The sequence below is a fragment of the Lagopus leucura genome, unplaced genomic scaffold (genome assembly GCF_019238085.1).
Source record: "Lagopus leucura isolate 7727_CA_CO unplaced genomic scaffold, USGS_WTPT01 Super-Scaffold_100001, whole genome shotgun sequence".
Lineage (NCBI taxonomy): Eukaryota > Metazoa > Chordata > Aves > Galliformes > Phasianidae > Lagopus > Lagopus leucura.
This window is the reverse complement of record NW_024962262.1, coordinates 86,682,247-86,964,684: the sequence shown is the minus strand read 5'-3', so window position 1 is coordinate 86,964,684 and position 282,438 is coordinate 86,682,247. Positions and strand designations below refer to the sequence as shown.

Below are 282,438 nucleotides of genomic sequence, written 5' to 3'. Positions count from 1 at the left end.
GGAATGCAAAGGCAGCAGGAGAGACTGAGACTCATGGGCTAGAGACTTCTTTGTATGCACAGCAGCACCCTTCCAAGAGAGGCTAAGCATACACCTTGTACCTGGCCATGCTTCTCCAGTTGAATATTCCTGGGCCTGTGACCACAGCATCCTAATTCAAACAGAGTCTGCAGAGCACAATGGCAGTGCAAACAAGAATAAATAACAGCAAAAAAAAGTAAAAGCATCACCAGCTATTGCCAGCTCCCTAGCGATCCCTCGTCAGCCATTGCAGTTTCCATGCTGGGAGAGCCCTGCGGTGCTGCGGTGAAGGCTGGCGCCAGCAGGCAGCCTGGCACAGGAGCCCTGGGTGCAGTGACCCACGGCTGCAGCCTGCTGTTGGAGCTTGAGGCGAGCTCAGCCCTCTTCTGCCTGTTCAGCCAAGCAGCAGAGCACCGCAAAAAGGAGCAGATGGGTGTAGGCAATTATTAATAACTAGGCTTTTCAGTGTTGCTTGCCGTTTATTACAGCCCCACTTAAAAGAACATGCAAATGGGTATATTGGGACCCACTAACCCAGTATCTTGTGCTAGCTGCACTGTACTGCCAGTGACTAATAGTCTGTTCAGAAAGGCGTACGTGAAGAGGGCAACAGCAGACTGTTGCATCCGCAGGCTGTACTGGTAAGTATGATGGGTGGCAGCCTCAGTAAAGCACAAGCCTATGGTTTATGGAGTACTTTGTGGTCCATCAGAAGAGGGGTGGCTGACAGGGACAGGGAGGTGACTGTCCCTCTCTATTCCGCTCTTGTAAGGCTCCATCTGGAGTACTGTGTCCAGGTTTGGAGCCCCCAGTACAAGAAAGACAAAGAGCTGTTGAGAGGGTCCAGAGGAGAGACACAAAGATGATCAGAGGGCTGCAGCACCTTCCCTATGAAGACAAGCTGAAGGAGCTGGGCTTGTTCAGCCTGGAGAAAAGAAGGCTGTGGGGTGACCTCATTGCAGCCTTTCAGTACCTAAAGGGAGCTTACAAACAGGAGGGGAATCAACTCTTTGAAAGGGTTGCTAACAGCAGGACAAGGGGAAGTGGTTTTAAGTTGAGGGAAGGGAGATTTAGGTTGGATGTTAGGGAGAAGTTCTTTACAATGAGAGAGATGAGGTGCTGGAACAGGCTGCCCAGAGAGGTGTTCAAGGCCAGGTTGGATGGGGCCCTGGGCAGCCTGGTCTGGTATTAAATGGGGAGGTTTGTGGCCCTGCATGAGGCAGGGGGGTTGGAGATTCATGATCCTTGAGGTACCTCCGCAGGTGTGCTATAGCAGGGATTTAGAGAAGGACATGGTTTTTCAGGAAGTCTTCTCCAGTGTGAAGGACAACAAGGCAGACAACACCAATGAAAGGGTCTGAAAACAAAACACAAGATCCCGTGGAGACGGGATTTGGCATATGAAAGAGATGAGGAGTGGGAGCAGAGGAGATGTGACTCCCTCTTATCTCAGGTTCCTGGAGGGAGAAGTTTTTGCAGACTTCATGTATTCATCATTCCACTCTGGAAAAGAGCTGAGTATTCTGGGGAGTGGGTAGGAGAGTATTAGAAAATCAAGATGCACATCCCTCCAGCCGTCTACCAACAGCCACACTGAGGTCTCCCAGAAAGAAGAAGCAGGCTACGGCTTGAACTTCATTGTGCATAATGAAACAGGACTCCATAAATCTTGATCTGAAATCAGAACAATGTGTGAAACTCATTTAAAGAAGTGGCACTGGAGGCATTGCACATATGGGCCTGAACATGGTGGTAGGGTAGGGGCGGGTTAAGCCTGAGTGGCTGGGAAGGCGGGGGATGTACGGGAGCTGTGATGGCCTTGCTGGGCTCTGGCTGACATCCATTGCCTGGTGCCATCAAAGTGGCTTCTCTAAGTCATGTGGAGCTGCTTGGCTGTGGCCCCTCTTTAGTGGACCTCTCTTGCTTACAGACCGGGGGTTCAGCCCTGAGACCTGCCCCTGAGTACCATCAGCAACTGTGTAAATTTTAGGAGAAAAGAGACAAATTAAAAACAAACTATACATACAGTGCTGCTATATATAGCAGACATATATAGACGAGACATATGGAAACAAAGTCCACTCTATGTGTACCCAGTTATCAAGTGTGGTGGTGGTGATGGGGAGGGCTAAGCGTATTAGAGGCAACAGAGCAAACGCTTTTAAGTCTCCTCTTTGACTGTTTCCTCCCTGAGGGCAGTTCCATCTAGCACAGATCAAGGCATGGCTGGGCGCCTTTTGGTAAAGGTTAGAGATGAGTATCAGCCATTCGGATGGGTAAGTGTGGTTGCTTTGGGCTGCCTGGGTGTGTGCAGCAGAGACCTCAGGCTGCTTCGATTCCTGTTTCCTAACACTGCTATCCCATTTTTCCCAGAGGCTCAAGTCCCTGCACTTATTAGGTCAGCCTTACAAGGAATTACTCAAAATACACGCTTTGTAACATCAGTCTTAGGGGTTCTGTTCTCTCATTTGCCATGGCCAAGCAACTCACACTCCAACAAAGAGTCTCTCAGATCTATGCACCATCTCCAGTTCTATCCGAGCATTACTGGTCCCACTGGCTCAGTAAGACTGGAGGAGACCTCATGGGTTCAGGCATAGCTCTATGGCATCTGTGACAGGAGAGGAGAGGAGAGGAGAGGAGAGGAGAGGAGAGGAGAGGAGCTCCTGTCACTTTCTGAAGTGAAAATGCCTGGAAGGACAACTGAGCTGTAGCTACTCTTTATTCTTTTTTAGAGTTTTTTCTTTCTTTTCCTTCACCACACTTCAAATAATTTGATGCTGAATATCTAAGACTGTTGTGTTGTCTTCGGTTCACCCCATCTGACCTCCTGCTCTTCAGGATGGCACCAGATGATGAGGAGGATGATAATATTCTGCTGTTTTTCAGCTTTGCTGTCTGAAGCTCTATGAGCCCTTCGGCAGCAGCTGCTTGTTAAGGCCTGCAAGCCACCCAAAGTAGGTTAATTTATTCCTCCCGCTCTGTGTATAGCAAGAAGCAGCAATTGGCTGGAGCAAGCTGGATGGGGAGGCAGCCCCATGGGCTTGGGGCTCTCTCTTGGGCAGCAAACGGCAGATGCTGAGGGCAAAAAGATGGAGATTCATATTTCCTCCTAGACATAGGAGAAAAGAAGTGATGTGGGTTAGGGTTAGCAAACAGCAGCAGCAAAGCTGCTTCTATGCCTGGGTGTAGAACAATGTGTTTCTGCCCTGGTGCCAGCACCATGGCCAAACACACTGGCCAGGGGACCATGAAGGGATTTATACTTGTTTTTCTTCTCAGTTGCATTACATAATGTGAGGTAGGAAATGTTTGTACAGTAGCTGTATTGGTCCTTGGGGCAAAGGGGGAGAGGAAGGAGGCAGTGGGTAATTTGAGGCTGTTTATTAGACCAATAAATCATTTGTAATACACCAGCATGCAGGTTGCTCCCTTATTGCCTGTGTCAGCCACAGTGGCGAGACAAGACAGCGGAGAACATGGATTTCCCCTAAATTAGAGGGCCCCCGAGCTGCTAAGGCTGGAGGCAGGACTGAGAGCTCACCAGCCACTGAAAAAGAGGATGGGATTCCTTCTCCTCGTGGGCTGCAACAGCCTGACCAAGTCCCCTGGGGTGAAGGTGACACAACAGAAGCTGTCATCTTTGTAGACTGGGCATTTGCTCTTTGTCAGGGAAATGTCCCTTTGGTCTTCTGGCTGCTTTGGGTGCCTCGAGGAGGCAAGAAGGATTGTGCAGTCATGTAATAACAGGTGATTTTAAGACAGTTTTGGGGGTGGAAATTCTTTGCCACATTTCACGGTTGTGTCTGCTTTGACTTGAAATCATCATCTTCTCCAAAATAGCCTACCTGTGTTTCCACTGCTTCACAGCACATCACCTGGCCTAATGTTTTGACAAACAATACCTATATGGATCCTCCTCCTCCTCCTCTCCCTCCCCCCAGCACAGAAACAGCTTTTGATGGCTTATCTTGGGAGCTATGCAAACACAGCAGAGGAGATAAACTCTCCTTCCAGGTGAGTTCACACAGGAGTGGGCTCCCAGGGCATCTGAACAAACACACTCCTGCGTTAAGCAAGCAAATGCTCTTGGAAAGCTGGTGAGGGAGCGCTGAATTGGCCGAGCACGTAATGCTGCCAGTGTGCTTGGATTTGAAACAACCAGAAAAAAGCTGAGCAACTTCAAAAGAACCTAATGGGGAGAGATAAATGTAAAAATGGTTAAAAATACCATTCCCTGTTATGAAATACACATTTGAGGTGGGAGGAAATTGCACAGCACGCCTGCTTCTGTGGGATCTGATTCAGCTATAAGCCCGTTAGTATGTTCTTTGCATCCTCATGGATTGTTTGATGGAAGCAGCAGCTAAAAGCAAATCGTAGGGTGAGAGGGTGAGACTTGCTCACAAGAATTAGCAGTGTCAGGAGAGAAATATCACACACCTACCTGACTGAATTATGCATTATGCTGCAAAGTCCCCGACGTCAATACACAAAATGCTATTCCCATTGTTTTGCCTGTGATGAATGATAGCAAAAAAATTCAAATCACATCCGCACAGCAATTGTCCTAGTGTAACTAAGTCTCTCCTATCCACGTGGGTATGCTCGTGCTGGCAAAATATATGCAGGATGCCAGGTGTTCTAGGAATAAGCTACAAAGGAATATGGGAAACATTTATTATGTTCAGCAATACAAAACATTGTCTGATAGTACATACTCACACACATATTTCTTATGAACACTAAGAGTAATAAGCTGGATGTTACTCCAGAGCTTGGATCTTGAGAGAAAAAGGAAAGTAGCCCATACCTGAGAATGATAGTGATTTGAGAGACAAATTTCCAGAGAGACTTCTCTCCCCAAACAAGATAAGAGAACAGGAAGCAAAGCCAAACAAAATGTCATCCTCAGTACAAAGGAGCATCAGTTGTGTACCCTCTCTGTGTGACAGAACCAAGAGGATTGTGAAATCACACGTTAAAAAAAAAAAAAAAAAAGGTTATTATTGTGAGGAATACAAGATTATTAAAATTCCCTGCTATTAGACTTTGCTAGTCTGTATGCAGGATAGCAGATAACAAAGCTAGTAAATAGAATCTGCTAGTAACACAGTTGCCTTTGCCCTGTAACCAGAGTACATCAACCAGTTGCTAACTGCATTCCCAGTCTGAATTGCTGTGAGTATTCAGATATGTAATCAGCCCTAGTTGCTTGTGGGACAAATTACAGGTAGGTGAGTGCATGAGTTGCACAGATCTGTCTTGCTCCCACTAATGCCTTATCTGCGTGAAAAAAAACAACCTTTTTCTTTGGTTTGGTGACCAAATAAAACATTTGGACTGAAGAAAAGTGGACTTGATCTGAGATTTACAAGAATGTTTTATTTGCATTCTTTGGATGTCTCGTTCTCTCCCTCAGAAGAGATCTTCCTCATGAAACAACAACACTTCAAGATGTTTGGGAAACAGCTAAACAAATCAGAAGATGTTTTACCAGTGGTTTGCTGCACTGGAATAATTGCTGCAAAAGTATTTTTATTTTTTTTTCCCCCTCTCCCACAGGCAGAATAGATGGTCTACCTAAGAAATGTAGCTTGGCCTGTGTTATGAGCTGCTTAAGGGATTGTGCTACTGAAAACAAAACATAAATTTGATTAGGGACTGAGAAGTCAGAGCTGGCTCAAAGCGTCTCACAAGGAAGGCAAAAGTGAATTGTGCTGCCCTAGAGATGGAGACAGCACTGGGGCGTCTCTTAGAAGCACAAGAGAGGAGATGGAGTGGGAGAACATTCCACAGACAGGGGTTGTGGCTGCTACTGCCAACTGAGAAGTCAGAAACCCAGGAAAGCAGAAGGAAAGGGGCTGTGCTGCTACTGGAAAAAATCCCACGTTTCCACTGATTTCCCCTCCCCATGCCCCATCCCTGCAGCCTGTCTGCCGCCCATTTTATCACCATGAACACTGCGTTCCCTGGGGGGAATCCCAGGTGGGCACATGTGGGCCGCTCCTGGCCAGGTAATCCCCCTGCCCTGCTTGCCGCTGGCTCAGGCACACAAGCTCTTCCACTGCTCCCAGACAGAGCTGCCTCTTTTCATTTGGCTGCTTCACTGTCTGCCAGGTGCCCTGAAAAAGTGGGAGATATCAGGGTAATCCAAGTTTGGGGATATCCTGAGGTCATATTGTATAGTAGGGCTTACAAAAAATGGACAGTGAACAGCTAAGGGCACTTGCCACATCCCCTTTCTGTGGAGCATTCTCCCACTCCATCTCCTCTCCTATCCTTCTCAGGGATGCCCCAGTTCTGTCTCAATCTCCAGGGCAGCACAGCTCAATGTTGCCTGCCCTGCAAGATGCTTTTAGCCAATGAAGCCCTAAACACTATTGTTCCAGGGCAAAGCAACCTTGCTTGTCATGCTGGCTTCTTCCAAAAACACCAGTGTTGCAGAAGTGTTGCCACAGCCTTCTCAACTCATTTTTCAGTCCTTGAGGTGGACTCTACCCTCACCTTCTGCAAGGCAGTTTTTGAGTCTGTAGACAGCTTGATCTTATTGTAAGGATTTGCGAGGAGCCCTGTGGCTTTAATAGGCAAAATTACTGACTGCATTTATCCAGTCTATTTCAGGATCTGATTTATGCTGTTGAAAGCTGAGATGTTACATGGACATCCACCTGTCAGAGCCCAGGCTTTTCTCAGTGTCTGGATTGACCTTCCCACACCTTGCAGACGCAGTTTTAAATAAAAAGTCTCCACTGGGAAAAACTCAGAAAACAGCTCCAAGCACAGGCAAACCTGCAGGTCTAACCTGGCAGTCTGGCTGTCTTGAGCAGATGTAGGAAGGTACAGACTCTTTCTATTTCCCCAGGATGTGACATATTTATGACTTCGGTTCCAACCCTCTCCACCATGGGCAGGGCTGCCACCCACCAGCTCAGGCTGCCCAGGGCCCCATCCAACCCAGCCTTGAGCACCTCCAGGGATGGGACAGCCACAGCTTCTCTGGGCAGCTGTGCCAGCACCTCTCTGCCCTGAGTGAAGAATTTCCTTCTAATGTCTAACCTAGATCTCCTCCCTTCTTGTTTAAAGCATTCTGCCTTGTCCTGTCATGATCAGACAGTGTAAAAAACCGGTCTCCATCTTGTTTATAAGCTGCCCTCCAGTACTGAAAAGCTTTAATAAAGGTCTCCCTGAAGCCTTCTCATCTCCAGACTGAAGAAGTCCAGTTCCCTCAGCCTTACTTTGTCAAAGAGGTTCACTAATTTCTGGAGTTTTCACAATAACAGAAGATATCTGGCATTTGCCCATGTGCAGGCTCCTAAATAACTGCAGACAGAATACATCGAAATTATGGGGCAAATAAATAGCCTACAGGCCTGGGTCTAGCCTTATTTTTCATTCTCTCCCTTTGCTACAAGTGATTTTTTTGTCCCTAAAAACAGTGATGCCACTCCAGAAATGTGGGTAATGTAGGTGAGACAGGGCACAGTAAAGAATTCAGAAAGAACTGGACAGGTCAGAACTGTGGACAAATCTGGGATACTTTGATCAAGGTGATCAGCAGAACAGCCTCAGGGGCCATCATACAAAACAGCATAGGGCACGGATGCACATCGAGAGCCTTTGCCAGCAATCTCCTTGTGGAAAGGCTAAAACCACAAAAATACTTCCCTGCAACTATGATCTTGCAGCAAGGATTTGCTCTACACCACTTCCCTTCTGCAATGTGCTTTTTTTGTCTTCACAAAAGGATTCCTTGGCAAGAGGCAGCTGCCAGCTGGCCAGATCTGGCCAAGGGGCTAACGAAAGTGTTCAGCTCTACACAGTAGAATTGTCTATTCAAAGAAAAGTCACAGTTCTGACTTCAGTTTTTCATCAGGGATTATTATTCTAGGATCATTGCCAATATAATTTATCTAGCTAAAAAGGAAATAAAATCCTATCATGCTCAAGTCATACACTTGAAAAGCATCACTTGTCCTGGCTGGTACTGCTGTTCGCTCCCTTTGCTTCATTCTTTCTGGTCCATGTAGTCGCTGTATTCTCCAGTGTTGCTTTCCTGCTTTTGTCCCAGAAGTGAAGAGAAATGGTGACTTAGCCATTTCACTGAGTGTTTTGATATTATTTTTTTTAAAAGGAAAAGACATTTGAACTCCCAATATCTTTAACACTACCCTTTCTACCCCTCCCCTTTCCTTTTTTAAACCACCTCTAAACCTTAGGTACAGATCCGGCTGACAGGATTCCTTTAATTATCCTCCCTCTGAATGCTCATCTCTTCCACGCTGCCTTCAACAAACACCACCACAAAGGTTCTGTGTACACAAGCTGCATGTCCAAATTGAAGCCAGCAATGAAAACAAAATGTCAAAAAATCCACCATTAAAGAAATTAATAACAAATACACCAGGCGCATCTCATACGCCCCATTAGTCGGTAGTGTTCAGATACCATGGTGATGAGCATCCTATAAATATTTCCACAGCAGCAAAACTGCCTTAAAGGAACCACACTGCAGCTGATGTGCACCTAAACTGAGCACTGCATGGAAGCGTTTCTCACCCTGCCCGGGTCCTCTGGATGACACCTGAGCCCCAGTCACAGGGAGGAAGCCAGCACCGTATGTTTTTTCTTTCCCCTACCACAAGCAATGAGCTCTGGCATTATTCCCATAGTTTTGCAATTTGACCCAAACACGTTGCTGTGCACAATGGTAATCTGCACTTGGTTGTTCAGGGGTCTCTCCAAACCATGGAGCCAGGTGAACACTGTACCCTTTGGCAGCACACTCTTAGCACCACGCACCCTTTGCACGTTGCAGCCATTGCAGAGCAGCTTGGAGATGTGGCTCACAAGGAGCCCAACGTGTGCTTGTTTATCCTCCCAGTGGCGAGTGTTTGTGGAGCAGAGCAGCACCTGATCTGGTTGTTACGTACTTGGGAGCTCACAGGTCCTCTGGAGCACAAGCAAGCCAAGCAAGAGAGAGGGAGGAAGGGAAAAAACAACACATTCAGATGTTTAGGCTGTGGCAGCCAACTTCTGCCCACGCAGGAGAGTTTTGTTTGTCCTGCCCTTGATGTAACCACCACCAGAAGTTTGCTTTCACAAACCCTTCTTGTCTTGAAAGCTACAACTCACACATCAGAAACTCATCTGAGAAGAAATGCCTAACCCTGTTATTAACCTGCGGGCAGCATCACCTGGAGGGTGATTCTTCACACACCTGCTGCTATTTAGAAATAGATTGAAAACTTCATATTGCAAAATAATTTTCAAAGAATAGCAGCTCCAATGAAAAATGGAGCATAAAAATACAGAGAAATGATCCTGTGGGAAAAAAACCCACAAAACTGACCTAGCCTTGATGCTGAGAGCCCAGCTCAAAGTTGCTCTTGGTGCTGATACAAAAGAGCCAGAAATTACTTGGAGCTGCCTCTTTACAGATTTTCTGAGTAGAAAGGAAAATAATAACAATAAGCTTTCTCTTGCATTTTCCTTAGTGCAACCCTTGTACCTGGAATTGGAAAGGAGTGGATTTCTACTCGGCTGGCTTTGTATCCCTCCTTCGGCAGCTGTAGCTGTAGAGAAGGGCAGAGAGGAGGGTATGTATGCCTTGGTAGTTATGCTAGTTTTTGGTACAGGGATAGAGTTAGTTGCATGGGAGCACTTGGGAATCAAATTTTCCTGATGAAAGCACAGTGCTAGCTGGCTATAAGATGGATGGAAATGAAGAAAGCTATGGTCCTGACCAAGGAACTGCTGCCCTGTTGCTACAGGCAAGTCTTCCCCAGCCTCTCCTGTCTATCCTACAGCACCTTGCATCTTTTCTAGTCTGAATTTGCAGGAATAGTCCTGGGTGCATCCCAAGTCTATTTTGTTTTCTTTAATTATGCTTTCTGTTACAGTCAGAAAGACTTGTGCAGTGAAAAGGCAATACAGGAGTGGAATGGCAAAAGGACAGTCAGGAGAATAATGCTCCTGTCTCCAAGGATCTGAGCTCACAGGGAAAAACTCCACAAGGGAGGAATCTCCAACCAGACATCCTTTCCCAGTGGCAGTCAGTCCTTAAATGGGGTCTAAGAGAGGTGCCTTCACCTGTGCTCCCAGGGCTGAGCCGGTCCTCTCCCCTTCTGATCAATCAGTGGTTCAGGCTGTGACTCAACAGTTCCCATACACTTTCTAAATGTTATCTTGAGGTCCTAGGTGAGTGGTGACTAAGTGCACAAGCAGTATAGAAGCACAGTGCTACACCTCATGTGTTGGGAAATGAAGGCAGGTAACTTTTCTATTTACGTGGAGGCTAATCAGCTCTCAGAGGAATTTCTTTTTTGTTTTTTTGGCCTATCTCAAGGGAAGCACAACACCAACTGACAAAACGTGTATTTTTGCTTTCAGAAACTATTATGCTTCACAACTGTCACCCAGACCTTGAGCTTTTTGGTTGCCAGGGAAACCTTGCAGGAGATAACCTGAGCACAGCTGCAATCCAGGTCCCTTCTCTTCTGAAGCACAGCTGGCATCTCCAGAAATGCCAGTTGTAAGTATCTCACACACAGAAGTCACACAGAATCACAAGGTTGGAAATGACCTGCAAGATCATCTAGTCCAACCACCCTCCCATTCCTATTAGTACCACAAGCACTAAATCTCATCTCAGGAAAGGTGGACTTTGGACTATTAGGCTATTTGCAGACTAAAAGATGTTTTCTTCTGAAGCAAGACTATCTGGGTGGCAGAAGACTGGAACTATCTTTGCGGCAGAAGAGAAGAGCATGTCCACTGTTACCCTGGACCTTCCCAACATCTCTTCTGTTGCGTGCAGCTCATTGGTCAGCTATGTCATCAGCAGTGAGGGATGAGCATTTGCCTGGTGTGTGGACACTAATTACCAGTGGGGCACAGGGAAGGAGGGAAGAGGATGATGTCCAGAGCCCCGTGGAGATGACAAGCAAGCAGCTGGAGATCTGCTTGGTCATGGCTGTGTCCAGCAATTGCCAGTACACTGTCTTGCTGGTCAAGGACAAAGAGCAGAGTTGATGCTGCTGCTGTAGGATATAGCAGGATCACAAGGCCTGCGCACACACCCTCCTTATGCTCAGCCCCAGGTCAGGTGGCCAGTTCCTGGCTCTACACTCGCCACAGTGGGGAAGGCAAAGGACTCCTGGAGCCCTAAGCTGCCCAATCTACAGGGCTGGACTGGGGCTCTGCAGGGGGTGTTCATGTTTTGTCTGCCTCCTCCTGCAATACCACACGCTCTGTCAGCTACTCCAGTTCAGCTTTGGCCCTAAACTGATCTTAGTACTGCATGGGTTTTCCACCTCTTCCTTTTTTCAGTATTACCTGGCCCAGTAAATACTTCGCTACACAGAAGGGTTTGGGTATTAGGCTTTCTGAGGTCTTGCGTTTCAAGTTAAGTGATGTAGTTGATATGGCAGAAGGAAAGAATGCCATCCAGAGGGACGTGGACAGGCTTGAAAAGTGAGCCCAAAAGTTCAACAAAGCCAAGTACAAGGTGTTGCTCTTGGGTCAGGACCATCCCAGGTTTGGGAGAAGAACTCATTGAGAGCAGCCCCGCTGAGAAGGACTTGGAGGTCCTGATGGATGAGAAGCTGGACATGAGCCAGCAGTGTGTGCTTGCAGCCCAGAAGTTCAACTGTACCCTGGGCTGTGCCGAAAGAGGGGTGGCCAGCAGGGAGAGGGAGGGATTGTCCCCCTCTGCTCAGCCTTTGTGAGGCCCCATGTGGTGTACCACATCCAGGCTTGGAGTACTCCGTACTGTAGGGGTGCAGAACTATTGGAGTGGGTCCAGAGGAGACCACAAAGATTATGAGAGGTCTGGAGTAGCCTTCCTATGAAGATAAGCTGAGGGAGCTGGACTTCTTTGGTCTAAAGAAGAGAAGGCTTCAGAAAGAAACTCAATGTGACCTTCCAGTATTTAAAGGGAGATTACAAACAAGAGGGTAGTTACCCAAGAGGGTAGTAAGGTGTTGGCACAGACTGCTCAGAAAAGTGTGGATGCCCCATCCCTGGAGATGTTCAAGGTCAGGCTAGCTGTGGCCCTGGGCAGGCTGATCTAGTGCTTGATTTAGCAGTCAGCAAACCTGCCCACAGCAGAGCGTTGGAACTAGATGATCTTCAAGGTTCCTTCCAACCCAAGCCATTCTATTAAGAGTACTAAAAAACCCCTGCTTATTTTTCCAGCCCCTGAATACGACTGGTAGTGAGATTCTGGTGAGATTCCAGTGAGAGTCTGAGCACACAGAGTTGGGCAGGTCATAGGACACAGGCCACGGGCTGTTGCCTCATGAGCAGTGGTTGTTGTCTGGATGGGGAATATGGCGTTGCACATGGCCCCCAGGAAGCCAGATGTGTGTGTTTTCCCATCTCTGCTGTGGCAGGATGGTGCTTTAAGGATGTGAGCTGCTATTCTTTCCCCTGATGTTAAAACAACAGGCTGACAAGCTGCTGTCAGGGAAATGCTGCCTAACTCCCTTTTCCCAATAATTTCCCTGATAAAACTGCAGTGCAGTGGAATCAAATAGAGACAGAAACCAAGGGGGAATAGATATGTTTTTGCTTTTTTTTTTTTTCTTTCTTCCAAATATGCCTCTGTATTGGGAGCCATGTGCATACCAGTAAATCTCACCAGTTCAAAGAAATGATTTTAGCATTCTCATTCAACCTTTACTCCTTTCCTCTCTGCTTAAGAAACAACAAAGCCTTGAAGATGCTCCCAGCTTGCACAGTATTAAAAGACATCTTGGCTGAAGTGGAAAACAGCGTCTCATGTTTTCCTTTGGGTTACATGTGAAGAAAACCACTTTGCTGCTCTTTCATGTGGGGCTGTAAGAAGTCCTTTGTGCTGAGGAGAGGTGAGCTGTAGGTGGAGGACAGGAAGGAGGAGGGAGAAGAGGGCCACGATTATTATACCCCCTCTGCTTTTCCTCTAAAATTCATGTTTGCCATCCTAACTCCTGCCAGACTTCAACAAGCATCCCTGTAAGATTTTTTAGAGGGGGATTTCCCCTCTTCTCAGTCTTTAATCTGATTCTACACAGGAACAAATCTATTTCATAGTTATTGTCTTTAATAGTAATTTCTCCCTTTCCTGAGCCTTGGTAATGCCTGTGCCCTTGCACTGTTTGTAATCCCAGAGCACTCAGTCACATGTTTGGAAGTAAATCCTATCCTACCTTCCTCTGGCCTCGTGCATCCTGCAGCAGATGGGGAACTGCTCTGCTGTCCCCAGGCACTGTCTGCTGACCCGTCGGCCTAGTGTTGGCAGGGGTATGGTGGTTGCACTCCACAAACCCAGTGTGAAAGAAGGGCTAAGCTAAACCACTTCTCAGGGAGAGCCTGAGAGGAGTCAGAAGGCAGTTCCTTACTGGTCTGCAAGGCAGGTTTTATCCAGAGACCCCCAGTTTGGACTGTTTAGGACAATCTGAAATTTTGCCAGATTAAAAAGGGGCCATCCTTTCTCCAATGGGATTGGAGAATTTGGTGTATGGAAAAACAAAGTCAGGCAAGTGTGCCGATAGTGGCTGTTGGGCTGCCTGGAGCAGTCTGTGGCTCTGGTTTAGCAGACCTAGCCAGTGCTGTTGAAGAGAGGCCCTCCATTCACAGAGGGGACATTGTGGTGTCTCTCCCAGAGGTGCATACAGGCATGGAAAGTGATCATGCCCAGCAGGGCAGGGGAGGAACTACTAGCATCTCACAGTTCTTTAGTCGTGACAGGCTGGCTAGCCCTTGGTTAAAATGCAAAGCATTGCATCTTGCTATTAGGATGGGCACAAATTGCTTTAAGACAAATCTTTAGGATTTTGCTTTGCTTTCCAAAATGTAACAGCTGCTCAGGCTAAGTTTACTCAAGAGCTGGAAATCCTGCAAGGGTTTTGCCCACGAGTTCTGGTGTAGGTCATTAGGATTAATCTAAGCACTTCCCTTGCCTGCTCCTTCAAAGGGTCCATTTCACTCAGAGATTAATTTTGCCCCTGAATTTCTCTGTTTACAGGTCTGTGTGGCTTTATTTTGTTTTGAGCTTTTTTTTGGCTGCTCATCCTCAAGAAAAGAGTTGATGTCCTGTGGTAGAAGGGCACCTGGCTTTCTGCACACAGGAAGCAAAGGCAAGGTGACTTAAAATACATGAAATTCATTTTGTTTTTTGAAATAGGCACGGAAAATATGCTATCTCTCAGTCCTTCGGAATTGCCTTGCACAGTGGAAGAATTGATTGCATAAATGCCAGCTGTAACTCTCTTATTTTTGGTAACAAGGCATTACTAAAGGCAGATTAATTCAGAGCCACGCTCCAATGAAACCAGTGTCCTTTTGCCAGGGACTGGCTAAGGAATCTTCTTCCACCTAGGTTTTGTGCTCAGCATATATTGGGAGCACAGCAATAGTTCAGAATGCAGCACAAAGTCACAAAAGGTGTGCACATGTAGGTTAATTGTCAAGGGACACAGCCTTCAAGCACAGTCAGACTGTTTTCAGATGTAATCATGACACCTAAGAGGATGATCTTTGAGAGATCAGAGAGAGGAAATTATTCTCTTGCTTTGCACATCTGAGTGCAGTTTGGCTACAGTCAAATTAGCTGCTTCAGCCCGCACTGTCAGTTTGCTCTCATCTCTCTTTCCTCTTGTTGTATTATTAATAATAATAATAAAAAGCTGAAGATATTGGTAAAGACGGATTTGCATGGGGCAGGGCTGGAGCCAACGTCTGTCTAGAAGTCACTGATGGTGGTGCCCAAGTGTCCCTCACAGGAGCATGGCCGGCTCTGGGGACAGCATGGAGCTCTGCCACAATGCCTGCAGCTGTGTGAAAGGCAGAGCTGCTAGATCCCAGCTTGTTCTTCCACTTCGTGCTCCCTGCCTGCCTCCCTCTTTGCCCTTACACAGCTGCACTTAGTAATGAGGCTGGCAGCATCAGAAAGTCACCAGAAGTAGCTCAGCTGTCTCCGTTGGTTCACAGGGAGAATGACTTTGTAGCTGCTCTCAGTCAGTCCATTAATTGCACATAATAAGGCATTTAGTGACAGAAGGATGGTTGATGAGCCTTAGCTGAAATAACAAAGGGCCTGCCAAGAACTGCACTGCATTTGTCAGGGAGGAGAGATGAAGGTCCTAGCACTGGTGCTCAGAGCTGTGTGCAGTGGGAACCTGCTGGTCCCTGACTCGCATGGCACTTGGGCAGCACAGCAGAGAGCAAGAAACATCCCTTCAACCCCTTGAAGCTTACAGTTAAGGGATCTGAAGGCTGCAAAGCCTAGGCTGCTGTCTGTGCAGCCAACTGAATGGCTGGCACATCCCTTACCTGACAGGAGGTCTGTGCAAGTTGGCAGGCAGTGCTTCTTTGTCTACTTGAGCACCTGGGAACGCTAACATTTCTTCAGGCTAGCTTACTGTTCTCCTTAGCAGTGGTTATTTTTTAATGTTTCAGTCCTGAGCAGTGCTACTTCTTCTGGAGGGCCTGGATATCTCACAGAGGGATATAAATATTACAGCTGTGTGGAAGAAGGGAGGCACGGCATGAGGTGGCTGGCACATGAGCACAGGAAAGCTGCTGCTGGAGCCCAGGTCCTCCAGCCTCAGACCTGCTCCATCATGCAAGGCAGCAGTTCTCAACCTACAACTCCTACCTGTTCTTGTCTTGTGCCCACTCCTGTATCCCCTGGAGGGTGCTGGTTCAGGGAGGACACGGCAGTGAAGAAAATGGGCAAGGGCTATGGATATGCAGTAGGAGTGATGTCCTGAGCAACATCCTTCCTGCTGCTTGTGATTTCACTCTGCTTGTCTCAGCCCAGTAGCAGGAGCTGGGAAGCCTTCGCACTCTTTCTCCCTAGAGGCTCCAGCCTCTTTCTACTCACCTATTCTGGACAGCCTTGCTGTTTTAGAATTTTTGAGGTTTTGCTGTAAACTTTTCAAAACCTGGAGTCCTGAGGTGATTTATAAAGTACTGCTTATAAGAAGAAGAAACTTTGTAGTTGAACCCTGTGAGCATTTCTTTTCTGCAGGGAAACAAGTCTACAAACCACCAGCAGCTGAAGTCCTAAGCAGACCCTAGCGAATCTCTGCTGGGTTGCGCTGAAAAGTGCAAATTCAGCTGGCAAATAATTTTGGTTTCTCTCAAAATAAAAGGAGGTAAGAGGGAATATTGAATGTTGGTGGCTGGATTTTTGGGAGGAATTGAAAGAGGAGCCTGCAAAATGGCTTGTCAGAGTGATGAAGTCAGATGGAGTTGCCTTTGCTGCAGAGTGCAACAGGACTGAACTGGCTCCAGGCAGGTGTGTGACCCTGAGCCAGAGGAGGGATGCTGGAGGCCCTGTCAGTGACTAGGGTAAAAATCTTGGTCTGTTTGACACAGAGATGTGGATCAGGCTTTCCTGCCTTTGTGTTCACCTAGCTGTGGGCAGCTCTGGGTAGAGACACCTATTGTGGAGGCTTTGGTTTGGGCAGCACCAATCCTGCTGGGTGCCTGGGCATGTACTCTCACAAAAGAGGGACGATACATAACCATGAATCACAGCCATCAGGGTACAAAAAGAAGAAAAACAGCATTCTGCCTTTAAAACAACTCCTAAAGGAGTTTGTCACTCCTCCCCACCAGTACCCCAGGCTGCTGAGCAAATAGCTGCCCACAGGTATGTAATGCACCTTCCTGGCTTTCCCCCAGCACTGCCTCTCCTATGTGCCATGCACAGAAGATGCTGGATATGAACACTGCTCCCTGAAGCTTCATCCAGCATCCTTGCCCACGGTATGCTAGGGCAGGGTGCTCTCACCTGCTGCTCTGCACTGCTGTGAAACTGGAGTTTAAAGGTAAGGCCAGCTAGAACAGCTCCTAATACCTGTGTCTGGAGCACAGAGCTTCCAGCTGTAAGGCTGCTCCCTGTCTGACAGGTCCGTTACAGAGAGAACAGTGATGACCCAACAAGTGGCTCTTAAATCACAGTGAATGCTAGATCTCTGTTGCTTGCTGCTCTGGACCCAGCCAGGCTGCTGAAAATGTCATTAGAGAAAGAGAAGGCAGCAGCAAAGAGATGACAACTATGGTTCCAGCCAAGGGTCATGAAGATGTGCATAAGCTTCTGGCTTCTGATGGCTCTCTGGCCCTGATGGCACCAAGCCTCTCTTCTAGGTAGGCCTTGAGGTGCCTCTGTTAATATGGGACCCAGACTCTGATAACCAGAGCCTTCTTGGGTTGCTTGTAGCATTGCCAGATTCAGCAAGAATCTGCAGCTGAGAATTTTCGTGCCAAATGTCTGCCCAAGGCTAGGAGGTTTTTTTGTTCCTTTAAGCAGAAGCATCAGCTAAAATGGTTCATTTGTTCATAGAATCATAGAATCACAGAATCATAGAATGGCCTGGATTGAAAAGGACCACAATGATTATCTAGTTTCAACCCCCCTGCTATGTGCAGGGTTGCCAACCACCAGACCAGGCTGCCCAGAGCCACAGAATCACAGAATGGACAGGGTTGGAAGGGACTTCAAGGATCATGAATCTCCAACCCCCTGCCTCATGCAGGGCCACCAACCTCCCCATTTAATGCTAAACCAGCCTGCCCAGGGCCCCATCCAATCTGGCCTTGAACACCTCCAGGGATGGGGCATCCACAACCTCTCTGGGCAGCCTGTTCCAGCACCTCACCACTTTCATAGTAAAGAACTTCCCCTTGACATCCAACCTAAATGTTCCTTCCCTCAGCTTCAATGATTTCCCTCTGTCCTGCCATTATCTACCTTTTTAAAGAGTTGATTCCCCTACTGTTTGTAGGAGCTACACCCAGCCTGGCCTTGTATGCCTCCAGGGATGGGGCATCCACAACCTCCCTGGGCACCCTGTTCCAGTGTGTCACAACTCTCTGAGTGAAAAACTTCCTCCTAATATCTAACCTAAGCCTCCCCTGTCTCAGTTTATAAGCTCCCTTCAAATATTAGAAGACCACAATGAGGTCTCCCCAAAGCCTTCTCTTCTCCAAGCTAAACAAGCCCAGTTCCCTCAACCTTTCCTCATAGGAGAGGTGCTCCAGCCCTCTGATCATCTTAGTGGCCCTCCTCTGGACCCACTCCAAGAGCTACATACGTGCATGGGAACTACTGAGTCAAGGCCTGAACCTCTGATTGATCACCTGAGGCGAGCCATGAGTCAGCCAGAGGAGCACAGGTGAAGGCAATCCACCTGTGCTGCCGGAAGGGGTGGAACCTGGCTGCACCCCTCCTAGACCTATTTAAGAGCTGGCTGACAGTGGGGAAGGATCTTGTCTGGAGATCTGCTCTGCTGGAGTTTTGTAGATGAGCTCAGCATAAAGGTAAGCCTTCCTCTTATTCTCTTTTGTTATCATATTCTACTTCACTTAACTCTCTTGCTTATTTTGTGATTATAGTATCTTAGTGTCTATTGATTATACAAAGTACTAAATAACAAACCTCACTCTCTGTTTCAGTCTCAGCCCTGTTTTCTCTCTGCTTTTTTTATAGGGCTGCAATGAAAATCAGATCATTAGAATCTGATGTAAACCCCCATGCTGTAGGCATGAACTTGAGAGAACAGTCCCTTAAGAGATTATTGATCCTTGCTTCAGGGAGGCTGCTGATCGGAGTGCAAAAGACAAGCGATACTTGGTTTCTGGATAGTAAGGTTAAAATGATGCTGTATGCAGGCTTATCAGTGAGACCCATCCAATCCAGGCACTATATTGTGTGGGAAACCAGCAGGGAAAAGGTTTGTTTAGCAAACTCAAGTCTTTCTTTCCTCTCCAATGTCAGTACTCCTCTACTTAGTACTAAGAATTCTAACTATTTTTTCCTGGCTGTCAGACCCTTACTTCTGGGCTGCTGTCTGTTTTTTGTTTTTGGTTGCCAGGCTCCTAAAAGTGACCTATTCCCTCTTGTGTATTTTGGTATTCTGCTGTATAGGCAATGCTTTCTCCTCTGTCTTCAAAAAAAATTGCATCTGCACACCCCTGTATGTCTGTGCTAGGACTGTTTATCAAATCCTTTCTATCCAGTTTCCCCCATGTGCACTAATTCTCAGCTTTGTTGGCCTAACTGTTAATTTTCCACTAGAAAGTGCTTTCTGTGAAGTCCAGATTGATGAGATGTACTGTCTTAGCTGTCTAAAAAAGCACTTCACCAGGCAATTACATTGGCACACAGCATGGCTTCTCTGCTGGAAAGCACAACTCATGTCTGAATTTTACTTATCTTTCTCTTCTTTACAGGCTTTTCCTTAATATGAGGTATGCAATGTTTTAGTGCTTCCATGCTGTCTGGGTGCCTATTACAGACTGTTTTCTAGCTATCTAGTGCTACACCTCCTCTTCCTCTCCTTGCCTGGTCCCTGAGGACACCCTGCTGCCAGCCCCTGTCTCCTGACAGCTCTCTGGGTGTTGGTGTGCAGCCTGCCTTCAAGTCCCTTTACCCAGCTGAGTTCAGCAGCCTTTCAGTCCCACCTGGGAGCTGAAAGGTCCCTTACAAATCCTTGTTCCTATCACCCTTTCTTCTCGTGCGCATCATCCTCACTGTGAGCTTAAGACAGCATTTCCTTCCTCAGGGTAGAGAAGTCATCTCTGAGTTCTTCTTGATAAACAAAAACACGGAGTGCTTTGCGGTCTGCCAGAGCAGTGTGGGGTTTTTTTTTCCCCCTTGAGCACTGAGATCATCTGGTTCCCCTTTACGCCCTGATCTTTCAGCAGGCTTTGCAGGGTGTTGCCACAGCTGTAGAGGCAGTGAGCTGGGAGGGATTTGTCTAGCTCACTTGCATCAAAGGTGTATATGACACTCTTACTCATTATTCCCAGAGCATATGTCCCAGAATTGCATTATTGCTCCCTCGCCGCAGCTTTCTGCTGTTAGTTCATATTGAATAGCCAGTTTGTCACAATCTCCAAAATTCCTCCCGGAGGCTCTGCTTTCCAGACATGTCACCCTAGGAGGTCTGCCTGGCATTCCTTATTCCAGGAATAACTTTCTGCAGTAAAATGATGTTTGTTTAAACAGGATTTGCTCGCTAAGCAGTAGAGTGCTTTGCATGGTTACCCTGTGCTCCTCGTTATTCATCATTTTGAATCTTTTTGTCATTTATGCACTGTACCAGCCCTGAGATTTGCATTTGCTTCTCTGTGATGAAAACGCTGGGAAGTGGCAGGCCTCAAGCAGCTCCCTGAAGAGCTCTGCTAGAAATACTGCCATTTGAAGATGATTCACCACTGGCAATTAGTTGTTGAGAACTGTCAGCCAGTGCTTAATTGAGTTAACGTGCAGTTTATTGATATTATGTAGTGCTAATTTTTTAATCAGAGTGTTGTAAGGCCTGATGTCAAGTGCCTTACAACAGTCCTCCCTGAAGCTGGCTTAGAGTCAACCTTAGAGTCAGGAGGTAGGTGTGACACCTGCCATGGAGATGTCTCATCCTACTGCAGAGAGCCAACAAAACTAACAGCCAGTTGTTAAATATACTCCTGTCCTATGATGTGCTACCATTTGAGACTCACCATGGAACTCTCAGGAACTTCATTCCGTCTTGATGTGCCCACTGCAGCCTCACTTGGTGTGTGCAGAAGACGGCAGGTGATGTTCTGGGGGCTGTCCCTTCCTCTCTGCAGCACCGTTGGTCTCGCCACAACGATTCACTTGGTGTAAGTCAGTTGGTAATCACACCCAATGATAAATAGTGAGAGACAGGAGTTCGGCACAAATAAATGAGCCTCAACTAACCTCATTTACTACTTCTGACAGAATAACAAGCTTAGAGGATAAATTCTTCCCTGCCAGAATTTGTTTCTCTGCTGCCAGACACCTTAGCAATTAGCACAGCTCCATCCTTCCTCTGTGAACTTTCAGGATGCTTCCTGCAGAGGCAGGTTTAGACCACCCTCTCTGAGTTTTGACTTCTTCTGTGAGCTGGTGTAATCATTAAATATCCTCTCACCATGTTCTCTGTTAGGACAAGGTGTGGATGCTGAACCAGGGGACCACGCTCAGGAGGGGAGGGAGCTGCCTGAACTTCACTGCAGACAAGCTGCAGCACAGGAAGAGGCCAGGCGTATGTGCTCCTCCCAGAGTGGCAATTAGCTTCTGTCTCCTTATGGCCCCTTGGTGGTGCCTGTCCAAGGGTGCGCTACCCACATGTCTGGCCATAGCTTTTGGTTTCTCATTCCTGCAGTGGCTCATCCAAGGAAGCAGGTCCCTTCAACTCTCTCTAGGGGCAGCATCACCGGGCAAGCTTAGAACCAAAATAGCTGAGCTCAGATCTCACCAGCTTACCAGTGGTTTAAGTCTTCAGTTGTGGCCAGCCAGATGGTCAGAGTTGTAGCCAAGGTGGGTTTTGGCAGGGCAGGATGAGGCAGCTGTGTGTTGTACAGACAAAGGTCTGTGTTTCTGTTCCTGGGAGCTGCCTGCAGACAACAAGCATGGGAAGTCCTCTGTGGCCAGCTAAAATGGCAAAATGCTCTCCCAGCAGGGGAAGCATCTTTGTTTTCAGTGGGAAGTCCAGGAGGGATCTGAGGTGGTGCAGGGCCTGAATAGCACAGAGTTTGCATCTGTCCCAAACCCTACAGCAGACCCGGTGCCTGCCAAGACATCAGGCCCTGCTAAAAGGAGACTTCTACTTCTGAAGCCTTGCAGGGTCTTTGAGGCACTACTCCTGGGAGCCCTGCAGCCCTTGTGAGTAAGGCAGTAAGACAGTGTTGTTGCTTGGGATCTTCATCCCACTCTCAAAATAGCCCCTTTTCACAGAACCCTTGTTCAAACCTGCATCTTCTGTCTTCTCTTAAGTGAAAGCACCATGTAGGAAGGCTTATTTCAATAATTTAAGTGCTTTTCTTCACACATGGTCGTTGTGTAGCATTCTCCCTGAACACAGTTGTGTGCAGCATTAAATTATGCCCTTTCTCCATTTCTTCCAGTTGTACAAAAGGATTTGAAATATGAAAACAGCATTCATGAGAAAGCAAAGCTCTGCCAGCATTAGATTTTAGTACCAGGTTGGATTTACCCATTGTCTGTTCTGAGGTTTTATTAGGGGGCAGGACTGAAACTCCCTGCACTGCAAAGGCTTTCTGGGGCTCCTGGGGAAGCAGTAGTCCCTGTGTGCAAAGAAAATAGCTTGTCACTTTGATATGAGCTGACCGACTGCCTGCCTTGCGCTGTCTGCTTTTCTTTTTCCAGAAGTGCTGAACATGTACAATTCTCAGTGACTCCTTTGTGAGCAAGCTGTGGTTTTGACGGGTTAGTTGCACAGTTTGGGGGATTTTTATCACATTTAATGTCATCTGAAAAATGGCAGAATAAAATATAGTCCAGCCTTGGCTCTCCTGCATATTGGCATTTTTACCATGATCCCAGCGTGCTAGATGAATGGAGTCACAGTGTCTTTCCTTAGAAGAAAGAACTCATTGGGTGTAACTCTGATGAAAAACTAGATCGATCTGCCCCTTTAGTTTGTGTTTGCTCTGAAGTTTTTGACTTGTCCTGAGTACAGGATTCAGAACAAAGCCTGAGAGACTGAAAACCTGTATGGACTGTGAATAGGCTTGTGTGAGCCCTGCCGAGCGATAAGGCAAATCCCCCTGGCTCTAAGAACTGGACTTTCCTCCCCAGTGATATTCGGATGTGGTGGGAAGGTGCTACTTCTGTGAAGAAGCTCAGTCCTGCAGCTCCTTGTTCAGTGGAGGATCTCAGAAAGCTATGTTTTTCTTTTCCCTGGTGGGATGGGAGGCGAGGCAACTCAACAACTTGCTCAAGAAAATATCGCTACTGTTCAGTACATCACTTACAAATGTTTAAGTAAAAGACGTCAGGTCCACTGCTGGATAGCAGGTATCAGAATTCCTCATATCTCAGCTTGGATTCTGGCTCTACAAACACAAACTGGTTTCCCAAAGCTGCTTCTTGCTGTGTATTTGCCTCAGGCTTAGATGGGTCACCAGGGCTTTGGATTGCAAAAATCAGATCGGATGCTCCTATCTTTGTTTTCAATAACAGACAAACTTTGCCCTTTGCTGTGCCTGCAGGGCAGCAAGTAATGAATGTTTATGGCAATATTGGTTAGCTCTGATAGCAACCTGCATGACCTTGCTGGAGAGAATCCCTTCTGCCCTTGCCTGACAGAAGTGAGTCTCCATCTCCATGGCTGCAAGTCACCTGCCTTCAAGGCCTTCTGCAGCAGAGGTGGTGCAGAGGTGTAACTCTTTCCCTGCTTCCTGCATCAAGGTAGGGAGACACAGCTCTGGAAGGCAGCTAGCTGCTCACATGGTTAGGAGAATAGGTCTGGCAGCCTACAGATCATCAGCCATGCAAAACTACCTTAAATCAAGTAAATTTCTCCACACAGTTGCAAGGATATAGGGCTCTATGCCACTGTAACTGTGCTGCTAGCCAAGCTGCCTGCTTACAAATGTGCTCCTAACTGCTGTCTGTCTTGTTGTTCCATGTGTTGCTCACTTTAATGTTGCCTATCTCCTGGTTTCTGCCATAGAATCATAGAATGGCCTGGGTTGAAAGGGACTTAAAGCCCACCCAGTTCAAATCCTTCTGCGGTGGGCAGGTTTGCCAACCACTAGACCACACTGCTTCACTAATTGTTACAGAATCACAGAATGGCCAGGGTCAGAAGGGACCCTAATGATCATGAATCTCCAACCCCCTGCCTCATGCAGGGCCACCAACCTCCCCATTTAATGCTAAACCAGGCTGCCCAGGGTCCCATCCAACCTGGCCTTGAACACCTCCAGGGACAGGGCATCCACAACTTCTCTGGGCAGCTGTTCCAGCACCTCACCACTCTCTCTGTAAAGAATTTCCCCCTGACATCCAACCTACCTCTCCCTTCCCTCAATTTAAAACCATTTCCCCTTGTCCTGCTGTTATCTACCCTTTCAAAGAGTTGATTCCCCTCCTGTTTGTAGGCTCCCTTTAGGTATTGAAATTCTCTTCTCATCCCTGCAAGCAGGCATCTCAAGGCTTCCGGGCACAGTCCTTGGGTCTGAGGGACCATGGAGAACCCAGCTTCTGCCTCTGTATTCACATCTAGGGCTTATTCTGCAGGGGGAACAGGCAAAGCCATAGCTGATTGGCATGAAAAAGAGCATAGCACTTGCTGGGAGGAGAGGAATCTACTGTGCATCTCTTGTTAACCTCTCAAGGTAGAGCTGCCAACCTGTTCCTTTTGCTACCTTTTCACATCTACCATTTTCTGCACTGAATGATGTGCTTGTGTTCACAGCATGGTTCCTTCAAAGAACCTCCATGTCTTCAGAGGCTCTCTGGATGGAGAGGGAATAGTGCCTGAAGCTGAGTTTCTTGTTCTGAGCTACCCAAGGTCTCCTGCCACCGGAAATGGTAGTGATGGTTTCACAGGTTCTGAGTGTTCATTTTCCACTAGATCCCAAGATTTAATTGTAGCATTCCTTTCATCTGCATTGCTTTCCCTGGACAGGGATAAAGTCACATTGCACCTGCAGACATGGCAAGATCTGTAGCAACAGGCAGCAGAGCTGGTGACCTCTCCCATGGAGTCCCAAACACTGGGCTGTTGCAAAAGTTAATCAGATAATCAGAGCTGACACACAAACAAAATATTACCCTCCAAAAATCCTTCCCTTGTCATTTCCCTGCACATCTCAGTGCGGCACTGCCTGTGCGCAGCAGTCTCTGTGGCTGAGTACACTTCTGGTGTGTTTTGTCCTCCTCTGTTCTTCTCGTTTAGCCTTCCCTTATTGAATCTGATTGACTCTGAGGCCATTGATTATAAATAAGATCTTGGGGGCAGGTCTGACAGGCTTGCACTGTTTTTCCGCAGCAGGCTTTGAGTTCTGGTTGGGAGCAATTGAACATTACTGTTATATTAAATGATGGTCAGTGATAGGAATGCAGTGACCACTTAATATCCCAAATTGCTGCTTGTAAGAGGGCAGGGTTTGGCTTTTGGCCAGATCTCTGTGCTCCTGCAGGATGATTCATTACTTTGCTCTGGCAAATGTATTTTCATCTGTTAGTTTAAATCTGACTACTAGAACTCTGTGCGTTTCTCACAGCTGAGGAATTTCCTGCCCTTTATCCGCCTGTTTTCTTCCAATCTAGGCTAAAATCAATACACTTAAATAAATAAAACCACTGGGCTTGTGAGTTCCTCCTGCTGTGTCAGCGACAGAAGTTAAGCTGAGTGACCAAAGATTAGTTAAGCCATTTTCTTCTCCTTTAAGTAAATTTACTGTCACTGAGGCATGCCAGACTTGTCTGGAAGATGGCACTTCTCTGCCTGACTACAGCAGAGAGTTTGCCAGCTAGCAGATCTGAGGGATGGCCTTGGCTTCCAGTCAGTGACAGGTCCCTCTGTAAGGAAGGGCCCCTGTCCACTCCATTTGCAACCCCTAGCCTTAAGGGTTTGGTTTGGGCATGACTGGGACCATTGCTCTGCGATGACTTTGCCAGTGGTACAAGCAGGGTTGGGAAGGGTGGCTAAGAGATGGACAGTCTGCATCTTGTTAGACTCCTCCCATCCCTATGACCTCTGCCTCCCCCAGCTTGAGGCATTTAGTGCCCTTCATTAAATCACTCTGGGAGAAAGGAGTTGAGGAGTTGCTATACTTTGTCTGGGAGTAGGAGAAGCTGAGTTTCTGCTTTCCAGTTACTTGGAAAAGTGAAGAATTTCTGTGCCAACTTTCTCTTCCCTTAACAGGATGCCACAGCTCGGCTGAAACTAAGGTTGTCAGCAGAATATCCCTGTTATGGAGTTCAAGAGGATGGAGGCCATGGGGTGTAGTCCTGTCCTTAAAACAGGTCCTAAAAGTCCTTAGGCACTACTTTTGCTTCTATTCTTCCTAGTAGGCATGCTTCTTGGGTCTGCTCCTTTTGAGAGGGTTATACTGAGTATGACAGAGGCTCCTTCCACAGTTCCTGTCCATGCTGTAGAGCAGGAGGAGGGCAGGAGCATCTCCTGATAGGATTGATGCACAGTCAGTTCTTCTTGGACAGAGGAAGAGGTGCAGGTGGTATGCCCTTAAGGTTTTCTCTTTTCTCCCATGTGCCAGGAGATACCTCCCTCTATGTTGCACTTCGTTCTAGAAGGCAAAAGATGAGAGGGATTTGCTCCTTAATTTTGTAAGGGACAAACTGTTTCACGACAACATGTTCCCCTTTTCCTTTCCTTGCTCTGGCTGCAGGTCTGGCTGCACATTGTTCAGCAGGATCAACTAGGATGCATTACAAGCCAATAGTTCAGTACTGGCAGCAGCATGAAAGTGCAATGCCTTGTCTCTTACCTTGCCAACAATGGCAGGGTTCCAGTGTTGGAAGCAGTGTGGTGTGCAGTGTTGGGCTCTTGGTACAGATGTGAGATGGATGCCATGTGGCAGCTGTGATCCTGCAACATCACACTGGGAGGTGGCTGGGAGGAGCTCTAGAGCTGCTGTGCCGCTGGGCTGGGATGTTCTCAGGTACCCATGGTGGTGATGGCCTTGACACCATCCAGGGATCCCCACAGTTTTTGGCAGGCCTGCCCCAGGACCTCCTCTGAAGGTGAGTAAGGATATCACAAGCTGTGCCCCAAGCTGAGGATGCAACCAAGTGGAAAGGAAACCAGCTCTGTTTACACACAGATACCTGTGCAGCCAGCAGCGTTAGAGAGAGAAAACAGAAAAGGACATGACAGTTACAGTGGGTTTTCATTAAATATTAAATGGAGTGAAGTTTTTCCAGAGTGTGCCTGGGCTGCTTTCAATTGTCTGTCTGACGGCAACAAGGAGAAGAGTCAAGTGGGTGAACCCAGGCCTGGAGGTGCAGGGCTGCCTGCTCAGGAGCTGTAGCCATGGGGATCATTTCATACTGTGCTGCTCACAGCTCCAGCATATCCTACGCAGAGCAGGGGCTGCAGGACAGCAAGGTGAGGGCAGGAGCTGCTCCTTCCATCAGCAGTGCCAGGCTGCACAGCAGCATGCTCCTGGTCCCCTCCTGTCATACCGCTGCCCCCCGCCACCCAGACCCATGTCTTCTTGTGAGGGAGCTTAGAGGGGCAGTAAGAGGAGTCTTCAAATGCAGCTTGGGTTAATAAGTTAAAATACAGAGCCTTAATCCCCACTGCTAAATCAGAATGTAATTCAGCTTATAACCGCGGCCCAATCCATGTGAATTACAATCACTTTAAATACAGCCAGGGCCAACCGGGGTTTAGCATTCTCCTGAGGGATCCTAAAAGTGGAAAGTGGGGCGAGCACTGTGTGGGTACCCTGCATCTCTGGGTGCTGCAGCAGCATGGGTAGGGTGTTCTGGGCACTCTGGGAAGGGCACCCCTAGGTGACAGCCTGGGCAAAGGGGTGTGTGACTCAAGCTTATCTGCCCAGGAGGGAGGCGGAGGCTGCCAGCAAGCCCACAATGCTTCCATCTTTAATTTAGGCTGTTTATCTCAAGAGATTCTTCAAGCTTTAAAACAAATGTAAGGAGATCTGTGTTTGGCAGCATCTGGCCTCTGAAAGCAGGCATGCATGGCTGGTGGTAAGGGCTCCTGCTCCGCGTCCTTCCTTTCCATTTAACCTACTTGCTCTTCCTGTCTGCCCCAAAGAGCCAGGAGGGTTTTGTCCCAGCTTCAACCAAAGGTGGGCACCTCAGGGGGTTCAGTGTGCTCAGGAAGATCTCTTACTGCACTGTTACAATATTCATTCCTGGCTTTTGCAGCGTTGTTGCTGAGCCCCTAGGGGAAGGAACAACAGCTGGTTGTTTCCTTGTGCCGCTCCAACCTGGGAAAGCAGGGCTCTGGGAGCCTGCATAGAGCAGCCAAGGTCTGCAGCCACCACTGACCCACAGGCCTTCCCTTCCCTTGGGCAGTGTGTGCAAGCATGTAGATTCAAAAGCTCTGCAGAAATTTAGGGTCTTGATGGATGCTTTTCCAAGCACTGAGCTGGAAAGTCCCTGTGGGATCAAAGCTTTACTTTTGTGGGCTGCCAGGCATGGATATGAAGTTCAAAGAGTCCGAGCTACTAGACTGGTGGAGAGAAGTTAGAAAATAAGACCTTCTTCCCAGAATTGTGACTATATTTGGATCTTTTCAGGGAGTTTCTGTCATTTTTTCATGTCACTCTTTTTAGTGGTTTCCTTGTATTTCATCTTCCTATAGTGAATGGCTAGTGTTGTGTGAATACTGAGCCAAAAAGAGAAATCGTGGTAATTTTTCAAAGCCTGACATCTAAAGTGCCTGGTGTATGGGGCTGGACAGCTCATGAGATTTTTGTGGGTGTTAGGAGGGAATGGAAATGATCTGGGTTCTTGGGTGCTTTCCCAACCTCTGCTAGCCAGTTTTCTATGTTTAGATATGGTTTACTTGGCAGCATTGGCAGAGTTTAGAGGATGGCAGAGGGTTTTCAGGCAGTGGCAGAGCACAGCAAGCATATCATATCCTGGATATAAACAGCAGAAGCTGCAGAAGCATAAAGATATCATGATAGGTACATGAACACCAGAGAGAAGTGGTGGACATCTGGACAGTGGAGTGGAGACACATAGCAGTGGGAGAGGGACCGAAGCACAGCAGCACAGAGCAGGGCTGTGCTGTCCATCCTTTGGAAAGCTTGGGAGGGGGAGATGTCCTCAGCTACCTGCCTGACTGTACCCGTTAGCACAGACACACCTCAGGAAGCAAGGATCCAAGATGAGCTTTCTCGCAGGCACTGAGATTTTGAAGTCTTGGACCAACCACGCTTGCTGGAGCAACTCTAACCCTAGGGTAGAAGCAGCTCAGCTTCCCAACTCCCAAGACGAGCTGAGTGCATGGCCTGGGACTGCACTGCCCTTGGCTCTTGCAGAAACCAGATGATGATCTCTTTCCAGGCAGCTGGACTGGTGTGGCTTCACAGCTGTTTTATAACACCCTCCCTGCATCCTCTGAAATTCCCATGTGTGTCACAACCCTGTCCCCTCTCAGCAACAGAACAGGCGTTAACCAGACCTATACCTACACCCAGCTAAAGTCATTTCAATATTTGGAATTTTTGTATGGCTTTGCAAGCACATATTTTGTTTCCCTAGTGGTCACAGAGAGCGGTGTCTACTGTGCTCCTCCCTTCTGCTGGTCTGACTGCTCCTGCGTGCCACGCAAGCAATAGCGTCTACATGAGACAGATGCTTATGCAGATGGTGCTGCCTTAATTCCCAGTGTGAGGGGTGTCACACCACGTGCTATTATGGCTGGCTGCCCATTCCTTGCACACCACAAGCCTGCAAGAAAGGTCTTACTTCTTTGAGGCTGAGCCAGCAAATTTGCTTTGAAACAGGCTAGGTGCAAGACCTCATGCTATGTGAAGAAGCAGAGCCACCTTTGAAACTATGCATTTCTTGACTTCGTCTCACAATGTTCTTGTTCTTGCACTGGTCCCACGAGCAGGGACCTATCTGTGGCAGGCAGGGCAGCAGGTAGGGCACAGCCCCAGATGGTAGCTGATCTGTGCAGCCATCTGCCATGCTGCTGTCTGCAGGCTGCAGTGATAGCTTAGGGCAGAGGGATGCCACTTCTGTGCTGGTTCCATGGCATGCAATGGGTAACTTGGACTGAGCATGCACGCATCCCACAGCATAAGCCAGCTACTCTGTAGGGGTCCATGGTAATTAGGTATGTTTTGTTAGTTAGTTAGTTTGTTTGTTTTAATAGGTTGCTTTGCTATACTGCTTGCTCTAAAGTCTCTCCTTCCTTGCAGGTTTCCTCTCTGGGAAAATGTTGAAGGGCAGTCTTCACCAGGAGGCTGCCCACCCCAACCAGCTACAAGGCTTGCAGGTGGGCATCGGGCAGACTAGTGTTAGAGAGCACGTGGTACAGCATCCCTGCTGTAATATGGGGAATTATCCCTTATCCTGTGTGCTGCAATGCACAAGTGGGTAATGACAAAATAAGGCTTCCAAGTGATTCTATCAGGGAATTGCAACATCTGTTCCATCCTTCATGCAGGCTGCAATATTAGGAGGACGGAGCAATTCCATGTGAATTGCTGGCCCCAGCTGCAGTTTCTCATGTTCTGGTGGAGCCATCAAAGCCACCATGAAGGCTCCAGGGACATCCTCAGAAGGATTAGGTCAGAGGCAGCAGGACCACTGCTTTCTTTCCAACAGCGTCTTAGTTTCAGCAGGGACCGAATTGTTTTCTTCAGTGTCTGGTATGATGCTATGTTATGGTTCTAGGAGAAAAACAATGTTGATAACACACCAGTGTTTATAGCTGCTGCTAAGCAGCGCTGTACAGAGCCAAGGCCATTTGCAGTGAAGAGCCCAAGGAGCTGGGGGGGAACAGAATTAGGACAGCTGGCTTAAACTGGCCAAAGGGATATTCCATACCGTATAATATCATGTGGAAGGAGTTTTACGAGGGAGTGAGAGTTCATCTCACTCTCCTCCGCTGCTCAGGGGGCTAGCTGGGCATCTGCTGGTGGGGTAGTGGCAAAATGCTTGTGCATCGCTTATTATTTACATTGATATTAGCAGATAGATACAGTTTATAACTATTATCCTTTTTCTTTTATCTTAGTAAATATCTTATCTTAGTAAATAGTTTTATCTCAACCCATGAATTCTACCCTTTTTTCCTGATTCTTTCCCCCATTCCACTGGGAATTGCCTGCAGCAAAGGACTGTGTGGTGCTCAGCCACCTGCTGGGTTAAACCACAACAGGTGGAGAGACTGGAGCAAAGCAAAAAGCCAAGGCAGGCTGAATTCCTCAGGACCAGAGTGCTCTCATCAGGCAACACACTGCTCCCCGCTGATGCCAAGACATAGGTAGCTCCAGGGCTGGCACAGGGCTGGCTTTGCTCTTTTCTGCTCAGGATGAACCTCTCCTAGCTCAGTCACTTCTTAGCGCTGAGATACCTTTTGAGAATAACAAATAACCAAAATGCTTTGTCAGCATGGAAGCCCATCATGTCAGCGGAGTCTGTGTTTGAATTACAGAAGCAGTGCCGTTTTTGCTGAGGAACTCCCCCAGAGACAAGCAGCTCCTGCATTATTAACAACGGTGCTGATGAATCCCCGCTAATGAGACGTGCTCTCTCAGCCAGCCAGCAAAGCGGCCGTGGCCCCACTGCTCACAGCCCACGTTGCAGAGTTTTGTTTGAGAGCAAGAGACGACTGCTCTGGGGAGCAATTGGCAATGCTCTGCTGTAGGATTTGGCTGCTTTCCCTAACATTTGATAACGTCCTGCCAGGCTTGAGCTAGGTAGGCACGGAAATCCCGCTTTTGTTCTCTACTGGCTGTGAAAAGGGAAATAAAGGGCTGCCTTCCCAATGATAAAGACTTGTGACTGAAGAAAAGACCTGTTCCTTGGCGCGTACTCTGCTCTGCTCCAGAGAGCAATATGGGCTGCGCCCTCTAGTCTGCTTCTTAATGGCTCGACAGATTTCACTGTTAGGAAAATCTTTGTCCAATTTCTTTAACTCAATTTCATCTTGCTCCATTTATCAATTCTGCTTTTGGTTTCTGGATGCAATTACTTTCCCACTGTGACCATTATACCTCCTGGAATACTTGTAGAATAGGATCTTATGCACTCTTAGCTGATATTTGGCTGGGAGAGACATCTTAAACTCTTTCAGTTTTTGCTAAGTCAAATCTCCTTTGAGCTTTCCTAGCAGGATAATGCTTTTCTGACAACATAGTGCATAGAATGGGACTTAGCAGCCTCTGTGGATGCAGAAAGACTGCTCTTCTTCCAGTGCATCATGTCATGTCTCTGTGGTCCAACACATCATCACCCATTGTGCTAATGCATTTTCAAGAAGCATAATTTTCCCAGTTGTTCTACGAAGCTAATTTGCTCTGCGTTGCAGACACTGATGCTTTGCAGATGTCACAGATGATGTCAGCCTTCTGATGCCGTTGCTGTATGCAGAATGATTCTGTTAACCTCAGATTTGCTCATGCTCCAGCTTACTGACTGTCATGGGGTTTCCCTGATATGAACAGCACTGACCTCCAGGGTTCTCCTGTGCAAGTAGAGGACAAAGCAAACCCTACGGGAGGTGAGAGGGCAGGTTATCACTATTTAGGAGTAATTGGAGTAGCTCCTTTTGAAGCAGGACTTCTTGCAGATCTTATGAGTAATCTGCATAGTAAGCATACAGTCAGGACAGTGAAGTGAGAGGGCACAAAAATTCCTGATAACTTATCCCTTGAAAAAATAACTGACAAAATGAAAAGGCTGAAGTTACCTCTTCTGTACTTTCCATTTTTAGCTATGTGACAAGAGAAATTTAGGATGCTAAGACTGCTGACGTAATCAGAGCCCAAAGGCTGAATTTTGCAGATGTCCCTCTCAGCTCACATAGAAGACCAAGAAGTCCTGACAAGCCATTGGAGCAGATCCTGGAGATGCCTGCAGCACTGGGGATCAAAATCTGTGGTGCTTAGGACTGAAACAGTGGGAGATGAGAGGTCTTGCTTTGGCATCAAGGAAGGCAGAAATGAATCTTCAGAAAGGATTACACAAGAAAAGTAATAGCTGAGTGGAATATCTTCCACCTTAGAGGCAAAAGTCTTATCTGCATGTGAAGTGGTGCAGCCTCAGGTAAGATGTTCTTAGAGTAGGACTCGAATAGATCAGAAGGATAATAACAGTGCAGAGAGTTATTAGAGCTGAGAGTGCAGGAACGCTCAATCCCTCCATGCTGAGCACCTCCTGCCTGTGTGCATCTCCAGAGCATCCTAGGTTGGGCAGAGATGAGGTCCCATGCACTGTGGGCAGAGCAACTCAGGTATGATGTGCTGAGGAGATAGAAAGTATCTGGATATGGGCAGGGAGGGTGGGAGAGCGTTGCCCTCTGAGCCAAGAGCAAGATCTCCTTGCTTGCAGACATCATGCTTGCAACACCAGCCTGCACTTCCAGCTAAGAATCCTTTGCAGAACAGAAATAGCCTCGCTAACTGGTGGCAACAGATTACACTACCTAAATTTTGCAAAGCCTACTGATTATGCATTAATCATCCTGAAAAAGAAATAGGTTAAAGCAGGATGAGACCTACTGTTGAACCCTGTAGCATCCCACCAAACACCTCTGCTGGTACCCTTGTTCTATAATCACTTCCCCACGTGCTGTGGCCACCCCACTAGGTTTCTGTGGAAAGCCCCACTAAATTCTTCTTAAAAAAAGACCTTCATCATGGGGACAGGAGATGTAGGATCTGTTCTCAGCTCGGCTGCTGACCACCGAGGAAACCTGGGCCATAGCTTTCATCCAAGGTCACCACCTGCCCAGGGTTCCTGTCCCTCTGCCTTCTCCTCTTGTTTTGGATGCCCAGGAGTGGTGTGTGGGTGAGAGAGCCCCAGCCGTGCCTGCAGCCAGTGCTGGCCGGCCCGCTGCAGCAGGGCCAAGTGAAAGGGTTGAGCTCCTGTTTTCAATTAACGTTACTATTTCTGAAGGGAATATCTGCTGCACAGGGAGGTAACCCATGGCAACCATCTGCTAAACTGCGATTCACACTGCCTGGGCTTATCAGGGAGGTGGAGTGCAGGCGAGACGGGGGCGATGAGGGGAGAGCCGCGCAAGAACTGGGGAAATGGCTTCTCCATCCTCGTCCCTCTCCATGTACAGCAGCACGGTGCCTGCTCGCCCCTCAGCATAGTGTGCTGCTGGATAATTGATGGGCAGCAGTTCACTTTGCTTGTTGTTGTCACTTTGTTTGCTGTTGTCTCTAAATACACCATGGTTTGAGGATACGGGTGAGCACCTACCCGGCTGTTGGCCTGTGGCTCCAGCTGGCCAGGCAGGGGTCTGTCCTGCACAGGACAGGAGGACAGACAGACAGTACAGAACACACATTCACATTATAAAAATGTGCTCCTGTCCCATCCGCCTGCTGTAGGTGATCTCAGGCCAGCTGTGATTTTGGCCAGGGCCAACACACTGTGGGTAGAACTGAACTCGAGGGCTGATGAGAAAGACAAGGCCTGAAGTGCTGACGAGGCATTACAATAAGTAGCGAGCAGAAATAAGAAGCTACTTATATTTTAAATATAACATTAATTAATAAAGAAAAGTATACTAAAAGCCCTCAGATAGTGAGGAGAAAAATCTCTTTCTCTTATAATTTAGGAGCTGCTGGAGCATGGTTCCCCAGCCCCAAATGATGACAGCCCTATGTCAAGTGTGGGCATGAGACCCCTCTGCAGTCGCACAGAGACCAGCCCTGCCCTGCAGCAAGAGGAGGGAGAGCTTTCAGAAAATAGATAACACGAGGATAAAAGGAAAAGGTCATCTTCAGACCACACTGCTCCATCACATCAACATTAATTCATGTTAGTCCGTTACTTAGGATGTAACTGAATGCCATGAAAAATGGTTCAGAGATTCCCCGGCCCAACCTGGCAGTCCACTTCAGCAAAGCTATCTAATAGGTTTATTATAGTTTATTGAGCAGCAGTTCACACAGAGTATATCAGAACAACTGCCCAAATGCTAAATGGCCTTAGGAGTGATGGCATTTTTGAAAGAATTATTGTGGCAGGATGGGTAACTCGGTGTCTAGGGCCCTATGCTACCTCCATCCCTGTCAGAAGAAATAATGACCAAATTTCCTTCTGAGCCTCATGGCCCATTGGGCTAATGTGCAGGAGACTGTTTGGCACAGGCGATACCTTCAGCTCCCCCCGCATGGATGAATTCTTGCAGTCACTTTTTATGAGCAAGTCGTTCTCAGCATCGCAAGCTGTCCTCTCACCTCTCTTGCTACACCCCAAAGATAATTCCTTTCTCCTGGGCATCAGCTCTTGCAGAGAGATACAAAACTTGTGTCTTGGCTAACAGCAATACCACAGTTAGCTCTGGCTGGGAGAGACTTGGAAAAAACCTTGTTCTACCTGAAGAAACATCTCTGCTACTTGTAACAAGAAGAAGAAAAAAAAAAGTGACTTGCAAATCAGTTTTACATCTTATTACCAGACGGAATTAATAGCAAGGTTAGTTTACTATAATACCTTCCCCCCCCCAAAGTTAAGCATCTGACTGCAATATTTGGAAACAAGGTTAAGGAAAGAGAAAGCAGCATAAAGCTTCAACAACAGCCTTAAAGCTTAACTCCGTTCTGCCTGCTAGATCCAGCTTTCTTCTAATCAACCCACAAACCCAGGGTTTATTCTAGCAAATGCTCTCCTTGACAGAGTGAGGTTTCAAGTAGCTGCCTCTCCTTTCCTTCCAGTTCATTATTTATGTTCCTAACTTTTCAGGAGAGTTGTAGAGTGAAGGATATCACTGGGGATTTTACAAGTACTCGTTTATTTTATGCTAATTTAGGGCTCTCTTTATAGAGTGGATTTGCTTTCAGCCACACAGCATTTGCAAGACTACTCGTGGAGTAGTTTTTCAAGCTTACTTGAAAACAGACAGCTCAGATGGGAAGGGAAGCGGTGCAACCTTTGCTTCCATACCTCTTCAGAATCAGTCATGTGAATGGCACTCAAAGCTTCCATTGCAGCATATTCCACATTACTCAGTATGTGCGTTCTTCAGCATTCTACAGCCATTTCTCTGTTGGATCCCCTCTTGCTCTTCCAAATGACTTAAAATGTGCTCTTTCACCTGATTCCATGCATAAAGATCCCGTACTTATTTTTCATTACATCCCCCTCCCCTATAATTTCTGTACTATATTCTGACATCCGTAACTTGAGTTACCCTATGGTGCTCCACAGAAGCTGCACAGGGCACACTATTGATGCCTCCTGCTGACTCACTCTGTGGCATAGAACCATCTCTGTCTTTTGTCAGGTAATAAGAAATGGAGGTTTCCCTCACCTTGCTTTGATGGACCAACATCATCCTAGAGTGGGCTCTCATGTCCCATCTCTGTAGCTGCCTCCACAGAAGCTCTCACTTGCATTGTCCCACTTTTCCTTCCCCTCTCAGATCCTATCTATCTTCCAGCTTTTTCACTATTCACAGCCATGCACCACAGCTCTCAGGTACCCTACATTGCCTCCTGTGTATATCTATCCATCAACATATATAAGGGTAACCCCTAACAATGCGCAATGCCACCACAATGCCAAATAGGACCATGTAACATTCACCTTCAATTAGAGAACAACATGTATCAATTCAGAGGAAGGAGACCACGTTGGCACAGCACTGACCTGGATCTTTCAGCAGCTGAATGCCTTGCAATTGGGAAATTGTTCCCTGTCTCCCAGTACAGGGACACGGTGTGCTACTCAGGAGGCTCCTTCCTTGCCTCAAGGATTTTCCACTTGAAATACACCAAGATGTACACCATGACAAATGCAGAATGTACAGAGCTGTATATAAACCCCAGGTAATGAACCTGCAGCACTGACTCAAATGAGATCTGTGCTCAGCAACTCTTCTAGGGTGTTCTGCTTCTGCTCTTTGCAAAACTGGGGGTGCTGAAGAGAGATGGAACAGAAGTAGAAATCGCTGCTTGGTGTGCTCAGTCCTCATGATTTTTTCAGGGAAGCTAGGGAAAGGAAAGGAAGCCAGAAAAAATCAAACGTGACCATATTCTTGCCTTCTATGAGTATAATCATTAGTGTCACTTGAGTGATCTGTTGATATCTCAGAGCCTGATCACCTCAGGGGCAACATTCAAGATCTTCCAGCCTTGTCTCTTAACCCTCACTCTCACAGCAAACAGTCTCCTACCCTTCTTCCATTTTTTTTTTCTCTTGGTAAGCAGAGGAATCCCATTTTCACCCTGTTTTAATTACAGCAGCCACATGACTCTTCCTGGAGCAGCTGTCATACGACCGGAATACGCACGCCAGGCCAGAGGGCTCACGGAAAATGTGTAAGTAGGTTACATGGGGGTGGGGGAAGACCATTAAACACAGCAGGACCCACTTAGCTGAGTACCTGTTAGAAGAGCAGAAAGTGGTGGGAGAGGGGCACAGGGAAGGAGGACAGGGCAGCTCTCCTCCCTCTAGCAAGTCCCAGCTAGACTCAAGCTGAGTGGGAATGAGGGCTGAGAGAGGAGCAGAGGGAACTGATCTGTGCAAAGGCTGGTGTTGCTAATGACTGCTTCCCAAATAAATACATCAGAGATCTTCTGCAGCCATAGCTCTGGGCTGGTGGCTGGAGGGCTCGCAAAGCTAATGCCTTCTATGCTGTTTGTGGAAAGCCTTCAGTCTGCTCCAGGGCAGCACAGAGCACGAGCTCGCCTCTGGCTCCATCCCTTCTGCCTGCAGAGGAGTGCTGAGTCTGGCCAGCTCTCACGGCCCCCAAAATGGTGAGGGAAGACCCCTGCCTGCACACCCTGCTCCTGCAGTGAGGGATGAACAATGCACTGTTTTGGGACCTCCTCTCCTTTCTGAAGGTTTTCAGGGGATGCAGGTCAAGTCTTTCTTCCCAAAACACATTCAAAATCTAAGTTATTAAGGATGTTGTTTTGACATGGCCCTAGATAAATTAAAGACTGTCAAGACCCTCTGGACAACTGGAGAACACCTCTGGCATTTGACTATCCAGGTAATGATTTCTTGCCTTAATTAGGGGTAAAACTGCATTTGGTTACATTTCAGCATGAAGGCTTTCCATCAACACTTGTATTTATATAATCTTTCCGCTGAAAAATACACCCAAATCAAACATCTAAATAGGATTAAAGTAGGCAGCTTATTGTTGGCTCTTGAGAAGGACCGGGAATTATGGTAATCAGTCATAACAGTGAAGTTGGGGTGTCTGACCCTTACAACTTATCTTTGAAAAATACTATACAAATAGCTTCTGAATCAGTAAAGCGTCATTTCATATTCACTGACTAATAGAGAAAAGCACAAACCAAAATAGCTAGATCTGAATATCAGAATGTATTTTGAGTTCTTTCTTGGTGAGAGGAGGACGAACATAATCAGAAGAGAAATAAGTGCCAGGCCATATTTAACCCTCTCAGCACTTCATCGAGACCAAACATAACTGGTTTAAACAGTAATAATTACAAAAATAAGACATAGCCTTGTCAAAGTAAGCAATATGTGCTGTTCAGTTTCAAGTCCACCTCTCTTTTTTGCAAGAGAAATATTCAGTGATGTTTCCTGACCTTTGATGGGATTTAGCTGTGAGGCCCAGTGAGCTGAGTTCAAAAGCTGCCCATACAGCTCCTGATTCCTACTGAGGAAGGTGAAGTGCTGCACACTTCAGATCTGGATCATGGCCAAATACGATGTCCTGTACAATTTTGTTCTGGGCAATGCAGTGCACAAGGGTAATAAGTATACATTTTTACTCTCCGGCTGGCTAATTTAAATGAATCCTATGGAGCTAGTGACTAAAAACGCAGTCTTTACCTCCTGGTGGTTACCAATAGCAGTCTGTTTGAAAAGTGTTGATGAGTCCCAGTGGTGTTCCTGATGGGCAATGTCTTCATCTTTTAAAATCATCCTTACAGACAGGTGATTATTTTCCTTACTGGCACTTTCACCTGTGGAAATAAGAACTGAATGGGCTGGAGGATCATTTTGCACAGTAATTTATGCATCTAGTCCAATATAGCTCATATTGAGGATCTATTCCTCCTCTATAATTGGGGCAAATTCCATATCCAGATACTCTTCTTCCAAGAGAGGGTGAATTACCTAAGCCATCACCTGTCTAACACCATTCAGCTGCTATTTATTTCTGACATGTTCACGTCAGTAGAACAACCTCACAGAGATGCTGGGAGGTTTCATTTATACAATACTGTAAGATTGTCTGATCAAAGACATACAAAGGAAATCATTACTGTTAGTTTCAGGCGTGTCTTTAATCACAGACTCTCCCTATTCATTGCAATCATTGCGATTGTAACTCGGAAGTAGGTTCCCTCACCACCTGGCCACTTGATGCTCTTCTAATCTCTGAATCTTGCCTGTGCAGTGAGATTCCTCCTGCATCCTCCCTCTACCTCTGCAATGCAAACATGTTCACTAAAATTTGCTATGATAGCTCCACTTTACATGGATTTGTTTCTGCACACAGGCGTGATATTGAACTTTCTGAGTTCTGAATTTCTCCCACTAGGAAATGAGGATAATACTTGGTGCTGTCAATGCAGGGACCTTTCATGGTGCCTGACAATCTTGAAGAAATGTCTTAATTACATTCCTATCAGCAGAGAGTATGAAATGAGTTACAGGTTTTTTTATAAAAGGAAAGGGAAGATTTTGCACGTCTTCCTACGGGAAGAAATGAGATTGTTAATGCCCCATCTTCTTGACAACTTACATCTTTTTTTTTTTTTTTTTTTTGGTCTAATCAGGCACCAAGCCCCAGCTCTGTGGTAGCCTCAGGCCAAAAGAATTGAGGTGTCTGCTTTCTGTTGTTTCTATGGGACTTGGGCACTGACACTGTGATAGAGCTGGTATCCCAGCTCTAACCAATGCATGTGCTCTCCCTTTTCCTCTCTTCTCTCTTACCTGTAAAGATTTTGGAAAGTGTGGTGGATGACGATGGAACACATCCAGAAAGGGCTATGTGATGGAGGACCACTAGTATGCTCTGTGAAATCTCTTCTGGGGTCCTAAGTACAGTAGGGACAACGAAGTTCATCTTCTGCACTCCTGGATTTTGTTTACAAGCTGAACAGGGGAGTTTTGAACTGAGGTCAATCTGGCTTGAAAACAGCAGTGAAAATCTGTTTTTGGTTTTGACCATGCTGATTTACGGTGCTGGAAACTATGAGAGTGCCAACACAATGCTAATGTTGCCAATTGCCTGAAGTGACAAGAAACCTTATACACTCTAAGTGTCTTCATTCCAGCAGCTGCAGGTTTCAGTATTTCCATGCCTTTGCTCCTTTTCTGTTAAGTCTCCTGTGTATTAGCTGTTGCTGCTTTTATAAAGGCTGAGGTGTTTCCCAATTCACATTGCAGGGGATAAATGGTGCTGGAGGATGGGAATGGCTTGTGGAGCCTTCCCGTTCTAAATCACAAATTCTAGTCTGGCCCCAGGTCATCTGAAAGTTGTCATCACTTAGAATTTCAATCTACTTATATTTACCCTGCATGATTAAATATTCATGCCAGTATATTCTGCCATGCATGATGAGAATATGCAATATAACCTCTCTGAGAAGGACTGTGTTGCAGGTGTAGTCAATGTGCTGCTGCTTTCTGAAATGAATTCTTCATTTGTCAGTCCTCCAGCTTCCCCAAGGTGGACTTTGCTCTAGTCTCAGATCATCGCATGTGATCATCCCATTCCAGGGACTGATTTTGATTTTTATTTTTACATATACAAACACAGAAATTTTTCCTAATCTTGCCCAATAAAGCCAAGAGTGTAACAGACTGTGGTAAATAGCCTCCTCACTCTTAGAGACGGATGAGCACCAAGAGATGGCTGGGCAGCAACCCTTTGGAAAAGATCATAGTAGAGCAGCTTCCATTGCAACTAGCTGATGGCTAATTTCCTTGGGGCTGGCAGCCTGGTGCTTTGAACAGCCTGAACTTCACTTAAAAAAAATTATAGTGATTAAGTAAACACAGCTATAATGGAAATCTTTTCTCTGCATATTACAAACCAAAACGGCCATGAAGGGAGCAATTATGAAATCTCAGGACTGTGGTGAGGGGAGGAATCATTTGAGCTGTGCTGTTGTTTGTTTTTGTTCATCATTTATTTCCCCTGGGAAGCTGAAATCTGAAGCAGTCTCTGCTGCATTGGAAGATTCTTTACGTTTTTGTTAACTCAGTTTTCCATCCAGTCATCAGCAAGATGGGAGGAAAGATAAGAGTTTTAGACAAAGTCACAAGACATGATGGACTACTACCTTGGGGAAGGATTCCTAGATCTAGTTTCCAATTCCTGTTATAAGCCAACAAGACAAGTTGAACATTGATTGCCCTCTCTCTCTGTTAGTCTTAATGACAGGACTGATTTTACGAAGACTTGAGAGAGTGGTGAAGATAATGCAGGAGTGGCAATGCTAAAACTAATGGGAGCTGTAATGACAGTTCAGAGTGGACTTCTTCACTTTCTGGGCATATATGATTGGTCCTAGTGGATCTTCAAGACTTGCTTGATTTGGGAAAACGATAGCGTAAAACTGCATCACATCAGGCTTTCAGATGATTTTTGCTGGTGTTTGTTCAAGACCTGAGGGAAATTAGCTGGTAGACTGGCTCTTAGGAGAAAATTGACTGAGAAATGGGGAACGCAGCTGAGAAACAGTTGGTGAATGATGAGATGAATGGTAATTTCTAGGTACTCATAGCAAAAAGACTGATGCAGTCCAAAACACTAACATACTTTCTAACTGTGTATAATAATGCAAGTTCAGGAGCTGCTTTGAGGGCAAGAGCCAACTTATAGGCCTTTTCCTTAACTGAACAAGATTAACTGAAGAAAAATGGTCTAGGATTTCTTTTTGAGCCCTACTAAAGCTACAGATCTATCTGCAGAGAAGCTCATTGCTGAAACCAAGTGATGCGCAGACATCATAGCAAAGCAAAGCAACTGTCTACCAAATAATGATTGTTCAAGTTCTTCAGATGTGGACAAGCATTTCTGTTACTGCTTAGCTTGTTTCAGGAATGGAGAGTAGTCCAGAGTGACTTGAAAGAAGAGAACAGAAACAGTTCCCATCAAATGGCTGTAAAGTAGATAAGGAAGAAAATTGTTCTGGTAATATTCCAAACATTCCACCAGCACTATGGTGAGCATGTCCCAGAGAGGTGCTGTGTAAAAGAGGGGAAACTTTTTCCTTCTCTGGTGAAACATGTTCAGTTCAGGTACGAAGTCTCAGAGCAGAGCTACTGGCTGCCAAGGAGGTCTGCAACAGCAGCAGAGCAGGTGCTGTATGGAGAGGAAGAGACTGAGTCTGAAGGAAGAGAGACTGAGGCAGAAAGAAGAGACTGAGTATGGCAGGGATTTGACAGCATGCTGCTGCTATTGCTGGGGCAAACCAAACGGAAGCAGGGGACCCTCAGCACAGCCACCAAAGGGATCTGTTATTCCATTTATTCCAGGGTATAATCACATACATACCCACAGGATGGTCTGAAGCCACCTCCCTTGTTCGTCTTCACTTCTTCCAGAAGCCAATTAAGTCTTTCCTGAAGAGATGCTACATCAGAGAAACAGAGGCTTGTCTGAGATTGGTAGTGGTTGTCATCCCAGCACTAATCATAATGAATCACACTCAAGCTCCTATTGAGCTCATATTTTCAAAGAGATGTTGGTTCTTGATCCATTCATTAATATTAATTAGCATAAAGTCACGTTTCATTTCCCACTTACGTGTCCAAGCTGCATCATCCTTGTGTACCTAGCCTGTGCTAAAGAACCAGATGCCATTTATGGATGGCACAAAATAATTAGCTAATAGTTAAGAAATACGTATTTCAAGTTAGTTAAATATTTATGCCAGACTTTTTCCATTTTGGCTCCCAGCCCTCATCTGGGGGTTGCAATGCAATTTAGGGAAGATATGAGAAAGTTTTCACAGTTGTATGCAGCAAGCCTTAATTATACATTCTCCATATGGATGCAAATATTTGATGTTATACAGATGTTGGCAAGGAATTGACCACCAGGTACCAGAGTAGAAATAGCAGACTTCAGCAAGCATATCAAAATCTAATTCCCTTGTTGTCACTGGATGCTGCATAATGCATCAGTCACTCCTTCGCTTCTGATACAGTATCTTTTGCTCAGAGATCTCTGCTGCAAAATACTTCCAGGTAAATGAATAAAAAAATGGCCAGGGCTGGAGAGAGGGCAGTCTTGGGAGTGACTGGAAGTCACATCCTGCATCTTCTGTAGAGCTGATTTCAGGCAGTGGGAGAGGTGTCTGCCTTTGTGAATGCTCAGATTCTGCTTGTATCTGCCACGCAGGGCCTTCCATTCTTAACCATGCTGAGGTGGCTTGCTTTTGCAGAAGCTCCAATTATCAAACACCCAAATTATCCGCAATGTCTTGAGCAGATAATTACATTGAGCTAATTACCACAATACCTGGGAGCTTTCACCTTCCTGTGCTCTCTGTCAGGTGCAGACTCAGATCCAGCCTCAGTGGGGATGCAGTTCTGCCTTTATTTTCTGGAGCAGATCTGGGCTGGGAAACTGTGGTAAGAGTGGGGAGAAGGGGTAGTGTTGGCTAATACCTATCTGTTAGAAATAATATCAGCTCTCACAAGGGTAAAATACCCTCTAATCTAGTAAGATAAGAGTATGTCTTGTGAGGTGCATCTGGGGCCGGAGAAGGAGCAGTGACCCACACCTTTTCTCACTCACCTGCAAGCCACATATTCCTGCCTTTGAGCTTGCCTGGTTTCACAAGTAAGCAGAAACTAGCTTACTCACTTGGGAGATGGAAAGACTTCTAAGAAGTACGTGGGTGCTATAGTAGATAGTGCTGTGCTTCACTAAACAGAGCCCTTCCCTTTGAGTCAGCCTGCACTGTGGTGACCCAGTCTTTTTTCTCGTTTGGACTAAATTATGAAAACCGTGAAGGATTTCTCAAGGTTCCAGCTAAATTGCAGTTTTTGCCATTCCAATCTGCTGTTCCATCTCTATAGACAAAAGCAACTGCATTTTCCCTGCCACCCCTTCTGTGCTGTGAAATAGCTGTCATGCTCTATCCCAGAGTTAGCTGCATTGTTGCGGGGGAAGAAATGTTTTTTTCTGTCCATGCACGAAAGTGAATAGATAAATCTCTTGAGTTGAAGAGGCATTTATTTTGTCCTAGAGTGGGAAGTGGATAGAGGAAACAGAGAAGGACTCTACAGTGAGCTACAGCTCAAGAATCAGTGCATGATATTTATTCTTTGGACAGGCAAAGGAGTGCAGTTCTGCCACTGTTTTTCTCTTAGGTCAGAAGCACAGGAGTGACACCAGAGTAACTCAGTTCTGCCCTCCTGAGAGACAGCAGTAACAGCAGCAGTTTTAACTTATTGCATTTAATAAAGAGGGGAGAGACGATAAAGCAGCAAAATGAAACTTCTGCCCACAGCATAGCAGAAAGGGGAAAGAGGTCAGATAGAAGTCCAAATGCCAAGTTATACTAGGGTTACGTTAGGGTTCGAGCTTTCCCTCCCCTGCCAAGAAGTGTCATATCCTTGCTTTGTTAGAAGAAGGGTCAAAAAAGGAGGTGATCAAGCAGTTCTGCAGAAGAAGTTCCTAAGTAAAGGAAAAACCTCTCTTGCAGTCTGGTGAGAATAACACTCGGTGCTCCAGTTACTGGGGGCACGGGTGAAGGGAGCTAGTGAGGATGCCAGAAAAAGAGTGCAGCAGGCGTCATTGCATGGTGGTGATCTACTTTTAAGTGATACCAGAAAAACCTATTAAATATATAACCTCAGCGCCCAGAAAAATGTGTTAAGAGGTTTATTCGTGTAGGAAAAGCTTCATCTTATAAATATAGATAAGGGCTTCTTTTTTCCCTTCTTTTGGATTTCCTATAGAGAAAATGCATTTGGACTGTAATTTCCCTTCTGGGAAGCTCTACCTAGTTATGCTGCTTGCTGTTTGGCAGGACTGCTGGGCTGTACTGCAAATGGGATAGCTGGGCATAGTGAGTCCTTCTTAATACTGATCCCCATATATCTTGCTCTAAGCTCCACCCCGCAAAACTTCATGTGCTGCCCTCAGAGGGGGCTGATGGCTTCCCTAAGCAGCTGTAGGACCCCTGTGTGCTGACGGTGCAGCATTGCTGCTGTTCACTTAACACCGTGCCTCCTGCAGGGCTGCTGATGGCTGACCTGCGAGGGAGGGGAAGACACAGAAGACACAGAGGGGGATCCTGCTCTTCTTATTTTTCCTTCTCTCTCTCAATACAGGCACTTTCATTTCAGGCAGTGACAAGCACATGAAGTGGGAATGCTTCCATACAGATTAAATCCGCCTTGCTTTAGGTTGCCAGCTTCCTGGCTCTGAGAGGGCAGAACAGGTCCTGTCTCCTCTCCCCAGCCTGACCTACCAACAGAATTCCAACCACTGTCTTAGATCTGATCACAAATCATCCTGCTGCTCTTCTTTGCATCCATCTTCTCCAGTCCAACCTAAAATGTAATTCTGTTTGTTGTTTCTTTAGGGATGGTCGTCAAAATCTCAAGCTCAGCAGTGTTAAGCTCAGCCCGTTCTTGCTCCCAGTCCTCCCCACTAATACCTTGTATGGCATCCCTGCCCCACAGCACATGGCCTGCACTCAAGCCACTGCACAACAAACACCTCTGGGCTGTACCTGCGTGACAAGTGAGGAGACATTCGTGGACATCCATAGCACTCTGTTCTCAATCCTTTTCACATCCCTCCTGAGTTCTTGTCATGTGTGGCCACTAAAAAGTAAACAAAGTTACTGCAAACATAGACACATCAGTAACTTAATCACAGTGATTAATGTTGCCTCATGGCTTCTTTATGCTCCTCTATCTACATGCATCTGTTGTGACTTTGCTTACTGATCAACAACTGTGAATCAGGGCATTTTCTTTTCCCTTCTCTCCCCACGTGCACAGGGGCCGCACTCCATGCCTGTTGATCCTAACAACTATGACAGTTTCCAAGATCACCCCACTGCCCAGCAAGAGGATGACTCATGTCCTGCTGGTATGGAGAAGATCCTGTGATGAGCGTGAAGGACCATCCCATCAGTATGAGTTGTGAAATAGCATGATGATGCTGTGTTTGCATTATAACGTTGCTGTATTTTACATACTGAGGTGGAAGTGGAGTTTAGCTTCTTATCGCATTGCAACACTTCTGCCTTGTTCCTTCTTGGGCTCAGTTGCTGGTCTGTTCAGCACATACACAGTATCACCAAGGTTGGAAAAGACATCTAAGATCATCTAGTCCAATCTGTGATATATTTGCAAACATCTCATTTTGGTGTATTTCTGCCAGAGTGCTTTGGGTATGTTTTCCAGATTGCTTTCTGCCTTGGAAGAAGGTTAGGATCAGACCTGACTTCTGTCTCTGCACCCACACAGATCAGTCCAAGTGCTACCACGCTGACTGGCAGCTCTTCCTCTGCTGCAGGGGCACTTGCCAGAAAGTGCATGAGATGCTGCAGTGAGTGCTACTTTTTCATCTTGGGATGGAAACCAAAGCAGAGAAGGATGTGTTAGTGACCTTATCCTAAAACAAGTCTGCAGGAAAGATGTTTGCTGAGGACAGCAAATCTGCCTGGCAGTGAGCATCCAGCAGACCTGTTGCCTCCTCTCCCAATTCAAAAGGGTGGGAGATGACAGTAAAGAGAAGTGAGGGAGGTGTCCCTGGCTCCAGTTGGTTCTGGAGATGTAGGTTTGCTTTTTCACCTGCAGGCCTACCTGCTTGGTTGTTGTAAGGGCACAGTGAGTCTGGGTTGGGCAAGCTGCTGCCAACATCTCAATGCAAGGAGCAGGACAGCGTTTGTTCTGCCAGTGCACTAATTTAAAATAGCTGGCTACAGCACTAATGCACAGAACTTGTTGCTTCCCTTGGGAGACTCCAGGAGCTGAGGAGTCGGAGGTGATGAGTCACAGGCAAAGTGGTGCAGAAGCTGTGTGCTGCAGGCAGGTGCCCGGCTGCCCATGTTCCGAGCTTGCAGTTGGGGTTGGAATTGAGCGAACAAAGCTTTTCATGTTTGGAGAGGGCTGCCTTGCGGGGCTGTGCTCCTTGAATGGGGGATGAAATGCTGAAGAGGAAGGATTGAACCACAAAGCTTTGTAACCCTGAGGTGAGCTGAGATCAAAGCTAAAGCAGGGCTCCTGACTACCTGAATCCTAAACCAGTCACTGAGTTGGGAGCCTTCATTGCTCCTGTTTGCTCTCCATAAGCACTACAGTCACAGAGTAGGCTCCCCAGCACCATGACCTCCACAGAGGAGATCCCACAACCACTCTGGTCAACCTGTGCCCGTGCTCTGTCACTTGCACAGTACAGAAGTGCTTCCTGATGTTCAGAGTGAACCTCCTGTGCTCTAGTTTGTGCCCATTGCCTCTCACCCTGCCACTGGGCAATGCTCGAAAGAGCCTAGATCTGTCCTCTTTGTACCAAATCCCTGCAGGTATTCATAAATATTGCTAAGATCCCTCTTGAGTCCTCCTCTTCAGGCTGAGCTGCTGAGCCACCCCAGCTCTCAGTTTCCCTTCATAGGAGAGATGCTTCAGTTTCCTGGTCTTTCACGAGAGTCTCTCCAGTATGTCCAGATCTCTCTTGTACTGGGGGGCCAGGACTGGACCCACCAGTGCTGAACAGAGGACAAGGATCTCCTTCTTCCACCTGCTGGCAGCACTTCCCCTAATACAGCCATCTGAGCCATAGTGCCATTCAAATTTTCTTTGCAGCAAGGGCGAGTTGCTGGTTCTTGTTCATTTTGCTGTCTGCCAGGTCCCCCAGGACTTTTCCTTTTAAAAAAGAACAATTTGGTGGAGGGGACAAACAAGAGGATCAAGTCTTAAAATTTCACACTCAGGCATCCAGGCAGAAGGTGAGATTCCTAGCCTTTCGTTCCTGCTTTCTTAAATACTTCAAGTTGTATGTGGTGATTCCCACATGTAAAATGCAAAACAATCCTGGAAGACCAGGTAGGGCATCCTGGACTTCTCCTTCCTAGATGATTCCCAAATCACCTGGTTATTGCATAAAGGTGACCAACGCCCACAGCAAAATGCAAGCAGGTTGCTGCTATCTTCCAAAATCTGCTGTCAGGCCAATATTGAGAGAAGTATGAATTATGAATTGGCTTCAATCACGGAAATGAAGGCGTGGACTCTGAAGCCTAATGATTACATACTTCTTTCAGAGTAACAATCAAAGTGCTTATCATAGCTAACTGGATGAAAGAAATGTTTCACGATAGATGACAGCAGCAGAGAAACTGCTTTTTTTTTTTTTTTTTTGTACAGTTGCCCAGGACTGTTTAGAAAGAATTCAGCCACACCCAGAGTCCCACAGTATTAGATCTAGCCAGGCAATCAGTTTTCTTTCTTCAAAACGATTCTGTGGACACATGTGAAGTATGACCAGGAGCTCAAAGTCCTGTGGAATGGGAGGCTAAAAGTCACTTTGGCAAAGGCGTTCTTTTCTTTTTTTTTTTTTCTTTTTGCTAATGAAACATCCATTATTTTTCTGGTTGCCCCTAAGAAACGTTGACGATGGGAATGCTTATTTGCCCATTTCTCTATGACACTTTTCTTCCCAGTGAAAATAAGAAAACAAAGACAAACTGCTGCTCTGCCAATAATCACAAGGCTGGAATCCAGTCCTTTACTCACCTGTCTCACTCTGGCATGCACACAAATCACAGGGAAATCTTTAAATCAACCTGCAGAACGTCACAAACCTGGGACCCGAACTTGCTTTTGGCAGGTAGAATTAGAAAGCAGCTGAGCAGCCTCCTCACCTCTGGACTTTTTCATTTCCAGCAAACACTCCGAGCTCGGCACATGCTGGGGGTCGCTGCACATCACTCAGCGAGACGTTTCCCTAGCAGCATTCCCAAGCCGGTAGCGTCACGCTTGCCTCACAGACAGATCATAACCCCAGGCAGAGAAGCCACTTCAGACGTGGGGACATTTATGAAATAATTGGCGTACTCTTCTGTCAAGCAACAGTTAAAGAAAAGCTGCAAAGGGATTAGCTGCCATACACTCTGGTGCTTGCTGACAGGTGTCCTGGAAATCTGGAAGCGTGTTATCTATCTATACATAGGGTTTTGTGCTTTTCCCTCCTTCTGTCTCTCCTCATCCCTCTGTCCAGAGTACAAATGGGAACCCTCTTCACCAGCAGCCAGGGAGCTGCCTTGGTGCCATGCACACACCTGAGCTGTGCTGCACCCAAATATCAATGCCAGCCTTCCTGCAATGGCAGTGCCGTGCCACGTGCCAGGGCAGTTAGCGTTTTATCTCTGTTCCAACTGCAGCCTCTCAGATCATTTTAAAGCAGTTTAAATGCTGGCCATTAAATATAAATATCTTCTTTTTCCTCTGGGTGAAACCGATGTTGAAAACTTTGCAACGTAAATAAGATCTGGAGAAAATGTTTTCAGCAACATTGCAGTCCAGCTAAATCATAGAATCACAGAATCAACGAGGTTGGAAAGACCACTAAGATCTCCCAGTCCCACCACCACCCCACACCCACCATGCCCACTAACCACATCCCTCAGTGCCACATCCACACAGTTCTTGAACACCTCCAGAAGTAGTGATTTCATCACTTCCCTGCTGTGGCTATCCCTCCCTACCGTAGCCCTGAGCTCTGGGTATGCCTCCTGTCTCCCCTTCAGCAATATGGCAGGGGAGGTTGGACCGGATCATGACCTCTCCCATGCACGTCCTCGAGCTTGAAGACCACAACTGCTGTGGATCTTCTTTTATGGTCTTGGGACAAATCACGTAGTCACAGGCCTGGCATGAGCCAAGACTGCATTTTGCCATGCTCTGCTGCCATTACCTGGGCGAGCAGATCACATGGAGTTGAGGCAATGATGTCACTTTGCTTCCCAGGGCAAAGGATGCAGCTCCTCACTGCAAATACTATTGCAGCATCCTCCTACCAAAGAGCATGCACATGGCCTGACCTAAACAGTCTGGCTGCCATGGGGAAGGCGCTTCTCAATGGCGCAATTGTCCTGGGAAGCTTCCTCATGAGCACCACGTGCTGCACATGCCTGTCTGAGAGGCGGCCATCCTGTTCCTTCTCCTCCAGGCATGGGAATGGAGCCCAGAGTGGATGGGCATCTGCAGGACATGGGAGCCCCACCAGCATCTAGAAACAGCCAGCTGAGCCCGAGCGGAGGCTCAGTTCGTCACAGATACAGGCTAGGGGATTGGGTTTTTCTCCAAAGATCAGGGAGAGACTGCAGAGCCCTCTGAAGTGCTCGGGTGTACACCAACACCTTTTTTGTTATTGGGGTCAAGCGGAAGAACAAGAGCAAAGGTGATGAAAATTTGGAAACACAGGTTCCCATTAATCGACTTTAGCAAATGCAGTTCTTATTGTAATCTAATTCGACTGGAATTGGATTAATCTTATAATGCTATAATGTCATTTCCATGCTCTTTTTACATTTTTATTGTTCCCGTGCATTAATGCAATACCCTGCCAGAGCTCTGAGAAGGGGATGTGGATGTTCAGTGTGTCTGTGACAACATTTTCACGGGGCATTTTTGTGCTCACACATGTGCTCACACACGTGCTGTAAATAGCAAGAACGCACCTAAATTCCTCTTGAATTCCCTTGCAACAGGCTCTGCTGGTGAGGGATGTGCATTCAGCACTAGGAAAGCAGCACACTGCTCCTGGCCTTGCCCTGCCTGCTTGGGCAACTCGCCCGAATCGTACCTCTGTTTCCATCCCAAGATGGAAATAATCTGTCCACACAGGAATGTGCTGGATCCCCTGTGTGACGTTTCAGCCCTACTATCTCCTAAGAGAGAAGGCAAACACAGCAGTACTTTCCACCCGCTCTTATCAACACCCTGTTCCTTTTCCAACTCTCACTCGAAGGCACCGTAGATGTAATTAAAGCTCAAGGGCCAAAGCGTGAGCTTCATTTCCAGTGCAAAGACACTGCTAACCCTTTCTCCTCCACACCTCTCCCATCGTTCTGCTCCTCCGCTCCGAGCGCATGACAGAGCTGCAAATTAAACCTCCCACTCGGAAAATGTCACAGCTTAACGCTATTAGCCTGCAGGAACAGAATCTGCTGGGTCACCGAGTGCTGGCTGCCGCTGGATCTGCTACCACCGCCACACTGGGGATAGCAATGCGTCCATATGGCAACCTAGGCAGCTCCTGCCTCCCGCTGCACAGCTCCTCAGGGCAGCAGGAGGTCGGGGCTGCGCCCTGTCTTCGTGCGGCACAGACAGGCTGGCTCTTTGCACGCACAGCACCAGGGCCTCATCCAGCGCTGTGTGCACAGGCAGGGAAGGTCTGTGCGGACCCCAGCTCCACTCTCGCTACCTCTCCCTGTCTCTAATCCAACTTTCTTGAGCCAGAGAGCAGCTGGGGAATTCGTTTGCAGGAACGGTCAAACATCTGCACTCTTGAGAAGCGCTTTCTCGTTCATCTTTAATTTACAAACCACACAACCCCCAGCGCCCAGCACAGCCGTACTCGAGCATTTCGTACTCGAGCATTTTGCAGCCTCCTGATGCGGTTTCGACGCGGCCCCGGCGTAGGCACAGGGCAGCGCCCCTTAGGCACCGCGGTGGCCCCGGGACAGCGGGACGGGCTCGGCCCAAACTCGGCCCTCCCCGCCGGCTTCGCACAGAACAAAGGGAGCGTTTAGGACGCTCCCCAGCAAGCCGGCTCCCGACGAGCCCCCGAAGGCTGCTTTTAGGCCGTGAACACAAAGAGACCCGAGCTGTCCCCGCGCTCTACCCTTGCCTCAGCTCCCCCCGCCCTGCCGCCGGGACCCCGCGCCGCAACCCTCGCCTCTCCGCTGGGCGGGGCGGGCCGGGGCGGGCCGGGGGCGGAGTTTGGCGGCGCGGAGGAAGCGCCGGGCACCCCGCGGCGGCGGCACAGAGCCGGGCGGGCAGGTGAGGGCGGCGGGCCGGCTGGGTGCTGCTCTCCGTTGATTTCCGCAACTTTTCGGCGTGAGGGCTTCCGGCCGCCGTTCCGCCTCCTCCCGAACCTCCCGGAGGGTTTTCGCTCTCCTCCCGCCTCTTCCCCAGAAAGCCGAGCGGGGCGGCGGGCAGGGAGGAAAGGAGGGGAGGCGCGGCGGCCGCCCCGCTGCGGGGGCGATGCCCCCGCCCGCCTTGGCGCCTCCCCGTGCCGGCCCCGCCGCCTTCCCTTTGTGCCGCCGGGCCCGGCGCGACGCCCGCCCCGGCTACCGGCGGCCCGCGGCGCCCCGCGGCGGGAGGTAAGGGCGGCCGCCCCCGAGCCTCGCAGCCATGCGGACCGCGCGGCCGCCGCTGGTCTCGCTGCTGCTTCTCCTCCTCGTCCTCCTCCTCGGTAAGTAGCGGCGGCGGGGCGGGAGGGACGGGACCTCAGGGAGCGGCTGACCCGCGGGGTGCCGCGGTCCTGCGGGCGGGGGAAGGAGGGGAGCACCTCCGTGTGCGTGCGGGTAGAACCGGGGCTGCGTCTCCACCGCCGGCATCGCCGCCGAGGGAGGGGGTCCCGCGTGGGAGCGGGCGGGCGCTCGAGAGGAGATGCCCCGGGAGGGACTGGCAGATCTGTGCGGGCGGACGAGGGCCCTCCGCTGCGTTCTGCCGGAGCGGGGTGAACGCGGAGGGAGGGCGGGCGGTCCTCGCTCCGGCGGAACGCGGTTGGAGTGCTTTGTGCCGTCTCCGCGAACTCCTCCGGCAGTTCCCTCTCCCCGTCCCGCTGCCGTTTGTGCCTTGTCCCGTCCCACGGCGCCAGCGTGTTACGCGTCCCTTTCGGTCCCGCTGTCGGAGGTTCCCTCCCAACGGGTTTGGGAACGGCAGAGCGCGAGGCGATCAGAACGCCTTTCTTTGCGACAGGCTGTCAGCCTGGCTCGGTGCCCATGAGTCAGTGGGAACGTTTGCGGAAAGCACCCTCATGCTGGGGCTGCCCGCGTGCGTGGAGTCACCTCGGAGCTGTTCTGATCTGCCTTTTTGTAGGGGGGATTTCCTCCTCTCATCCATGCTGCTGGAGCAGGAGCAGGGCTGGCAGCTAGCTTCCCCTGCCCGGGAAGCTGTCACGTACCTGCCCTGCCAATTTGAAAACGACAGCTTCACTAGAATTGCAGCCGTGCTTCCACATCTGTAATTTGTGCTTGTGCACGCCTGCATGTGGTTTCTCATGCTGCTGCCTTTCCTCAGGGAAGTGTGTATGAGAGAGAGAAGGCTCTTTGAGATGGTTTTGGAGAGGGCTCAAACTTCCCTAACAGGAGCTCCCCCAGATACCAACCGTCTCACAGCTAAGTTTAGCCGAGTGCCCACCCAGCCCATGAAACGGGTGTAGTTGGGCAGCAGATGCTCACTGCTTTGCCTCTGCACGCCAGAGCTCTCTCTGGCTGAAGAACAATAACAGTGTGCTGGATTAAGCGCTCCTAATATGGAGCGAGCGGTTGGGTGTCCCGGCGCACCCGGCCGATGCACGGATGTAGCAGCAGAGGGCATTGCTCGGCCCGAGGCTTCCTCAGGGTGGGAGCAAGGGGCACTCCTGGGCACCCCTTGGCCATGTCGAGTTGCATTTGGGTGCTTTCACCTGGGTTTCCGTAGGCAGCCAGTGTGCATTCACCAAGCTGACAGTCTGAACAAGAGCGGGGCCATGCAACTCAGAGCCTTGCGTTGCACTCAGTGCTGTGGGTGCTGTGTGTACACTGAGGCGTAATGGATTGGCTGGGGGAGAGGAAAAAAGCCTCGTTTCATAACATAGAGGTCCAGCTGGATGTAAAGGGGTTGCAGCTTTCCAACCAAGTTAACATTGCTGCTAGGCTGCCTGGATAGGGTACCGTGGGCTGAGCATACAAGAAACACAACTCAGTTTTTGTGGTGCCCCCTTTTGCAAACTCATCAAAATCACTGAGAGAGGAGTGGCGGTTATGGAAGGAATCAGCGGACGGTTTGATGGAATGCATCGAGCGTTAACGAGCTAACGGGACCTGTGTAGCTGCCAACCCAGGGCTCGGCAACCACATCTGGTGCGTGGGCATGGAGTGGGTAGGTTGCTGTGCTTCTTCCCCTCTGGCTGCGATGTTTGTTACAGGGTTCTCTAAACAAGTGGCACTTCATCACAGCGAGCACAAAATGGGAACATAGAGCAAGTGCTGTAAATAACCCTCATGCAGCGAGGAGACCATTAATACTCGTGCCAGCCAGTGCTAATCCTGCATGTAGCCACAAGATTTACCTTCTTTTTTGTTGCAGGGATGTAAAGTCTGATGCTACTCATATTTATGGTGTAATATATAGGAAACACAATAGGCTTCTGGGGAACGCTGAATCCATTCATGTTGGTGACTGGTTTATGAATAGTTCTGTCTGTGAGGCTCTGGCAGTATCCAGAATGCCACCTGTGAATGCAATTTACGGCTCTTTGTGTTCAAACATTGCATATGTATATATGTACATAGACTCATTACCCTCTTCCTCTCTCTATTCATGCATAGTAATTGGTGATTTATTTGTGATTCCTGGAGGGGAGTACAGCCTGCGGAAGGTCTTGAAACTGCAGAGCACTTGTAAATGGCATGTTGGAGGGAATAATGATGCCAGGGTGACTCCAGAAAAGACAAGGGATGAGCTGAAGGTCTGTCTGCTACCAGAGCTCGCTGCCTGGGGAGCAGCAGAGCATTGCCAGAGCACACTGCTGCTGCTCCCCCAGCTTCGCTGCTGCTGGCAAAGAAGGCAGCAGAGTGGGTGTTTGCCCATGCGAGCTTTGGGGCTGTTTGTGTGTACCAAAACTGGCAGCTTCGGAGCATCAGTGGCACCTCATCTGCTCCCAGATGCGTTATTAGCTTCGGTGGCCAAGATCATGCTTGCTCCATCTGCGTGTGCTCGGAGCTTCCTTTTGCAAGCAGACTATACTGCCATTGCATTGTGTTCTCTTGCCTCTAGGTATGTACTGCAGGACTCAAGGCAGGATGTGGCTGTGCTGCCTTTGCACAGCGTCCTGTGTCTCCAAACCCAGTCTAGTCTGTCTGCCTAGCAGAGGCTGTATGCCTACCTCAGCCACCAGCACTGGGCTGGCAGGCTCCACTCTCATGTTATTCCTGCCATCCCCAAATGGGGCTCCTTGTGGGGGGGCTCTCTCCCTTATGCCTTGGCCGGGCTGCTTGGCCAGGCTGCATGATCTCCTGAGGCCCCAGCAAATCCTGTTTATTTACACAGGAGGTTTTGTTTTAAAACAAATTGTTGTCTCATAGTTGACCTTCCGTCAAGTTAGATTTCTTTATTAAAGCAGTTTTTATTGTAAATCGAATGCATACTTGAAACGTTTGTACCTGACCCATTAACTAAAGTGAAAGGCAGAATAAAGAGACGCATGGTCATTGCGGGGGAGAGGGTCACAGAGAGTTTGGGAAGCAGAGTTCTTCAGCGTTGGGGCACTTGATGAATTTATAGGACCAGATATGTATTTTGTTTCTTGTGGTTTGTTGTTTTCTTCTTTTCTTCCTTCCTTCCTTCCTTCCTTCCTTCCTTCCTTCCTTCCTTCCTTCCTTCCTTCCTTCCTTCCTTCCTTCCTTCCTTCCTTCCTTCCTTCCTTCCCCATGTCTTGGCCTTCTTTGGTACCCCTACATAATCCATCCTGGTCCAGCCATTATCCTGAAGGTTATACAGGCTGGTATGAAGCCAGAGGTATCTTGGCTAGTGGAACTCAGATGAACTGGAGAGTGCTGTAGCCTGGAAGTGTGTTCCTTGCTGTGTGATGGATGGCTATCTGCAGACCCTGCCCACAAACTTACCGCACTGGGAAAACTGCCTGAAAGAAAGAGGAACACTTTTCAAGCACAACTGGGTGGTGTTCTTGTTGCTAGGGCTCTTCAGCTTGCACTGCGACTTGTCTGCTCATACCATGGATGTTCAGCCCTCCAGCCAGTGTTTGGAAAACTACAGTATTATGATTTGCCTCTGGCTTTCGGGTTACTAAATACCCCATAATGATAACCTGCTAAATATGTTTCGACACTGTTTTTTATATTGCCATCTCTTTTCGTATAGCATACTCTTAAGGAGTAGTTCTCTGGCTAAATGTCTGGTGACATTCAGCATCTGTTTCCTATCAGCTCTGCAGAGGCTGATTCCTCTCTAGATAAAGTGAGGCTTGAGCAAATCACAAAGCAAAGAGTCTGCAGCTGTCTACTGTGAGTCCTGAGTGGCTGCATGCCTGTGTGTCATTGTCAGCTTGAACCTGTTGCTCACTCTGCCTCCATCAGTGTGCTGAGAGTGTGTTCCAGTGAGGTGTGTCAGTAAACCACCTAATGACAAAAAGCTTAAGTAGTAAATGGCAAGGAGACGAAAGAAAATCTTGCCCTTCTAGCTGCTGCTAAAGTTGCATTTCAATAACCTGAGAGTAATTCAATAACATCACAAAGCCAAACCACCTCTGTAAAAGGATGGGAAGGTTTTCTCGAAAAGGGAAAGGCTTTGCCACTCTGTGTCTCTGCCTCACTTGCACAAGTGCTTAAAAGCAGCACTGGTTCTATGGCTGCTCCTTTCCAATGTCACTCCATCATTATTGTCTCCTTGGTGTTCGCAGGCATGTCTCCTCCAGGCCCAGAGGGAAGGAAGAGGCAAGCCATGGTGACGTGGAGGAGTGAGCAGAGATGGGAGATACTCTGAGCTAGAGCACTAAGGGGAGGAGTGAGGTGTAGCCATGAGCAACGCTAGTGCTACTGTAAAATTTGGTCAGCTTGGCCTTCTGGGTTTTGTTCTTGCAGCCCTGCAAACAGCTCATCAGGGCCTGACGTGACTGGAGGTGATTTGGATGCATAGCTGTTGTGGTGTCGCCAAGTGGTGTATTTTGTGGTTTGGTTTTACTTCTAGTTCAAAATTGACCGTATGCGGATTGCTTTGTTTTCCAGCAAATAAATTCCCTTCTGGAGCCATTGTGATTACAGGGGAAGAGTGGAAACAGGAGGCGTGTCTAGGTTTTCTGGGGATTTTGTTTGTTTGTTTCCTTGGCGATCGGTTCACCCCCAGCTGTGTCCCTGATGTCCCTGCCTGCGGCACGCTGTCACTTTTATGGCTTTTGGCCTTTGTCTGGAGGCTGATAAACTTGTTAGAGGCAGCTGGGAGCAGGGTGAGGTAGACGCATTGCTCTGTGGACTCTGCAGAGCTAAATGCGAGAGGAGCTTGGCACTGAGCCAGGCTGCTGAGCTAAACGGGAGTTTTCTGAGGTCTTCAGAGTAATGGAGACCTGAGGGTGAGGCCCCGAGCTTCCATAAAAACAAAGTTTTTTGTTTGTCTCATAAGGAAAGAAGGACTCAAGAGGGCATGGGCATGGGTATGGGGACTTGATTGCTTGGGTAAGTTGAGGTTTTACTGTAGGGACAACTGCTGCTTCCATTCTGCCACATCCGCAGGTCTCTGCCCAGGTCTCTCTGCATCTCTACAGGTGGAGCAAGGCTGGGGTGAGAGCCAAGGGAGAAGGCTGGAGGCTGTTGTCGGAAGTAGTCCAGGAGCTCTGTGCTCCAGAAAGCCCTGCTGCTGGAGTCTGGCACTTATTAACTCTGGTTACCAGTACTTGGATCTAGCCGACGGGCTGTGGCTGGCTGCCAGCCCAAAATTACCAGCCCAGGTGTCGAGCCTCATTGGTTCTTTCTTGCAAGCTTGAAATAGGAGCTCCCAACAAGCATGTGTGCCAGCCCTTCTTCTAGTCATGTTTCTTCATACGGCTTTGTAAAGTGTTCGTGGTAATTATAGTACTTACTAATATTTATTCCCTTCTAAGCAATTATCTGAATGCGTTTATCTCCGGTGTGCTTTCAGACTGCTCTGCCTCCTCTTACCCTATCATTTCATCTCTCTGGCTCAGCACGTGCTGCTCCCTTCCTCCTCCACACAGAGCCCTTGCTTCTTGGCTGCTCCATCTTCACTGTGCTCTTTGCCTGGCTCCTGCCAGCCGGTCTTCTGCTGCCTAATCCTGCTGGGTTGCTGCTGAGCTGCCTGGCCGGGTGTTAAGGCGCCTTGCAGTGGAGAGCACGGACACCATGAGGTGCTGGCTGGCTTTGTGCTGCCATTCGGCTTTTTGCTGGCTGCCCCTTGCCTGCACAGTGTCCTGGCAGCTCCTGCTGCAGGATCCTGTCATCCTCCTGCTGCCCGGTGGGACCACAGCATGCAAATCCTAGTGTGTCGGGGGGAAAAGCATGGTGCTGAGGCCGCGGGTTTGCCTGCTGGTATTAACCAAGCAGGCCACTCTTACGCACCCTGGGAGTGTAGCATGGTAGGTTGCTGTGCTCTGATTGATTTCACAGTCAGTGTTAGGAGCAGAGGAGACGAATTTTTTCTTGGAGCTGTGCGGCATGCTTTTTTACCCATGCGTGGTTGATCTGCGGGTCGCTGGCACATGGAGAGCAGTTCTGTCTAATCAGTCCCATGCCACGAGCTAGTCAGCAGTTAAATCTAATCCAGATCGTGTAACTGCCAAATGCTGTAAGTCGCCAAGCCCTTGCTCCGTACTGTACGGAAGGCAGACCTAGGTGAGCTGAGCTGCTGTGTGCTGCCTGAGAGCTACTGTACCCACAGCAGGAAGGGCAGCACTTAGTGAAGAAATTACTCAGATTTGTGCTTGGCTGAAAGTGGAGGTGTTGGGAGGGAGGTTGCTTTCCCACTGGGCAAAGTTGATGTGTGGCTGTGCCACCTGAGGCTGACTTGAGCTAGGGTAGCTGTGCTTTGGAGAGGCTCTCCTGGCTCTGGATTTCCATCTGGATGGAAATCTGGGTGCTTCGAGTGTCAGGCTGTCATCATCTTTTGGATGGCTTGTTTTGGAGGATATGGCGAAGAGGGGGTGAGCTTGAGGAGTTTTACTGTGTATCCAACACCTAATAGCTGCACTAGCAGACCTGCTGGAATACACTGCTAAAAGCATCCTAATGATCTGAATGTAATGGCTTGGAGCCTTGGAAATGTGCTCCCAAGGAAGGGCAGCCCAGATTTGACACGTGGCTCCTGGAGGAGGAGGGCTGGGCTATTGGCTGCTCTTCAGCACATCAGGAGGTACATACCCACTGGGAGACACAGTAGGAGCAGTGCCTGGCTCTACTGCTCATGCTTCCTTCAACTAAGGCTCTTCCTCAGGTGGTAACATCTGATCTCTTCCTCTAGGCAGTGGTTTGGAAAGGAAAAAAGGTGTACCACTTCTTGATGTTAGGAGTGCTGAAAGTGAAACTTGCCTGTCAGAAGAGGTTGTCAGTCCTGAAAGCCACCCATAGAACCACGAAGGCCAGTGAGATCCGTAGGGTTGATGAGGAGGGGGTAGGAGTGAAGCTGGAAGGCAGCAGGAATCCAGTTTTCCAATGGATGCTCTCAAGTAGAGGGAATGCGTGTAGGTGATGCCATGCCATGAAATGCATAGAAATGCCATGTTAAGGATGCTCTGCAATGATGAGCACCAGTTTTTGCATTATTCTCAATACGTGCCTGAGAGTGTTGAGTACGGGTAGGGTGCAGAGAGGCTTCTTGGGAAGTACGATAGTGTGCTCAACTGTACGAGGCCAAAAATAAATTATCAAAAGAAAGAATTGAGAAATTAACAAAGCTAAATGAACGTCTGCAGCTCCTAGAAAAGGGTGTCGTATTTGAAAGCATATTTTTGAAAATCCATTTGCTTAACAGTCATCTTACAGATAACTTTGCTATTTTTACTTTCTTTGCTTTGATGACACTTCAATGTCTATACAATGTATTTAGCATCTGCATTCTTTTCTCGTGTAGAGGCAAAATGTATTTGCTAATTTTGAGTTGGCTTTATACAATTGCTGTGCCTCTTGGCTGTGAGTTAAGTGAAATAATTTTCTTAAAGCTATTATAAAGGAGCATAGCTGGCACTATTTCCCTTCTAACTTTTTTTTTAACCTCTCTCTTATATCTGCAACCAAATTTGAATAGAGAATATATTCCTGTGCCATATTAAGTGTAATAAAGACTGTGCTCTCAACTCCCATAGACCGAGAAGTAGGGATGTTTGGGTTAAGCACAGTAATCTACTGGGGAATGAATGCAAGATCAAGGGCATTTGCAGATATTTCTGTGTTTGCAGGGGCTGTGGTGTTGCTAGCAGGTTGCTCACAAACGGTGGCTTAGATTACCTCTTGCAGGCATCAGCGTTTGCATCTTGCCATTCCTATTTGATCTATGAGCAGTGATGAGAGCTGTATACTTGAATTCTGATTTTCTGAGAAGCAGTCGGCAGTCATTAGGGCAGTGCTTAGACCCTAGAGGCTTTTTCTGTGTTTTCATCCTGTTTCTGTAACCGTGTCTCTTGTTATCTTGTTCCTGAATATTTTCTCTTGTGAGAGGAGACTGTTTGTTGCAGCTGTTAAACCTCAAATGCCTTGAATTTCCCTTAGGGAAGAGGAGGAAGAGTTCGTGAGGTTTCTGAATAAGAAGGCTGCAGGAACACCTACATGTGTTTCCCAAGTACGCAGCCAGGAGGGAGGTATTATTGGTGCTGCACTAAGCAACGGATGGATTCTGACTAGCTCAGGCTGTGATTCCTCTTGCTGTGTAGAAGTGGCTTAGCGAGATAGTTGAAGTTTCTTTTCTCTTTGGCACATAGTAGCACTGGATGCCTCTGGTTGCTTTTGTCAGAGCAGCGTAGCTAGGAGGTGTCAAATGAAATTATGGATGTTTGCTTGGTCTCCTGGCTGGATGTAATAATGCATGTTTTAGTGAAATGTGCATTGAATAAACATTGGGTAAATCTCCTAGGACAAGTGCTGCTGGTGCCTGGAACCATGATTGTCTCCACGGCAGGATTTTAAGAAAAATCTTCACCTAAGAAGAACTTTGCACTGTGTATTTAGTTTACACTGGTTCGGTCATTTGTAATGTTACTTTTCATGTTTCCTCTAAAAATGACCAACCTTAGAAGAAGGTTAGCTGGGTAAAAATCTTGTATGCGTGTATTGCTGTCAGTGTTGGTTCTTTCTCCCTCTTCCATGGTGCTGGTGGTTGACCTGGATGGGTTTATCTGACCCGCTGTTGTGCGAGGGTTGTCCTGGTGGCCTGATGGAGCCTGTCAGCCCTGCATTGCCTTTATGGCTTGGAGGTGGTTTGGGTCATGTTTATACTCGTTTACCTGGTGGAAGCTTGGGATCAAGTCTTTCCCTTGCAGAGTGGATCATCAGTGCTAGAGCAGGTGGGAAATCACCATGTATTTGGTCTCTGCTTTGTGCGGCTGCATTTTTTTAATTGCTTGCAGTCTTGCTTGCCTTTTCCATGCTTCCCTTCGCGCTCAGATGTGCTTGGTAATGCTGTATAACCAGTAGCATTGTCCTTGCTTCACCACATGGCTGTGTCCAGTTTCCCTTTTGCTTGCTCTGGTGGCTTCTGGTCTTTTCTCTAGGCGAGAAGGAAGGAGCATTTTAGAGGTATGGTAAAAGTTACTGAAGAATAACTCCCAAACACCATAAGCTCAGCCCCCAGCTTCATGCTATTGGAGGTCTCTGTGGTACTCTTCCTCCCTGTCTTCTCCCCAGCTTTGTGCTGGTCTCCATCAGGTTCATCAGTCTGTGACTGCTCTGGTGGATGTACTATTTTGGTGTGGTCCTTGTGTCTGTTCAGCTGGTATCTGTCAGTAGCTGCTAAGGCTCATAATCAGGGCAGAATCTCAAGGGTATAGCTATTTACAGGCAGGCAGGGGGAACCGTTCCTGACTTGCATCAAATAAGAGTTTTATTCCCATTAATTGAATTCTTCTAGACTCTGATAACATGAGCACATTGAAATCAGATAAATGAAAAGCCTCTCTCCCTGGTAGCTGTGTAAGCTTTCCTTTAACTCCCTGATCAGAAGCCACCAGGCTCTGCTAAATACGTAGCTGGAGATCAAAACTTGTGCATGCATCTGCTTGTCAGGGAGCTAAGCCAGCAGGACGGCCAGTGCTGCGTATCGGCAGAGGGGGAGTTTGTCTCCTGCTCATCACCCTTACTGCAGCTGATTGGAAAAGATTTTGTGTTTAAAGTGACATGATGCTCAGCTACTCTGAGATGTGTGGTCTATACCCAGAGGCTGGGGCTGTGCTTTCTTCCAAGCCTTCAGATAAGCCTGCAGCTGTAGGAAGGAGCAGGCCTCCTCTCATTGCAATGGCAAATGTTGTGTTTGGAGCATATCTCAGCCATGCCACATGGATGCTGAGAAGTGCTACAGCAGGAGGACCCCTGGACTTGTGCCTCCCAAGCTGTGGTGTGGCTGAGCTGATGTTGCCACCCTGAAAAAAATCCAGCCTGCAGCTTTCTCTGGATTCCCTCTATCCATCAAGAGCCCATAGTGGCTGTGGTTATGGAGGGCATGTCCCTTTCTGCATCTCATTTCCAACACCAACTCTTGTGGTGGTGCTGGAGGCTGGGGTCCTTCTGGTGCATCAGAAGCTATTGGTTAATCTGGGGTCCTTCCCCCCTGCATCCGGCTTGCAGCAGCCAGGTGCCTGGCTTGTCAGTGCTCAGCTGGGCTTAAGCTCGTCCTGGTTTTCAGCCAACACTACTCTACCCTTTGGGTACCCTTGGGTCATTCTGCTTTTCCCCTCCCTGTCACGACCATCATTCATGCGTGCTGGATTAATTTTTTGTTGTTGTTTTCTCCCCCTTATCTTCCATCGGTATGTATCCCTTAGCTATTCACACCACTGAAGCAGTGGCACCTGCCCCCACCCACAGAACACTTCCCACCCTCTCTCCTGTCCTCGCCATCTGCTGCCCCTGCTCCTGCTGTTAAACAGTGACATGGCGCTGGCTTAAGTCTCCTGGGCACGCTGACCTCACCATCGCAGAGAGTATAAAGCTCCTGCTCTCTGCAGTGTTCTTCATAGATGCTTTTACTTGTCCTGCTTTGTTGGGTGATGCTAACGATGGTTGCCTTGGGCAGCACCTTTTCCACCTTCAGCTTTGTTCCTTAAATGGTACCAACTGGTACCAAGAGGTCTGGTATGCAGATCAAAGCCTGCCTTGACCTGGTTGTTCATCCTCTGCTCCTCCTCTCCGTGCCTTTGCCAAATGTAGACTTTTCTAACCTTTTTGTTTTCCTTAAGGCTTCCTGCTCATTTTCCTGTGTCTGCCATCGCTTTGTTACTCAGAGCATCCCTCTGTCAGTGCAAAGCTGCTTTATCCCCTCCTCCTTCAGCAGCTGTTCTGTTTCTGCAAGCCCCATGGGGTGCTCTGTCTGGAGCTCTACCTCCCAGCCCAGATCTCTGCTAGTTTACTGTCTCCATGATTTACACTGCAACGGTTTTCGTGATGGCCCCTGCTGCTGTGTATCTCAGTGATGCTCCAACACTATCTTCCTTAGCAGTAGTAGTCCACGCAATAACCATGTCTGTTCTTTCTGGACCAATTTGCTCCATGTACTGGAGAGCCTTTCTCATGTCTTTGTGAGTATTCTTCTCTCAGCCTCAGAACTGTTTGTGGCTGTTTTTTTCAGGCTTCAGGGGGCTCTCTATGTGACCCTTCCCACCTCTTCCTGGAGTCTCTGTCTCAGGGTAATGTTATCCACTGATAAAGTTGGACCAGCCTCTGCTAGCTTTACAACTGGCTTCACATTTCCCTTTGAGCCAAAATCTTGACCTCTGTCTCGAGCACTTATGTATGTGCACGTGCCCGCCTGTCTTTCTGTTCATGCTGCAGCACTTCCTATCTGTTTCTGCCTCTGAAATTTATTCACCTCTTTGTGCTTTCTACTCATTCCTGTGAACTCTTAAATTAGTTCCTCCCCCTCTGCCCTGTCAATTGAAAGATGCTTGTCTTTCAGAGCCCTTCTTCTTGTTCCACCTTGCCTTAGCTCTCCTTGTTGTGTGATTCCCACCTCCTAGTTTGGTTTCCTCAGGGTGGTTTCTCAGAGAATCATGGCTTATCTGATCGTGTTGCCTCCCATTCCTGGATAACCTAGGAGCCCTTTGGCCAATTTCAGGCAAATATGACAGAAGTAGAGAGCTTGGAGATAAACGAGTTCCTACAGGTTTTGTGAAGAGGAGGTAGCTGAGTGCAAGGGGGTGATGGGACCGAAGGAGACCCCTTTCTTCATGGGCTCTAGCTGTGCCTCCAAATTACTGTGCCAGTGCGACAGAAGCCTCAGCCGAAACTTCCAGTTGCATCATTAGTCTTAGAGACAGCCTCCCTCCTGTTGGCAGAGGAAGCTAGGCTTCATTAAGTCCCTTGCTCTTAGGGCTGTTTGCTGAAAGCGGTGCCTCAGAGCCCTTTTATTTTCTCCAGTGTGCCTGGGAGCAGCCTGCAGCAAGCAGCTCCAGAGCGCTGCTTCACCTGGTGCAGTGCCACAGGGTCTATGCAGGTTGCCAGCATGGCCTGCCCTGGCCTCCTGGCCTGCCTGAAGGTGCTGCTCCATGGCAGGGCTCGTGAGGTTCTGCAGCTGCTGATGAAATGCAACTAGCAGTGAATGCGATCCCATCTGAGTGTCCATCACAGCATGGCTGAGACTGGAAGAGACTTCTGTGTCCATCTGGTCCAACTCCTGTTCCAGCAGGGGGACATCCAGAGCAGGCTGCCCAGCACCCTGGGGACAGCCTTGGAGGATCTTGAAGGAGGAGACCCCACCACCTCTCTGGGCAGCCTGTGCTAGTGTTCCATCACTCACAAAGCACAGAAGTGCTTCCTGATGTTCAGAGTGAACCTCCTGGCGCTCTGATCTGTGCCCAGTGCTTCTTGTCCTGGCTCTGGGCACCAAGGAGAAGAGCCTGGCTTTATCCTCTTTGCAGGTATTTGTGCACATTGGTAAAATCCTTCTTGAGTCACCTCCTCTCCAGGCTGATCCACGCCAACTCTCTCAGCCTCCTTGTAGGAGAGGTGCTGCAGTTCCTTTGTGATATTTGTGACCCTTCTTTGGATGCTCTCCAGTTTGTTTCTGTGTAGTGGGAGATTCAGGAATACATCCAGCATTGCAAACAGCCTCACCAGCTGACCAGAGAGGAAGCATTACCTCCCTCCACCTGCTGTCTAATGCCGCCAGAATACCGGGATACCTTCGCAGCAAGGGCACGTTGCTGGGTCACGTTCAGCTTGGTGTCTGCAAGTCCCCCAGGGCTGTTTCTGTGAAGCTGCTTTCCAGATGGGTGGCCCCAGTGTGTCATGGTGCAGGGAGTGGTTCCTCCCCAGAGTGGGGAATTGCATCTGATTCTCCTTCCTTGTCCTCGATGATAGCATCATATTATGAATGGGTGTAGGGGAAGGACTGTGCCTTTCTCTCAGACTGAAAGCAATAGTAATGTAAATTACTGCATCCCCCTCCCCCCCTTTTTTTGTTTTAATTCCCGAATTACAGAAAGCACCTGTCCTCCCTTTTTAAATGGGAATCTTGGTAATTTGGTGACAACTGCTGGAAGTCTCTGTAGCATGCCAAACTAATAAATTATAGTGTAAGAAGCTGAAGAGTTCTGACATATTAATTAGCAGTACGAGGCAGTGAATAGCTGAAGAATCTCCCCTGATCTGTATCTGTCTTTCAGGTAGGGTCTGTAACTAAATTGCAGAAATTTCAAGAAGCAGCATCCTGGCACCCTGCTGACAAATAGAGCACAAAGGGGAACCCAGGAGAATTTAGGGGGGAAAAAATGGAAGCTGTCTGCTGTTGTGCAGCCACATTTTGCATTCTTGTGATCCTTTTTGGTGGGATGGGAAAATCTATTTAAAGAACTGAATGCTTTTAGACAGTACACTTGACTTTGGGGATAACTTAATTTACTGTTTACCTGAAAGCTGTTTCTGCTGAAGAAGAGGTACAAGGTGTCAGCATTGCCTTGCAAATTGGATATTCTCTCATGCTAATGGCCGTGGCTGAGGGGCACAAATGTTTCTTCTGCATACCAGGAGGAAGCAGGAGAGATTGCTCTTGGCTGCGTTTGTTTCTAGATATCACACTTCATAACTTCTTGCTGTGCTACTTCTACACAACTGTGCACTAAAAAGGGAGGGAGGACCAAACACAGAGCCTGTGCCAAAGGACCCCACCACAATGCTGGAGGAGCAGTGTGGCTACTGGGGACAGTGGGACAGATGGAGAAGAGTGTGCACCAATGGAATTTGTTATCGGCGTTTTGAATTTTTTTTGTACCTAAGATATTATTGCTAAGTCTCTCTTCTTACTAAGGAAATGATTTGGGGATGGATAGCTGAAGGAACTGGATCACAGTGTGAAAAGAAGATGCTCTTGCCCTGTCCCAGAAGAAACATGCAAATAAAGGTCCTAGAGTGCTGGACTCCTAAATGTCATCCTTAGCGAAATTAGTGAAAACCCAGGGGCAGAACTAGAAAGGGATAGGAGCCAAGTAAGCAAATTCCATGAGTGTGTAAAGATGGACCAAAACAGTGAAGTTTGTCTTGGAAGGTAAAAGGGGGATTTGGGGTGGGGGACAGGGCATGTGCTTGCTTCACATGAAGACAGCAAGAAGTTTTCTTTCCTTTGGGGAAAGAGGAAGTTAAAAAGGTTAGGAACCAAGCTCTTTGTGGATGAGAAGCATTTTGGAAGATTTCCTCATGAAAGAGAGGGGATTCCTTTAAAGAAAGGCTAGGTAGTAAAAAGCATTTCCTTCTGGCAAGGATGTTGTGAAGGTGAGACTTGGGACTCGACTCTTTTCTCTCCTAGGAGAATGTTTAAAGCACGTGGGATGTTATGAAGTGAATTACAGCAATAACAAGGGTATTCTGTTGTTGGGGGGGACTGCAGAGCACGCAGGAAAATGCAAAAAGAAGTGACACTAAAATGTTATTGACTGTGAAACTAAACGAAGTTTCTTATTGTCTGAGTGATTGCTCAGGGAATTGTGTTTGGCAATCCCAGAACTGACCCTGGCTGTTGAACATGCAGGACCTGAAGACTAAAGAAGGATAATAAAAAGAAATTCAGAGGCTGCAGGGCATAATGAACTATGTCAGAAATTTCCTGCCTAGCTTTGTTGTTAGCTTTGTTGCTCTAACATATCATTTTTTGCCCCCCTCTGGATAGGTTGGGAGCACAGACCATCTAAGAGCCCAGCGGCCTGAGGCGTGTGTTGATGCTGTGCATCTTTGGTACTGACATGACAATATTGAATCTATTAGAAGTCTGAGAGTGCTACAAGAGGTGCTGGAATAAATGGTGTGCTCTTACACATGTTTTGAGAGCCTGAAAGAACAGAAGAAAAAACACCTATCAATCTTGGGAGACTTTTCTTTTTTATGTGGGTCTACTCTTAATGTGAGCATCTGTCGTTATGGCTTCAAAGCTCAGGCTGGGAAGGCAGTAAAGGAACTGGAGCTGCCTTTCTTTGCAAAATATGAAAGTAGGTGATACCTTGGATGTCCTGGCCAGGCCTCTGCAAGTGCTGCTGTCAGTACAGTAGTGCTTAACCAGACCTTGAACAAGTAGCAGCGATAAAAGTCACCAGGGCACGTATTCAGTGTGCTGGAGGAAAAAAACACTTGTAGGGATAAAATTTGCACAGCTCCTTGTGTCTTAAGTAATGCGTGGGCAAATCAACACTTCCTGCCTTCATATTCCCAATATAAATATAATCTGCTAGAGAGCTTCTGCTTGCGTATTTTTCCCATCATGATAAAGGTAATGATGGAACAGTGTATGGAGAACATGCTGATCCAAGAGCTGGTAAAGTCCTGTTCTGACCTTGGAAGAAAAGAAATGCTTGATTTAAGTAGGCCCAGTGCTTAGAGTGGAACCCGTGCTGCAAAACATGCCAGTAGTGCTACTTGAGTGCTCGGCCATCTTCTAGGATTAGTCAAAACTGATGTGTTCTTTGGGGAATACAAGGATTTCAGAATACAAAGAAGTCTTTTCAGCAACTTCGCAGGAAAACAGTTTAACTATAAAGAAGTGAGTGTGCTGCAGAGATACTGGAGACCTCAGCAATTGTGTTGACTGTTTTGAATCCTAACCAACAGGACAGTTCTGACGGTCAGGTCAGTCTTTCCCTCATACCTCATCATGTAATGTTATCCATCTTTTTTATCAGGTCCAACTTCCTCAAAGGCCATGTCAAGTTAGGAGGCTGATCATCACAGGCCCATTGAGCTCAGGAATCTATGTGCAGAGTGGGTACACTGCCATCCTCCTTTGTTTTTGCACAAGATGGGCTTTCACCTTTTTTTTCTGACCAAGTGTGACCACATTGGCTGGCTTCTGTATGTTTGGTTCCTTGACATTTGAAGTGAAGCTGTATTAGATTAAAGAACAGTTTCAGAATTAGTGCAGTCAAGTTGGTTTAGATGAATTTTCTGATGGGCTGATTAAGAACAGTGAAAGTATAAGAGCAGGAGTTTTTGTCCTGTACATCTCCCGTGGCAGGCTGATCTCCACCTAGGGTATTCCTGAAGAAGCTGAATGTCTTCTAGAGGAAGCTAAAGTGTGAGAGACTTCATAATCTCACAAAGCAGTCGTCTCTGGTGCTGCACTTTTCTGGTTGCTGGGAAGTCAGAAATATACCTAGCCTCCATGTCCAAACTGAATCTCTCTTGTTCACACCTACATCTGTTGCTTCTTGTCTTCTCCACATACAATACTGTGAGTGATTTCCTTCTTTCTTCCAGCACTTACAGAAATGTGCAAGTTGTAGCAATAGAGATGATATGTGGCTCAAGAATATGCCATTCTAAGACAGTGTTTAAAACTGGTGCATCTTAACATCTCTAATTGTAGGCTCAGAGAAGAAGCAGTTAGAGGAGTGTGAGATTCATATAATATGAGGTTTGCTTAAAAAAATCCCAAGGGCAGATCACATTTAACACTGCAGCTGCAGAATACCAATTCTGTACTGTGGAAAGGAAGGGAGTCATCTGTCAATATAAGGACCAGATCTGAGAGGAACCAAAGGATGAAAAATGGCTCTGATCTTGGTGAGGGGCTTGGATGTTTGACTGGCTGCATAATTATAACAGAGGTACAAGACCTCTTTTGCAGTCAGAACTTGGAAAGCTAGTCACAGGCCAGAACAATCTGTGGTGATTAAAAGAAATGTCACCTCTTTCATATTTATTGAAAACATTTTTCTTTAAAGACAGTAAACATCTGCTGTGGAACTGAGTGGATGTGAAAGGGAGCAGCATGCAGAGATGAGTGAAAGCAGTTGTGTTGGAAGAACAAAGGGCTTCGTTGGCTGCTCCTGTCTCGTTTCCCTGCGCTTTGATATTTCCCTACTGATTGTGATATTTCCATACCAATTATTGTATAAATTGTTCCTGGCTGACCTCGCCACTTAGCCATCCTTAGTTGGCTCAGCAGTGGGAGGAATTTGAACGAGGAATGATTAGCTTCTGGGGTCGATTCAGGAGGGAAAGTCCGAGTGGTGGGATGGTGGTAAGAGCAAAGGAGGGTGAGACGGGATCAGGCCCCCTTGATACCGTGATTTAAACATCAAAACAATAGGGTAAGGATGGGGTTGTTCTGTAAGTGGTTCCATCCAGTCCATTGGTACAGTGAACCGTCCTGGCATGAGAAGAAATACATCGAGCAAAATACTGTTTTCCCAGAATGAGGCTTCATAGTAATAATGGTGTTGGGGGGAGGGAACAAAGGGGTATGCTGCATGTTTTCTTCTGATAGCATTGTTTTTTCCATCTGGCAGCAGGTTGCAGCATACAGAGATTCTACCTGCTGTGACTCATTTATGCAAAAATTAAGCTTGAACCTAATTTTTATTTGTGCACATTAACAGGAGACTTCACAGAATACCAGGTGTGCATTGCTAGAAGATTGGCCCTGTTTTGGTATTGCCTGTTGTAGTGGGGTCACCTGTAGAGATTACGTTAGTCCTCAGTCAGTGAAAATTAAGATGGCCACTTGGGGAATGCTCTCAATGGCCAGACAACTGTGAGCTTGGAAGAGCCTTTGTGAAAGGAAACAGGGTTTTGTGAATGTCTGACTATTCCATTGGCTCTGCAGCAGAACTAAGCCAGGTTGCTGCAGAGCACAGTGCTCCTGTTCTAGGGTGGGGGAATAGTGACAGGGATGAGGAATGGGTTGCAGGGATGCCCGGTTTGCTTGGCTGCAGCCAATAGTGTGGTATGAGGGTGGCCAACACACAGGCTGCTGCAGCTCAAGGATGCTTTCACCTGCCCTACTGCTCCCCATAGTGCTCTGCCCATGATGGCGTGGCATCTCCCATGTGGTCAACGCTATGCATGGTGTGGTTGGCACCTGCTCATGGGTGCTGCTTGCCTGGAGACTCACTCAGGCTAGGAAGTAGATGTTTTTAGCAGAACTGCTCTTTAGCACTTGTGCATGAATTGTCTTCTTTGCTGGAAACATCCTGCCAGCTCCTGTGCTCTCACACAGACGTTCCCTTATCATAGCCCTGTGGGATTTATGCGCGCTCCCCTTCCTTGCCCTGCACAGGTGATGCTTTCTGCTTTAGTACGGAGGATGTCTGAGGAGACAGTTCAGTTCAGAACTGAGGTGGCTGTGCGGTTAGGGAAAAAACTGTAATCGTGCCTTTTTCTTTTTCCTTCTTTTTTAAGCTCAGCCTGCAGATCAGATGTGGCTGTATGACTGAAGGGTATCACCTGCAATTACACAGATGATAAGGGGATGTGAAAACAGCTCTAATATGGAGTTGTAGCTCATCTTGGGAGCCTCCTGAATCTGATGGGATCTACTACCTGTCTAGTAGTCCTTTTTCAAGTAATTCCCATCCCAGTATGAACCTGGGCATCTTTTCCTATTCACAATATTCCTAGACAAGGAAGCCCCCAGTTCAGCTGTGTATAGTTGCAAGAATTCCCTCCTTTGTTGTGAAACTGGACCTGATTGATCTTGGTTGACAGCGCTAGGTTTTCAAACAGGAAGAGATGATAAATGGTCACTTCTTGACCATCCTCTCCATAACACATGCAGTTGTACAGACCTCTATCAGATCTCCTCAGAGGTTATCATTTTCCAAGGCCTTGCCTGCCCCATAATTTCTTACATAGAGACCGTTCTCTACCGTTTATTTCCGTATATTTTATTTTCCTGCTTGCTCTCTTCTGAAACTCTTCCTGTAAAACCCATAAATTGAACAAACAATAGGAACAACAAAAGAAACCACAAATGTGCTCAGTGTATTTGTACAGGCAACAGTGAGAGGAGGAAGAGGGATCTCTTTGGAAATGTTTACTGTCTGCTAACTGTAGTCAATAGCACAAAGTAATTTTTTAAGGAGAATTTAGGATTATTAGCATGCAGTTCAGTTATTGACAAATACTGCTTTAGAGCCTCCAAGAGAAGGAGGACTGCTGTAAAGCTGCAGGAGTAGAAAAAAGCCCCTCAAGCTGCGTAATTCCATTTGGTATTCAGAGCTGTCAGCCCTATATTTCTGGAAGATATAGAAAGTATGAAGATTTTTTTAATTGCTCTTTAGTGACTAGAGGCCCAGGATAATACTCCGGAGTTTCTCTTTCAGATTAAAGCTATGCTGGCAATGACTATTGCTTTCTAATATACCTTGATGCAGCTTTCTGTGGAGCCTTTGGGTGAGGTGTGGATGTGACCCATGCTTTCAGCAGTGGGAGGAGTGTTTGTGCAGGAAGCTTTTGGTAACTCATTGTAGATGTGGCGCTGAGCGGTATGGCTTAGTGGACATGGTGATGGTAGATTGGTGACTGGACTAGATGACTTCAGTGGTCTTTTCCAACCTTCTTGAATCTATGATTCTTCCCTAATTTTTATGGGTGTGTTGATGCTGTGGTAGTTTCTTTCTTACATCATAGCAACTTACTCCTTGTGATAAGCCTTGTGTCAATATTCCCAGTTTGTATGCCTGTTTGTCTAAAATAAAACTGAAAGTCCACCTCCTTCCCAGAGAATAAGTGTTTGGCCATTTCTGAAAGGTGGCATCATCGTAGTGTTTCAGATCATGCCCCTTATGGGACCACTTGTGCTTGAACACCTGAGCTCTGCATGTCTCTGTGTGGAAAGGCTAGCTCTGGCTGTAGCCAGTTAACACTACTGGGAGGATGTTGATTCTGAAAAGACTGAATTACAGCTCTTCTGGGTGAAATGTCTAGCTAACAGGGATACTCAACACTCCTTTCTGACTTGTTGATTGAACAGAGAGGCACAGAAGTCTTGGCTGAGAGACACTGCACTTCTCCCCTGCTGTGCTGCTGAAGCTATCCCTCTTCATCTGCCTTTCCCAGCTGCTCAGCATGAAACTGCAGCCCGTGGAGCCTGCTGAGTGTATGGGAAGTTCTGGGAATGAGCATCTGCCCATCCCCTTGCAGTGTGACCCAGAGCTTTATTGTTGTGTCGCATGAAGCCTCCTCTCCCTGTGCACCTTCCTTCCTCCAAAGTGGGGTCTGGGAGAGAGAAATGCCAGCAGAAGTGTGAGGGGCTTGCCCAGCTGTTGCTTTGCTTGCTCTTAGCTCAAAAGGCCCATGACTCAGCCCTTATCTGGAAGGGATAAGGATCAGGGAGTGCTTCCTCTAAAGCATGCAGTATTTGCTGACTTCTTTTGGAGGGAGGAAGGGTGGGGAAGCAGATGCATGAACATATCACTTCTTATTAATTTTAAAGTTGCTCTTGGCTCTCTACCTCCTCCATATCAGCCCTTGCATTGTCAGTAAATTATATTGGATTTGCAATTAAAAGCCAGCTGTGCCAGTGAAGTACCAGTCAAATGCCAACCTTAATCGTCTCCTGGGCTTCCAAGGAGAGGTGTGGAGCACAGAACTCTTCCTTCAGTGAGCTCTTCTCTCGCTTCAAGAGGACAAGATAAGAGTTTAAAATGGGATCTTCGGCATATTATTTTTGCTAATCAAAACGCTTGCTCACTAAGAAATGCTATTTGATACTGTGCGTGCCTGAATGCAGCAATTCCCAGAGCTTGAAAACTGCCAAGCGTACTTCACCACATAAGAAGTTAACCATTTGGGGAGAGCCCTTATAGTGGTGAATGCCTGTCTCAAGCTGATTGTTTTTCTCCTTCCCTTTCTCAGTTATATTATTCATTTGAGAAGCGTTTTCTGCTTGTTCCCGAAAGCCACTGGCAAGGGAAGGAAGAAGCCCACCTTAGTGCTTGCCGTGCAGCTCAGGGGATCCTATCTGCACACACTGGGACGTGGAGATCCACACTGTGTATGCTTGAGGTTGTTATTTTGCCAGTGAGCAAGAGTCGGTCCCTGTTGGAACATCATTTTGCAGTGGGTTGGTTGGAGAACTCGTCTAAGTTTTCCTAGATAAAGCCAACTGTACAGCAGTCATCTACTTAGAAACTCAGAAATAACCAAATGAGTGTTCGTTTTGCAACTGTTAATTCCTGCCACTGCATGTTTGTGTGGTGGTGCAATTTTAATTGTTCTTGCAAGCAGGGTGTCTGAATGCTACAATAAGGTTAAGATGTGCCTCCCAAATGTGTATTCCAAGCTACCTTTGTATGCAATAAAGATCTTGCCCTTCCTGCTTTAAGAACAGTTCTTCACTTCAAAGGCAGTAGTGTTTGCTTTGTCTTTTGACCTTTGCAGGGAGAGAGGAGGGTCTGGTTGCACCATATATGTTAATTGTCTCTGGTGGCATCTGTCTTTGGGATGAAGAGATTGGATGGAGAGCAAACTGGGGAGAGTGCTTGCCTCTGCAATTCCTCCCACTATTTTTTTCAAATGTGCTAGATTTCCCCATCCATCCATCTCTTGAAATCACATTATTTCATAAAGAGTCAAAAGAAATGTAATTTTGAGCAGCAGTTAGCTGAGCCCAAGTTAATAGTTTGAATTGCACTCCATCTGTTCAGCTGCATGGCTTGATGGACATACTGAACCCGTTTTTCACCATTTGCTTTAAGCTTGTAAGAACCGTCTCCCCTGGCTCCCATCCAAGGTGTCTGTCAAGAAAAAGTTGTCTGGACACTGATGGCCAGAGGGTGAGATGGAGCCAGTAATCCTCTGACCCTTTTGCTTGCAAGTTGCAAGTTTTTGAAGGATGAAATTCTTCTCTGGTCTTGAACATTGTTGTCAAAAATTAGAGAGAAAACAAAAATATCACCATGTGTGCACAAAAACAAGGGGAGGATGAAATTTGCAAACGTGATTATGCAGGACCTGCTTTAAATCAGCTTATTGCTGTTTTATGATGGCAAGCAAGCAGTCACAAAAGCCAGGGTGATTGGCCTCACCATGTGCACATGCTGCTGGTAACTCAATAACCGATGAACACCCACCGTGGTCTCCAGACCTCCAGCCTTTGATGTAGCAACAAACAAGATAGATTGCTGTAATTTATCTGGCCCCTGGAGGGCTCTGCTGGTAATGTGCCATGAGCCCAAGGGCCAGCCATCCATAATCTGTGTAAAAATACAGCAAATTGCTGCCCTGTCTTTGTTCAGAGCTCTGTGACTTTGCATGTGTACAGTGTGCAATACCGGGTCTTGATTTCCAGCAGCTAGGGGTGGTGAGTCTTAGAGTGTAATGTGCCCGCTTCCTCCATTAACTTTGTTTTTGTTATGTACCAAATATACTCCTTTTGAATAGACTTGGAAGTGCTAGGAATGTGGTGTATCCTGGTATGCCTTCATGAGTGTGACTGAGAGGCTGGCAAATGAAGGCGAGCTGGATATGAGGGAAAAACAATGGGATTTTGCACCAGCTGGAGCAACTGCAAGGCTTACTGTGGGAGGAGGGGGCTTGTGGCCTGAAACCCAAGAAGGGTCAGAAACAAAACGGTGGCTGTGTGGTGGAGGAGCAGAATGGTGCTGAGAACACGCAGCCTTGCTGAGCAGAGCCCCCCCGCAAAGCCCCATGCTGCAGGCATGTGATGGAGCTGCCGTCTTCTTGCTGAGCTCCCTATTAGCTGAGCCTTTACACGCATCTCTGCTGTGTCCCACCAGTTGGCTGGTGTCGCATCAGTGGTGCCAAGCGTGTGCCTCGCCAGCCACAGTGGCCCTGTGTGGGGTGTGGAAGGCTGCTGGTGGAGCTTCCACCGACTGTGGCCGTGATGCATTGGAGGGGGGAGGGGGACACATAGGCAGCCTGCTGGGTAGTAATGCTTCTGTGCTCTGCTCTCCTCCCACAGGCATGGCCTTCGCTCAGCGGCACGTGGCGGTGCAGGAGGGGCCTCTCTACCGCACAGAGGGCTCACACGTGACGCTTTGGTGCAAGGTGAGCGGCTACCAGGGCCCAGCAGAGCAGACCTTCCAGTGGTCCATCTACCTGCCTTCAGCCTCGGAGCGGGAGGTGCAGATCGTCAGCACCGCCGACCCCTCCTTCCCCTACGCCATCTACACCCAGCGGGTGCGCGCCCAGGAGATCTACGTGGAGCGGGTGCAGGGGGACGCGGTGCTGCTGCACATCACGGAGCTGCAGGACCGAGATGCTGGGGAGTACGAGTGCCACACGCCCAACACCGACGAGAGGTACTTTGGGAGCTACAGTGCCAAGACAAACCTGACAGGTGGGTCTCGAAGGACGGCTTGCTCTGTGGGGCCTGGCTGATTTTCCATTTTCTTACTGGTAGCGTCAAGGTGATGGTAAAGCTACCAGGGAGGATGTGCTGTTCTGTACACAGTGGCACGAGGGTGCGTATGGGTCTCAAGCTTGTACAGATGCAGACAGGTTTCCCACTGCAGATGGGGAGATGTGTTCATCAGCAGTCTGTGGCACATAGTCTGTGCCATAGCCCAACAGCCACATCCCAGCACTTACGAGATAAGGAGTTCTCAGGCTCTGAGCACTGCCTGTTGGGGTCTACTCTAGTCAGGGGATGGCACTTGAATCCACAGAGTACTGATGATGATAGAGAATCAGCAGGGTGGAAAAGTAAAGAAAATGATCCAACTGTAAGTCCTTTAACCTGGTATCATTCCACTCTCTCACCTGCTGTCCCAAGGTAAAGAAGCCACAAGGGCTGCAGTTCAGATGGTTATTTTGGTGGCCACCTTCCCATTTACTATCAGTGTATGCCATCTTGAGTGGGGAGCTCCACACCTAAACACTCCTTTATTGTAATTAGGTGGCTTGCTGCAGGTAACTGGATTTGTGGTTCCTCATTCAAACCAATCTGAATGAAGGCTGGCACAGCGCAGCGCTTGGGGTAGTGAAACCTATCATAAAACAAAAAGTGCTTGAGTGCTTGGGGACAGAGAGAGGAAGTGGCCATGGGATTTGTACTGGGCTAATCTCTTAGGAAACTGTACCACAAGGAGTCAGCATCTGAGCCACAGTCCTTGGAAAGCAGAGAGCAAGGGAGAGGACTGGTGTTAGCCATGGACATAGAGTGCAGTGGGGAGGGGTTGTGAGTGAGCATAGCTGATGTGTCTGATGCTGTCTTTGTGTCCCTAGGGCTCAGGAACTGGTGCCTTCCAAGTTTTAATTGTTGCTCAGCAGCTTCCTTGGTGGCCAGCCCTGGGCTTTCCGGGTGAGATGATTGTGCTCTGTCCCGCCCTTACAGCTGGTCACAGGGCACATGGAACTTGGGTCTCGGCACTGAAGGCATCCATGGTTAGTGCTTTGAGGACATCAGCTTCAGAGCTTACATGTGTCACAGATAGTCAAGGAAATTGATCTAAAGTAACTTCTAGTGGATTAGTTAAATCGCCTTATGCCCCTTTGTGGATACTCACACTCAGAATGTGTTTGTGGCCCTAATTTGCTTTAGCTTAATTCATTTCCAAAAATCCACTTCAGAAGTGACTTCGGGTCACTTGCATTTTGAGTGTGTATCTACGTAGGTGTTTGCTGGGGTTTAACAAAACTCTGACAGAAACTGAATTCTTTTATGCCCTCGTGTGATGCCTGTATGGGAACTGCAGAGTCACGGCCTGAACCTCTGATTGATCACCTGAGGTGAGCCATGAGTCAGCCACAGGAGCACAGGTGAAGGCAATTCTCCTGTGCAGCCTGGCTCCACCTCTCCTAGACCTATTTAAGAGCTGGCTACCAGGGGGGAAGGATCTTTTCTGGAGATCCACTCTGCTGGTGTTTTGTGAGTGAGCCCAGGATAGGGGTAAGCCTTCTATTTATTCTCTTTTGTTATCGTAGTCTGCTTTGTCAAACTTTCTTGTTTATTTTGTGATTATGACATCCTAATGTTCTTTATAGAATGCCTCATGAAGGACAAGCCCCCACAGAAGGAAGGGCAGTAGAAGCACCTCCAGCCTGTGCTGCTACCCTCAGCCTTTCTCCCACTGGCAGCTTTTGCAGCTGTGTAGGTACAGCTGTGTCTCCACTGTGCTCCTGGACCATGTGTGCCATCCTGTCTCTTATAAATAGTTTGTTTGCTGGTGCAGCATACTTGAAAGCAATGCTGGGAGCCATTGTGAGGTGTCCATGTGAAGCCCTGTTTTCTGGCAGTGAGTCTCTGTGAGAGGACCTGCACACAAGGATGAGCAGCTACATGTGGCGGGCTTTCAAAATGGCTTTATTGCTACAGACCTTAGTCAAGAGGAGCTACGTGAATGCTATGTAGGAGAGTTATTGTTCTCATTTTCTCAGAAACAGAACCAAACTTTATTTTCTTTCATCCAGTTATGAATTTTTAATTGATTCATTAGATTGAGTGGCTCTTTTTTGGCAGCAAAAAAGCCTGGAGGGAGATAGGTTTGTTAGCATCTCTGTTCTCTCTGTTTATGTGTGAAATGGATAGTTTTAGGCTCGCTGCACTGGGATCTTTGAGTTGCTTTGCTCTGTGGCTTGAAGGAAGAGCTGAGGGAAGAGTCTTCCCCCTTTTCACCAAGACACACAGTCCTGTGACGGGGTAGCTTTCTGGGGCTGGATGAGACAGCAGTACAGGATCACACATGGCCTGCTTTCAATACCGGCACATCTTGGCTTGCAGTAGTGGCTAGGATGTGTCTTTGCTCTTGCCTTCTGAGCAGTATCAGGGGCTTCTGAGGTTGCTAAAAAAGAGAGTTGGTAGCTAGTTGGGCTTCAAAATACAGCTCAGTGCACCTTATGGTCAGCAAACATGTCTGGTTGTCCCTCTCCCATTTTTGGTTTCTCATCAGGAGGTTCCTTCACTGGGGATCTTGGCTAGAATCTAGCACTGCTTTTCTGTTGTAACATCAGAAGAGGATAGGTGTGGCACTGAGAGACATGTAGCAGGCATGGCTGTGATGGGTTGATGGTTGGACTAGAGGATCTTGGTGGCCTTTTTCAGCCTTAATGATTATGTGATGGCCTGGAGTAAACAGTGCTCCCCAGGCACTTTTTGGGACTGTAATCTCCACTGATCTGAATTTAGGCACGTATCACAAGCACTGATCTCACCTGTGCTAGGAATTAGGCCAGTAATGTGGTTCAAGGGCCTTCTGCTATAGAGGAATGTATACAAAGGCTTAATGTTTTTAATCAGCCTTAAGTTCACTTCAATTGCTTCAAAAACAAGTTTCTCTCTGTATCTTGTTGCCTCTCTTCTACTCCTGAGCAGCATCATTGGGAAGAAGTTATGCCCAGTTTGGGAGATGTCCTGGGTTCTTCCTCCCAGCACATCTTAAATGAATTCCAGATGCTGAGTGGGGCAGCAAAAAAAAACAAACAAACAAACAAAAAAAAAACAAAACAGGTGCAAGTCTGCAGGATGTTATGGAATGATGGCCTTGTGATTGATTTATGAGAAAGGATTAAGCCCATGTACAAAGTCTGCAGCTCCATTGTTTGTCTTCTGAGTAGAGCTGATAGAGTTCAGTTCTCCAAGGCCAATATGAAATTGCTGAAGCTATTTGTTGGCTGTGGGGAAGGTTGTTGTTTTTTTTTTGTTGTTGTTGTTGTTGTTTTTTACAGAAGTGTTGTCCCACTCATCTAATGCCATGTATGTTGTCTAAGCTAGGTGCTGAGGCAGTGTCTGCAGTCGGAGAATGGAGACGAACCTGGAGAGCAACCCGTCTTTGTTTAGGTTAAGGTATCTTTCTCTCGGTTGACTGAAGAGAGAGCCTTAACATGGCATTTAGTGTCGAGTTCTTCCCATAGTGGCTGGTGAGGTGTTTCTGTGCAGCTGGGTGAAGCAGCAGCAGTGCCGTGCAGTCTGAGATTCTGGCCTGTTATTCTCATCTTATGTTGATGGATAAATAAACTTGTGTGTTGCTGAGGGGTGGAAGTGAGCACATGGCAGTTACTTCAGAGTGCGTGAGTCACTGCAGATTTGTACTCCACTCTATCTGCAGTGGGTTGTTTGTGTGCCTGTATGCTTACTTAGATTACAGCCAAGAGGCCCAGGTCTAACCTCTTCAGAAGTTTCAGGCTTTTATCTCAGTAGGTTTTTTATCTGTGCTCCAAAAAACATTGAACTCTTCTTCAGAAAGTAACTGATTTGAGGGAGGAAATCAAGCTTTGAGGTTTTTCTTTAACAGGTAGCGGCAGAGCGGGAGAAAGCCTTTCAAAGCACTTGAGGAGGTGGCAGCTCTTGAACTCTGTATTTTTGGGGAAGCAGCTATGCGGCATCGATCCTTAATAAGTTAAAGCAAAAAAGAAAAATGAAAGCGTTTAGGACAGGGAGATGCATAGCAAACTCCAGGGTACTTTAGAATGAGGAGGAGCGATTGGTGCAGACTTGAGAGCCAAGCAGCACTTGGCCTCAGCAGCGAGCAAGAGCAGGCTGGTGCCTGCAGGAATGGATACCGTCCTTCCTGTGCTCCCAGGGTTGGATGAGAGAAGGGCATTAGCATGAGCTGAGCACCTGAGAGGCTTTCACAGGGTTCCGTCATGGTTGGGATGTAAAGGCACCTCTGGAGGCCACCTGCTCCAACCCCTGGTCAAGCAGGGGTCACCCAGAGCAGGCTGTCCAGGACAGCATCCAGTCAGTCAGCCTTGGAAGATTGCAAGGAGGGAGACCCTGCAACCTGTGTAGGCTGTGCCAGAGCTCTGTCCCTGCTCAGTGCAGCACTTCCTGATGTTCAGTTGGTGCCTCCTGTGTCCAAGTTTGGGCCTGTTGCCTCTTGTCCTGGCATTCAGCATCACAAGTTTTGGTGGTGCTTTAGGTAAAGATTTGTACGGGCCAAATACTCAGTGTTGGAAGGGAAGGAGCCAAGTGCAACTCAGACAGGCTTTTGAGGGAAGAGGGTTGTTCTCTTTGGTTAAACTTGCAACCAAAAATCTTGAGAACTGACTGTGGAGGGCTGAAGGGGACATAAGAGGCAAAAAGAATGAAGTGAACTTTTATTGCCTGTAACAGCTGCTGCTGCTTGTTGCCAGCAGCTTCTCTTCTTTGTCAACTGTTGCCATACGTGACCTGTCTGCGCGCAGAGCTGAGGGAGTATGCCTTCACCCAGCTTTGCTGTGCTGGAGAGAGCAGCAGCTGCCCTGGGGGCCTGGGGTCACTCGCCATGAGAGTAGTCACTTATGCTCACATGCATCTCATGGACTTCACTGGCTGTACATGATTCCAGTTGATAACTGGGCTGAAGGTGGCTTCCCTGAAGGGAGGTGTCAAAGAGAAAGACGACAATCATGCAGACAACGTAGGTGCTTTTTTCTGTGCTGCCTTTGCTTATTTCTCCCCATGAGGGACAAGGGAAAGTGTCGTACGTGCCAGCAGGTTGCATCCTGGGGAAGGCAGAGACCAGACCCTTAACAGCTGTGCATAGTGGAAGAATGAGCCAGGAGACAAAAGTCCAAACAAGATGTTCAGACTGCCTGGTGAGGTGGCACACCACCACCTCTCTAGGAGTTTTCAGCACCTGACAAGGATCAAGGGAGCAACTGGATCTGACCTTATCTGACCATTGCTTGGGCAGGTTGGAATGCAGACCTCAAAGGTCCCTTCCACACTGCATTGTGCTATGGTACATCACTTGGCTGTGGGGCAGTAGAAAGCAGTATTAGGCACCAGCAATGTTACCACCATACCAGGTGGTATGGAAGAGTGTTGTTGGTTTTTTTCTGGCCTATTTCTTATATTTCATATGTTCATATTTCCTTTGAGAGTTTGCAGGAGTTTATCTCTTGCTTACTTTGTATGAAGGTGAAATCTGGAGATCCTAATCTCAGACTGGGAAATCTGAGGCCATCTCATTGGCTTTGCTACCTCTGTGAAGCATGTGTATGTTTTATTTGGCCAAGCAGTCAATTAACCAATGTAAGTTCTAGGGTTGGTTATTGTTGAAATTCCTGCTCTGTGAGTTATATTCATCTTTGCTTGTTCGGGCTGTGCTTGTTGCATTAATTAGTTCCCCAGAGGAGTAAAATGTCCTTCACTTTCAAATTCCCCTTTAGCTGGCATAAAAAATAAAATAAAATAAAAATTCAAATACCTTCTCCTAGGTGGTCCTCTACAGCCAGACACAGGGTATTTTGTTTTCACTGTCCTCCTTCACATGACTACATTTCCCTGTAGTAGTCTTGGAAAAAAAGAAAAAAAAGGAAAAAAAGCATTTGCCTACACTGCTCTGCTTTTTCTCTCTATTCCTATGTATGGAGAAGGAGTGCTTGATAACAAGGGAGCAAGGAGCATGGGTAAGAATACTTACCTCCAGCCATTCCTATGGATGCAGCTTGGGCAGTGGCAGCAGCAAAGCACAGCACCCATTTTCTGGAGCAGTGTGGGGCTGGGAGACTTTGGCCATCAGGTCCTCCCTTGCACCAAGCCGCCAGCTTGCTGCCTCTCCCAGGGTGCAATCCCCCCCTGTCTCCCTCCCTGCTTTCCAGCTGGTGAAATTAGGGATAATAGCGTACAAGCTGTACAAGCCTTTCACAAAGTCTAAGCTAAATAATTGTAAAGTGCTTTGAGCTCCTCAGATAACGGGAGTTAGGAACAAAGGCTTATATTTCTGCTCTGTCTGGTAATGATCCTGAATAGGATTCTTTTCCAGCTCTGTGTCCTGGAAGCAGTGCCGCTTCAGCTCTGCACTGGCTTTGCCCTGGGGAAGTGGTGCAGATAGCAGGAGCTGCTGGGCTGGGGCACCAGGCCCTGCCAGCTGTGACCCTGCTGCAGGAGGAAGGCACTAAGACCTGCTGACAGAGCCAGTCTCCCTCCCACCCTCTCTTTTTTTATTTTTAATCTTGGCTTTAGCTGTAGACAATCTGGCAATGCATTGCACGGGCTAGTTCTTCTGTGTGCTTTTTACAATACCTTTTTGTGGGTGCTGTTCTGAAAAGCTTGTAACAGAAATCTCTCCAAGCATCCTTGCATTGCTGGAGAAGGTTCACTTGTTATTGTGTGCATCTTTATCTTGTTCTCTGCTGTTATTTTTTCCTGCTAAATGCTTCCAATTACTCCTGTTTTGTTGCAACATGCAGTCTCTTTTCACATTGGAATTGCTTGCCTGAGTTTTATTTTTTTTGTTATCATATTGCGTATCTCTGCTTCTATATGTGCAGGCGAAATAGAATAAATTTTAGCTAGATTGTACCTGAACAAATGCATAGCCCGTTGTGTCTACTCTCTTCTTTCTTTGTGTTGTGGCATTTTTCCCCTTCCTCATCATCCTGCCCCATTACTCTGAGCTGTAGGCAGCCCAGTTTCATGGCACCTTTGGGCTTTCAACTGTGGAATGAATCCTTTCTTGTTTCCCACCCACCTACCCCTTGGTGGGAAACCTAGCATGAGACACATTGGGGTCACATCACTGTGTTCCATATGTTTTGCCTTACCACTGACCCTTTTCAGGTCAGGGTACTTCTTAAAATTGAGTTGGCACGTGGAACAGGCTTAAGGTGGGAATATGTGCCATTTTTTCTATGCGTCTGTATGCTTATGCATAGGCACTGTAGGAAAGAAATGTATTTTAAAATGCATTTCTAAAAATGGAAATGAATACAGACTCGGGTGATTGCACAGTGCTCTGCTCTCAGCTCTAGCCTTTAGGCCTTTAAAATGCAGCCTCTCCCTCCTAGACTTATGATGCCTTTTACCTGTCATAAAGGGAAGTGCAGAAGCCCAAATGCAAATGTGCCTTCAACCGGTGAAGAATCACAGCATTTGGCTTGAGTAGGTTTCTGTGCGGTGTTGAACCTGAATAGTAAAGTGAGACCAGCCAGCCAAAATGATCTTGGAAAAGAGAAGAGCCTGCAGCAGCCTTGTTCCAGGAGGCTCAGGGCTGCAACCTCCAGCCTGGTCTCTTGGTGGTTTGAGACACACTTGGCTCTGCTTGGCATCACCCAATGGTGCCAGGGTGCTCACTTGGGTGCCACTGCAAGGCTTGCCATCCTCTGCTGCTGGAGCCATGCACAACAGCCTGTGTGTCCGTATCACTTATCCTTCCAGCACTTCCCCCGTGTGCTCTGCCAGTTCCCAGTAAAATGAGGCATTTGGTAGTCCTAAATGTCCTATTTATAAATAGGATGTCTTTCAGTCTGTTGCTTTGAGAAGAGCAATGGGCGGTTTACAGGCTGTTTACATAGATGCCATCACGTCTGGGTGCTCGGTGTCAATAAGAGGTAAAGAGTGCAAAGGTTTTTAAGGTGAGATAGAAACATCTTTAGCCTGAGCATCTGGGCTGTCCCAAACTCTTTTCCGTAAATGGAGGCATTGAAGGGTCTCGCCCTTCCCTAGCTGAACCAGCTGACTGGATGAGGGTGGTCGTGGGGCACAATCTCTTTGTCGTGCATCCCTGCGTGTGACAGGTAGCAGTCAGTCTGGTGGCTCTGCCCCAGGGACCACTCTGTGCCTGCTGACATACCCCACTGGCATTTCTGGCAGCTCTGCCAGGCTGATGGGGTGTGGGGTGCTCTTCTCCCCCCACCTCATGACAGCCTCTCGGCGTTAACGTGGAGTGCAGCTGGCAGCATATGGCAGACGTCCCTGCTCTCAGCAATTGCTCGGTGAACTCTGAAAGCGAAGGACAATCCCCGCAGCTCCTGCCAGCTGCGGTGCTGAGAAATCCCACGATGGAGCTGGCCGTTTTTCTGTTAACAGCAAAATTTTGCACTCTGTGCTGCCTGGTTTTTCCCTGCCATCTCTTTGGGGACGTCTTGCTCTGCTTGCTCCTTTTTCCTTCTCCTTTTATTTTCACTTTCCCTTGAAAATTGCTTTATTTGTCCTCTGGTGCCAACCTGGGTTGGATTGCTCTGCATTCTTGTTGATCTGCTGCCCAGAATGGTGAGGGCAGCTGCTCCTGCAGCTGATCATAGAGTGGCTTGGGTTGGAGAGGACGCTGAAGATCATCTGGGTCCAATCCTCCTGCCGCTGACTGCAACCCTTCAGCTGTGACCATCAGATGAACTCTTTACCCACTGAACAGTCCACCCTTCAAATCCAGGTTTCTCCAATTTAGAGATAAGGACATGGTGCGGGACCATATTAAAGGCCTTGCACGAGTCCAGGTGGGCAACATCAGTTGCCCTTCCTTCATCCACCCATACCGTCGCTCCATCATAGAAGGCCGCCACATTGTTTAGGCACAATCTGCCAGTGGTGAAGCTATGCTGGCTGTGTCAGATCACCTCCACATCCCTCATGTGCCTTAACATCTCTTTCAGGAGGATCTGCTCCACAATCTTCCCAGGATGCCGATGCTTTCCTTGAGTGCTGTGGGGAAAGCAGGGCTGGTGGTGAATGACAAAGCCCCCATGCAGTGGAGGGGAAGGGCAGTGCCCATTGCTGAACAGCCTGTGGTCCTGTCCCAAACTCTGGCAGTTTCCCCCAGTGCCTCCTGCCCTGTGGCGCAGACCCAGTGCAGGAGGAATTCTGATGTGCTGGGATGAGAGCCAAAGTTGAGATGGGGGCAAAGAAAGCTGGTGGGGGACAAATTTTTCCATCTTGACTCTGTGGCTGCCCTGTCAGTTTAGCCCTATAACAGTTTTACAATCTTTATCTGATATAGGTTTAAGAGGATTTCCCTGGGCGCAGCGGGATTATTATAAGTCAGAGAGCAGTCTCCAGCTGATATTCCTTCAGCAAGTATTTATTTTAAGTGGGTTTAACTGTATTTAATTTTTTTTTTTTTTTTTTTTTTTTTTTTTTTGCATGGGTTACAAGTAAATTGTTTACATTATTAGAAAAGTAGATCCTGGATAAAATGAAGGAATGCACTACTGCCTTCCAGCTTTGGGGGTGGTGGAAAGAAAGCAACAGCTGGAGGTGGGGAGGAAAGAAGATAGCACAGCAGAGCTGGGGAAAATGTAACGTTATTCCATGCGGCACTGATTGGTAATGCTGCCAGACAGCTGTTTGCAAGTGGATGTAATGGGGAGCAGAGCAGCAAGAACTGTGAGAGTGCTGCTTTGTCCCTTGGGGAGGGGCTTGCATCTCCCCCCTCCTACCCAGCCCCTGAGCCAGCTAGCTGACCTCACAGCACGGTTACACTAATGCCTTCCCCCAGTTCTGGATTTCTGTGCTGCCTTCAGAAGGGAAGAGCACCACCACCACACCTTTCAGTGTCCTCACTCTTGGTCCCTGAGTCTTGTAGAACTTTATTCATGCTGCTTAAAATGTCAGCACAGGGCTCTGCAAAGAGGGGATGGTGTAGGGATGACTGCCCTGGGGACATCCTTCAGTTTCAGGCATGGTGTATGCTCAGATCTTCTCAGACCTTAATCTTCAGATTTTCCATCCTCTTCTTTGAGAGTGAGGTATTTATGGAACTATCCCTTAGCAAATGGGTGTTGTGATTGTAACTTGTAGTACTGGATTTCTTGCTGAGGGTGAGAAGGTGCAAAGTCCACCTGCTGATTTGTGCTGCAGGGTGAAAACTGGAAGCAGGTCCCAAACCAGGTAACCATGATTTAAAGGTTTAATTAAGAGGGTTAATGTAAGGCTGTCATTAAATTAGAGGGTTAACATGAAACACTGAAGCCTTGTTATCCAGTATTGTGTCAGTGTACTGCAGATGACCACCAGCCCTCTAGCACTGCACTGTCACCTTCTGAGCTCCCAGGTGTACAGAGGCCACCTGTCCACTTGTACACCTCCCTGCAAAATGACAGGTGATGGCTGTGTGCTGGGATGACCCACCTGGCAATGCTGCACTTGGACACGGGAAAAAGGCTGGAGAGGAGGTGAGGTTGTCAGTCATCCAAAAAGCCTCATTTGGCAGCTGAACCCACACAAGTGTGTGAGTGCATCCAGAGGATGTGGCGCTGGTACAGGTGGTCTTGTGTATGAAGAGCTTCTGCCTCTTATTTCTGGGGTGCACATAGCCAAGGCAGAGCTGGAGCTCTTGATCAGGGTGAATGGTGGAGCTTCTGTCCATATGGGATGGGAAAGTTGGTGATTATCAGAGTGCTGTGCTGGGAGTTGGAATCTAGTAAAAGGCAGGGAGAAAAAGGGATGGGAAGGCAAGAGGAGGAGGAGGGAGCGTGGAAGTGGCAGGTGGGAAGAAGAGCAGTGGGATGTGTAGGAGAGTGGCATCCAGGAGGTGTTGGAGCAAGGGAGGGCTGTGTGTAGGGATGGCTAGATGGGGTGGAGGGAACGTACTCACTCCCTCCTGCAGTGGGAGGAGGCTCACCAGAAATATGGCACCACCACCTCTGGCTGGTCTCCTGCTGTGGGCCTTGTAGGGGCTATTTGCCACCCTTTTCATGTGTCCTACAGCAGTACCATAGGTATGGTTTTGTGCTCCTGACCCTGGAATAGGAGAGCAGGATTTTAGTACTGCCTTCCACTAGGGTCATTGGGATGCAGTAATTACTGTTGCGCTGCTTCCCACCCTTTCTTCCTCTCCCCTTGCAACGGGGGAAGTAGGAGGCAGCACGGCACGCTTTGAGGAGCTCCTTTTGAAGTGACTTTATGAGTAACAGGCTGCCGAGCTGTAGGAAATGAGATGCTGGCACTCTTTGCTCTCAGATCATTTCCACTCCCTTACGTCTGTGGCCAGAGCAGCAGTCTGCTGTCTGCCTATCCTCAGAGACCTGGGTCTCGTCAGATCTCATCAGCTTCAAGAGGCTCCTGCCAAGGGTCTGATATCAATGGAGAGAAGGGGAGAGGAAGAATCGGGAGGCTATCGGTGTGGTGGAATAGGTAGCAGCACTGTAGCTTGGGCTCGCATCTGTGGGGTCCAGCATGGCCAGGGCCTTGTCTGATCCCTTGTCATCTGTGAGGTAACACTGTCGCGACAGAAATGCCGGTCCTCCTGGTGACAGGCAGGATGCAGGGCTGCTGTTGTATGCCTGGAGTAGTGGGACAGCCTCTCTAGGCTACCAGGAACCCAACCTGGTTAAGCTTATGAGACATGACAGCATCACAGCCCAAGGTGGTATTGCTGCAGGCAGCTGTACTCTGCGACAGCAGCACTGGCATTGGGGACGTGTCATTTGAAGCCTGTCATGACACGCATCTGGCTGTTGAAGAGGCAGTGTATAAATGTGTCTCCTGGTCACCAGCCTGCTGGCAGTGTGCAAAGAGAGTCTCTCTACCAGGGCAGCCTCTCATGTTGCTCTCTGTGAGGTACTGTTGCATCACTGGGCCAACAAAGTTGCTCATGATGCTTGTTGTGCAGCCATGTAAAATCAGGAGTCTGTGTTTGGCAGCAGTCAGTGCTGCTCGTGCTGCTCTCATCCCTGCTCATCATGTTGGTGCTCCTCTGGGGGGAGCAGCAGCAGCTTCTTCAGCAGATTTTGCCTTTGTTTCCTTTGGGTTAATCTCTTTCTTGGCACCTGATTATTTGCTTCTCTGGGGAATGCACATGGCTTTGCCCATTGCATGTTTGGAATTCCCATCTCCCTGGCTTCAATCCCCATCTGGGAACGGTGGCTGGTGCCTGGGGCCCAGGTCCAAGCCTTGTGGGGTCCTGCTTCTGGTGTCTGTGCCCAGGTGGGCAGCTCAGGGAAGTGATGCATTGAGTGGAGGCCAGCTTCCCCAAATGATTCCTATATTCCCACAGGACAGGTAAGTGTCAGCGTTGCAGCTTTGCTGCCATCCCCATCACATTGCTGTTGATGTCCCTCATCCCCCCTGCTGTAAGCAGGACGCAGGGTGTCCTCCTGGCACCCCTTCTCCCAGCTCTGTGAAAGCAAGTCAAGGCTCCACACTCCCATCGCTGCTCCTCCATCTGCCCTTTGGGGTGCTGAGTTTCCTGCCTTCCTCATTCCCCTTTCGGCGTGCTTCTGTTGGTGTGTCATTAGCTGCAGCAAAGCATCGCTCCCAGGAGTGCTCTCTGGCTGACATTAGTGGCAGACAGTGACTAAAACAAAGAGACAGCTCGGTGCGCACAGCGTGTTTGCTTTGTGTGTCTCGTGCTCCTTGCTGCTGGTGGAAGCTCAGGAGGGATCGCAGATGTGGAATAAACAGGAGAGCTTTGAACAAGTGGCACTGTAATCCCTCCCTGCCCCCTCCCTCCCACCCCCCTTTTTGCAGGCATTAGTTTGATTAAAATTGCATGAGCCCGCACGCAGGCATGTTTTATTTCATTTATTTATTTCCTCCTGGCAGAAGACCATTTTGAAGTCCCAGCAAGCAGCTCTGTCCTGAGAGCAGGATAAGGGGCTTGGGGTGCTTTCCAGGATTTGTCCTGTGCAGTGTTTATGGCCTGCTGCTATGGGGCTTGTTGTGCTGGCGGGACCTGCTTTTCCTGTGGGATGCTAAACAGCAGCATGTGCTCCCCTGCAGAGGGAGGACAGGAGCTGCATCTCCTGGCAGGAGCCTGTACTGTTTGTCTGGGGATGGAGGGGCTTCCCTGCTTCCCCTAAAAGAAGCAGAGAAGTTATCAAAACACTGAAAAAAACCCAAAGTTTCACCACCTTTGGTTTCCTTTTCCAGCCAGCTTTGAGCACCTTGGTTGGCAAGGAGTGAAGTCACTGCTTCCATAGCAAGGATGTGTCCTGAAAAAGGCTGTGCTGAGCTGCCTCCTGTGCAACTGCAGCTTGGGTGATGAAGGTCTCTGGGTTGGGTGAGAGCATGGCTGCTCTGCTGTGCATGGAAGGGAACTGTAGGCCATTCGGGAGAGGTTAGCATCGCAAAGCAGCAGGTGAGAGGGAGGCATTGAATTTCAATCAAGCAGCGGTGGGGAATGAAATCTCCTTGCTTATAATTCAAGCTCCCAGCTCGGGCATCCCTCTCTTTTACCTTGGAGCAAATCTCCTGTAATGCATAGGAAACAGCTCAGCAACTGCAGTTCTGCCTGCCATTGAGGCAGAAGCTGGGATTTATTAAAGACATGCAGAGCTCTATAAAAAAAATATTTATGATCTTCTTGAACTTAATCATTACAAGTCAAATATTTGAATAGGTAGGGGTAAGCATTTGATGATCCCTTTCATATTTCTGCTTGGTTACGCTTGCTCCGTGTGTATCTGGATGCATGGCCGGGGGCAAGAGGGAGGTGAGGGATGAAAGGGACTTAGTACAGAAGGGGAAAACAGGAACAGAGCGGAGAAAAAAGCAAATGAAGCTACTGAAGGTGAAAATAATAATAACAATTAGACTAGGGGGGGACTGAGAGGAGGCAGAAGAATAAAACTGGTCCTTTGAAGAGAAAGGGGATAGACAGTGAAGCCTTTTATTAAAAATTAAATGGTTGAGTCTGAAGGTAAATGAGGAACCTGCAAAGAAGCAATAAATAAATAAATAAAAGAGGAAGACAGGAAGGAGAGAAACACTTAAAAGGGAAATGAGAGGTTTTTGCAGGTGTGTGCTGTTGAGCATGTCAGCAGAGAAGCTCCATGATCACCTCTAATATGTGACAGATACTGGAGGCTTTGGGAAAACAAACAAAGCTCAAACCTTGCAATTATTTGCCCCATCCTTGGAGGTGCTCCTGGCTAGGTTGGATGGGCCCTAGGCAGCCTGAGCTGGTGGGGGGCAGCCATGCCCATGGCTGGAAGTTGGGGCTGGGTGGGCTTTGAGGTCCCTTCCAACCCAAAGAGTTCTGTGTTTCTGTGATTGTCAGCCCCTTAAGTTCTTCAAATTGTTTTCACACTGTTTTGTGTCACTCTTGGAGGTTGAGTTGGCGTTGGCAACTTGGAGGTTGACCTTTTTCTTGCGCCGTATGAGGCAGTTCGTTTTGGATTTGAGCTGTATGTCCTTTTCAGTCTCTTTAAGACCCCCTCCTCCATGTGGGCATCCTTTGATTATCAAAATAAACTGCATGGATTGAAGTATGCAGTAAAACTATTTTAACATGCAAGTATAAGAGGCTGCATTAGTTGAACTGAAATCACTTTGCATGGATTTTTCTGGCATAAACCAGTCATTAATAGATCCAGGATGTCTGGGGATGATCGAGTAGTCAAATAAACTTGCAGTGAATTTTAAGGAAAAATGGCTTTCTGTCTCTTATTTCTTTTTCTCAGTGACAGTTAGAAGAATGAACGTTTTTCTTAAACAAGGGGTGTTTTTGCCTTTTTTGATCACTTCCATGCTTGTTCGTGCTAGGGGAAGCAGGGTGCAGAAATGCTGTGCAATTCATTTCTCTGTAGAATGATGACATCTAGAAGCAGCAGCCTGATGGAACTGTCTAGAACCTCAGGTGTCAGCCCTCTTCCCATCTTTGCAAATGGTCACGGACATCATGTCTTCCTCAAAGAAGTTTTCTCCTAGGTGCTTTGTTAATAGAAGTAAGCCAGGACTTAAGAGCTCTCAGAGTCTGACAGAAAGTCTCTTCCCTCATTGATTTCCCCACTCTTCCTTCTGCACTGCCATGAGCTCTTCAGTCACCCTTGAGTCTGCCAGGCGCAGGAGACCAGAATACCTAATGGGTTCAAGCAGGGCTTTTGGAAAAAGTACAGAATAATTAAGAAAAATAAATCTTTTTTGTCATTTTAATGTAGCAGAAAAGGGAACAGCCAAAAGCTCTTTTCTTCCTCCTTTCTGAAGGTTATGTTTACAGGAACTTAGATACAATTTGAAATATGATAGCCTTTATAACTGGCCCACTTTGTAGGTCTGGGTTTTGGGGAACAAAACTTTGATAGGCAAGGTGGGAGTATGTGTCCTAGCTGTGCCACAAACAGTGCTCCTGAATCTACCTTTGGTTGTTTTGTTTTGTTTGAGTGGATGAATGGGTCCCCACTGGTGCTGATACCAGGGCTGAGTTTTGGTAAGAGTTCTTTTACGAAAGAAAGAGGGGAAGATGTGAGTAGAGGGACTAGTAAAGCTTGATTTCCTGTGGTTTCTGCTTCGTGGTTGAACTCCTGGGTATCTAATAAAGTGTAATCATTGCTTTTCCTTGATTGGGATATTCCCATGGTTATCTTCAGGGTTACTTCTTTGGTGTTTGAGGTTTGAACAAACATTACACTCGTTTTCTGAGAAATAGTTTTCTGCGGTGGGTATCTCCTCTGCTTCTTCAGTTGTTTCATGAAACCAGTGAGAATTTGTTCTGAGATCACTCTCCATCTCTCTGTGTTCATATCCAGTTCTGCTTGCTTGTGTAAGAAAAAAAAAAAAAAAAGCCATTTGGATCAGGTAATTAAGAGAAGTTGTTTCCCCAGGACACAGGTGATACAAGATCATGTATCAGGCTCCCAGTATGTTCTTTATTTGCATACCATAGCTCCTCTGCATGAGGAATCTTGAGCCTTCAGTCTTTATAGGTGCTTGTGAGGCAAGCTGTTATCTTGGTTGGTGGTGGAGAGAGCAGACACTGAGCAAGCTGAGCTTCAGGTGAGGAGCAGGCAGAGCTGGTGGCGTTTCTGGATGGGAAACACTGGGTGTTTCCATTGCGCTGTGCTTTTCCCAGCCCCTGAGCACGCAGCAGCCAGCAGAGCATCTGTGCTTTGCCTGGGCTGGTTTCTCAGCCTGCCTCCACTGAGGGCACGCACTCGAGCAGCAAAGCAAGCGGAAAGCTTTGTGCTGGTCATTTTGCCATTTACCTACAGGGCGGTGAACGGCAGCTGGGAAGCTGACAGCTTTCAGCGCCTTTTGCACTCTGATGCAGTAGCAAAACAGGCACTGACTGGTAAGAAATGAGCTGTCTGGAGACCTGGGGACAGCAGCGTGTCAGCTGTGGTTGGCTCTCGCTCAGAGGTTTCACCAGCAGAAGGCTGGAAGCACTATAAATAAAATCCTGGATTTTGCAGGAGTCGGTGATATTGATCCTGCACTGGAGACATCGTAGAAACCTCCTATTTACTAGTTTATTCTTGACATTTTCTTTGCTTTTTTTGTTTGTTTGTTTGCTTTAATGCACTACTTTGATACAGTGTGTTCCTTTGGATTAATGATAGCAGTACGAAAAATATCTTTATTTAATGGACAGTTTATTTCCTGAATACTTAACATTTAAAAGCGTCTCCTTGTTCAGCACTATAAAGTGTGTGGGATAGCCTGGAAAACCTGGATCTGACCTCTAGAAGACCTACAAGTAAGCAAGACTCAGACCTACCAGCCTGTGCCTCAAGTTGGGGGGCAGAATTCAGGACCTTTGGTCTTTGTGAGAGGTATTACTGACAAGCATAAAAGTAGTTAGAATATGTCATTTGTGCAGCAGGAACTACTGAGTGAATCATTCCTGCCTGCCTGACATTGGAGCGACTGTCCTGGAGGCACTGAGCAAAAGGATTTCTTTGCAAACCTTACCAGAGGAGTGTGGAACTTCGTGACAGAGGCGTCATCATATCCATCAAATGGTCCCCATTTGCAACTTTCCCACCACCTCAAGAAGCCCTGTTCCCTTCTTCACCTCCTTCAAATGTAGCACAGTTGGTAGGCAAAGCGGTGTCCCCTTCTTTAGCTGTTGGAAGGGTGCTGCTCAAATCCTGTAGGCAGTGCTCTGCAGGAAGAGCAACTTGATGGTGGCCATCTGTTGGTGGGGTGACAGCCAGGGAGGTCAGCTGGAGTCTGAGAGAAGGGAAGGGCACTGGGTGTTTTGAGATGCCCAGACCAATGGGTTATAAAGAAAAATACGTTTATTAAAAGGTTTCAGTATAAAGATGCCCAACAGAAACACACAGAAAATGTGTGAGCCAGACTAGCTTTTGTGGAGGGGTTGATTGCTACGCTGAGCAGGAGAACAGCTGTTTACAGAGTCTCTAGAGCACTACCAAGCACAGCACTTTGGCTCCTCTCTTCCTGTTCTTATCCCCTGTGTCCTAAATCACTGCCACCTGAGCTAGAAGAAGCTTGGAGCGTGAAGAGCTTAAAGAGAAGAGATGGCTGTTGCTGTGTGTGTAAGAGGCAAGATGATAGAAGTACAGTAAAAGGAAACTCATTGGGAAAATGGATTTGCAATAGTGGATATTATTTTGACTTCTATGTTTGCAGAAGTCTGTCAGCTATTAGGCTGAATTTGCTTGTCTTAATTCTGCTTTGTGCTGTCCTCAGTGCAGGAAGAGAGCAGGTGGTGTTCATGGTTGGAGAACTTGGCCTCCATCCTGCAAGAGATGGACTGAGCCTTTCATTCATCATGGGGGTGCTAGCTTCAAAGTAACAGCTCTGGGCTGCCAAGGCCTTGTTGGAAGAAGGTGGCTTGGAAGTGCCCAGAAGGGCCAATGCCCTTCGTTCCAGCCCCAGAAATAATTCCAACTCATGCTGGCTTTGCGAGTTGGTAGACAGTTTACTGTCTGGCAAAGATGTGTATTTATGTATTATGTTATAAACAATTTCTATGCTTTGAATGAGACTGTTAGAGAAAAAAAATTCCAGTTGTAGTCTCTATGGGATCTTTTTGTTCTTTGATTCTAGAGCTTTCTGTGTTCTGCTTATAGAATCATTTGAGTTGGAAGGGGCCCATAAAGCCCAACTCTGCAGTGGACAGGGACACCTACGGTTCCGTCAGGTGCTCAGAGCCCTGTCCAGCCTGACCTTGGATGTCTCCAGGGATGAGGTTTTATCTGCTACCCTGTGGCTGTCAACAGTTTGCTTAGAAACAAACATGAAGATGTTATTCTGGTCTCCTTCCCTCTCTGTGCAGCAGAAAGCCCGCACTTTTATTTTATCTTCCCTTGGGAACTTAAGACGTAGGCAAAGGCTGAATAGAAATTAGGCCTGTAATGTAAATTAAACCTAATTCTGTCCTTCCTTTGGTGCTTTGCTTGTGGGGACTGAAATGCTCTATTCTTGCATGATCTGTAGGAAGGAGGATTTTGGAGGGGATGGACAAATCAGGGCAGGAGTTCCAGGGCCAGCTTTTTGGAGGCATGCACTGCTTGCCCACCTTTGTTGCTGATACGTGCCTGCTGAGCTCTGACGGGCAAGCACTGGTCTCTGGCACAGTCAGTTCCCATATCTCTGCTCTTAGCTCTCAAGTGTTGTTAAGTAAAACACATCGGCTTAACCCTGTGTGAAAGAGGTGCGCGCTCTGCCCTTGTATTTCCAGTGGCTTAGGCTTGCATTAAGCTGCAGTGGCTTGCTGGTGGCTGCCCAGCTCAGGATCAGAGGGAGCGCTAAACCTTCAGCGAGGTGAGTTCTGGAAGAAGGATTTGGGAGCTGAGTCACCTCAACTTGCTGCAGGAGGTTGTTGCCTCTGCTCCTGCAGTGCTGCAGCCATGGAGCAGGACTGCAAAAAAAGCGTGCATGTTTGGAGGTTTCCCTCCCTACTCTCTGTCTCTGCCACGTGCTTGGGCTCTTGGGAAACTTCTGCATCCTGAGTATCCCTGTCCTCAAGACTGGCTCCAACATTGCTCTGGTTCATTTTTGCTTAATGTGGAAATGATGACTTTCCCTGCTGAGTGCCACCTCCCCCTTTCACATACCACTCCTTTCTGGCTTCCCCGTTCTGTTTTCTTTTAATGAAGTCACTTGAGCTTCTTCCCCTCAGTTATCTGATAACCAGATGCTCCCCAAGATGCTTTGGGACTGGGTGTGTGGGGAGAGCCAAAGCAGCTGGCTGGCAGAAGCCTGCCCATTGCTACTTTGGCTGAGAGCAGAGGGACTGCAGGGCTTGGCAGAACAGGGCACTACCCTTTCATCAGGAGTAGCCAAGGGAAAGGACACCAGCAACTCAGAGGAGCACTGGTCCCCACCAATTCACCTGGGGCTCAGCGTGCTGCAGCTGAATGCTTCCCCAGGATAAGTTGGTGCATCCTAATGTGTGGCACATAGGGTGTGCTGGCAGGGAACGTGCTGCTACTAGGGTATGGCTGCATCAGGACCAGGAGGAGCATGAATAATGGGTAGCATGGGGCAGGATGGGTGTGACTAACAGGCCCCACAGCACCAAGGGAGAAGTTCAGGCCCTGAGTCAGAAAGCCGAGCTCATTTGCAGTTCACACATCCTCCATCTGATTCTTTTCTCCCCTTTCTTCTACTTTCTTGTCTTCCGTGCCCTTTCCCACTGTCTGTCTGAACTTGTCTGGCTGTTTTGAGAAAAGCATTTCTGTCGCTGTAATCACTCCAGCCAGTCATTAATGTACAAACAAGGCTACTATTGTAATCTGGGGATTTATTGCTGCTGGTGTGAAACAACTGCTGTGCCATCTCACTTACTTAACTCTTCAGTTCCCCATTTGCCTCTGCTTGTGGCTGGGTTGGTAGCAAGCTGCCCTTTTAGGGAGCTGTGGGTGTGCTGGTTTGCTGCTTTCCTGCTTTCTTTGCTGAATACTGCAGTGGTGTAATTGCAGACAGTTGCAGTGTTTCACCATGGATTTCTTGGTTGTGGAGTAAGTAAAAGTGACTGTGATTGGGCTTCTCATTCGAAGCAAGTCTTAAACGTTCACATTGGGATTACAAACATGTTCTGACTGCTTTTCTTTGTATCCCAGCACAAATGCTGCCTTCCCTGTCAGGATCCTGAAGGGAATTCACCAATTTTAACAAGTACATGACTTCTTTTTTAAAAGGGGTTTTAAAAATCAGTATTTTTTCAGCTGCCTTTTACTTCAAAGCTGCCTTTACTTATCCCCACTTTTCAGACAAGACAGTGCAGGTTGGGCTTTGCTGGAGAAAAGTAATCTCCACCCTGAGCAGGCTGTTGACCCTTGTGACCCAGGAACCCATCACTACGTGCTGCTAGGTGAGGTAAAGGACGAGTTTTGTGTGGAGACCATTTCTCATGCTCCCCTTGCTCTCTGCTGAAGGTGCCAGGGATTTCTAGGAGGGATTTGAGAATAAGGTGAGTGGAAGGTATTGTCAGTGCACTGTCTGCTTGGTTTTGTCCACATGCAGAGGTGACATTTGGGGGTCTTCATTCTTTTTGCAGCATATAGCAGCACGTTTTCTTCCTCTGGAGGCATTCCAGGTAGGAAGTGCGTGGTGTGCTGCAGCAGGAATGGATCGGCAGCATGTGCAGCTAATTGCTAGGAATGAGGGCTGGAGAGGATTAATCTAATCATTAATCTAGGTATCTGTTCAGCTTTATCGCCACCCCTCCCTGTGCCGCACACACGTGCAGGTATTTGGTTCCCATAAGGAATGGAAATCGGGGTGCCTTCTGCTGCCTCAGGGCAGCTTGGGTGGTGGGCTCCTGTTCTTTCTGAATTGTATTACCATCATAGAATCACACTGTCATTTGAGGCAGAAGGGACCCTTAAAGGCCATTCAGTCCAACTACCCTGCAGTGAACACGGATACCTACAGCTCCATCAGGTGCTCAGTCCTGTCTAGCCTGACCTTGGCTGTCTCTGGGGCATCCACCACCTCTCTGGGCAGCCTGTTCCTGTGTCTCATCACCCTTATTGTAAAAAACGTCTTTCTTATATCCAGTCTAAATCTCCCCCATGTCAATTTGAAACCATTTCCCCTTGTTGTATCACCACAGACCCTGCTAAAGAGTCTGTCTCATTCTTTCTTACAGTCCCCCCCTTAGATACTGAAAGGCCACTCTCAGGTCTCCCCAGACCTGAGAGGATGAACAGCCCCAAACTGATGGTGCTGGCACCATGCTTTGTCTTGAGCAGCTTTTCTTGCAAACACAACCAGAGGGATGGGAAGGGGGCTGGTGGCAATGAGCTGGGATCCCTGTGGGGCAGCAAGATGTCACAGGGCAGATGGAGACATAACTCTTGCACTAATTCCTGTTAAAATCCAGAGCAGTATTTCTCAGCCAAAAGCAGCTCCCTGGGAGTAGGGAGTGCACATATTTGTTCTTCCTAAGTAGTTCACACTTGAGGCTTGGCAAGCTTCGCTCTATCCAGAAGGTTGGAACTGGGCAGTTGGGGACACAAAGTAGCACCATGCAGTGCCTCCAAAGTGTCTTGGAGGGTAAAAGCAAGAATGAAACTCAAGGGAAGAAGAGGCTGGTGGGTCTTTGCTTGGCCTTCAAGATAGCCCTGCTGTGCTGGCTGTCCTCTTTAAGTAGCTTTACTCCTGAGGAGCCTGCAGTATAACGCTGCCATAGAAATGAGTGATTGTTACCAGCCTGAGCCTCTGGCTCCCAGCCTGCTGCTCCTTGTTCATCGCTTAACAAGGAGATGGCATCCCAGCCAGGTTCACTGCCTTTCCTGGGAGCACGTGAGATGTTAGTAGCTCTCTGATTTGTGGCTGGCACAGAACAGCTTTGCAGCCTACTCCTTGTGGGTAATTGAGGTTTGGATAGCCAAGAACAAACCAGAACAAACCTGGGGAAGGGGAGACACCTGGGTTTTCTTTGTCCTTTTGAGGGAAAGTTCAGGAAGTGGGGCTAGTTTTGGGGTTTGGAGGAAAGTGTGTTGGAGAGCTTGAGATGTGTAGGGAGTCCAGACCAGGGAACTCTGGTCTGTGCTCCTGGAGATTGTAAGCGAGTTCTTTAACCTGAAGCAAACACCTTCATTCCTATTCTGCGTATAGTTCTGCTTTCTTCACAGGTGCTTCTCACTTGTGCCTTATTGAAGTATGTGTTTGAGTTGGGTTTGTCTGCAGCTTGTGTGTGCAGCAGAGGGATGCTCATGGGTATACCTGGGAAGAGGGGTTTGGGGAGCACAGCTGGGCTCCTTCCTCCTCTTCCTCTTGGCAGCAGGGCTCTGGGCCTGTCCCTGGCTGGGTACCTGACACCCTCTAGTGGCAATATTGACATCTAATATTTCAGCAGCTCTTCAAACTTGGGGGTTGCAATCACCCCCTCTACAGCAACTGGTGGCTCAGGGCTAATAGGAAACGCTGTATTTCTTACCCTGCTGACTCATAACAGCAGTTAGGGGTGGGCTAAGGGCCAGGCTGTGCACTGGGAGAAGCACGGTGCAGGAGAGAGGGGAGCAGAGAGACAGAGCTACACACTGGTTTTCCACCAGAAATGCATTTTGCAATAGTTCTGGTGTGTAAGATGCTAATCCTTCCACCAGGTTATTACCTGGAAATATGGAATCCAGTTGGCACAACGGTGCCTGCGTCAGCCTGTAAACAGCTTGGGGAGTGGGATGGCGAGCAAGATGTGGCTGTAGTCCTCCACTTTTCCCTTCCCACCATGGGAGCCATGGGCAGCTGCTGCTATGGGCTTTGCATGGGGAAAAGGCTTCCTCTTGTTGCATTTGCAGGGCTTTCAAATCAAAGGAAGGAGGGTGGGCAGAGCACTCCTTTCACCCATCATTGTAGGGAGGCAGGTGTAGGAGGGAGCTCTGCCTATAAAGCAGCCCAGTGGGAAAGTGACTCCAGAGAGATGACGGTGATCAGATTTAATTTATTTAAACAATCTAAGAAAAGTTATAGGAGTCCATAGCTGGAGGGCTAAGAGAAAGGAGCTGCACTGCTCTTGAAATTATTCAGAAAGGTTCAAAATGAGAAATTGAAGTCTTCCATGCAGGCGCAGCAAGCTGGTGAGTTTGGCTGCCAGCCCTGCACTGCTGGGGCAGTAAATTCCTTGGGAAATGCACACTTGGTCAAAGCAAATGCGCTGGGCAGGGCAGGGCAAGTAAAGATTTCCCTCTTGTTTACTCCATCTTGTGGCTTCTTTCTTCCCTTTGATTTTGCTGCCATAAATAACGCCAGCAGTTGTCTTCATGGCAACTGATTGCTTTCTCTAGCAGTGCCTGAATGAAGCAGATGCAACTTTTGGCAACATAACCAATTTTGTCAGATCTTCCAGTGTTGTCAATGAAACTGAGCTGAGATGTGTTAATGATATTCCCGGTGCATGGTGGAACTGTGGGCACTGACAGGTTCACTAGTGCTGCCTTGTCTGCAGACTTTAGGGGAAGGCTTGCATTGCTCCTTCTGTGTGATGTTTCCTGAGACAGCGAGGAAATACTTCCTTCTAAGAAAGCCTGTCTGCTGGGAATGTGTCCCCTTCTCTCCAGATATCACTGCCTGCATCCAGAGGGCAGCCATGCAGGCACAGCAAGGTGACACAGCTGGGATGGGATACCTCCTGGCCTCAGCTTGCACTGATGTGCCCACCTCTGAAACTGCCATGGAGAAGACATGACAGGGCTTTCTGTCCCATACCACGTCCCTGTTAGTGCTTTGTGCCTTGTCCTGCTGGTTATGTGACCCATTGCAGCAGCAGTAGTTCACCTTGTGCCCTCACAGGCTGGGCTCCTGGCATTTTCTCCCTTTTCTCCTGTTAATCGAAGTGAGGCTTGGTTGGCAGTTTTGTTAGTCAGTGTCTGGCTGTGTCTGTGTCCCAGCAATTGAGTTGCTGCCCTTACTGGAGCCAGTTTTCTCTGAATGCAGGATTCAGTTCCCTCCAAATGCAGAAACTCTTCTGCTTGGCCTGAGGGGGTCATTAAGATGTGAAAGGATATAAACAAAGGAGAGGGGAATTGCATCTTCTGACTTCTTTATGAGGGAAGATTAAAGAAGCTAAATACATTTAGTTTGGCCAAACAGTGACTAAAGGGAGAAGGGCAAATGGGGGCATTGGAGTGGCTGAAAGATGTGGGCAGGAGGAGCTTGGGAAGGACGGGCTTTGCTCATGATTAATTACAAGCATAAAAAGAAACCTTTCCTTTAATGAGTCCGGGTTGTAGTCCTTTCTGTGGGTCAGCGTTTCAGCATCCCTCACGCTAATGCTCTGCTCCTTCCCTGCAGTGATCCCCGACTCGCTACGAGTGACCGCGGTCCCACAGATGCTGCACAGAGTGGAGCGCGACTCCCTGGAGCTGAAGTGTGAGGTGTCCAAGAGCACGGCCCAGCACAGCCACGTCTCCATCTCCTGGTACCGGCAGCGGGGCGGCGAGGCACCCGTGGAGATCATCTCCCTCAGCCGCGACTTTGTCCTGCGGGCCGGGGGCACCTACGCCCAACGGCACGCCACAGGGGACGTGCGCTTGGACAAGGTGGGGGAAACCACCTCGAAGCTCACGATCTTCAACCTCCACCCCTCAGACCAAGGCGAGTTTTACTGTGAAGCAGCTGAGTGGATCCAGGACCCAGACAAGTCTTGGTATGCCATGACCCGCAAGCGTTCTCAGGGCACCATTGTCAACGTGCAAGCAACTGGTCAGTGTCTCCTTTCTCTTTTCTTGCTTGGCTGGGTGGTGGGAGAGAGCAGAGGAGGTGGAAAACAGCGCCGTGCATTGTTAGGTTCACTTTCAGCTTGCTGTTAGTGGCAAAACAAACGAATCTGCACGGCCAGCTGCAGAGCTCCCCTTGGTCTGAGTCACACTTAACAGTGGAAGTGGAGCAAGCCCTGCAAATCCATGCATGGTCTGGGATTTCACTGCCTTAGACTTCGGTTCTCTCTTGAGTGTATGGTGGGATTTGTGGTCTCCTAAGATATGCCCAGCAAAAGGGTACACTCATGCGTGGCAGCTGCTCCTGGAGGGGTTGCTGAGATCCCTCATTGTTGGTAACCCAAGCAGGGTAGGCCTACTTCTCTTAGCACCACTGAGACCTGGACCAGTGGCATCTTCTACCACAATCTCCACTTTTTTCCTGCCACACCTGGTGCAGGGCAGCACAAAGCCATGTTTTGGAGTGAGGAAAGGGGTCTCCTTCACCGTGGCCATCCTGACAGGTCCTCTGCATGGCCTTCGGAGGTGTCTATGGCTGCCTCAGCCCAGGCTCCCTCCTCTGCTACATGACCTTGCTTGAGAGGAGCTGGCAGGCTGAAGGGCAGGGAGGATGCCAGCAAATAGCAACCAGGGAAGAATGAGGCAGGAAGGAAGCTTGATGGCATACCCTACTGCCTTATGCAGCCAGTGATCTGGATTGAAAGGGGAGCTGAAGCATATACGTTGGGCTCTTGGTGCTAGCACAGGCAATGAGAATTTTGGGAAATGAGGAGATAGGAGTGACAGAGCAGAAAATAAAATGTTTCTGTATTCCCTGAGGTCCATTTGCAAGTCAAAATCCTTCCACAGCAGCACAGGTTCCTGCTGAGGATCTAAAAACCTGCATGAGTGTTTTTTCCTCTCTGATATCCCCCAAAGGCCCTGTCTTTTGGCCCTAGCTGAGCTGGTGAGCAGGGTACAAGTAGAACCAGGCTCCAGAGCACATCCCTCTGTGCCATTGGATCCTGGCCTGACAGCAGAGCTGCTCCCAGGAGGAAGGGCTGGGACAAAGGTGCTTTGGCTGAGGAGGCCTTGCAAAGTTTGGCTGCTGAGCAGCAAGCTGCCTCTCACAGCTGCAGCAAATCTCTTGGCCTTCCATATTGTGGGTGCATGCATGTGTCACAGGAATGCAGTAAGTTGCATGAGGTATGCTGGTTCCCTGGGTTGGCTTTGCCGAGCTGACTTGAGCTGTTTCTCCCCAGATAAAGAGTTCAGCGTCAGGCTGGAGACAGAGAAGCGGATGTACATCGTGGGCGAGCCAGTGGAGTTTCGGTGCATCCTGGAGGCACAGAACATCCCTGACCGCTTCTTCTCCATCTCCTGGGCCTTCAACAGCTCTCTCATCGCCAGTCTGGGGCCAAACGCTGTGCCGGTGCTGAACAATGAATTTGCCCAGCGTGAGGCTCTGGGCCAGCTCAAGGTAGCCAAAGAAAGTGACAATGTTTTTGTACTGAAGATCTACCGCCTCCGCCTTGAGGACAGTGGCAAGTACAACTGCCGGGTGACTGAGCGGGAGAAGACTGTGACAGGGGACTTCATTGACAAGGAGAGCAAACGGCCAAAGAACATCCCCATCACCGTCCTGCCTCTCAGTAAGTAGGGACCTCACCACCCTCTCCCAGGACGCTGCCAAGAGCTTCTGGGCAGCCAGCTAGTGAGGCTGTGGTGTGTCCAGCCCAACAGTGCGGGAAGGGGAAGAGTAAGAGTTTGCATGTTGTGGAGGCTTGAAATCCCAATTGGTAAGGCATTTTTCTAAGGAAGAGTAAAGCAAGAAGGATGTGTGCTGCTCAGGTTCAGAGGTGAGGAAACATGCTCCCCATATCACCCCTGCCTGGCAGTTTCGACCATGAACTGAAAGTGTGTGCAACTTGCTCCTTGCCCCTCTCCCCTCACGTTGCCCTGCAGAGAGCCAGCTGCTCTGAAACATTCAGCAGGTGTAACAGCAGGCTTGTCCCTGCTTTATCTGAATTGCTGCTGAGCTTCTGCAGAGTGTTCAGTGGCTGTTGTTTGGTTGTTGTACAGGGCACTGGGGTTTTGCCCTGCAGTGGGAAAAGCCAGGATTCACCTCAAGCTCTGCTTTGCTCTTCAGCATGGAGCCCTGTCGTGGTCGCTGTTGCATCTGCTAATGTTGGTGAAAACAGCCCTGCCAGGGGTTCACTTGTGTGCCTTTTGTCTTTATCAGGCAGATTAGATGAATAAGGTATATAGCAGAGTAAGAAAAGAAGGTCAATTGACTTGGGGGGTCTCTATGATGCAGGTAGCCTTGGCGTGGCCAACTAGGCAAGTGTTGTCCGTTACCATGGCCAGGGGGTTGACCAAACAGTCTGAAGGACTCTGGGAGAAAGTTTAGTGCAGTGTTTGTCTCTTTTCACTTAGGCTTATAGAGAAGTGCAGCCCTTTCTTCTAGCTTTTTTTCTCCTCACTTCTCCAAAATAAATTCTCATTATTTTCTCTCTTACTAATATTTGGTCTCATTTGTTTGGTATTGAAAATTACTCTAATTAGAAATCTCACACTGGACAATTGTCTAAAGTACAGTACTTACAGCAAAGCCAGGCATGTATAATTGCTGAGATTTCTTACAACACCAGCTCTAGGAACAAATGTGATTTTTCAAGGGTGCTAAGTGTCCATAACTCCAATGGAAGACAACAGGAGTAACCAGCACTCAGTATCTCTGAAACACTAGCCATAGAGCCTCACATCTCTGGGAAGCTCAGAATGCCAGTGTTTTTGATGTTGCTAAACATTGATAGCTACCTCTAGCATTGGTAGCAACGCGAGCTTGCGACAGCTTCGCCCAAAAGGTGTTGCAGAAATGGACGTGGCAAGATGCTGATCAGATTGACACCAACTGAAAAGCCCAGAGAGTTGGAAGCTTTTCTTTTTTGCAAAGCCAGTTGCATGTCCTGCATGTTATAGCAACACAAATTCCCTCAAGCTTTGCTGAGACCCCAGCCCGGACCTGCGCCCAGAAAACATGGCTATGTCTCCTGAGCCATAGGCAGAGATTTTCCCCAGCTTTGGCAAACACCTGCTTTGAATGTGCAAGTCACCAGGAGCAGCTCGCTGCCCACAGACTGGTTTTGGATGTGGTCACGCTTGAGCTTAAGACGTGCCTGGACCCAAATGCGTGGGCAGTTTCCTGCACCTGGTAGAATACCGGCAGCATCCTTCTTGCAGACTGAGAAGTGGCAAGTGTGTATCATCTCCCCTGTGTGTATGCGTTTCTCTCCTCAGAGACCAGCATCTCCTTGGAGATTATCAACAACGCCAGCAGTGTCTTGGAAGGGGAAAGCCTGCGCTTTGGCTGCAATGTGCGTTCAAGTGTGGGACCCCAAAGCCGCCTCTCCGTCATCTGGCAGCTGGTGGACAAGCAGAACCGGCGAAGTGAAATTGTGCGCCTGGATCGAGATGGCACCCTGCAGCCCGGCCCGTTATACGCTGAGCGCAGTAGCTATGGCGGCATCCAGATGGAGCAGGTCCGGCCTGGCTCCTTCACCCTGGAGATCTTCAACAGTGTCAGGGCAGATGAGGGCCACTACGAGTGCCGGGTGGCCGAGTGGATGCGGACACTGGATGGGGAGTGGCAGATAGCTGGGGAGCGACACGCTGGCACCCCAGTGACCATCACTGCTCTTGGTGAGTACTTGAGGTGTGGGGGCGGAGGGGCTGTGCCCCCTTGGAGCCTGGCCCACCCCCATTGCCAGTGGAATGGAGGCACTGGCTGACTACCTGCAGCTTCTGGATAGATTGGCGCAAAACTTCTGCGTGTCCTATGGTGTTTGAAGGCAAAATCTGAAGGGTAGCTGTGGCAGGGGCAAAGCAGGGGGTGGCTGAGGAAGGTAAAGTGGCTGTTGTCCTTCCAACGAAACAAACAGGCCATACCGTGATTTGCACTGGCATGGTGCCCTACGTTCCACCAGCAAGGGAGCTGGGCTGTGGGTAGTGAGGTGGTGGTTCTCCATCTGTGACCCATGTGCATCAAAACTTCCTTGCGTGCCCTGGGCAAACCTCAGCTCAGCTCCCCAGACCAGGAGAAGGAAACACCAGGTATCTGTTGGCCCATCCACCAGAAATCATGAGCATCTCCAGCGGCATCAGAAGCCCACAGGAGCCACGTATTGGGACCGGTCCTCATTGCCTCTGCTGGGAGGCCCTGAGCAGCTGGCCCAGAACTGCACCATTGCTTGAAGTCAAGCCAGATTAGAAGCCGTAGTCGTTGAGTCTGGAACTCAGCTCTGCCAAAGAGCTCATCTGTTTCAAACACAAACGACATCAGTGTAAGGGAGGGGTAGGTAGGACGTTAGGGATTTTGCACAGAATGTGTTACTTGGGTCCCGCTCAGGCCTTGCTGTATCAAGTCCTGGATCGGTTCCCAAAGAGTTCTGCAGGAGACTGAAGAACTGATGAATGTTCCTGCAAGGCCACTGATTTACGGAATGCCAGAGCTATAAACAATTGGGGTGTGCTGTTGAAAAGTCAAGATATAATTTTAATTTTTTTTTTTATTCTCTACAGTATTAATCTTAAGTTTCGGCACGATGTGTGAGAGACCAGACTTTAAAGTCATAAAATACTCTGATTAAAATCTTGCTTTTATTCTCCTTTCCTCCCCTTTGCTTTTGACCTTCTTTCAGAGACTGTTCTGTTTAGAGCTAGAAAGCATTGCTGTAAAGCATCCAAAAGCACTTAAGGACATTACTTTGTGAAGAATTTAAGGCAGGTTCTCAGCTGGCTTCGACTGTGTCTTTGTCTTGGGGTCAGTGACAGTTGGCCTGCTGTACGTCCATGTGTCGGCTATTCTCTTTATTCTGCAACTTCGGAAGGATTATGGGGGTGAAACGATGAGTAGATGAAGTTGAGATTTTAAAATATATCACTTTTAGTCATGCTAAAATTTAAGATGCTGGAAATTTCCCAGCAGTTCCAAAAGGTGGGATTGGAAGGAGGTTGTCCCTCTACCTCCATCCTTTGTTTCAGAGAAATTTCTGACTGTTGAGCACATCCTGCCAAGTTCTAAGAAGGTCTTCATTCTATAACTAACAAAACTGAAGTAGCTCAGTAAGGTTTACTGACGAAAATACCAAATACTGTTTTGCTACTGCAGAATCTGAGGATTTTTGTTCAGATTAATGCTTTTGAAATGTCTTCAGTAACTCAAATGGAAGGTGCTAAGAAAGAATAAGAGAGTTTTATTGCTACCAAAAAGTGCTAGTAAAAAAAATGCAGTGGGTTTAGTGACACTCGCATTTCAAGTTAAGATCTAATCGCTTGCTAGTCTGCCAGGGTAAAAAACTCTTTAGCTGAACCAGCACAGGTGATATTTAAATCCATAAATCTAGATACTCTATGGTTATGATGCAACAGCCAGAAAAGAGATGTGCTTTCAGGTGAGACTATGTGTGCTTGGACTTCAGAGGCTCTCAAGTGCCTAGCAAGGGATTTCAGTCCTCAGCCGATGGGAAGGAGAGGGCAAGGGAGGAGAGAAAGGGAGGGAATACCAAAGCCTGCCTGGACACCCAGCACAGCCCTCCAGGAAGTGAACGCTTCTTGGAGAAGCTGCTGGCAGGGAACAGGGTCCCTGCTGTATCTACAGGCTGTGCTGAAGTATCAGAACAGAAAGTATTTTCTCTCTCCAGCAAATGAGCAGTGGAAATTCCCTGACCCAAAATGTAAGCCAGTCAAATGGGAATATGTTATCTTTGCTATTTTCAAATTATTAATAGGCTGATGGTTTGAAACTCCTCTTAACCAACAAAGTACTGGGTGCAGACAAGTAAAAATGCGTTGACTGGCTTGTGGAGATGTACGTGTGTGAGGATAACTATATATATCATAGAACCATAGAGCTGTAAGGCAGTGATCTGGAAGAGAATGGAAAACGTGCTATGTGGAGAAGTAAGTAACCAGCTTCTCTCACTCAAATTGCTGCCATCCTGGGATTCTATAACCTCTGCCAGGTTATAACTTCTCCAAAGTGTGGAAGAAAGCTGTTTCTTCTCACTTTCCCCCGCCTTTCTCTCCCCTGCAGTGACCAGTTGCGGACCTGGAGCGGGGAAGAAGGGGGGAGGGTCCCTTGGCAGGAGATAGCTGTGAATCATGGCATCTACAAGTGCTCATGCTTGTTCCTCATGCAACATCAAGCCTTGTGCTTCAAGGCCCTTTTCTCTCTCTTTTTGCAGAGGCTGGTTTTGCTGTCACAGCTATTTCCCGCACCCCCGGGGTAACCTACAACGAGTCCTTTGACCTTCAGTGCATCATCAAACCACACTACCCATCCTGGGTGCCGGTGTCAGTGACGTGGCGCTTCCAGCCGGCAGGCAGCAGCGAGTTTCATGACCTGGTCACCTTCACACGTGATGGTGGGGTCCAGTGGGGTGACAGGTACTTGGGCTTCCGGACACGTACTGCCATCGAGAAGGCTGAGTCTAGCAACAACGTGCGCCTCAGCATCAGCCGGGCAAGCGACACGGAGGCTGGCAAGTACCAGTGTGTGGCTGAGCTTTGGAGGAAGAACTACAACAGCAGCTGGACTAGGCTAGCAGACAGGACCTCCAACCTGTTGGAGATCAGGGTCCTACGGCCAGGTAAGTGCTGAGAATACACAGGGCGGAAGCATGGAGGTGCAGCATGGGATGGGTACGTGCCAGTGCTGTGGATGTCTGTCCAAAAGATGGACCTCTCCTGTGGCTGCAACTGATGTCAGACCATTGGGAAAGACTTGGGTGGGACTTTCTGGTGGTGGATACGTTGGAGTCTCTTTCTCCATCTTTGGGAACTGTGTACTTTCTTTGCTCCTCATGTGTTGTTCTCAGGGTTTGCTTCTGGGAGATGAGGTGGGTGAGGCTTAATCAAGTCTGTGTTCCTGTGAAACGAAGATGGCTTTCAGAATGCCTCCTCCGTTTATCAGAGTGGTCTCTCATAGAAGAGGGGCAGGATCAAAGAAGAGTGATGCTTGCACCAGGGCCTGTATGTGCACACCTATCACAAGGGGTGTACTGCAGTTCTTAGTAACTGGCTGTATCTCTTGCACTGTTGGTGATATTTTCAAAAGCAGCTAGTGTTTAAAGAGCCTGACTTTCATCTCTGCTAGAAATTGAGCCCTGTCCAGCTGGAAGTCATCAAGTCCTTGGTGTGCACCAATGGGGAATGTGCACCATCTAGGCAACAAGGATCTGGCTTGGCTGAGGCAGTCAAAAAAACCTATGAGAAAACCTGTACAGCCAGTAGTGTTAGGCACCTTCTGCAGGCTTTGTTGCTGACTTCTTGGTGGGTGGTGCCCCTCATGAGGTCAGGGTAGCTAGCTGTGGAACCCTGCTGAGCAGAATGATTTACTGCTGCCTGAGCCTTAGGGCTGGAGTTCCTGTTTGAAGTGAGGCTTTTTGCACCTTCGAGACTCTTGGATTAGGTCTTTGTAATACTGTCAGTCCTGGCCTTGTGTTCCTGTGCAGAGGAATGCCTCCCTATGGTTTGTCTTCTGGCTTGAGGGTTGTTTTTCTTCCCTCAGTGGCTTTTTTTGTACTCTTCCACCTTCCCCAATCCTTTGCATGTCTTTGTGAAAGCCAGGAGATGCTGCTGCCTCATGAGTTCTCTACCTTCTTTCTTCCCTCCCTCCTTTCCTCCCTCTCTTCCTGCCTCCCTCCCACCCCCCTCCCTCCTTTTCTCTTCTCTCGCCCTCATATCCAGGTTAATCTTCTCTATTTGTCTTGATTATCCTGCCTTGTGAGACGTTTTGCTGCTCTCAAGGTCATGTTTCTGATGTTCATCATTTTAGCATATTTCCCTATGAAACAGCAGTGACTGGAGATCATCCCTGGAGTAATAGGCTTCTTTATGGCATGTCTCTGTGCATGCGTATGTTTGTGAGACAGAGAGGAAGAGAACCTCTGTATTACAGCTCAGTGTGGCCAGGAGGACATTTAAACTATGCTCTGGCAGCCGGTTCCCCTTTACTGGTGCTGTAACCATCAAGTGGTTAACAGAACAAGTGACTCCATGGTTCTTAGCACCTCTCGCTGTCTCTTTTTCAGAAGGGGTCATTTGGGACTGAACAGAGTTGAGTGTCTGAGAATGCTGTCACAGTCCAAGCCTGTGGCCCCAGAAATCCCATCCCCTTAATCTGATACAACTGTTGTCCCAGTCTCTTTCCTTTGCCACTAGCCCTAAGCCCCTACCTTGACACGTATACCAGTGAGTTTGGAGTGAGCTATCTCCACTACAGATCTCTTAGGGGATATGCAATGAAGAGGGCATCTCTGGACATCTTTTAGCAAATTGAGCTAGCATGTCTTTCCAGACTGCAAGTTAATGTTGGGATTCTGATTTTCTCTTGAAACCTCAGCTCCCTGTTTGTCAGAGTGACCTTTCTGTTCGACAGGTTTGAGGTGCAGAAGTGGCAGTCAATATATGTCTGCCTTTTAAGTGTGTTATGGTGAGAAAGGTAAAACAGTGGCTTCCCGATTGCTTCATTAATCTCTCTGCTTTGTGAAGTCCCACATCCTCAAGGGTTTAGGTGCTGGAGCTTCTCCTGGTGTGCTGGTTTGCTGTTTCAGCACTTTGGCCATCTCTTCTTGGCAGTCTTGTGGTGGTATGTGTTTGCAACTGCAGGAGTTGCAGCTCCTGTTCTGAATTGGCATACGTTAACATGGCTGCAACATAATTTCACCTGCTGCTGTATCAGGTAGCCAACAGGAACACTGACGAAATGCAGCTCAAAACATTTGTGTACCTTCTTCTTCCCTGGAAGAAACAAAGTGTGTAGCTCAGAAGGAGGAAGGGAATAAGGCAAGAAATGGCAGCGAGAGCCCAGCTCTGAACTGAAGGTCTGTAGGTGGAATGGCAGAAGTGTCCTGTGTGACATCTGGAGCTAGGGTTGACCTTTGGGTGTGGTGTTCCCAGTCCTTGGGGAATTAAGCTATTACATGGACTGGCAGCATGGAGAAAAGCCCTGTAGAGGTTGTGATCTGTACGTGTCAGAGCTTGTAGAAAAACAAGGTATTGAGAGGGCATGGTGTTTGTTGCTTGGTGTTGGATACATTGGTGGATGAATGCCCACCAGCAGCAACAGTAATACCTGAAGCTCCAGTATTTCTCTTTCATGGCTGACTTCCATAGTGTCAGGCTAAGAGGCACACTGCCACAGGCAGCTTCTATGTGTTTTCAATGGAGAGCAAGTTGCACTGCCGTAGAGTGAGTGCTGGGTTGTAACTTCTATGGGCTGGTTCTGGGGGTCTGGAAAGGAATTGGGGCTAGAGAGGTGATTGGCTAGATTGCCTGTAGCTGTTTCATGTCCTTCCAAGGCAGTGCTCTCCTTCCAGCTTGTGAGCTGCCTGTTTCTTTCTCAGTGAGCTCATGTTGCAGCAAATGGGAAGGAACAATATAAGTCAGTTCAATTCATGCCAGCTGCTTCCCCACAGCCAAAGCTGGCAGGAGATCACGAAGAGGAGCGTGGGCTGAGCTTGGAGCAAGCCCCAAGTGCATGGGTGAAATCTCTTCCCACCTGCAACCTTTTGAGAGGCTTCCATTATCCTGCTCTGCAGACCCTGGGTCTTTTAGCACCTGAAGTTAGGGCTTCCTTTGAGGGCCCCTGGCACTCCTTTCCTTGGAGGGGTCAGACATTGGGAGCACTCCCTGATGCTGTGGTGTTAGAGGAAGACGCGGTACAAGTGGTTCCTTTTGAATCCAGGTGAAAGTGTTTGCATTTATCAGTTCCTCACACGTTGCTGGGAGAACATATGCCCTGTAATGCCTTATGGAGCCCAGGAGGGATGCGGGAGGTGTACGGGGGACAGGGAGGACCTGAGAGCTTAGCAGCCTTGCTTAGTTTGTGGCTCTTTTGCAGATCTTGGTTCTCCCTGCCAAGTTTACAGAGGTGGAGCAGCTGAGACTGGGCAGGCTACTTGCAAGCAGTGTGAGTTTGTGCAGTCTGTGGGACACAGACAAGGGCAGCAGACAGTCCCTGGCAGCGCAGTAGGTGGGGGGGCTGTGCTGTGATCTGAGCAGGCTAGGACGTCTGGGTATAATTCTTTTGGCAAGAAGGCTCTAGCAGATTTGTACTGGTGTATTAAATTGCTATTGTCCTTGTGTGCATTCCCTGACTTATCTTTCCCCTGCAGTGAGTGTGGGGTGATTTGGCAGATCTCTGGGGGTCTGATCACAGCTTCTTCACAGGAGCTGGCTCTGGAGAGGTGGGCTGGCTTCACTGCAGGGATCACTCTCTCCCAGTCCCCATGTACAGCTTGACACAGCCCTTCTTGGCCCCACACTGCAAGCTGCATGCAGACAGTTCACCTCTGATAAATGCACGGCCACCTTGTGCCCACAAGTTGATTTCTTTTTCCCATCTTCTGCCCTTCCTGTTCATCCCTCCTGGCGTCATCTCTCCGCTGGCCCTTTCATGACTAATCCTGAGGCTGGCACAAAGGGAGAAACTGCAATCACCTCTATAAATCTGTCCTCTTGCTACTGTTTTTTTTGACAGTAATGAACGTGGGAGGAGGGATGAGGAGGAGTGAAGTGAGATGAGAACTGAGCATACACTGGGCTGCTGGGCTTCTTGCTGCTTTTTCACAAGCTGGGCTATGACAGATTGATTGACCTGGGAGCCATCGAGCAAACAAGACGTCAGACTCTTCATTAGAGCATTAATTAGCTTCCAGGGTCTCTCCAGGGGCTGCTCCATAAAGTTTGGTTTACAAGAAGCTGTCTGGTTGAAACTTAATGTGGAGGGGGAGGGAGAAGGCTCCTCAGCTAGCCTTGGAGTGGGGGGGAACAGTTGTGCCTTCACTTTCTTTGGGATCAGCATGAGACAGGGCTTTGTTGCCCCAGCTGTCCTGTGCCTGGAGGGGTGCAGAGCTGTTGCTCTAAATGTGACCTCTGGCAGCAGACTCACTGAGTTTGAGTGGCTAGAGAAACCTGAGGAGAGAGAAGAGGACTCTTACCTTGTGGTCCAAGCTGTCCCTGGCGGTTGCAGAGAGGCAGATCAGCATCCTACTCATCCTTCTCTCTAAAGACATGGTCAGCAGCCAAGCAGGTGGTGACCATACAGACAGGGGATGGACAAGAACTGGAAAAATGAACTGCCTTATGGCATTCTTAACACTGGGAGAGGGATTTGGGATTTTTCAAACAGTTGCCAAGACACAGCAGGTCTGTGCAGAGGTCTGTGAGACTTTTTCTAATTGATAAAAATTGAGTACTACTACCTTTCTTCCTTCTGATTTCTTAATAATGTCTATGTCCAAGGACTCCTCCTGTGTTTGAATGTGGAAGAAGCCTTTTCTACATTGATGGCAGTGGTGTACTGACCATTCCCAGACTCTTCAGTGGAGGCTCTAATGAGTGTGAACCAAAAGATGCATGCTTTGAAACCGAATACTTTTGGCTGCTGGCAGAATCCAACAATAAAGTTCAACAACGAAAGTTAATGAGGTAGAAACTGCCCTGCACAAGTGGAGTCTGGAAACTTATCTCAAGTTTGCTGCTTGCTTGATTTCAGAATGGTTTTGTTCTGTAGAATAGCACTGCTTCCCTGCTTTAAAGCCTTCTGCTCCATCTGGCAAATAGCTGTGCTCTCGCATGAGTGATGGAGGAGTTCAAGAGGCACTCAGCAGGGACAGGAGGCTGCTCGTCTGCAGTCATGACTATGGTGCAGAGCAGCCTCCTGTCCCCCATGTGCTCAGAGCTTCACTCCTTCCCCCTTGCTGCCCACAGGTGAGACCTGCTGTCCTGCTTCAGAGCTGCTGCTCCTCCCTGCCAGCTTTCAGCACGCTGAGCAAGCGGGAGGACAGGGCTCGGTTGTGCATGATTTAGGGCTGTGCCTTTGTGCAGACCTGCATTAACGGCCCAGCTGGAGCCCTTTTTCTCCTCCAGTTGGCACAGGTGGGTTTGCTTCCTCCACCTCTTTTCCCTTGGGCTTGTATTCATGGCAGCCTCTCAGCCTTGCACATTTGCCCTGGGTTGGGTGTCTTGGGGCAGCTGGACTTGCTGCTGCCTGTTTGGCATAGTTATTCATCTCAGACTGGTCCCCTGGTGTGCTTTTTCTCTACACCTGCTCCCAACACCCTCATCTCTCTGTATTGTCACTGTCATATACCAAGGGCCCAGTCTTCTCACTGCTATTATGGTGATATCATAGAATCATGGAATTGTTTGAGTTGGAAGGGACCTTTAAAGGTCATCTAGCCTAACTCTGCTGTGATGAACAGCTAGGTCAGGTGCTCAGAACCCTGTCCAGCCTCACATTGAATGTCTCCAGGACGTTGCTTTGTAAATACAGATTTGAAGTGCAGTTTTGCCCATGGACACATCTGCGTGAGGAAAACAAAAAAACTGCCATGTCCACATGAGCCCACTTGTGGGCAGGGGGAAGGAGTTTGTGCCAAATGTGTTCGACATTCTTGGTTCTGTGGCAGGGGTGCTGATCTTAGCCTTGTGGGATCAGAGCTGGGTTTCACCTGCCCTTGCCTTTGGTTTCTCATTGCTGATGTGGGAATGTACTTGGCTGCTCCTCAGGTTTGCTTGTGAACTGTTGCTGTAAGCCTGATGATCACATTGCTGACTGCAGTCAGTTAAAAATCAGGGCTTCCCTTGGGGCTTCAGCCTGCAAAATGCACCCGTGAGCATAGCCCGAGAAGCTGGATTTTAAATGTGTGAAGCACCTCAGATGAATTCAATGAAGTTGAGGAGCTGGAATGCATTCTTGTACCTAGCAGGACTTAACTCTGCTCCACCTGCTTCGTGTGTGCCCACTGATCTTGCTGCAGGATGTCTCACTTCTCAGCCCCCAAACAAAACTGATGACATCAGGAGATGTTAGCTGTGTGCAGAATACGCTGCTCTTTCAAATTAGTGCTCTTCCCAGTTACATTTTGCACTTCAAATTTTTCACTTCCATTTTAGAGCATTGTGTTGCTCTCTGCTACCTCATGAGTGGCCTTTTGATGCTGCTTGGAGTATGCTTATGCAGAAGCAGAACATCAGCCTGTTGGCAGACTGTGCCCATAAAACTTCTCTGATGTTGTCTTGAACGTCTTCTCCCCACCCTCCTCAGCTTCTCATTGATTTCCTGCTTGCTCTCCTTGAACTGAAATATTCTGCAGTGAGCAGTCCTTCAGCATTTGCTCACTCAAAAGCTTTGTGCATTCCTCGTGTCTTTGAAGCACTCAAAAGCAGCCATTAGGGTGGCTCTGGGACTGCCAGCCCTTTGGGTAGAGAGCACTGGTTTCCCCCTTCTCTTTTCCCCAGTCCATGGAGCCTAGGGCCTTCTGCTGGGCTCCATGAGATGAGTAGCCCAGTCCCAATTACTGTGAATACCCTGCTCTTGGCCTCCACAGGTGTTGGTTCGACTGATGGACTGGGGTGTCTTCTACTGCAGGTGATGGCTTCTCAGCAATTTTGCTCTTCAGCACAACAGTCACCTGCATAGTCAGGTGGTTTAGCAGTGCCCACGTAAAGGAAGTAACTTCAGTAAAACAAGCCTAGCCATTTTTTCTAGTGGTGGTTTCACCTGTGAAGCTAATGGCCCTATGTCAGCAGAACATATAAGGGCAATTTCTATAGCAATGTTTTTCAAGAACTCTGGTTCTTAAGGGACTGATTATTTTTTGTTTTCTGCCTGTCCTGTCATTGGTCGAAGACTTAAACGCTGGGTTCATTTAAGCTGCAGCCTGCTTACGTCGAAATGGGAGACTATGGACATGCTAAATCTATGGCTTAGAGTGTTTTATCTTAACGTGTATATATAACAGTTGTCTCCCAGGGCCATTGTACTTGCTTAAGTAGAAATTTGGGATGCTATCAAAGAAAATTCCTACAGTTTTCCCTGTCCTGTATAATAGGGAAGCATAGTGTCCAGAGAATGATGGATCTGTACTCTATCCCACTGTAATACTTCCTCTGTCCTTAAGAAGTTTAAGATGACAGTGTGTTGAGAAATGTCAGATGGCTCATTTCTTTCAGTTGTTCTTCCACACAGTAGATGGATTCATCAATTAGTTTATGGAGGCAGCAGTATCATGAACTCATGAATCATGAGTTTAGGTTTCACAAGGCAAGTGGAGCTGTGCACTTGATTGTGCAGAGGGAAATGATCCTTAGCTCTGGCACTTAAGCTGGTGACATGGTCCTGTTTCATTCCTTATGCCACCATTGATCCTACTGCAGCAAATTAACCTGGTGAAAAGAAATAATTAACGATGAGTGGGGTGAGTGAGCTCTTGTATGGATTTGGTTGTATCTTTCCCAAGTATCTGTGCACTGACAGCTGGAGCTGGCAGAGCTGCTGCAGGTAGTACAAAAAGCCTCACAATCCTATGTGAGGTCTGTCTGGGGGGCTTGCTGTCTGGATGGCAAGAAAATGGCATTGCATGTCACTCTTAGCATCTCATGTCACTGTGTGTAGCAGCCAGCTGTTCAGTGGGAGCCTCTGAAGCAGCACAAGTCAAACCTAGTGAGCATGAAGAAGACAAATTGCAGTCACAGTTAGGGAGAGCAGCTCTATGCTAGGATGTGCCTCAAACTTTTCAGGTGTCTGTCTGACACTCGGTAAGGAATTGTGGCCATTAACGGCCAGACTCCAGAATGACTTGGGGGTTTGTGCGTGGTGCTGCCATATGTGTTGTAACTTGCCCTTTGGCTATGTTTAATTACTTTTTTTTTTTTCCTAATTGACATAGCACTCTTTTGTTTGAATTCTTTCTGATGAAGGGCTGATTAAATATCTGTGTGTTTTTGTGGTTTGTTTTTTTTCCTTTCTTTATCCTTGGCGGCTGTAGCTTGGTACTGAATTTATCTTCTGGTGATCCTATCTCCATACTTTAATTTACAAGTGATCAGTGAGCCGTACGTTGTTCTCTGACAGCAGGCACAACTCATGCTGAGAGCCGTTTATTCCCTCCCCTCCCCTCTCCCGCACAACTTACACATTTATTTCAGGGTTTGACAGGAAGGTTTCTAATTTTAGAGCGGTGGGGCATTTTGACTTGGGTTATATCTGTGTTTGTTTTTATTCCTCCAAGGTAAATTGTCCTCGAGTCCTTGCTGTCCTGCAGGGAGACATGGTTTCTCAGGAGGACTGTGAGGTGTGTCCCCAGGCTTAGCTGCAGGTCCTGGACCCTAGAGCCACTGGCTTCCCAGCTTCCTCCATCCCACACAGCGTTCTCCAGCTATGTCTGAAGATGCTCCTGGGTTTTAAGGAGACTTTCTAGGTCACAAATGCACACTTCCCCAAGGCCTGGCCCACCTGAGGAGAGGCAACGACTACTCCAGAAAGGGTTAACGTTTCCTCTCCTTTCCGTGGAGCTGCTCTCACAGTAATTCAATCATGTCAGCCTGTTTGCAGGCAATAATTCATTGTTATACGAACACTGCAGTAAAGTGACAAGTTAATAACGGCAGTAATAATGGCAGGCAAAGTCTAATGCTATTTCCCATTCTCCTACTCCTGTTGCACCAGCAGAGGCCCATGTTGGCTAATGCAATTTGCAAACTCACTAATCCAGTTTCAGTAGGGATTGTGTTCTATTAAAAGAGAATAACAGCAGTCGGTAGCTGTGCTGCCATGTTCCTGGCCCCTCTGGGAGACTGTGCTGGCACTGGAAGTCTTTGTCTTTGCAGTGATTCCTGTGCAACACTTAAGCCTATCAAGTGAGCTCCTCGTAGGACCCATTCCTCTTTCTCCTTAAAATGAACACCTTTCCTCTGGCTCCTCTCTTCTGTGGAAGAGCCACTTCTTGCAGTTCCTACATCTTCTCCTTTGTGCATTAACTTGCTTTCAGCTAGCCTAGTGAGCACAAGGCACCCATCCCTTGTCATGTGGTCATTGTGCTGACGTGTGCTTGCTTGCTCCCATTGCCACTGTTCCCCACGGTCATCAGCGTGTGCCCTTGCAACACACACATGAGAAGGCAGAGGAAGCTCTTCATCTGTGTTTTATGGAAGAGGTGGCAGAGGTGCCAAGTGTTAAAACATGTTGTAGCCTGTGGCAGAGCAGTCATCTGCATACAAGTCTCTTGGAGCCAGGCAAGTAGAATTTAGGGCACAGAGTGCTCTTGGAGAAATGATGAGGCACTTCTGGGTGCATGGCCACTGTCAGCTGTGCTGAAGTGTGACTGGTGCCCCTTGGGTCTTATGCCTGAACATCATCTTGGGGCTTCTGGAAATAGGTCTCTCCTGGCTGACCTTATAGACGCCATCCCTGTTGTCAAACCCTGTGTGAGCTCAGGCTGGCTTGTCCCCATTTCTTCTCTCCCTATAGCCCTCACCTCCAATCAGTGAGATCCCAATGGAGGCTTTTAGAAGTAGGGCAGTACCCAGGGAAACTTCAGTACTTCACCAGTTCTCTCCAGAAAAGCACATCATCTGGAGGAGCGCTCCCCAGAGGGTCACGGTCTCCAAAGTGGGACACAGCAGTCCTTGCTGCCTCCCTGTGCCCACAGCAGGCTCCCTGGAGACTCTGTGGGTTGCTGATGGCTGTCTCCATGCCCACTCCTTCTACCCAATGGCAGCTGCCCGGGGGCATGCAGAGCTCAGTTGCCCCTCAGCTGGCAGCCAGCCCCTTTCTCCTTTGCAATGGGGGCACGTTGGGTTTTGTATGGTATTTTCTGTGATGGGGGGAGCACACCTTCAGCTACAGTTAAATACTGTCATTCATTGCCATAATGGTGATAGTGGTCCCCACATGGAAGGTAAACATTTAGCAGAGGGCTGCTGTTGTATTTTCTTGACAGCTATGAGGGAAGTTGATGTGAAGAGTCTTGAGACAGAGCATCTTTGTATCAGGGCATTTTTAGTTACAGATTGCAGTGTGCTTTAATAAAAGTGAGTGTTGTAACCTCTGCCTGATGATTAGGAAGTAGAGGCAAGAAAGCCACCCACCTTAACAACTGCGAGGAGCACCAGCAGAACTGTACATCATGCCTTCCTTCTCTGAAGACTGGTTTCCCTTCCCCCGAATATCTGCATAACTGTGCTTGCCTAGTGCTTGGCCTGAGGAGACTGCTTGCCTTGTGCTGTTCAAAAAACCCACAAAATATGTATTAGATTGCAGAGTACCTAACCAAACTTTCACCTGCAGTGGCTGTAGGGGTGGGTCAGGCTTGGACCCCAGCCCACAGGTGCAAGCTTCCTGGACCTCATAGAATCACTGAATGTCCCAAGTTAGAAGGGACCCACACAAGGACCATCAAGTCCAGCTCCTGGCTCTGTGCAGGAACACCCAAAATTCAAGCCTTATATCTGAGAATGATGTCTAAATGCTCCTTGAACTCTGGCAGTTTGGGGCTGCAACCACAGCCTGTTCCAGGGCCTGACCCTTAGCCTGGGAAGTACTGTAAAGGGCCTGTAATGCTGGAGAACACTGCGTGAGGTGAGATGGCCAGAGAGAATACAGACCTTCTGTGGACACTTAGAATCCTTGCCAACTTTGCCATCCAAGCAGGGATGCAGCATCCTCATGTCCTGGCCAGACTCCAGCTCCAGTCATCACCCATTTAGCTTCCCGCTGTCCTCCAGCAGAAGTGATGGGATGCCCACACTGGTGCAGGACAGCATTTCTCTGTGTCAGTGGGCAGCTGATAGCTGCAGTCTTGGTGCTGGCTTAAGGGCCCCAGCACTGTTGAAGAATTCACTCAGTTTTGTGTGGCTGATTTATGAAAAATATGAAGGTTGCAACCGTGACTTGTTGCCAGTGTAAATTGAGAGCCTCAAAAGCATATGCAGGGCCAATTACAGCATGTCAAAGTATGATATCCTCTTTACTGGCACCCTCTAGGGAGCTGGGAGATGTTGTGGCAACGGGATTATGGCTTGTCGATAATATGCAGAGTAGTTTCACCTAGACACGTGCATCTGTTTCCCTCCCTAAGCAGATGTTCAGGAGGCTGCTAAGAGAACATCAGCCTCCTAACAGCACAGCAGCAGCTGCCCGTAACCCTGCCAGCTGACACAGTTGCACCCACCACCTGGGTGCTTTGAGCATAGAATCACAGATTTGGGTTGGAAGGGACCTTAGAGTTCATCTAGTGCCAAGCCCTCTGCTATAGGCAGGGATACCTCCCACTAGACCAGGTTGCTCAAAGCCCCATCCAGCCTGGCCTCTAATGGCTCCTGAGAGGGGGCACCCACAAGCTCACAGGGTGCTCAGTGGAGCATGCTGTGCCCTGGGGCAGCCTGTATCAATTCAGCAGGTAGAGGCTGAGCCCCTTCCTGGCCCTCTGCCCAGACACATCCCCAGGCTAGGAAAGGGAGTTTCCCAGTGTTAGAGTGCAAGGTTTGGCTGGCTGAGTGCCTGGGATGTCACATTCAGCAACTACAGCAATTTCCATGTCATGTGGTAACTTAAACATGACCTGGCAAATTGCACAGGACGCAGTAAGATTCTCTTTGCATTGAAGCAGTCTTAACTAGCAGGATGTCTGGGCTGTGGCTCCCTGTGCGGCCTTCTGTCCCAGGGGGAGCACTGCAGAAGTCATCGTCCCATTACTGCAGGCCTGGGCACTGGGGTAGCACCAATTCCAACACACATCTTGGTGCTGAGCAACCCTACCACACACAGCATGTGTGTATATGCTGCATTTTAATAGATATAGGGCTACTGACTTAACATACACAGTTGCTATAGTAACAGAGGTTTCCTTAGTAACGGTTGCAGAAAATAATCCAGCACCAATTAAAAATAAACTGTTTGGAAAGGGGGCTGGGGGAGAAAGGAAGCTGCCGAGCATCACCTTCCACATTATTGGCTCCTCTCTCGGGGACTCAGAAGATTGATTAATGCCTGAAATAACCTTCCTTAAGAGCCCAGAAGGTGGAATGGGCGGGTGGCTGAGGCTGCTGTCCTGGGCTGAAACAAAGGGGATGGATGAATGGTGTGTGTCGGGTGGCGGGGGTGCCACAGAAATACAGTGATGCGATGCTAAATCTCTCCATTAAGTTGAAGTCTTTTAAAGAGGAAGAACGAGGGACTGCTTTCCCTCCTTCTCTCCCTCCACCGTCTGCGTGCCATGCCCGTAACACAGCTTTATTAGCATACTTATTAATGCTGTGTGCAGGGTGGGCTCCAGGGGAATGAGTTACCAGGATGCCTATCTCTGATACTGTACTGAAGCACAAAGTGTCACTGTAGCAGGAGTTTCTTCTTTCTGTTTGATGTTGTTTGTGTATACCCTCTGTCCCCCTGGACTCGTCATCATCACTTGTGCTGGCAGGCATCTGAGACCCTGGGGTCCAGGGGAAGCTGGAAGGAAGGCGGAACTTGAAATGAGAGAGGGGGCAGCGTGTCTTCCTCGCAAACACGGGATGCGTGGGCCAGGTTTCCAGGGCATGGATCTGCACAGCTCCCCTGGCAGATTTCAGTCTTCTGTGCCTGTAGCGCTGCGCTTCATGCAGTACCTCTGGTACCCAACGGGTTTCATTTAGAGATTGTGCACAGGGACTATTCACTCAGCAGCTGCCTGTTCGAGGGGTGCAGCCATGTGAGGTGGTGGTGGAGCTGGGAGAGGTTTGGATGGGCTGGCTGGAACAGCACAGTGCTATGGGCCTTCTGCATCTCAGCTATCGCAAACCATTATAGGCTGTTATTGGGACACCCTTCATCAGTTATTCCTGAATGTCAGCACTCAGGCGAAGGTGGTGGCAGAAGCTGCATGTCTCTTCTGCCCTTTAGCTGGTGAGCTTTCCTCCAGGGCATACCCAGTGCAAGTGTCACATGAGGGCGCCTTGTATCCTCTGCAAGCAGCAGTGCCTTTGGTCCACACTCACTGCAGCTGCTTGAACATGTGCAGGGGAAGGCTCTCTCTCCTCCTACAGGGAGGGGGAAATTGGAAACCAGCGTCACTCTCTCCCCTACATGGACAAGACCTAACGTTGTCCTTGAAGCTGTGACCGCTCAGCTAGCAGAATGGGAACTGCTGTCATGCTTGGGAAGCAAGAGCAGTGGCATGTCTGCGGCTTCTCTCAGGTTACACAATGCATGGTGGACCTGGGGCTGGCAGTCCTGACCACTTCCCTGGCTGTAGCGTGTCTGTGGGTTACTTGTCCCACCAGTGTGACAGCAGTAGAGACTTGTTTAATTCACTCTTCCCGGAAATGGTTTTCTGTGAAACTACTCAACAGCTCATTGGTATAAGCTGTAATTTGTGTGATTCCATCGTCAAAAAACTCACCCTTGTGTCTAGAGAACCGTTGTATAGACAGGGAATTTGAGTTTGGGTGTAGCCTTCTTGCTACGTTTGATGCCTTAGACCACAGTGAGTTGAAAGAAAGGATTTTAGAGGAGAAATTGTGAAAAAAGCAAGTCTCTTGCTGAAAGGACCTGGTGGGAGGATGCAAGAATAGAAGGAAAGCAAAAAAAAAGGGCTTTGGTGAGAGAACATCTAAATGCTTCTGTTCTGAAAGTCTAGTGCAAGTGGGACCCAGGCAAGCGCAGCCACATGTGCAGCTGGAGGAGAGCTCTTGGGTCCTCCCCAGACAGGTGAGTTTCTCTTCCATGTTCACACCGCACCTTTTCTCACCTTCCTTCGTCTCCCCCTGGCAGTGACCAAGCTGCAGGTGAGCAAGTCGAAGCGGAGCATCACCCTGGTGGAGAACCGCCCCATCCCGCTCAACTGCTCGGTGAAATCCCAGACCAGCCCTGACTCGCACTTTGCCGTGCTGTGGTACGTGCACAAGCCCTCCGATGCCGACGGCAAGCTCATCCTGAAGACCACCCACAGCTCAGCCTTCGAGTACGGCACCTACGCCGAGGAGGAGGGGCTGCGGGGCAGGCTGCAGTTTGAGCGCTCAGCATCAGGAGGGCTCTTCAGCCTGACGGTCCAGCGGGCTGAGGTCCGCGACAGCGGCAGCTACTACTGCCATGTGGAGGAGTGGCTGCTCAGCCCCAACCACGCCTGGTACAAGCTGGCAGAGGAGGTGTCGGGACGGACCGAGGTCACTGTCAAGCAACCAGGTACTGCGCAGCACGCTGGTGGGGTCCCCTTTGGTTGATTGAGCGCTTGCTCTCATGCTGAGCAGCTGGCGTCCCTCGCTCTACTTCCCTCTCAGCTTTGTCACTCTTTGCTTTTTGACTCTTTGTATTCTCATGCCCGCACATCCCTGCACAAAGGGATGTTCCTCCTTTCACTTAGGCTGGGTTGATGTACATTCCAGCGTCCCACATGAAGGATGTCAGCTCCCCTCTATTGAAAGAGCTGCTGTAACCAATCTGGTTTCTTTATCTGCAAGAGCGTCATGTAGCAAGAGTGTCAGCTAGCGACCTAATGAGAGAGAACTGCTGTGTGCCTGCCTAGGAAAGCATTGTCATGTTTTGCTGCACAGTCTGTATCGTGGCAGGCATAGAGAGTCTTATCTCTTTTCCCTCTGCACTGTATGCGTGAGATGTGAGTAATGAGCTTAATGAGGTGGGGGAGCTGGCTGCCAGGAGGGGAGAAATCTGCTCTGGTGGTGGTTTCTGTGGTAAAGGAAATCTCTGGTAAAGACAGGCCAGCATAAGCTGGGGACAGAGCCCTGATTTCATGGTAAGATGGGAAGCAGAGGGGCAAAGACCATCTCTGAGAGCAGTCTGCACCCCATGCATGCTGAGGCAGAGTGTCATTACTTCACAAAGAAGCCTGCCGTGATCCTGCTTGCCCCAGATGCCTATTTCTGAGAAAGAAAATCTTTCAGGCAGGGCGGAAACAGCTGGATAGCAGGACCAGAGTAAGATGCTAAGTGAGTTTTCTCTTGTCTGGATTTGGCTAGCTCAGTGTAGACTCTATCTGAAAGGGTGTGGGAAGGGTATCGGGTATGGTCCATAGCCAGTGCCCAAAGTGTTTGTTCTCCTGGTTGTGCAGGGAGCACAGCATGCCAGAGCACACTGTTCATTGCTGGTCCCAGCTGCTTGTTTCCATCTGCAAGTTCTCAAGATGGCTGTGGGGCAGTCAGGGAGGGGAACGCTGTGATCTGTCCCCTCCTCTTCATCACCTGCCTCTCACTGTGCAGTGCCAATTGCTTACTGCAGCAGCTGTACCAGGAAAGTCCAAGCTGTGCCCCTTCATCAAGGTCGTGAAGGAATTAGGAGTGTACCACACGTCATTTTGCATAAAAGAGCTGATTGCAATCACTCCCACTGTATCAATGAAGTTATGGAGCAAAAACCAGGGGCATTCCCAATGCGGCGAAACACTGTGTGACTTTGCCCTTGTGCCACTTCTTGTTTTGCAGCAGTATTTCCCTATAATCAGCAGTCCCTCCTCTGCTTTTTTTTCCTTTTCCCAAAGCAGGAGAGCTTACTGGTTGGGGTGTGACCAGGCTCGTGCCTTCCACAACAGGAAAATGTGAGAAAATTGAGCTGTGACCTCTCTTCACGAGGTTTCACGCACCCGGGACCCCCCAGGTCCTAGTAGGAGATGTGGAGTTTCCCACTTCTCTGTGCCAAATGGTCAGAAGGCCCATCTCATTTTCTTTTCCTTCTCTCTTCCTTTTTTTCCTTCTTTTCCTCTTTTTCTTCATCACACTATAGGATTGTAGACCTGAGGGAAGGGCATGTGGGGAGACACAGGACCCTTGCAGCCTTCGGTCACCTTGCATTTGAGGGAAATGGTTAGCAGGTATGGTGGTGATGAGTTGACAGCTGGACTAACTGATCGTAACCTTAATGATTCTTTGTTTTCTTGCGGTCCTTTCCTGCAGATAACCGCCTGCACGTGAACCAAACCCACAGGAACATCACAGTGCTGGAGAACCAGTGGGTGATGTTGGAGTGCCAGGTCAGCAGCCGGACCAGCCCTTCCTCACAGCTCCAGGTGGAATGGTACGTCTGGAGGCCAGGCCACCCAGAGAAGGAAGCCGTGGCCCGGCTGAGCCGTCAGAACACTCTGCGCTACGGGGACCTGGCAACACTGGGGAATCTACGGGGCCGGCTCCACCTGGAGAGCCCATCACCGGGCCTCTACCTGCTCTCCATCCAGAACGCCACTGTGCGGGATAGCGGGGCCTATGACTGCCGTGTGGAGGAGTGGCTGCTTGACCCCAGCGACCGCTGGTATAAGCGGGCAGAGGACCTCTCCGGGCTCACCACCCTCATCGTAAAGCAGCCAGGTGAGGGGGGTCTCATGCCACTGGCTTTGAGCAGTTCTCTGCCCTCTTGGATCGATGCAACAGGGCACCATATGTGTGTCACTGGTGGTGAGTCTGGGCAGAGGTTGGGACCACTGTGCTATGGGCCACAACAATGCTTTCTTGGCTGTCTTCATTGCCTTTTTCTGAAAGAGGCATGCTGCAAGCCCTGCAGAGCTTAGATAGATCTGCGATTTTTGTCACCACTGCACCTATATTTTTCTTTTTTAACAGCGCATTTGTCAAATTCATAGAATAAACTTTAGATGTTATTCACATTTGGATTGAAAGTCAGATAGCAGAAGCACTCTGTGCTTCCCAGACATGTGCCCAAGGCGCCGGGTCCTTGCATAGGAAGAAAGCAGCAGTGGAGTCAAGGTATTCAGTGATGTGCAGGCAGTTTGGCATGATGCTGCTCCCTGTTCCACAGGTAAAGAAGTACATGTAGGGCATGCAGCTCCATGGCTGTGTGGACTGGGACCAGGCAACTCATTACTGGCTAGGAAGAGCCAGCCAGTGTGAGCGAGTGGATACTTGTCGTTGGCCAGGAGGCATGAGAGGCCCCCCTCTCAGTCATAATAATGATTCAGGTGCCCTCTGTTCCATAACACTGTTTTGGCTATGTCCAGACCACAGGGAGGCAGGGATCAGGATGTTTTTCGTGCTTTCTTTTGTCCTTGGGGGGGAAAAGTGCTGAAGAACTTCAAAGCAGGGAGAAAATTCCAGTTCTGTCAGTTTTAATAATAGATAACAAGAGGCAAGGACAATTTGCCTTGGGAAACACGGATTCTGTAGCTTTTAGGCAAGTGACTCCATATTAAATGCCTGTTTGAAAGGAAGGCTGTAGGTCCAACAAAAGTTACAGTCCTTACTCGCTGGGTACCTTCCAGCTTTAAAAAAAAAAAACATTCTGTGCTAGTATCTTTTGGTGCTGTATGCTTGCACATTTCATCACAGTGTCAATGACGTAGCTCTGCCACAGAGCTGGCAAAACAGTACAGTTCTGGGAAGGTTTTTGCTATAATTCCTTGCAGAGAAGATTTATGCTGCAGAGCAGGAGTTGTCTCAGGGGACAGCCCAGCTTTTGTTCACAAAGTCCTTGTTCTCAAAGCTTCTCTGTGTGAGATGGCTTCAGTAGAGGGTCCCCAGGGTCCCTGGGCAGTCCCTGTACCTTGTGTGCCTGCACAGTGTGAGTGGAGCTCCTCATTCAGGCTAAATATTGCCAGACTTAGTGGACGAGGGACTGAGTGTGAGGAGAAATCCTTTAGGTTCTTTCTGAATTGTGGGAAGATGTGGAGTGGGAAGAAGAGGATGAGTTGGGGGTGCACTAATTTAATATATATAGATATGTATAAAGTGTTTTGTTGTTGTTGTTTTTTTTTCCTCATGGCAGGCGGTACCTAAAAAATGAGTGAATTTAAAAATAGATAGCTTGTGACTCACGTCTCATTAGTGAGGATCTCCATACTCATTTTCCAGTACCATAGTTGTGAGCAAAGAGAAAAAAAAAAAGCCTCTCGGCATCTTCAGAGTGCAATTCTCTTTCTGTTTAACTTGCTGAGATGGGGGAGGCTGTTTGTTTTGACAAGCCATTTCATTTCCTTCCCTTCCTCCTTTTTACCTCAGAAGTCCCTGAAATCTCAAGGCTTACCTCATTCCTGTAGGAATCTCCTGAGGAAGATGGGAGCCGAAAACACTCGTGTTGCCTACAGCCTTAACAGCTCTGGCCTTAATGAAAATTTTCCACAGGAAAAACTTATAGGATGGGTGCCATAGTGCAAAGCCCATTCTCCTTCTCCTTGGGGAGGGCACCCACAGCCTGCAGACTTCACTCTGGGGCACAGCAGTACCTAGTGCCCTCTCCCACAGGGCCATCTCCCACCCAGCTACCTGCAAGAGGTAGGGATTGCCCTGCTGTCAGCACTAGGGGAGAAAGGGGCCTCTCCTCAGCGAGCTGCTTGCCTTGCCCTTAGTTCTGAACTTGTGCATTAGGAAGGGCTTTTAATCTTTAAATGAAAGCTTAGATCTGGGCTGATTGTGATCCCCGGAGTATGTGTTCCCTGGCAGGATGACTAAATCAGATGTTAATTGCTCCTGAAGTCAGCCTTTAATCAACTCATCTTAGTTCTGGCCACTGTATCTCAGTTAGCTACAAACATCTCTCTAGCCTTGCAGCAAGAAAAAAGAAACAGAAACGTTAGGAAGCGTCCTTGCTGTTTTTGTTCTGCGGTCATTTCTGCAGAGAAGCCTGTTAACTAATTAACTTCCCAACTCAGTGGAAAAAAAAAAATCTGTCCTCACACGTGTTAGACATACTGATTTTTCAAGTCCGTTGAGCAATTTCGGGCATGCTAAGAGTGGAGTGAAATACACTTTGCTCTGGCAGCTGAGTGGTTGTGATTACTCCTCAGTGCCCGCTGGTACCTCCCGGCACATCCTTTAGTGTGTCTGTGTGAGCTGCAGCAGCACAGGGCTGTCAGTCAGCTAGCTCCAGTTTGGCTCTGGGCCAGGCGGAACACAGCGAGGTGAGGATGCTGCTTCTGTGGGGTTGGCTGCACAGGTGCTTGTGGGACTTGGCAGATCGTGTCAAGCTTTTGGGTTTTGCCTGAGTTGCACCGGCATTGCAACTGGGGGTTTTCAAGAGAAGGGTAGATGTGGCACTGAGGGACATGGTTTGTGGGCATGGTGGGAATGAGCTGATGGTTGGCCTGGGTGACTTTAGTGGTCTTTTCTGACCTGAATGATGCTGCGATTCTGTCCATGATTATGTGTTTGTGCTGGGAAAGGGTGGCTTTGCAGGCAGCATTTTGCTCCATGCTCACCTCTCCTCTTTCGTTATCTCAGAGCCCACCTTGCAGGTGGACACAGCCACTGCCAACCTCACAGTGCAGGAGAAGGAGTCCTTCCAGCTGGACTGCAGCATTCTGTCCCGCTCCAGCCCCGAGTCTCACTTCGCAGTGACATGGTACAACCTCCGAGCCAAAGAGGTGGGTGGCCGTGCTGAAGAGGAAGAGAAGGAAGACGAGGAGGAGAAGGAGGTGGTGCTGAGCGTGGGCCTTGACGCCATTTTCAGCTCTGGGACAGGTCGCTGGCAGGACCGCCTGTGCTTCCAGCGGCTCTCAGCAGTGCTCTTCCGCCTGACAGTGCTGCAGGCCAGTGGTACTGACACGGGCAACTACTCGTGTCGTGTGGAGGAGTGGCTGGCAGACCCCAGTGGTGTGTGGTACCGGCTGGCCGAGGAGGAGTCAGGCACAGTTGCTGTTCACGTGCAGGATGCAGGTGAGAAGAGTCAATGTCCCCAGGCATCCCACTCTTTCTCTAGGGAATTCTCTAGCACTCGTGTAACTCTTAGTGGGAGATAAACCTGAAACATGGCCTGTGATACCTTTCTTCTGGTGCTCCATTTTCCAGTATTGATGTCTTTCTCATAGCGCAATCTCCTGAATTGATACAGATTAATAAGCGTTTGATTTTATGTTTCTGAAAGTTTGTGGGCTGTTGCATTACAGAAGGTATAAAATGTGATATCTTTCATCTTTTCAGGTTCCACCCTGCAGTCTGTCATCTGCTCCAATGATGCCCTCTTCTACTTTGTCTTCTTCTACCCATTCCCCATCTTCGGCATCTTGATCATCACCATCCTCCTGGTGCGGTTCAAGAGCCGGAACTCCAGCAAGAATTCGGAGGGCAAAAACGGGGTTCCCTTGCTGTGGATCAAAGAGCCGCACCTCAACTACTCACCCACTTGCCTAGAGCCACCGGTGCTCAGCATCCACCCAGGAACCATAGACTAAAGGGGCAGAGGCTCTCAGGGGGACATGCAGAGAGAGAGAGAGGCAGAGGCACGCCAGGAGCCCTGAGGAAGAGTGGTTCTTGTTGTTCTTGTTTCAGTTGTTTCAGCGTCTGTGCTGTGATGCAGCAGCTGAGCTCTGTGAAGCGCACAGCCAGCATGGATGGGAAGGTCTAAGGCTTCTTCCAGCACGTGTGGGAATGCACCCAGCCACTGAGACAGACCAGAGGTCTGTGCGTTTGCTGTACATAGCGGATATTCCTCTTGTTAATTTTTGATGCCATCAATTGTTGTCCTTTGGGACGTTACTTTTTTGTCGTCGTTTCTGTTTAGTCTCCCAAAGAACTGTAGGCTTTCCCCTCTCTCCACGGAGCAAGAAGTTCCTGGGGTGCTTTTGGTCCTGGGACCATCTCTATGGAGGTCAATGTGTCTGTTTACCAAAACAGACCTTGTTTTTCCTCCTTATACTCTGTGCCATGGTGAAGAAGGTCTTTTTCCCAAGGTGTGCTGAGCCAGCTACTCCTCTTTGACATCAGATAACGCCAGGACCATGTCCTGATGGGCAGGTTGGGGTTTTAGGAAGTCCATCTCAAAACTGGCTTTGTCCTCATCATCTTTGTGCCTCCACATTACTGTTCTAGAGAAGGCAGTACTGTTCTGGGAGGAGGCAATTCACCTTTTGGGAGCATTTCCTGATACTGGAGAACCTGAATGCTCAGTGCACTCGAAATTGGGACAAAAGCAGTTTTGTTTGTCTCCAGGAACTGAATGAGGGGATGGAAGGAAGATACCTGAAAGCTCTGACTTTGTTGGTTGCCAAGAGAGTCCTCTTACAGTCCAGTATACCAGAGATTGGCTTCTCCGTGTCTCCATGCTGCCACCTCTGACAAGGCAGCTCCCCTCTGTGCCCTGCTTGCCTGGGATGGGTGGCTGGATCCAGTCTCTGAAGGCTTCAACTTGACCAAAGTAGTGACTAAAGGAAGGGGGAAAGAGAAAGTACCAGAGGTTGGATTCCCAGTCCCTGGGTGGCTCAGCCAAGGAGCCCAGTCACAGACACACAGCGAGGACATGCAGGTAACCTCGTGTCACCAGGGTTCCCCGCTCCTTGCACTGCTTCCCAGCACTAGCTTGGACTGGATAAGGGGCCTGCGGCACATCTATGCCCTGGGGGCTCCCATGTCCCTCTGGGTTGAGAGAAATGTCCTATGTATGTGTCTGTGTATGCCATCTCCAGGACTTCAGGAGGAAGTCAGGAGGAGAAACCATTTCACCGTAAGCCCTCTCTCCTGGCAAAGTCATCTGCTTTTGTTGTGCACAACCTCTGTGACAGGAAATGCTGTTCTTTCTGTGAAAGATATGGCTCTCACAAAGCAAACTGGGGCTCTCTCCACATGGGGCACCTGTGTTCAAGTACCCCATACTGCCAAGTACCCCTGTTGTGTCCTGTGGAGGAAACCGCCTCCTCCCCGATACACCTTAAACATTTTGTCTGGCGGAAGAAAGTGTTTGCCAAAAACGGCCTTTTGTTGTCTTCCTTGATGTCTTCCTGGCAAATCCAGCCATTTATTTCTTGCAGCATGGCTGAAACCAACTGGGGCAGATGGGTGCAACTACAAGACCCCCCGCCTCGTCTGAGAGAGGTGCCATGCCTACAGCTGCTGTCCTCTTCAGGAGGGTCAGACAGATCTTCGAGAAGAGAAGGGAACTTCAGGAGATGCTCTGTAGCACTCATGGGGTTGGTCCCCAATGCCTTGATAATTTGGTGGTGAAGCCTCAGGTGGGAGATCTGCACAGCACATTCTCTAGAAGATGAGCTACAAGTGGAGCTTGCATCTTCCCACATGGATGCAGACAGTCCCATTCCAGTGATGGGGGAGCCCGCCAGACCTTTGATGTCGACCACCTCTACTCCTTCACAAGAATGGTATTTGGTTCTTCCACTGAGAAGCCCAAATTTCACTCACCCTCTGCAAAGTCTCTCTCCTTGAGACATAATTGCTTACTGGCCCCATATGCATAATTATGCATAATATCACCGTTCTATATATATATACATATATATATACATACATACCACGCACCCACGCACTTGTCTTCCCTTTCTGGATAAGAAGTCTGCAAAGAGAGGAGTGGGATGAAAAGCGAATGGAACTGAAGAACCACGACACGAACAACAGCAGCTGCAGCCAGTGGATATTGTTTCATAAATTTAGTGTCACTTGTACATACTGCTTGAGGGTAGGAACTGCAATTCATTTCAGCTTTAAAGGAAAAAGAGAAAGTCAGCAGGAGCTCTTCTTCCAGCGCATGCGCTGCATCTGAACCGAGCTCCTCCTCCCAGCCTGCTGCCTCAACAGCGCTGCCCAGACCAGGGCTCTGGTGGAGGGCTTTCCCCTGGCCCCCTCTCCATGGCCAGAACTGGTCCCTCCCCAGCCCAGCAGCTCTTGCACCAAGCCCAGGCTTTGCCAGGAAGCGGCGCCTGTGATGGTCCAGAAAGTATCTTGCCAGTGACGTTTCTTCATTGTTCTGGCAGTGTGTTGCCCAGTCTCAGACGTCTCTGTTTTTATAGGCGAACTCTAATGAGTTTCAACATTAAGCTTTTCAGACCACTCTCTCTGCTGTAACTTTCTATTATGAACCCAAGATGAAAGAGAGATAGCTTATCCATGCATGATGTCGGAAAAATGTTTGGGATTTTTTTTTAAAGAACAAAAAAAACTTTGTACTATGTTGCACTAAAACATGTTTTATACAACACACCCGAGAACTGTAGTAAACTGTGTTGAAATTGTGACTCATACTGCTGCTGGTGTTTGTCTGATCTGGGCTTTCATTGCGCCTTTATGCACAGTCTCTGCATAGCGGTGTGCTGAATTCCAGAGCCAACTCCCCCTGTTGGGCAGCCTTTCCCTCCAGCCCTGTTCTCCACTGCAATAACTCCATCCTCCCCAGCAGTGCTTCACTACTAATCCAGGTGGAGCCTGTGGGCACCGTGCCCCCTCTGGCTCTCCCAGCATACTCTCCCTTCCCATCTCCTTCTTCATCCCACCATGGAAAATAGCATTTAACAGAGACATTCCAGGGCGATGTATTGAGTGGGACACGCTGTTTTTGAAATTGCTCTTGAAATAATAAGTATTTTACTGTGCAATAGTCTGGATTTGAAGAAACATTTTTTAATGGAATAATACATGATAAGTGGTAAGCAAATAACCATTAACACCAATAACCATCGCTGTAAGCAGGTAAGTATAATTGAGTACAGAAGCTGCTGAAGTTGATGTAAAATGCAACTTCCTAATGTTCTCCTTATACCCACCCTTATCTTCAATACAGGTGTGGTCAGCAGGGCTTACGTCCTCTGTTAACCAAACTGAGTGTGATACATTCCTACAGATATAGCAGAAGTGCCATGAAGCTGCACAATGCACTTGAGATGCAACGGCAGAGTTTCTGTTTCTTTCTATGCTCATACAAAACAGAACAAAAAAAAAAGCAATCTGCTAAAATAATCATGTAAGAAAGCTTTCTTGTTCCTGAGGCAACTGGCTGTTTGCTTGCTCTCCTAGCAGGCTGAGGCAATTTCTGTTGTATTCACTGTGCAGAGGAGGAGAGCTTTTAGAGCTGGTGACAGTTCTCACTGACAGTACAGTACAAGGTAATGAGCTTGTATTAGCCATTGCTGGTTTACTGCAAAGCAGCTCTGCCAGTCCTGTAGTCAGGCATGAGAATCCCTGATCCTCTCCGGCATGCTTAGAGTGGGAGGACCTTGTTTTGGGGCAGCTTGTTTGCATTTTGCTGCCTGTCCAGCTGCTGGAGCATTGCTGGCAGCGCTGCAGTGGGTGCTCCTCCTCTACTTAAGACTCAACCACTGTGCAAAGGAGGAGGAAATTCTCAGCTCAGCTGCTTGCAGGTTGGGTACACTGCTGTATGCTCCCATCAAACCACCACCAAGCCCTCAAATGGTCTCCGTGCTGAAGCGAGCACACTGACAGAAAATGCAAGCCTCATCGTGGCCTACCCTCAAGTACATTAAGCCTGGGAAATACGGTACAACTCCTTGGCCACCTGCTCCAGGCGCTCCCTGTACTCCAGGTCAGTGTAGAGGGAGGAGGCAATGCCACGGAAGCCATGCATGGCCCCCCACCAGCAAGCTGCAATGGCAGCGGTGGAGTCACTGTCTCCCCCGTGGAAGAAAGCACGGTGAGCCAGCTCTGTCCAGGAGTCCCCTGCACCCAGCAGTGCATCGTAGGCAATCATGGGGGCATCGTGCCCACTGCTGCCCCCCCAGCCACTGTAGCTGAGGGAGGTGTAAAAAGAGTCCCTCTCTTCCACACCATACTTGGAGGGGAAGGTGGGTGGCGAGACCCCATCCAAGATGCCTCTCTCTTCCAGGTACGCTTTCCATTGCTTTTCAAAGTAAGACCTAGAATCACAGAATCATTACAGTTGGAAAAGATCACTAAAATCACCCAGTCCAACCACCAGCCCGTTCCCACCATGCCCACTAGCCGTGTCCCTCAGTGCCACAATGGTTCTTGAACACTTCAGGGACTGTCACTCTCCCACCGCCCTGAGCGGCCTGTGCCACTGCCTCTTTCTGAGAAGAGATGTTTCCTAATTTCCAACCTGAACCTACAGTAAGAGGAGTCCTGCTGCCAAATCATACAGCTGAAAACATGCCACCCAAAGAGCCCGGAGCGGCAGCTCAGCATCAAGACAGGCATCCCCCGTTGTTGGAAGGGACAGGATTTACAGTAAGAGGCACTGAGATTTCCCCTATCTTCAGCCACATGGGTGAAGGCAGCCTAGCACCTGCCGCTGTCACCTCAAAGGATTCAAAGGCTCAGACCGAGAACTGAGTCATCCATAAGATTCAGAGTGCCTCTGTGCAGAGCTACACTGGGTGCACGTCCCCATTTGGTTACCACTTTCAGACTGAGCTCAGCCCCTTGCCTGGTTCTGTTCCCCAGCCCAGCTTCTCATCTTTCATCAGATCATGGCTGAGATGAAAAGCCTGGCTGCCTTATATCGGGTCCAAAAAGCGCTACGTGACACTAAACCTGCCATTTGTATGTTAGATGCATTTTTCCCAAACCCGTCAGATCCCATGGCAGGGATGCGCTGCTCTAAGAGTCCACCATAACGTGGCTCCTCAAGCTTAGGTACGAACAGAGCTCACCCTCCTGTGCTCTAGGTTCACTTTGCTCCCCACAGAACCCATCCCAGCAGCTCACCAGTGCTTCATGTTCTCCTCCACGGAGGAACCAGCGCTGCTCACGTAGGCCTTGGCACTCGGCAGCACATCCAGCAGCCGCTTCCCCCAGGCCAGGGGCGGCACGCCATTCACTGCAAGTGCAGTGAAGAGAGCAGAGGCCAGGGAGCCCAGGTAGCCGGTGGGGTTGTGGTGAGTCATCCGGCCGCTCTCAATACTGACTTTCACCAGCGTGTCCAGCTCAGCAGCACGGTGGAAACGCAGCCCGATGCACATGGAGCGCATGGCAGCACCGCAGCCACCCCCGCTGGGGCTGAAGGGAGCCTTCCAGGTCTCCGGTCTTGCCGGGTCCAGTTTCAGTGCATTGTCCATACATGTTCCACCTGGGCAGGGAGAGAGAGCCGGTGCTGGTAACGTGCCCCTCCGCACTGGAGCACAGTGCTTGCCGGTGCTGCATGCAGGGTGGTCTCCCAGGGACCGTTATTTGGCGTAAGGGATTCAGGCTTCCCTGAGAAAACAGCTGCTGTCTCCTGCCTGAAATTGCCAGCGTACCCTGGGTATACATTCCCAGCGAGAGCCAATCGTTCTGGTTTGTGAAAATAATTAAAAAGCCCAGGGAGGTAAAAAACAATCCCCTGCTGATTTATGTGTGTAACCGTTACTGTTAATATTTGCATTTCATGTTTCTTGATAGCATCTGTAAAGCACACGTACTGTATGTGCTAGGTATGTTACGCACACACGGGACTAGAGACCTAGATGGACATAAGCAGAAGGGAAATTTGGAGGGCCATCAGAGCACCTCGATCCCAACTCACTGCAAGAATGAGTATCTCTCCTTTTTTTCCTGATAGCTGTTCAACTCTTAAACAGGAGCCGTTAATGACAGAGAGCCACCATCCTGCCCAGGAATCCTTCCCAGTGCCTCGGCCACTAGGAAATGTTCTCTGCAAGAAACCCAGATCTCCCTCACTGCAGTTTTGCTTTGTCGGAAAGTGATAAATCAAGTACTTGCCTCGTGGCAACAAGGTTGTGTGTATCTGGCTTTGCCGTGTTTCTCCTAACTCAGCTGAAGAACGACTGCAGTTGCTCTCTGAGCAGAGCCACTAGCAGCTAACTGTGCTGAGACTGCAAAAGGTGCGGTGAGCGCAGCCCAGCAGCACTGCCCAGCAGGCAGAAGATTCTGCGTGGCTGAGAGCTCAGACCCAAAGGGCCACACGTACCATACGTATCCCCACAGACCTACCCACCCTGAACTGTTCTCCCCAGCTTGAGACAATGAGTGTTTTCAGGCTTCTTTAACATCCTACCGTAATCAGAGCTACAGTTTTGTTATGCAAAGTATTTCACAGAATTGTAGGTGTTGGAAGTGATCTCTGGAGATCATCTAGGCCAGCCCCCATTTAATAGTTTTCTTAAATTCCCTTCTAATTTTTAAATTATACAAGTGGTGATGGTCCATTCTCCACTCTATTCAACACTTTGTCCCTACTCCTCAGCTCTCTCTTGCTCCAGGCAGACCACCTGGCCCAACCGCAGCCCAGCTCTGCGTCTCCTCAAGTGGGATGGCACACACTGACTTCTCTCTGCCTGCCCTCATCCCTTTCCTATTTCTGCTATTCACTTTTCAAAACAGTGATTCTGCTTTTTCCTGTGCTGCAGTTTTGGTAACACGTTAGTTAGCCCAACACATCCATAGGTAAAGCCACCTGTGCAAATGCATCTAAATTTCAGTATGCAGATACTTTCCTTGACTTCAGCCATGAAACAAGTTGGGAGTGCTAAGCATCCGGTTTGTGTGCAAGGAAGGGCAAACAAGTTTCAAATATCAAATATCAAAAATACATTATTTTTCACTCCCTTTTGCTTTGGCCTTTTTACCTATTTTTACCAGTTCTAAAATATTTCTCCTCCAGCAGAGAATAAAGTCATGAGTGGATTTCAGGTACCTTCATTTGACTTTTTCAGTATGTTAGACAACAGCAAAGCTGGATTTGAAAGGCTGGGGTTCTCCCACCGTTTTGTTCCTCGTGCTCACTTAGAAAGCTGAGATAAGTGGGAGAGCGTATGAAGATTGCTCAAGAAACTTCATGTTACCAGGCATTTCTGCTATCTCAGGTGCAGTTTGACCTGCATGTCCCAGGACCTTGCTAGTCACAGTGAGACACTGCACTACATACTCTGCAGAACAGTTTACTTCTTTACTTGCACACATAAGCTTGGCAATAGGACTTGGTATATGGCTGTCTATTTTACAGCTCCCTTGTAATAATCAAAATACATCCAAATCCAAGCACAGTTCTAAGATTGCCTCCTAGCCATGTGTTAGCAATAAATCACAGTTGGCTGCTGTCAGGAATAAGGTCACATGGATGATTTCATGGTCCTGATCTGAGTGTCTGTAGCATCCTTCTTTTTCTGACAGAGTTGCTACATTATAGGCATATTAGATAGGTGTGGGATGCAAGCTCTGTGCTTGCTCGCTCTGAGTGGTTGCCTCAAACTGAAAATGTAGCTTCACCCTGTTGCTTTCAGACTGTTCATCCAGCCAGCCTGTCAGCTGAAATGAACTTTGAGAATGGGAACAGCCTATGCAAGGGTTCCCCATAGGAAAAAAAAGCAGGTTGCCGATCAGCGCAGCCCACGCTGTCAGGCTACTTTCATTCTCATGAATTCCCCACAGCATGACCCAGGCACAAACCTGTGCTGCAATTTCACCAGCCTCAGCCATAGTATGCCTACGTGCCGGCCTCTGGTGTGATGCTTGTGTCGCACACTGCCCAGTAGATGAGCCCTGCTGCTTTTGCTCGGCCCAGACCCAAAACCTGGCTCTGCCCAGATGTTCTTGATGCATCCTTCAAGGCCAGGTTGAATGTGGCCTTGGGCATCTGATCCACTGGGTGATATACCTGCCCATGGCAGGGAGTTGGAGCTGAGCGAGCTTTAAGGTCTCTTCCAACCCAAACCATTCTGTGATTCTGTGACTTGGCCTGCAGGAGATTTACAGAGGGAAAACTGCAGGGCCACACTTCTCAGCTGGAGGTGGGCATGGTGTTTGATAAGGACTGGCAAAACTGATCTAACTGAACAGTTACGAGGTTCCTTCTACGATGTCTCAAATTAGGCATTGCATTCAAGCCTCTAAAGAAGCTTTCTATGGAATGGATTAGTTCAGTGCTGGCTGCTCCACATCAAAACTGTTAAGAGTGCCAGCAGTATAATTTCCAGCTTTGTTAGGATTAACTGAAAATTGAAGCATTTTTCAAATCGATATGTACTATGTTTATACGCCTATAAGAAGACCCCAAAAGATTGTATTGGACAAAACCATGATTATTAAAAAAGTTGTGCCAATCATCCTATGTGTCCTTAGTTAGATGGACCTCTTGGTGAGGACAGAGAGCAAAGGAACCAGGGCAGCTTAAAATCAAAATCTGCCCAACAAAAAGAAAAAGAACTTCGCAATCCTGTTGAAACTGTGAGGAAAACATTTTGTCAGGGCATTTTTGGGCAGGTTGAGAGCAGGCAACAAAACAGGGCAGAGAAGAAGCGAGACTGTTCTTTCATTAGCTGCAATGAAAGGAAAATGAGGAAGATGACAAGGCTTAAGCTGTTTTGCAATAACAAGCAAACAGTTACTTGCACAATATGCATATTACTTTAGGACATCACCACTAATGCCCTGCAAACGAAAAGAAAAAAGTAGAACGAAGCAGTGCACAACAGCTAGGGCTCTCAAGATTTAAGTAGTACTGTAAATTATGTGCTTTTAAACAGTTAACAAGTTCCATCATTGGAAAACTGATGATGGGAGACTGAGCTGAAATCATGCTCTTGGGCCTTTTGAAAATCAGATTTTGGAGGAACTGCTGTAGGAGTCTCTGAAACCAGAAACTCTGGAAGCCTACTAAATCCTGGTTAGGAATTCTTTCACTAACAATGAGAACTGAAAAGTGACCTGAGGAGGGGACTGTTCCAAGGAAAGAAGAAATAGAAGCAAAAAGTCTGAAGAAAGCTGGATTGAGAAAGTTGCACCATGTACAACTAGATGGTATTTCTGGAATAGAATAATATCATAGAATCACAGAATCATAGAATGCCCTAGGTTGAAAAGGACCATGATGATCTAGGGTCCCCAACCATTAGACCAGCTGCCCAGAGCCACAATAAGCTTTCATTCCATTTATCTAGACTCTTACATGAATGCAAACGGTAACGGTTGGTTAAGAATTGTCAGTACATATAACAAAGGTGGGTTAAAACAACCGTGTAGCCATAGGTAGAAGACTTAGAAACAGAATGAAAGGCAACGTTTTAAAGAAGAAGGCTTACTGGAGAGCTGTGCAGGCCGAGTATTATATCATGAAAAAAGAAATATGGTCGGGGCTGTGACACATCACAAAAAGCCATAATGGGTGTAGGGATTAACTTGGCATTGAATTAAGACAATGAGATAGACGACCTTTGTCTCTGCTGTGACTGGCTGATGACTAATAAAGTTGTGGGAATCCCTTCATTATCATAGGTTTTGGTTTTCAGATCTGGATTCCCTTGCGTAGGTGAGCAATGTGACTTTCCCCCACCATTCTGGGGGAATCTCCTCTCTATTGGGTGAAAATTGCAACAGCAAATTTCCATTCTCAACCTTAAAAGCTGCAATTCCCCAGTGAGTATTCAATTGGTCCAGAAAAGCATCATCTCAGGTTATACTCTCAGTTACAATCTATTCTGAATTGCTGTAACAAGTTACTGACAGGCAACTTCTACTGTTAGGACTTATCATTATGTCACGGAGACCCTGAACTGCAGACAGCTTTTCAGGATACGAATTAGGCATTCCCTTTAGTAGTTTGTTAGTGAGCATTAAACAGCTTGGTCTTAGATTTCAGCTTTCAGAGGCCAAGGCAAGCCCAATTCCTTCCCTGCGGTTGCAGCAGGAGCGCTCCTGAATGTATTTTCAATAGAAAAGAGCATTTTCAATAGACTTCCATTTTTTCCATAGTTTCCCTCCACTCCAAAATGTTTTGATGTCAGTGTCCATGGACACAGTTCCCACTAACTAAGCTTCACATCTTTATTTAGCCAGCTAACCTGGCCTTTCCTTGTTACTCCAATTAGTTGCCGTAGCTCATTTATTTTGAAATCTTTCATTTCCATATGAGAACAGCTCTGGGGCACAGTTACCCACCTAAAGACTGCAGCAGGCATGCTATAAACCATAGCCATTAATTACTAACATTTCAGTTTTAGACTCTTTTCAGCTCAGGTTTTCGTCACCAAACTCAGATGGCAGAGACAGAGTTAGCTTCCAGTTGTTGTCTCACTGCCAGCTGTGGATGCTCCATCTTGGCAGACTCCGTCAGCTAGGGGACCTACAAGACATTCCTTTGCCAAAACAGCAGTGGTTCTGTTGAAGTTTTAACCTCCTGATGGCTGCTATCCTGGCAAGCATCATTACCCCCTCTTAAATATTTTATTTGTCTTAAATATTTTATTTGTTGTCTACTCTGACAACAGAGATTATCCATCTTATGATGGATAAGAATGCTGATACTTGCATCCTTTATGGGAGGGTTGGAGGTGGCCATGGAAAGGTATGCAGAGTAAATTCCTGCTTGAATTTCTTATCTGGCTTACTACGTAGAAACGCACAGCTCTGTCACTCTATGCTCAGTGACCCTAAAAGAATAATGCAAGGTATTTTCCCAGGAAAACAGTTTTAATGTCAAGCTAGAACATTCATGATATATTTTGGCCTTTCCAAATAGGCAAGTCTGAAACCTATTTATTTTTACTGTATAAACTCGGCATTACATCACAGCATTTGAGTGTTTGCTAGGCAGTTTGTGCTGCCTGAAGTAGCTAAAACTAGCCCAGCCTCAATTGCTCATATTTAATTCAAGCATTTGGATTAAGCTGGGCCATCTGCACAGAAAAAGACAGGGTTGGTCAGCAGGCCTGGGTGAACCAGGAATGACAGCAATATATTGCATCAGCTTGGCCACTGCAGCCTGTCCACTTATCGCTCCTCAAGCTGCCGCACCCTGGCCATCCCTGCTGCTTGTGGGCTGAGCTTTGAACACTGCTTTTAGTTCTGTTTCTGCAGAAACAGAACCTGGAGCTACATGACTCAGAAAAGATAACTGTGACCTGACTGTTCAGCTGCAGAAAGTGGACATGTGGAACTAGCCAAAAGTGGGCTTTGGGCTTAGTAATTATTCCAAGCAAGGATTTCTGCACTTGTAAATATATTTTATGTGCAATTTTTAGCATTTATTACCAGAAATTCTATATTAACTCTTTGTTTACATGTTCTGCTTTAAGATGGCTCTTCTACATGGCTGAAATCATGCTTTTCTTTTAGGAATGTAGGAAAAGACATATTCCCAGTGCAAAACCTAGCATTCCTCCCCTGAGCTCAAGACGAGGCCTGAAACACCTGTAAGAATGTCTTATAAATGTGAGCAAAATGTTGTCTTCTCTCATCTAGTTCGGAGAAGCCCAAACCACTCCACCCTGCCTTTTTGCTATTCGCTCAGTTCATCCTGAAACTGGTAATGAGCGTAGAAAACTTTTGGCTTGTGCGTGAAATACAACCAATGCAATCAATAGACAAAAGCAGAAGGTGAGAAGCATGGCCAGCCTTGACTCCAAGCTACAGGAAAGTGAGAGATGCTTAGCCACAAGGAGAGAGGAGGCAGAGGGCAGACCTGCCAAGGCAACACAATGAGAGGTAACCTGGAGCTCTGTTGTCCATGTCATTCATGCACTCCTTGTAGTTCTTTGCAATCAGGGAATAGAGATGCGTTAAATCTGGATTCTTCCCAGCAGCTACCAGGGCTTCGGCCGTGGCCAGGTGCATCACTGTGTCATCGCTGACCCTCCAGCCTTTGATGCTGAAATTGCCAAGTCCCCCCATGGCTGCCAGCTCCTTGTGGATGGCCGGGCCGCTTGTCAGGAACTCCCATTTTGCATTGTAGTAGCCCAGCGTGTCCCCCAGTGCACTCAGCACCATTGACGCCACGTAGTTTTCCATCGATTTAGGACACAGGTTTTGCCCCAGGACTGCTTCAATGTAGAAAGCACTACAAAGAAAAGGGAAAAAAAAAAAAAAAAAAAGAGAGGAAGATAATAAAAAAAATAAAATTATTTCTCGGTTTAGTACAACTACTAAACACCTAACATTCAGCAGCCTGGACACTGGGCCCATCACTTAAAGGACTATATGCCTTCAAAGCACACCCTTCTCTGTGGATATTGGCATGCACGTGCAATGTGCAGGCATGTGTTGGTAAGTCTGTGTGGGGCGAGCAGGGAGCGAGGAGGGGATTGTCTCCCTCTATTCTGCCCTTGTAAGGCCCCATTTGGAGTACCACGTCCAAAACTGGAGCCCCCAGTACAGGAAGGATGTGGAGTTGTTGGATTGGATCCAGAGGAGGCCACAGGGATGATCAGAGGGCTGGAATACCTCTCCTACGAAGGCTAAGGGAGCTAGGCTTGTTTAACTTGGAGGAGGCTCCATGGAGACTCATTGCAGCCTTCCAGTACTTGAAGGGAGCTTACAACAAGGTGGCTGACATTTTACATCATTTGATAGTGACGGGACAAGGGGGACTGACTTCAAACTAAAAGAAAGTTTAGATGTTAGGAAGAAGTTCTTTACTCAGAGGCATTGACACAGGCTGCACAGAGAAGCTGTGGATGCCCCATACTTGGAGGTTGGATGGGGCCCTGGGCAGCCTGAGCTGGCGGGGGGCAGCCCTGCCCACGGCAGGGGCTGGGGCTGGATGATCTTTAATGTCCCCCCCAACCTAAGGCATTCTATGATTCTATGAACATGCAGATAATAAATGCACCTCCTTTCAACGTTGTTGCCAAAAGTAGCTCGCAGGAGCCAGGAGATCAGGCTCCCAGTGACTTTCATACCACAAAGATAACTTGAGAGTGAGCCCCACATTTACATAAGCAGGGTGAGTTTGTCTACCCTTCAGCAACATGGGGCAGGGCAAAATGGGCAGAGAGGGGCTCTGACCAACACTAAGCCTGTACCCAGAGGCTGGCTATAGAAGTGTGCATTGATATCAGCAGTCAGGCACCTGAGTGGGTATCGTAAACAACATTTCCCTTCCAGCCAAAACACTTAAAGCCTGCTGCTTTTTACTTCTGCCCTCAATATGGCTAAAGAACCCACTACTCTCCCTTCACCACTTGACTCAGGAAAAACGCCGAAAGAAAAACCACAGACGCAGCAAATATCTGAATTGTTAATCATCACTGTGAGACTTGCTGGGGGAGAGCTGGCTGCTTCCTGCCCACCAGCTTTGCTGCTACCCATCACCACTACTTACAGGGTCAGGATGGTGACCACGGGATGCCGGTATTTTGCACCACCTCGCCCAACCATCGGACAGGGTACCAGCTGATGTTAACAGCCCCTTCCCTGGCCAGTGCAGATCTCCCGGCAGCTGACGAGGCCTCAAGGATGGCAGTGGAAGCGGCGGCAGCGAGTTCATGCGTCATTGCGCTGCGACAGCCCAGCCCAAAAAGAGGGGGAGGAGGGAGGGAGGCCTGCGCTGGCAGCACGGACGCTCTCAGCCATAGCAGCTGCAGTAGGGCTGTGGAGGAGCCCCCACAGCCGCCCTTGAGAGGAAGAAATCACAGTGGCCATGGTCTCAAAGCACAGAGGAAGACAGAGGCTGCCCCAGCTGCAAGGTGGTAGCCAAAGGGAGCACCATTCCTTGCTGCCCCCAACGACCCCACCATGCTTCACACCCATGGCCCCTCCGGCCTCTCTGCTCCAGTGCTTACACCCTGCAGCCTGGCTGCTCCTGTGTTGGCCGCTGCTTCCTCTTCGGGGCCTCTCTCTCCTTTCATTTTCAGGATTCTTTCCTATCTCATCGCCTTCCGGAGCCAAACAGTTGATTGAGAAATGTAGTCACCATGTGGAAATGAATTGTTTTACAAAAACATCTTCAGCGTCCTCCCTATGCTTCTACTGAAGCTGTGCACTGGTTTTGTGAGCGCACACACACACACACACACACACCCCTTTTAGCCCGACCCACAGCCTCCTCCTGGCTATGAGCACACTTCAGCCTTTAGACCCTGCGAGCCTCCAGCATCTGCCTAGAGCTGCAGCAGGGCAGCTTGGCAGCTTGCTGAGCCAAGCCTCCTCTAGGCTTATCCCTGCCTTGGCTTCTGGCAGCAGTCCTGCTGCCTTGAAGCATCTGGATACCACTGCCTACTGCAAGTTCTGCACTTTCTTTTTTGTCCTGGTGGCAGCTATGTGGCCAAATGTGCACGCATTACTGAATGCAAGGAAGGAAAAGAAGCAAGAAGCAGGAGCAAGAAATGGGAAGGAGCATGGCTTAGGCCCCCCATGTGCAAGGCCCGAACTTTCTCACCAGTGGGTGATCCCTGACATGTGCTGTGTACCACAACTTCAGAGCCCTGATTCATGCAAAGAGGTACCAGCGGCTCATAGACGTGGAAAGAAAAAAATCCCCAATGCCTATGAGAGAAAGCATTGGTAGTTTTTGAGCTGCAGACTTGGGGGATTTCAGTGCAATTAAGAGTGCAGCGCTGGGCGAGAGCAGAGTCCCTGGGGAATTTGGGGGCAAGTAAGAGTGCCGGCTGGAGCTGGGCCTGGGGGATTTCAGGTGGCTGAGAGCACTGAGCTGCACTGAGCATCCAACCCAGGAACTTCATACTTAGTGTCCATTCAGAGCTCTCCTGCTCCTCTGCACCCTGCTGCAAACATGGAGATCTAGAAGCCTCTGGTACAGAAAATAGTAACAGAAAAGGAAGTGGGGAAAGGATTTGCCAGTATCTCAGCAGAGCCAACAGTGCCTTCTGACCTTTTCTCATTCAGACTGCTGTATACAGAGCAGCTTAGAATTTATTCGGGTTGCTGTGACACTTAAAAGCAGAGGTTTGTCTCCTATGGGTTAGGCCTATGAGAGGGAAAACTCCTGCTTTTGGCAGGCTCTCTATGAGGAAGGGCTCCTGCTGCAGCAGTAACAGCTGAGTCACAGGGTTCCCCACATGGACAGGGAAATGGGAGAACTTCTCTGTATTAACACAAAATGCCCGTGATATCAAAATCATTGGATTTTGCCATTGTTTCTGGTACTTCATTTCCTTCAGCCTCCTAGAAACTGAAACCTTGGAGTTAAGATATGCCTTGGAGTTAAGGATGTTTAAGATGTCACCAGAATGCAGTGAGTGCTATTTCCTGAGCAGCTGCCGACCGAAGCCATCATCAGGAGCCTGAGAGTGTGCGGTGGGGAGAGGGGCAATTCTCGAGCTTGAATGCTTGTGCTGATCTCAGAGGAGTCCCAGGGGACACCATGAGGAGAGCTCTCCATCAGGCACACACAAGTCTGGGACAGTGTGGGGCAGAATTGCCCTAACTTGCCCAATGACATGGGGAGATGGGCACCAGTGCATTTTGCATTTGGCAAAGGCAACCTTCTGGTTTGGGGTCATGCAAAGAGTTAAAGAGTCATCATACTGCACCTTTCTGGGTTGTTGGGTGGTTTTGTTTTTTTTGCTGTTGCAGTTTTGTTGGTTTTTTTTTAATGAAAATTTAGGCTGTGGTGAACCAATGGCCAGGATATGCCTTCTGGAAAGTACCAACTTGGAGCAGTTCACCGTGCCACGTGTTGGACACTGTGGTTAGTACTCGCTTAGACTCAGAATTTTCCTTCATGTTCATCTGGAAGAAAAAAGGGTAATTCTCTCTGACTAAAAAAAAAATGTGCCTCTCTAGATGAGCCCAGGATCAAGAGCCCACTGCAGGGGGCTGTGAAGGGCGTGCTTCAGGCTGCATGCCAGCTGAGACCCTGTGGGACATTTCTGCACAGCATCTTCAGGCCAAGAGCTGAAAGAAGGTGCAAATTAAAAGCACATGGTCACAGCTCCAATTTGCTGATGTTTTCAGAATCTTTTCTTTCCCCCGTAGGATTCATAGGTAACTTTCCATGGCGCCTTTTGGGCTCTGATACATGTTCGTTTTGGAGTGGGGCCAATCTCTAACAGCCCATCATTCTTTTAACAGCTCCATTTTCTCTGTAATTTTCCTAAGTGGGGAATACTCCTGGGCTTACCCTAATTCTCAGTCACCTAATTCTCAGGTGTGTGCTTTTGTCACTGACCAATAAATAACAACACACAGTAACAAACTGTGACCAGCAGTCAAAACAGCAGCTGGCAGCACCACATGACTGCTGGGAACCAGGACAGCTTGCTGCAGCCACAGGAACAAATGATGAGGCAGCAGTGCATCACCCCAAGCACACTGTGTGCTCCCTAGGCAGCTAGTGTCAGTGGGTGTTGCTGGCCCTGTACTTCCTTCACCCAAAGCACGGCAATGCACTTCCTGCCTTGGTTTCTCCATCTGGTGAGGCAATGACCCTCGCTTGCTGCTGCCTGTGGTCACGTCAGCGAGCGGCTCTCGCCTCCCTGTGCTGTCCAAGGGAGCCTGGCTGACAAAGAAGGTGAGTGCCTCAACTCCAAATACAGCCTGTGCGTGAGGGGACGCCAGCAGAAAGGCTCTTTTCCAGAAGTGGGATCACACATGGGCGTTTTTGTAAAGTGGCAAGAAAGATTTGACTGAAGCAGAGGAGATGGCAGCAGAGGTTGTGCCTTTGCATCGTAGAATCATAGAAATTGAAAGGAACCTCTGGAGATCATCAGGTCTACCCCCCCCCGCTAAAAGGTTGTTGATCCAGAAAGCAGCAGATGACCGACTTGGTTTCAGGTTTCAGCCTTCGTTTCAGCCTCTTACTCAGGAGACCAGGACACCGGATCAGAAGCATCTGCCTCCTTCTTTTCAAGATCCTTTTTTCCAAGATACTTACACGCTGTCTAAACGAGCATCTGGCTAAGGCAAAAAGGAAACTGAATGACCAGAGTAATCTGTGAATTGTGGCACCTGCCATTCTCCTCAGTGTGCTTCTAAAATCCCACCTTAACATGCTTTTAAGAAATAAAACAATTAAAAAAAAATAAATGAAGTCTTTTCAAGCAACTGCAATTCTGCAGGGAAGAGCATAAGATAAGCAGAGAGTAAGTTCATCTGCTTCATGAGAGCGATGCACTGCAATGCCCATCTGGAACAGTCAGTAATGCTCTCTGTATGAGCTGAGGGCAGCAGTCGTGTCTGGTAAAAGAAACTGCAAATTCATTTTTACTACCCCTCCACTAGGTTTGTAGGTGACTTATTGGTCAATTGGAATGTGTGGGGACAGATACGTCCCCAGCAGAATGTATGCCCTGCCTGGAGAAGTCAGTGAAGCAATTGTGGTCAGCTGCTGTGGACACAGGGCTTGGCTCAAACAGTGGATACGAAGAACAACTAGCTGGTAGGCTTGTTGCTCCTTGATGTAAATAAAGTGACATTTTCACTTTCAGCTGTGTGCCAGTGTTGGCACTGTGCTCCCCACCTGCAGTGTGACAGCGCTTGCAGTCTGCTTTCTTTCCAGTCTGCTGGCAGCTGTGTCTGTGTCCTTTCTGTACATGTGCTGGCTGGGTAGCACACTTGGAGGGGTGTCACGCTTGTGAGCATCAGCCTATCTTATGACCAACTCAGTTCCCAGTCACTGGCAGGTTAATTTGAAGGTCCTAGTTGGGGGTCACCCACCTGCACTAAAGTGAGAGGAATCATTAATTCCATCCAAGGCAGAGAGGACTTACTTACAGAGAGATGATGGCAAACTGGAGGATTGGACAATCACCGCATGGAGCTCGACAAGAGCAAACTCTGGATTTGGCACCTGAGACCGGGCAGCCCTGGCAGTACGTACAGACAGGGGGATGAGGGCTGGAGAGCAGCACTGCAGAGGGGGATCTAGGGGCTCTGGCTGACAGCAAGTTTTATCTGGGTCAGCAACATGCCTTGGCAGCCCAAAGGGCCAACTGTACTCTGGAGAGCATCAGGCCCAGCACTGCCACTAGGTGGGGGAGGGATTGTCTCGCTCTGCTCTAAAGGTTCCTCAGCTTGAATGACTTAAATTGAGACTAGGCAAAATCCTAGATATGATAGGTTAGGAAAAGCCCTGTGGTGGCTTTAAGTTGTTTGATTGGATGATTGTTTTCCACCACAGGGATTTCTGTTATGCCGAGTTGTGACCTGAGCCCCTTCTCTTGTCTTTCTCTTCTGGCTGTTTCTTCACCAGCTCCCTCCAAAACACCGCTGTTCCTGGGAATGACTCCCATTTTAACCGTATACCAAGGTGCATAGAATTAGTAGGAAAATGCTTAGCAAAATGGCCAACAATGCGCAAAAAGTTTGAAGTTTACTTCTGCATTTGATTCTTCATGAATTACATTTCAGAGAATTGGGAAGTGCTGATGTATGACAGAAGAGGAACGCATGAACAAGACCACTGAATGCTCTGTTTTATCCATTAGTGTGACAAGGCTTAAAAATATCTGCTTCCTTTCTGCACTTACGCACTTTGCATGATGCAATTCAGTGGTGATACCACCTTGGTGCATGGAGTTCTGCTGGAAGGAGGAGCAAGGAGGTGGTATAGACTGGCTGACAGTGTTGACTGTTGGCCTTCCCTCTTTGTCTTCACCCTTACCCTGTGCGTGCACCCACACTCACAGGAGAACATAGCCTTTGGAGGAAGCCACAGAAAACATGGCTGTGCTGTCCCCACCATGGTCCTGCTCTGGCAGAAAGGGTGGATGAGCTCCTGACAACAATCACCAGGCAGAGGAAGCTGCTAACTATGAAAGCTCTTCTTTTTAAAACTGAGAGCATGTGGGATCAGGGAGGAGATGACCTGTCACTGATATGCCAAGTAGATGGGTGCGCAAAGCTGCAAGATAATGCAAGAGGATCTGGCTTGGGGAGAAAAACAAACATTTGATTGATAACGCATGTCAGACCAGAGATTGTCAGAAGTCAGTTGAAAGTTAAGAATAGTGCAACCCCAACAGATACAGGGAGATGTAGGCCCAGTATTCCTGGGGTTCATACATCAAAACTGCAGTGGCTCTGCTGAAAAATTACTTCAGCACAGAATAGAGAGGAGAAAATATTCTAAAGGGAAGTCCCTTTCCTCGTAATCCTGCCCAAGGCCTCAGCAGTGGGAGCAGCAAGCAACTTCTCATTTGACACGGATGTGACAAGAGCATGAGCTCAGGGATCAGGCTTTGTGTCAGAGCAGGCATTTGCTGAATGTAGGAAATATGTTGTCTCTGCCCTGAAAAGCAGCCACAGAGCTGGAGGAGCTTGGGGGCTGCCAGAGACAGAGGCTGGTGAGATCTTTTTGTATGCTGTACAGTCATCTCTCTGCACTGGGACCAGTGCGCTGGAAATGAAGTGTTGCTTATCCCATCCTCAGTCTCCAGAGCCTTCTCAGTTTTTCCACTGAATATCCCTGACATGCCAGCTGCTTTGATGTAACCTAGCCATGCATGCCTTAAGTTGTCTTGGTTGCAGTAGTGAAACCATGGAGGCTGCTCTTGGGCTGACACAAATGCGTTCAGCCATAAATGAGGCTGGTATGAGGAACCTGTAGGTGTATTGGCAAGGAGGCAGCCAACAAAAGAGGTGATAGCACACCACCTTGAAAGAGAACAGTTGTATTTGTAGGTGATGGTGGGGAGAAAGGAGGGGCAACATAATCCCCAGCTTCAGGAGCTGGCATGTGAAAACATACATAGTTAGTCCTGTAAGTACAAATTTCTGATACTGGGAGGGGCATAGCAAAAGTCATTCCTATCATTAACCAATCAAGACTGGAGAAGTATGTGAGCTGAGACCTCCAAACAGCCAACTAGCTTGACCTCAGTAAATGGAAAATGGGATGAAAGTGCAAAACGAATTTACCATGGCTATCTCATGCAAGGCTATTCTAGCAGTAGTTGTTGACTACATAGATAGAAGGCTTCAGAACAGCAGTCCTTACAGTGCAAGAGGCAAACCCACTAAGCTGGAGATATGGAGGATTAATGTGAGCATTGTAATTACTTAGAAAAAGGATGTCAGGAGGTTGGGTCTCAAGGGAAGCAAGCAGGGTGGAAAGAGGTTATTAATGAGGCTCCTCAGAGAGCTGATCTTGTTTACCCAGAAGAAAAACAGGCTTTAATCAGATTTAGGCTGATCTGAAGGGCTAGTCACTGCAAAGATCATTCAGGCTGCAGCACAAGGAGAGCTGATGGCACCAAGGACTGGAATAAGGACAACAGGATGAAATTCGGCAGCAAAAGGCCACAGCTTGTGCATGCAAAGATTAGCTGCAGGATGCCTTGCTCCCAGCTAGTCCCTGCCATTTGGAAATTAGAAGGGAAGGGGAGCTGTAATTGGTCATCAAATGAGGAGACCTCACTATGGTGCCACCAAGAAAAAGAGTGTAACCAGAAATGAGATTTTCCCAGCTGGTTCAAGACACTTTTGGATGGTTATGGAGATGCAGGTACCCCTCAGAAGGTATGGCAGTGGACATTCCTGGACTGGAAAGGACCAGACTGGAAGGAGAGCAAAACAGCATAGTTAGCTCAGTCCAGTGCCCAGAGGTGTAAAGGGATGTGGACATTGGGTTGGAGAAGTGCAGTGCTGAGTGAGACAGACTACCTAGCGTGATGCTCACCATACCCTGGGATAGACCTTTCCCATAGCAGCCAGGAACAGGGTTTAGCTGGTTTTTTCCAGGCCTATCTACTTATTTCCAAAGATTATCCCAAGGTTGTCAGTGATACCTGCTAGTACTTTTATAAACAAGGACTCAGCTGTGCAATGACAAAGAGAGAATCTACAGCTCTATCTGTGCATTAGCGTGCCTACTGAGTGGGCCAAGCGCAGCGCCTGTGCCATGAGATTGCCTTCTCTCCTCTCGCGGATTTTCATGAGCATAGTTAGGTGTCAGTCCTCCCCTCAGCCTGAGTGCCATACATAGAAGACAAGATATATTGGCGAAGGAGCTGTAAAAGGGGGAAGTCTCATGGCTTGCACTTACAGAAAATTGCTCTTTTTTAGGTTTGAAGGGAAAAGAAACAAACCAACGTGGACACCACATTTAGGTTTGAGGTTCAAATATTTTCAGGTTTGGTTCTTGTTTTAGGTTGTGGGGGCTTTTGGATTTATTTGTTTTCTCCTGAACTCCCCCTCCCACCTTCAAATGTCAACCTGGCAGGTTTCTGGAATTGAGTCCTTCTGAACTTTGCTTCCTGAAAACCTTGAGTTTGCACTTTCTGTGTTGCAGTCTGATCTGTGGGCACATTAACACAATCTGTGTCTGCGGATGCACCAGCAAGGATGGATACATAGCTGTCTCTGAGCAAGTAAATCTGCCAAAGTGCTGCTTTTGGCAAGAAAACTACTCCAAGGTGACTAATAGCCGTTCTGCAGGAGGCCAGCATGACCTTGCTGCAGATGGACGTTTTGGAGGCTTTTAGTAATAGTCCCTCTACTGAGCACATACAATTCTGCTCTTTGGGCCTCACTCCCATTGAAATCAGTGTTGCATGATGTATACAAATCTGTGTTAGAACAGTACTGGCACTGTAGTATAGGACAGTTAGAGCTGATTTGATGCCCTGCTTTTGCCAACTGGGAGCCATCCTTTGTCTTTAGCCTCAAGTCACCAAATCCTGCTGGCAGTACTGGTTCTAGGGCTCATCTGATATTCCAGCAATTTTGATATTTTGATGCATCTCACAAAGATGGCAAAGAAAAGCAAGTCTCGTTTATTTTGTTCCTCACTGTGGTAGCATGTTGAACTGGGTTCCAAGGGAGTACTGAAGTGTCAGGGTTCAAACCAGAAAGAAGTTTGTTCCCCTCTCTGATTGACCGCATGAAAATAATCCTCAGGATTTTTTGCAAGCCTGCAGCATAGAAACCAAGCACAATGCGAATTAAATGTGGATTACTAAAATCAAAGCAAGATTCTGGTGAACAAAACTGACTTGCAGGCTGTCTGCCCTTACTCATATTGAGCAGTTCCCCAAGTTGGCAGGACAAACACACAGCAGGTCTCAGGCAGAAAGCAGACCCAAAAAGTTACTTCTTAAACATGCTATCTTATACCTTAATTCATTCGTTTTGCACATCCATTTTCATACCTGAGCATCACCAAGATGACACACATCCTTAAAGGCTAACTTGCTTACGTTCACGCTGTTGTAGTTTCTCACTGTTACTGTGGTTTTGTGATTAGAGCAGCTTGAACTTCTGTGGAACTCTGCAAAATGAAGTCCTCAGTCCTGGCTGAATCAGAGCCTTACACTTTTTTGTCAAGCAAGCGTAAGGACTGTCTCAGTTCCCCAGGTAGCACAGACCAGTATTGTTGGGATAAGAACCAGATGGAAAATGACCTTCCCCATGACAGAATCAAATAGCAGAATGTGCCAAATAGCAGAACGCCTGATTAGGCAGGATCTTGGCTGTCCTCAGCTGCACTCTGGCACTGCTCATGCCCATAGCAGGGAGTGCAGGGTTTCAGCAGCCCCCTGAGGTCAGCTCGGTCCTTTCTTCATGCCTGTAAACATTAAAGAAAAATTCAGCCCATGTTGTCCTCACAGCCTGCTGCTGCCAGGGCAGCAGCTCCTGACAGAGAATGTTGGTGTGGTCATTGCAGGCGGTGTAGCCTGCTCGATGGAGAACCAGGGTGTTTGCTGCTCTGTCTTCACTCATAGCATGGAAACCACAGGAGACCGAGATCTCCTTAACAAGGGAAGAGCCAGCAGGAGCTTGATATGGGGTGGTGAGGGTGGATGTGGGTGCATTCTGAGGGGCAGAGACCTGCTCTCTTTTTCCTGCATGAATGAGTACGTTGGGCTGTCCTGTGCAGTGGCAGCATGGATAGTGGTGCATGGAAACAGGAGATCACAGAGACCAAGTTCACAGTGAAGGTAACCAAAGAAGGTTAATCCCAGATTATTAAAGCACCTTAGTTTTTGGCTAGAAGCCCTGGGGCTTTCTGAGCAATGAGCATCATAGTATCAAGCCATTATCAGGAACGCAAGTTACACATTGCTGAATAGTGTGGGCGCATTTTGCATTTGCCTAGTTTTAATTAATTTCCCTGTTTCTCAGTCATAAAATTCTGCTTTAAATTTGAATTTAAACACAACTGTATTTTCTGTAAACAAGACTGTACTTAGACTCTAATCTCTGCTGAACTGAAGCTTCTTCAACTCTTGCCAGCTTTGTAGTCTGAAGGTTGGGGATGGCTAGGGGGAAGAACAGGACAAGAAACCTCTTGAGCTGTGTGTGGGGTTTTTGTTATTGTTGTTTTCCTTTGTAAGACGAAAGTGATTTTCTGTAACCTGAAACTGCTGGATTTTCCTCTTTCCTCACAAAGTGTTTTCCTTCGTTATTGTCATTGTGAGGGGACAGCCTACATTTGCCTGTGCAGCTTAATATCTGAAGGCATTTGGACTTCTTTAATAAAGCTACCTTCTGCCTTTCTCTTGTGGGATAAGAAGTGTCATTTACTTCCACTAATGAGCAGAAAAAAGTTACCAGCTGAGTTCAGTTAATTACTCTATATACCTCTTATACCATGTGCGAATATTGGAGCCAACAAATACTGAGGGAGAGGGGGGGAGGAGGGGGGGAACAACAAACTTCCGAAAAACATTAATCTTCTTTGCCAAGGGGGTTATTTCTCAGAAGAAGATGTTTTTAGGTCACTTGCACAACGATATTTTGTCGACATACTTCCCTATAAACAGTTTGGATACTTTCCATTCAGCCTGGAAGTGTCTGTGTGAAAAGCACTCAGATTTGCTTATAATCTGGATGAATACAGGTGGGGATGTCTGTTCACGTTAACACCAACCGAATGGATCCCAGTGCTGTAAGCGGGCGTGTGGTTATGAATTCTCCTTGGAGAGTGGATGCTTTGTGCTGTTTTCCAGTATTTACTCCCTTCTGCGCTTTCTAACGTATTTCTGCTGTGAGGTGGTGGCAGAAGTAGGTGGAGGTGGTGGCTTGGACGTTTTTGCTAATCACTACATGTTGAAAATAGCAAAAGTTTGCTTGTAGGTAGGCACATTCCTGCAGCAGTAGCTCTGCTATTTGAGAAAAGCAGGTGACGGCAGTGGGTCAGCAGAAGAAATCTAGCTGTGATATATCTGGACAGCTTTCCATTGCCAAGGCTTTCTACCACAAGTGCTGATTAGCAAAGTTAATTTCCTCTACATAGCACATATGCTGCAAAATTTCACTTGCCTTTTCTGCTTTTTTTTCCTAACTGTTTTGTGTGAAAGCAAAGGAAAAATGTGGTACATGTGATGCTCTCACATCTTCCTCTTTTCCACAGTAATTATTTTTAGCAGTATTTTAAGGCCCTTTCTTATTAAACAGGAGCTTCCCTTTTCAAGCTACAGTGTTTCTTCCACCTGGACAAAATTGACTGTGGAGCACATACAGTTAAAATGCTGGAGGCTTATTAAAGTGCACAAGAAAACTTATTCCAATGGGGATTTCCCTGTGAATTATTGAGTTTATAGTACCCACTATCGTGCTCTTATCAAGGAGCCTCTTTTGAACAGGAGCTTCAATGCGAGTCCTTCAACTTTGTTAGCACTCCTGACTAAGGATTCATAATACTTCTTCCCTTGAAGAGCTGGCTTCCAAGAATCAAGGATGTGTGCTCAGGGAAGCTGTAAGTGATGGGCAGATTATGATTTCTGCTCTGATCAAAGCAGAACAAAGCACTTGACTGCTGTGTTCTTTCTGTTATTGTAATCTTGCAATCGGAGAGCTCTTTGTATGTACTACAAGATACCAGCAGCCATGATACTTAAGAAAAAAGAAGGAGCTCTGGCCGAGAATGACATCCATGAGTTCAGCTTTCTGTAGCAAATCTAGAGAGCCATAAAGAGGCGATGAACTGCTCCAGGTTACTCTGCAGATAAGGAGGGGCACGGTGCTTCACGTTGGTGGCTGATGGGAAGCCAGCACAAAGGCAGGGAGGCCAGGAGCAGGGCCTCTCAGGGATGGGGAGCTCTGCTTCTTTCACTGCTTGCCTAAGAACTGGGTTAAACCTTGAGCAAGAAATTTAGATGTGGGTGTAAAAAGCTGGGTTTTCCTCCTAGCTGTAATGTACTAATAGCAAAAAAAAATAGATTTGAATCTTGAGTTTAAAATGAAAGTTAGATGGTAAACTGCACAGCTCTTACAGGCTTGCTTGTAACTGTATAATGAAGCAGAATAGAGGTTTGCTCCCTATATGACTAAAATGCTGCACAGCCACATTGGAGGGGTGGGGAGGAGAGCTGGGGCTCTACTGAAAGAAACAGAAAGGAACAACATGGCATGCTCATGGTTGCTTTTGGGTTTTTTTTTTTTGTTCCCCAAGTATCATGAAAGCACTTGTCTGTAAGTGTTTGTATGGTCCTATTGTTGCCACTGTTCTCAAACTGTGCTGATGCATGGGTAGAGGACAAAAATACAGGATTGAATTCAGAGCCTGGATCATAAAACACAGGAGACTCTGACTCCCCACTCTGACTCAGCAGCATGATCTTTCATGTATAATATTTATTTCTTTGGAGGGGGAAAAAAAAGTGCAACCTGTTCTTGCTCTGGTATTTGATTTCTCTGTAGAAGTGCCATCTGCTTGGCTTTGTCATATCGGAGCATTCAGAAACTAGAGTTGAGCCACGATGTACGTCAAGAACTTTGTTAAAGCCATCAAATCATCTCTGCATCCCTCACAGATAGGTCAGGCAGGAGGAGGAACCATTTATCGAGAATGTGCTTTGCATCTGAATGTGAGAGAAGCAGCGCTGTCAGGAAATGTCTGACCACTCTGCTGTGCTCGGGATGGCCCTGCACTGCAAGGCCGTGCAGCCAGCCTCCCTGCCCCATGCACCAAGGGGAGCCCAGCCATGGCCCCACACCTAACGCTGCAGTTGAGGAGCTGGGTCCATGAGCCAGCCTGGAGCGGGCCCGCAGCAAGAGGGGGATGGCCATGGGTGTGCTTCCTCCGGCACTCAGCCATGGCAGGAGAGGTGCTTTCCTGTAACACTCTTCATGAAAGCAAGCTGGATGACTGCTTGCCCGATTACACACAGCTCAACTTGAAATTATTTGTTATTCTCATTTATTCCAGTTTTAATTTGATGGGATCATTCCCTGTGTAGAATCAGACGTCTAACTTCAACCTAACCTTCAAAGCCCACTCCGCCTGACCGCAACTCCCAACACCTGCAGGAGCCCTTCCTTCCCTCCAAGCCCCACACCCTCTGGCCCCTCTGTTTTGAGGACCGGCTGGCTCCCACACCCCGTGCGGCCCTGCAGGGCTGTGGCCATGGGCGCCCGCCCTCGCGCATGCCCCACGAGGAAGTTGCGGGTGGGCGTGAGTCAGCTTATCAGCATCAGCACCCGCGCCTGTCCCAGCCTTCCTCCAGCGCCTGGTGAGGAGCGAAAGTCCCACGGCTCAGCAGCCGGGAGAGTTTGGCGGCGACCCGTGGCCGGGTGCTGAGCTCCTGCCTCCTTCCCAGCACGGAGGTGGTGGCATCGCTCGCTTGGTGAAGCCCAAGGGGACAGAGAGGGAAGCCGACTCGGCGAGGCCTGTGCCGGTGGGTTCTTGAGGAGGAAGCAGGTGGCAGAAGGTTGCAGGTGCTCCGGCTGCTGGCCCAGCACTGCACGAAGATGGGGTGCCTGCCAGTGCCAGCCAGATGGCCCCTGAAGAGATGGCTCAGGCTCGGGCTCATCGTGCTCTATTGCATTACTTTGGGTAAGTGAAGCATCCGCATCGTTGTTCCCTCTGCGAGGGAGGCATGCTGTCTTGGTCAGGGCCAGCTTGTGCTTCTTGAGTTCCTCTGTCATGGCAGAGATGGATGAGGCATTCTTACAGCCTCTCCCTGGCTGACAAAAATGTTCCTGGCTGCTGAACTTCGGCTGTTGAGGTGGGAGGATGAAGGATTCTTGTGGCTCAAGCTTGCTCCATGAGGAAGAAACGATGTGCTGGGTCTGGGGGCAGAAGCAAGCTGCTGGCTCCTGGGCTCCTGTGCTTGAGCAGTTTCTGGAGTTTTTTGGGTAGCTGAAAGCAAGTCTGTGGTGGGGAGACAGGACAGGGCGGTGTGTTGTGCTCTAGCACAACAAGGGGTCCCTCAGGTAGCACAGCTCTGTGTCAGAGGACAGTGATGGCTGTCCCCAGTATGGGCCACAACATTCATGAAAGCCCACAGATCACCCAGACCTCAAAGGGCTTGGGTTGATTCTTCTGAGATGTGTGAAATGCTAACCTTATAACCACACAAAGCTCACTCCTGAGCTGGGATTTGTGCTCACAGCCTGTGCTTACCGGCAGTCGTGGTGCCTCACTGCAGATAATGAAACTCTGGAGCAAACCGGGGCTGAACTGGGGTTTGATTAAAAATCAACTGCTGCAAAATAAGGAGGTTTTCATGGTGGTGTTGTGAAACTGCAAGACATTTGATACTCTCCGCTGGGTTTCATTTTGACTTTCACTCTCAGAATCTTAAAACAAAACTCAGAGAATTTAGCAGGGATGAAATCGCGGAGCCAGCTGGTGAAAAAGCAGCCTCTGGACCCCTCCTGTGAGCTCTCTGTTCTCATGTCTTCCCCACACTCCTTCCATGGCCTCTGTGCTTACAAAACACATGTCAGGCATGGGCATATTTTGCCCAGACTGTGATCAGCAAATAATTCATCATGGGCAGAACTGTTTCTCCGTCTGTAATTTAGGAGTTTCTGGGTTTGTGTTATGCTATTCATGTAGTAATGTGTGCACATTAATCATCAATCCTGTAGATTTTCTAAAAAGGATGCAGATTCCAAGTCCAAAGACAAGTAATACTTAGATATACAGCCTGATGCTAATCATCAGTACCAGGAGTATGAGTTTGGTAATATCAGCAAACTAGCAGTCCTAGTGGTTAGTGTAGTTTTTCAATATGTTTTACTAAAAGAATGCTCATTCGTCCTGCTGGCCTCCTCTCCAGCTTTTTCTTAGACCTCTGCTCATAACTTCTGAACTCCCTGCGCAGTTTCCATCACTGCTGACAGGAAGGCAGAGCTGGAAGGGCTATAGCAGGGATGCTGTGGGCCCCTCGTGCCCAGCCAACAGCATCTGGAAGGGGCTGTACCAGCACAGCAGCACTGAGGGGATGGGAATCAGCTGGAAGGTGTGGGGAGAGGGCTGGGAGACACAAAGCAAAACTGCATTGACTTTGGTCACCCCGTTGCTGAGAAGAGTTACTTTTCTAAACCTGATTGATTACAGAATTGCAGGGTTTGATTTGGCAGTGGACAAAAAGCTGTTTTGGAAGCATTATGTCAGCTTTCGGGGTGCAGTTGTTAGATCCTTCCCACACAATGAGTTTGTGGAATTCCTGGTGCTGGCTGATAAGGACAGCACAGCCGACATGCTTTATTTCTCCCTTTGTATGCATACATACAAACCCCGCCACTCTTCTCTCCCAAATGGGGTATTCCTTCACTGATGATCCTTAAATCTCCATGGTACGCTATCACACGTGAGCCTTTTCAGGACTTGGAGGTGCTGCCTCCCCTGGCCCTTCCACAGGGATCACAAAGACCAGCTTCTGACTTTCTCGTGGCAGAGCAGCGCAGCCCTAGGAGCTGCCACGGCCCTGCCAGCGACTTCCTGCAGCGCTAAGCAGGGCACAAGGGCCAGCAACTTCAGAACTAATCTCACCTGATGGTATATGTATATAACTATCTATCTATCTACCTATCTATATCTATGTATGTATATAAAGATATAGATAGATAGATATACATGTAACTATGTATACCTATCTATCTATATTTATATAAATCGAATTTTCCTGCTCTGAGGTTCACCTGAGGTGACCTGCTGAAATACCACTGTAATTTAGAGCTGCTCCTGAAATGTCATCTGCTGCTGGAGATGCTGATGCACACGAATGCCCTGCTGTCTCAGAGCAGTGGAAAAGCAGCAGAACAGCCTCAATTACAGCCTTGATTACAGCGCAAAGTTATTTATTTATGGTCTATTGCTAGTATCCCTGTGGGCTTGTTTTTCACCTGCCATTGCACCTTCACATCTACCTATCGCCTGAAGGATGGCTACGTCCTCCTTCTCAGTATGTGGTTGTTATACAGGGAAAACATCACTTAAAGTAGCCCAGAAAGACCTGCCCCTGCCCAGTGTGCCAAGCTGGCAACGGTGCTGATGGCAGGAACGAGCCACCCCATGTCTGGTCCATGGAGAATTTCTTTTTGGCTTCCCTGGAATCTTTTCAACTACCAGAGACTGTCCAGTTTTTGGTTCTTCCCAGTTATTAAATCTTTGGGAAGTTTTGAGGGAAATTCCTACAGCTTGTCAAAATTATGGTAGAGCTGGGGAAGGGAGGGGGGAATATTCACTTTCCACAGCATGGCAAAGGAATGTTTGCTCACATGTAACTCACTCTGGAAATCCCCTTCACATCTCACCACAAGTAAGGAGCTCAGAGAGGACCTGGGTTTCAGAAAGGAGTACCGAGGGTAAGGAAGATTCTCTGTTTCATGGCCTCCCCTGAATATTGGCAGGCTGGTAATGAGCACCAGGTGCTTTGTGCCTAATTGCTGTGCCAGCTCCAGCATGGGGTGTGCTGAGGGCAAATTGCATGGCGGAGATGCCAGAAATTTTTCTATGTGTATGAGATTTGCCCACTTCACCAGTGGATGCAAATGGAGTTTGTGTCTTATTGCTCTTGCTGTCCTCTGTCTTTCTTTTTTTGGATGAGTGTCTGTCTCCTCTGGCTCCAGATACTCAGAAAAGTCTTTGGTTTAAAAGCAAGAGCCGCAGAACTGAGGAGCTCCTGTTTCTGCCCGCCTGTCTATCCAGAACGAAACCTGCTGTAAAGCCTGTCTGAAGAAACAGAAACCCAGCTAAGGCTCCTGTTCTTCTTTATAGATCCCGCTGTGCTATTTCTGGATTTTTTGAATGAAACTGTTATTTGGGGGAGGAAAAAATATTGAACAGACAAGCAAAATTCTTACACAGTCAAATCATAGTTACACACATGTATGGAGTTTGCATCGGTCCAACATTTTAACCACATTGTGTCCAACTAGATCAGAGTGAACCCAATTAACTCTGGTCATCACTCTGAGGCCTTTTTCCTTTTCTTGGAGCACCGAAGCATTTGTAGTCTCTTTGTGATGTGAATGTCAGACATTCCCGCATTTAAACATGCAAAGTTTGGGGCTGAAATTTTTACACCCTCAGGCTGCCCTGCACGCCCTCAGCCCTCACGCCGCTCCAGCTCACTGCTGCCTTGAGCTGAGCTGCAGCGTGGTCAGAATGGTATAGGCATCCTGCTCCCGTCCCCTCGCTGATGCTGTCTCTGGCCCTTCTCTGACCATGGGGTGAACTTGTCCAGCTCCCAGCCTGCCAGAAAGTCTCTTTTTTTTCCACTTGTTTCCTGCCAACAAGGCACACTGACCCAGCCTCTAGGGATCCCTTAAGAGAAAGCCACGGAAACACATGGGGCTGGAAGGGAAGGGGGAGCAAGGTCTCCTTTTTCTGTGTGAGAAAGCTGCGAGTGGGGCAAGTTTGTCATCCAGCTGCAGCTGGAGACCAGACTGGAGTAGAACTCCCATGATCAGGGAGCTCCTACTTCTTTTCTAATTGTGTTTCCTACCTTCATGCCTTAAACACAGTGTTCTTCATGATGATGTGGCAAGGCCAATACATTAGACTCACTTAAGCTTGGTGAAAAAGTCGGCTTTCTTTTTGTGGATATGAACTGTATGTTTGATTGCGGCCATTCTGTCCCCTTGGAGGGGCACCGCTCTCAGGAGTCTCAGTAGGTCGTCTGAGAGTATGTAAATCTTTCCCAACACAGAAATGCCATGAGCTTTGCTTCTGCTTTTTCACTGTTATGCTTTTAAAACATCATTAGTCCCAGGGGACTGCCTGGCTAAAAATAAAAGTGCTGAGTGCTGGGTGGCACCTCCAGCTACGCTGTGCTCTAAAGATGCCCGTGCCTTGGTGAGCCCCAGATGCTACCGTGTGGTATCAGGGGCACCTGCACGCTGCTGCTCTGCCTGTGGCAGGGACCCTGTGGTGTAGCTGCATGTAGCCAACAGACAGGGCACACCTGCACGGGTAAATGGTGCTGTGGCTGTGGACAGGTACTTCAGAAAAAATAAAAAATGATTTCTAATTCTGAGCAGGCTTACGTTAAAGGTATACTGCTTGCTTTTTGTGGTTGCTGGGCACTTTCACCTCCTGTTAGTCTCAAGAGGGGCTGGCTATGTGGGGAGCGTGTGAGGCAGTGAGGTTTAGAGAGCACTGAAGGAACCGGGGCCTTCGGCAGTGGGGAGAGCTTGGCTTCCAAAGCTTTACTGTGAAGACTGCAGTATTTATACTGGCAGCATGGGAAGAGTCTATAGAATGATCTGAGGGCATCTCCAGCTAGGGGATAAATACAGAGGAATACGAAGTCGTACAGTCAGCAAGGGACACGGTCTCTGGGGAAAAAAATTAGCGAGTTTATTTTTGTCTTCGTGTGCTACAGATCCCCCCCAAAGGCCTGTCTTACACAACTGCCACATCTAGTTTCTGCTGGAACTTGGGAATCATAAGAGTGCTCAGTCAGTTGCAGGAATTTGATCTCAAAAGGAACTAAAACATGCAAATCTTCTGCGGGCATCCACATTCAGTGTTTCCCCTGCCTTTTCCTCTGGCTGGGTCACCCGCTCCCAGTACTGGGAATGGAGAAGGGGAAGGCTCAGACAGACTTCCCTTTACTCCTTTCCCCAAGTCAGAAATGTCCTTCCGTCCCCACCGCCAGTGTCCCTCCCAGTGCATGCCAGCAACACATAAGCATGCCCTCCACCCTTTCTTCCCCATGAAACGCCCATGTGGAGGACTTTGCAACAAAGGGGGAGATGTCAAGAAGCTATTCAGTCAACGCCATCATCTCCCAAGTACTTTTCAGCCCCGCGCTCAGATGGCCTGGCTAGTGCTGAGGTTAGACATGTACTAACTAAGTTGCAGTGAGAGGAGTTGCGGTCTTACTCATCTTATAAGCAAAGCAGACTGGACATACCCAGGCGGTGGGCTTGTCCCAGCTCAGGGCCCGCGTGACTCAGAGAGTGGCAGATTTTTATCTCAAGAAGTTCCCAGACAGGGCTGGGGAGAGCAGGAACAAAGGGAGAAGGACTGGTTGGCTGTCGTGGCCCTCGTGCTGCTCTGAGCCCCTTCATCAAAGCATTTCAGATTCTCCTTCTCCTTCTCAGTCACTAATCACAGATCATGGAAGTTTTTGTCATCGGTGGAGTTCCTTTCCCATTAAAGCCAGGTTTATGACAGAGCAGTGACTCAGTTACAGCATGACCTCCTGTGCCATTCTGGATGCTTTCATGGCATGGAAGGAGGGTATGGAATGCCTGTAGATGCAGGAAGGTCTCTGGTTTTCACAGCCTGAACCATATGATTTCAAGGATTTATTCTTTAAAGGCAGTTACTGATCTGTTAGCAGGAGTATGGCTGTGAAGACAGAGGCATGCAGAGGTGGGGAGCACAGCTCACACTGCCGTTACACTGCAAAAGGAAGCAGAGCTAAACATTTAGGAAACCTCTTCCAACCCTCTCCCTGTCTCAGGCCTGCCATGACATCAATGTAAACTAGGAATAATCCTCCCCTCTCATTGCTGTGGCACACTGTGTAGTGTGTAGGAGGAAATGAGACTGAATGGATCTGCAGCCAAATGAAGTGGGAGGCAGGTTTTCTTCAGAATACAAAGGAGTTCTCTGCTCTCCCACCACATCTGGGATGAGTAACTGAACATGACCTGTTAGGAGGTCACTGTGACAGCAGCTAACTGAACACAGACAGCAGCTGCTTTGCTTTGCCAGAGCGGTGCAGAGCGGCTGGTTTAGCTTAAAGTATTCATTCCAGTATTCATGCATTGCACAGGACATTTGCTATGAAAATCTTGGAAAGATTCAGATCTCTCACCAGTAAAATCAACTGGGGTAAAGAACAATGGGGAGTGTTCAAGCCCCTTGGAGATTCAGTTTTTCGAAATTTCTGAATGTTCAAGCTAATATAAATGCCTGACAGTTTGCCTGAGAGCTTTCTGCAAAACTGCCAGCTGAAGAAGTGTGCAGATGCACTGTCTGATGTGCTGCCCCCAGAGGGGCAAAGTTTTCTGGGCCCACCAAGCAGGGTCTTTCCCTATATGTGGGCTTGCTGAAGATTTTGTGAAAGACTAAAGATGTTGGTTAAAGACCCAAACGGCCTTCTTGCTTTCTGATTCTCAGAGCGTATAAAACCAATGCCTTTCCTCTAAGCTCACCTTTCTGTTCCAATTAGCCTTGCTTTGGGGGCAGCTGCAGCACAGCAGCAGTTTGAATGGAGCATCTTCTCTGCCTGGGGAAAAGGGTCAGCATCGGCCGCACACTGCAGGCTGCCAGCAAGGGAGAAACACAAGCACACAGCGAGGGAGTGGGTGGGCTTCACCAAGGGCAGGAGGGTGGCTTATTTCTTTTTCTAAAAAAGTAATTAAAAATTATTCCCATGGCGGATGCCTCCCTCACAGCCTGGCTACGGAGGGTATTCAACACAGAAATGGGACAGAACTGAGCTTTCATTTTTGCTTTGCAGTTCACCTTTAAAGTGAAAGGGGACTTTTGTGGGGCTGAATGGCTCTTCATGGACTTTGATTCCTGCAGGCCCTCAGCGCTCAGGTTGCAGTTTCAAGGCTGCAGCGCCTTGTAAGGGTAGATGTGACATCAGCAGGAGTTTCCAGCCCTTGTATATGTACTGCCACGGAGGTTTTTGTTCTCCTTTTGGCAGCAAAGGAGACTCTTAGGGGCAAGGCACAGAGAACCTCATGCAACCCATGATGTGCCATCACACTGACATTTTCTGTACGCCTACTCTTCCCCTGTTGCTGCAAAAGGAAATAGAAAATAAATACATACCCAACTGCATTGTCGTTTTCAGGATCCACAATCCCAAAGTTTTGCTGGCTGCTCTTGGAGGTCTTGCCTGCACAATAGCTGAACTGTGCGAAAAAGCAAAGATGTGGTTGAGGAAAAACACAAGCAGACCCACACGCAATGCCTGCAGACACACAATGGGAGGAACTTCAAGAATCACAGCCCAGAATGGGTCACCTGAAAAGCAAATGGAAACAAGTGCTTTTTCACACAGTGTGAAATCAAACCATGCAACTCACTGCCATGGGATGCTATGGAAGCCAAAGATATGTGTGCATTCCCAAAGGGCAGGGACTGCTCACAAAAGGTAGCTACATCAGTAGTGACTAAGCTGCTGATGTCAAGAAGTCTGTCAACTTGTGACTGCCAAATCTTAGCTGGTATGTCACACCTTGGCTTGAGCAAGAACGGCTTTTTCTACCATTTTCTGCCAGTGACTGGCTGCCACAGGCCAGTGGGCTGAGTGGGCCAACACAGGTCAGTAAGCAGACACAGATCAGTGGGCTGAAACAGGTCAGTGGGATGAGTGGGTTCCTGGTCTGCCCCTGCCTGGTGGCTCTGGTCTGCACTCTTCATAAGAGGAAGTACAGGTAGTGGGGAAAATTGTGTCTGCATCTGTCAGACCTTTCCTTTTGGAAGATCGATGAGGTGGCTAAGTGGGGGAGGGAAACAGCTCAGTGAGAATTTATTTATTTAGCTTCACATTCAACTTCTTGTAATGGGTATTAAAACATCCTATTCCATTTCCGACGGCTCTGATGTAAAGCAGGCAGGCAGGACAGGGTGAAAGCTCATTTCAGGTTCTGGTCTTGGGACTGCTAAACATCAGCATGCAACACACAATGCTACCTGTAGCAGAAATGCTAAGTCACGGCTTGAAACAGTGACTGAGCACCTGGTGGGAAGGCAGGACCTACCCAGGGGAGCTCAGGTGCAAGTAATGCAGCTGAGTGACTGGAAGGGGTGGAGCCAGGATCCACCCCTTCTCAGATCTCATTTAAGGATTGGCAGTGGAGGTAAGGGTAGCTTACCTGGGGATTTCAGTCTACCTGGGATCTTTTGTGGGTGAGCAACTTTTTTTCCTTTGTTTTTCTGTCCCCTGCTTCTGCATTTGGGCTTCTCCTTGCTTGCTGCAGCCACCCCACTGTTAATCTTGTGCTTTCCATTCCATTGTGGTGTTGCTCTACCCAAAATTAGGACGTGCTGGGGCACTGCCTGTCTCTCCCAAGCACCTGGAGGCTTTCAGAGCACCTCCTCAGGCCCACCAGGCACAAGTCAGTATGCCACATAGCTGCTGGTTGCTTGTGGGTATCCCTGGGATCTGGGAGTTATCTCTGACTCCTGGAGGTAAGTGCCAACAGCATGAGGCTAAGGAAAGCAGGACAAATATGAAACAACCCAATCTTCTGAACTGGGGTGTGTAGAGGATGAGCATCATTCCAGAAGCTGCACCGGCCCAGGATAAAGCAAATATACCTGCCCTGGCCTTGCTGCTGCACAGGGTTGCGTATCAGTGCTGTGTTGGCAGAAGCTCCTGGCTGGGCTGCACCCTTGTGCTTATGGTCCTGGCACTGGTGAGTACCCACCCACTGGAAAGAGGAAGGAAAGTGGGTAAGCAGTAATGCAAAATGGAGGATTACAGCTAAGCAGGTCAAAGTTGTCGTAACTTCCCCCCTGCAAGGGTCCCAGATTGTTATCATAAGCACACGCTTGTGTGCTGAGATATGACACACAGGCAAGAGCAGTTTAGGAATGTCTGTCCTGGTTTGCATGTAATTCAAAAGGGGGCTGAAGGGGAGGCCCACAGGCCTTCAAAAATACAAGTTTGTTTTAGCTAGGTTATGCAAAATTGATAGCTTGTGAGTGCTGTGCTAATACAGTGATGAAAATGTCTCTTTCTGCTCTTCATTACTGCAGGGCTGTTTCTGGGATCTTAAAATGGTTGGTTTTCTGTTGTCGTTGTTGTGCTTTTGTTTTGTGTGTTTTTTTTTTTTTAACAATAAAAAATAAAAACACAAATCAAAACCTACAATCTATTTATCTACTGTGGCCCTGTCTGGAAGCAGGGAATGCAAAAGAGTTAGGACACGGACTTGCTAAACACTGAGCAGAGAAGATAGCAGATGGGCAGTGTGGTGATTTTGGTTGTGGTGTTTTTTATTATTATTTATTGATTTTATTCCTTCTTATGGCTGTCATGGCAGTTCTTTACTCTGGAGTGTTGTTTTCAAGGTGCCACAGTTTCTGTCCAGGGAGGCAAGTCTCCTGCTTTTGCCTTCAGTAATTAACACTGAAACAGTTGTGTGCCCTAAGCCTTAAGAAGGACTGGAGCATCGCATGAAAAGCATTTGCAAGACAGTCCTCCCTTCAGTGCAGAGCTGAAGATCTAGACTGCTGAGCAGATGAAGGGCTGAGGTACATTAATGGGTGCAGACTGAGCTGAAATAGGTGAGCTCTATGAGGAAGACCTTGGCTTAAGGCCATACCACTGTCTCAGTGCCTTTTGTTTGCTCCTCAACAGGCTGTGCACAGGAGAAGAAAGTGGCCAAAAGCAAAGTAGGAGAAAAAGTCGGCCTGCCTTGTTGTTACAAAATTCCCAGCTCAGAGAGCCTGCAGAACTACCGCGTGTATTGGCAGATGAACGTTACGGATGTGGTGCTGGCCTACTCAGGGGTGCAAAAGATCCTTGAGCACCCACGCTATGTCAACCGGACAAAGCTGGACTTTGAGAACCTCACCCTGTGGATCTCTGGTGTGGAAATACTGGACAGCGGCCCTTACCAATGTATTGTTCAGAGTCTCCAGTCTTCACCGGACAAACCTGGATCTCATCTTCTGTGTGAAGAGCCCGTGACCCTCTTTGTTACTGGTAGGTGGGTTGCCTCCCCACATGTGAGGCTTTCTAGTGCCAACCTCTAGGGAGAAGGGATATTCCTTGAAGCTTTCAGCATAGTGTAGCAGAGATGCTTTCACCATGATGCCTGAAAGAGAGCCAGAATGTGCATTAAGCCTCCTGTAAGGCTTTTCTGTGCCACAGAAACACTTCCTGGGGACTGGCCTGCACATGAGCTGCACAGCAGCTCCACAAACCAAAGCTGAGCTTAACTGAAGATTTGAGGCTTCAAAGAAACCACTCAAGTTCCTCATCCAAGTTGCTCAAAATGAATCTGAATCTTCTCTTGGAGGCTACAAAAAGTTCCACTGACATGATTTTCCATTTGCACCACTGTTTTTCTGGTGGTTGGTTTCAGCCAAAAGCAGAGATACTGATAAGATGCACATATATATTTATATATACATTTGAATACCTTTAGCAGTAGAGAGTTCCAGAAATCCTCCAAATAAGTTGGTGAAGGAGCATTCTTCCCCCTCCTCAAATGAAATTCCCCAGCAAAAAACATTCCCAAGCTTCTGAGATCTGGCCACTGCTTGCTGACCCAAGTGGATGAATGATGGACATCTGTGCACGGAGTCACATTCTGTTATCTTTATGGGAGCCAAGAAGAAAGTAGGGAACTGGACTGTCAGAACCCTCTAATGGAGAGGAGTATTGCTGAGGGCTGAGAAGTTAGCCACATGAAAAATGTGCAGCAATGAATCTCTTCTCACCACAAACACTCTAATTTCATGCCTTCCAGAAAAGCTCCTTTCTGTTTTATCAGAAATAAATGATTAATGATTTACTGTAGTCTATAGAAAAAGAGGCCAGGGCTGGAGGGAGAATGCAAGGCATAAGAAAGGCCAAACAGATTATGATAGTTGAGGGACATCTCATAGGAGGATCTTTGCTTTCACCATGGGTTTCTAAATGTTTTCTAAATGTTTCTTTTTTCAGCTGACTTCAGCAAGCCAAACATAGAAAGAGAAGTAACGGCTAGTTCATGTGAATCAACAGAAATGGTGGTAAGATGTTCTTCTCATGGAGGCTTCCCCAAACCCAAGATCTACGGAGTCCTCAACAACATGTCTGTGGTGTTGAATACCACCTGGGAGTCTGAGTCCAGCCTCAGCCCATACAATGTCACTGGCACACTGTGGCTCAATGTGTCCAAAGATATCAACTTCACTTGTTTCATTGAATATGATGGCTTACTCACGTCCACCAGCTTGCTTCTAGGTAGGTTTTCATACTATGTAGGTTGCTCCAAAAATAATACCTCCTATTTCTTTCTGTGGAAGCTACAGCAGATACAAAGAGCACAGTAACACTAATCAATAGCTGAGAATTTGCTCTATGAAACACTACTTTTCAGCTTAGTCATAACTAATAGTTATGCATTGTTGCCAGTGATGAACAAGAACCTGCATGCTATGGCCATAAAAATCTGCACCAGCAGGGGTGACCCTCTGTTTCATAGCTGCTACCAGTGTAATTGCTGACGTGCACCACCCACTGCCTCTTTGTGTTTGTGTGTGCTTTGGTCTCCATAAATGTTCATCAAGTATTGACATCAATGGCTGCAACTTTTTCTACATGGAGGAATTACATGACACACCTTTGCTTCAAATGCCCATCCATGTCAGATGTCATTGCCTCAGACTGCCTCTCTGCTGCCATCTGTTGCGTGGCAACAACATGTAATGGAATACTGGTGGGAAGGTTCAGCCTCTACTGCCATGATGTTGTGGGCCAATATCATAAAGTAGGAGGTATTACTTTTGGAACAGCCCTTGTAGTTTGTATTAGAGAACTATTTTGTTGAACCTGCTGAGTTGCCTCTGAAGAAATGGTAAATCTCTGCATATCTGCTGATATGAGGATGACACAGTGGTTCCATGAGCAGCCCACCAAGATAGTTCAATGGCTCTTAAGTTGAAGGGTGGAGGGGGAAGATGGAGAGGTGAGTTACATCACTGACTGGTGAATGAGCAGATGGCTCACGCTTCCCATTGCTCCCTGGTGAATCACAGCTGGGTTGACAGGGCATTTGGATCCTGCTGTGATCAGGTGGCATCAGCCCCAGTGGCTCTCACAGTTTGGGGCTGCCACTACTCAGTGTTCTTCTGTACCAGCATGGTCTTACTGTCAGTAGTGTGACACAGACCTGATGTTTGAATGGAGGGACTTGAGAAATGTGTGTGCCTCAGAGGTTATGATTACAAAGAATTTCCTTACCTCATAAGCATGTTTGTTCCTGCTTCAGTGACAGAAGATGTTAGCTGAGGGACCAGAGAAAATACTGCTTTCATACACATTTAATATAGAGTTAACTCAAACAGATAAAATTCCATCACTTTGTTGGGCCTGGAAGTGATAATGTAATAGCTTAGTCTGTCCTTTGGAAAGCTTGAGGGACGAGTGGAAACAGTATGAGGCAAGGAAGCATGCTACAGTCTACGTGTTTTGCAGCAGAAAGGGAAGAATGGTAAACACAGGAGGCAAACTCTGCATTGGGGGATGTATGAGGCCAGATTGTACAGCAGGTCAAAGTAGTATCTTAGAAGCTGGATGATGCTTAATTGTGCTAAATGTAGACAATGAAAATCTGAAGACATATGAACAGATACTCAGTGTGTCCTTTCTCTTAGATTAGGATTGTCCTGTACCATATACGTGGTCTGTTATCTACTTGTATTTCTAAGTGGTGGAATAGTCATCCCCAGTGGTGAAAAGCCAAAAGATACAGACCCACTGATGCTGAACTGTCTGAGATCCTTTTCATTCTGTGTTGAGAATGACACCTCCAGTCCTTTAAATGCATAGAATCATACAGTTACCAAGGTTGGAAAAGGCCTCCAGATCATCCAGTCCAACCGTCTATCTACCACCAATATTTCCCACTAAACCACATCCCTCAGTATGACATCTAAATGTTTCTTGAACACCTCTAGGGACAGTGACTCCACTATCTCCCTGAGTAGCCCATTCCAGCACCTGACCATTCTTTTGGAGGAAGAAAAAAAAAAAAAAAGACATTTTGAAAAGATGAAATGAAAGGACATGTTGTTTTCCACCACCTGTGAATCCATAGAGGGGAAAAAATAAGCATAAATTTGGATAAAACAGTAAGAAATACTGTGGAATGTATTTGAGAATGGAAATTTTCTGGATAAGTCTTTTCCACTAAGACTAACCAGCTACTTTAAGAAGTACTTAAGTCTGTCCAGCATTTTGGATTCTGTGGTAGTGACAAAAATTTCAGTATACAGCACATGGAGGGAAAATGAAGGGCTTCTGTTGATTAGATGCCAGCATTGTCTGTTTTCTTACTGAATAGGTGTATTTTCAGGCTAAATATCCCAGTTAGAATTTGGCTTGAACTACCATAATTGACGTGCCTGCTATTGCATGAAGATGACAAAATGTTGTTGGGCCCCATACTTACGCTTTATTTCTTCTGTCTCAGCAAAAGCAAACGACTGCATTGTCTCTACTGCACTTCCATCCTATAATGTCATTACTGCTTCAAGTATCATCATTATCACCTTCCTTTTGGCTGTCAGCCTAGCAGCAAAATACCTCCCAAGGCATGGTAAGTAAAGCTCCTTTTTCCAGAAATAGTTTCTTACTGCTTACTGCATTAACTATGTGAAATACACATTTATAGAAACTATACTGATACACTAAGTATTTTTGTACCTTCCTCTCATTTCTTTTTTTCTTTTTTTAATGCTGCATCTACTGTCACAAAATCTAAGCCTAGCTCAGGACTTTCCTGTATTTTGTGTGCACGCAGCACTAGGGTTCCAGGTTGACGCTCTAATTATCTTGGGAGTTTTGAAAGAAGGTCAGACTATTTCCAAAGAACGGAGTTGTATTCAGAAAGGTTGAGAGGTCCATTTTTATGCATTAGGATGCTTGAAGATGTCAAGAATCTTTGTGAGCATCATCAACACAGCTGAGCACTAACAGTTTCAAAATGATATCTGTCTCTACGCCCTACTTGGACAATCTCTCAGAAAAGTCACAGAGCTAATATTACAAGAATGTATAGTGCTAGGGCTACAGAATAGACTTGAGCACCGCAATTTGAGCACTTTTAGGAAAAAAAAACAAAAAAAAAAAAAAAAAAAACAGTAATCAGGAGTCTTGTATTTGTCTTCTTTGTTGGTCCCAAAAGAGCAAAGGTGAGGTGCCCTGCCCAACGCTATGAAGTCTTCAGTAATCCAGACATGTCAACAAGTTTTGTGATTGCATAGAGGACCTCAGGTGGCAACTCACTAGATCTCATTAGATAGACATGACTAGGAGCAGCAGCTAAGCTGGCCAACAAGAAAGCCCCTGAAGATGTGGGCATCTAAATCTAATGGATTTATAAAGGCTGGTAGGGATCCAGCCTGTACAAAAAGTCAACAGCAATATATGTCCTCTCTGCACCCTGTTGGTAGTTTGGAAGAGCAGTGCTGCAGAAAGACAACAGGCCTTGCAACATGTTATAAATATCACCCAATTGAGGTCTGTCAGGTCACTGGAGAAGTGAAGGTTGAAGACAAACTGAGAGCGCTCTGTGTTCAGCACACTTAGACCAAAAGCCACCAGGTTGAGTGTATTAACTCATCATGATCACAGTGGTATCCCCCACCGGAAACAGGTTCATACGTTAGGCAGCAGGGACTTGGCTCACTCAAGAACACTCGTGAGTTCATCATCCTCATATCTCGTGTTATCTCTATTTCCATTCTGAGCAAGGTCACTTGCAAGTGAGAATAAGGAGGCAACATTACTGTGTTTCTTCCCCTCCTAACCAACCACAGCCTTTCAAAAAACTATGTGACCGTTGCATTAGGCTGGGCTGATTACTCCTCTGTGCTTTATCACCAAGAAAGGAAGCACCTGGGGAAGGCAGAGACCCTTAGCAACACCTGTGCATTTCCTCATTTTCCACTCATGTCCCTCTTTGACATTACTGCTGGTTATTCTCTGTTGTGCCTTGGAGCTGTGTTGATGGGAGAGCAGTAATCTGTTTGAAAATATGAATGTCATGACCAAGCAGCCTGTGCTGTTAGCTGCAGGGGTAATGAGCTTCTAATTACGGGAAAAAGACAAGTGTAATTCAAAGATCTTTCTCTAAACAAATACAGGCTTGGAAACTAAAACGTTCCCTAGCATTAAAGGAGTAAGATTCTGGAGCATTCTCAGATATCTATTGATACCAGATTGCTCTTAAGAGTAGAAAGCATACCAGTGTGGTAGAATGGGATCACCTGCAACAGCAATGGGCTTAGCTGCATAAAAGGGAATTTCCCTTTTAGTCCAATTTTCCTAATATGCACACAGAGTGGATCTGCTGAGTCAGGCGGTGCTGCTTTGTACAGTCACTTTGCAGTCACTTTGTAAGCTGTAAGGAACCGAAGCTGGCATTTCAAACCAACTTCCCAGTTTGTATGCTTTGGTGCTGCTGTGCGTTATCACCTGCCTGGGAAGGGAAATGTCTGTCTTTCACATGCTTCCTGCTGGCGTTGCTGCAGATCACCACTCAAGAGATACTGTGGGAGCTCAGAATACGTCTGAAAGTATTTCTGTTGCTCTCACGTAGGGAAAGCTGGACCAAGAGCTCAGTCATTTCTGAGCTCAAAAAGCCATGCTTCAAGTAGCTGAAGTTGTGGGAGGGAATAGAAAAGATACAGCAAAACGGAAATAAGGGTTCTCAGATGTGTGATTGTTGTGGTGACCAAAACACGTAGGTGCTTTGTTGAGGTTCACATCTCCTAATGTGAGGAGCTCACAGCCTAACCAGCTTGTCTTCGTAGTAATTTAAGAATGAAAACTTTCTGGGCGTTTTTTTCATCCTTCCAATTAATTTAACCAAAAACGCAGTGTTTAATAGTCTGTGCAATTACAATTTACTGGAGTAGAACAGGGATCCAGCTTGAATTATAAAAACAAAAGCCAATCTTAGATGCTGAGACACAAATGTTTCTCGGAGACCTCAGAGGGCTGGTTCCTTATGCTAACACCGCTGTTCTCTCACTCAGTTGGTAAGCTGCATGTAGTGACAGTAACTTTTACCATTATTTCCCTGCTGACTTTGTCTCAGCATGTGGTTGGTTGCTTGTCTTTGTGTCAGACTGGAGTTCTAACTCCCTGCTAATGAGTACAGTTTTATCCATACAACACTACACAGATAACATCTGTGTAAGATGGACCAGGTCAGATTATGGCTACGGGCTAGTCGTGTTCAGATCTACTACAGGGATGAGTCCCACCAAGGAAAAATAGAACTAGATCTAAAAGACTTTTTTTCTTTACTGTCTGAGATTTTCTTCTCTCTACTCTTCTCACTCTCAGTTATGATTTACTTTGTTGAAGAAGGCATTTGGATCAAGCACTTCCAGATATTCTGGAGCTCCAAGTACTAATGAGGGATCTTCTCTTTCAGCCTGTTCCCACTGTTCTAAGAATCAAGCTTCAACAGAAGACGTGAAAGAAATTATGAACTCTCCCCACAGCTGTAAAGTGACATGTGAAATGTCATCCCTATGACCAGATCACTTTTGCAGGTACTTTACTGCACCACACCTCCCTTGGCACAACAGCCTCTCAGCTCAGATTCTAGTGCAATGCTAGCTCTCAAAACCATGTATGGCTTTTGATAGAAGTATGCACTGTCCCTTAGCACAGAAGCAGTAGGGCCCTATTGCTGACTGTAGTGGAAATGCTGAGTCACAGCCTGAAGCAGTGATGAGCTCCTGGTGGGAAGGCAGGGCCAACTCAGGGGAGCTCAGGTGCAAGCAATGCACCTGAGTGACTGGAAGGGGTGGAGCCAGGATCCATTCCTTCCCAGAACCTCATTATAGGGTTTAAGAGGTGAGGGTATCTCATCTGGAGATCCCTGCCTGCCTGAGGGCCTTCCAAGGGGAATCAGATTTTTTTTTTTTCCTTTGCTTATGTACCTACTGTTGCTGCACAGAGCATATTCTCACTACTTGCTGCAGTCTAGGATTTTGCTATTCCACTATCATTGCAGTGCTTTCCATCACATTATAGCATTACACCAACTCAGGCCTGTGATATTTCCCAGGCAAGGGATGAGGTTTGTATTGCTTGTGGGGCATTGCTTTCTTAAGGTTATTTCAAATTTCTAGAAATTAATCCAGTGAAATACGTTACAGGACCTAATTTTGCAGGCTTCTTTGGCCTTTTCTCCCTTGAATGGACCCTGCGCAGATTGTACACAAGTTTTTATGGCATTTACTTCTGTAATTAAGTCATTTCTAGTGACCAGGTGGGAGTGAAGAGGGTGAGAAGAAAGGAAATGAACACTTAACAGATCTGATTGTTAGCGTCTCCTCTGAAATTGTGTAAGGACACAGGCTAGTATGCTAATATCTGAAGAGTGGTCTGGACATCCAGCAAAGTCATCCATCTACTGGGATCTGCCGTGACATCCCCTGCCACTGGGAGAGCCTCACATTTTACAGGCCTTCCAGCTAAGAACTGGACAATCTTTTAGTTTCTGTCCTACTGGACTCATTTGCAAGTAGCTCATCACCACCTAGTCTCACATGTGGCCTCATCCCCTAAAGGCTGCTTCTGACTGATGGCCTGCAAGCCACGTGCCTCATCTGATGCATAAACATGGGAACGTCTGCAATCAGATAAATGAAGGATTGACCCAACAAGTGGTGAAGAACCAAATGGTAACTCTTGTTTTCCCAATGAGATTACCAATACCAGCCTGCTTCTGACCTGTCTCCATTCCCTTCAACACCTGGAGGAATGGGTAGAAGAAAAAACTTCTTAAAAGTCCTGCGCAGGAAACACCTGCATTTTAAAAGGAGTTACTTTTGATATGAGCTGTTGTAAGGATGGTGTAAGAATGGCTGGGAAAGTCTGGCTTGCCAAAGGTTTATGACTTTGAAGCATCATATGCATTTTAGCTTCAAAGCTGAAATGTTTGGAGCTGTGTCCTCCAAAGGCATTTTCCAAGTCAGGAGACTTAAGGAAAGATTAACAGCTAACAGTCATTTCTTGTCTCATTATCCATCCAGGTGTCTGTATTCTCCTGGTCTTACCAGAGCATGCTGAATTGCTAGTGTGATAGCACAGAATAAGTTATATAGTCCTAAAAGTCATGAAACTTTTTCAAGCTGTGTTGCAGTAATCTGAAGGCTCAGTATTTTTGAGGCAGAAAGAAGGAGAAACCATCATTCAGGCCACTTTTCTCATTTCCAAACTTGACCACCCACTCATATTTTCCTCTGGGGAAGGCCCTATCTGGAACAGATACTAGAACCTTGGTTAGCATGAATTCTGGGGGCTTTTGTGAGTACTGTTCACTGGTGGGAGTTCACCTACTGGATAAATCCATTCTACCACATTCCTCTTTTTTAATTAAAGTTTTCCAGGCTTTTTTTTTTTTTTTTTTTTTTTTTTTTTTTTTTTTTTGTAAGCAGCTGTTATTTCCAAACTGCAGTGCCTGGAACAGCTGCTGTCTGTGCATAGGACTGGAAGCTGTACATTAGGACAATGTGTTGCTTGCTTAGTGGCAGTCTGTGATCTTGTAACTTTATGATGCACTGAGCCATGTCCTATTGCTGCTTAAATAAGGCAGTACATTCATTAGTCATCCTCTCCTCACAGGAGGATGGCATCTCTGGTTCAAAGGTTTTCACACTAAGCAAGTGCTGAGCCAGTGGCTCGCTGCAGTGCGTGCCTTGAACTGCCTCTGCACAGCCATTTTTACCATAATAGGAGCCCTCTTGTGGACTATAACAGGTGATCTGTGTTTCTCTCGGATCTGCCACATTCTGACTTAGATTTAGAATTAAGAAGGGGAAAAAAAAAATCAGTAAAGTCTCTTTTTCTGTCTCCCTCAGGTTTCCTATTCTGTGTATCCTGCACTGCAGTTCCCACTGTTCTCTACAGCAATGCTTATTGGCGTTGACCCTTAGGCTCTCTGAAAGGGGATGAGAGCAGTAGAAAGATCTTCTGAAGAAGACTGACAACATAATCTTGTGTGAATGAATACAAATACCCGCCTATGCCACAGAAGCTACGAGGTGGTCTTGTTACAAAGGGTTTGCTGGAATTCCAACTGGGAGGACCCTCCATGTTCCTACAGCAGGTCAGAAGAACACCTTCAACGTTGTGCTCCTCCAGCATGCCAGCTCGAGTGCTCGGGATACTCTGATGTTGCCTCTACAGGAATCGGGGGCCCTGCAGAGACCTGGCAGGTAGCCCATGTCCACCCACCCCTCTAGCAACGCACAACTGCCCCCAGACCCCAACATTCGTGGAGGCCATGCCTCCATGGTGCAACTCAAAGCAGCCAAAACTACTTTTGCATTCAGCCTCATACCGGTATCTGCCAGTGCTGTTCAGTGTTGGCCAAGTTTGGCTCGATGGTTAGATAGGCGATGTGATATCTCTTCTCCCCTAAAGAGGCAGCAATGCACACTCTTCAGGAAAAAGTGCCTCGAGGTGGGAATAATACACACCTCCTGCTTGTTTTCACTGAGACTTTGTAGGGAACGACACATACTGACAGCGTACCCAACAGCAAATACTGCTTATGTACAGCAGTGGCAGAAGTTCTCATAACATTTTCTCTCTTGAAAGGATGGCCTTGCCAACCTAGCTCCTCCATTGCACCGCTCAGACACGGGGCGTACCTCACACAGACCGCCCTGCTAATTGTGGTGGTGCTTGTGAACACGTGGGTATGTATGCATGCACGTGCACACACAAACTCAAGCTTTACATGCATTTCTTTCCTACTCACACTTGTCATAAAGCCCCATTTAAATTCTGTAAGTTAACAAGCGGTTAACTTACGTGTACCAACAGTAATGAAATTTAAGTCAGGGCCTTGCTTCCTAAATCTGTTTTTGTTTGTACGTTTGCCTAGGAATACTTGTTAGTGCAGGTTCTCCATTTTTGGGGAGAGTCTCTCATGGTGACACAGGGATTTATTTTGCTTTGAATGCTGCTGCCTTCTGTCAGCATTCTCTCTTCTCAGCCAGGATGCTAGCACTGGATAGGACTCATCTAACTTAGGTGATATTCTTGCCTACTGTGTAGGAAAACGCGGTTTCTCGTTTTGAGGGGAAAAGAGTGGAAAAAAATCCCAAGCACCACCAAGTTTCCTAAGCAGCTATGCATACCAACTAAACCCTGCCTTGAATATAGAGGCCTTGTTCAGTTTTTCCTTTTAGTTCTGTCCTACTGCAAGCTGTACCCATTACCTTATTGCTTCATCCAGTACATAGTTAGCAGGGCAGGCCAAAGTCTGAAAGTATCACACCACCATCTTTGTGGGGTATTTTGTTGCTTGAGCTGTTTATCTTGCTAGGACACAACACAGAAATGTTTTCTAGCAGGTATGTATTGGAGGAAAAAATGCTGGAGGGAACAGAAGCGCTAAAAGCAGTTTACAGAGCATTGAGCAATGAGAGTCTAAGGGATTAGAGCAAGTCACTAGTGAAAAATAAGACACTGCTCCCTTTCTACTTCTGCTGAAACCTGCTGCCCCATCAGCATTTTTACCACTATCCCTTTTTATGAGACGAAATGGGAACTTCAGAATATTCCTACTGAGGGGTCAAAAACAGAGAAAAGGAGACAAAACTTGCCACCAAGCCCTCAGTGGGTGACAAGGAGCCAAAGTTATCTGCACATGTTCATTCTGGTTGCAAGTGGGACAGAGGTGGCATAGGAAGCAGTACTACTAAAAGGCAACCTGACCTTGTCACAGGAAGGGCTGCCAGTGAAATGCAGTCTCATAGCATTCATGTTACCTTTTCCTTCAGTCTGCATGTGCTTATTCTAGAACAAGCAGCTTCTTGCAGGCTGAACACACTCTTTTTCACTGGAATCATTTCCTATGTTTTCACTTTGCCAACCACACTGTAGCTCTGGCAGCTGCACCTGAATTCAGAGGCTTCCCCATGCTCTACTTCTGCTCCCAACTGATGACTGATTGCACAGCACTCTGCAGAAGGGTTTGTCTTTTGCACAGTGCCAAACCTTTCTGTGTCACGCCAGACTCCCACAACACTTTAAGTAACTCCTTAAAAAGGAAACCAAAACCTCCACTGACAAATATGCCTAGCATCAGTTTGCTCTTATACTCAACAGGCAGGCTGCTTGGTTTATTTTCTTTCTTAAGCACTTATATTATGAATCATGTTTTCAATTGCTTTATGCTGTATTCGTTGAATTGCACACAAATGGTTTCCATGAGACCTTTTCAGCTTAATATCTGGGTCTTTCTACCAGGTGAGCTGCTGTTTATTGCAGGTATTTTGTATATTACACGTGCTGGGGTTTCTCCTTTAATTGTATTAAAAGTTATATTGTACAATCCGTTTAGTTTCCTCAGAAATAAAAGATGTCTTGTACGTACTGGGAAGTACGGGAATGAGGAACTAACTTCAGCAAGAAACAGAGTGAAAAATGGCTGCTAATCCTGAGTTGAATGTAGATGGAAGTTTGTGTTTCCCCTTGCTAAGGTGCTACATAAGGGCATCAAGGGCTCCTTCCTTCCTTACATGGAGAAGAAAAAGAATACAGGTCTGCTGTATCTTAGCTCTGCCTACTTTCCCAAGGAGCAACATCCCTGCATCAGTGGTCACAGACACAAGAAAACTGGTGTTCTTCTGACACCACGTCAAATACCCCCTGAAAGAGGCAGAGAGAAGAGCTGAGCAATGACACAGCTAAGTGTCGTGCACACAAGCACACGCACAAAAATACAAAACATTCCTATATATATAACTGTAGTGGCAAAAATGTGATGTGGAAAGGCCTTCTGTCTTCTGAGGGGCCAGAGGTTAATCACACCAGTGCCACCAATGTACACTGTTTAAACATGGAAGGGAGAGTGACCTATCCATAGTTCTTCACTTCAAATAGGGGGAAATCAAAGCTGAGTGATGAAAACCCTGAAATACAGGCATTCCTTCCATGGACAGATGAATTACACTGAGGTGTTTGAAAAATAAAACGTTTGTTTCAGAAGTTATAAAACACAACACCTTCTTGGAAGCAAGCTGTGCCAAAAAGATTGCTTTGGGTGGGTGGAATATGCTCTGTGCAATGAGCTGCTCATATTTCATTCAACACTAATTAGCCATAGCAGAGGAAAGCACTCACACAGAATAGACTGCCTACTCTTTTTCCTATGGGACCTTAACCCCCCGCCTGGATACAATTCTTTTTAATAAGACAAAAACCCCAGCAAAGAAAAGGGGCCATTAGTCTGACCTTCTGCTCTGAGGGAAAATGGCAACAGGCCACCATCTGCCCTCAGGTACAGGCCATTATTAAATTATCCTCAGCCCTACCCATAGGTAGCAGCTACAACTTGACGTCTGCTAGAAAATAGTAATCAGAGGTTCCTGTTACTGCCTGGGAAGAAGTCTGACACTGCCACCAGACTTCATGCTTCCTGGGGGGGATCTTGGATAGAACTCTCCTCATGGGACATTGCTAAGTATGTATCCCTAATGCAAGCACCGTACTAGTTAAGCATAAAGAGATTATGGACACAATCACCACTGCCAGATGGCTTTATTGAATGTCATGAACTGCATTTCCCCCCCTGAGGTAATCCTCTAATTTTCAACCTTCATGTGAAATTTGAGCATTTTTTATTGCTGTTAAATCTGTCCACTGAGCCAATGCTTCTACCATTACCATCAGAAAAGGTCATCCTTTCCGTTGACCCCCTCAGCCACGCTTCTACTGAAGAACCCAAAACATGTCTTCTACAGGGTATTTCCATGCCACTCCAATCTCCTCCACCCTTCCTCAAAACTGATTGTGAAATACCCTAAGCACTGCAAGAAACAAATGTGTTTTTCTGTAAAAAACATGAATAAACCACCATCAGCAAAACCAAACCGATCCCAGGCAGGCAAAGTCAAGGTGTGGGAGAGGGGTGGCAAGAGGAGGAACACTCTCACTGGTGCAACCTATATTGTGCTTCAACAGCAGGGGCTTCAGGCACTGTCTGAAGAGCAGCTTTCACCAAAATAAAATTAGCTTTCAGAATCAGGCTCCCTTCAGCAATAGCAGGCTCCTCCTGCTATTCTACATCACCAACAGCTTGGACATTTCCAGCAGCAAATGGGTTCCAGCAGAGACTCTGTGGCTGCCCTCATCCTCAGCCAAACCTAGCTGACACTTGCTAGCCTGTAGAGCCTACCCATCCACCTCGTAAAGTGGAACAGGTTTGGCCCTTCCAAGCCCTTGAGAAGCGATACGCATCCACAAAAAAACATTTCCAGCAAACTGGTTTTTCAGAAGTATGAAGGATACAACTGCATTCACAGAAGACTTCCATTATGTCTTTGGACAAAGACTTAGAATAGAATCAAAGTACTTTGTAGCTGCTTACAACAGAGATCTGAGGACGACTCAGCAGCTCCTAGATTCTCCTGCTATTTTCTGTCTGTGATTGCTCCTGGGCATCGCTGTCCATTTTGCCCAAGTCTTCAGTCACATTAAGCCTGGATTGCCTAAAGAGGGAAAGGAGAGTGCAAAGAAACTTTATGTCAGTGTATTTCTTACAAAGACATCACTGCAAGTATTTCAACCCTTAAAAAGTTTCTCCTAGAACAGGCACTCCTTGTGAGTTTCAGTAAGTCACGCAGCCAGCCTCACAGCCCTCTATCCCCAGAAGATTTTATCAGCAGTTTGTAGATAGATATGTGGAATACACCAAAAACATGGTATGGCATGGCTTCTCTAAACGTTTGAGACACAGAGACCTGGACACACTTCTAGTCAAAGACTTGCATAGGCAGCTCTGTCTCTTACCACTCTGCTAATTTCTGTTCATACTGCTCCCTGCGCTCACGATTTCGCTTCTCCTGCAATGTCTCACCAGCAAGTTTCTGTGCAATCATTATGAGGCCCCCTGCAGGGATCCTAGAAAAAGTAGAAGAGAAGTCACAAGTTACCCAGAGGACATTCAGTAGTAATAACTTACTGGCAAGAGTGAAAGAAGCGTGCGGGGGCCAGCCACCAGATCACTGAAGCACAACATTGCCCAGTACTGAAATGACACCACAGACTAAGGCGCTCTCGTGCTAATGTCAGTCATCAGCTGTGACTCACTGTAGCCCCTTGAAAATGTATTTTGAAGTTATTCATGAGCAGGAACACACAAATCAAGGGGGTGACAGGCCTTAATGTGCACCAACAACCCTTAATGTACCAGCTCAGCCTGAAGAACCTGCCTTCTCTTAACTTCTGCCCGAGTTAAGAGGTCGCTGCCTAAACGGCCAGAATCCCAGAGAACTATGGGTCCCCTCCACCCTCAGGGAGATGCAAGGTATCCACAGTGATGTGACATCTTACAGCTCTGGATTGCACAGCCCTACCACACAGCCTCTTCTTCAGCACTTCTTAACAGCCGCCACTCCACATCTTGGCTTTGATGGAACCTGTTTTGCAAATGTCTCATTTTGACCCATCCAACAGCCCTTGTGCGTTCAGCTCTGGGCTCTGAGCTGCTGGAGGAGGAGCCCTTATCTCCTACACTCCTGTATTTAACCCCAAACACCACAGTTACTTGAAAAGACCTTAAACTGTTCCGTGCACAACCAATGGGCTTATTAATGGCCGTACCAACAAGACATGTCTGTGACCCTCCCTCATGGTTTCCTATTTAATAGCAGTTAGTGCCTCCTCTGCTATGCAAACAGCGGTAAGACGCTCTGTTGAGAGCACTGAGCTCTTATCACAGAGGAAAGAGCAAAATATAGATCAAGAAAAGAAAAAACAGTTAAAGGGCTGGAAGAAAAATAATCATCACAAGGTCCCAGGAAAAAATAAAGAAAATCCCTCAGGGCAAGAGAGAAAGGAAAACATCTGCAGTCCCACCTGTGACTCCGGGCTTGGTGTGGGGGGCCACCACCTAACACAGACCATCAAAAAGTAACTGTGACTCAGTCTCTGGTTGCCACAAGTCACAACTTACCCAAAGGCTGTTCCGAACAGGAAGCCGCCTGCCAGCCCAGACAGGCCCAAGTGCATTCTGAAGAGAGCTCCTGTGAAGGCTGAAAAACACAAACTGGCTGAAACCACGATCAGCCCCTCACCAGCCATTGCAGGCCTGCCAAGGGAGCTGCTCCGCTCAGTTTCTCCTCTCTGTTAGCTGACTTTTGTTTTTAACAGAGCAGAAACCAAACGCTGTGGCCAGCAGCTCCCACCATGCAGTCGCAGCAGCCTGACTTACTGTGACAATGCTTTCCCCTGCTTTCGTCCACGTGCTCTCTGCACTAAAACATATCACAAAGCTCATTCTTCTTGAGAACAACTCCCTAAGAAATGCTAAAATGCAAAAGTAACTATGAAAGTGGAACTCAGTTCTCTCCAGACTGGAGCACGATCACAGAATCACAGAACCATAGGGGTTGGAAGGGACCTCTGGAGATTATCCAGTCCAACCTCCTGCTACAGCAGTTCCCTACAACAGGTCACACAGGAAGGTGTCCAGACAGTCCCGAATATCTCCAGAGAAGGACACTCCACAGTGTCTCTGGGCAGCACACTCCAGGCTCCATCACCCTTTCTCCCCCCTTGCCCCCCCTCTTTTTTTTTCCCTTCTATTCAACTGCAGCTAATTATAGCTGCTGCCATGTAAGGCAGAAAAGAACAGTAAAGCACATACACAGCTGTATGGGCAACAAATCCTCTAAAACCCAATGACCATATTTACCAGGAGCTCTATTGCCAAAAGTGGATGTGCAAAACTTGCCACAAAAACAGTACTTTATAAACATTTATAAACATTAAACTGTTGTGATGAGCAGAAATAAGAGCTGATCCTCTGCCGAGGAGGTGGTTATGAGGGCTGGTCATGCACTAAATGTTGCATTTATGCCACACAAGCAATTTTCACACAAAAACTTCAACAAGTATTTTGAGAACGGACTAATAACTACAAAATTCCCCATTGGTTTCAGATAATGCATTGATTATGTGTTACAAATAAAGGCAGACAACAACTATACCATGGGGCAAAGTTCCAAAGGCAGCCAGCGTAGCAGGCTGCAAAACCCGGGTGCAACGATGCTACGGGTCTGCTCATATTCAAGAGATATGGATTTTTGCTTATGATTTTCTATTTATGTCCTCTGCTTACTGACACTGAAAAAGCTAAAAAGTACACAGATAAAAATTACCCAGTCTTACCTCCTGCTGAAGCAAAATTACTGATGGTGGTTTTATCGCGGTACACGGACAGACCGGTGCTCACCATGCTGCAAGGGTGAGGCATAAAGACAGCAGTTACACATGAAAAAGACACTGCTTGAAAAGAAGCAGGATTTCATTAAGCCCACCCGCAGGGTGCCGCTGTATCCTGCTACCAGCCTGGCCGGAGCACACACATGCCAACCAAAAGTGCTTTATTTCTGCAACTTTACCTCATGCAGCTGGACAGCCAGAGGTCAGGGAGGACTGCTTTTGGATAGCTTTTTTTTCCTTTCTGTAAATCAAAGACTTCATTTTTTTTTTTTTTTTTTAATCCATCCTACATTCAAGAATAAAAGGGATCGAGCAATGCAGTGGTCCTGTCAGTTGTACAGCTACCACTAGAGCTGAATCATACTCAAGGCGTCATCAGGGCCACCAGCTCCATGAAGCAGAAGGTCCCCTGCTGGATTAGGAGCACCACCTCCTCCATCTCTCTCTCCAATTACTAATTACCAATGTAATGCCAACCTTTCCAAAACGTGGAACTAACAACCTGTTTTTAAACCACAAGACTTTACATGTATGCAACTGCAGGACAGAACCTTCAACTTCGAATTTAGGGCAGTGAGCATGGCAAAGGCTGCCCATGGCAGTGGGCACAGCCCCAGGTGCTGGAGTTCAGGGAGTGTTTGGACACTGCTCTCAGACACAGGGTTTGGATTTGGGATGGTCACGTGTGGAGCCAGGAGCTGGACTCAATTATTCTTGTGGAGCCATTTCAGCATGAAACATTGTATGATTCCACACAGAAACAAGTAACACTGAGCAGCATCTCCCTTCAAAGCGTTCCACAAAGGAGCGGTGAAAAAGGATGATGCATTTGCTTGCGTGGGAGACATCTGGTGGATGGCAACGACATTGCACGACTAGTCCTGAAAAAATCTAATGCATTAAAAGTTCCGAAAGAGAAAGCAAACAGCACGCTAATTAAACTCGAGAAAAGATACTGTGGCAAAAGGAGCCAAAACATGACAGAAAACATGGATGAAATAGAGAAAGGCACAAAAACATCAGGAAGAAAGGCCGAAATATAAAAGCAGCTGTCTGGGAGTTAATGCTAGTCAATAGTGCTGCTATCTAAAAAGCAGAAGGGGAACACAATGCACCCACAGGTGTAGTCAGTGCAGGTATAGAACTACGTACCACTCTTCACATCAGGCATGGTGATGTTTCTAGTTGTAAAGGGCGTTATTTGGAATAGCGTGCCTAGTCTGACACTGTACTGTGAGAAACACACGGGCACTTCTGGGGGAGAAAACTGAAGAAGTGGAACGCTGTGTGTGCACTGCTTGTGCAGGGACACGCAAAGGAGTCACCTCCAAGAACGTGAAGACAAGGACAGAGAATTGTGAGTAATGCCACTGTACACAAAGTGGGGGTGATAAGACGTAACAAAAAGGAGAAAAATCAGTACGGGACAGAAAGCTGTTCCAGAACAGCCAGTGCACTGTAATGCCATCTCAGAGAAAAATGCACAATGCATCAAAATAAGAAAAAACAGAAATAAGCTGTTAAGTGGTGGGAAGAACACAATTTAGGCCCAAAACAGAATGGACCAGCTGTTGTGAGTGGAGCTTTTCCGGTTTTCATTTTTGCGTTGGCGCAGGAGAAGATTTAGCGCTGGGCTAATTTAAGAAGGTGACATCCTCTTCATGTTTCCACTTCATTGGTCAGACTGCCTGGGTCCAAGCACGACTCTCTGCTCTCCCACTGCTACCACGAAGAGCACACTTACTTGAATATGGTCACGAAGGTGGCCACCCTCCAGCTCCAGCGCCAGCCGTAGCGGATGAAGCTCCTGAGCCCAGCACGGTGTGCAGATTGCTGGGGGGAGGAGGAGAAGGGTTAGAGACCGTACAGCCGCTCCCTTCAGCACCATACCACTGTGCTGCGGGGTGCTGCCAAGTGGCACCGACCCCACTCGAGGTGCTGGGAATGACACCCCCAAGGGTAAAGCCGATCCCTTCCTGAGGAATGAGAGCTGATGTTTACAGCAGAACAGGCACCCCAAGAATTAACTGCCATTTGTAGCGCTGTTTTGCAGAGGCAAAGCAACTGGGACCTCGCCACCTGATTTGGACTTCTGCTTGCACACAGAATCATAGAATGGCCTGGGTTGAAAGGGACCACAATGACCATCTAGTTTCAACCCCCCTGCTATGTGCAGGGTCACCAACCAGCAGACCAGGCTGCCCAGAGCCACATCCAGCCTGGCCTTGAATGCCTCCAGGAATGGGGCATCCACAGCCTCCTTGGGCAACCTGTCCCAGTGCGTCACCATCCTCTGTGTGAAACCGTCCCCTTCACCACCCCTGCTCAGCACCGAGGTTCTGAAGGCAGCTCTGCCCGCGGTTCGCCCCCCGGCCCCGTACCACCGCATCGGCGCGGTTCTGGAACACCTCTCCCTGGCTGCCCTCGATGAAGGCCCTCCGCGCCTGGCGGAAGGCGGGCAGGCCGCCGTACAGCCAGCCGACCAGGCCCCCGGTGAACGCCGACTTGATGATGTTCACCGTCTCCTCCGGATACCGCTGCTGCTCGCTGCAAGGAAACGCCGTGCCTCAGCGCGGAGCCGCGCGGCCCGGACAGGCCTCGGCTCCCGGCTCCGCGGGGCGGCAGCGCCGGGCTCCGCACCCGGAACGCACGCCCGCACACCCTCAGCCCGCCGCCCCGGCCCCGCCGCCCCGGCCCGGCCCTCACTCTCGCCGCCACAGCTCGCTGAGCCGCTCCCAGCCCGTCTGCGGCGGCGGCGTGGGGCGGCTGAAGGTCCGCCCTGCTCCCAGCCCCTCCGCCATGGCCCTCCCGGCGGCGGCGCTGAGCGAGCACCGCAGCGCCCCCAGCTCCACGGCGGGGCGGGCCGGCAGTGCGAGGGCTCGGGAGCTCCTAGCCGGGTGACCGAGCTTCCCCGTGTGTGGAGGGGAGGGGAAGCGCCCCTCGGCCTTTGGTCTCTTATTGGCTTCCGATTTCCTATCACACGGCGCAGTGCCTGGTGGCCGCCCCCATCGCTGGAGGCGCTCGGGGTTGGATGGGCCCTGGGCGTCCCGAGTTGGGGGGCAGCCCTGCCGATGGCAGGGGGTCGGGGCTGGGTGGGCTGCGAGGTCCCTTCCGACCCAAACCATCCTGTGGTGCAGTGAACACGACCCACCACCTGGGCCTTCACTTGTGCTTTCCGATAGCAGATGTGGCCCAGCAGCAGTGCCACTATCACAGCCCACCGAGACCTCTGCCAGCTTTTGGTTTTACCCTTTTGTTTCTTATGGTTGTAACCAGTTGGAAGGCTACAGATTCCTGTTCTTGTGTGGGTCTCCGGCGCTGTGGCAGTGCATCTTACATGTGCTTACAAGCGCTGTGCAGAACATCCTTCACATCCCAACCTTTATCTAAACCGCAGTCCTGAGGGAAGTCCCATCACCTTTAGGAGCGACCTCCCCGCCATTCAGGCTCCATCCTGTTGGGGAGGAGTGGGGGCAGTTACTCATGGCTGTTCTAGGAAAGTGGCAAAGGAAGCAGAGGAGTCACCAGTTAACGCAAGCAATCACTCAGAAAAAGTTTTCAGTCACCGTCACGCATGACTTGGCAACGTGGATGGGCATATTCCTCAGATTCCACTGAGACGCCCTAAAGATACTGTCAAAGAGGAAAAAAAAAGCAACACAAAAAGACAAAACTTCCCCTTCTCATTGAGACAGCTGGGGACTATCCAGATCTTTTCTTGCAATTCTGAGAAATAATGCACCCAGCAACAGTTCATTTTTTGTTTGTTTTAATCCAAAAGCACATTACTAAAAATGGTTTAAAAATACTATACAGAGTTGTGTCCATTTCTCAGGTTGCTGAGCTTCATTGGCTAAAAATACAAAACCAGAAAACCCTTTCCACTTGTACTCAACCCTTTTCCTCTGAAACCAAGCTATTTTAACACCCTAATTTGTTTTCTGTGCCCACAGTGGCACAGAGCCGCATATGGCTCTAGCAGCTTCACTGGTACCACTGATAGTTACATCCCTGCTCCTGGAAAGGGCAGTGCTGCTGAGGTCTCTGAGTGCGTATGTGTTGCGAGTGTACTTGGAGCTTCTTGACTGTGTTTTCTTCTCTGATCCAAAATGACTACAGAGAAAACTACAAGCTGCTGTTACTGTTCCCTTCCATTAAGGTGCTGCTTCCTAAGACATGACTGAGGCCACTTTGTAAGTGAGGGAGCTCAGCAGAGATGCAGAGGCATCCCCTGAATCCCATGCTGCTGCCACCCCTGCTGTTGCAGCCAGAGGGAGCAGTCTGCTTCTCTGCACTCCAACAGGCTTAGGCACCCAGATGCCAGGAAGGCCAAGACCTGTGTTCTGCTGACAGACGGCCCCTGACACCCAAAGGATGTCTGGGACAACGGCTGCTCTGGCCCTGCTCAGGCAGACATTCTGCAGCACAGAAGGAGCAGTGATCCCAAAGCAAGTGACTCACAGCTGCAGGGGACCAGACAGGTTAGGAAGTACAGCGTAGCTCTGTGCTACTCAAAAACTTGTTTTAATGCAAGGCTTTGACATTACAGTAAGTAGGAGAAACGAAGCCAGTCTGGATGCCAGAGAACACACTGCTTCCTCCCAGGTCTCTCTCAGCTCAGAAAAGATAGAGCATTTTGGGAATTGTATTCCTTATGAGCTGAGCAGCCTGCAGTTGGCATAAAAACGCTTAGCACAAGCAACCTATGACTGAATTTAAGATGAACAATGTGAGGAGTAGTTGCCTCTGTGTGACTTGAAGGCATTCCCTCAAGCAGACTGAGAGAAAGGGAGCCTAACAGCTGGGTGTAAGAAAAGGGAATGTTGAACTGAGCAGAGGTGTCACCAGCCTTAAAATGAAAGATTACAGAAGAGGATCAGAGCAGAGAATCTATGAATATGTAGAAGAAAAAAAAAGAACAGCCCGATCTACCTCTGTGTACATTTTCTCCAAGTTCTTAAGGGTCCCAGGATGTCTGGCCAGCAGACTGCTGAGACCTTGATAACACAGCCTCAGTTTTGCGTGGCTGTGCATGGATCCAGCTCAGTGCCCCACAGTGGAGGCAGTCTTTATCTCAGCTGCTTGACTGTCCACTACTCAGGCCAAGCATTATGGCAGTGCTATCGTCACCAGCCATTCCCTTGTGAGGTAGGTAATTTACCTGTGCAAGGATAATTTGTCCTTTTAATGGCCCATCAAAGTCTGCCATCGACCTTAAAAACTTGACCTAAACATCACAAACCTAAACTCTAAGCTATCTAAAAAGGTTACCTCAAATCCCAGTACCTGCTCCTGTCAGTGAATACCTAATATCCCAAGTGCTATCACACAGATGAGAGAACACTGACCACTGCCAAAAATGGACACGTATCTCCCAGCTGAGCATAGCAAACACTACCTTGCCATGAGTACAGAGGACTTGGCAAAAGGTCCAGTAAAATGAACAGCAAGGCATCTCATTGACTGAATAGGATTTAGGATCATTCTGAGACAGGCAGTAACAAAATCCCAAATGACTGTGGCTCTGGGCAGCCTGGTCTGGTGGTTGGTGACCCTGCACATAGCAGGGGGATTGAAACTACATGATCGTTGTGGTCCTTTTCAACCCAGGCCATTCTATGATTCTGCAACAACACTCTTCCAGGCATGAGCATAACCAGCCCAGCACACAGCCATACTCCAACCTTCAACTTACTGTTCTTATGGCAACAGTAGACCCGGGTCCCAGTGCATGGGAATAATTTTAAAGTTAGCCTATTGGTGCTCTCTGCAGTTTTAGTGTAAAGAATAATAAATCTGAGAGAACCAGAAAGAAGACACACCCATCTTCAGATTTCCAGAGAGATCAGGTTGAGCTGAAGGAAAAAGCAGAGAAGCCTCTACAGTTCCGTTTTCAACCATTCAGAAGTGATCTCACTGTAGTTCTTCCTCCTTTTCACTTTGTAAGTCAAGGTTTGGGAATATTCTGACAACAGATGCTCCCAGTAGCAAGAGACATCCTCCATCTGCAAGTGTTCAGTGATGAATTGGCGTCCCCTGGAGACACACAAGGCACAGTCAGAACCAATTTCCAGTTCCTACAAGAGTTTTTGGTTTTGTTTCATATGCATATCAACTTTCACTCTTCTGTTTTGTTTTGTTTTTTTTTCCAAATGAGAAACAACATGCATTGCTCCGTACCGTCTATTTCCATTTCCCAATCTTCACTCACTCTTATGACTCTGACACTTGCACTGCTTTTGTTATCCTCAAGATGGTATTTGTTATCTGGGATAATAAATATCAACTTTTACATATCAGATGCAGCCTAAGCAGCAGTGCAACATGCTGCTTCAGAAGGCAGTTTCTGCTATCCTGGGTATATAATGGTTTTAATGCAGACGTAGCTCCCAGGGGCCAACTCACTTCATACTGAGACAGAAGCTCCTAACATCTGATAGCTTTCAGTGGGGTTCCTGACACAGGTCACATCTGAACTGAAGACCTAAACACACAATCTCCAGGTCCCCCCGTTTGTTATAAGGTCTCTAAAACTCCCGCTGTTATTGCAGAAGGAAAATATACTTTACCCTATTAGTATTAGGCTGGCTTTGATAGGTAACCTCTTCAAAAGCTGCGTAAGAAAATGTTTTGGAAGAAGAATGCCTGACAAACAGAAAGGACACACAACTTACCTCTCTGCAATTTCCTGTGCTATGTTGTCATTTTCCTTTGCAAACTGCAACAGCTCCCTAAAATGCAGACAAAAAATGTTATGAAACAACTAGCTTAGTGGGGAACTACAACTCAGCTAAACTATTGCAGAGGATGAGATTAAGGATTTAGAGCTGGGCAAAGATTTGAGATCACAGAAGAATCTTGTCATTCATATTTGTTCCGTATCAGTCCTGGACAGCATGCTGAAACCCAGCAGCTAACACATTTCCAGCCCAGTAATATGTTCTCCTTCCTCTTATCTGTGTTTCTGTGCTCACTTCAGAGATATTTAAGTACCTAATGCCTGCTGATTTCAGTGAGGGTGAGACACCTTATGTACCCCAGTGAAACCACATTCTGTAAGAAATACACACAAATGGTTCTCTGAGTACGATAATAAAGCAAAAAGAACACGACCTCCAAGAGTCTTTGATGGACAGGAGCAGAGGCTCCTCTTCCCAAACAGAGCAGTGTTGCCTTGTGCCATGCCTTGTGCCATGCCTTGTCCCACTGGGCATAGCTAGGGTCACACACCTGACATCAGAGAGATTTGATTTGACTGGGATGTAGTGGACCCAGGGCTTCAGCTGTTGATAGAAGAACTCCAACCACTCTTCTCCAACGTGAAAGACGAGTGAACCACACAGGAAGAGGTGTTTCAACCGGAAACTGGCGGCCACTCCCCGGAAATTAAACAGATACCTTTAGAAGGTGAAGAAAAGAGGTTACACCTGGCATTCTGTGAGAAAATACCCAAAGAAACCAGACTCTGAGTACTGATAACACTTTCTCACTGGTCATAGCACAAGTAAACTGAAGTTGAAGATGCTCTAGGTGAGTTTCTGGTGCTGAACAGAATGTAGGGAGGAAATCTAGGAGAAAGACCTGGCTATGGCAAACCAAATGAGGCTTCACCAACCACTGCCTAGAAGGCATGGAACATCACACCTTGGATGCTATTTCTGTGGCTCTACACTACTGACAAAAGACTGTTCCCATGAGGAGCTTTTCCCCGATTTTACTGTCTTGAAATGAGCTTTTTTGTCCATTGTTCTGCTTTTCTGTATCTATTCAGCCTTTTTTTTTTTTCTTTTCTTTTTTTATCTTCTGAGATCCTGCTTTAATCTGAAGCTAATTGTTTCACATTAACTTGGGAATGCAACCCTAGGAGGTTAAACAGACTAGCACAAAACAGATGGACTTTGCAGATAACAAAGAATCAACAACCTTGTTTTCAGTATATTCTGCCAAGTTAGTAAAACGGGCTTGACTGGGGGTGATTTCTCTTAGCAAAATGCATCTCAGAGACACGTTTGTTTGTTTGCTTCCTTGTTTTTTCAAACCCACATTTCTCCAATTATATGGAAAGCTGTTTTTCCTGTGGGTAAAACCCCTCAGTACATGGAACTACTCTTTGAAGTCAAACATTTTGGGCTGGGGGAAGGGAGTCCTTTAACATAGCTGTTTTTGGGTGAGATGGGGATATAGCTAAACTTGATTCAGCAGTAAGTGAAAGGAATTTAATCTGAAATTAATTTGCATTCTTTGTATTATCTAAGAGCTCAAGGCAGGGATAAGGAGCACACTGTACTAGGAATTGAACAATGATATTAGATACAGAACAAGAACAGTTCTAGAAGTAAGAAAATAACTGTCCAGCTTTAGCTCCCACCATCTGTGACTATAGCAGAAATGCTAAATCACGTCTTGAAGCAGTGATTGAGCACCTGGTGGGAAGGCAGGGCCAACCAGGGGAACTCAGGTGCAAGCAATGCAGCTGAGTGACTGGAAGGGGTGGAGCCAGGATCCAGCTCTTTCCAGACCTCATTTAAGGGCTGGCAGTGGAGATCCCTACCTACTGGAGGTCTTCTAAAGGTAAGCAGTTTTTGTTTCTTTATTTCTGTGTCTGTAGTTTCTGTATTTGGACTTGTTCTCATTTACTATAGCCTAGCTAGAATTGTGCAACTCTGCAATTATTACTGTACTTTCCATCACATTAGAGTGACATCAGCTAATTCACTGAGGGCTGCTCTCAGACAGACCCATATAGCACCTACATGGAAGCAAGCAGGTGAGACATTCTTGTTGCCCCTACTAGTCCCTGCCTCTCACCACCTCCAGCTAGAAGCGTGGCTTCTGAGTTAGGCAATCTGACTACAACCCCTCTTCTTGTAGCTGTGTCTTTCCACTGACAAACTGAAGTCAGTAATGTAGCACAGGAATGCTGTAAGGGCTAGTCATCCAGAACAGACTCCATAGAGTCTGTGTGCTGCTGCTGATAATGACTACTGATAATGATTGGGGCTGAGACAAAACAGTGAGAGTGTCTTAGCCCATGCTGTACGATGGCTTACAAACCAGCAGGAGTTCAGGGAAGTCTATGTGTAACAGAAGGGAGAAATCTGGGCAACAGTTTAGTGAAAAATCGAATGAGACAAGTCAGTCACGTTTGCACAAAAACACACATTCAGCCAAATGACTGAGTTCTTAAAAGAGCATACTTTAGATGGTAGAGTTGCAACTGAAGGATTTCAAACCAAAAGGAAAATCAAAACAGCAGACATAAAAATAAATACAAAATAAGTCTGTATTTTTACACAGAAAGCCACATAAGTATTATACCAAAAACCCCTCCCTAAAGTAGTTAAAATATAAAACCCTCTGTAAATCAAAACCACGTTCTCCAAGACAACACTGAAAGTATGAATCAGTACTATATCTGCTCCATCACACCTTAGGTTCTCTCTTTTAATGTACACATCTAATGGCAACATTTGTCCCAGTAGGCATATGAAGGCACAGTTCCTCAGTTCCTTATGTCTTTAACAGATAGCAAAGCTATTACTGTAGCACACACATACATGCATGCACACAACAATGGAATATATAGGTTGGAACAGAAATAGAAAGAAAAACATCTAGTAAGCCCTACTGACTTAAAAACAAACAAAAAAGAAAAAATGCTCCTCTCCCCTCAAAAAATAACCAGAAAGCATAAAAATAAATGCATTTTCTAACCGTGTGCTTATTAGCAGTTTAAGATCTCTCCTAAAAGCACTTTATTTCTCCTGATGTGACAGAGGAAAGCTGGCACTGACAAAGGCCATGCTACGCTCCCTAATTTTCAGCTGCTATATGCCTGTTCACAAGCTTCCTTGTCTGTGTGGAGCTGGTTGCTGGATTAGATCTTAAAATGAAAAGAGACAATACACCGTGCAAGACCGTGCAAGTAAAGAAAGAAATAACCCGTAGCCCTTAAACAACTTTACTCTTCAGAGCTCTTACTTGTATTTGCAGTGATCAACCAGTGGAATTTCTTTTGCAGGAGGCTTCCCCAAGGTGTCCTTAAAGAGAACATAAAAAAAAAAAACTCTAAGTTTTTTACATTGATTTCAAGTTCATTTTCCTTCTCAGTTACAGATAAAGATGAAGTCACAAACCCCCCCGTCCATACTGCTGAGGAAACTTTCTCTGGTGGGCTTTTAGAAGCATTATGAAGAGCTGAGCCCTTTCAAACAGGAAAAAAGTTACATTAAATTGCCTGTAAACAAATGCCAAACCAAACACATTAAATGATAAATTTTTAGTTGGCAGCTACAGAACTGAAAACAGCTTGGGACAATGGACTGTGTGAAGCCAAGTGTAACTGGATTAGCCAAGACAGTCTGGAGAGGGCTGGGCTGTGCAAAAAGTATGGAACTAGAAAGTTACTAGCAACAGTTATCAGAATGTTACCAGCAGCAAGACAAAGAGATGGAGATGACAGAAAAAGGTTTAGAAAGACTGACAGCAATATGCAGGCAGCTTGGGGTTAGAAGGGGAAGAAGTTGGCTAATTTTTCAGGAATGGAAGAGGAGAGAACTGGCATTGATTCATTTTCTTATCTCTGCTGGCTTTCTTGATCAGAAAGCACAGATGGGGGAGAAAAAAAAAAAGGTTGGCCTGGTGGGCTCTAGGGACTGCTTCCTTTCATCCACCAGAGAGCTGTGGCTATCAGCAGACTTACAAGCGTCCCTCCTGCTACGGGATCACTCATAACTCCCCAACAAGATGCATCTCAATCATTCAAAGCCTTTGGCTACCCTTTCTGGTCCTCACACTCAGAAGACAGACAACACCCACACACCTTCTCAGATTTCCAAGCCTGGTTTTTGGTGTACTCTGCATCAACGAGTTCTGGGTTTTCTCGGGACAGCAGAATGAGGGGATCCCTTTCGGAGCTCGTCCTGCACAAGAAATGCCACCAATTATTGCCAAAGCATTTCACCCAACACAACTACCCAAATATGGGACTCAAGACAGCTTCTTTTTCAGGTTGATCTCAGTATGCCCCCAGGAAGCATCATTAAGTGCCAACCATCTAGTGCATGTCTGTCCAATGGTAGTCTGATATTAGTAGGAGAAAAGATCCAAGGCCTAATTTCTTTCTTTCACTTCTAGTAAATAGTTAATGCTATTATTTAAGCAGTTCCCAGGACAAATCGGTAGAGATGTTGTTTCCTTTGGGCTTTATACTGATGAGTGCCAAATACTTAACTATTTTCTAAGTCGGAGAGCTAGGAGATGCTAAACATGTTCAGCCATGCTCCCTCTCACACCATTTTAAACCCTTGCTGATGAACAAGGTCAAGACATCTGTCTTAGTTTCAGTTGGGACAGGATTGCTCGGAGCGTCTGATATGATGCTTTGTTTTAGTTTGAGGAGAAAAACGATGCTGATAACACACTAATGTTTATAGTTGTTGCTGAGCGTTATTATACAGAGCTGTGGCCATTCTGGTTTCTTAGCAAAGAGCTGGGAGAGGATAGAACAAGGACAAATGACCTTACTGGCCAAAGGAATATTCCATACCATATGACATCATGCAGAAGGAGAGTTTTAAAGGAGGTGGGAGTTCATCTTGCTCTCTTCCACTCACCGGGGGGGCTAGCTGGGCATTTGTTGATGGGTGGTGAGCAACTGCTTGCGCATCACTTGTTATATACATTTATACACATATAAATAGTTGTAGCTATTATCCTTTTCTTTTTTGTTCATTAAGAAAAAAAGCAGCAAATCCATGACAACTTGAGAGCTGAGGAGGGACTTTTTATAAGGATGTATAGCGACAGGATGAGGGGAAATGGCTTTAAACTGGAAGAGGGTAGATTTAGACTAGATATTAGCAAGAAATTCTTTGCTGTGATGGTGGTGAGACACTGGAACAGGTTGCCCAGTAAGGTTGTGGATGCCCACACACTGGAGGCGTGATGAACTCACCTGGACCCTCGGAAATATCCTTTAGAGATTTTTTTCTTCCACGGCCATTTTTCTGCAGATCTGAAATATTATTTGTACACGGCAATAAATTATTTGATCGATCAATGAAACAATGCTCTCATCAGTTTTCACAGCATGATCTCATTTTATTACTCTTTATTTTTTATGGAAATCATTTTCTTCATAACAGCAGAAAAACCTCTCTGCTAGGTCCAGTGAAAGCTTTTCCAGTGAATACAGTGGTCAAGATAATTTGATGTAGGCTACTTTTCAGAGCACCTTCTGGTGATAAAAATAAATTATACACAAACAACCTTGTTAAACCTACGCTTTTAAGGATATTAAAATTACCCTAAAATTTTAATCCAATTTTACATTCTTGCTTTATTTTTCTGTCCTTTATCGACTACAGATAGTGCAAAATGAATAATTTCTGGCCATTGTCATTTCCCATTTAAAAAAAAAAAAAAAAAAAAAGCCTAATATTTTGGATTTAAAACTCCAGGGCTTATACATTTAAAGTGAAACTCACTTGGGGGGAACAAACTGTGTTTTTCAAAATAACTATTCATGTGCTTTATTTTTGCCAAAGCAATAACCTGCCTCTCCCTAGGGAACCCTTTGTTGAACATTTTTGTTGCACCTCAGTCAACATGTGGGCATCCTGATCTCTGACATGACCTGTACAGGTCAAGCTTTATATCTGCTTGTAATCCGGTGACATAAGTGGGGTTCACTGAGAAAGCAAGAATAAATAAAAACTTCATTGGATTGTATTAAATTATATTAGGCATCAGCTATGGACTAGTCCCTTTCTCTCAAAATCTTCAGATTTTGAGGAAGGAAACATTGAGCCTAACTGATGCTAACTGATTGGCATCAAGCATGGTTTTTTTCTAGGTATGTTTCTATGCTCATTCACTGTTACATACTTTGTCACTCTCCAGAGGAAATAGCCCCTTATTCTGCTAACAGTTAAAGATCTTGCCAGAAGAAAGAACTCCTAGTCAGAAATATCTTCTGTCTTGCTGTCTTACTCTCAGCCAAGTGATTATTCTTGCTTTTTGGGAATGATTCCACATTTCTCTACTGCATAATACTCATGTGAAAGCAGACCTAAAGAAGGCTTTCCTTTACCATTCCAGGAGTTTATACAAACCTTCTAGATCATCCCTGCAGTAAAAACAAACAAACAAACAAAAAAATGTAGGTGGAAAAAAATCAAATTATTTCCATGCATCAAGGAAAATTTCTGCAGGCAAGAAATAACTCCTGCTTTATTGACAAACCTTGTCCCACCGAAAATGATAGCAATCAGGCCCTGATAGCATGAAGAATGTGAATACTTTGTCCTCTGCATTCCTTACGAAAGTGCTGGAAACAGAGCAGTTAATTATAACTTCTATTTACATCATCCAAGGTTTCCATGGAGAATTCTTATACAGCAGTTAGGCTGTATGCATCCAGCTAATGACAAGCAGCAGGACAGATCACCAGCCAACAACCTATGGCTTTGGACTTCACTGTTGCCCTAATGCTGCTCAGAGCTACGTGGCTTTCACTGTGGTTTTTGTTCTCCATTAAGCCTTCCCCTCTTCATTTCCTAAACATACCTTCTGAGGTCTTCTCTCATGAGGTCCCAGCGCCCCAAACCTGTTGGGTAAATTGGCCAAACAGCCGGTCCTCCTTCCCAAAACGTCCAGGCAGGATACATTATATCATTGTATTCAGCTGTCTGAAGAAAAAAGGAGAGTAATATAAGAATAATATTTATTTCAGTTTATTGACTGAGCTCATCAGCAATAATGATCCTTTGGGGAATTCCGAATGCTTTCCCTGTTCTATAAGCATCTATGAGAACTTTGTGGTCACCGTGGCACAGGTGGGGTTCATATGAACACAACTCAACAGAGAAAAGCCAGTGTGTTTCAACATGCATATTTGCTCTGACTGGGCCACTGGGCAAGCTTGAAGACCCTCTCCAACAAAAAGATTTTGAAAAGGCTATGTCTTGCTGCATGCCAACATGAAACTTTTATGTTAGAAAACAACAAAGATCCATGATATAGCTGATCACAGTAAATAACATGACACCTAAGCTCTGTTCAACTTTCTAAAGTCTTCTGTCTATGTGTAGCTACAAGTAAGTTGTACTGATCATAAGCTAAGAGGTATTATTTCCCTGTGATACAAGCACTTGTAAACTATCTGACATTTAAGTTTCCAGCAATTCAATTTATTCCAGCCTTCTCACCGACCGCTTGACAACTCACCACAACAAACATCCAGGTCATGTAAGGATTCCAGCTCCTCATTCCTATCTTAAGGCTTAAATCCTCATTTAATCAGAAGTAAAACGAGCACTTCAGTAAGACTAAATGCTTCCATGAACCCAGACTACAGGCTGCTTCTCTGCACTAATAATAAACTTTCTATCCAAATTATCCACCTGTCACCTGGAGATACTAGAGAACTTCCATGTCTAGATTCCAGTTAGGAATCTGGCATACACGACGTATGAAAAGAAACTGAGGACTGGGTTTGTTCATGCACAGGAAAAGGAGGCTTGGGGGAATCTAAATGCTGTCTTTTGCGACCTAATAGTGGCACCCAGAGAAGACAGAGGCAGACTCTTCAGAAGTGCACTGAGATAGACTAACTGGAAACAGATTGTTATTACAAATAAAGAAATTCCAGTTTAATAGTGGGAAACATGTTTTTTCATTCTGATACAGAGCATGTGCCCAGAGGTACCGCTGACATCCTGTTCCTGAAAATGCTCAGAACTGGACAGGATACAACAACAAACCAAGCGCTTGAATGTTAGTGCTTGCAATGCTGCATTGAAATTCTAAAGATAGTTTTAGGATGCCTGGGGACTAGGCAAAGGTTATGGATCATATTAGAGTTCAGACTGTTTAAGCTGAAGACCTGGGTTTAGGGTAATTTAGCAGAAATAGAACAGGGTCTGACCAAGCAAGAACAAATGATTTATTGCTTCTTTTTGCATCTTATGGTCTGCTGGGCTTCAGCCAAGTATGGGGCCATGGTCTGGACTGTAGAATTTGGGCATACTGGGGATACACTAAAACACAGCAAGATTTCCTAAAGTTAGAGTTGTAAGGATATTTTGTTGGCAAAGATGAGGCACTACCCTACAATCAGATTTAACAATGGAGAAGCAAGAAAACATATAGGAGGGCTTTCCAGTGTGGGAAGAGGGAACCAGAAAGCAAATGTCTGTAAGTCTGTCTGGCTCTGTGTGTGTGTATGTTTGGAAATGGAAAGAAGAATCCACAGGAAAGGGGTTCACAGGTGACAGCATTAATACAGAAAAAAAAAAGATATGAAACACTTATCTGTGGTCCAAAAACAGAACTGAAATATTTATATCGACTTAGCTGGCTGATAATGAAAAATCCTTAACAGTGCTGACAAGCTATGGCTACAATTTTAACAGAGGCATTGTAGTAAATCACAGTGATGTTGGCACATATCCCGTCCAGCTGCGCGTCATTCCACTGTGGTAGATGTACTTTTTTTGACCTGAAAGAGGAGCTAATGAGGGGAAAAGCTGTTCTATTAAATAAATCTGCAAGTCTGTCCACTAGAAAACTGGAAGCAGAAAGAAGCATAAAGAATAAAAAAGAACAATTTTGACACACAGGAAATCTGCGGGGAACCATCCTCAAAAATACGTTACCAAGAGAAAAGAGGACATGCATGTTTCAGAAATGCTCAGCTTTTAAAGATGTGCATACCTTACTGAAGGAGAAGACTGGGATAATGGGTTTCATCCACTTGGGGACCTGGGGGTAGTCTCTCACATTAATCACCATTTCCATGTCAGGGAGGCGGTTGATGATCTCATGAATGAAATGCTCAACTCCACTGCATCTGTGGAGAAATGACACATCTCACAAAGAGCCATAAGGAGAAGGAAGAATCCTTGAGTGTCTTGCAGGTATCTCTGTGCATCTCAGGAGCAGTAGAAACAGAAAGCCTGAGCCATACCACAGTGCAGGCTGGAACTGCCCATAGCAGCCTTTAAGCTCCAGTACAGTACAGACACATGTGTAGCAACACATCCTGTTAAACCTGACTTGATCTGCATCTTTCTCTGGGATCCCACAGTCAACTAGCACTCTTATACAGAAGTGCAACAATGACACATCTTGCCTACATTCAGTCCTCAGATATAATTTCCTAGGCTCCTGTCCTGATAAGGAATTGAGACCTTGAAAAGACATACCATTATGCTCAGTGACTTGCAACTTGGCAGGGTTGGAAGTACTGGAAGTATTCTCATGTCCCAGGTACGGAGACAGGATCTTCTGCGTGGCTCTTACCTTGCAGGGAACATGCAGTCATGTTCACGGTACAGCTTGTTCTTAATGATTTGGTAGTGCGTGCCGAGCTTCCGGCTCACCGCGTCTGATATTGCCTCTTTGGAAATGCCACTTCGAAAAGGAGCCAGGTCCTGTTTCCAGACACTGAAACAAAACACTTAGCCATCATTAGGTACATCAAGGGGATGCTGCACATTAAGTTACTGCAGCATTCGCGAGAGGTTTCTAGTTACGACAAGCTCTATGTGGCTTCCAGTTCTGCTACACATGGCAGAACAGGATTCAACTCAAGTCACTTGAAACAGCCACTACTCTGAGACTCCAAAGTCCCAGCTTTGCTCTATGATGATCTATGTGCTGTTTGCCTGAACAGAAAGCACTGGACTTTCAAACTAAATCAATGTGATTCACTGTAGTCATTCTTCCAAAAACCAAACGGGCCTTAAAGACCCTGACAGATTATGGACAAATGCTGAAAGCCTTTCAGTTCACTTAAATTTTAGAGTTCTGAAGCTTGTGTTCTGGATTTCCAACAATGATGGGCCACACCAAGGCCAAATTCCTCACTAAATGTTATGCACTTACATTATGAAAAAGGAAGTAATAGTCTAGTCACAAGGATTACTGGGTAATGCTGCATACAAAGAAAGCTAGTCCAGGAGAACAAGCCTATGTAGAGTGTATTCTGTGATATCTGCATGTCATTGGTGAGCTCCTAGAGTGCACTATGAAAATATAAACCTAACCAATATGTCAAAATACAGACACAGAATGCAGTTTATATACAGTCTAAAGGCCCCCACATCCAACTGCTTGGAGCGGCTAACAATTGTTCTCAGACTGTAACAGTCAAGGAGAGTTCCCCTCTACTTTTTAGTAGGATACTGCATCAATGGCTTGGTTTAATGCAACACTGCACAGACCCATCTGAAAGGCTTGAATCAAACAGGAGGGTGATCAAACACTGGCAAAGACTGCCCAGAGAGGTTGTGGGGTCTCTGGTCTGATTAGACCTGCCCTGTCCGTTTGCTCTAGGTGGCCCCGCTGGAACAGGGAGGTTGGACTTCCTGATCTCAAAAGGTTCCCTCCTACTTCAATGATTCTGTTATTCTGTATCAGACAGAAAAATGTAAACTACATAAAGAATTGTTACAGGCCTACAAAGTATATAAGCAGGGATGAAATGTAACAAGCTGGAGAACAGGAAAAAAGTTGAAGAGTTTTATAGTGCTTGGCCACCCAGACAGTGTAAATTTGACACAAGTAGAATCTGTTATCTAAGGAAAAGGATTGACTTTCACTGTTCTGCTGCACATTTGCATATCTCCAGATCAGCTATCAAAATGAACAGAATTTCTTAGTGTCATACAGTGTAAGTACTGTATTATCTTTCTGGATTCTTTAGTAATGCCTGTCACTGTAGAATACAAGTGTTCCCTAGCAAGTACCACACAGCATCATGCCAAAAGAATATGTGATCTGTAATGATCCTTAAACTATTTTAAAATATTTTGCAAGCACTTATTTCCTTCAATTTTATAAGTCCATCAGAAAAACTTGTTAACATTGTACCAGAGAGAGATTGCAGAGTGAATTTCCAATACAGAAATATCACCAGCTGTGTATGGAATTATTGTGTGATTATGTATGAGATGCTGATTCAGTTTATGTTGTTCAGTGACAGAGGACTACAAGGATGGTGGTCAATCTGCGGGTGGACACAACTTGTGCTGAAACTATGGAAGTTTCACACAAAGCCATTAACAAACTCCTTCTCGTATGGCTACAGATGTGCTACATTAGAGCCCAAATATTCTACAACTAACTCCTATCCATCAGTGCGATAAGTGCTGCGATCATGGCCATAATCCTGTCCAGTAAAAAGGAAACCAATCTCTTACCTTTGGTGGCAGCTACAATTCTCCTTTACACATGGCTTATAGACTTCTACAGCTCTGTTAATTTGATCAGTTATTGTTTTCCACTTGGCATCTAAAATACACAGAAAAGGCAAAGGGGTTAATTTGTTGAACAACCAGAGCAACCAGCAGAAGCTGAGCAGCACTTCTGCTCCAGCTGGCAGCAGGGCAATAGCAAGGCACCACGATCCTGGGGCACACTTCAGCCCGCACAGCTGAACTAGAGTGTGCCTGACACTGCCCCTGCCCCTGCTGGTGGAGTCCTGACCCTTCAGCCCACTGACACTGCCTGCTGAGCAGTGGCATCGGTTCCTTTAGCACAGCCTTGCTGCCTGCAGGCTGTGTAACCAAACTGCCTGAGTGCACATTAGAGAACCACAACTGTTGTGTTTGAGGTAGCTGCATCCCGTAACTACAAGGAACTGCTGGACTTTCCCCTGATCTCTGAAATGACTTTCTTGCTACAGTTAAGTGATGAAGGCAGAGAGAAAGAACAAATTCCAGTTTTCCCCAGCTGACAGATGGGAGGCATTCACATCGCTACCTCTGTACGCGCGAGGGGATGCACTGGCAGTGAGGAGATGACATCCTTCACCGGAGCACGCTGCCCACCGCCAACAGAGGAAAGGGGAGGGAAGGCCGGGGACCCAGCGGTGCCCACCGCCAGGCCACCAGATGCGGGTTGAGGGGGCGCTGGGACTGGCAGCCCCTCCCTATAAAAGGCAACCGGCCCCTTCCCTGCCTTCAGGGCGCGTGCTGCTCCCTACCACCCGTATGCACCGGCGGCTGCATCCCCAGCCCGGCCGCACCAGGCCACGACTCCCCTCCCTCGCTCACCTGCTGCCCCCCCCGCTGCCGCTCCCGAAGGCCATACGGCAGCGGCGGCCACCACCATCCACAGCGCCAGCGCTCCCCGCCCCATGCCGCTACCTGCGCTCCCCGCCGCCGGGGGGCGGTGACTCCCTAAGCAAAGATGGCGGCGGCCGCCGGCCCCATAAACATGGCGGCGGGAAGCGAGGGCTGCGTGCTGCGGCGCGGCTTGATGGGAGCTGTAGTTCCCGCCGCACCTCTAAAAAGGCTGGGCATAGGCAGACGCTGTCCTGTGGGATCATTTGATTGCTGCTTCTTCTCAAGGTAGAGTGCGGAAAAGCCTGTCTGCTTTTCGTGTGGTCTGTGTATAAAGATGTGATCTTTAAGCTGTCTTTCCTAGTACAGATCTGCTTTTGCTGCTCTTGGATCTGAGGGAAAGGTGCTGTGGCCTCGTGGTCATTGGGAGAAGCCGTTACATTTAGAGACGTAGAGCTGTTGGATTGAGTTCAGACGAGAGAAAAGTAGTATTTTCTAACGTCTAGCCTGAATCTCCCCTGGTGCAGCTTGAAGCCATTCCCTCTAGTTCTACCACTAGTTATGAGAGAAGAGGCCGACCAGCTCACCACAACCTCCCTTCAGGAAGTTATAGAGAGCAATAAGGTCTCCCCTGAGCCTCCCCTTCTCCAGACTGAACAATCCCAGCTCTGTCAGCAGCTCCTCATAAGCCCTGTGCTCCAGACCTCTCACCAGCTTTGTCGCCCTTCTTTGAACCCACTCCAGGGCCTCAATAATTGAATGATTATACATTCAATATTATGAATATTATACAATTACATTGTATGATTACACTTAAATTAAGCTGGTATCTATAGTGTAAAGGCTGAGTGATTAGCCATACGAGCCAACACCTAAACTTATTATAACGGCCTCATCTGCATGAGACCGAAATGGTTGTAGGTATGTGTAGGTTAGACTGAAGAAATAGTTACCTAACAGCAAGCCAATTGTGAAAAGTATATGCTGAGGAGGAGTGTGAAGGTTTCTGAAGGATTGATAAATTGTGGAGACTAGTAGTTCTTCTGAATATCGTAGAGCTGATAAACTTAGGCGCTATGTGCAGATTGAATCTGTGGAAAGCTAGAAGTAAATGCTAATATCAGCAGTGAATTTTGTGACTGGAGGGCAGGGGTTTCTGTGTACAAAGAGGCTTATGTGTGCAACCCTTGAAATAAATTACTTTGAAGGGCTTTTTGTACACCTAATTTGAAGCTGTTAGGGTCAGCGCAACTTTCTGAATGTACAGCTGGAGTTGTCCTCCAACTGAACTACAAGAGATTGAGTGAATGATGCATTATCTGCTACTGGTAGTAACAGCTTCCTATGATGAAGAGCCTGAGTAACTCTGCCTCATCCCAAGCTCATGTTGTGTGGGCAGAGTATTTTTGAACAGATCAGGAAATTAATCACTTCTTTCCAGTTTCTGCCAGAGACCTTCTGTATTCCTTCCCTGTGTAGCATCTCTTTCCATTTTCTTCCACTGACCCTTATACAGCTGTGGTTGTCGCACATCCATGCTAGAGGCTAGTTCGAAGATTCCCCCAAAAAGTGAACAAAAAGGTAGCTTAAAGAAAAACTACTGATACTTAAATATATACATCCAATGGTCTCATTCAGTTTTAGACATTTCTACAAAAGCTAACTTGCCCATTTTTTTCCTAGCATTGCTTTCCATCTCCTTCAGGTTCCAGATCAAATTTTCTTCCTTCTTTCCCAGCTTGCTGAATAGAGTCGTTAGCGTTGTTGTTCCAACACTGTTTCTGGCTGTATCTTTCAGCTCCCTACTAGTCTGTTACACAGCTGGTAGAACTGTTGTAGTTTGCTCAGTAGCAAAGGTTATTTTGGGTGCTTTCTCTGAGGCAAAGAGTAGGAGTGGTAGTCAACATAAATGTTTAATAGGTCCTGAGAGTTAAGACTTCAAGATGAAGCTCCTTTTGAAGCTACATTTACAGTCTCTGCTCTCCCAGGCTTTGTGTAATGAAAGCACCTCAGGCCAATGTGGTGTGGTTTTGGCATGCGCTGTAGTTTCCCCCAAGCACCTTGGATGGTTGTAGGCCTTAGAACCCCTTGACTCTCACTTCAAACACACCCTTTGCCTCACCTTCTCTACCTTCTTAATTTCCTATAAGTCCAGAGCTCTGTGAAGGAGCATCTGGCTCTGATCTTTGATACCTTCCCTCAATCACATTCCCTCCCTCAGTTTTTCTCTGCCAAATCAAGTGCAAACACCCACAAATTTACTTTCATCATGTTCCATGTGCCTGGAGTGGAAAACCACTTGGCTGTAAGTCTGGTGTCCTTGCTTTACATATTCAGCATAGGTTAAAAGAAGGGTGCTTGGGAAAGGAATAGTTCTCTAAGTTGGTTATAAGCCTGATCTAAAGAAAATGCTTTCTAGATCTTGAATTTTTCTCAAAGCCATAATCTGGCTCTTCTACTTGCTACTGTTTACTTGTGCAAGGGAGGATTTTCTCCTTCATTCTTTCATGCTAAATGAAAGTACTAGGTTCTGTGAATTCTTTGGATGTTGGTGAATTTTTCTTACTGGTCCTATTGCACTTGCTGTCTCTGTGCTTTTGAGGTGGCACAGTGCTACCAAAGCTCATAAGTTGAGCCAGACTCCATCACTGCCTCCTCTTAAAACTTGGAGGTTTTTTTTCTTCCTTCTTCTTCTCCCATGTTATCAAGACGGTGTGCTGTAAGAGGATCATTGTGCCTCAGCATATGGGCCTAGTCCCTTTACAAGATTCATTCAGTAGCTGACTGGAATTGGCTGTCTTATATACCAGTTTATGCTGCCTTGCAAGCAGTTAGCATGCAGCTGTGGAACAGAGAGTTTTTTCATTAGTGCTAGCACTCTACACAGGATAAAGACTAGGACAGTGCTGCAAGTGAAGGCTGATCCTACCTACACTAGAGGAACTAGAGAAAATTTATGTGCAGATTAAAAAAAGAAAAAAGGGTTCTAGTAAAAGGGGAAATACCCAGAAATGAAGTTTTCAATAAGTGTGAGGTAGCTATTATGACTGTTTCTGTAAATTATACTTTTGGTCATCAGTGAGTCTAGTCAAGTTCAAGAGTGCTAGTCTCAGCGGAGGGAGGAACGAAGCTCTATAGTGGCTGAGGTTCAACACTTGTGGTTGACATTACTGAGACTTGTGGGTCTGGGCCCAGGCTTTCCCTCAGTAAGGAACATGACTTTTAAGGAGCTACTCATGAAGCTTATTTTTTCTCTGGCTCTAAGCTGTGTCCTCGAACACTGCACCTTGTGGAAGTGTTGGACTCTCACTGGTATGGATCAGGAAATCTGGTTGCATTCAGTACCTGGCTTGGGGATGTTTGCTATTGAATATTCTGTTGCTTTATGCAAAGGATGCTAATGACAGCAGTTGGAGCACTGCATGAGAAACATCACACCAGAATGAGAACCGGTAAAGGCTAGAGACTTCAACCTAAGACTGAAAAATGCTCTTGTAATTCTGCAGGTCATGTGGAGCTACTGCATTGGGCAAAACAACTGCAGGAGAACTCGGAGTTCAGTCCGGATGAAATCCTGAATCTGCCAGAAAAGTGAGTCATTAATTCAGCCCTCAGCTAGCCAAGGGATTAAGTCACCCCTGCATTGAACAACCAACAGAAAGATGTACAGACCTGTGATGGTAAATCTGGTAGATTCAGCAGGTACTGGGTCCCTTGCTTCATCAAGGGGATGCATTCAATATTGTACCACTTGCCTTTGCAGTTGCATCCTATGGCACCGATATGAACTAAAATTGACCGAATTCCTGTGGAAAAGGCCTTGGCACTAGGCCATGGCTGTAAAGGCTTTTTAAGACCTGTTTGAGAGGCCACGTTAACTAAAGCTGATCGTAAATCACTTCTTGCCATTGCCAGTGGGGATCTGGAAAACACCTTGCTGCAAACAGAATGCCTCTTTCTTTAGTTGTATAACTTACAAATTGAATGCGAACTTCAGAAAGATTTAGTATTTGCAGGCACGCTCTCTAGAGCCTTTGACAAAAATGCTGTGGAACAAAGTCCCAAGCTAGATTATGTATATGTCAATTGAGGAAAACAAAACAAAACAAAAAAAACCCCAGCCCTGTTGGTTCTCAAATGAAATGCAGACTTTTTTTTTTTCCTAGCAGTTTGCTGAGGACGAGACACTGCAGGATATAATTAAGGTTCTGGTAGAAAATGATTTGCACAGCCTATTCAGCCTCTGTTTCAGTTTAAAACGATTTAGATACCACTTCTTTGAGGCATGAAGAAAACCAATCCCATTGCAGGAGAATAATTTAAAGATATAGAAAGCTATTTAGAGCCTGAAGGTGGTATGAGCTGTTTCAAACTGTCACAGTCAGAAAAAGCAGGTGATATTACAGGGAGGAATGTATGCTAGTGGAAAGCACTCACCCTCCAGAAGGAAGTTAACTTTGGCTTGCATCAGCTTGATATGGGAGTCCTCTGGAGCCATTTTCATATCAGTAGGCAGCCATTACTGGAAAGCACTATAGCATCATAAGGAGCAATACTCTACTATCTTCTTACTAGACGTTTTATATACGTGTGTGTGTGTGTGTATGTCTCGATGAACAACAGTCTAGTGAGTAAGAACAGTTCAGTACAAGCTTAAGTTCATTGCAGCTGGTTCCCAGTGCCTACATCTGCCTCACTAGTGGGAAGTAATGTCAAAATATCACCAGAAAGGGAGCAGTGTCCATCTACTACATGTCTGGCACTGCTCAGTTGCAGTCAATTGTCACACCTGTGTTAGCAGAGACTGATAAAATCTGTGTGGGTTTGGTGAGATAAGTAAACAAGGTTGAACAAAAACTTAATGTGGTTTTGCAGCCAGGGACCGGTAATGTTTCACAAATGGTATATGTGCATAGTAACAGCAAGAAACAACAGAAAAGGCATGCACTGGGAAGGCTTCATGATCACTCTAGATAGTTGTTGCAGGCACTGCTGTAGAGAAAATAGATTCATGTTTTCCAAATTTCAGAGGGCAGTGGGAGGGTGTAAATTGCAAATACATGGTGATAGTTGTAGGTGGTAGCTGTATCAGAGTGGCTGCCAGAAGCAAGCTTTCTGCTAACTAACCACACTATAAGTTGTCCAGAGGATGCAGCCAACAGCACAGGGCACCTGAGACAAAGCTGTTGATTAGGGAGTACAATGCTTGCATGTACTTGACCCTGGCCATTAGCTAAGCGTGGCTGAATGCAGCTCCCCAAGGAAGCTTGGGGAAGCCTGGGGAACCTTTGCCTTTTGGAAGTTCTCCCAGGAGGTGCTGTGGTGCAGGGGTTTGTGCTGAACAGCACTGATGAGCTAGAAATCAGATCACAGTTCATAGGAAGCTCTTTAGGGTTCTTGGCTTGGAGTGACTTCTTAACAGCACGGAATATGGAACTTCTTGCACGTTAGTTCAACAGACAACAAACAGCAGGTTCTTGCTCAAGGTGCTGCATTCAGGAAGGGCTTTAGCTCTTCCAAAGGTCTCAGCACTTGTCACCACCAGCACCATTACTTTGGCTGCTTTGTTTCTCGAAAATCGCTGTCACTGGAGGATTCTTAGATGTTTAACTCCATACATGTTAATTCATTCCAATTATTAAATCACTGAAGCATTGAACTGTAACAGAGTAGCTCTGTTCCAACCACTTTTCTTTTTTTTCAGAGCTGCAATATAGAAATAGTGCTTTTCTGTATCTTAACACTGAGTGTAATAGGATTTCCTTCTGTTAATAAACTGAAGCATTAAGTTTCTAATTTAGGGATGGGATAAAATGAGTTGCACTGTGATTTCTAATCATGGCAGAACTCTTCTAATGTGCATGCATTTGGTGTTTGTCTTATAAAAATGGTCTCTTAACAATGCCCATTGCAGTTAATTTGTAACTACATAGTGTAAACATTGATTTCCAAAGTTTTTTTAATAGATCCCTGTGCTACTTAATTATCACTAACTGACCCTTGTTTTTTTAACGGTAGTTAGTTTTGTTTCCTCAAGCTTTGTAAGAAATGAGTCTTAAATGGCAGTAGATGTCCAACCTCTTATTTTGAATCTTACAGGTCAGGAAGGTGCCCAAAGTATTACTGGGTCATTTCTTCACAGAAGGATCTTCCCAGCTCACTGATGCTCTTCTTAGTTTAACGTCTATAATATTCTTTCTGGTTCACCCAAAAGTTGTATTAAAGTCAAGTTGTATTAAAGTCAAATCAGAATTTCTTCAGGGCTTAAAAAAACCTGTTGTCTCGCTAAAGCCTCTTGCTTGTGGTAGGTTTTTTAGAGGTCTGGCACACCTTTTTGTCTATGAACCAGCTGAATTTTTCCGTAGCTGCTACAATAGTTGAGGGGAGAGAGCAGTGTGCTTCCTGAGAAAAACTTGCCGTGAGAGAGCTCTTTAGGCTAACTCAGTCCTTGCTGTAGTTCCAATGAGTTCAACAGTGGTCAGAGACTAACTTCACTTTTGGAAATCAAGTCCTCCACTGCAGCTATGTGTCCCGTTGTGCTATTTAAATGGCTGGTGTTCAGGCTGTAAAATCAGAGCATGATGTCTTACTCTGATGTTCTTATAGAAACAGATGGCTAGAGAGCAGCTCAGGGACTTGGCCACCTTGGATGAGCTATTGCCAGCAGGAATGGGGACAGTTGTAGAAAAAGTTGATCAGACTGTGTCTGTTTGTGGAAAAGTAAGAGGTGAGATGTGTCCAGGGGAGATTAGAAAAGAATAATCTTAAAAGGTCATCAGGCACCAGAGATTCCAGAAACTTTCAAGGCCATTGCGGACTGTAAACTCCATTCATTGTTTTTGTTTTGCTGTAGATTAATCACCAATTTGTAGCTGGTGATACAAGCCCTTGGACTATCCACTATACTGCCTGTGCTGCAAGAAATAATAGGTGTATTTGATCTGTCAGAGGAAACCTGTATTTAATAAAGGGTAAATAATTAGCAGCTATTGATGATCTGAGAAACGGAAGATGCATGCATCCAAAAGAGATTTTAAACAGTTGGCATAGAGTTCAACAGATGGCTTGTATTCCTCTGCAGCAACCTGAAATAACTTCTTGTAACAGGACTAGACAGAATCTCTTTGGTCTGGGATCCAGGCCCCAAAACCATGTGCTGCAAGCAGCTGTGTTGTGTAGAGTAGCCACAAGACTAAGAAGCACTTGGCTTATTCATCGATGAATCCTGAGCTTGATGACACTGTTGAGTACTGAAATACAGGGACTAGAGAAGTTAGAAGTGGGGGGGTGGAAGAGGGAAGTACTAATTAAAGGAAATGGCATAAAACAGACAAGTTAAAAACGGGTCTTGAGAAGGTGGAAGGTTTGAAAGAGGCTTTTAGTGATCAGAGATTCCAGAGGAACCTTCCAGAAGCAATAGTCATTGGTTGTCTTATTTTCTGTCATCTCAGAGTTAGATCTGTCTTTAAAGGGATACAGAGATGTCTGTCAGCAATGATGAGGCGAGGCTCAGGTGCCCATCGGTCCACAACAGGCAGTGAAACTTCTCTTCTTGTCCAATACACTATTGCTGAAAACTCAGGACTGAAGGACCCACTAAGTTGCCCTTTAGTCCATCCCCCTATCCAAGAGTAGTGGTACTTGCTGTTCTTGACCAACATTTGCCCTGCTCTTAAAGATCAAATGAGCCTCTTAGAGCCTGCTCAGGCTAGTAGGAAGCTGCCTCATTTTTGGGCTTGCTTCCATGGTAAGCTCAAATTCCTTTATTCCAGAGCTGGCACCGTAGCTCCTGTGTAGATAGTCCTACCCCATCTACATTTGAATAGCTGATTTTTCATAAGTAACTGTAGTATTTTGCATGTCTTTTTTTGAATAATATCTTTTATTTTTTTCCCCCCCGGACCTTCACAGATAATCAAAGCTGTTTTGAATACTAATTCTGTTTTCCAGGATATTTGCAGCCCCTCCCAGCAAGGTGCCATCTAAAAATTTAATAAGCTCAGCCTCTATTCCTTCATTATTTTCTTTAATGAAATACTGAATAATACAAGTTCAGAGAGTGTTCTCTACAAAAATCTAGCTTGACACATCTCTCTAGCTTGATGGAGAGCTAGCAGTAACTACGTTGGGTCTGAAATTTTCCCCTTACTGACTTAGTCAAGGTCTGTCAATTTAAGTCTTCTAGAACAGATATAAACACTATAGGAAGCTGGGCAGTTCCTTGAAGGTTTTGTTTGTTTGGGGGAGAAAAAAACAGCTCTCATGATTTACTACTTTTTCCTCTTGAGTCATATAGTGATCTCACACTGATGGTAGCTACTACTTTCAAATGAGCAAGAGGAGTACTTGAAATTTTCAATTAATGATGCCATCTACAATCAGGATTTATGCTAACCTCTAAGTTTTTGGTATCAGGAAGAGCTCTCTGCAGAAAACAGGTTTGAAATGGTTGTGCTGCCATTGAAATGAACCTCAGCAGTCTGCAGAAATGGGCCAACAGGACTCTTGTGAAGTTCAGCAAAGGCAAATGCCAAGCTCTGTCCTTGTACATGAGTAACCCCAAGCTACCAGTATAGACAAGGGACCAAGAGGCTGGAAAGCAGCTTTGCAGACAAGGGTCTGGAGGTTTCAGTGGACGCCAAGCTAAACATGTGAGCAAGCAATCATATGGATCTTATGAATGAGTATGTATACTTGATGAGGGAGAAGAAAGAAGACAAAGCCAAAACTTGTGGTATACAAAGAAGACAAATACACTTGTGGTATGCAGTGAAAAGGCAAAAGGCAACGGGCACAAGCTGAAATGCAGGAAATTCCTTCTTAACATAAGAAAACACTTTTATACTGTGTTGAATGTTGGAAGGGGGATGGAGTCTACATCTACGAAGATTAAAAAATCTGGCTGGATACAGCTCTGAGCAGCCTGCTCTTGTAGGCTCTGGCTGTAGTTGAACTACACAGTTTTCAGAGGTTCTCTTCCACCTCCCATGATTTAGTGATCTTTGGGCACGCTATTGCATGTTCTTCAGGAGCATCCACGCGCACTATTAGAAACAGGGTACTGACTTCATTTGCTGTTTGTACAGAAGCATAAAGGAAGAATCCCTTTTGGTGCAAGGGAATGGGAGAAAGGTGCCTGTTCCCTCTCTCCCTCTCACTTAACAGAAACACATTGGTATGCTAACTGGTGGCAAATTAGTATTTTACACACAGTTGACTCTGGAAGGGCCAAAGGATGCGCGAAAGAAAGCCCCATGTGCTGTAAGCTTAGGCCTTTCTTTATGTATAGGCTTGGGTATATAATTAAGAATGCTCTCACTCAGATATGGACTTTATCCTGCCTGTACTGTTAATGTTTTCCTATTATCACCTTCATCTCTTTTTAATTATGAGAATAGATGGATATGTAAATCATTCTTACTCTGACCTAACGAAGAAGCAATTGCTTTCTTTTTTTCCTATGCTGGCAGAGGATACAGATGAAGTAGGTGCCTCAAGCTGCAGGCCTGAGCACAGGGTAAGCCATTAATTTCAAATTATGTGTTTGGAAAAACAGTGGAGAGGAGCTGCTAAGCTGCTGCCAGGAAAGGTGGTGGGAAAAGCTGGGAATGTGGCCTTAAGGGGGGAAAAGAGTGCTTGTTGCAAAGGTGGACTTAGATATCTATAGTGGGGAAATTGCCTGTGCCTCACTGCAGTGTTTATGGAAACAGAACTTAAAAGACATCTGTATATCAAGAAACACTTGTACTATTTTATTCTCCATGAAGAAATACACTAGTAGTGTCTCAAAAGCTAAGCAGTGAGGAAGCATCTTACTGGATCTTTCTTTTTTTCTTTATGTAAAGTCTAAGTAGTGTTTCCATACTGCTACTCTGTCACAAAGCTGTGGTGGTCCAATCTTTCTTGACCAATGTCCAGTAATTCTTGACTAAATGTGGGGACTGGCCTGTTTGGATATAAAGATGCAGTGTGAGGGGAAAGTAACAAAAGAACACTTTGTTACTGCGTCTGGGTCCCTTCTAAAGTCTTCGAATGACCTATGATCAGGAGCTGACCGTGAATCCAGACGACTTGAACTGGAGCTGCAGTGTTCTGCCATGGTGCTGGTATCAACAAGTTCTGTCTCTGAAGTGCCACTGTCTGTGGAGCTTAACTGGTTTGTCACGAGCGCTTTGTCAGCAGAATCCAAGCTGCTGTGACAAGTTACCTGCCACAATGCCACATGGACAATACGATGTACTCTTTGGCAGAGCTAGCTCCCAAGCTCTCTAACTCAGTTCTGTCATCTTCATAGGACCTCTGTGGTAGGAAAAAAAAAAAAAAAAAAAAAGGCCTGCAGGTCAGGGTGAGGTTTCTGGATCTTCTGCTGTTATCCCAGATCTGAGACTCCAGGAAGAAGGAAGAATTTCTCCTTCCTGGAACAGTTTCTCATTAGCCCTAGTTTCAAGCAAACAGTCTTCAGATGATCTACTATCCTTCAGTGAGACAACGCTATCTTAAATGTGCACCTCTTGAGGCAGTGTGCCTTGTACCCTAGTCCCTCCTTTTCCCTGAAGGAAAGAAGCGTGTATTTATGGGTTTATCTAGACAGTGTTGTATCCATGTGGAGTAGCACACACAGAAACTTTGAAATGTGCCAGACTGCCTGCCTTTTTTCTTCAAGCCTTAGGGTGTTTCTGATTTGTTCTGCACTGTGCCCTCCTAGAAAGGAGAAGTATTGTGTTGCTTAAGTGGCAGCCTTGGGCAAGATGTGGTATGTGATTTCTCACCAGCTCCGGGGTTAAGTGCCAGCATCAGGGTACTTTGCCTTCCTCTCCTCTCCTGTCTTCCTTTTCCTCTCAAGAGGTAGGAAGAAAATGTTGCCCCTGTTGTTAACCCGCATCCACTCAGGACAACTGGGGCTTTTGCCTCTGTCCTAGGAGAAGTGGAAGCAGCCCCTGCTGCTGGAGTGTCTTCATCTGCAGCCCTGCTGAGGTGCCCCTCCTGCGGCTGAAGTGTAAATCCCAGTAGGTCTTTCAACCACCCTTCTCATACTACTTGAAAAATAACTTTCCGTTGTCATTAACGCTGATCTATAGCTGCATTAATGTGTGAAATCACTGGGTGTGAAAATAGTGTACTAACTGCTACTTAATGTAATATTACCACAGTAATGTCTCTAAAAATATCTTGTCCACTTGATTGCTTTCATTGTGAACTAGAGATAATGTACCACTTACAGCTGATGATTAAAATTCATAAAGCTGTGGTTCTTAATTACAGCAACTCGCAATCAAAGTGAAATGTCAGATCATGAATGCTGTTTATCTGTATACAAATTCACAAAAACAAGAAAATATAAGGACCGTCTACACAACAAAGCTGAGCTGCTTTGGCTTAAGGTTAAGTAAAATAAATACCCATCAGACTATTTATTGAGACAGGTTGGTGAGCGTGAGATCTTTGACGTGGTGGAGCTCATCTCTTATGAAGTGTACATTTTCACATTTGAATAGTGAAATAAGAAAAGAAATTTGGAAAATTTCTGGTAAAGATGGAAGTGTAAGCTTGGTAGAAAACTTTATATGCATGGAAGTAACTAAAAAAAAAATTAAAAATTTTTGCAAAAATTTGCTAAGAATGGAGATCTTGCAATTTGGGTTCAAGGTTAAACCTAAGAGGAGAGGCTCCATAGGAGGCAAGTGAAAGAGGTGGATTCCCACTACCTTGGGGAATTATGATAGTCGTTGGCAGGAGAGGGTAGTAGAATCCTTGGCTTCAGATATTTACTATAATCACATGCTTGGCCACAAGTGACACCATAGAAAACATTACATTATTCTACGTGCCCTTAGCTGCATATTTCCAGGGCTGTTGTATTGCAGTTTTTTAAGTTAATGCCAAGCTCAGAGTGTTTACAGCGTTCTTGGATGCATCCTACCATAGATTTACTAACACACTCTCAGCTCTTTGTCAACAGTTTCACCCCCACCCCCCTTTTCTTTTTTTCTGGTATGTAAGAATGTAAGATCCACGCATAACTGAGCGTGGAAACAACAGTTCTATTCCATTTATAGTCTTACAGGCTTCCTTCATTTGTCGTATCTGCCCCATGTCAGTCTTTAAAAATCCAAACCAGAGGGAGCCAATTTCTCAAAACATCAGTGAAACAAAATAACGTTAGAACAATAGGATCCCTTCTTTTATGAAATTAAATCTGACTAGCTCCATTTCTTTCTTTTGATTAAATGTCACTTTAAAGGAGCTCTGGCCTGTAGTTTGGAAAACTTCATGACTTTTTGTTCTACAGGGTGTTCCCGGTGTCTACAAATTCATGTTTTCACATCTCTTTTTTTGCCGATAAACAGCAACAACAAAAGATATTAGCCATTGTATGAATGAGGAGTCAAATCTTGACAATTGTATGGAATTCTCTAGGCTTTTCATGCCACCTGTCCTTCCAGTGTTATTCTTTCTGCTTTTTTTTCCTCTTTGCCATCACTGCCAAGATGACTGAAAGTGTTCATTGTAGAGTGGATCCAGTTACCCCAAGAGTTATTCCCTTGGCACTTTGTCTTGAAGATGTTTGCTATTTGTCTGCCTCTGTTCCATCTATGCTAGTTAACATTTTTGAAAAAGGAAAACCATTTCCTATGCTGGGTGCATCATGCAGCTCTGTTTCACTATTATCCTGGTATGGAATTCTGTCCAGCTGTCTGTCGAGGCTTACGTTGATTTTTGTAGCTCCCTGTTGGTGTTCATACTACTTATGTACCACGAATAACTGGATGGCTAGTTTGCAGTGGGGAGGATTTATATGGCTGTTTGGTGTGGTGGATTCCTTGGTACACATTCTCCCTAGTGAAGCTTTAAGCCTTAGACATCACCAGTTCCAAACAGCTTGGTACTTCTGGGATGTCCTGCTGTTATTGAAGCTCTCCTGACTGGAGATCTACTGCAGCAAAAAGCAGCTCCTCATGTAGAACATGAATTAAGTAGACAGAGCCTGTTCCTTATGGGTTTCCAAATCTGCTTTGTCTGTGATACAGAAGATATGTTCACTCACCAGTGGAAGAGAAACTTCTGCGCAATTCAGAGCAAACCAATTCACCTTCCTTCCTCACTTCTTCCCTCTTGTGACTTCAGGTGAAGCCTTTGCCTGAGGCGTGGTATGAGCTGCTGGGATGTTAGCTTTGTAGCAGCTTGTCCTCAAAAGTTCTCTCACTGAGTTGTGCTCTGACCTTACCCGTGCTTAGCACCTGATCCTTCTTTCAGTCTATGAGGTGTATGTGGCACAGTCCGGGCCATAAAGTAAAATTTTTCATGCTGGAAAATATGCTGTCATGTTCCTCCCCTGAACATCTCCACCAGAAAATTAGTAGGAAATTCTGTGCTAAGGTTCTGTTCATCTTTGTGTTGCAAGCAACTTGGCCCGTCACATCTCAAGCAATGGTTTTGCAGTGTATTCCTGTAAAATCTCAGACCCATCCTTTAGTGTCAAATGCATCAAGTTTTATGTAAAGTGGCTTGCAGCTGTCTTACTGCATCTGTATGTGCCTCCTGGCCTGCTCCTAAACCTGAATAAAGTAATTTACAGGTAGCTCAGGTATCTCTCCTTTTCATAACAACGTGTACTGTGGACATACCCATTTCTGCTTGCTTCTCAGTCCTGCTTGTGGGGCTACTGACAGTCTAACACATTTCAGTCTTGGGAGTGTGAGGCTGTAAAAGGATGCATTTAGCTAAACTGTGTCTACACTGCGCGTGGAGGTAGGGATGAATGCCTATGCTTTGTGGTGCAGTTGCAGCAGGCAGAATCTGACACCGCAGTAAGAGGTAAGTAGTTGGGAGCTGCCTGGGTTGGAAGAGGCACCCAAGGTTTCCTGAGCAGCCGGAGCCCACTGAGGAATGTGTCCTCAGAGGCTATGTCTGACAGCTATCCCACTCGCGCAAAATGCCCCATGTCAAGGAATTTAATGTGAGCACAGTGGGCCAAGTTTGCACTTTGCCTGTTGCCTCTTCACACTTCCAGAATGCTGCAAAAAGGCCCAAGTGTAAAAAGGAAGCCAGCCCCTTGCAGTCTTGCTTTGTGCCACTGGTAATCCTGCAGGGTCTTGCTGCCATATGCCGCAGGTTGTTTGGGAATGCACTCCTGTGCCTCTCCTGTTAGCCTTTTATTCTGTGTAACAGGTTCAGGGTTTGTGATGACAGCTTTGCACCTAGGGGTAAGATAGTTAATTCAGATTGGGCACCTGTTGTTCCCTCATCCTTTTCTGCTGAGGATAGATCTCCTTTAAATACAGTACTTATTACCTACTCTGAGCAAGTAATCAGACTGTGCAAAGGAGGTGAGGAGGTACAACATTTAAAAACACATGTCCTCCCACTCTCCCTTTTTCTGCAGGATAGGCTGTGTTTGACTTCACACTTGAGGAAGCAGCTGAGAAATTCTTCAGATGTTTAAACATTTCAAACAGTTTGGATATGTGAGTGTCCTAGATTAAAAAACAAATTGCAGCAGTACGAGGGTAACAAAGTGGACCACAAAATGTTTGTGGAAACATTCTCACCCTTCTGTTACCCTGCTATGCATTCTGATGTCAGTAAGGGAGGTGTGGTGGCAATTTTACAGCAGCTGAGAGAGAGATGGGCCATGTTTTCAAAGTAAATTTTTCATCCTTAAAGACGTGCTACACTTGCTTGTTTTCAGCATCTCTTGTATCACAAATGCTTCATTTCTGTGAAAATTTGCCCCTTCCTTTTAATAGTACTTATGTTTCAGGTGACCTGGGCTGGGGGCTGTGACAAATCTAAAAGGGAAAGCTTCCAATGCTGGTAAATGAGGATTTAGTAAGAGGAGAATATATATCATTCCAGAATGCATAGTACTGCTTCTCAGCTTCAGTTTCTCATTTGGCCACATGGCTGTGAATGATTTTTCTTTGTGTGCAGTGAATATAGTGTCTGTGAAGGGTCCTGGTCTGACAGTCCTGGAAAATGAGCCCTGTGTAAGCCCTTGGAGAGGCAAAAGATGCAAACTACAGGCTGTTCTTCTCATCCGGTTTCAATGATGGAAGAGGAAATAGAGTTTATACAAAACCTGCCCAGCCCCCAGAAACATCTTGCTTTGTTTATGTTTCAAGCTAAGCCTGCAACTCTTGCTGTTTGGAAGAGCTATTCAGGCATTTCTCCATCTGACTGACTTTACATCTACTCCTTGATCTCATGGAGAAATCTGGCTTTTAGCTCCTGCTTGTGGCGTTCCAATTTCCTCTCTCTCGCTCTGCTCTCCTGCGTTCGAAAGATCCATGTATAACATGATTATGCAACCATGCAAATGTACACAGCTCTTTCCATTTACTGCAAACCACCCTTCAGGTCTCCCGGTATGAAAATAAAATTGTCAGTGAGAGACACTGTGGAGTGTAGTGGGAAGGGTGTTTCACAGGGCTGGGCTCAAAGGTCTGAAGGCAGTATTAGAGATGGAAGCAGGCTACTTGCAGTAAACCCCTGTGCCAGTGTGTATCTACAGGAACCATCAGCTGTTAATAGGCTCAGACAGTTCAGCTCTGAATCCTCTCCCCCTAGGAGATGGCAGATACTTGCCTGCCTGGTAGTTCCCTCCCTTGGAGGCCTTTCCCCCACCCCAGAGCTACAGGGGCAATAGCAGAGTAGCTCACCCTGGAGGCCAATTTGCACCCTCCTTCTGTAAACACATGGTGGCTGCTTCGCTCTGTACCCACTCTGGCATGTAGTCAATTTCAGGCCTGGTGTTTGGCATGAGTGTTCCAGCACCCAGCCCAGAGTGATTCTTGCCCTCTGGGGATCAGCTGGCCTCTCATGTTACCTATGTTGTCTGGAGGAAGAGGAGGAAGTCTCTCATGGAGAGGTGATCCTTTGGGAACTGCCTTTATTCATCCTAATCATAGGGTTAATGTGTAATGCGCTGATGTATGATAAAAGGCTCTAAAGGGGGGGAGGAGGAGGAGTTATAGCAGAATATAACATGTTCTTGCTTTTCTTCCACTCCATCCAGTTTCTCCTGCTTTCAGGGTTAAAAAAAAAAAAAAAAAAAAAAAAGGCACAAAGTTTCCACTGGCTGGTTGATTCAGAATAGCTTGGCCACCCCTTGTTATTCCTGTAGGTGAAGATGCTCCTCTCCACTGCTGCAAGAATCAGAGCCGTTCAAGCATTGTGGCCTTTGTCATGGCAGCGCCCGTGTCCTTTATCCATGGGACAAACCTATGGATTGCCCTATATGAACCTATGGTTCTGCCTATGCTGAGAGTGGAGGTTCAGGGCAGATTCATGTCTTCTGCTGCTGTTGGGCTGCAAGCTGACGTCCATCAGATAGCGACAGGACAAGGGGAAATGGTTTTAAACTAAAGGAGGGAGATTTACATTGAGTGAGGAATGTCCTGTACATTCAGAGGGCCGTGAGGCATTGGCACCGGCTCCCTACAGGAGCTGTGGATGCCCCATCCCAAGAGCTGTTCAGTCTCAGAATACTCCATGTATTTGGGCAGCTATTTTCATCTACTGTCTCTTGAAAAACTTCCAGCGGCGGAGGTTGGGCGGGAAGAGATCCCGTCCTTGCTCTGAAGGAGCCAAGAGCAGCCGGTCAGGCAGCCCGGCGACAGGCTCCGCGCGGGGGCTCTCACTGCCCGCTCCCTCGGGGCAGGCCGCCATTAGCGCGGCGCGGCCTGGCAGCGGGCGGGGCGGGCGGCGCCGCTCAGCACCACCGCACGCAGAGTTAGCCGCCAGGGGGCAGGCGCGGCACGGGCCGGGGGAGGCCGGGGTGGCTGCGATGCCGGGCGGCCGCTCGCCCCCGGCCTTTTCCTGCTCCACCTTCCCACACGCACGCTTCTTGAAGTCCCCCCTCTTATTGCTTTGGGGGAGCAGGTTGAGGTGTCGTTGCGGCATCCCCTCTCCCTCTTGCGGCTGCCCCGTCTCCCTCCCTGCTCGCCTGCCCGCCGCTCTCCCCGCCCGCCTCCCCGCTCCTCCCGCTCTCCCTGTCAGCTCTGTGTAGCCTGGCTTGTTTCTCTGTTTCTCTCCCTGCCACGCAGCCCTCCCCCTGTGCAACTCTCTCCATGAAATGGAGCTGAACAATCGCACCGGAGAAGCGCTTTCTGTTGCAGCTGTATGCCAGTGTGCCGAGGCACCATTTCTCTTGCGGTGGTTTGAATGCGTTTGTGCTGGAAGCACTGGGACAATAACAAAACTGTGCCTTTTTGGCTTGTAATGAGATTTGAAGTCGAGTGTGAATGAGACTTGATGGATGGTTGTGCTGATGTTTTGAGCTGATTTAATTCACAGTCATCTGAGGTGCCCAGGCGCGATGCTGACGGGAGGACCTTTCAGGATGGAAGAACACTCAGCTGAATGCTGCCTGTCACTCTGAGCACCAGGACTGCACACCCCATCACTGAACTGGCATCATCCTTTTTTTTTTCCCCCCTCTTTTTAATTTCTCTTGGAGATGGATATGGCTCTGCAATCAAAGAAGCTCTAATCATTGCTTACGTATGAAAAGCTGATGCCTGACTGTGCAGAGTAGCTGGAACTGCAGTAGCTGTGATCAGTGTAAACAACCCTGTTCGCTTAAACAGGGTGTTAACTGAGGCTTTCTCTACAGGAGAACACTACTCCTGTCCCCTGAAATTCCTGCTGGAGTGCCCTGCGTGTCCATCGCTCCTCACACATGGAGGGATGTGCACAGAATCACAGGATGGCCAGCATTGGAAAGGACCTCAAGAATCACGAATCTCCACTGCCAAATGCAGGACCACCAACCTCCCCATTTAATATTAGACCAAGCTGCCCATGCGCAACCTTGTGTCCTCTTTGTAAAAAGCAGCTTTGCGACCAAGAGCTGTGCTGCCCTGTAATTAATGTGTGCTTAGCCTCAAATGCGCAGTGACAACAACTTAAATGTCAATGTTCCTAGTTAATCCCTTGCTAACAAAACATGCCTGGAAAGAGAAGGCTCTGCTTAATCTCCAGTGAACAAGATCTTATTTTAGCAGTACTAGCACTTGGGAGATTTCCCCATCCGACCAATGAAACCAGAAGATTGGCTTTGTTAATCAGGGCTGTAATGATGCGTTTGATCTCCTTAGAGAAGAACCCACTTACATGTGGCAGAGCACACAAGCTACTCTGGCCATGCCATCCTCCAGCACAGCAGTAGGTTGATCTTCCTGGTGTCATCTGTGTGACAAGGGAAGCAATTGCTTTCCCCCAGTGTTTGCTGCTTCTCATCTCTGTTCAGCAAGATGTCCATGGATTCTTCCCAAGTTATTTTCCAACTAAGGCAGTGTTATAAATAAAACTGTGATGGGAAGGAAGTTTTAACATCTTCTCGAGAGTACAGGAATGGGGACCTGTTACTCGGTGCCTGTACGCTCTGCCTGCTCTCACTCATTTTGCTGCCATACTCCTATCCTGAGTACTTCATCCATATGCACATTCACTTCCGGCCCTGCCGTGGCTGAGGTTCAGAAGTTGTAGCACCTCCGATCCTTCCCCAGTGAACTATTGGCCCTTTTGTTCCCTTTAGGTTTGCTACCGTTGCCACCATTCCTGTTCAGAGCTGCCTTCCTCTCCTTCACCTGCTCTTCCATTCTGAGGTAGGAGCCATTCTGTGGGCCCTGGGGGAATGGAAGTGACAAGGATTTCCATCAGCTCAAGTCGACATGGAAGGATGTGACTTGGTAGGGTGGGCTCCTTCTCATTTGGGAATGAGCCAATAGTGTTCAATCTAAATAACTGCTAGAACTGCCTTTGTGTAGCCCTGAGCTGCTGCCTTATCATATTGCCATGCCAAAACAAGTATGCAGCATATGCAGGCTCTGCAGATAATTAGATCTTTTTCGAAGTATTCATTCTCTTGTAGAACTTCTAGTGCTCCCATCTTTCTCTGCCCTTGCTTTATTCCTGACTCTCTTCACATTTACTGTGACTGTTTTCTATTTTTACTCTTGACAAAGGGTTGCGGGCTTAGGCTGCTCTTATAGCTGTAGATGTAAAATGCCTGCTGTGTGGTGTTTGTAATGAAGGAACTACTCCTGGAAATTAACTAATTCTGAAACCTTATAAATTCGTTTTGCAGCCGTACAGAGTGATGGAGGAGTCGGAGTGGTGTTATGGCTGAGGACCCTAGGCCTGGGGAGAGGAGAAGAAAAGTGGGGAGAGCTGTTCTGGTATCCCAGCTCTTCATTTGGCCCCTGTTAACATGAGCAAGTTATGTCCCTGCTCCCCATCTCCTCACTCTCTTCTTCACTTGAGTTGCTTAGGGCAGGAACTGTTTCTCATTATGCTATTGTGTCTTGTATGGGGAGGCCTTGACCTTGGTGGGGGCACCAATCATTACTATTACACAGATGCCAGAGGAACAAAGAATTATGGAATCAGATAGTCACAGATATCAGTTTGTCCCTTTCTGGATTTTTATTCCTTTGTCTCCTCCTCCACAAGAATGGATTTGACACAGGGAACGTTGATTCCTCTGTAGCACTGCCACATCTCTCCTTTTCTCCCCATTCAAGTCCTCCTTGAAGCAAGTGAAAAGATTCCCACCAAAATACACTGGAAATGGACCGGGCTCTTCAAAGGCAAGAAGCACAGTTTTGACATTGTTTAGAGTATACTGGGAGCCCAGCAAGGTCACCCATTCTATTTCAAGGCTAGATGTTTGATAAGGGGGGTTTCCCACAATGCATGTGTCCACAGAGGCTCAATATGTCCATGCCACCCTCTCTGGCTAGTGCAGGCTTATTCTTCCCCTCCTACATTTGCAGGTGGAGTTTCCTGAGAGCCCTGCTGAGCATTGGTGTCACAATGGCTAGCAGAGCATGGAAGAAGTGAGCTGTGGAGAGGCTGCCAGGAGCTTCCCAACCCATGCGAAAGTTGCTGCTTGCTTCTGCCCAGTGTGTGCTGCCAAGCAAGCTGGTCAGTATCTGCAGCTTGTCCTTGCTGGGATGTCAGTTAGGACTGGGTCTTGCTGAGCAATGTGTGACCTGGATGTGTTTCTGAGGCTTGAGGTTGGCTATAAGCACTCCCTTGGGGAAGGGGCAGCCAGAACATAAGAATTAGAAAAGCCTGGTTTTGTTGTGTCCCAGTGAGTCAGCATGGTGACAGCTGGTACTTTTTGGGATTAGGGATCGTACCTAATGTCATGACTGCCCATAGCCCCAGCTGACATGCAGAACTGAGCATTGCTGGGTCCACATCCAGTGTATGGAGACAGAGTTAGTCAGGCTGGAGACCTAGGAGAAGAGGAAACAGAATAATTGCTGGTTGAGGAGGAGATATATTCAGCTCCTTTACTTAAGCTTGTCTTCCTGCAGGAGTGCTAGGCTGTGATTGCTGAATGTGAGTTCTAGCCACCAGGGACAACGGAGTGGGAGCTTTTCTAGCAGTTGACGGAAACTCGAGGAGAAGGCTTAGAGTCAGTAAGCGCTCATGGAATGGACTCACAGAGATGACTGCCAGGCTGGGATTGTGTCACTGTGTGTGCTGAGGCGTACCCTGCACTGGGGCAGGTGACATAGTGTACCTGAGGTCATTCAACGGTGAGTTCTTTGGATTCCCTCATCAGAAATGAAATTCTTGATGTTGATCATTCCTCCTGCTCCCACTGCATATTGCAGGCATCTTGATGATAGCATGACACAGAAGGTGGTGCAAGGATAGGCATGCCAGTGAAGACCCAAGCCACTATGCCTTTGTAGGCACTATGAAGCATGGCAGACTCCATAGCTCAGGTCTTGATTCCATGAAAGTCTTGCTTACTTTTGGATGCTGTGCACAAAGAAATAAGGGTTAGGCTCATTAGTACATAAGAAACACTGCTGAACTGAGGAAGCTGGATCCAAGATGGCTCACATCATTTAAGTTCTCTACTGCATTGGTGTTTGCATCACTGCAATGACAAACCCTGCAGGACCATACAGATTGGCTCTTCAAGACACTGGCTGACTTGCCAACTGGGTGAGGTGTAGCTTTCATAAGTTTAAAATCATTTCCCATTGTCTTATCGCTTCCAGATCCTGTAAAAAGTCTCTCACCTGTTTGTAGGCTCTCTTCAAATACTGAAAGGCTGCCCCCTGAGCATCCTCATAGTCTCCTTTCAACCCACTCCAACACCTCCCCATCTTTCCTTTGCTAGAGGACCAAGACCTGGATGCTGCACTCCAGATGGGGCTTTCTGAGAGCAGAGTAGATAGGGACAATCCCCTCCCTTGCCCTGCTGGCCACCCCTCTTTTGATGCAGTCCAAGTTGGCCTTCCAGGTTGCTAGCACACACTATTGGCTTTTGGTAAGCTTTTCATCCACCAGGACTCCCAAGTTCTTCTTGGCAGGGCTGCTCTCAATGAGTTCTTCTCCCAGTCTGTACATATCTGGGATTGCCCCAACCCTTGTTGAACCTCATTCAGTTCACAGGGGCTCACTTCTTAAGCTTGTCGAGGTCTCTCTGGATGACATCCCTTCCTTCTGTTGTGTCAGCTGCACCATTCAGCTTGGTGTTATTTACAAGCTTAGTGAGGGTATGTTTGATCCCACTGTCTATGTCATTCATGAAGATGCTGAAGAGCACTGGTTCCAAGATTGACCTCTGGGGAACACCACTCATCACCTGCCTCTACCTCAATGGAGTCACTGACCTCAGCCCTCTGGCTACATCCATTCAACCGATTCCATATCCACTAATTCCACTTTTTCCTCTGCCTCACCCATGGTCTGCTCTGCAAACTGGTTGCTGATCATTTCCCCAGCTGGCACACTTCTGAGCTTGTCTGTTAGCACCATACCATCTTAGGGACTCATGTGCAAGTTGGGCTGGAGATTACTGGAGCTGGGAATTACCAGAGCTGCTTTGGTGGAGTGCAGTGCAGGCAGTGATGTCAGTGCTGGTCACCTGCTGCAAGTGCTGGTCCTTCCCTGGGGAAGGTGGCTGCTGTCTCCAGTGAGGCCTGTCAGCTCCAACCCCTGCCCTGGGAAAGAGAGGCAGTGTGCAGCTGCAAGTTGGGCAAGAGATCTTAATGGAAAACAGAAACGATTCTGTGTAAGGTGGTGGGGGAAATGCTAACAATGTTACAAGCTGGGAGTCTGTAACAGTCTTGCTAGTGAAGTAACTGCCAGTGAAATCACTTGGAGTTTTTCAGTCCTCTTTTTTTTTTTTTTTTTCCTTTTCCTTCCTGCCTGCCCCCTCTCTCCCCCCCCTCAACCCCTCCGCCGGTGGACACTGAAATTCTCCAGCTTGTTATGCTGAGGCCAGCAATATTCTTCAACATCAACAGTGTCTGGGGTAAGTCAACACTTTTTCTGCTAAGAATTACCAGAGGAAGAAAAGCAATGCATACATTCCCTTCCTGTGCAGTATGACAGCAGTGGTGGTCACCGAGAGTACTGCTGGCTGCTCTGTTCTATGGGTAGGCAGAGAGTGCATGAGTGGGCAGCAGTAGCACTCAGGAATGTGTCGTTCCCCTTGCTAGCAGAAGTTCATAAGATGAGAGTGTTGAGAATGAGACCCTTGAAGAGAGAAGCTGGAAGGGCTGGAACCAGTCTTTTCTTTTCCTCTGGGAGGTGGCACAGCACGTTCTGGATAATCATTTCATGCTGCTTGGGAGTGGTGCGTAGCTTAGTTTCTCTTTAGTAGTCTTAATTGTGTGTTAAGGTGCCTAGAGCCTTATACTGGCACCTTTATTTATTTAAATACAAATGAAGAAGGCATTAAATCAATTGTTCTTTTCTCTTTGCTCTCTCTTGTCCTATCGTTTCTATCAAGTACTCTTAACTGTATGAGGCTTCTGCTTTTTCAGGTGAATCAGGTACACCAAACAAGAATCCCAGCCTTGATTTCCTACAGACTAAGGGAAGGGAAGCTGCTCTGAGGCAGCACACCTTACATTGCTGTTTGTCTTATGCTGCTGTTTCATTTATATTTCAGGGCACTTCCTAACCTTTGCTGAGAAAGGCTTCAGTCTGTTACCCCCTGCCTGCCCAACCTTCCTGCAATGCAGAAATAAACAAAGAAAAAAGCTGTGCCATATCCCATTAGTTGAGATCAAAATACAGTTCTCTTATCCCATCAGCTGCGCTGCTTTCAGCTGGATGTGCCAAATCTATGTGACTTGCTTGCCCCATCTATTATATTAATCTCTAGGTCCTAAAGTTAGAGGGGAAACCTGGGATTCCTGGATTTTGTCATTCTCCTTTAACAGAAAGTTTGTAACTGAATGGCAAACTGTGAGTCGAGGCCCTCTCTTCTTGCCAAACTCCGTAAAAGATAATTACAGCTGGAGTTCAAGTGGTGGCATGTTTTGCAAGAGATCTAGAAGCCTAGTATGCAACCTTCCAGATAGACACTAATTGTGCCTATGATTACCCTCCTCCTTTTTTCGTTCCCAGCAATTTATTAAATTCACACACTGAAAACTTGTTGGAAAACTAAAATGTCGTTCAAAAATCTGCTTATTGTGGTGTATCAGAGAACACAATACCTGTATTCTGATTTTGAGTCATCTGTGAAGCTTATGGACTGGTGGACTCACAAGCTGGGAAGTTTGCTTATGGTAATTAGGTGATGGTAGCATGATGAAGGCAGATTTGCAGGTTTCCAGAGGTGTGACTATATATCTGTGCTGAGGAGAGGTCAGAACAAGGGACACTTCATTATGGATTGGATTCCCTCTGATGGAAGTCCGTAACTTTCCTCTTAAGTACTGACTTTTCATTGTGGTGGTGTCTCCTACAGATGAATGCAGGCCTCTTTGCCTGGCCTAAATTCTATAGTACTTGCCTCATTACTCTCCTAATGATGAGCTGACAAATGCTTTTGCTTGATTTACTGGTGACATTACAGGTGTTTGGAACACTTGTCAGTACCTTCCTACTACATGTCTAATCTTTCAAACAGTGAGATGTGCTAGCTTCCTTCATAAAATGTCCTTCTGCATTTAACTGCCATGGGCTTTATTGCATGCACCCAAAACTTCCAGAGCTCTGCCTTAAGATGCCCCCTCCAGAAAAAAAACAGCAGGCACTGTGTGCAGATGCTGACATCACTGGACTTTGGATAAGGAGAAATGGGTGAAGAAATAGCAGAAATGGGTGAAGAAAGAGCAGCCTTCCAATTGCTTGTGAAACCATGGTGGTACATCATCAGTCCTGAGATGGGTCAGAACAGAGTCCTCATCCCACCAAGTTCCTGGGTGCAACAGTCTGCAGCACAGGTTTGTGTTCTGCCTTCTGCCTCTCCTGTATTTCTCATTTTAAAGCAGAAAAGGGTGTTTGCTGGTCAAACTCCCAGAGAATGGACTTTACTAAACCCTGTGTAAGTGGAGTGCTGAGTTCAAACAGGGCAATTGGGCAGAGCAAGCAGGACAGGTGAGAGATCTCTAGGCATCTCACAGCAGTGGAAGAGGAACTGCTTGGAAGGGGAAGAACATCCACATTTCGCGCACATTTCTTCCCCAGTTGGGCAGAGCTCTTACTGCTCTTCTTCTGGTTGTGTTGCTAGGAGAGGAGTGCTCTGCCCTCCTTATGGCTATGAATAGCTCGCTCTTGTTTATTCAGCTCAGCTCCGCCTGCTGGTTACAACCACAACCGGCACCATCTCATTGCATGACACCACCATAAAACAATGCAACTGCAACAGGAACAATCCCTCCCCCCTCTACCCCCCCTCTCCCGCCTCTGGCTATGAAGGCTTAAGAACACCTTTATAGTGCACTGCTTCAGAGCTGTGCTTTCCCTCCTCTTCCCGTACTTCACAGTGCATCCCCTCTGCTTCCAGCAGAAAGGTCTCTAAAAGCAGCTGAACGGTGCGCTCTCATTCCCAGAGAGCAAGACTGAGAGCCAGGACCTGCAAATCAGGGCATTATCTCAGAAATCTGGCTTGAAATAAGTGCATGATCATTTCAGAGTCCTCCTCTGGTATTCCAGTGTTCGAGGCTTTTGGGAACTAGAAAAGTGACTTTTCCTATTTTAGTGAAAGCTGAGATTCTTGCATAAGCCCATGAATCCAGCACCAGGGACTTTAAGAAAAGGAACAGATGGTTTGAAAATTGGCAATAATGGGATTTCTGAGGTTTTCTTAAGAATATTTTATCTGAGGTCTGACCAGGAATGAAGCATCTATGGCAATGGCATTAGGCTGCATTGACAGAGGAGAAAACTAATGGGGCTGAGTAAAAGACCCCCCAAAGTGCTGTAAAATGTGACCAAGTACAACATTTCAAAACCTCTGCTACAAGGGACAGAGGGACAGCCAACATGCACGACCAGCTGATGCGTTGTGAGGAGGGATGTGTACGTGTGGACAAGCAGAGCCACGCCAGTTCAGAGGAACGTTTACTCGAGAACCCCTATCTTTCTGAGCAACCTGGGCACTCAGCTAAGAAGAACAAGCATGAGGTGAAGCATAGCAGCAGAGAGCAGAAGAGTTGTGAACAGTTGCTGCACAGGTACAGGTGAATCCATCTGTCTTTTTCAGCATGGTGAGCTTCCACGTGTGCATATTTCCCCAGACTTCTCATCTTTCTCCACCTGGGAACTTTGTTGGGATGAAATTGGAATATCAGAGTTTCCACATGCCCATCGGGTCTGTCAGATAGCTGGGCTGCTGAACATCCAGAAATTCAGGATAGGTCAATCGCACGCCGGCGAGGTGAACTGTATAGCATACAAGCACTGAAACACAACGCCTAACGAATCCCCACATTGTCAGACCTGCTGTGCGGGTGATCTGCCTATGTGCCTTGCAGAGGTGTCTGGTCTACTGGGCATGCACAGGTCTGTATGGTGCAAGTGTGTGTACTCCTGTTTGGGACACAAGACAAGCACAGTACTATTGTTTTTTTACTCATTCTTGATACATTTGTAGAGGAGGTGGGAGATGAATGCTTCAGTGCAGTGGAAAAAGGAAGCAGGTATGTATGTAAGCTAGACTATCTCACTGTCTGCCTCTTTACAGGAGCCATCTCATCACTTTAACTAGAGTTGGGGTCCTATCATACAAGATAGTGTACATGAACATACAGAAAATGTTTTATCTCTCTCCCCGCAAAGCAAACAAACAAACTCACCAAACATCATACAGTCTGAATTAACAGAAGTGCCAATAAGGGATATTGTAATTCCTACTTGACAGACAGGGAAATTAATCCCAGATATGAGTCAAACAAAGCTCTTGATCTCATGAAGCAGGATTCAGATGAATTTCAGATACTTGTGAGCAAGGTATGATGCTGCAAACCCTTGCTCAGCTGATGCCAAGTTCTGGGAATGCCCAGAGCCCTCAGGCCCATCAGCTTTGACTGTGAGACCCCTGGTTTCAGCAGCTCTGCTCTGTACTTGTCCTCCTGCTTGACAAAGCTTAGCACAGCAGCAGGCGAATCCAGAAACAAAATGCTTCTGTGCCTCCAAGAGCATGCCTGTCCAGGATGGGCACTGTACAGAATCGCTAGGCTGATGCTTCCTGGTAAGGTGCAGCATCCAGCCGGGTTAAAGTACTCCTGGAAGATTCAGAAGCCCCAGCCTGTGCTGCCTGTTCTGCCCCTGGCGTTTCCAGTCTGTGTCTCCCGTGGAAGTGCTCCAGCTTCTGAGCCGCGCCTGTTTGAGGAGAGAGGGCATGCTTACCTCTCCTGCCAACGGCGTTGTGGCTTCCCTAGGCATACACTGGGGTGGAAGCATCTGCAGGGATCAGCACCCTGCTTGTTCCACATTTCACCTGAGGAGAGGGGGGATGCCCACGTCCCAGTCCACCCTCAGGTGACCGCTTCTGAATTTTATCTCGCATCTCTTTAATGTAAAATTCAGAGACAAGCACTCTGTGAAGGGACCTGTGTTTTCCTTCGTAAGTGGAGTGCCGTGAGATCAATGAGATTAAACATGTGCTTACACGCTGTCCTGAATTGGGGCCATGAGGAGAGCAATGGGAAAGTAAACAGAAGAGAAACGTTATGGAAATGAAGGAAGAGGGAAAATCCACCCTGCCAGGAGCGGCAGCTCTCATCAGCTGCAAGAAGACATGGTCTCATCCAGGGCTGGTTAGACTCTAGCAGGTCTAGGGGCTGGCAGAGAGGACGAAGTCATCTTCACTGAGGTACAAAAGCAGCCTAAAAAGTGAGACTGGGAGCGGCCAAGAGAGGCTGTTTCTGCTGGGTGCAGCCTTCCTAGACAAGGTGAGTTTAGCCCTGGGTTGTTTTTTCCCATTAGCAGAGTGTGGATCTGTGTGGATCTGAAAATAATCAGGTTTCAAGCTGGCAGCCTGGGGAGGTTTGTTCTCCCTTAAAAGACTATATGAAAAGATGTAGAAATCCTGAGCTTTTTAGGATGGCTTGAGTAGACCCCAGCCTTTATGGCACCCTGACAAGACCCAGGTCCCTCATTCAGAAACAAACTGTGCTCAGCTCCTCTCAGGGCAGAATTCCGGCACCGTGAAGTGGCTTTGGTGTACAGAGATATGGAGCCTTCGTGCACACTGGTTTTCTAGCCTGGCTGTGCTTCCCCCAGCCCGTTCCTCTCTCCATCTACAGCCATTCTCGGTCACAGTCTTTCTTCCTTGCTTGACCTTCATTTCTCTTTCCTAGGAAACACATCATTTGCATCTGTCCTAGTATCCGAACTGCAAATTGGACCTGATTAAAATTCTTCACAGAGCAACATGGACTAGTACAGAACTTCTATTATTCTACGACTCAATAAAACTTTAGAGTTTCGGGAGATTGTAGGAGCTCTGTGTTTGGAAGGTGACTTCACTGTTGGTCTCTTAAATTCAGAACCATGCATTCTCCTTTCTGTTGCATTTTTGCAAGATGACCTTGGTAGGTCACTTTGTCTGACTGACTTTGTTTTACCCCTTCTTAAATTTAGATAAAAATACTTGCTCAAGTTAGTGAAGTGTCTTTGCTATCGTTGGACAAAAAAGCTATCTAAATGGTGATTACTGTGATTATAATAATTATTTTTATTAAATGAAACCAGCTGATGCTTGTGCAACACTTCTGGGCTCTGCAGTTCTTTTCCGCTGAGCCTCACAGAAAAACCTTTTGTTGTCCCTGGACAGGGATGTGTTTTTTGAGATGGAGTTTTGTGGTTTTGTTATGAAACCTATGACAGTGGGTCATGTGGCTCCTCGCTGAGCCGACTGAACCCTCGTGAACCCGTGCATCAGGCACACCGTTCCGTGATTCACACCGGCCACGTTTTGGTTTATCTTCTGCTGGACGGAGGGCGTGTAGGCCTGGATGGTCAGGGTGCCACTGAAGGGCTCAGCCCCAGCCCGAGCTCAGGGGCAGTGTGGCCTGGGAGCCACTACGATTTCCTCACTGGGTTCCCACAGAAGCCCCAGAGAGCTGGAGGTTGGCGGTTCCTGGGGCACGGGCCCTCAAGAGGAGCCAAAGCTGGGATGGGGACGACGGCCACGTGAGATGGCTCCCTCCTCCTCGGGCACGTCGCGCCCACCGCCCAGCAGCTCGGTGGCGGAGCTCGGCGGGCACCGCGGCTCTCGGCCGGGCTCCCCGAGAAGGAGGGAGGCCGAGGCGGAGCGCTCCCCAGGGGCCGGGGGCCGCCGCCGCCGGTGCGCGCGAGGCGGGGGAGGCCGCGACGCGTCCCGCCCGCCACTGGGGCGGGGGAGGCGGCGGGAGGGGGCGCCTCGTTTGCGGCTTGTCAGCAGCCGCGGGAGGCGAGCGCCGTGCGCCAGAGCCGCTTGGCATGAATGCCTGGGCCGTACCAAGCGCCGCGGCGCCCGCGGGGGGAGGCCGCCCCGCCGCCCCGCCGCCCCGCGCAGACAATAGGCCCCGCCAGCCTTCCCCCTAAGTTGCCTTGATGCTGCCCTAGCGCCCTGCGAGCGCAGGCCGGGCCGCCGGCCGCCTCCCGCCGCCCGCCCCGCCGCCATGCCGCGCAGCGCGCCCTCCGCCTGAGGCAGGTAAGCTGCGGCCGCCGCCCGGCCCGGCCCCGGGACGCCTCCGCCGCGGCGGCCGCCGGCGGTGCGTGCCGCAGTCCGGCCCGGCGCTGCGCGGCGCGGCGGGGGGCGGAAAGTTTTGCGGCGGGCGGGCGGCGCCGTGCCTCGGTTTCCCCCGTGGCGGCGGGGGAACGCGGGGCGCGTCACACCTGTTGGCGGCCGGGCCCGGGGAGCCCCCGCGGGGTCTTTTGTCGGCGGGGCCCGGGAGGGTGGAGGGGGCGGTCCGCGCGCGGTTGCGTTTCGCGCCCCGGGTGCCGTGAATCCCGGAGGGGTTCTGCCCTCGAAAAGCCTCTCCGCGCCTCTCGGGAGGTCTGTAAGTTTGGCATCGGGTTTCGCTGGTTTGTGGTCGTTTCGGTGAAAATAAGCGACGGGCTGCGCGAATCCGTCGTCCCCGCGTCCCGACGCAGGCAGAGCTGAGCGGGAGCCGAAGGGGGAGAGGGCGGGCGGCCGTGCCCCGCAGCCGGCGGCGGGAGCGGTGCCTCGCTGCCGGGGGACGAGGGGAGCGGAGGTGGGAGGGAGATGCCGTCGTCCTGAGACCCTGCTCAATCCGGCGGGGAAGATGGAGGCTCTCGCTGCTGTTGCTGCTGCTGCAGAAAAAAAAAAAAAAAAAAAAAAAAAAACCCACAAAAAACAACAACAAAAAAAAGAACGTGCAAGGCACAAATCTCAGCTGGCTTCTCTCGCTATCGCTGCCTCCCTCTGCAAAATAAATAAATAAGCAGCGAAAGAATCAAAGCAGAAAAGCATGGCTGGGTGTAGCGCTCTCCACGATGCCTCCTCCATCCCGCGCTGTGCAGGCGGAAGCCCGGTGATGGAGGCGTGCGGGGAGACTCGCTCCGGGGTTTTGGGCACGGCAGGGGAGAGCTCTCTGGCTGGGCTTGGAAGCTTGGAATGGGCCTCATTGGGCAGTGAGGTGGGGACGGAGATGCTGGCCTCATGCAGGCGGACCAGTGAGGAGCTTGTGCCGCCGGCTCTAATGGTTTTGGTGCCGGTGGAAAACCAGCGGGAGAGGTGCTGGCAGGTAGGGAGCGGGGGGATAAGGGTGGCCGATGGAGACGTGGGAGCAGCTTGGAAATGAGGGAGAATTTTGAACTCAGTGAGGGCAGAGTAAGGGGCGAGCATGGGTGAGCCAGATGTGGGGCAGCAGGGCTTTGGGGCGCAGAAGGAAGCGGAGGTCTGTGTTTCACTGCTGAGAAAGGGAAGGGAGAGCTCCTCATAAGAAGCCCGAGGGCTGGTGGCAGAGAGTGTGTGGCTTGCCTTGTCTGTGAGTGGTGTAGGGCACCTTCTGTTAGCGTGAATTGGTGAATCTCTGTTGATTATGTTGGAATCTGTCAACAACAAGGACAAATCTGATGCTTCCCAAGCCTTAGTGAAATAGGCCTAGGGGTGAAGTCAAGCTTCTCACATGTACTGTACTCCTGTTCTCGGAAGCAGCAAGTTTTTGCTGGTGTACCTGCATTAGTGGCATGCTCTGGAGGGGCAAGGGGTACGTGTTATAAACATGGTTCTTGGTAGGCATGGCTTGGTTCTCTTGTTTTCCTCGCTGTGGATCAGAGCTCATTCTATCAGTGAGACACCAGAAGGATTTTACATCCAACTTTGCACGAGAGCTGATGTGAGGTACAGGGCAGTCAAGACTGAAAACCAAGATGTACCACACTTTTGCATTTCTGTTCCCTACAGCAGTCTTGTGATGGAGCAGATACACACCGCAAACATCACACACACAAACAATGCCATAAAAATTTTATGCACATATACATGCAGACAGCTGATCTCGGGTTCTCTGTGTGTCTCTTACTGAAGATGAGGAGAGAAGGAAGGCAATGCCTGCACCTGGCAGAGAGGCTGGCATGCTGTGCACGTGGACGTATTGTACATGTACACGCTCTTCCCATCCTCTCTGGGATCACCTGCCTGGAGTGCAGCCGGGTTGGCAGCGTGGGCAAATTCTGCCCCCAGAAGGCAATTTGATGCCCTTTCTTGTTCTTGCTTTGTGCCAAACAACAGAGACCACTAATGGGCCCCTGCTTGGTGTGTTGAGAGGAGAGGCCAAGGGCTAAGCAGGCACAAAGGCTGTGGCAAGGAGCCTTGGGCAGAGCCACAGTGGGGATGCTGGGGAGGGAGCAGGGCCCTGGAGAAGGCAGTGAGGCGGCAGCACTGAAGCGAAGGCGTGAGGACACCATGTTGGGGGAGGAGAGCAGGCTGCTGTTTCCACATCATCTGAAAACTCAACCTGCTGTCAGGACAGAAGGAAGGCTTGTGCATATTTTATGTCACTTTTCTCCTTCTAGGACAACCTGCAGATCTGATCAGCGATGCACTTTAAAATCCTAGATGTGTCGTTCAGTGAGGGTAACTGGAGGACAGGAATGATTCTTAGCCTCCTGCCCCTCTCCTTTGTGGATGGACGGCTTTGTCCCATGCTGCTCTTCCCCACAGAGTGCATATGCAATTAAACTTCAACTACAGCATGGGATGTGCCTGGCTGCATGAAATGGGGACAGAAAATGGCAATGTCTCAGGGCTGAGGGGGCAGGGAGAGGAGCCATGTCTGTCACTGCCTGCAGACGGCTAAAAGGAGCCTAAATGCATAAATTGGTATTCCTTTGAGCTGGTTGCATGTTACTCCAGTGAGCTCCTCTCTTGTGGCTGAGATCTTCAGCAGTAGCTCAGGAGTCAGTGGGGTTCACAGTAAACAAAACACATTTCACTCCTCCCGCTTGCATCTCGCACTTTTTGGGATTGTCAGGCATGAAGGTTTGTCCTCGTCGGTTCTTCAGTGCCACTCTGATGTAGCAGAGCCTCAGTTGCTGCTGGTGCCTCCAGAGATGTGAGCCCCATAGGTGCTCCCTGCCAGCACCTAAGGGTGTACGTAGGCTTCTCAGGCACAGTGGTTTTGATAAGAGCCTTGCAGACATAAACACACACAATATTCCTGTAAGCAAGCTCATTGCCCATTTTGGGGGTACTTGGGAAGCAGGTATTTTTGCTCTGTGATGTGGATTCATGTGTTAGTACTCAAGTTGTTCCCACTTTATCCTTCACTTCTCCCATTGGAGAAAGAGCGGTCTCAAACCCAGAGGTCTTGCAGAAGGTGGGTCCTGATGGTGTACAGCGTGGCAGGGTCCCACAGCATCGTGTGAACGAAGCACGTGTTTTGCACTGAGCGTGACTCACGCTGCGATAAATTTTGCTTGAGCTATGCCTAAGCTCAGTGCTCTGTTGGACAATGAGTTCTGTTTTGTCCTTCCAGCACAAAGCAGCGCAACTTGCCAGTGACATGGACTGTACATGTATTCCCATAACAACAGTATTACAAACATATGGGGAACCTGGTAGAGCAACTGCCGTCCGTGTCTCCATGCAAAACAAGGAGCTAACAAAAACTCAAGTGTCTGAAGCTGTATCTCCCCAGACTGTGATCTCATCAGATTTCCCAAGCTAACCACAACCTGGTCACTGCTTAGATCATGGACTTGGGGGCGGGGGGAAGGCAGCTTGCAGGAATCGCTATTTGTGATTCAGCCCGCTTCCTTCTGACTCAGTGCTGAACCATTCCTCAGTAGGGTATTTGGGGATAGTGTGCTTAGAACATCGCGCATCAGTTTAGTTCTTGGAAGTTGTGCAGCGCCCGGGTTTGCTTACAGCTGAGCTTGCCTCAGCATCTTTCAGAAGAAACGTAAAAACAAAACTGTGAAAACTATTTCTGGCTGTTGAAGACTCCACAGTAATTTTTGCAAGCAAAGGAGGGGGGTGGTCGTAGCCCCGGGCGCTTTGCCAGGTTCCAGCTCAGGAAATTGCAGTCTATCTAGGTAAAACTCCCCTATAGTTTAAATGGAAAAGGTATTCTTCTCTTACTGTCTTACACTGTGAGTGCTATGTTTCTTGGGAGCCTGGAACAGATAATACACTGGAGGCAGAGAAGTGGTTACGGCTGCTTGCTGGGAGATTTTTATGCAAAACCTGGGCCTTTTTTGCATTTTTGAGACGCTTCTAATTGCAAAATGCTGTATGCACTTCAGGTTATTAGAAGGCTTGGCTGAACGTGGATCAATGTGCAAGTGTAAGCATGAGGCAGTATGCTGGGCACTGTTTGCACAACGGGCAGGCAGACAGCAAATGCATGTTTTTCCGATGGCAGAAAAACAAGGAGCGTGTTTTTAGTCTGCATCTGTGAGCTGGATTTTGTATGTTTAGCAGCAGTTGCTTTTGTAAGCTGCTGCTAAAGCACGTAACTGGCCGTGTGCAATTGCAGTAATGGAATGTAAAAATGCAGCTACACACAGACCTGTAATCTTGCATGCAAAATACGGCTGGTCTAGTTCTCCAGGTACAAAAAATGGCCTAAGATCATACTTGCCTTTCCATTTAACTGCGCTCACCTGCACTTTTCAGGTGGCAGCTGTGTGTGTGGAGTGCTGAATGATTATCCTTGCTATTTTTGCTCTGAGGAGGAGGAAATTAAATCATTACTGGTGGTCTGGGTAGTCCATGTGTCATGGTAAGCACAGGATGGAGCTCTGGGGAGTGACAGTGATAATTTCATAACTCTGAAATCCTGAGGAAATGCGTAAAAATGGAAGAAGAGCGAAGCGGTGACCTTCCCTTCGCAATATGCATCCATTGTATTAACCATCGAATCAGTTAATGATGCCAGGATCTGGCTTTGCCTTCTGCCACATCCCATGTGCCCAGGGCTCCCTGGAACAGCACTGTTTTGGCACAGATGGATTCAGGGCTATGTATCAGACCGGCACAGGGCAGCACACACATGAGCATGGCGCAGCCTAGTCCAGGTTCAGCAGGCACTGGCGAGGTGGCGGTGGCTCACTGATGAGTAGCTCACTTTCTCTGCCACTTCACTCTGCAGCTTCTCTGGTGACATCGATAACAAAGGGCTGCTCAGTGGTAGGTGATATGGATCTCTACAGATGAATGGAGCCCACTAAACCTGAGTCAGCAGCACTTCTCGCTAGCACTGGAGCTTGGGTGTCACCATCCAGACCCTGGCTGGGGTGACTTCGGACAGTGCACTGAGTGAGAAGGCTGCACCTTTGCTAGGAAATCAGGAAGCAGGAATTTCTTCCTGAAAAACGTGATGATGTTTTGGGGTTATGCCCATCTTGCCGTCTCGCCATCCTGGGTCCTGGACTGCAGACGCTTCCATTTTGCATGATGCTCGTTGTAATTGAATCTATCAATGTATATTTAATACAGTTGGCACCACAGTTCGTAACTAGGCACTGCTTCCCAGCCTTCTGTCACTTGCTTTCACAATTACCATCTTCAAGTCGCAGCGAATGCTGCCGCTCGGCTCTTTGTCCCATTGTCGTGCTGGCTTTGAGGACCCGCATGTGGCAGCCTTCCCTCTTAGTCCCGTCCCTGGGCCTGGGTGTCAGCAGGAGCTTGGTTAACAGGACCGAGATGTGTTAGGTTTTATTCTCCTCTCTGGTTTGCTAAGTGTGATCACCGGCGAGTCCTTTAACCTTGGCTGGCCTCGGCTGACTTATCTACTCCAGAAAGGTGTTGTAAGGCTTAATTATTGCCAGCTCTTCAGAGACCTGAGGGGGAAAAAATGCATTTTATTCAGAAACGTCTCTGACCTCTCTGGCCTCTGTGAGACATCTTGGTGCTGCTAGGAGGTAGTCTCTGTACTCCCTTAATAATGTTTCTTCAATTTTTCATCTGTACATTCACCCACTCTCTCAGTTGCATGTAAAAATGCCAAGCTGTCTGAAGTCATGGAAATATTTTTATAGTCTTGACAGCCACGACAATCATTCCTCCTCAGTGGTAAACAAACGAGGTACACAACCCGCCATTAACATCAGTTTATAGCTGAGGGACCTTGGTCACTCACCGAGAGGGGAATCCTAGACAGCTCCTGAGCATTCAGTCATAAAGGAGCGCTGCCTGGGGTTAAGAGAGCACCTGATCCTGTGGGCTCTTATGTAGAGTGGGTGGCGGGGAAGCTCTGTTTGCCTGTGTGCATACAAGAGAGCAAACAGGCACTGGCTGTCTGGTTTATTCAGGGCTCTTGGATACCATATTTGACTCAGGTATATGTGTCTTTAGGGGTTTGATGTTTATTTGCGTGCACGGAAAGACAGTTTTCTGCAGTGGCTTCTGAAACATTAAGGTGGTAGAAATAAAGCTGGATAAATATTTGACCCTCTAGAAGGAAAAAGCAAACAAACAAACAAAACCTCTGCAAATGAAAGGTGTTGGTGTGCACTGTAGGAGCAGAGCCCCTATTACTCTTCCTTGTGAGCTGCTGGGGTAGGTGAGCAGCTGGACCTGTGCTGTAGTGTCCTGTCCCTGCTGATGATTCTCCAAAACAGCTGTCTCTTGTTTTGGTGCATTCTAGGCTAATTCACTCCAAGTACCTCTACGTTTGGATCTCTAGAGATGGAGTGTTGGTGAAAAAGAGCAGGTGTGACTCCTGTAGCTACGTTGCTTTGGTTGATCTCTCATTCTTCTCTCAAGCCATCTTTCTACCATCTCTGGGTAGTGATCTCTCTCTGCTGTGCTCAAGAGGAGAAAGTCAGGGTTGTTCTTCACCAGTGTCTCTGACAGGAGTGTTTAAGTAGGAAGCTAAGCTTTTTTTCTGCCATCTCATTCATCCACGGCATCTCTCAGCCTCTGCACCTTAGCTCCTCCATTCTTAAAATGAGGATGACAGGTCTTCTCTCTGCCTTCACAAAATCTTTGAGAGATAGGGAGAAAAAAGCTCAAGGCTTTCTTCCTTCTCAGGGAGACCATAAATCCTTCTCTCACTCTTCCTCTCCCTCCCTTCTCTCTCCTATTTTCCTCTCATTTTAAGGGTTCTTATTATATTCTGTCCCTCTAGGTCTCCTCTACTTCCACCGCTCTGGCAATCTGTTTCTCTCTGCTGTTTCCACATCCCCTTCTATTTGCAGCTCCCTTCCTTCTGTTCATGTCATTTTATTCTCTCACCCTGTATCTCCTACCCTCCCCCATTATTCATGTGCCACACTCTTCATTTCTCCTCTCTCCGGTTGATTCTCCTGGATCCCTTCCTTGTGAGTCTCTCCACCTTGGACCTCTTTTTGCTTTCCTCTGCTGCCTATCCTCATAGCTTCACTGCATGGGAGCTGCTGACTGTGCCTGCAGGCCAGGCTAGCAAGGGCTGAGAGAAAACGACAGCACATGGGATCAGCCTGACAGCCTGAAGTCTGTCGTCTCACATTTTGCCTCCTCGTGTCCCTGTACCTCTTTGGACACAGCCTCGTGGCTTGCTCTGGTCCTGGCTGCTTGTTCTACTCCCACACTCCCTGCCATCCTCTGGCTTTTTGTGATCTACCTGGCTATGGTACAGCCACCTCCTCTGGCCATCACCTGGAGATATCTGTGCTAGTCACAGGCAGAGCAGCAGCCCCCTGCATGGAGGACCTCTTTCTCAGGGTGGGCAGCAGTGGTTCAGCAGACTGATGGGAGTGCTGGCCAGGTAGAGGCTCCTGGCAGCAAAGCATCAAGAGGTCACACAGGTGTCCGTGTGTTCAAGTTCAGCCAGTGTCTGTCAGGACAGGGCATGGTGACTTTCTCCACCATTTCTGAGTAACACCACATTTGTCCCTGCCATGCATGACTCAGTCCTAGGCTAATAGAAGTCATGGGCTTTGGCTCTACTACCCAAACAGTTCCTGATTTTCCTCTTCTGTCTTTGCAGCAGACTGACCTTGCATCCATCCCTCATGCTCTATGTAAGATGCCATAATCCTTTTCAGTTTTTCCCACAGCTGTTTCTCCCCCCTCTCTGTACTTGCTTCACCAGTTTTACTTGGTCCTTCCCTCCTGCTTTGACTCTGGGATAGGTCTCTCCCCAGACTCTTACCATCATGTTCTTCAGCCTTGTTTGCCTCCCCATCTAGTTTCCTTGTCTCCCTGGTCGTGCTGTCAACTGGAGAGAAGGGAGAAGGGACATTGAGACAGCAGATCAGAGAGCAGAGATGAAATGTGGAGTATTACTTGTCAGTGTCCATTGCTTGCTGGTGGCTTTAATCTCTCCTAGGTGTGTGCTATTAATGACACAGCAAAAGTCACTTCTCCCAGAACAGTGATTTTCCCATTGCTTCTACTTCACTATCAGCAAGCTCCTGAAAGGTTAATGAAGTCCTACGGTGCAAAGAGAAAAAGCACATCTTCCCATGTTTTGCATCAGTTAATCCTGTAGATGATGGAGCAGCCCATGTACATGTGGCCCTGTCCTTGAGTCTCATCACCCAAAATGCAGCCCCTTGGAGTGCCACGTAGGTGACCTGCTCGCTCCTGTCCTTGTCATCAGCTTGGGTCAAACTTGGGGAAAAAGCCGTGGCCTCCTTATTCATCTCAATGCATGTTTCACTGCATCTCATGGGACTGGGGAGGAGTACCTAAGAGTATCTCCAAACCTCCCTTGCCTCCCATTGCAGTGGATCCTTTCTTCTCACAGATCCTCTTTAGAAAATGCCTTGTATCAGGTTTCAGGCCCACTGGATTTTTCTCTGTCTGAGAAGGATGGAAAAAATCACTCAATTGGTTTTGAATCACATGAGTGGGAGCAGGAACCAACCCCAGAAGATAAGCGCTCTGACCTTTACCTTGCTCGGAGAACTGAAAATGATAACAAATAAATACATCTTGTTTCTAAGCTAGACTTAGGGATGTGTTCCTGCCGGATGCTGCGGGAGCCAGAGTGAGGACTCTTAGGAGGGCTGGGAATTCCAAACAGGCAACTGCTGCAGTAAGCAGCAGCCCCTTCGCTTTCCTTTTAAAAATGCAGCCAGTCCCAACCCAGACATGTGAGATGGAAGGGGACAGGGTCGGTGTCCCATCTCACCTACCATTCTGCTGTTGGGACCCTGGCTGTTTTTCCAGACTGGCACTGTCAGAGACCATCATCTTCTGCAGCTGCCCTATGGGAGGTGCTGTGGTGATGGTCTTTCTGCAGGAGGCTGGTAACAGCAGGTATTTGTTTGTGGGGTCCTGTGGTGCAGTGTGCAGCTCAAGCACTGACAAGAGACAGCCTGTATCCTGAAGGACTTCTTGTAGTCCAAAATTAGGGCATTCTTGGTGCTTTCTGTAGTGGTTGTGACTTGATGTTCCTCCACCTGGGTGTTGCTTCCCTTCCTTCCTCTGTTACTCAGGGAGCTTGTTTGCTTGGTTTCTGCCATCCAAACCACTGGCAGCTGAAGAGAGTACTGTATGCAGCGCTTGGGGAGGATGTTAGGAGGCTCCTGGCACTCAGTCAGCATAAAGCATCTTATTTATTGGTGTTTTCTGCTCAGGTGGGATGCATTTCTGTTCTCGAGCTCCTGAATTTCTCCTCTTTAGCCATTCAGAATGATCCCTTTGGCCTAGTGTGTGCTTCTGCTGAATGCTGCCCTGATGATGTATCCACCATTGCCTTGCTCAGACTTTGGGTTCGACGGTTGTGTTTCTGTTAGAAGATCTCCAACCCACTCCTTTCCTCAAGATACCCAAATAAATGTGATTCAATGGGCCACGGGCTGCTCTGTTGCAGCATGTGGAAGCATGTGCATTTCCAGTATGCAATCTGATATGCGTATGGATGATTGCATTTGTAGTCTGCTGGTGTATCTGGACCAGAGGAGGTAGCACGGAAGGCCTGGGCAGCTGGGAGGAAAGGAATGACAGGACTGCCAGAGGAGGGAGGAGTGAACTCTGGAGCTGCGATGGGAGTGGGTAACAAGTGGAGGGGGGGGATCAGAGCTGGGAGCCATGTTGCTCTCTGAGGAAAATGGCAGAGATAGAATATTGTTTGCAGAGGATTCCTGTGTGTGATATGTGAATCTTATACTGATGTGCCACATAACGAAGTGGCACTTGTCTGGAAATGCCTCAGGCAGCTGGAGGGTCTGCTCCAGGAGGTGTTGGTACCGGGTTAAGCTGGTGTAGGGAATCCTGCTGGGCTCCCCTCTGACAGGCTTTGGGAAAGAGAAGCCTGTTCGGGAGGCGTGTGGAGGAGCTGTGACTCACCAGGGAACAATGATCATGTGAGGACAAAAGGGCAGGCTGGAAGAAGACCTGAAGACAATGGCACATTCCTGGTGTCAGTGGCTTTGGCTCTGGGGTTCGGGCTTGAAGTGGAAGAAAACATTAAAGAACGAAGTGTTTAGGAGCAATAAAGGGAGCTGGTGAGAGAAAGCCAACAGGAAGGAGAAAGCAGATTTTACTGCATGCAGAGTTGTTCGTCACCTTGAAGCAGGTCTTGGAATCTTGAAGAAGCTGGAAGAAAGGATGCAAGGGAAGGAGTGATCTGTGTGGTGAATGTGATGGGCCTGTACTATAGCACAGACCTGTCAGTTTGCAGCCTCAGCGGCTGTGACAGGCTGAGCAGAGGTGTTGAGTTGCTCTGGGAGTGTGGGGATGGGAGGCCATGTATGTCTGTGACGTTAGTAGCACAGGCAGGTGGGGCTGAAGATCTGAGTCCTGCCTTGCATTAGCAGGATGTCCAGTTATTTCAAAAGGTGCTTTTCAATAAGTGGCTTTCTTTCAGTCAGCATGAAGCTAAAATCAGCAAATAATGCAGGAGAAAATCACGCTGCTGTTGCAAAAAACATCTTTCGGGTGAAAAGCAACAGTTGAATTCCTGTTCGACTTAATCCCTAAGCTAACCAGATAAAAATCCAGCACTCAAAGCTTTTGTTTTTAAGCTTCGTCTTACCACTGGTTCAACCCAATTGGCATTAGGCAAGGAACACCGCACTGCCTGCCTGCTGCTGTTTCCATCAACCAAAGGCAGGTCTAAGTGGTAGTTTTGCTAACAGCTGCTTTGACTTGGTGTCTCTTTACCTGAGAGTCTCAGTGCTGAGCTGGTGCAGAAATTCTGAGACTAGGGGAGAGGAGGAGAAGCTGCAACATAAACACGGCTTGACAGGCTGTCCTTTATTTTTTCTGAGTGCAGTGAGAAGTCGGCTCTGTTAAAACCAGCCAGGCTGTAAGCAGAATGAGCCTGGGAGAACAGGAGCTCCATTTGCCAGTCAGCTGCTTCCCTCGGCCATGCTGTGAGGTGCGCTGAGCCTCTGTTACCAAACGCTTGGGATGTAATTTCTAACCATACACAGCATCGATGCAAATCATGCAACAAGTACATTCAGTGTGCTTAAGAAATGCTTCGGTGGTAGGGGTGTGCTGAGAAGGTGACTGGGACTGGGTGAGGGTGATTGATAGGTTTTCCTGAACTGGACTACTATGGGATATGGCTCTGTTAATGCACGGTGTCCTTTAGAGCAGGCGGTGACTTGGGCCATCCAGTGGGAATGCCACCGGAGAGCATTGCTGCACCTTGGGAAGAGCCCTGAGGTCTGGGACTTGGGTTCCAACAGGGCTTCTCTGCTGGGGAGGGACAGTCTATCTCAAAAGCCAAGTGCTGGTGAGTCCAGGAGTGATACAATCACCCCTGGATTTTTTTTTGTGTGTGAACTCCTAGAAGTCATCTATGTTGGTATAAATGAGATCATTTGGCCTAATTAGTTCCAAGCTTAATTAGCAGTAATTATCCCAACATGGGAGTAATACCCGAGTAGGAAGTACTGAGTCCTCGATTAGATAGATCTCTAATTGGTGTTACAATATTGTAATTAAAGCATGCTTATACGCCTCTGCCTCTACAAGTGATTTGTTTTATGTCTGATTAAACAGGGAGTCCGGCAGCCTCGAGGAGGCCAGGACATCACCGCTGATTGAAACACTGTATTATTCTTTGTTATAGGAAAGAGATGATGAATCACATCCACTAGAAAACACTGTGGGCCAAATTAATCCTTAAAGTAATTGCTGCTGGAGTTGGGGAAATTGCAACAGGGGTGAATTTGGCCTCGAGTACATAAGCTCTATCTGTATATCACACAGTTAAACAAATACTCATTTGAATGTGCAGTCTGGCAATTACACAATCAGACAAATGCAAGTAACTTAATCTGCATTTGCAATCACTGGATTGCATGGGTGAGCTTATTTCACAGCCGTCGCTGCGAGAGGGCCTGCTCTGCTCAGGTGCTGCAGTCATCTGGATGGGAACGCTTCACCCTGGGGCCTGCAGCAGTTCAGATGGCTGCCACGGGGTGCTGTGTCCACGCTGCAGGGAGCCAGAGGTGCCTGGGGGGTCCTTGAGAGCGCCTTGCTGGCCAGCAGAGGGTCCCCATCCTTCAGCTTTAGCGCCTCTAATCTGGCCGGTTCCTAGCAGCAAGCCCTTTGGGAGAGCAGGTAATCCTACAGTTTGAAGAGGTTAAAGAAGAAGAGAGCGAAACGGGAGCCTTCTGAAATTAGTCAGCTTCAAAGCATGAAAGCTTCCTATGTCTTTTTAAGAAACCACCTCCTTAGAACTTGGCAAGTGCAGTGCTTTATTACTTATCTCTTTGCTACATGAGTGGGCGACTGTACTTCCTGATTCGGCTCTTCGATATAGAGAGATCAGCAGCATAGGTCTGCAGGGGACAGCGACTCCTCGCCTACAGAAACTAGCAAATAAGAATCGAGATGCGTGCATCTTCTGGCTGCCACAGAAATCCAGGCATATTAGACTCGTAGCCAAAGGCAGACATGCAAACAGCTCTTTGCCAGCTGTTTCCATGTTACAGTTGCAGCAACTGATGCACAAATCGGTTACTCGTCTTGCTGGAGTTTGTGATGTGTACAGAATCAGCAGCGTGCAGCAGGTCGCATCGCCTCCTGCTGCACTCACTTTTCAAAAGGGGGGAGTCCAAAAGCAGAGAGAGATGAGCAGGGAAATCAAATGCACCGCATTCTGTTAAAGCAGCGTTAGGGATAAGAACTGAAACAAGCCATGTACAGGAATTCAAAAGCAAGGGGTTTCCATAGCAGCATTGCTTGGCCATATTGTATATACACTATTTTGCATTGCTCTCATGATATCAAAGGCATGGTCTAATATCTGTGCGTGCAATATGTCTGAATCAGAGTTGCTATGAAACTTAAGGCTGAATTACACCGCGGAGGCATATTCTTGTGCAGTGCTGGGAGGAAATAACAGAATGAGGTTTTGTTAAGATTTTTCTCTGGTGATACATTTTTCTTAGAGAACTGCTGATTTGCCAAAGCTGCTGCTGTTTTCGGGAAATGTTGGTTCTGGTTTTGTATCCCTTCTTGGAGAAAAAGGAAAGTGGAGAAAAGTTTTGAAACTTCAAATGCCCCCGTGTTTGAAAGTTCTCAATATTGTAATTCAGTCCTTCAGAGCGATCAGTTCTTTTTAAGTAAATTGCTACAAAATATGTCTAAGTTTGAAGTAAAGTGCTTCGAGAAGATAAAATGAAACCGTGCCTTTGATTCATTTGATCACAGTTTCTGGGTATGGGTTGTGAAAGCAATTTTTCCCCTTAATTACGTATGGAACAATGGTTTGAAATCTCTGAAAGTTTCAAAGGAAGAGAAAGCCTTCCCCTCGCTCCATTCAGCAGGTGAGGAGATCCCAAGCAGGGGAGCTGCTGCCTCTCCCTGCTGGGTGCCCCACACCTTCCCACCTCTGTGTGCACCGCAGGCATTGGGCTCTTCTATGCAGCACAGATCTTCCTTGTGCTCAGCCCCGCTCACAGCATCTTATCCATGCTCTGAAGCTCTTCAGGGCGTAAGGAGGGACATTCCACCCGGGATTGAAAGGAGCACTCGCGCTCCTGGAAAAGCCCTGTGAGTTGGTTCAGCATCATCCTTTCTGCTGGCTGCAGAGTTCCCTCGCTGTCAGCATTCCCAAATGCTGGTGGAGCCTGCATGCCAATGTCTCCTCTCCTCCTGCAGCCTGCGTGCCGATGTCTGCTCCTTTCCCCCTGCTCCCTGCTGTTGAAATTGCCAAGCTTTTGCTTGTGCCTGAAGAGTTCAGACTTGCTTTGCTTTGCATTGAAGCCATTCTTGTTTACGGCAGAGACTGCAAGAAGGGGTGTAGGACAGAGGAGAAAAGATGACAGCTTGTTTTTGCTATATGGCAGTGACAGATGCCGGGTAATAGACAGAGGCAAGCTGACAAACATCTGAATGAGTGGAAGAGACTCCTAACCCAAAGGGAGGAGTTGTGGTTTAGGTTAAAGCCACAGAGGAAGTGAAGGAGGTTACCACTTTCCTGTCTGTGGGCAGGAGGTTCTCCTTGTGATCATTTGAAGGCTTAGCTGTAGCTCATTCTTCCCTAGGAACATGCTCATCCGTGTACTTCTTGAAAAGCATTCGATCTGGCTTCTGATCTCGGGAGTGCCAAACATCCCCTTTATCCACAGAAGCCAGCAGGAGCCGAGAGTTAAAGAACTGGGAATCGCAGCCTAATTTATGGAGCCAGATTTTTTCAAGCACATTGTTCAGCCACATGTTTTGTGTGGTGCTAGGGCGTGTGGTACATTGCTCCTCGCCTCCTCCCCTAGCGGGTTCCACTCGGATGTTTTGTTGTGAGTATCGGTACCCCAGGGGCTGCTGGCTGGCTGGCTGCGGGCTGTGGCTGTCTTGTCCCTGAGCAAGTTGTGCAGCCTGATCCGGCACTCTCGTGTGCTGGTGCGGGGCAGACTGGATGCCATCGGTGGCCTGTGATCAGTATTTCCCTTGATTTTCACGGTGTTAAAAGCCTTACTTTTAAAGGCTTGGAGGTTCCATCTGTACGTGGAGGAGAAGTTTGTTGTGTCTCAGTTTGATGGTCTTGCCGCTTGCCTGCGAGGAGAGTGGCTGATCAGCCCCGGTGTGCTGCAGGAGGCATGCCTAGGGGGAGATGAAAGAGAGCAGGACTGCCCTTACAAGAAAGCAGACCTTATCCTGAGCCCGAGCATGGGCATGAGAGCTGGTTGTCTTAACCCAAGCTATCAGCTGCCTTATGCACAGTGAGAAGCCCTGTCAGTGACAACGACTTCGGTTTGTGCTGCCAGGACCTTCTGATCACTGTGCACTACTGTACATGAGAAGAGCATCTGAAAGGTGCTCTCTGAAGAGCCATTATGTATTCTGTGGTCTCTAACCTTCCATTAGCAGATCACCTTAGCCCCTAACCCTGTCGCTGGGATGCGGTGGAGTCATTTCATCTACCAGGTGTGAAAATCATATTTGACCATGTGAGGATTGTCGCTCTGTCAGGTGCACTACAGTCTCTATTTTTTTGTTTGGTTGTTTGTTTTCTAGAAAAAGACTTTGTTAGAACTACAGGGTATCATTAAAGATTTATATGTGGCAAATGCATCCTTTTTTTTTCCTTTATTTTTTTGCAGAGCGTTTCATTTTAGAGACCTTCACAGTATTCATTTCAAGTAGAATTTCCTCCTCTGTTTTAAAATATTTCCTTTGCCTATGGATTTTTGCGTTACTCACAGTGTGCAGTGCTTTCCCCAGACTACACTATTAAGCCGAGGTTCCTTGCTGACAGCTTTGAGGGACAGCTTTTGAAGCCAGAAAGTCAATTTGCTGTGTCCTGAGCTGTCACCCAGCATTGCATCCTTCCTGCTCCAGGTTGTATTCCAGCATCTAACAGAGCTGTGGGTTTGCCTTTGACTTGTGCTGATGTGTCCCCAGATGGTTCCGGCAGTAGCCCAGAGCTTGAAATGGGAGGTGTTTGTTTGAACTGATGTGCACCAGCCCTTGCCGTGCCCTGCAATGAGGCCCCAGACCACTGTTCTGCTGGCAGGGAAGGAGCTCTGTGATGGCTAGCTGACATGGGGGATTCAGCCATCTTCTGGTGGCTCGTGCATGTCAGACATTGGAGGGCTGGTTCAGAGCTTCAAGCATCTGGCTGATGGTATTTGGCTTTGTTTACTGTAGTGCTATAGCCTTAGGGCCGCAGAAAGTGCAGCTTTATTGAAATCATTGGAGTTGTGCTTGCTTATGGCAGCAGGCAACTGGGGACATGTTTTTTTGGAGCATGTTGCCAGGAACATAAACCCTTTTCTTTGGGAGATGCTTTGTAAGGATGTGAGTGCCTCATGTGAGCGCCTGGGAAACATTGTCCTAATGGAAACAGGATGCAAAAATGATTGGGTCTCAGAACAACTGTTGTTTCTCCCCTACATTTGTGACTTACCAAGTCTGCCTTCTGAAGGTTCCGGACAATATATGCACCACTGAAAACTGGGATGCCACAGAGGACACAGCAGTCTCTGTGTGTGTGGAGATAGTGAACCAGGTAAGGAAGCAAACTGACTTGTGTGGTACAAGGGCAGGCAGCAGTTGTGTTAACTGGGCCAAGTGGCAGCAGTCTTTGTTGTTGTCTCATTCTTAAGCTGAAGGTACCTGTGCTTCATGGTTCCAATGCTTACAAGAGATTCATGCTACACCCTTTGATGTTGGATACTTATATAAAAGCAATTACCAAAAATGCAAGTGGTTTTTGAAAACAATGTGGCCAGAGTATTACCCGCAGTCCTTGTTTCCTGGCTGGATTTCTGGCATTCATTTTGTTGTGGCCTAAGAGAAAGGACAGGCACAAGGTTCAGGCTGCCTGCAGGAACAGCCCATGTTGCAGGCAGCTGTATCCCGTGAAGGTAACATTAGCTAAGCAGGTCCCCTCTGCAGCACCATCTCACTTGTTAAATAGATGCTCTGAGATATAAAGATGTAGACAGAAAAGAAACATGCTGTCCTAGGTGTCTCTGAGGAGCTGCAAGGCAGGTATTGTGAGCAGATGCATCCATACAAGGGAGTAAACTGACATAATTTAAAAGAAGCTGGCAGATTTTGTGCTCAGATGGACTAGGAACTTTCACACAGTCTGTTCTTGCAGTTCAGCTGTGAGAGGCCAACACCTTCAGCAGAGAGTGACTAGCAAAACGTTTGGACAGAAGTATGTCCAGTCATGACATCTGTTGCTAAAGTAGTCCAAGTGCACAAGTGAAAATGCAGGACTAGAGTGAAGCGTTTATGTAGCTATGCCAAAACTCTCAAGTGCCCTCTAATAGAGATGGGTATAAGATGCCTGTTTTTGTCAGTATGGTCTTCTGTCATCTGGGATCTTGCAGATCTGAAAAGCCTCCGCTGATTATTGCAGGAGAAAGTCAGCAGCACGTGCTGATAGTAAAGCAGTGTCTGAAGAGCAAGGGGGAAATCTGATTGTTTTCTATGGAGGGTTTCACTATTTTATGTAATCTTCGTGCAGCACCTATAAATCAGTGACTAGCACTTCTCGAATGTATTGCCTTCATCAAAAGCTGTTTGAAACAACAGGTAGCACCTATTCATTCAGTCTGAGCTCCCCTGACATTTTTAAATGACAGATAATGAAAACTGTCTTCATTATAACTCAAGCAATTTCATCAGGCTGTCACCAGCAAACAATGGCAGACTAGAGACTGAGCAGCCCTCAGCACCACTCTCCTCTGCACCTGTGCAAATTTGCACGTCTTTTGGGGTGCTAGGATGTGATGCAAAATGTGGCCGACTGCTGTCTGTTTCCATTCAGCTGGGGAGGGGATTCCTGAGCATCGAGTCAGAGCAGCCTTTTCTGCTGCTTCTGGGAAGTGTAAGGAGGGGTGATTTCTCAGGTGAGAAGATTTCTAGTATGGAAGGCACTTGCGGTCAGTAGGAACATGTTAAAATTTGTCTGGAAAGCAGCGGTCAGATGGCATAAAAATGGAGCGCAAATGTGAGAATGATTGTGGGTGAGAGACGTGGCTTATCTCACAGAGTGCTGAATTCTGCACTGCCTTCAGTTTATGAATGGATTTAAAGCACTGTGCCAAGCAGAGCATATTGCAGTTGTCTAATCCTAGGTGACAGCGGCAGGCATGATAGTAGGCAGAGCTGCATCCAAGAGGACTCATCAGATCAGTCCAGGCAGCCTGGCATTACGGCTACCTGATCTGCGGGAATCGGTCCCAGCCCCTGAGTCTGAACTGCCAAAGGGAAACCTCGTTGCAGGAGCAGCTGTTCCTGTGTGCTGCTAGCTTATCTTGCCCCGCTTGTCTCTCCCCAGCCAGCATTGCTTCAGGCGTGCTTGAGCTGAACGTCAGTCACTCGGGTCCTTCTCACCTCGCTCCCCCCATTCACAGGCTTAACCCAGCTGCCCCCCGCAGTTAGTTTAAGAGGGAGCAGAAGGAGCATCTCGCAGCAAAGCATCGTTTGTGTGGGACGGCCGTGGTATGGAAGAGGCTAGCACTGGGGAGTGAATTATAGGGGCACGGGGAGGAAAGAGGCTGCGGTAGAGAGAGGGTTGTTATTGGAGCACACGGGGAGCCAAATGACTGAGATAGAGGGTGTAGATAAATAGTTAGAAATAGCCACAACGGTGTGATTTGGAAGGAAAATCAGTCACTGCGTCAGCCTCCAGTGGCGCTCAGTTTAGGGAGCCGAGTGGTAAATTACAGGCAGGTTAGGGCTGCAAGAACGTCGGTGACCCTGCGAGGTGCTGGGGAGAGAAAAGTTGCGGTAGCGGGGAGTAAGATTCAGATCTCATCTGTCTGAGTATGAGTATCTCAAGGTGAAATAACAGAAGGAGAGGAGGCGGGAATATTGATTTCTGCCTCACAAAACAGACAACAACGCCTACTTTTTCATAGCAAGAATTTAACCATTCGCTTTAACGGGCCAGTCTGCAGTACCGTGGGGGCTTGGTTTCTTCTTCATGTGCAATCTAGAAGGGAAGTCATGCTGAAGTTATTTTTATTTTATTGTAGCCTCGTGGGAGAGATGTGAGCCACGTTTTACCCTCAAACATCTGTGCGCTGACTGTAGGGGCTGCTGTGGTCTGTGGTGCTGCTGCCCCGTTGTACAGTGGGCGGGCACCCCAAGCAGCCAGATGCTGGAGATACAAGGAGCCCGCTATGCCAAAAGGGCTGTTGTACATGTTGACCACAGATGACTTCTGCCTGTCTGTCTGTCTGAAAGCAGACTTAGCCTTCTTCCCTTAGCCTCTACCCTGTGAAAAGGATGCTGCTAATGGAAGGCGATTTCTTCAGCTCTTCGGGACATTTGCGGAAATATTCCTTTGGGGTTAACATTCTGTTTGGTTGGTTTGATGCCATGAAATTGCACGTGTGTGTGCCCCTGCGCAGTGGGACAGGCATTACAGAGCTATGTGGCTGTGCTAGGGTGCTTGCTATGTTGGAACAGGCTCATCAGGTGGCTGAATGGAAGCGGGAGGTGAGCTTGGCAATTTTCTGGGCTGCAGCCATGCCTATTCTCATTGCAGTCAAAGACAATCATACGCATACAAAAGGAGTGTAAAGTGATGGCTGAGAATCTTAAAATGCTCAAGGGCCAGGCAGTTCCGCAGCCAAATTCTCCTGGCAGGGCCACAGCGCTTGCTGTATGTTGGCGGTTCTCTGTAAAACATAGGAGCAGTGTAATGGGAACAGTGTTCCTGGGCAAACATTGGTTTTGGAACCTCCTGTGTGCCAAATTTTGCCACCTCTGTTTTGCATCAATTCATATTTTTCATGCAGTGCATGACCATATGTTTCCCCAGATTCTGTTTACCTGATTTCCCTTCTGATTCAATATCTCTTCTCTTTTTTTTTTTTAAAAAAAAAAATTATTATTTTTTTCTTTTTTTTAATCACAGGGGATAAAACTGAGCATTTATCTGTACTGCTGCATAGCATTTGCCTCATACCTGCTTGTTGACTTTGGAGATGACTCTTTAAATAAGGCAAGAGCTTCCTGCGCCTATGATGTTACAATGTGTGGGATTTGTTCATCACATCTCAGTTTTGTTGTGGGATAATTTGAACATTGGATGTGTAAACAGAAGTGTACTTATATTAAGTGTAAGAAGTGTTTGTCCTGGGGAGGTGAGTTTAGTTAGCCCTTGAAGAAAGGCAGATCAACTAGAAGGCTGCCTGGAGATGCATTTCTGTCATGTATTTCAACCACAGGTCTGGCTCAGTGCTCCAGCCCAAACCTGATTAGGGCTCAGGTTGTTTGGAGATTGATGAGTGAATAGGAAAACACCAGATTAAATGCTTCTCTGTGCAGATAGGAATAGTGAGAGTGAGGCATTACTTGCCCAAGCTGAGTCTGCCATCATCTGTATGCTGTTGCCACAGGGTGATGTTGAGCAGCCTGCACTGCCTGCCTTCCTAGCAGACATCTGCACCCTCTGCAGCCAGCAAGGCAGTGGCAATCCATATAGGTGAGCTACAGGAGGCTTTATCCCAGGAGCAGGGACAGAAGTAGGGATGTTTAAGTGTGTTTTTGCAAGAACGTATATACGTGTCTGCATATATATGTGTATATGGATATTGTTAGAGATATGTTTGCTTTTCCCTTCTCTATGAGTTTGTACGGTTCCACACACATCAAGGTGCAGAGGGACCATTCACCTGAAACCATTAAGGAGTGTTCTTTGGTGTTTGCAGGTTTGAGGATCGACAACACTGTCTGGGCTCAGAGTAATGTTGAATGCTAAAAGAAACTGAGCTACAAACAAAGCCACAACCATCTGCCCCCCTCCCCCTAATCTCCATTTCCTCATCTTTCTGGAATGATTTATAACAGATAAAATGTTTTTTTGGAAGAGGCGTTTTTTTCCAAGTTAACAGTGGATGTTAAACTACCCTTTGCTGTGGTCCTTTGCTGTCTCTTTTACACCGTCCAGATTTAGATTTCATCCCACAGCACAATCCCTGAAGATATCTCCCCTGTACCGAAGCAGAAAGATCATGGCACTGTGAGAACCATCATCACCTGGGTTCCTCACAGAACAGGGTGTTTTCTTTTGAAGAAGGCTCGTTAGAACACAGAGCCATGTAAAACTCAAAGCTCATAAGAAGATTTCATGGAGTGCTACAGCTCCAGAGCAAGAAGAGGGCAAAAAGCCCCAGACCCAAAGCAAACAAAGCAAAGCATCCTCCCAGTGATTTGTGTTCTTCATTTCCAGCCATGCTGGCATTTTACACTGACTTTGCACAGGTGTATATGAATAAAGAAGTCAGGAAGCAGTACAGAGAGCAAAGCTCTTAAGGAGTTAGTGGAGCTTTCCTGCTGGAAGGTTATGATCACACTGAAAGTGGGAAATCTTGCCTCAGCAGGCAGGAAATATGTGATGCAATTTCAGCACAGAGTTGCTGGAGATAAAATAGCCCATAAACTGAAAAAAAAAAAATGGAGGGAACACTTTGCATGGCCAACATGTGCCGTGTCAAAGCTAGTGATGAGGGATCCTTTGACTGCAGAAGCAGTGGTGCACTGACCACGGTACGTGGTTACTGCATCCCATTCCTGTACTGAGGAGCGTATATCCTTGATCCTGGAAGTAATAACTGTCTGCAAATTCTTCTGAGTGGTGGCGGATTTTCTTGAGGGAACATTTTTAAGCATCAGTGGCTGAAAAGGCACAATCTGCCGTTTCACTTGAGGTGATGTTTCTTTCACGTGAAACAGTTGTGTGGTTAGAGCTGGTTTAGCTTCAGAGAGTGGATGATCAGCAGGATGTAACTTCAGATGAGAGTCATGCCTCCAACTTCCACATGCTAAGGCTCCATGTTGCCATTTCTCCTGCCCTCAATCTCATTTTCAAAAATTCCTCTTCTTCAGATGTTTCCACCTCCTCCAGTTGTGCCAGTTCAGCCACTTGCTGGGATGAAATCTGTGTCGGAGCTGGTCTGGCATTAAGGGGTTTTCTTGTTAGTAAGGCTTTTAAAGAGAAGTTGGATTGTTTAAATGGTTCACCTGTGAGTGAGTGTGGCTACATAAACTGACTGGCACCAATGAATGGCAGTAACTGTGTGAGAGAGAGGGTGGAAGGATCCTCTATGTCTGCTGCAGATGGAGTAGTGAAATGGAGCCACAGCCCTACGCACTCTTAATATTATTTGCATGAGTAGCTCCATTGTATTTCACTGGGACTCTACTCACACATGTAAAACTCAGTATTTGCAGGGCCAGGCCCCTAATGAGCATAAAAGCTGGAATTGGGGTGTGCCGGCATCTATAGCAAGTGTAATGCAAATGCTTTTTACTGGCTGGCCTATCTCGTCTAATCTGTTCTGCAGAACTGGAGCTCCTGTAGCAACTTTCCTTAGGCTTGGTTCACATTGATGGAAGAGGAACCTGCTTCTGAGTTGAAAAGCAGGTCTTCTGACACTGCTGGTGCCATGGAGCTGTGAGGAGAGTGTACCTAGGATGGTGAACTGCACTGTTTCCAAGGTGTTCTTGGATTTGCTGGAGCACTCTGCAGAGCCAGGGCAGCCGCCTTCTCTGGTGCTGCTGTTACAAGCGTGGCGAAAGGAAGGCAAGCCTCGTGATTCTGGTGATGCTCTGCAAATTGGCCAGGGCAATTCCATGGTCTGGGGCTTGACTTCCCTGTTGTACAGCCTGTTGTCACAGTGAATGTCATTTGGGAGCCTCTTGTTGTTAGTTCCCATGGTAAAACCCTTCGAGGACGGCACCAGGGAGCTCTCAGCTGAGAATCCCTGCCTTGGGAATTCACCGCTTGTGACGGTTTGCTGTGGCAAATTCCCAAAGGCGGCGGGTGCAGCATCAGCTTAACTCTTGAGGGTGAAGCAGAACACCTTGATAGTTGCTATCCGGAGCCCCAAAGAGAGGAAGGAAGAGACATAAAGCCGTTGGAGGGGAGAGGCTTGGTGTGGTTATTTGAGACCGCTGCCTGCAGAGTTGCACAGTCATTTATAACTGTTTGAAATGCGGGGGGATGGGGTTAGGGGGGATGGGAGGGGAGCCAGAGGAACCACAGCATATGTGAGCTCGGAGCATTTTATGCTCCCTTTCCCCCTGTAGCTCCTCCAGGGAGAAGACAGCAAAGTACTTGGCCAGAGGAGGGATGAGAACAAGAACAGCAGCCTGCTAACACCTCGTGCTTGCCACTGCTATTGTATTTGTCAAGACTGAAGCACAGAGTAGGGTCTCCTTCAGAAAAATTAGACTGGGTGCCTGGCTTCTTTAGTCTCCTTAGGAGAATCCCAGCCTTCACCACCCCGCTTAAGCAAAGGTTCCCCTTCAACAAACCACAGTGGGTGCGTGATATCAGTGAGGGCAGGGCTGGCTCTTGGGCCTGCAGCACCATGGGTGTATCTGCTCCATACATTGTGTTTTGCTGCCTTGCCCTGGGCATTCTGTGAAGCCTCTCCGTTTGCTGAGCCACTTCTAGAGTGGGAAGTGCAAGGGAGAGGAGAAAATGTGGGTGTTACCAAAAATGAAGGCCTGTATCGGTGTAAGAGTAGGTAAGGCTAGTGCATCAGTGAGCTGAGCCAATGGCAGCAGAGGTGGTAGTTTTAAGTGGAGCTGAGGAGTTTGGTTTCACCAGTATGTTTCCACAGTGTTACTGATCTCAACGGGAAGGTTCCCCTAGGGCTAGCAATGGTGGGTGGGTTGGCAAGGCTGGCTGGGGACTGGGAGTGCCACCTTGGGGTCAGGGATGCTGGGAGCAGACTTGTGTGGAAAATGTAACCCAGAAATCAAAGGGCTATCCAGGGTCTGCAGATTGGAAGGTTTGAAGGCTGCTGCTAAGAAGTATCCACCTCGAAGAAGAATATCTAATAGCTTGCCAGGTTTGAGTTAGCTACTGTTGCAGTGTTCTGGAGGTTGTGAAGAGGTCTTGCTTTTAGTTTTGTAAAGGAATGGGCAGGGACTGGAGAGGAGGAAAAGGCACCTGGGGAACGAGGACAGAGATGGTTTCATCTGCAAGAACGGCACCCTGTGATGTCAGGGCCGCCTTCTGGGATGGTGCTAGAGGTGGGAAAGGGACCTGGCATTGCAGGTCGTCTGAGGATAGAGGGAGAGCCCACTGCATTTCTGTTCGCTTCTGGTGGTGTTTGGCAAAACAGGTTATTCAAGCATTGCGGATATGCAAAAACCAGCCGCCTGCTTTCCCCACTGAGACTGCAGCGGTTCTGTGCACCTCTGTCAGCTGCAGGATGGAAAGATCTCGCTTGTAGCCCACAGGATCGCCCATTTTAAGGACGTGTTGTGGGGGGTGAAGGTTGGTGGATGCTGAAAGCGCTTTTTTCACCAAATAAGTCACTGGCTGAGAAAGATGGGAGGCCACTGCAAACCTTCAAAACTCCTCAGTGTTAGCTAGACTCCAAGCACACCAGCGTTCAATCCCCAAACATGGGACACGTGTTCAGGACAGGACGCCGTGGCACATCTGCATGCCGATAGATTGTGTCCCTTTGCCATTTGCTGCCCGCTTTCTCTGCTCAGCTGCCGGCTGCCACCCAGCCTGATGCTGCCTTCACCAGAAGAAGCTCTCGGCTCTCTTCAGAAGCGCGTGGAAAGGAATTTTTACGCCCGGCTTCAGCGGCCCGACGGAGTGCGGTTCCCTGACGGCCGTGTCCGATGGGGGGCCGTTAGACGGCGGGCAGCCCGCGGTGGGCGCGCCGTCTCTTTAAAAGGGGCGGAGGGGCGGGGTCACCGCGGGAGGGGGGCGGGGCTATGCTAAGAGAGGGGGCGCGGCCAGCGGGAGGTCGGGGCGGCGCTCCTTGCAGGCGCGGGGGGCGCCGTGCCTGTCCCTTTAAGAGCCCGGCTGCTACCACCGTGCGGGCGAAGGCGGGAGGGGAGCGCGTGCGGGGGGACAGGGGAGGGGGGGAAGGGGCGCAGTCCCCGCCCCCTCGCTGGGGAAGGGCGGGCCGGGAGGCCGGGCGAGACCACTGCCCGGAACGGGGAGTAAGAGGCGGTCCCGTCGCCGGAGTGAGTCGGGGACGGTACCATTCCCGGGGCGGGGCGCGCGCGACGGGCGGTACCATCGCTCTCCGCGGGTTGCGGGACGCGGCGGGAGGGGGGAGGCGGGAGGGAGCGGGGCGCGGGCCGGGGGGGGAGTGGGGGGGGGGGAAGGAGGGGGGCGGGGGGGAAAGGAGGGGCCCGGGGGGGGGGGGGGAGCGGGAGAGAGGGGCTGCGATGGGCGGTACCACGCGTGCGGCGAGGAGGGGGGGGAGGCGCCGGCGGACAATGGAGCCTGTGTGTGTTTGCGGGAGGGGGAAGGACCCGCCGCCGCCGGGGGGAGACGCCGCGCCGCCCCCTCCCGCCCGGGGCTGAGCCCGGCCGCGGCCCCCGCCCCTCCCCCAGCGGCCGGCGGTGAGTGAGGGGAGGCGGCGCTCGGCCACTGCCTCCCCCCCCCGCCACCATCATCACCAACCAGCCCCCCCACCTCCTCTTCAGCCGCCCCCCGGCGACGGCCGCCGCCCGCCCAAAGTTTGAGAGTTGGGGGCCGGGGGGAGAGCGCCGCCCGCGGGCTGGGGGTGTGCGGCGGCGGGGCGGCGGCGCGGGGATGCGCGGCGGGCGGGCGGGCGGGCGGGGGGTTTGGTGTGTGGGGCTGCGGAGAGGTGCACGCGATGCTGAGCTCCGGCTGTCCCGGGGGCTGCGGGGAGGGGGCTGTGCTGTAGCGGAGCCCGCGGGGCTGCTGCGTGCGGAGGGGTGAGCTGGAAGCCGTGTGCTGTGAGCGACGGGCTCTGAGGTGTGTGCCGGGGCTGCTGCGTGGAGAGAGGCGCTGGGTGCGGCACGGGGGGCTTCGGGGCTGAGTCCCGAGAGGGGATGGGAGGACTCTTTCGAGGCAGCTGCGGGGGGTGTCCGGGGACACAGAGCCGGCAGCGCTGGGGAGGGATCTGGGTCTGACACAGGGCACACCGGGGCACAAAGGTGTGCGGGGCCGGGATGCTGGGGCGGGAGGAGAGGGGTGCAGCGAGGACGTGGTCGTTGTTGGGATAGGCTGTGAGGAAAGGCTGGGGGCTTTGTTGCAGGGGGGAACTGAGATATCGGTGTCCGCGTGCAGGGATGTGGAGAGCTGTACGGCAGCACGAGGTATGCTGGAGTTGGTACGGGAGGAGGGAATGTAGCCAGGGGAGGGTGCGAGGAGCTGGGGCTGGAGTGGCTGGAAGGTGGAGGCCAAGTTGTGGGGAAGCACTGGGAGTCAGGGAATGGGTTATGAAGGGCTTTCAGCAGGAGGGACCTGTGTCTGCCAGGGTGTCTGGAGCTGGGGAGCAGCACGTGCAGTTCAGGGGTAAAAGAGCACAGAGAAGCTGAGCGTGCAGTGTGGGGTTCTTTGTGAAGTAGTTGCACGAGGGGAGTCTAGGATACCAGAAATGTGGTCCTATATGTAAGGATCGTGGGCAGAAGTATCTGAAGGCAGATGAAACGGTGTGTTTGTAAGTTTCTACTACACACCGCACACATGTGCGAGATAGGGAGCTTGTGCCCTGACCTACTGCAGAGGACTAGCAGGGGCTGTCAGCAGAGCGAGGGAGGCTTCTGGAGAGATGCTGCAAGTTCATGAGATTGTTCAGGGTTGGATGATGGGAAGAATCAGAGAATGGCTTGGGTTGGAAGGGACCTTAAAGCCCACTCAGTTCCAACCCCCTGTCATCGACAGAGTTGCCTCCCACCAGCTCAGGCTGCCCAGGGCCCCATCCAACCTGGCACTGAGTGCCTCCAGGGATGGGGCATCCACAGCTTCTCGGGGCAGCCTGTTCAAGAATGCTGTAGAGTCCAGATGGTAAGGGAACTGATGGGACAGGTAGGTACGTGCAAGCAGTGAGGCTGCACTTCTGGGATGAAAGAGTGTCCTGTTCTTCTGTGTGGTCCAACCTTCTACCTGAGGCTGTCATGTACTGCATGATGACTGAACATTCGGGATGTGGGAGATGGATGGTGTTCTGAGAGAGCAGACAAAGCGTGACCCAGGACACAGGTGGGGAGAATCATATATGACAGTCAACTATGGGTTACTGTTTGGGCACAAAACATGAAGGTGGTATAGTTACGTGGTTAGTGGTGGCTTAACACTAAACAGAATGAGCAATTGGTTAGGAAATTGGCATGAAGCAAAGAGAAGTATCAACTAATAAGTGAAAGTAGGGAGTTGATTGTGGAACAATTCTAAGCCTGCCAGCATGAAAGGGAAGATGCTTTTATTCTCTAGATGCCAGACCTTGCTTGGAGTCAGAACAAGGCCGTTTCCTTCTGTGAGAGGAGCAGCAGGTCTCGTAGCACTCACCTTGGAAAGCAGCTGCTTCTCCTTGGTTGGGGCAGTTTTAACCTCACTGACGTGGGGCTGAGGAGAGGAGGCTGTATCAAGTCAGATTTTGTCTCACCAAGCCTTGTGGATGACAGGCTACTCTGCTGCCAAAATAGAATTGGAGGAAGCGGAGAAAACAGCTCTTCCAGTTTTGAGGGGTTCCAGCAATGTTTTTATTTTCCTTTGTAAGTATTTTGTCCTGGATTTCTCCATGAAAAGCCCACACGTACACTCTAGGAGTTGTGAAGCATCCTTACATGCATCAACCTTTAAAACCAGGAAAAGAAGTGAAGCTTATTTTCTTCTATTTTGTTGGAAGTTAACATTCAGTCAGTGATTGCTCAACACGTTACAAAAGCAAGTATTGGGAAGCTAAGCAATGCACTATGTGAAATCAAATAAAAAGAAAAAACAAACAACCCACAGGGTATGGAATGAAAGAAGTGACATACCTAAAGAGCTTTAGTCCTGTCTTCTTTCTGTTCACCTCTCTCCAGCTTTATATTAGGGCTGTAAGGCCTGTTTGCAGTGACTTGGTGCTACAGGTGTGGGGCTGGTGGAGCCGTGTAAGGGCTGGCAGGCGGCTGCTGTGCCTTCATCCAGCACAAGTGCACGTGTCCGAATACCACAGCAGCTTGATCAGCTTTCTGTTGGAAATCATAGGAGCTGCTCCGGTGAGATATTACAGTCGGTGTGATATCACACCATTGGTGTAATGGCTCTGTTTTGGTTCTTTTGTTTTTGTTTTCACTTAGCACCGATCTCCAAAAAAGATTATTTGCAATGAATGTGACCTTTCTTTTTTTTAACTCAGAGCATAAGAATAGCTCAAGGGCTCATATTTTTCTCCCCTTGCTGGCTGCTCCTCAAACAACAAAAGAAAGACAGCATTTGTATTTTCAGTTGGAGTTAGCAAGGGTGGCAGTTTTGGGATCTGGGAATTTTCCCATTGAGGTGGGGCTTTTGATGGTGGTTTTTCCAGTCTTTTTTTTTTTTTGTGGCAAAGGGGTCTTGGGATCTTGGATCTCACTGCACTGTTGTGAACTCTTAACACCTTAATTGAAGGGGTGGAGATGCTGAAGCATTAACAAAGACCTCCTTTATCCAAAATGTTAATCAATCATTGACGTTAAATAAGTGTGAACAAAACCAACTAAAAAAAAACCCTAAACAAGTTTTTGTCTAAGTTCCCCCCCCCTTCCTATTCAGTTGCTCAGTCTTTGGTCAGGTTAGTGTTAGCAATTCTTTTGGGGGTGTGCTTTATCTATGCGTACATGCGCATGTTTTGACAGCGTGTGGTAAAAGTTATGTTTCTGACTTCCCGGTATGTATCTTTTTCTTTCCAAGGCAAATCATTTGCTTCATAGATGCCATAGAATTGTTTTGAGAGAAGATGTGCTCTGCTGTGATGCGAGGGAAATAGCAGGGATATGACAGTGCAGTTGTAACCATTTTCTTGCGGGGGAAGGGTGCGTGCATGGTGTCTTTTGGAGCTTTTGTGAGGTTTGGGGAAGATGCTTTTCTTTTGGCTCTTGTGATCGGTTCACTTGTTTGTCGGTCAACACGGTCTTCTAGGCAGGACCTGAATTTTAACGTGGAAGAAAATAAATAGGTTTCTGTTCATACAACCAGAAACTTTGTAGACCTGTTCTGTATATTATGAATACAAAGAGTGTAGACTCTTCCCCACACTTCCCTCCTTCCCCATCTTGCATTGAACCTGCCCAGTTCACATACTTGGAGTATTTTCAGTTAGTCCACAGCCAAAGGAACTGCATTTGTCACTGAATATCCAAATATAGAAATCGAGGCACCTATAGGCCACAAGGCTAAAATATTCATGTGCAGTGGTTTTTGGTGGATGATTTGTATGTACGAGGTGGATAAGAATGGAGTAACCTTTGGTCCATTTCTAGCTGTTCAAAGACTTGCTGCTCTGTTATATGTTGAATTTCCATTATTTCTACTGGATTTTTTTCTAGGTTTCTGTTTCTTCTTGAGTTCCTAACACACTTGGCAGTTCTGTTGCCTTGCAAACTGTGTGTGGCTTTAGAGTTGGTCTTTTATAAATTCAGTGGAAAAAAAAAAAACCCAAACAACAAATTCCTTATCTTTATCTTAGGGAGAAACCGACGCTCAAATGAGTATTCAAACTCATTCACATCCTAAATGTCAACTATGTTACCCAGCAGGATTTGATCTCTCCCACTTTCTAGGAGGTTACCAGGATTTCTTCAGAGCAAGGCAGGCAGCCTTCATAAAATCCTGCTATCTAGTTTGCATGGCCTTGGACTTCACAGAAATCTCGGTGCCTCGGTAAGGTCTGTGGTCTGTTTACATAGATATCAAGTCCTTTAACCCAGCAAGATTTGCTGTGGGCTAGGATTTCCTGCTTACAAGCTCAGCTGGAGTCCCTCTAGTCTTCCTGCTGGCAAAATGAAGGTGTTAACTCAGGTTTGGAGTGCATTTTGTGAATGGAAGGAGATTTTTTTTGCTGTTTTTTTTTTTTTTTTTTTTTTTTTTCCTCTGTTTTTTTTTTTTTTTTTCCCCTTTGGTCTGAGTACTGCTGTGCCTGTCGTTTAGAATGCCTTTCCCTGTACCTTTGCTTGTCTTGTTATGTTTTTCTTCTTCTGTTTTAATTCTTTTGGAACTGGATATTCATTTTGGCAGGACTGTGCAAGCACAGAATTTGGGATTGCAGATCTTGACAAATTTGAGCAAAAAAAAAACAACTCCAAACACATCTGCTGGGAGAATTTGGAAGTTTCCTTTGAGACCAGCACATCTTACAAACACTGGCTAACTCTGTAGCAACAGCAAGACATAAGATGATATTTAAAGGTGTGCTGAATCCAAATTAACTGTTTCAATATTGTCTTTAAGACGAGCATCGTTCATATTTTTTTCCAGAAATGGGGTTGCATTTTCTGTCTGCATTCTTGCCTTTAGGCCTGTCTACCTGCTGTTCACATGCCTGCGAGCGGTTCTTTCTCTGGCAGAGCTGGCTTTTGAGGAGCCTGGCTGCTGGACCCTGCACCAGTCCTTCTTTTGTGCCAGTGCTGCCTGAGCAGCTGGATGCTGAAATGGAGCAAGGGACCAATCAAGGGTTATAAGTAGCCTGGCCAAAAAAAAAAAAAAAAAGGTTATATTTAGCCTGGATCAGTTTGCCAAAGTAGTTTGGTGTTTGGCCAGGCATGCGGTGGTACTGGCACATCAGACAGCGTGGCGCAGGGGTGGAAGTCAATCTTGGTAGCTGCAGTCTTATCAGCTGGCATTGCTGCCAAAAGGAACGCTCACCTAACTGTACCCCTAAGAGTCTGCTAAACTTGCTAAATGTTGTTTACACCTATTTGTTACAGCTTCTCTTGCCTGAGAATGATTCCTTCAGCTTATCCTTTCTGCCAAAAGTGTTTCTCATCCCCAAACGTGTGTGCTGCATATGAAAAGAGAAGCCACGGTTAAGTGTTAGTGGGGGCAAAAAGAGGAGCGTGGCTGTTGAGTTATGGAGAATTTTCTGCTGCTTCATGGCCGTCTGATGATACAGAACATGTAGTGTAAATTGCTGATAGAATATTTAGCGTGGTTGCAATTAAGCAGCGAAACTCACGCTGTGAGAATCAGGAGCAAGAATTCAACAAGAGTTAAAAGGATCAGATGTCTGTAGGAATATGAAGAATATTCAATTATCATAATCAGTGACAGTAACAATTTTGGAAGAAGTATTAAGCCTGTGGTCTAAACCTTGATTTTATTCTGCTCTAACAGATGTGCTTCTATACTGGGAAAAGAGGGGGAGGGCAGGGGTTGTTTTGCCTGCTTTTACCATGGAGGTCTTGCACGCTTCTCTGGAAACTTTGATTGGTACCAGAATTGGAGATGTGCCTGTAAATTGCATGGGTTCTGGTTTTATCTTGGTGACCCTCCTGAAATCTGGTCTGAGATTCTAAACCGTGACCATGGTGGAAAGTGACCTGCTGCTCCCCGAGTTATGTTTGCTTCACTCCTGTTTCTGTGAGTTGTTCCCCAGAGCTCTGTTTTTCTTCTTCTGTGATGACACTCGCTAAATTTATTTTAAAGGCTGTTAGGAAATTGCAGTCTACTGTATTTTAAGAATGAGTCTTATCTGTTTCAGGTAGCTGAACGTGCTCCAAGATCCCTTGTTTTTCAGAGAGACTTAAAAGCAGAGATGTGCTGTTCCTTGCTTGGCCTCAAAGAAGGAGCTTGTGGAATAGGGAATGGAGATGAGAAGTGTCACTGTAAGGTGGCTGGTTTGTTTGTGTGCTTGTTTCTGAAGCCTGGTTGGAATCAATGAAATGCTTTTGAAGGAGAGAGAATGGCAAATATGCTTTACATGTGACACAATTTATCTCAACAAAGCAAGGCTGAGAGGTGCTGGAGCAATGTCCTCTGAGAGTTCACTGAGAATCATTGAGAATCGGGTGCCTTAGTCTCGAAAACAATAGTGATTTTAAGTGCTCCTTAGAGATTTTTGGCAACCTGTGGCCAAAAGAGAGTGTGATATATGTGATAATTTAACTGCATACGGAATGGAAGGACTGTTTGCTTCCTTCTGTATTCAGGTCGGAGTAGTTGTGATTCAGGAACATGAGCAGTTCCTCTGAGCTGGCTGTCCAGTTTGTCTGACTGTTGGGCCTTTTAAGAAAGGAGTGCCACTATATTCCTGCTGCTTACCTTGGTAGAGGGATGCCTGTGTGCATCGGCAGAGTTGGAGAGCTCAGCAACATTTGTCCATCTTGTCACTGCATGGTCCCCAAGTGCCCTTTGTACTTCTGGAACGGAGGTTGCAGGTACCTGTTTTACCTATGATACCTTTCAAAGCCAGGTGAGGTTGGATCCTGTGGTGAACTTGAGAAGAAAACCAGCCTCTTAATATGCCTGTCATTTATTGACTAGACTGTGTTACTTCCACTCCACAAAATGCTTTACATCTGCATTTCTACTTGAGTACAGCGCACGAAAGAGTTTTTGCCACCTATGTGGTGTGTATGGATTGGTGCAGAATATGATGGAATATTCTCTTTTGGTAGCTCACTGCTGAAAACCATGGGTAAGGTCAAGCAGTGGAGCCTTCTTTAGCTTACTCTTTAGCTCTACTCTCTGCATTTTGCTAAAGTGACTTCTTCAGGCATCTCGATACGGCTGTTTCTTTGCCTACAGAATTGCAGCGGTTTATCTACATACTGATCTGGTTTTGTTTAGGGATTGATTAGAGGTGTATTTGCAGTGTAATATGAGCTGTAGCCTGTCAAAGAAGGGCAGCTGCAGCTTCTGCAATTGGAGCTGTTGCAGTAGAGTTGAGGCCATCCTCGATGTGGAGGAGCTCTTCTCAGAATCCGTGCGAACAGAATTGAAATTTTCTGCAGCATTTTATGTGTATGAATGAGAAGGGAGTGAAGAATTTCAGGCTGAAATGGCTTGACAGCTTGTTAGCAAGAAAATGCTCTCTTCTGCCTCAAAAAAAAAAAAAAAAAAAAGCCCTTAACCTTCTTGTGGTTGGGGATTGAAAGTTGAAACTGTCAGGCAAATAGCCACCATCCAGGAGAAACGCTTCTGAATGTTCTTGTGAAAGGTAGCTTTGATTTGACAGTTGCAAGGCTTTGAGAATAGCACTCTGTTTATACAGTGCTGTAAATACTTTGAAGTTTTTTAGGCTTTGCTGTACATGCGTGGCTATTTAGGATAGTATTAAATGTATACATGTTGGTTGAATGAGGGAGGATTCTGCGGCGGTTGGAGTTGCATGCACTTTGTGCTTTTATAAATCACGTCAAGGCAGCAGGTTAGATAATAGGCCTGATTATAGAGTTTCTTAATTTCTTGTCAAAATAAGATTTTTGCATGCGGTGTTTTGAGATCTTCTAGGTGACCTCCCATTATTTAACAAATGTCGTTTTTTCATCCCGGCAGCTTTGATACGATCATGTAGCCTCCTGGAGCATGGTGTGCACGCTGTCTTTGCTTGTAGACTTTCTTTGAAGTGCCTTCCTCCTCAGAAGAATCATTGCTGTGCTGATGAGCTGACGTTTAACAGCTAGGAAAGCAGCACGCGGAGGCATCATGCTGGGTCACTAGAGATAGTGATGTGTGTAATGTGCCCAAGGTGGGTCTAAAAGCGGAGGAAGGAAAGGTTCAGCACAGCCTTAGTAACCTGCACGCGAGGGCTGTGGCTGTGGTCGTGTGTGCTTCACCCTGCCAACCTGCCAGGGTGGGAGAGCCGGGTGTTAGAAGGCTGCGGGAGGGCTTGTGCAGGTGAGAGAGCAGCTGGTGGTGGTGGTTGTGAAAGAAAACTGATGCTGGAAGGCAGTGAGGCTTAGGGGAGCCTTGAGACACTGCTCATCTGGGATGAGTGGGAGGCCGGGTCACTGGTCAGCTGAGGTTAGATGAAGGAAGGTATGTGGGTTTCCCCCAGCACTCCTGCCAGACCTGGGGTATGGTGTTCCCACCCAGCACACCCAGTAGCGACGGTCCTCTTTGGAGGAGGTCTGTCCTGTGCTGACCCAGCCCAGCCTCATTTAGCTTATGAAAACTGACAAGATTGCAGCCTGAGGTGTTATGCCTGAGGACTGTTTCATACCTTTCATTCTACAAGCTTGGCGAAGGGATGCCAAAATGGAACGAAAAAGCACTTGCTTTTTTTTTTTTCTCTCCTCCATTCTGAGCTGATAGGTAACTTATTTCTTCCAAGGCTTCTGCTTAAACAGTGTGGTGTTACTGCATATTGAAGAACAAAATCAATTCTCTTCAGTCTTGTATTCCTATCCGTTGTTTTCTTTCTTTTTTTTTTTTTTTTTTATTACCTGTAGTTGTTGTTCATGCTGATGTCACTATTTAAGTTTTAGAAAAAACAAATCCAGAGGAGTAGGGGAGATTGCCTCTGGCTGCAGTCCTGATAGCTTTTTGCCCCAGACAGATGTGATTTTGACAGGAGGCAAAGCTACAAAGCCTGTGGACATCTCTGGTATTATGCACTGGACTCCAGAATGTAGTGTTGACTGGTGCTAGGTCTGTTAACTGCTAACATGATGTAGAAAGCTGCAGAAGCCTGTCATATATTGGGGAAATATTGTTAAAGCATTTCTTGAGAAATCTCTGATTGTTAAAAGCTTTTGATCTTTGTCAGTGTTAACAATAGTAGCAACTCCAGAGCAGACAGGCTGCTGCTCAGGTAAGTGACACTCCGCGTAAAGTGCTTAAAACTCCAGCTGTAATGTATGAGTACAGAAACAGCTTTGTTGATGTAAGGAGAGCTGGTATCACTCTGGCAGCTATGCTGAGGATGCTGAGGCTGGTGCTAGCGGGATGCTGCAGCATATCATGGCCACGGTGCACCAAGCACCCTGGTGGCATCCCTGCCAACCTGTAGCTGCAAAGTTGGTGAAGCCATGGTGTTAACAGGAATTGTTTGCACCATAATTGTCCAGAAGCAGGTAGTTGTAGCTTTGGTGTGTTGTGGAACTGCATCAGAAATTGCAGGGAACTCCAGATGTCTGTGGACAGCTTGAATCTGCTCACCAGTGTCCATTAATATCTGTCTCCCCTGTTACTTTGTGGAGGGAGTTGTGGAAAGAGCTGTATGCAATCAGAAACTATCTACGAAAGGTGATCATCCTCCTTGTCTTAATAGCACAATGAAGTGTTTTTACAGCACCAAAAGTTTAATGGACATATTATGGACACCTTTTATGGTTTACTGGACCACTTGCCTACTGCAAAAGATTGTTTTAGAACGGTTTCTGTAAATACTCAGAGTGAATAACTACTGAAACAGCCTTTACATCAGAGCTGCTGTTATCCTTGTGCTTGTCAGAAGGAAGAGAACAGACAGTGGGCTGTTGCATTAGGAATATCATAAAACTCTATTCTCTGAAACTTCGGTTGTGATTGTGCTTTGTCAGTGGTGGTTTTGACTGTGCTTTTTGAAGATCGGAGAACGGAAGGTAGAACTTTCTGTGGCTGTCTCTACTTATTTGGAGTGGACTTCTGGGGGAGACTGGTTCTTTGGGAAACATCCATTTGGTGGTAGAAATAAGGGGGGGGAAGTGTGGAAGAAAGTATCTGTGCTATGTTAACCGAGGTGTGTGAATGTGTAGGCAGAGCTAGATCCAGTGGAATGGCACTTGTGACCACACATCACATTTGCATGGTGTGTTTTTATTTTCTTCCTTATAGTTTCAGGAAGGTTTATAGCGTGGTTGTGAAATCTTACATTAATCTGAGCTACTCAAAGGGACTTCTTTTCTTGTAGTGGCATAGTCTCCTTCTTTCTTTCTTCTTTTTTTTTTTCCCCATGTAAATGTGCTTGTAGATCATCAAGTATTGATATTGTGTGTGCCGCCTATCTTTGTGCAGACCTTTTCTCTGTGCTTCAAGGCATGGAGTTAGTTGTGAGCAGTAAGCTGCCCGTGATTTAGAGGTGAATGGAGTGGTGGATTCACAGTATGTGTGTACAACACAAGTTATTTCATCAGCCTCTTTTGGAAGTTGTAGTGAGCCTTGTCCTGTATTCATGTAGTGAAATGAATTTAGGTGACAGGATTTGGATTCTTTTTTTGATTGACACTTGCTTTTGGTGAAAGACTTATCAGCAAAGAGGTAGCGCTGTGAAGGCTTCTCTGACTTGTGCATAAGAAATTCTTGGGAGGACCTTAGGTGTGTCATCATTTTTATTGCCCAGACATAAACATGGCAAAGTCCATACTGTTTTAGGGTAGGTTAGGATGCATCTAGAAACTGGTGTTGGCTGTGAGTTGCTGTTCAGTCAGCTCAATATTAACAGGTTGGCTTTTGATCTTTGTAGAATCGCTGACTATCCTGAGTTGGAAAGGACCCATAAGGAACACTGAATCCAACTCCCAGCTCTGCACAGGACCACTGACCACCATCCAAACCCTATGTCTGAGAGCTGTGCCAAAGCACTCCATGAACTCCAGTATCTGTGGCCATGCCCACTGCCCTGGGCAGCCTGTGCCATGCCCAGCACCCTCTAGTGCAGAACCTGTCCCTAACTCCCACCTCTCCTGACACAGCTCCGTGCTGTGCCATCTTTATAAAATAATTTGTGAGTCAATTGAATTTGTAGTGTACCCCAGGTAGTGATAGAACTTGCTAGCTTTCCCAGACCAGCAGCTGGTTTGGGGTGGAATATGACCCATGGGCCACCTGAGGTGCCTCTGGTGCAAATAGCCTCTACAGTTCTGGCAGAAGGAGCATATGAGTGTGTCTTCTGAAAGACTATTGAGTTACGATGCTGGTTGTTCAGAGGACATGGCTTGCAAACAGTGCTATGGAGAGGGCGTGACAATAGTTTGCCATCTACTGATTATTTACCGGGACAAGCAGAATCATAGTATGTCCAGGTGATGTGTGTTGATCATGTGTCTCTAGCCCTGGTGTTTTGGTAGTTACCTGGTGTATTTTCTGCTCTCACTTAAGAAGTGCAGAAGAAATAGGCAGGGGAACAATGTATGAACGTTTGAACAACCAGCTGAAGCCTATCCATGCCTGCCTGCTTTATGCCAACACCAGTGAGAGTGTGGCCACCTGGTTGGCTGAAGCAGGAAGGCTGTCTGCTGAAAATTAATCCAGTCTTTTCTAGAGTTAGTTTTCAGCTGGATCACAAGTGCAAATGGTGGCTGGAAGGGATAGACTTGGATATTCTTAGACTGATAGAAGTTATTTCCTTGGCAGCAGCACGTGCTTGGCCTACTGAAGGTAGGGCAGTGTTTTGACAAGCCTATCTTTTGACAAGAATGCATCTGGGTCCAGTACTGGTTGTATTACAGATGTGTGCTTTGTCCTGGGAAAGGGTGAGAACAGCTTTTGCTGAGAGATAGGAGCAATTTCAAGTGTAGTTAAAAGTCCCTGATAAGGGCTGTATCTAGAAGTATGGACTGATCTGAGGTATTGAGAGTGTTCTGTGTCCCCACCTCAGTTGTCGTGGGGAGATGTGTGTAGTGTTGGAATACTCATATCGACTTGCCTGTTTGCTTACACATGATCTTAAAGGAGCGTGACAGCTGAATAAAAGCACTGAATAACACTTCCTGCGTCCTCCTTGTTTCCTAGTTGCACTCTTATCAGTGAGGTGTATAATCAGATACTCTGTTAAACAGCAGCTTATTAAAAAAAAGTAACGTGCAGTTCAGTTGCAAGCGTGCAGGAAAGGCAGATGTTAACCAACTGTTAAGGTGTACATGTGTGTGAAAACCAGCAATAAGTCTGGGCTCACCTTCTGTCAGCGTAGGTGTTGTCCCACTTAAGTGGTTAAATGAGGATGGGGGAAATAGGATGTGCCCTTCCCAGCCAAATTGTGCGAAAGGAGCTGGTGCGTTCATTCATTGCCTTAGCCCATCTCTCCAGTCACATGGGGAACCCAGTGGTGGATGCACGCATTTCTTCCTGGTGGCAGCAGCTCAGACTGCTGCTGATGCCACTGCTCTCGGTCCCTCCCGAGGCTACAGCTCTTTGCAGAGCAGTCTCTTAACTCCAGCTGCTCTCTCATCTCTTTCCTGCTTCACTACCCCAGTTACAATTCAGGGTGCTGGCTCAGCTTGCATTCAAAGTCATCGCTTGTTTTCAATAGCAGCAGGCTTCTAGCCTTTTTCTTTTTCCATGCTGGTTTTGGGCTTTTGCCACCCTTGGTCCAGCACAGATTGACAGCCTCAGAAAGGCAGTGTGGGGAAAAAAAGAGCTGCACTCTTTCTTGTACGCTAAAAGGTTTCTTGCCTTTAATGCTTCGTGTCACAGTAAGGCCATAAGTTTGATACTTTCATCTACTTGGTATGCCTTTATTTCATCTCCACATTCTCCTCCTCAAAGAGGGAGAAAAGACTGAAGTGAATCAGCGATAGCTACAGCTGTTCCTGCTGAAGCAGCCACAATGCTGTACACCTCCAAGTACCTGGCCACTTGTTGCTGTCAAGCAATGCAAGCCCTGCTTCTGCAGTCTGAGGGCACAAAGAGGGAGCAAGCTACTTTGTGTGGTTTGTTTTTTCTTCTTTTAACTTCTGTTTGCATCTCAGTAATATGGTGGTTAGTTCACAGAAGATGGTTCATGAGTAAGTTACTGTTAGGTAAGATGAGTATCTATGTCTTGTTAGTTACTCAGTAGTGGCTGCTTGTGTGCATGCTCTCACCTTATTGCTGAGAAGCAAGTTGTCTTACACCGGCCGTGGGCTAAGACTGTGCTGGTGAGCAGCAAAGGGAAGTAAACTAGAAGGTGGCGTTACCTTGCAATAACCTTCTATTTTATACCTCATAATGCCAAGTTGAACTTGAATGTTTCAAGCAACAGAGCTCCAGCCGTTTCTTCTGATAGATTCTGTCCACCGTGATGCGTGCTGGTGTTTGTGCTTTCTCTTTTAAGGGAAAGGGTGAATTTGTTGCTGTGGTGACAGCAGTGTGTCAGTATAGGCACTGACATGGCACTGCCAGCATTGTTGTCTTGGGTGGGGAAAGGGAAGAAGCGATAGGAGGAGGTAATTGGAGTCAGGGATCATTGTGCTGCTGTAGTACGTTTTGCTGGATGAGGCAGCTTGTTGCAATAGGTATTTGTTTCAGTTTCTGTCTGCAGGTGTGACTTAGCTAGATAAGGATGGTCTATCACGTTGATGATTTCATTGTTTGATTTGGCTGGATTGAGTGGAGAATGTAGCTCCATTGTTTGGGACCAGCATTGTAGTTTGGTTTTGTTGAAGTGTATTACACGGCAAGGTATTGCCTCATTATTAAGGTGAAGCTGCAGTAGATAACAGTTGGAGAACGTTGGAGGGAAGGGGACATGCAGAGTGTTTCACAGTGCACACTGAGCCTCACAGCAGCTCCTGTGCTCCCGTTGGAGGGATCTGGTCAGCAGAAGAGACTGAGGTAGCACAGAAAAAACACTGGTAGCTCTTTTGGCGTGCAGTCACACTAAATGCAAGGCTATCTGCTGGTGTAAGCACGGGGTGCTCAGAGAGACTGTGTTGGCTCTGACAGTTCGGATGCTGTCTGGCTTCATACTGCTCCTGCAGCCTCTCTTGTTTTCAGAGTGGTTGAAGGAGAAGAAGCTGGCAGGTAGCTAGCTGATCTTTCTTTACTGACCTCAAATTTACTATTGAGTTGCTCCTCAAAGTCTGTTTCCCTGTGTCAATATGTTTTCAGGCACTTGTGTTTTCTTTGAGATGTGGCTGAGCATTACTGTTGGAGGGTTGTCTCCAGTACTGAAAGTGTGGCTCTTAGCCTATGAACTCCTTTGACCTACAACCGTAGTGCAAAAGGTCCTTTCTGCACTTCTCACAAGCAAACTTCAGGGCTGTCTTACACAGAAAGGTTTTGGCGTGAGTTCCCTTCTCCCCGGAGCATAGCACAGTGACATGGAATAAGGGCTGGTAGAACAGCAGGTTGTGCATCTTCCTTCTAAAACCTGCCTGGTTCTCCCCTAGATGTGGTGGAGCCGTTAGCTGGCTTTACCTGATACTTCATGTTTTTATTTATGGCTTTTGTGGATGTGGAGGAGGTTTTGTATGGAGCATAGAGGTTTGGCTGGACTCGCAGTGAGGGGAAAGTAAGCTTTTGAAGAGGAATGGGTGCAGAGAAAGGGGAGGTTGCTCATATGAGCCTTGTGCCAGCTTCTCAGAGCACAGATGAGCTCATGGGAATCCAGCAAGCTTAAATGTGGGAGTGTTGAAGCAGGTCTGAGCTACCTCCCCTCTTCACATCCTTGTGCCACAGGCTTCTTCAGATGGTTCTAGTCTGACGATGGCGTTTTTGCTTCTGATGAATGTTGCCAGCCTAGGCAAAGGCTCTCCCCATCAGTGATTGAGAGCAAGTTTTGATTCGTCTGCTTCTGGAGCTAGGTGCAGGGAAGGAAGGGGTGGCAGCTGGCTGGGCTGCGTGTTCTTGTTGCTGTGTTGCTGAACTCTGCCTCTCTCCTTGTTTTCAGGTGATCATTGCTTGTGAGAGGAGTGGTTTGCACCTCATGGCCTCCACAATGAGTACTGCTGTGTCGTGACGCCAGGGGTCTTGGTAAGCTACTTGAGGGAAAGGGGAGGGCCTTTAATGTTTCCACAAACATGGATACAGCCCTTTTGTCTCCGAAATTGATGTTTGAAGTCCTTTTAAGCCATCCAAAGTGCGAGCTGCCTCCAAGTTGGGTGAGGCTACTTTTCGCCTGTTCTCGCCTCCTCCTTTGAGCTTGCAGTGGCACTGTTGTGGTTGCATCATCAACCAGATCAGGGGAGACTGATCCAGCTGAAAGGAGATTTCTCCTGTTTGCCTTGGGTTGATTCCCATTCAGATATTCCCCTGATCTGGTCAGGAGAGAGGTGAGAATGAGCAGATAGTCGAACCACCCTGGCATGCCTTTAAGCAATCCTGAAAATACAGCCTCAGATGCAGCTTGCCAAAATACTTCGAAAAGTTGCTTCACCATTCACCATCAATGACCCTACCTTTAATTTTAAAGCAGTGATAAGGGCTGTGCTATGCCAGGCAGAATCCAGCTGTAAAAATGCATTTCACTAGAGATTTTCCGTTGTTGGGCCCTAGTTTTCCAGACAGACGTATGTTAGAAGTACATTTAGAAAAATCATGAGGCATTCAATTTCACATTATAAAACATGGCATGTTCCCTGTGTACAGTGTACCATTCTGGTAGATGGAAAATATGCATATAGTATAAAATGTAGGGTTAAAAAAAAAAAAAAAAAAAGAGTTTTTAATTTCCCCTGTGAAGTACTTGTAAGTTTGGTGATGTCAGAAATCTTGTATGGGCAGTGTGGTCATGATTCTGATCTTCAGTGTTTTTCTATTGCACTGGGAATCTGAGATAATTCTCATCTTGCTGTAAGAGGTAACATCGTAATGCATAAGTATTGAAAGTGGAAGAAAAGCAGAGGAAGAAACAACTAGAATGCCTAAAGTCCATCACTCAGGCACTCCTATGCTTCTTTTAGATTGAGCTCAGCTCATTTTAAAGCTGTTGTTCCTATTCACTTCTTTTTTTTAAACATGAAATTCGCTGTATTTTCAGTCACACCTTCACCTTCTCTAGAATCACTGACTTTTACTGATGCATAAATCTCTTCTGAAAAGCGGCATTAGGTGCTGTTGATAATGCCACAGGTTTGTTTTCAAAACAGTTGTAGTAGAATCTGCACGGGAAGCTGGAACCATTTAGTTACTTAGGAAGATGTTTTCTTTTGTCTTCAGTGTGTAGGTATTGCAGCAGCTCCAATTACAGCATGATAGTGGTAACAGCGGTAATAGAGTAACACAACATTGTTCTCAGAATCAATGGGCTAACCAGTTTAAAGCCCCAGAGAGGCATGTGGATCTTGTGGAGTGTGCAGCTCAGGCTGGAGTTCATCTGATTGTGCCTAGTGAGAGGCAGGACAAATGAGGCCGTTACTGCAGAAACATGCCCTGTGTTAATGAGTTGTGCAGCGCAGCGGAGGTAAGACTATGGAGCAGGCTTCTTGGTGAAGGAGGTACATAGCAGAGAGGAGAATTTTTGGAGGTGATGTTCCTCGTGGAAGGATCGCAGTGTAGAGAGCTGCCCTGTTAACATACAGCAGTGCAAAGTCACTAAGAATTGTAATGGCACAACCTCACAGCAAGATCATTTGGGGAACTGGAGAACTCAGTAACACAAGTTACCACTAACACTTGTTGGCTAAAGGTGGTCATATAGTACCAGAATTTCTTAGTCCTCTCATGTCAACGTATAAGCAAACCATTTTTTTGCTTTTTAAATACAATTCAAGTGGTAGTTTCTCAATAATACATATTCAGCATACTCCCTTTCTGATGAGACTTATTTTGTTTCATCTGATACATACAGAAAGAAACTGCTTCTTCTTTGGTGCTGGGAAGGAATACCAGGAATATTTACATTTGAATAATGTTTAACTAGCAATGCTTAATACATTAACAATAAATCTTGGTTAGATTCTAAATTAAGTGGATTTGCATCTGAGTAGATGAGATGAAGAGATTCTGTTGAAACATAAACAAGACAGAGATTTGTTCCAAAATAATCTAGCCCAAAGGATGTAAACCATAATGTTCAATAGTTTCCTCCTTCAGAATCAGTTCTGTGTGCCGTGTTGCTTGCATCATGAGTGTTTAATTGGTAATAAGCTGAAAAGACACTTATTTTGTTGTGTGCTCCTTCTTGTTGTTTGTTTATTAGCATCTCAATAGTTTGTACCTTGTTGCCGAGCAAATTTTAGAGGGACTGCGCTCTAGTGATCTTTTGGCCTTTCTAGTAGGAAATAATGACTGACTAACTTCTCTGGTATTTACAGAGTAATCACAGCATAGCTGGTTGCTTACAGGTGGACAGGAAGGCATTTTATTTTATTTTCCTCCCTCTGTGCAACTCCTAGCACACATCACTGAACATATGTCTGGTTATATTGGACCAAGGAGACAGAAAAGATTTGAGCAGAGTTTATGTTCTTAAGAAATATCAGATTACGGCCATTCATGGGGGACTTCTAGATAGCTAAGTCATGATGGGGATTTGTAATTTTGGCTTCCTGCTGACTTGCTCTGAGGTGTCTTCATGCTGAGCGCAGAGATGGAATCAAAGCATGCAGGTATGAGAAGCTTCCCTGCTTTATTGTCTCCAGAGCCGTTTGCTTTGGATGAAGGGAAGCTGGCCTCACTGCCTGTAAACTGAACGGCCAACCAGGGCTGCCTCTGTTTGAAATACACAGACAGCTGTGCTGAGCCATCTGAAAGCTCTTCTCCTGCGTCTTCTCAGTAACGGGGAAGGACTGCCATTTACTGCTTCGCATCAGAGACATCTGCTTGGAAAGCTCCTCACCGGATTTCTGTTCTCTTCTTGTGGGATGGTTTTAACAGTGTGCCCTGGAGATGCGAGACTTCCCCTGGGCAGCAGGAGGCACGCGTCTAGAGAATGCTGGAGCTGCAGGAGGGAAGCACCCCGTGCAAAACCAGAGAGGAGCAAAGAGAAAAAAGGCAAGCAGACAGACAGCACTGAGAGAAGCGGGTGGCAGAAAGTGCTACAGAGCTGCCTCTGGCGGCACAGTCCCCAGAGGAACTTGACGAGAGCCCATCTGCGTGCGTGTGAGACAGCTCAGGATTTCTGTCAATGCATTCCAGTAACCCCAAAGTGAGGAACTCCCCGTCAGGCAACACACAGAGGTAAGGAAAACAGCCTGCTGGCTTGGTGCATGGTGCTGTCCCTGCTCTGTTGTGGCGTTAGCCAGACTGATGCATGTGACTTACCGATCTTCCTCTGCGCTCTTGTTGGGCAGCTGTGCAGTGCCAATGTGCCTCCACGTTTGCCAGGCTCAGAGTGAACCGAAAGAGCTCTAAGCTCATGAAGTTTGGATTCTGTGCTCCTCATGGCCTCCTCCCTTCCATCAGGCGTCTAAATAGGTTGTAGGAGAGCGGTCATGCTGTTTCTATCTGTGTTCTTCCCTCCATCCCCTTCTAATCATCTGTTTTCCCTAGGGGTGGTTGGACAGCGGGAGGTCTCTCTGCCTGTATTTTCACACAAAATGCTTCCTTCTTATTATGTGCCTGAACTGAATGGCCTGGAGAACTGATCAGCTGTGCGCTGAGGTCCTCTGTATCATTCACCTGCTGGTGTAGCAGGTCAGCATCTCTCCTCTGCTAATTTGGAAGGGAAAAATATGGAAGTGAAGCAGCGTCCAGGGACTTGCGATGTTCTGATTGACAGCATTTTCAAGTTTGATTATTTACTCCTAGAGGTGATGTGGAGCTTTACAGTAACTCAGAGGAAATACCTCTAATTCAGATGTCTGTCCAAAGGAAGAAATAGCATGTGCGAGTCCCTCGGTGGGGATGCTAGCGAACGCTGCCTATTGGAAGTGGCACTGATGTTAAGAAAACCGAATGCAGTAGAAATGGACTAACTGGAGGCAGAGGAGGAAAGGATGACTGATACATGGGTAAAACCTAGAGGATCAAAATATTTTTAGGATGCAATTGACTGGATGGAGGAGGGGAGGAGAACACTCTGAATATCCTTCAGCAAATGAAAGAAGCTTCATTTGCCCTATTTCAAAGGAGTGTGCAGGGTGATAGTATCCTTCTCTTTCTTTATTCAGAAGCAGGTTGTAGCTGGTTTAATTGTTTTCACAGTCAGAGATTTGTGTTTTCCTGGCGGCTCGCCCCGATGTATGATGAATGCTGCAGTAATGCTGGGTTTTCCTTGTGCTCCCTGTAGAACTGGATAGGGAGGTGCGTGGCGGGGGGGGGGGGGATCTGCTCAGATCAAGGCTACACTGTGTAATTTGGGTCCGTGAGAGCAGTGAGGTGAACTTTATTGTGCTGTGTTTGTTTACTCTGAGCTGGTCTTGGTGTGAGGCGCTTCTCTGTGCACATAGAAACCGTTGTCTTTATTGACAGAAGCCCCAGAGGTAGGTCCTCATGTGACAGCAGTTCCTGGGATCTGGCAGGTCTGTAGCTTGCTTTTGTGTCTTCTTGAGCAACGAGATCCCATCTTGGATAATGACCCTTTCAGGGCATGTTCAGAAAACCACCTGGATGACTCTAAGCTTGCAGGCATTTCTTATTTGTCAGCAGTTGTCTTTAGCTTGCAAAGGTGGCAGAGATTGTGTCTACTTTCTGTTCCCACAGGGTTGAATGAATCCATGGAGTGATTTGTCACTTTCTTTTTATTTTTTTTTTTTAATTTTTTTTCCTTTTTTTCTTCTGCCCCCAGTAGCCCCAAATCAAAGCAGGAGGTGATGGTCCGTCCCCCTACAGTGATGTCCCCATCTGGCAACCCCCAGCTGGATTCCAAGTTTTCCAACCAGGGCAAACAAGGGGGCTCGACCAGTCAATCCCAGCCCTCTCCCTGTGACCCCAAAAGTGGAGGTCATCCCCCGAAAGTGCTCCCTGGCCCAGGTGGGAGCATGGGGCTGAAGAATGGGGCTGGAAATGGTGCCAAGGGGAAGGGAAAGAGAGAGAGAAGCATTTCAGCAGACTCCTTTGAACAGAGGGAAGCTGGGACTCCTAATGACGACCCTGAAATCAAAGGTATGTTTGCTAGGATATGTGCACAACTACAGACAATTGGTGTGCATCGTCTGTGAGATGGAGAATTGCTATGCATGTGTTTCCAGCCAAAGATGTCTAAAGGTCTTGAGAGCAAGTAGAGAGGGGATGCCATAGCTGACATCAGTAAGCATGTCCTCTTGTTCATGTTAAGTTGAAGTGCAGACCCAACTCTGGTAGGAAAGTTCCTTTGTAACTCTGAAACTCCCCCGAGGATTTGAAAGTACAAATACAACCTGTTGGTTTCCTTCTGGCTTTTGGCCTTCCAGGAACTACTCTGTTGTAACTGGGGTTTTGAACGATACGCAAGCCTGTTTTGTCAACACAGATACATAGCCTGTAGCGCCCTGACTGGTAACACAAACCAGAGAGTTGGGATTTCTGCATTCTGTTCCTGGCTTCAAGTGTTGTCATTGTAAGGTGGTGTGAAAATAGACAAGTCATTTGTCCATCTTTCATTTATTTCATCTGTTTGCTAGGTCGGTCTCCTGGCTAAGGTGACTGGAGGAGGAGGGAAAAGCAGAGTTTGTCGCAGTGCTCTCCTTGAATGCAGACATTTTTATATTTGCACATTTTAGTGTGTAGTCTTCCTGCTGTTCTCTGTGGCCATTAGAGATTGCAGAGATCAGCTCTGGGAACTGCTACTTGTCTTAGAATGTGACAAGATGAGCTTTCCCCAGCAGTATCTCTAGGGCAGCATTGCATTAAAGGGAAGGGGCATGGTGTAATAAATGGATTGCCTTGATTAGTGCTTGGTGGACAAGCAGGAAACTTCAGAGGAAGATAAACTCTGTCAGTTTGCAAATGTGAACCAGAAACGGTTTTGGGAGAGGTGCCAAGATGTGATTTCTCCTCTTCTTTCCTCTTTCCAGACTGCAATTCTGCTGATCATGTGAAGTCCCAGGATTCTCAGCACACACCGCACTCCATGACTCCTTCAAATGCTTCAGCCCCAAGGTCTTCCACACCTTCCCATGGCCTGACTGCTGCTTTGGAACCAGCAAGTGGGCAGAAGACTCCATCCAAAGTGGTTTATGTCTTTTCTACTGAGATGGCCAACAAGTAGGTAGATGCTTGAATGTCTTCAGGCAGAGGGGCTTATATTTTTATTCCCTTTTCATGAAACTCTCAGGTGTCCTTTCTCTGTCATGTGTGTTTTTGTAGCAAAAAAAGCAATGCTAAGTGTTTTGACGGTGCGTCCCCGGTTGGTGTGGGGAAGAGGCCTCTTGCTCTCTGAGAAGTAATGATATATTCCTATGGGGTGCATTTTTGGCAGATGTCAATAAGATATTGATTTGCAATCCACACAGCAAGTATAAGCTGGAGTGACTTAAACCTAGGTGTGACCCCTTAAGAGTTTTTGAGTTCGTAGATGTAAGTATTTTCCTTTTGCTGCTTATCTGATATCAAATATGTGGGGTTAAGTCTTTTATCCTTCTGCCAGCTGAAAGGTGAAGGATGCTGATTAGGAAAGTTTGATTCTTAGCTTCAACTGGATATGTGTGTCTGTCTGTCTATCTTTGCAGGGCTGCAGAAGCCGTGCTGAAGGGACAGGTGGAAACCATTGTGTCCTTTCATATCCAAAACATCTCAAACAGCAAGGTGGAACGAAACACTGTACCCTTGGTAGGGAGCTGCCTGCAAGTGGGTGGGAAGGGAAATGTTAAGTGTGTTTGTGCATGTGTGATTCAGAGAGATGGGTGATGCTCTGAAATAAGTTTTAGGATGGAAAAGAGAGAGATGGTTGTTCTGCAAATAAATGTCTTGAATTATCCAAAGGAATGTTTATCTTGCAATACTTGGGTAGTGTATTTCCAACCCATCGATCATGCAGAGCTAATGCAGAAGGAAGGGGTACCTGCTGTAACCCTTGAGCAAAAATATTTGGGTTTTTTTGTTTTGTTTTTTTTTTTACGGCCAAAATGCTGCTCTGTAAATGCCTTTTACAAGGACGCTACCCTTCCTTGCAGAGCCTGGGCTGGTGGGGTTATGACAGGACATTGTTATTGGCACCTCTGCTTATGTGGCACAGCTGTAAGAAGAGAGTGATGGCACGTGGCTTTCTCTTTCAGAACCCCCAGATCAATGCACTTCGGACTGAACCCAAACCCCTGCCGCAGCCACAGCCCCCTACTGCCCAGGACCAGAACCCTCCTCAGAACGCCAAAATGCAGCCGACTGCACCTGTGTCAGCACCAGTATCCAAATCCACTGGTCCCCCGTGTCCCATAGACCAGGACAGTCCCAGTGTGGAAAGCAAAGTGATGTCTGTGGGCAGCCCTGCCAACTCGACCCCGCTGCAGACAGAAGGATTTGGGCAGAGTTCAACCCCCAATAATCGAGCAGTTAGCCCCGTTTCCCAAGGTAGCAATAGCTCTGCTGCAGACCCCAAAGGTCCTCCCCAGCAGGTGTCTGGTGGGGACCCATCCAGTTTGGGTGAGAATCCAGATGGACTGTCGCAGGAGCAGCTGGAACATCGAGAGCGCTCATTGCAGACCCTGAGAGACATACAGCGCATGCTCTTCCCTGATGAGAAGGAGTTTGCTGGAGGGCAAAGCGGAGGGCCACCTGCAAATTCTGGGGTGATGGATGGGCCCCAAAAGAAACCTGAAGGGCCAATACAGGCCATGATGGCACAATCCCAAAGTTTAGGCAAAGGGTCAGGGTCTCGGACAGATGGAGGGGCTCCGTTTGGCCCTCAAGGACACAGGGACATGCCCTTTTCCCCAGATGAAATGGGGCCACCACCAATGAACTCCCAGTCGGGACCTATAGGCCCAGACCACCTGGACCACATGACTCCTGAGCAGGTGGCCTGGCTCAAGCTGCAGCAGGAGTTCTACGAGGAGAAGAGAAGGAAACAAGAGCAGGTTGTTGTGCAGCAGTGTTCCCTGCAGGACATGATGGTCCATCAGCACGGGCCTCGTGGGGTTGTCCGAGGCCCCCCTCCTCCCTACCAGATGACCCCCGGGGAAGGCTGGGGACCTGGGGGTCCAGAGCCCTTCCCTGAAGGCATGAACATGTCACACTCTCTGCCCCCCAGGGGTATGGCCCCTCATCCTAATATGCCTGGGAGCCAGATGCGCCTGCCTGGTTTTGCAGGAATGATGAACCCTGACATGGAGGGCCCCAGTGTCCCAAATCCTGCCTCTCGGCCGGGGCTTTCAGGAGTCAATTGGCCAGACGATGTGCCAAAAATCCCAGATGGCCGAAACTTCCCTCCTGGCCAGGGTGTCTTCAGTGGCCCTGGCCGAGGGGAGCGGTTCCCCAACCCGCAGGGCCTGCCGGAAGAGATCTATCAGCAGCAGCTGGCTGAGAAACAGATGGGCCTCCCTCCTGGCCTCAACATGGAAGGCATCAGGCCTGGCATGGAGATCAACAGAATGATCGCCTCCCAGAGACACATGGAGCCTGGGAATAACCCCATCTTCCCTCGCATGCCAGTGGAAGGGCCGATGAGCCCCTCCAGGGGGGACTTCCCAAAAGGAATGCCCCCCCAAATGGGCTCTGGCAGGGAGCTGGAGTTTGGGATGGGCCCTGGTGGCATGAAGGGGGACATGGGCATGAATGTCAGCATGGGCTCCAACCCACCCCTGGTACCTCAGAAGTTGAGGGAGGCAGGAGTTGGACCGGAAGAGATGATGAAACTGCGACCGGGTGTCTCGGAGATGCTCTCCTCTCAGCAGAAGATGGTGCCGCTGCCGTTTGGGGAGCACCCGCAGCAGGAGTATGGCATGGGTCCCAGGCCTTTCCTTCCCATGTCTCAGGGCCCGGCAGTTGGTCTCCGAAACCTCAGAGAACAGATAGGGCCTGACCAAAGGACTAACAACCGGCTCAGCCACATGCCGCCACTACCTCTCAATCCCACCAGTAACCCTAATAGCCTCAACACTGCTCCCCCTGCGCAGCGCAGCCTGGGCCGCAAGCCCTTGGATATCTCCGCAGCCGGTCAGGTGCATTCTCCAGGAATCAATCCTCTGAAGTCTCCCACCATGCGCCAGGTCCAGTCTCCCATGATGGGGTCTCCCTCGGGGAACCTCAAGTCTCCTCAGACGCCCTCCCAGCTGGCAGGAATGCTCGCAGGCCCCACCGCCGCAGCTGCCGCTGCTTCCATCAAGTCCCCCCCGGTCTTGGGGTCTGCTGCTGCTTCTCCTGTCCACCTCAAGTCCCCGTCTCTCCCTGCACCTTCTCCAGGATGGACTTCGTCTCCGAAGCCTCCTTTGCAGAGCCCTGGCATCCCCCCGAATCACAAGGCGTCTCTCACCATGTCTTCTCCAGCCATGCTGGGGAACGTGGAGTCAGGTGAGTGTTGCCTTTTCCAGCCCGGCCCGGCTCTTTGGCTTCGATGGGTTATCCAGAGGTTTGGAGAGGGCTCTTGCATGGGTGTCAGGGTGAGGGATGGTCTTTGGGAGGACAGTGGAGTGAAAGGGTACTCCTCGGTGTCTTTGGGCTGTTGGTGGCACATGCCATCCACAACCTTGCAGAGGAGCAGGCTGTACCCTGCAGCCAGGCTCCAGGCGCGGAAGCTCTTTCCAGCCTGGAAAGATCTTGCTGAGAGCCGGCCGGAGGCTGGGAGAGGCTTGCCCACGTTGCCCTCTAGTGCTGCCGTGGGTAACAGCGCTGCAGAGGCTCGGCTGGGACGTGGCTGGTGAGACTGGAATCTCCAGCAGCAGTGGTGACAGGCAGGGTGACCCCTTACATCACATGAGCAGGGCTGCTGGCTATGTCTCTGTGCCATGGGCTGTGCGGTAGGGGAGCCAGCCTGGCTGTTGGTGTCTGCCCAGCACGAGCTGCAGCTCCTGCAAGTCGGAACCAAATGCTTCAGTCTGCGCCTGAAGGATGCTTTTATATCTAATGCTTTCAAAGTGGAAATGTTCTGACACTGCAGGATTTTTGTCTTCTCTGTTCTGTCTTCCCTCTTCTGGGGTGGGCTGAAAACGTGCAGTGAATTTTGAGGGATGGTACAACTTTGATTTAGCGTCTTTCCTTCAAATGTGTTCTGAGGGGTGCAGAATTCATTGCTAAAGAACAAAGGAGGTTGGAAGTGCAGATATTTCTAATTTTGGGAGGGCGAAGGATTATGTTAAGCCAATAGGTACTGGAATGAGCAGTGAACATATATACATGTATAAAATTAAAAGTGAAATTTGAAGGGGTTTTGTTTGTAGCTCCTAATGTATCTTGTCAGAAATCTGCCCGTGTTTCTCAGCATAATCTGCTACATCTCTTCATTGCACTGCATATTCTCTTATGCTTGTTAGATGCCTCCTAAAGAAAAAGAGAAAGGCATTACAGTTGACACTTGGTGGGTGCAGGAACAATTAATTGACCGTGTTTTCAGTTTGGATTTCTGTGACTAGATGTGGTACATACATCTGTCTTTAGTGCAAGGAAGTCAAATTGTATGTAGGATTTGCAGACTTACCTGATCATTCTTGTGGATTTGTTCAGGCTCAGGATAGTTACAGTATAGTGTAGGATAACAAATGTTAACCGTCTTGACTGACTGATAGGCTTATTTTTCTGGTTACCTTGCACAGGCATTGACTGCAGTAGTCAGATGGTCTCCTGTAATAAAAGAGCTTTCTAGTTTTTGAGCACTCTTGAAGAAGAAACCGTGAAAAGATTTTAAAGAAAATTTCCCCTCCTCTTTTCCTAAGGTGGTCCACCTCCTTCCACCGTCAGCCAGCCTGCTCCTGTGACTCTCCCTGGAAATCTTCCCTCTAGCAGTCCTTACACAATGCCTCCAGAGCCGACCCTCTCCCAAAATCCTCTCTCCATTATGATGTCCAGGATGTCCAAATTTGCCATGCCCAGCTCAACACCGCTCTATCACGATGCCATCAAAACTGTGGCCAGTTCAGATGATGACTCCCCTCCTGCACGCTCCCCAAACTTGCCTCCTATGAACAGTGTACCAGGTAAGAAATTCAAGGGAACATAAGCTCAAGCTGTCAGACAGCACAGTGGGGATTTTTATGGAAGTTTAATCAGATGAAGATGGTGAGAGGTAAAACCTTGAAGGATGTAGAGCCATGGGTTGTTTTCAGGGAAGGCAGTTGCAGTTCTCTGAAGTGGAGAGATGGGAGTTCTCCTTGCAACTAGTTTTTCTGACTGGAAAGTGTATTTTCTTTGTAAAGCATCTAAACTAGGAAACTGTTTGTGTATAGGAGAGATTTCAACACGGGTTGAGGGAAATTACTTGTGCGAGTGAAAGCTGCTCATGGGGGTAATTGCCAGACCTACAATGTACTATCCAGAGAAAACTCTTCTTCCTTTGTCTTCTTCAGGCAGTGTCACAGAAGCTTCACAGAGTTGTTTTGTTGCTGACACTGAATCATCTGGTCTCTTCTCCTCCACTATGTTTTATGTATTGCCTTTGTTACAGAATAGAGTGTTAAAGCAGTTTCTCAAAATTTACTCATACTTGGTGTGCATGTAATGATAACCTCAGCTGGGATTGAGGGAACTGTCCTGGTACCTACTTGAGAGGGTGGGAGGGAAGGCAAAATAAAATGCTGTTCTTTTGGGCTTTCTCGTGGATCAGCATGTTTATATGATAAATCCAATTTCTGCTGACAGTTCTGTGATGATGGGTACGAGTTTATTAAATACAAAAGTAGCTTGTAGCCCCTCCACCCACTTGAATTAATACAGTTGAAAGAGAGGATGACTGGATGTTTGAAGAGAGTGGCAATTAGTAATGAATTCTTGATGAGTTTACCTGTAGCTATGCCATTTGTTTCACGCAGTAGTAATGAGAATTGCTAAATATACTTGGGAAAGCTGGCTTACCTGAGTCAGTTTGATGATAGCTCACTGATCTCCACTGTCTAGGCTTTGCGAGCATTATCTCATTCATCTCTTCTTAGGTTTTGAAAGGACGTTGTCACCTCCTCCTGGTGGACAAATGTCCATATCTTGGTAATCTGCCACAGACACGTTTGTCACCAACTGCCTGAGCTAGAGTGCCAGGAAAATAGTAAAAGTACAAGATGGATTGAGAGGCTACTTACAGAGCAGGCTTTAGTTCCTTTTTGATAGAGCAGAGACAAAGTTAGATAAACTGATGTGCAAGTGGCATCAATTTTCTGGTTAAAATATCACTCTCCAGAGCCACTACTGATGCTTTTTTTTATTAGCAATGATTTTTTTTTTTTTTTTTTTTAAATTCTTTTTCGTGTGTGTGTGTGTTCGGACTTGGTAACCATGCAGAAAGCTCTCTGATATCTTTGTTATTCGTTTATTGTTGGCTGTAATCTAAATCCGATTCCTTATTTCTTCCCTAGGAATGGGCATTAATTCTCAGAATCCTCGAATTTCAGGTCCAAACCCAGTGGGTCCAATGCCAACCCTTAGCCCCATGGGAATGACCCAGCCTCTTTCCCATAACAACCAGATGCCCTCTCCAAATGCTATGGGACCCAATATACCTCCTCATGGGGTCCCCGTGGGACCCGGCTTGATGTCACACAACCCGATGATGGGGCACGGTTCCCAAGAGTCTCCAATGGTACCTCAAGGACGCCTGGGCTTCCCACAGGGGTTCCCTCCTGTACAGTCTCCTCCACAGCAGGTGCCGTTCCCACACAACGGGCCCAGCGGTGGACAAGGCAACTTCCCAGCGGGAATGGGTTTCCATGGAGAAGGACCTCTGGGGCGTCCCACCAACCTGCCCCAAAGTTCGACAGATCCAGCACTTTGCAAGACTGGAGGCCCTGGTGGTCCAGACTCCTTCACTGTTCTCGGAAACAATATGCCTTCGGTTTTCACTGACCCAGAGCTGCAGGAGGTGATCCGTCCTGGAGCCACGGGAATACCTGAGTTTGACCTGTCCCGGATTATCCCATCGGAGAAGCCCAGCCAGACGCTACAGTATTTCCCTCGCGGAGAGGTGCCAGGCCGCAAGCAACCGCAGGGCCCCGGGCCCGGGTTCTCCCACATGCAGGGAATGATTGGAGAGCAGACCCCGCGGATGGGACTAACGTTGCCTGGCATGGGGGGCCCCGGGCCAGTGGGAACTCCGGATATCCCCCTTGGGACGGCTCCGTCCATGCCGGGTCACAACCCGATGAGGCCGCCGGCCTTTCTGCAGCAAGGCATGATGGGGCCGCACCATCGCATGATGTCACCAGCACAAACAGCAATGCCTGGCCAGCCTGCGCTAATGAGCAACCCTGTGGCTGCCGTGGGCATGATCCCAGGCAAGGACCGAGCCCCCGCCGGGCTGTACAGCCACCCGGGCCCTGTGGGGTCACCTGGGATGATGATGTCAATGCAGGGCATGATGGGACCCCAGCAAAACATCATGATTCCCCCCCAGATGAGGCCCCGAGGTATGGCTGCTGATGTTGGCATGGGAGGATTTAGCCAAGGCCCTGGAAACCCAGGGAACATGATGTTTTAAGCTGCTACCGTAAGACTGGATGTTCCGATCCTTGTCAAGATGAGATTCCAAGTCCTGAGGGCTTTTTTGGGAGCTTCAGGAGTACAGTTTGGCCATGCAATAGGTGAAAAGAGACCAGAGAACACTTTGGGAAATCTCGAATGTATGGAATTACCTGAAAAAAAATTATTCATTTTAACAGGTTGTTTTTTTTGTTTTTTTTGTTTTTTTTTTAAGATTTATTTTTTAAAAATTATTTTTGTGGACTTGGGTATCCCGTGATGGCACCTGCTTTGAGAATCTGTAGCTGTATTTTGAGAATTGCCATTTGTCACAAGTTGCACCATTCTCTGTATGTTTACGTCCTTTGGACTGGCTTCTCCCAGGACTCTCAGTTATTTTGTTATTTTTTTTTTTTTTTGTGTACTGTACTATATTGTAAAAGGGATTTTAGCAGAGACTTTAGTCTTTGGGGTGAGAGGAGAATGGGATTCTAGGCTGTTTACTTTAGGTGGAGAATCCATCTTCAGAACTTCGGACTATTTTCCTTCAACTCCAATGTATAGAAAAACCAAACTACGACCTCAGAGCAGAGTATTAATGAAAAGCACAAAAAGGAACTTAAGTTCAGTGAGGGGAATCTTTTAAAAGAAATAAATAATAAGTTAAGGACATATTTTTCAAATTATGGCGTGCTGTCCAGCACCTTCTGTCTCTCCCTCCCACTCTTTATTAAATAGGCTTCTCTCTCTCTCCGTCCCCCTTCTATCTCCTCCTATGGCAGCTGCAATACATTGTGTTATTTTGGGGGGTAAATCTAGGTGCGCCTCTCCTCACGTGGGGACTCTTCCCACTTCTAGGAAGGGGCTGGACTTGGACACTGTTACATTCTACAGTAGTCTCTCTCACTGTTTCCTATTCTCCTTTTCTTAGAAACCCCAAGTGATTTTATTAATGTGGGAGTGGAACAGACACTAAAAGTTATCCAGAATTTTTTTTGTGGTTATTTTTTTTTTTTTTTTTCCTCCCCAGCGTAAAACGTTCTGTGTAACCTCCATTAAATTTGGTACAAAACCACTCGCCAGGGCTGTGGTGTCAGAAAAATAAAATATATTGTTTCTTACAAAGATGAACTGTCTTTTTTATCCAATCCAGTTGTTTCCTATGTGCATCGAATGGCTGGCAAGATGACTATTTGCTCTTTCCTATGATCACAGATAGTCTGGTGGCTAGGTGGGGCAAGCTGTGGCAGCTCGTAAAAATCAAGTCTGTAGGAGCCACGTGCTCATTGCAAGGTGCTTCTGTTTGCTTACTCTTGAATGGAGCTTGGT

The 282,438-nt window shown here is 47.5% G+C and overlaps 6 protein-coding genes and 1 long non-coding RNA gene across 21 annotated transcripts; 4 read left to right on the top strand and 3 right to left on the bottom strand.

The window, feature by feature from the left end:
• The first annotated feature begins 51,791 nt into the window (after positions 1-51,791).
• Positions 51,792-129,269, top strand: IGSF3 (immunoglobulin superfamily member 3). 2 transcript variants are annotated; one of them, XM_042866763.1, is made up of 10 exons: positions 51,792-51,863; positions 74,513-74,890; positions 99,122-99,532; positions 100,788-101,177; positions 102,826-103,227; positions 105,771-106,175; positions 120,122-120,532; positions 122,254-122,661; positions 125,524-125,958; positions 126,223-129,269. In XM_042866763.1, exons 1-10 carry the CDS (start codon positions 51,803-51,805, stop codon positions 126,471-126,473), a joined length of 3,552 nt encoding a protein of 1,183 aa, XP_042722697.1. In that variant the 5' UTR covers positions 51,792-51,802; the 3' UTR covers positions 126,474-129,269. The 2 variants fall into 2 exon arrangements, with proteins under 2 accessions (XP_042722697.1, XP_042722698.1); XM_042866764.1 differs by lacking the exon at positions 102,826-103,227.
• A 356-nt stretch (positions 129,270-129,625) lies between these two features.
• ADPRH (ADP-ribosylarginine hydrolase) lies at positions 129,626-140,196 on the bottom strand. Its single transcript, XM_042866766.1, has 4 exons — positions 140,033-140,196; positions 138,423-138,769; positions 131,707-132,067; positions 129,626-130,895 (listed from the first exon to the last, which is right to left on the bottom strand). The coding sequence occupies exons 1-4, from the start codon at positions 140,086-140,088 to the stop codon at positions 130,502-130,504; spliced, it is 1,158 nt and encodes a 385-aa protein (XP_042722700.1). The 5' UTR covers positions 140,089-140,196; the 3' UTR covers positions 129,626-130,501.
• Positions 140,197-153,011: 12,815 nt separating this feature from the next.
• Positions 153,012-174,952, top strand: CD80 (CD80 molecule). The gene is made up of 6 exons (XM_042866419.1): positions 153,012-153,388; positions 163,125-163,472; positions 164,439-164,720; positions 166,951-167,076; positions 169,924-170,044; positions 172,364-174,952. Exons 1-5 carry the CDS (start codon positions 153,304-153,306, stop codon positions 170,025-170,027), a joined length of 945 nt encoding a protein of 314 aa, XP_042722353.1. The 5' UTR covers positions 153,012-153,303; the 3' UTR covers positions 170,028-170,044; positions 172,364-174,952.
• On the bottom strand, positions 158,124-182,547 carry TIMMDC1 (translocase of inner mitochondrial membrane domain containing 1). Of its 8 annotated transcripts, none has more exons than XR_006178013.1 (10): positions 182,451-182,547; positions 182,126-182,291; positions 181,489-181,577; positions 179,691-179,758; positions 178,474-178,552; positions 177,309-177,419; positions 176,887-177,007; positions 163,385-163,584; positions 162,080-162,192; positions 158,124-160,668 (listed from the first exon to the last, which is right to left on the bottom strand). XR_006178013.1 is itself a non-coding variant. In XM_042866422.1 (8 exons), exons 1-7 carry the CDS (start codon positions 182,543-182,545, stop codon positions 176,917-176,919), a joined length of 699 nt encoding a protein of 232 aa, XP_042722356.1. In that variant the 5' UTR covers positions 182,546-182,547; the 3' UTR covers positions 162,743-163,584; positions 176,887-176,916. The 8 variants fall into 8 exon arrangements, 3 of the variants coding, with proteins under 3 accessions (XP_042722356.1, XP_042722355.1, XP_042722354.1); XR_006178015.1 differs by lacking the exon at positions 162,080-162,192 and having other exon boundaries at positions 158,124-159,199; positions 159,958-160,668; XR_006178014.1 differs by lacking the exon at positions 162,080-162,192 and having other exon boundaries at positions 158,124-160,068; positions 160,586-160,668.
• Positions 182,548-183,496: 949 nt separating this feature from the next.
• POGLUT1 (protein O-glucosyltransferase 1) lies at positions 183,497-198,890 on the bottom strand. Its single transcript, XM_042868241.1, has 11 exons — positions 198,806-198,890; positions 197,951-198,041; positions 196,050-196,193; positions 195,462-195,597; positions 193,314-193,435; positions 191,701-191,760; positions 190,567-190,666; positions 189,726-189,784; positions 186,975-187,142; positions 186,419-186,475; positions 183,497-185,780 (listed from the first exon to the last, which is right to left on the bottom strand). Exons 1-11 carry the CDS (start codon positions 198,888-198,890, stop codon positions 185,624-185,626), a joined length of 1,179 nt encoding a protein of 392 aa, XP_042724175.1. The 3' UTR covers positions 183,497-185,623.
• A 121-nt stretch (positions 198,891-199,011) lies between these two features.
• LOC122177951 lies at positions 199,012-208,896 on the top strand. Its single transcript, XR_006178208.1, has 4 exons — positions 199,012-199,102; positions 202,321-202,405; positions 208,285-208,331; positions 208,862-208,896. It is a non-coding gene; the product is annotated as an uncharacterized LOC122177951 (long non-coding RNA).
• Positions 208,897-227,698: 18,802 nt separating this feature from the next.
• Positions 227,699-282,234, top strand: BCL9 (BCL9 transcription coactivator). 7 transcript variants are annotated; one of them, XM_042866878.1, is made up of 10 exons: positions 253,092-253,107; positions 253,423-253,451; positions 267,608-267,690; positions 270,535-270,837; positions 272,387-272,703; positions 273,594-273,783; positions 274,248-274,347; positions 274,794-277,023; positions 278,382-278,642; positions 280,011-282,234. In XM_042866878.1, the coding sequence occupies exons 4-10, from the start codon at positions 270,785-270,787 to the stop codon at positions 281,126-281,128; spliced, it is 4,269 nt and encodes a 1,422-aa protein (XP_042722812.1). In that variant the 5' UTR covers positions 253,092-253,107; positions 253,423-253,451; positions 267,608-267,690; positions 270,535-270,784; the 3' UTR covers positions 281,129-282,234. The 7 variants fall into 7 exon arrangements, with proteins under 7 accessions (XP_042722814.1, XP_042722813.1, XP_042722815.1 ...); XM_042866880.1 differs by lacking the exons at positions 253,092-253,107; positions 253,423-253,451 and adding an exon at positions 227,699-227,726; XM_042866879.1 differs by lacking the exons at positions 253,092-253,107; positions 253,423-253,451 and adding an exon at positions 252,315-252,344.
• Positions 282,235-282,438: the final 204 nt, after the last annotated feature.

Excerpts from the sequence above, each read along its gene's own strand:
- ADPRH (XM_042866766.1), bottom strand. The coding sequence starts at position 140,088 with ATGGTTGGGCGAGGTGGTGCAAAATACCGGCATCCCGTGGTCACCATC. Across the intron at positions 138,770-140,032 it reads GTGGTCACCATCCTGACCCT|TGCTTTCTACATTGAAGCAG; the intron begins GTAAGTAGTGGT and ends TTTTCTTTGTAG. Across the intron at positions 130,896-131,706 it reads GAGGAGAACATGAAGCACTG|GTCTTACTTTGAAAAGCAAT; the intron begins GTGAGCTGCTGG and ends CTGTGATTCTAG.
- IGSF3 (XM_042866763.1), top strand. The coding sequence starts at position 51,803 with ATGCGGACCGCGCGGCCGCCGCTGGTCTCGCTGCTGCTTCTCCTCCTC. Across the intron at positions 74,891-99,121 it reads TGCCAAGACAAACCTGACAG|TGATCCCCGACTCGCTACGA; the intron begins GTGGGTCTCGAA and ends CCTTCCCTGCAG. Across the intron at positions 120,533-122,253 it reads GGTCACTGTCAAGCAACCAG|ATAACCGCCTGCACGTGAAC; the intron begins GTACTGCGCAGC and ends CCTTTCCTGCAG.
- POGLUT1 (XM_042868241.1), bottom strand. The coding sequence starts at position 198,890 with ATGGGGCGGGGAGCGCTGGCGCTGTGGATGGTGGTGGCCGCCGCTGCC. Across the intron at positions 193,436-195,461 it reads CAGTCTTCTCCTTCAGTAAG|ACAGCTGAATACAATGATAT; the intron begins GTATGCACATCT and ends TTTTTTCTTCAG. Across the intron at positions 185,781-186,418 it reads GCACAGGAAATTGCAGAGAG|GGGACGCCAATTCATCACTG; the intron begins GTAAGTTGTGTG and ends GTGTGTCTCCAG.
- BCL9 (XM_042866880.1), top strand. The coding sequence starts at position 270,785 with ATGCATTCCAGTAACCCCAAAGTGAGGAACTCCCCGTCAGGCAACACA. Across the intron at positions 274,348-274,793 it reads AACGAAACACTGTACCCTTG|AACCCCCAGATCAATGCACT; the intron begins GTAGGGAGCTGC and ends TTTCTCTTTCAG. Across the intron at positions 277,024-278,381 it reads GCTGGGGAACGTGGAGTCAG|GTGGTCCACCTCCTTCCACC; the intron begins GTGAGTGTTGCC and ends TCTTTTCCTAAG.
- TIMMDC1 (XM_042866422.1), bottom strand. The coding sequence starts at position 182,545 with ATGGCGGAGGGGCTGGGAGCAGGGCGGACCTTCAGCCGCCCCACGCCG. Across the intron at positions 181,578-182,125 it reads AGAACCGCGCCGATGCGGTG|CAATCTGCACACCGTGCTGG; the intron begins GTACGGGGCCGG and ends TCCTCCCCCCAG. Across the intron at positions 179,759-181,488 it reads ACCTTCGTGACCATATTCAA|CATGGTGAGCACCGGTCTGT; the intron begins GTAAGTGTGCTC and ends TCACCCTTGCAG.
- CD80 (XM_042866419.1), top strand. The coding sequence starts at position 153,304 with ATGGGGTGCCTGCCAGTGCCAGCCAGATGGCCCCTGAAGAGATGGCTC. Across the intron at positions 153,389-163,124 it reads GCTCTATTGCATTACTTTGG|GCTGTGCACAGGAGAAGAAA; the intron begins GTAAGTGAAGCA and ends GCTCCTCAACAG. Across the intron at positions 163,473-164,438 it reads CGTGACCCTCTTTGTTACTG|CTGACTTCAGCAAGCCAAAC; the intron begins GTAGGTGGGTTG and ends TTCTTTTTTCAG.